Source organism: Anopheles stephensi, chromosome 2 (genome assembly GCF_013141755.1).
Source record: "Anopheles stephensi strain Indian chromosome 2, UCI_ANSTEP_V1.0, whole genome shotgun sequence".
Lineage (NCBI taxonomy): Eukaryota > Metazoa > Arthropoda > Insecta > Diptera > Culicidae > Anopheles > Anopheles stephensi.
The window spans coordinates 26,924,105-27,202,025 of record NC_050202.1 but is presented as its reverse complement, the minus strand read 5'-3'; the positions used below and the strand labels follow the sequence as shown (position 1 = coordinate 27,202,025).

Sequence of the window (277,921 nt, the reverse complement as noted above, 5' to 3'; positions counted from 1 at the left end):
AGACTGGACTGTACTAACTTCCGAGCCATCACAGTCCTGATCCTGTCCCGCATACTCTTCTGCAGTCTTGCACCCCTCGCTACAGATTTCATCGGAAACTACCAAGCTGGTTTTGTAGGAGGGAAATGCACGACCGACCAAATCTTTACTCTACGGCAGATCCTCCAGAAGTGCAGGGAGCAACAGATCCCGACGCACCACCTGTTCATTACATTCAAGGCAGCCTACGATACCATAGATCGTGAAGTTATGGAACATCATGCGGCTTGTACGGCTGTTGAGAGCTACTATGGACGAACAAGCTGTCGGAATCGTTCAAACCTCATCGGGGACTGAGGCAAGGGGACGGACTCTCCTGTCTGTTGCTGAACATCGCTCTCGAAAGTGTCATACGAAGCGCGGGCTTCGACATCAGGCTCTGACCGTGATAGATCACGACTCGGAGGCAGAGTATTAGTTGACGGTGACGATCTTGAGGTAGTAGCGGAGTTCTACCAACAACGTAAGCAACGAAATCCGAAGGCGCATTATTTCGGGGAATCGTGCCTACTACGGGCTCCACAGACTCCTGAGATCGAGATTGCTGCAGACATCCTGACGGTTGCCAAATCCGGCAGGATATGTTGGTTAGGGCACATGATGAGGATGCCGGACTCATGCCCTTACCATCAAGGTGCTCGTGGGCGACCCGAGGCGCGGGGAGTACTGCGAGCTCGTTGGCTGGATCAAGTGGAGTCAGACCTGAGGGTGGAGAAGTTCAGCCATGGACCTAGTTTCCTAGAAATGGATTGGACAAATGGATTGAAAAGAAGGAGTGTTAGAGGAGTGTTCAGTAAGCAGGTGTGTGTAGTGAGATGTGTAAAATAAATTCAAAAGAACCCAACATTTATGAATTAGAGTAACTACAATTTAATCTTTTCTTGATTTTAGTTTCGTTCACCATCCATCTTCTTGTCCACGGGCTGGATTGATGTGATCATCGCGCTTTGGGAAATATTCAAATGTGTTTTTTCAAGCCTAACCACTCCGCTCATCCTAATTTGTTTAACGTCACGCATAAGCTATTGATTAATATTGATGCTTTCTCGTCATCTCTCTTCCACATCATGCCAGATTCTTAGGCACAGATCAATCTGTGCGGTTCGTGCGAGATAGTGTGCGAGAGAGAGAGAGAGGGAGAATGTGTGACGACGGACACACACACACAAACACCAGCGGACCGTGGTGAAATTTCCATCCATCCGGCCCATGGAAAGTGCGGTTCGTGTTAAGCGAGGAAAGGAAAACATCCTACCACTTGCTGTGTCATATTCTATTATAATTTTTACGTGCAATCAAACAAAATGAACCGATCGTGGCAAGGAACGGACATGCGAACCCTCGTCACAGCATGAATGAACTAAATGAAACACGGTTGTGTTAGCACAACAACAAAAAAACGCACTTTAAACGCACCATCAAAATGAGTCGCCAAAGTATCAGCATGTTCGAGATGCTGCTCCCAAAAAGTAATCCATGCCCGTGGTTAACAAATTATGTACCGGTTTGTAGCCATGGCTCGATTCCAGTTTGTATTTTCCACTCGTTTGTTTCGTCTGTGTACAATTGGCTTTAAGTTGTTATTTTTTACCACAAACAGTTACAGCTTTTATGAGCAAAGATTATACCAGCGAAAACATTTTGATTGAGATTGGCTCTGTACTTGTGAGTAATGAAAAATGCATTAAATTGAACATCTTGCCGGAGGAAAGTAAACAAAGGGCTTTCCGAAAAGATACGCACAGCCAGAGCAGGGTACAGATAATATGGAAAATATTTTTCTTTTTTTTGGCCAGCCTTAACATTACGGTATTAGGCATGTATAAAATAAAAATAACTATTTTAATGAAAGGAATCGATTTTTTTTTACTGAGGTCTGTAAGGATACTTACTTCATTAAGGATACTAAGGCTAGTGCTACAGAAGACTCGAACATTGATTTTGGGTTTAAAGTATACAATATTACAACAATAATGTATACAGTTTTGCAATGCATCGAAACATTAACACGTTCCGCACTGTAAATGGGACCGTAAATTTGAACCCAACTTATCGTGTAAATTGCCGCGAAGGCGAAATATTTCTTTCGCTAAAAGCTTCCTCCGTGAAACATTTCATCATTGCAAAGTTCAGCCTTGAGTAAGTTCAGCAAAGACAACGTCCCATAGTTTCGCTCAGAATCAAAATACAGACTACACTGGAAGTTTGAGAGTAGCTAGCACATAGATGACGTTCCGAACTAACCTCTAGATGACACTAAACTTGGACAACAGATGGCGTACTAATACAATTTATTTGCATAATCTGGCCAATAGATGACGTTCTGTACATTCAACATTAAAGATTTTTAACAATTTTTTATTATGTATTCATTATTTATTACTTTTATAATTTATTACTACAACAATTTTTGGCTAAAGTCTGAATAGATGCCCCCCCCCTCCCCCCACTCACGGACACTCATTTTTGCAACTGAGTTTTATAACTTTTACCGGTAAAAGACTCGAGAAGGCCCCCCCTAGAATCTTTTGTGTGCAGCACTGTGGCCTGTCATTTTTGTTGTACAGTGGGATTTCTGTATGGTCAAAACCCATTTGATGTAAACATTGTGCATTGTTCCTTAATACTGTTAATAGACAGCGAGTAGAACTTGATAAAATACATTGTAACAAGTGGTTTGAGATTATGATATTCTTATGTTTCCTCCTTTGCTGAATATCAATGCAAAGTAACAAGTATTCATCGAATTACTGTTCCGTTACCGTCCGAGAACGCCGTGCATGTTTAGGCCCGATTGTTCACCCCTAGTGCGACTGAAAACTAGTACGAAGCCCCTGTAACCCAAAATGAATGGAAGGGTTAGCGGAGAGGGGATTTTAATCAAATCAATATTTAACAATATTTTTTTCGACTTTCTTCAACCAATTTTGACCACACCGAAAGCACACTGAAAGCTCACTGTGAAGCTCTCGCAACGTGTACTGCGGATTGCATACCTTTAGGCGTAAAACCTACAGCGCCTAACAAATTTTGTCAGGGGGGGGCCTTCTCGAGTCTTTTACCTGTTTTGGAAACATTGAAAGTGTCGGGTACACGGCTTCGGGAAATATTTCAGATCGTCGATCCGGTTATCGAAGAGATGCGTAAAGTGAAACCCAGTAAAAGAAGAAAAAAAGCAAATGTTTCTGTTCATACGGTTTTCTACGATTCCGACCGTTCCGACGGTTCCAGACGGTTCCGATGGTTCCGACGGTTCCGATGGTTCCGACGGTTCCGATGATTCCAGACGGTTCCGATGGTTCCGACGGTTCCAGACGGTTCTGACGGTTCCGGACGGTTCCGACGGTTCCGGACGGTTCCGACGGTTCCGACGGTTCCGATGGTTCGGACGGGTCCGGACGGTTCCGGACGGTTCCGGACGGTTCCAGGTGGAACTAACAGTTCCTTTTCCTCGGAATCGGAACTGGAATGACACTGGTCGGAACCGGATCGGAATCGTGGGTCCGTTCCAGGGAACCCATCACTAATTGAAACCCCTGCTTAACGAAGATACTCGATCGACTTTCGTTAAGATTTGTCTTTCGTCAGGGTTGAGCACAAACACTCTGCTCACCTTGACAAATGTCAAAACAGTGACAAAACGGCATCGGGTTTCCAGGAGATACGCCAATTTTTAGCTATCGGAATCTTCTACAAAATCATGTTTACTTTGATTTTAGTGCTACGACGCGCACTATCGGATCTTATCCAGAATCGGTTGGCGCAACAGACCACCCGGTAGTAGGACAAAGATTCGATAGTAAGTAATATCGGTGAGTATAATCTGTTTTTTACTGCCCGGTTGCCTGCAGAGGGTTTGCATTGCTCGTAGGCACTCTGTGGGCACTCCCCATACTGTCGCTTCAGCAGCTACAATTTCTGTAGATTATCGAGAATGTGTGATTAAAAATTGTGCTGGAGATCATTGGCGAGTTCCTTCTGCTTCGAAGTTTTTCCCATTGCCGTATTGAACATCTTCGCACACGCACAGATTGCTCTTAGCGGCTGCGGCGCTAAGATCTGCTGGCTTCAAGTAGAAAAGTCCCGCAGTAGCCTATTCCAGTAACAGCAAAAGGACGACTCGAAGTGATGCAGTTCCTCCTGAAGCACTCCACCATCCGGTGACTTTGTAATAGCCACCGGTATCTCCGGTTGTGATAATTTTACTCTTCCAATAACTCAAATTAAATCCATTCCGCTAGTCAACAAATTCCTATATTTTTTGTGGACGATTTGTTTAATCATGCTTCTTCTTTTTCAGCTGATCATATGGAGCCGTATATCAGTTGGGTGATTGGTTGATCCATGGCTCTTTGCGAAGCCTACTGCCGACCTACCACGGGATATCAAATTACCTTTTAAAAATGATTCTGATATTACACCAGACAAGCAAGCCCAGCCAGATTTCAGCAACCACTGTACCACAAATGGATTGACGTCAGAAAGTAATTGCAAGCGCACTTTGCACAATCCGAATCCACCATTAGCATGTAGGTCTGCTAGTTCTTTACGAAGGCTAAGTGTTTCATATACTAAATACTGATGTAATGAACCCTTTTTCTCCCGCTAGTTGATTCGGCGAGTACATCATGAATGTCTCATCACAATGCGGTGTGGAGGAGTAAACCGGATAGAGCGGTAAGTAGTAGTTAGCCGGTAAGCAGTTAGTAGATTCGTCTTCATTGTTGGTGCTTAGATATGCCAACTGATTCTTCATTGAGCTGTGCATTCATGTATCCCGTCCAAAAAATAGTATGTGCGCGGTATATTCCTGGCTAAAACGAGTCCGGGTCGACCCGTAAGTGCAACAAAGCATACGCGAGTGAGTTCGACGATTTCGGTCTAATCCAAGGGTCGTCCGTTATCGTGCCGGGTCGACCCGAACTCGTTACATCCACGGGTCGACGGGTCGAACTCGCGTGTGCTTTGCTACACCTACGTGTCGGTCCGGACTCGTTGCACCCAAGGGTCGAACTCAACTCCTCCGGGTCGATCCGTGAAAAAAGTCGTATGACCCATCACTATAAGAATCCTGATCCTAGTAGGCAGTGCGTTCATATGTTCAAAAATCACGTTAAAGCGACCGCATCGCTTACACGCGTACGGTAAACCGAGTTGTATTTTAAAGTCATGTTTGTTTGGTTTTAAAAGATTCATACTAAGTTGTCTTGTCATTATGGGGTTACAGTTTTTTTTACTAAAGATGAGTCGTGTGATTTCGTGTGTCGTCTTTGTGTCGATGTTTTGATAGTTATTGATAGAGTAGTTGGAAAAGGTATTTTTTTATTAAATTCAGTATGTTGGAGATTCCTTCGTAAATACTTTGGCTAGGAACTGAGCATTTGTTGAAGAGTAAGCTATACTTAGAAGTGCACTTTTCCGTTCTAAAGTTTTTGTTTTTTTTTATTTACAAATATATCACTCCTACCGTTGAATAGCGTCTTCTAAAACCAAAGCTGATATTTGGCAGTTGTAAGTGTATTGTTGATTTTTGCAGAGGATAGTTTAATATACCTGAGCCCTTTTTAACATCCTTTACATTGATTGTTCAACAACGATTGGGCAGCCGGTACGAATACTTCGGAAGGGAAATCCAATGTTTGGTGTCTTCACAGGCTTTCGACGCTCCTTTTCAATAAAGAATCTTTCGACCATTCCATGTGGTAAGCAGTTGTTGAAATATGATGTGTTCCACGCAACTTAAATAAATAACTCATTTCCTAAGATGGAGATGGTAATGCACCTACGATGTCCATATGCACATCCTCCAACGTACCTTTTGAGCTTGCTATTGTATCCAAGGGCGAGCAAGTATGACGGTAGCCTCTCGAAGGTAGATTTCTTTAGTGAATTAAAGGACTTAAAATCTGTTTATCACATGCCCACGTACACTGGTCTTTGGTCCTTCTCCGCCAGACTTGCTATCACTCATGTCTGTGTGGATAGGGTCGTTACAGTTCCAACATGTTTTTATGATTTGACACTATTTTTTGAGTGTCCTAGCCTCGTGCATTTCATATACCGCATGGGACTAATGTCCACTTTAACTGTGTATGATCCTAAATCTACGCTTCTGCTGATATTGCCCGTGGTGAACGTGACAATCGCCTATCTAGTATTTACCAGATTGTCATTTATTATGCCTTTAATTATTAGGACTTAGTAACTTTTTGGCTTTATGGAGGTACATCTCCAAAATTTCTTCTTCTTCCTTAAATTCGATATCGGGGTACGCATCACATCTTTCTGCGAGTTAAGTGCTGAGTGTTCCGATACTTAAACCTGGATGTCTCCTTTACTGTACAGTATCTTAGTAATTTTTAAAGTTTTTCACACGGTTTGCCACTTTAACTTTATCAAGACCAGAAAGGATTTTTCAGAACGGCATAACACTTCATAAGGCCCGCAAGCGCTGGTGGAGTGAGAAAATTCATTGGCTTTAGAATGGTGCGCCAATGTGCGTAAATATTTGGTAACAATCGTCTGACAGAGCTCTCGGAACAATGCCGGCTCGAATTGCCTTCCCTGATTGATGGTATTGAACGCAGCAACAACAAAATGAGCTATCCAGTCGTTGGCTGTCCAGTCCATCCTATACTTTTTTTTACGCATGATGTTCGCTACCTAGGGGCGGTCCGGTGGCAGAGGCGATAACGGCGCCGGTCTTCACACGGCAGGACCGGGGGTTCAAATCTCATCCAGACCGCCTCCTCCCCGTACTAGTCTAGGACTACTTTACTACGGGTAAAATTAAGTCACAAAAAGCCAAAAGTTGTAGGCAGAGTCCTCTCGAGGTTTTAGTGCCTAGGTAGGAAGTTAGCTACCTAGTATCCAGAAATACGTTCGGATAAAAAAGAACTAACAAATGCAATGACATTAATTTTAGGTAATTATTTTTCTCTCTTCCGCTCACGCTCTCTTCCGGAGCATTGATCATACTAAGCGCCGTACGCGTCCACACTAACGCCGGTGTTACTGCAGTTCCCGCCATAACTGCATTCTTCTTCTTCTTCTTCCTTTGCACTACAACCTCGAGAGGTCTCGGCCTGCCATTTCTGGCTTTCTGTGACTTAATTTTACCCGTAGTAAAGTAATCAGCCCTGCGTAAGAGGCGGTTTGGATGGGATTTGAACCCCGGTCCTGTCGTGTGAAGACGGGCGCCGATGTCGCCTCGGCCACCGGACCGCCCCTTACTTTAATGCCATGCCATAACTGCATTAAAGCTAATGCTGGTGACACAGCTCCATCGTACGGTTTTTTCGTCGTACGGGTTTTCAAATTTTGTACGGGATTTGACAGTTGGCTGTCGTACGATGGAAACAAACAAAAAATTCCATCGTACGACGGAAATCTTCAGCGTTTGCCATCTGTCAAATCCCATACAAAATTTGAAAAACCGTACGACGAAGCTGTGCCTCCAGCCTAATGCGAACACATTGTTTTATGTGGAATTTGACAGACGACCTTCCTTACAATAAAAACGTAAGGTAAGGCCGTCTGCCAAATCCCGTATAGAATTCATCAAAAGCATGCGTAAAAAAAAGTATACGGTGCAGCTGTGACTCCATGCTTTAAAAGAGCTGATGCTGCCGGTTGGTGAAAGAACGGTTTCAGCATGTGAATTGTTCAATGATCGTAAGGCAATAGCTGTGGACCAGTGGACTCTGTTTATGGCGATGGACCTTCGTTGCTTGGCAAGCTATATAGCTGCGTAAGAATTTAAAGCATTCTCGATGGAGGTCCAACCTGCTGATGGTGGTCTCGCATCTTGATAATTCATGTTGTGCTTTCGTAGCTACTGATCTAACATAGTAAAAATGTTGGTGTGTAAAAGAAACTAATAACCTTATTGGTGATGGTGATAAATTGTGATATCAGAATGGCCGAGCATAGGAAGACAACGTAAGTAAATAACGGAATAAAACAGAAATATATTTTATTAAAAACTAAGTTTGCGTGTACACCACAGCACAATGCGCTCTTGCCAGTCCGGCTGCCAGATTATCAAACTCCAAATGTTGCGAGAGTAACACTTAGCGTAAATCAGGTCACTCGGGCGAAATTACCTACGCTTCTTGACTGAACTGTCTGATAAACTTTTGGCGGTCGGACCTTTCGGCGGATAAGCTCGTGCTTACGATTCACGCTTTGATGCTTTTTCCCAGGCCTTCCAGAGTTGGTAAAACTTTAGAGAGTAATGTTGGTCAACGGATTGGAAAACACGGAGATTACATTAAATTTCATCCAGATGCCTGTAACTCGTCTGAGTCACGACCGGTTGTGATCCAATCCATGTGGTTGTGATCGATACAGGTTTTGCATCTGTCGCGTGTTTCATATGCGCAGTATGGTAAGCAGCTTGGAGCGTCTGTTGATAAGTGGGTATAACTTCCTCAGTAAGATGAGCAAGCGGATGGATGTTTCCTTGGGGTGGTGATGGAACAGCTTACGGTTGTCGATGGTGATCCCGAGGCATCGCACCGTCGTCTTCCACGGCAACCGGATGCTGTCGATGGTGATGTGATGGGTTTGAGGATCGATGAGCTGGTTTGACAGGCGATGATCATCGCCTGGGTCTTGGAGTGGTTGATTTTGATCTTCCAGCTGGAAGCATACTGTCCGATGATGGTCAGCGAACGTTGAGCGCCGCTTCTCAACTCTGCCAACGTCCTACCCTTCGTCGCGATGGCCATGTCGTCTGCGAACAGGAACATGCTCGCACCGACGGGAAGGGCCGGCAGGTCCGCAGTGTACAGCAAATAGAGCAAAGGCCCCAATATGCTGCCCTGCGGAACACCGGCTGGTACTGTAGCAGCACCAGAGGCAGTTGAAGAGACGACGACGCGGAACGTTTGCTGTTATAGATAGTTGTGCAGGATGTTCACCAGGTGAGCTGGAACCCCGAACCTGCACAACTTGTGGATGTGCCCGTTGTGCCACACGTTGTCGAACGCCTTCTCGATGTCCAGTAGAACGAAAGCGGTGGATTTGGAAACTCGTTTGTTTCTATGGATGGTGTTCTTGAGCCGAAGAAGCTGTAGTGTGGAGGAATGGCCGGACCGGAAACCGAAATGTTCCGCTGAGATGAGTTGCCGCTCGTCGACTGCATCGCGAAGCCTGCAGTAAACTAATCTCTCGAAGAGTGTACCGGGAGCACTCAGCAGACTGATGGGTCGATAGCTTGCAGGCAGCGTCGGATCCTTCCCTGGCTTCAGGATCGGGATCACCTTAGCGCACTTCCAGGACTGTGGAAAATAGAAAAGTTGAAAACAACGGTTGTAGATATTTACCAGAAGTGATAGCGCCTGTGGTTGCAGTTTTTTCAAAAGAATTTTGAAGATGCCGTCGAAGCCGGGCGCCTTCATGTTCCTCATTCTTTTGACTGCAGCCTTCACTTCTGCTACGGTGGTTTCGTCTTCGGGTGGAAAGGGTGGGTCGTCCTCATCGAGTCGCTCAACCGTCGCAGCCACAGATGACTCATGTGGACTGGGCATCGACAGACCGATCTGATGAGCACTGGCAAACTGGAAAGCAAGTGCATCAGACTTTTCTGCTGGTGTGTGTGCCGTCTGGTTCGTGGCTATGGTGAGTGGTGGTACTGGTCTGGGTTTGGTGCGAAGGACTTTTGCAGTTTTCCAGAAGCTGGGTGCATGGGGAGGTAGCCTTTGGACCATACGCTCGTAGCTGTTGTTGCGGATCGTCAGTACTCGCTCCCGAATGATACGCGAAAGCTGCGCGGTCTTGCGTTTCAGCAATAAGTCTCCAGTCTGCCGCCTCAACATATTACGTCTGGCGATGAGTGATCGCGTGTGGTCATCGAGAACGAAAACCACACCACGAACACTCCTCTCCGGGACGCACTCCGCTTCAGCTGCTTTGACGGCACCCTCGAACCGGGCGATTGCTGCGTCAACGTCAGGTATCGCGACTTCCACGTCAGTGTTGCCAATAAGCTGGTCCACGGTACTCCCAAAGCGAGCCCAGTCGGTGTGGCAGTAGTCCTTTCGCAGTAGAGGTGGCATTCAGATTCCGTTCCGTTAAGACCGGGAAGTTCAGCTCAGATCAGGGCTCGCTGCAGATGAAATTAGAAAGAAAAATATCTATTACTGATTGGATACCTCGGTTGGGGATGTGTGTTGGAGCATCGGGGAACTGCACGACGAAATTCCCATGCTGTGACAGGTCCGCCAGGGTGATTCCGTTCGTGTTGCTCCGTACGTTGCCCCACAACTGGTGCTTGGCGTTGAGATCACCTCCAATGAGTGAACGGGCCGGATTGCTGGTGATGATGTGTAGCTCTTGTCGGAACGAAGCTCTCCGCGACAGGGTGCACTGCCGCGGACAGTAGACTGCCGTAAGCTGCAGTGGACCGGAGTCGATATGGAGCTGGACGCCTATTGCTTTTATGGTGGTGGTGTTGCAGTGCGGGAGTAGTGTGTGTCGGATTCAATGATGTGCCGAACAAGGAAGTCACCGAGTGGAAGTTGCTTAGCCCGGACGGACTGAGCATTCCACGTGATGACTCGCAGTGCCTGGTCAGTGAAGGAGCATCAGTAGTTCTGCGATAACGGCGAGTTGTTCTCCCTTGTTGCGGCAAAGGCGGATCTTCGGGAGCTTTCTGCTAAACATAGCGAACAGTTCTTCCGGGCTAAACAGGTTTTCCGCGGAAGTTGTGGCTGGAGTTGTAGCTGGAGTGTCTGGAGCGTTCCTGATGTCCTGCAGTCGCTTCGCAAGGTTGTATTTCGGTGCTGTGGATTGCAAAGAAGAAGTTGGAACAGGGATGCGCGCTGCCGTAGGTCGGACGCTTGGAGTGATTGGTGCTGACACAATCTACGCAAAGCTTTTGGCCTTGGGAGCAGTGTGCAACATCGGAGAAGAATGGAGTGCGGAATGTTTTTTTCTGAATGGTGGCTAACGGTGGAAGCGCGTGTCACACGTTAGTTTTGGCTAGTGGAGCAGCAGAGTTTCGACCGTTGGTGCGCTGTCGAATTTCGATGTATTTCGCCCGCTTTGGACACGACGGATCATCGGCGCGATGAGCGGCATCACAGTTCGAGCACTTTCCTGTGCCCGAACCCGATGGACACTGCTCCGAGAGATGCTCCGCCGCGCAGCTGGCACACCGAGATTTAATCTGACAATGGCGAATACCATGCCCAAAAGCCTGGCATCGATGGCATTGCGTCGGGCCTTTCTTCCCTCCGCGGTACGGCTCCCATCGGCCGATGACTTGCTGGATTGACCGTACTGCCTCCAGCTTTTTAAGCGAGCACGTTCCTCGCTTCAAATGAACCAGATACAACCTGGTTTGTATGGCCTCTGCGCGGCGCTTGATCTCGAACGCCTCCAAAACGTCGAGCTGGTGAGTCGCCTTCAACTCGCTGACGATCTCCGCGAGGTCCGTTTCCGGAAGCCCACGAAGCACCGCCTTGAAGGGACGCATGCGAAAAATATTCCGCATTCCGCTACTGCATGTAGTTGAGGACCTCCTGCTATTCAGCAGGAGATCGGACCGTAATCGACGTGTCTACGCCGGAGGTACGGAACTATGGTGTGATACCTCGCGCCTGCAGTTCCAGACACAGGACAGCAACTGGGAACGACTTCACTGTGATCGAAGGCATTTTCACTGCCGATACGGGAGGCGGAGCCGATGCACGCCCTGCAGGAACAGCGGGCGTAGCTGGTGTCGTGGAAGACTTCGTAATCGATGCTGTCTTCCGTTATCGCCGGTTGACGGTGACAAACTGTGCCAGGTTTTCCTCCTGCACGCTAGTGGACTAATCAACAACTTAGGAACTAAATCAAACTACTAACTTAAAACTAGCTTATCACCTTATTCTCTAAATATCAGGGTTTTCACCTGCTGGTGTGTTGCAACCTGCTGAAGTCTGCAACCGGTTGATAATGGTGTCTGTGTCTGTGACCATCTCGACGAATGTTGCTTTGTTCGCTGCATCGTAGAGCTCCTCAAGCCGTGTCCAGCTAGGAGCGTCTAGGATGAGTGTGACTGTAAGCAGCATGGCAATCCTCCTTACATAGATTCCGACACTCTTCGCGAGTGATGTCCGATATCTTCTATTTTAGTTTCGGGTATCGGTGACAATCATCCCACATTTATTATTATTATTAAGGTTTTGTTAGGAATACATTTTTTTGACCCCAATGCAAACACTATGTTGGATTGTTGGAGGAGTAAAACAGTAATTCAAATTATATTGATTGAAAGGAAAAGAATTCGGATTTGTCTGATTATTGATTTCCCGTAAAGCAATAATGACTGGATTCGAATGAAGTATTAAAAGTTTTAAATTTTCAACGTTATTTTGAAGACCTTTAATGTTCCAGGATAGGATGTGAGGATTTTTATTGTTACAAAGTGAATTGTAATGGGGGTGAACTTGGATAGATGTGTTTCAGTTTATGACTTAGGAGTTGGGAACAAGAGAGTTAATTTAGATTTTTCTTAGATTAATTAGATTAATCTTGTTAGATTAACAAGAGAGTTAATTTAGATTTTATTTAGAGGAGGGTGTATGGGGGATAGAAGAGTGGGTGTTTGGGTGGAGGGGTGCTTGTGGGGGATATGGGGAAGATGAAAGTGGAGGGGTTTTGTTCCTGCTCCATCTCAGAGGAGGAGGAACGGTGGTTGTTGTTTGCTCGCTTACGAGCGGAGATGGAGGAATATTGAGAGCTGGAAGAGTCGTCTGAATCTTGTTGTCTATTGGTCTCGTTTCGAATTTTAGCAAACAGTTTGTTTATTAACTTCTGTTGGTTGTCTACTTGTTGAATTGCTTTATTGATGGGTTCATTCAGTTCGTTTCAGTTTGTCTTACTTGCTTTTCTTTCAGTTGGCTAATTGTGTCTTGAGACGCTTTGAGAGCTTCTTGTAGGTTCAGAATGACCTTGTCTTTATCGTCGATTTTTTGAGCAAGTACGATTCTAGATTGTGCCGAGTATGAGCTTGGGTTGGGTGGGGCTTTAAGAAGTGAGGGGTTTTGGCTTCAATATACGAGCAGTTTTTGATTGTTTTAATTTTAAGAACCTCTTCTTCGAATTTGTATTTTGGGCAATTTTTAGAAAAAGTGTTGTGCTCTCCTTTGCAATTTGCACAGATTGTAGTGTTTGTGCACTCGCCGTGCGATTGTGTTCCACAGTTTGTACAGATTTGGTCTGATTTGCCGATATAATAATTGAGGTATGGTCTGCAAGCGTTTTGAGTTGCTGTAGTTTGTGGAATTGGTTCATATTGCGGGTTTTGATTAGGTATTTTGAACCGTTTTCAATCAGTTTGGCTGCTTCATTTATATCACCAGCGTATTTGGTCAGCGTTTTGCCTACCAAGAAAGAATTTTGAGATAGTGCATATCCCTGACAAGCTTCAAGTACGAGGAATTTAAATTCGCCGTGCTCATTGCTTTTGTCCATCCAAGTAGGAACCACTGCGGCCCCTAGTGTTGGACCCGAGAGGGGGAAAGTCCCTCACGGTGAGAGGTGGGCCGGACATTTTGACGGCCCCAACGATCGGAAATAGTGCGTGAAATATGTAGTGGAGAGATTTATTCGAGTGAGGTAGAGCGAATTTAGGACCCTGAAATCGCCAACCTGATTTTCCACAGAAGTTTTGTCACAAAAGGCACAAAAATCACTAGGATCACACTCCACAGATAACACTATTACACATCGGCTTCACTGTTTGAAAAGCGAGTCTTTCACACAAAGAACTAAATAGCTCCAGCTATGCACATTCGTTGCTCACGAGAGCTCAACGACAACTCATATAAACGCGTGTGATGCCACAAATTACAATAAATGCTCTGGGTTTTTTTAAAGAAATGTTTGAATTTATTCAATATGATTAAATCACAGCAACTGTTATAATTTTTTGCTTGTTTCTAGATATCCTGCCTTAATAAGTGTTTATGCTAGGTTTCTTTTTTCTGATTTTTCTGATTCTGACCTTCTGTATGTTATGAAGCGACAACAGAATATGAGGTGGAAGGAAGCCTTCTTGAAGGAAATAAATCCTAATACTTAAAATAAAAGAATATGGGAATTTAACGCTACACTTAACCTACACTACTTCTAACTTAACTTATTCTAGAAGAGATCATTTCAAACCTTGCATCCATATGTTATTGCAGGCGAAATAATCTGCCGGAAAACCTTTAATCTGTTCTCCTATGATAGTCTCGATTGCCTTTTTATGAGAGGATAGAGTTTTTTAATCAATGTTGTGACCTTAATGTTGACGTGCTGAACATAGTGTTTAAATTTCAGTCGCTGATCAAAGTATACACCCGGGTACCGTGCTTTGGTGGTCCAGGGAATGATGGTGTTATTAGATGTTATGTTTCCCAACTTCCGTTCGAGAGTATCAGCTATCATATTCACATTTGAGTGGTTCACAACTATTTTCCACTCATAAAGGTACTTAACATAGGTGTCAAAACCTCTTTGCAATCCACTGCGTAATTGACACAGCACCTTACTTGAGTGGATTATGGCAGTATTATCTGCATATAAAGCAAAGCACGTTCCCCTATCCAGTTCAGGAACTTACAGCCGACGTTCCAATGGCATATATAAGAGGGGGCCCAGAATGCTCCCCTGATGTACTCCAGCGCAGTTCACAAAAGGATCGGAATGAACAGACCCAACGTAAACTGCCGACGTACAAGAGCTAAGGTAGCGCTGGACAATCCTCACCAAATAAGCAGGAAAGCCCTGAAGCATTAGCATATGCAGTAGTCCATCGTGCCAAACGCTGCCAAACGCCTTGTCGATGTCGAGAAAAGCCTTAGCAGTGGATTTGCCACAGAGTTTCTCCTTGTCGACAACATTCAAGACACGCTGGAGCTGCTGCATAGCCACATGTCGTCTCCGAAACCCGAATTGAACCTCGGGGTGATGCTGTGCCTGGATGTGCATTGCGCTTCCATTCGGGTGTGTAGAATCCTCTCGAATGTTTTGCTCACCACACTAAGCAAGGAGATAGTCCTTTAGCTTGATCCCAAACAAGGGTCTTTCCCAGGCTTTTGCAACTGGGACAATCTTGGAATGTTTCCTAATTTGTGGAAAGTATCCCAATTCCAAACACCTGTTGAAAACACTGGTAAGCAAGGTGACAGCGCTTGGACCTACATGTTTCAGCATGATGTTAAAGATGCCATCAACACCCCCGGGCCTTGAAGCCAGCACTGTATTTGATGACATCCAGTACCACCCGCAAGTAACCCGGTGGATATCGGCCGGATCAAGGGAAATAAAAGCTAGGTTCTCTATGCTGAGGTTAACAGTGTCCTCAAACGGACTACTGTTAAAGTCGCTGATCCTATCAGCTAATCAGCGTTCCGATGTCGTCAACCGTCTCGAGCAAAGGATTGCCATCCACATGCTCTTCCCCCTCTCGGTGGAACCTCTCGAAAAGGGAAGCCTATCCCACAGTCGATGGATCAAAATAACGAAAGCGGCGATATGAAATTCCTTGTGCATCAAACTCCCGACGGTTCATCCCTACCCAGAAACCCATTCATCATAGGCAGATCCATTTCCGGTGTCGCTGGTGACCGCCAAATGAATTGATAGTGGCAAGAAGCTACTGTTGAAGACCCGCAGCGAACGCTAATTCACACTCCTCCAATTCCTGACACAACTCATCGACGGAACCAAAGTTACTGTGACCAATCGCATTCGACCCTCGATAGTGTACAGTGTTGTTTTTATTCCCCGGACCTGAAAGACGTGAGTGACGAGACTAGCTTAAATGAACCTAAGGACCAGCAAGTTGTCTCTGTGCGCCGGTTCACCCGCAAAGTGAACAACGACATTGTGCGCACAAAAATTTTCCTGCTCCGTATTGCCACCACCAAGACCCCTTCAGTCATCCGCCTCGGTGCCCTGCAAGTATCAACCCGCCCATATTACCCGAAACCCATGATGTGCTACAACTGCGCTCATTACGGCCACACCAAGATGAGCTGCAAAGTAGCACAATCCTGCGCCAACTGCGGTACGCCTGCCCACGGAGACTGCATCGTCGATCCCGTGTGCAAGAACTACAAAGAAGAAGAAGCTATCATCAAATATAAGGTAGACAGTAATTGTTCGTATGGTGAAGCCCGTAGATTTGTTAGTTTGCCCGTAGCTCCTTCCCTTGTCCAACAAAGACTGACGTACGCACAACAGACAACCACGGACGAAAAAGACGCTATTATTGCCAACTTAGAAACCAAAAGCAAAGAACAAGACGAAGTAATCAAAACACTGCACGCATTTACGAAGAACTGAGAAAACAAATACGGGACCAATCTAAAATGATGAAATCCATCACAAAACATATGAACAAAGCAGACAAACAACAACAAGACGAAAGTTCACTAGAATCAGAAACCGACACAACTCTGACTGACACAGATGACACTGCCTCTACCACCTCATCCATCTCCCTCAAGCGAGCCCACGGGAATAAGGGCTCTCCCTCCCTAAACTAAACTGGGCCCTTAGAAAGTGTCAAGGCAAATCTTCCGGCACTGACAACGTAGGTAATCCTTTGCTTAAAAATCTTCCCCCGTATGCGAAACTAACACTTCTTAACATTTATAATAGCATCTGGTCCACTGGGAATATCCTGGCGGACTGGAAATGCAGTTTAAAAGTCCCGATTCCTAAACCCAAAATACCCATCAATGAAATAGATAGTGACCGTCCGATCTCGCTCCTCAACTGTATTGCTAAGGTGTTGGAAAGGATGGTTAACCGTAGATTAACACAGGAACTAGAAGACTGTAATCTCCTTAACAATAACCAGCATGCGTTCCAGCCGGGTAGAGGTACGGAAACGTACGTGGACGATCTATTAGATGAAGTCACCAATAGGGACCACCACATAGACCTATCAATCATGGACCTTTCCAAAGCCTTTGATCGAACCTGGCGTCATGCCATCCTTACACAACTGTCCCGCTTGGGCTTTGGTGGACTTTTAACCTAGTTCATTGATAGCTTCCTTACGGACAGGACATTTAGAGTACAAATAGGAACCGAAATATAGAAATATATACAAATAGAAACCCTACACACAAGAGAATGGCGTTCCGCAAGGGGCCATTCTCTCTCTTTCCAACCCTTTTCCTCATCAGCATGGAATCCCTTTTTTGCTCCCTTCCCACAGAAATCCAAGCATTCCTTTATGCAGACGATATTATCCTGCCCTCTTCATCTCATACTGTTTGCGAATCTCGTAAACTTGCGAACGTAAACAGCGGTTGACAAGGTTTCTTCCACATTCCAACAGGGTCAAGAAGGAAGCAAACAACTGGCTGAACTTGTTCCGGATGCTTGGAACCGGCAAAGCTCGAGCCTCCCGCACAACCCTGAACCGCATCATCAAAGCCTGGCTCCTACCCAAACTACTCTACGGCATCGAGATTGTTTCCCGCGAGCGAGCAACCTTCGAGAAGAGAGTAGCACCCGTCTACCATACAGCCATCCGCTACGCCTTTGGTGCTTTTATCACCAGCCCGATTGTTTCCCTCCTCTGCGAAAGCGGTTTTCTTCCATTTCAGCACATCATCACCAATAGACTCGTGGCAGCTGCAGCTCGGATCCTTGAGAAAGCAATCGACGCAACTGCCCTCATTACCAGAGCGAACTCCGACCTGAAACAACTCACGAACCACCAGCTTCCTCCGATCATCCAATTCAGCCGCCGGGGAACACGTCCCTGGTACCATAGCACTCCTGTCAAAGACTGGGAACTAAAACACACTCTCCGGAGAACCGGAAAAAGCACCACATCGCCAATATCACCTTTTCGCACCTGATCCGGACCAAATACCAGCACCATCACCACATCTACACAGTCAGCCGGCTGTGGGATCCATTCCAGCCTCGAAAACTGCGCCATCAAGCTCCCTAACCACACATCTATCTTTTCAGCCGAAGCAATAGCCATCCGACTTGCCGCCGACGAAGGACTTCGGACCGACTTTCCGAACGTTATCTTCACCGAAAGCGCTAGTATTCTGGCAGCCCTTCAACATGGTTCCTCAAAAGACCATCAGATTCAGCTTCTAGATGACATCTCTTCATCTCCTGAAATAGTCCTCTGTTGGAATCCGGGTCATTCCCGAATCGACGGAAACGAGAAAGCCGACCGTCTTGCCAACGAAGGTCTGCTCCGTCAGGTCGAACCGCACAGCTGTTAAGATACAACCGAACGAGAAACAAACTATAGAATGTAAACCCATAGTATATATCATAGGATTAGGAGCTCGACTAGAATAAACGTTTCAGTTTGAAGTGAGCCACCAACCAGAACAGATCTACTCTCCGTATTTTTCTCTTATTACATTAGGTTATGGGCCCAGCGCCGTAACAAGTCCCAGTGTCTGTGCAAGAAAGACAAAGTGAAAAGAAAAGAGAAATATGAATAGCACAATGGCGGATGAAAAATATTGGCTGTTTGATGGTACCAATTTTGGAAATTGGAAGTACCGCATAGAAGTGCTGATGGAAGACAAAGGATTGCTTGACTGCCTCGAGAAGGCGATAGAAGATGAAGATTATGCAAAAGAAGTTCCAGGAGACACAGCGGTGGTCTTAGCGGAAAAGAAGAAGAAGCTTGACTTGCGCATCAGCAGAGATCGTAAGTGCAAAAATATCCTTGTCAATCGTATCGGAGAAGACCAACTGGATTATGTGAAAGACACGCGTACAGCGAAAGAGGCTTGGGACGCCTTGAAGAACGTGTTCGAGCGTGTTGGCATAGCAGGTAAACTTCTACTCAAGAAGCAGTTCCAAGAACTGAAGCTGAAAGAGGGTGGTGATGTAAAGGCAAATTTGCTGCAGTTCGAAAAAGTGCTGCGTGACATGCGGGCTGCTGGTGTTAAAACCGATGAAGAAGACGTAGTTTGCCAGTTGTTGCTTTCTTTGCCCGAATCTTACAATGCATTAATAACTGCGTTGGAAACTATACAGACGGACCAGCTAACAATGGATTACGTCAAGAAACGTCTGATGGACGAATCGGCCAAGCGGGCAAATCATGATGTCTCACAAAGCAGGATAAGAGAATCAGCTTTCACCGGAAACAAAGGTGATTTCAAATGTTTTTCATGTGGCAAATATGGTCATAAGAGTTCCGTGTGTCCTGAAAATCGGTATGCTAGGAAAAGCAACCATTTTGTGAAGAAAAGACCCCCTCAACAAAGGTTTAACAAAAATGGCGCGCATATGGCTCGTGGGAATGAAACATAATTTTTCGCATTGGCAAACAATAGTGTGTGTTTGATGTCTTCCGCGTGGCAAAACAATAGAATCGAATGGTTTTTAGATTCTGGAGCCACGGACCACATGGTTAATAACAAGGAATTGTTCGAAGAACTGAATGAGCTAAAAGAAGAAGTGTCAATTTCCATAGCAAAGTCTGGTCAGTTTATTATTGCAAAATATGCTGGTACAATTCGGGTGGACATGCTGGTAAAAGGAAAGAAGTTACCGTCAGTGATTACGAATGTGCTATACGTCCCCGATTTGCATTGCAATCTGTTTTCTGTTCGACGGCTTGAAGACAATGGTATGACTGTAGAGATAACTGGTGGAAAAGTTTTCATTACCAAAGCCAAGCAGATTGTATGCACTGGTAAAAGACAAGGAAGGCTTTATGCTCTCGACATTATTCTTCGAAATACAAAGAGTTTGCCCGATGCACGTGCCATGGTGACAATTGACAGCGCATAAAATTTGTGGCATCGACGTTTCGGCCATTTGGGACGAGATAACCTTAAAAAGTTGTGGAAGCATGAAATGATAATCACGAAACAGAAAGTCCCGGATTGGCCTGATCGCTGTGTGTGTGAGGTTTGCTTGAAAGGTAAGCAAACTAGACAACCGTTTACGGATGTTCTGCAGCGTCGCTCGTCTCGTACTTTGGAGCATATACATTCAGATGTGTGCGGACCATTCAATCCGCCAACCTGGAACGGGAAACGATATTTCCTATCGTTCATAGATGACTATAGCCATTTTACGATGATTTACTTGCTGGAAAACAAATCCGAAGTGATGGAAAAGTTCGCAGAATATTACAAGCAAGTAACTACTTTTTTCGGTGTTAAAATAGCAAGGCTCCGTTGCGACAATGGGGGAGAGTATACAAGTGCCCGGTTTAAGAAATATTGTCGCAATAAAGGTGTTCGTATGGAGACAACAATGCCATACAGCCCTCAACAGAATGGTGTTGCCGAACGTGCAAATCGGACACTATTAGAAAGAAGTCGTGCCATGATCCTCGATGCTGGTTTGTCCAAAGAAATGTGGGGAGAAGCGGTGCTTACCGCAGCATACAGTTTGAACCGAAGTCCGACATCGGCTAATGCAGAAACGAAAACGCCCTATGAGATGTGGCATGGTACAAAACCGAATGTTGACAAAATGCGTGTGTTTGGATCAACTGCACATACGTATATACCGACACAACGGCGCGAAAAGCTGGATTCGCGAAGCGAAAAGAATGTAATGGTTGGTTTTGTACTTTTAAAATGGTATGGATTTATTATCTACAATGTAATATAATACATAAATTAGTACACTTAAAAACCAATAACAAACGGGATTGAAATACGTCCGTCGTACGGGCCGGTCGGGAGCGAAGAGACCGAAACTCGTCACTCTTTCGCTGATAGCGCGTATCATCAGGAGTGATCGGTTTATCCGTCAACCGATCGGCAATCGCGACACAGGGTGTTCCCAACATCCCCCCTCTTTAATCACGCTGGTACGACTCCATCCACTGCGGTTGTCTTCGAGCTCGCGAAGATCGGCGTAGAGGCTGTACCGGCGAAGGTGATCCGCTATCTGCTGTTTCAAAACCAGGGGATGCAATCGTTTCCGTACCCATCTCTGACAATGGAGAAGTGCATAACAATGAGCCGGACGACGGTAACAATGACGATGACGATGATGACGATGATGAAGCTGGCGATGACGATGAAGACGATGATGAAGCTGGCGATGACGATGATGAAGCTGGAGATGACGATGATGATGATGATGATGATGATAATGAAGCTGGCGATTGTGTATCTGCATCAGATTGACATTCATCCAGTAAAATGTCTAAGGCAATCGAAGTCTGCTTAGCATACGGCTGTAAATCCTGTGCCTTAAAATCAGTCTTGTTGTTCAATCGCGGCCGTAACTGGTTGATGTGTGACCGCCAACATTTACCAGCAGAATTCACCACTTGGTACATCACTTTTCCAATTCGCTTATCAATAATAGCTGGCACCCAACTCCAGGTGTTGTAATGATATTTCTTCGCATACACAGATTCACCAATGTTAAAACTTCTGGTTGAAAACTGTCCGTCATCTTGATATGGTGAAACTTTTACAGGTGGGCGCAGCAGCTCTAGGCAAGTACGAATCTTGCGACCAAACATAACTTCTGCCGGTGTTTTCATGCCTTCCAACTGCTTATTAGGTGTACTTCTATATGTTAAAAGAAACATGTCCAATGCTTCCTGCAACGACACCTCTCCCACCTTAATCTTTTTTAACGCTCTTTTGAACGAGTCCACGAACCGTTCAGCTTGGCCGTTGGACTGCGGGTGGTACGGGGCAGTTCTGATGTGTTCAATGCCATTGGTGTTACAAAAATCAGCAAATGCTATGCTCGTGAACTGTCTTCCGTTATCGCTTACGATTGTATTTGGTATTCCCAGTCTTGCACACAATCGTCTCAAAATAGCAACAGTTGAAGTAGCAGATATTTGTGAGGTGGGTACAATCTCTGGCCATTTGGAATGTGAATCAATCACTAACAGGAAATACATGTCTTCAATTGGCCCAGCGTAATCTATATGTACCCTCTGCCAAGGTGCATCCGTTGTTTGCCAAGGTACCGGTGAGCTTAGATTAGGAGACTTAGCCGCAGAAGCGCACGATTTACAACATTTCACCATATCCTCAATATCTGCATCTATGTTTGGCCAATATACATAACTTCGTGCTATTCCTTTCATGCGCTCAATCCCCGGATGTCCTCGGTGCATCAACTCAAGTACATGCTGGCGCTGCGACAAAGGTATGATTAACCGGTCTCCAAAAATAATGCAATCCTCAATTGCCGACAAAGAGTCACGTCGCGCGTGAAAAATTTTTAGCTCACGGCCTTCTAGCCTCTTTGGCCATCCATTCTGGATGTACTTTAACAACACCCGAAGCACAGGGTCTTTGCGCGACTCGCGCACAATGTCTTCAAAAGCTAGCGGCAATATCCTCGCTGCATTCTTTACTAAAGCTCCTATGTCGTTCTCAAGCTCGATGCTGGCAATTACAAGGTCCTCTTCAGGTTTTTCGTGTCGATCCATTAGACGAGAGAGCACATCAGCATTTCCAAATTTATCAGTTTGAACATACTCGATATGAAAATCGTAAAGTAACAGCGTCAGAGCGAAACGCTGCAACCGATTTGCGGTGTATGTTGGTATCCCCTTTTTAGATCCAAATATTCTTAGTAATGGCTGATGGTCGGTTTGTAACAGGAAATGTCGCCCAAACAGCATTCGATGAAACTTCGTGACGGCGAAAATGATGGCCAAGCCTTCACGATCAGGCTGACTGTACCGTTGTTCCGTTGCTGTGAGCGCTCTCGATGCATGCTGGACCACTTTCATTCTTCCGTCAGGCCACCTGTGTGATATTGTAGCCCCAATGCCTACCGAAGAAGCATCCGCTGAGACTACGATTTCGAGCAGTGGGTTATAATGAGTCAGCAAAAGGTCCGAAGCCAAAATCTTCTTAAACTGCTCAAAAGCATGCTGACATTGCGGTGTCCATTTAAATAATCCCTCTTCCTTCAGCAGCTCGTCCAGAGGCTGCCGTAACATACGCATGTTGTGGACAAATTTTCCATAATAGTTGATCGCCCCGAGAAACGCTCGCATTCCCGGGACGTCAGTCGGAGGCTGGAGCTTAATGATGGCAGTAATCTTATCAGGGTCTGGCCGCAACCCTTTTGCATCCAACAAATGGCCCAAATATTTAATTTGGGGCTTCCGAAAACTGCATTTCTCTGCACGTAAAGTAAAACCGTACTCTTGTAGTTTCTCTAACACGGCATGAAGATTACGATCGTGCTCTGCCATATCTTTTCCTCCTACAACAATATCATCCAGATACACAGCTACTCCAGCCAAACTGGCCACCATTGTATCCATTAATTGCTGGAACGCTCCCGGCGCAGCTTTAACACCTGGTGGCAATCGGTTGTATCTGAATAACCCACGATGCGTGTTTACTGTTAAGAAATCTCGACATTTTTCATCTACCTCCACTTGCAGAAATGCGTCAGAGAGGTCTAATTGGCTGAATACTGCACAGTTGCTCAAGCTTGCGAAAATATCTTCTGGCAGAGGTAACGGGTACTGGTGTGTCATTAGCGCATTATTAAGGCCTGTGGAATAGTCACCACAGATCCTTATACTACCGTTTGCCTTGCGCACCACCACTATTGGAGCGGCCCACTCCGAATACTCCACATGTGTGATTACCCCTTCTTCCTCTAACCGCTGAAGCTCATCAGTCACTGGCTGTAACATAGCGTACGCAACAGGTCGCTTGGGGCGGAACACAGGGGAAGCATCATCCTTCAATTGAAGTTTAACCTGTGTCTTTGTACAACGCCCGAGCCTATCAGCAAATAACTCCGGATATGACGTACTAAGAGTCCCACAGCTCACATCGCCGACATGGACTCGCCGGCAAATTGATGATAACGGAACATCCCACAAACCAAAAATCTCCATAGCATCCGCACCTAACAGCAGTAAATCAGCGTTCACAACACGTACCATACACGGCTTACACTGCTGCCCTATGCTCATCATACACTGGAACTCGCCCAAAATGTGCAAAGGCTCTCCGGATGCTGTTTTGGCTTTAATGTCAGGTTGTGTCATCGCCGGTTTACCCATTTCCAACCAATGCTTTTCAGATATTAGGGTTATGTCGGCACCAGAATCGATCATCATCCAAGTTGGCATCTCATTTAAAATAACATTCACCAGTCCACGTTTAAAATTCGAAATTCTGTTTATCCAAACAGTTCTTATGCTCTTCTGCCTCCCACCGTTGGACCATCTTAAAGCGGAGTTACAAAATCCGTCCATGTGCCCGTACCGACGGCATTTACGACATTGGTGACTTTTATATGGACATCTCCTGGCATGATGCCCTTCACCGCACAACCAACACTTAATCGAGGACTCGGCCTTGCTCTCATGCTTAGTGTTATTTGGTGTTTTGGAATATGGTCTATAGCTTTGCTGACCTCGTATTGCACTGACTGTTTTATCGGCGTTTATCATAGCATCATCATGTCTCAAAGTGGCTAAACGTTTGCATTCTTCTGTCATTTCATCAAGGGTAGCCACACGTTTGTCTCCTAAACGACTCAACAAACGTGTACGTACATCGGCATAACTTTCATCCTTGAGACCACACACAAATATTAAACATTTAAGCTCCTCTTCAGATAAAACGCTTAGCTCAGATTCAACCACTGCCTTATTCACACGACACGAGTATGCCACAAAATCTTCTTGTTTCGTTTTCGCCATATCTATGCACTTAAAACGCCTTTCCATCTCGGAGCACGGTGAGCCAAACAGCTTCTTTAGCTTTGTTACAGTTGTGTTGAAATCAAAATCACCCAGCTTGGACGGTAGTATGTGTGAAACGTATCGCTCGTGCTCTACCATCCCAAGCTTTCGCAGCAACAATCTTACACGCATGGCATCATCCAGCTCTCTCGCATCATCCACAAACAAACTTCCGAAGCGTGTAAACCATCCGGCAAAAAATACGCGATCATCCGGATTGTAACGGAACTCTTGCACGTCCTTCGCTAACGCTTCGATTACACTCTCTGATCCTGTCGGTTGCGGAGACTTTAAAGTTGCGAAAACTTTTGTCATGAGCTGCTCTTGCTGTTGTAAAAACGCCTGCTGTTGCTGGTGTAGAGAATCTTGCTGTTGCCGAAATATTTCCTGTATCCAGTTGGCATTAAGGCTTTCTTGCTGCTGCTCAACATGGCCGTCGCGCGATGGCCGGCCGTTCTCCATTTAACACAATGCAGCACCGCACGTAGATATGAATTAACACGGCTTTCCAGCACAATACGTTGTTCCCGTGTTTCCTTTGTCCTCGTCGCCACTTTTGTACTTTTAAAATGGTATGGATTTATTATCTACAATGTAATATAATACATAAGTTAGTACACTTAAAAACCAATAACAAACGGGATTGAAATACGTCCGTCGTACGGGCCGGTCGGGAGCGAAGAGACCGAAACTCGTCACTCTCTCGCTGATAGCGCGTATCATCAGGAGTGATCGGTTTATCCGTCAACCGATCGGCAATCGCGACACAGGGTGTTCCCAACAGTTGGGTATGTTACCAACGGATACAAAGTCTGGAACCCGAGAAAGAGAATACTGTTTACGTCGCGGGATATTGTGTTTGATGAGAAGATGCATAACACAGGACCAATAAGGGCTTATTCTGTTCCTGATGAAGACACAAATAATGTACCGGATGATGTATCTGAGCTCTCGGATTACTCGTCGGCAAAAGCCAGCGAACAAAGGAGCGATTCCGAAGACGTATCTACTGATGAAGGCCACGATAACGTCAATGACGCGCTCCCTTCGCAAGTTAGTAGTGGACATGGCACTCCAGAAGCCTCCATAAGGCGAAGCGGACGGGAGCGCAAACTTCCCGGTAAGTTGAAAGACTACATAACTGATTATGACGGGAATACAGGCTGTGCGCTACTTACAGATTCAGCGGAGGATTCAACGAAGGAGTTCGCGTTGGATGCTGAAGCATATGTGGACGAGATTCCAGCTACGATAGTGGAGTTAAAGAAACGTAGTGACTGGAATCATTGGAAGAGGGCCATTGAAAGTGAGATCGATTCACACAAACGGAATGATACGTGGGAATTAGTACCAAAACCGGAAGGGAAGAATTTGGTAAACTGCAAATGGGTTTTTAAAATTAAGCGTGATGAGGCTGGTAATGTATATAGATACAAAGCTAGGCTAGTAGCTAAAGGTTGCTCCCAAAGAAAAGGGTTTGACTATGACGAAACATATGCACCCGTAGCGAAAATAACCACTGTTAGAACGTTGTTGGCTGTGGCCAACAAGAGAGGGTATTATATGCATCAAATGGATGTGAAAACCGCCTTCCTAAATGGTTTGCTTAAGGAAGAGATTTATATGAAGCAACCGGAAGGGTTGAGTAGCGAACACCCAAATATGGTTTGCAAATTACGCAAGGCTCTATATGGCTTGAAGCAAGCTCCTAGGAACTGGAACGAAGAATTTGATTCGTTCATAACCAGTATCGGCTTTACGCGGTCAAGTGTAGATACATGTATGTATCTGATGAGAGAAGAAGAATCAGTTGTCTATCTGTTACTGTATGTAGACGACATAATCATTGCTTCAGATGAGATAGGTCTCATAGAAAAGCTGAAACAGCGTTTACTGAAGAAATTTGAGATGACGGACATGGGCGAAATTAAACTCTTTCTGGGCTTAAAGATTGATAGAGATATGATCAAAGGGACATTGAAAATTAGCCAGTCCAAGTACATTCAAGATCTATTACAACGATTCGGCATGACTGATTGTAATGCGATAGCTACACCGTTAGAACCAAATTTGAAACTCGAAGCTAGGAAGTCTGACAAAGAACTGACGAAGAAACCGTTCAGAGAGCTTATTGGTTGTCTAACGTATCTGGCGCTAGCCTCGAGGCCAGATATAAGTGTTGCAGTGAATTATTTAAGTCGCTTTCAGTCCGCAACAACCGAGATTCACTGGAATCATTTGAAAAGAATATTGCGGTATCTTAAAGGAACGATCAGTTTAAGTTTGGTTTATAGTAGATACGGCGAAGATAAACCGTTGTTAGAATATGCTGACGCTGACTGGGGTAATGACACAGAGGATCGCCGATCCATATCTGGGAATATTTTCAAAGTTTTTGGAGCTTGTGTGTCCTGGATGACTAGGAAGCAAACTACAGTGTCATTGTCGTCAACAGAAGCAGAGTATATCTCTCTGAGTCAGGCAGTATGTGAAGCAATATGGCTGAAGAATTTATTGAAGGAATTAGGAGTTATTTTCAAGTATCCTATTCCAATGTTTGAGGATAATCGATCTTGTATTCATATTGCTGAGGAACCTAAGGATCAAAAGAGAATGAAACACATTGATATTCGCCATCACTTTATAAGAGAAAAGATAAGAGAAGGAACTATTAGGATTCAGTTTAAACCTAGTAAGGAACAAATAGCAGATATATTCACTAAAGGATTACCGAGACCAGTTTATGAAGAACTACGAAAGAAGATAGGAATGTTCGGTTGAGCGGAGGTGTTAAGATACAACTGTTCGGATGGTTCGATGTGCTGTTCAAGGGGGGACGTCTGCTCTGGTCGAATGCGTTTTGGGTTCTTGGCGTTTAAATCCTTCCATTCTCTATTAAACGAGTTACGTTGAGCCAATCGACACAATACCCATTCTGCCTGCTGCCGTTCTGCCGTTGAAAGGCCCTCACCAAACTTAGGCTGGACCTTTGAGCTGCTTACTCTCATTTGCAAAGCATGTATAAACCGCAAACAGTACCCAACTACCATGCGAAGTTTTGAGTATGATCCGTAACGGGTGAACAAATGGTCAATAAATCCTTCTTCATCCAGTGAAGAAAGTATTAACTCGTTGGAACGTTCTTCACCCGTCTCCAGAGTCTTAGACTCCGGTACTGTTGGCCAATTTTCTTCTGTCGATGCCAACCATTCTGGCCCCGACCACCATGATGTTGACTCCATAAACGTTGCAGGATCGCAGCCTCTAGACACCACATCGGCTGGATTCACCACTCCAGGCACATGTCTCCAGCTGGCTCCTTCCGTAAGGTTTTGAATCTTCGAAACCCGATTCGCAACAAATGTCTTCCACCGACTTGGAGGGGAATGAATCCAATGCCAAGTGGTCATCGAATCGGTCCACAGGAATGTAGGCTCATCGCGGCCAATTGCCTGTTTTACTTGCTCGTACAATCTGCTTGCCAGTAACGCGCCACAGAGCTCCAAACGTGCAATGGTCATCCTCTGAGATAACGGTGTCACCTTGGATTTTGAAATCATCAGTCGAACTAACACCTCTCCTCTGGTCGAGACACTTCGAACGTAGCAGCACGCACCGTAGCCTTTCTCTGATGCATCGCAGAACAGGTGATACTGCATCGATAACGTATCACTCTGAATAACTACCCGTGGAATGCGTACCTTTTCCAAGAGATGTAGCTGCATAAAAAATGACATCCAATCTCGAGCCAACTGTTCCGGGAGTTCTTCATCCCATGGCCAAGCGCGCTTATCTGTTCCCTTCAACATCCAAATTTGCTGCATAAAAAGCTTGGCCTTCATCTTAACCGGATCTATGAAGCCGAGTGGATCGTAGATACGTGCAATACATGCTAGCACCTGTCGTTTCGTGCATTTGCTCTCCTGTATCGGTAGCTTAACCTGGACTTGTAAAATATCCGATTCAGGTGTCCACAATAATCCAAGCGTCGAAATAGAGCTGGTCTCGGCTGCCAATTCATGCTGTGGGTTGGTTGCTCTTTGATCTTCCGGAATATCTTTCAGCGCTTCTGGGCAATTGGATGCCCACTTTCTTAAACTGAATCCTCCGCACGAAAGTAACTTATTTAACTGCCCGGCCATTTCTTGTGCATCACGTGTTGTCGTTGCACCGGACAGCAAATCATCGACGTAAAAATCTGCCTTGCATGCCATTGCCTTCGGAAACTTGGTGCCATGATCATCAAAGATTCGCTGCAGGGTTCGGATGGCTAAGAACGGAGCACAGGCCGTGCCGTATGTGACCGTGTTCAACTCGTACACTGCTATCGGCTCATTAGCATCGCTGCGCCACAAAATTCGTTGCAATGCCTTATCGCAGTCCTTCACGAGTATCTGACGATACATTTTTTCCACATCTGCCACTACAGCTACTAGTTTCATCCGAAATCGCAGCTGTATCGATACAACGTCGTCTTGTAGTTGCGGATCGGTTAATAGCACATCATTCAGGGACCGACCAGAAGTTGTTTTACATGATGCGTCGAATACAACTCTGCATTTAGTGGTGGTGCTGTCCGTTTTCCAAACCGCATGATGTGGAAGAAAGAAAGAAGGTCTTAAGTTATTTGTATCGATTTCTGCATACGTACCCAAATATGACATGTGTTTAAGATCAAGGTACTCTTTCATAAAGGCTTTGTAAGCGTCGTCGAGCCTGCAGTCCGATTTTCTTCGCCTTTCCATAGCCATGAACCTTTTCAGTGCAGTTTCTTTGGATTCTCCAAGTGTCTTCCAATCGAACCGTTTGAGCAGCTGAACCACGTATCTGCCTTCCTCGTTCTGGTATGTTGTTTCTTGGTAGCTGCGCTCGCATTGTTCCTCTTCCTTTGAGCGAATTCTTTCTGTTGGAAGGTCTTCCAGCATCACCAACCGCTTCATTGCCGTATCAAAACTATCGTCTTCAACAGCACAGCACGCAATATGGGCTTCATCAATACTTCCTTTAGGATGCTCAAACACAGTGCCACTAACTATCCATCCAAGATGAGTTTCGAGTAGCTTGGGTAAGTGGGGCGCGAGTTTGATCTGACCTTGCTTCAACATATCGGCAAACACTTCCGCCCCCAATAAAAGATCTATTGATCCAGGCTGGTAGAATGATGGATCTGCCAATTCCAATCCTGATGGAACATTCCAGCCTTCGACTTTCACGTATCTCGATGGGAAGTTAGCTGTTACCCTTGCCAGTACTAAAAACTCCAGCCTCTTAACAAATGTGGTTGTTCTAGATTTGACAGTTGTCGAAACCAAATTGTTCGCGGTCAATGCAACGGTTCCCACTCCTGACAGCGGCTTGTGAACTCGTTCCTTCTTTAGTTTTAGCTGCTGAACCAATCTTTCGGACATAAAGTTAGACTGGGCTCCCATGTCCAGGAGGGCTCGTGCAGGAATCGTAGAACCATTAACCCCTTCTACCAAAATAAGAGCTGTTGACAACCAGACGGTTTTTTGTGGCTTCTCTACCTTGTCCTGAAGTGTCGCACTAATTGGCAGCGCTGATGTCTCTGAGCTTGTTGATACTGGAAACTCTCCCTGCTTGATACACAATAAAGTGTTATGCCTTCCATTGCAGTTTAAACATCTGCCATGCATTCTGCAAAATCGTATAGAATGTCCTCTTCTTAAGCAGCTGAAGCATAACCTAGCTTCCTTCGCAACCGTCTGCCTTTGGGACAAGTCCATGCTTCTGAATGAGGTGCACTTCGCCACATTATGATCAGCCTTGCAGACCGGACAGGTATTAGAGGCTGCCTTGGGAGTTTGTGCTGCACATGCTAAAAAGGTCGCACTTTCTTTCTTCTGACGCGCTGCTGCATAACTACGTGGTGATGAACTGCCGACCACCCTTGCCGGCCTTGTGTCTACAGCGTTCGTTGTGTGTGTGGTGCAGCTACTTAGTATTTTCACTCGTTTCTCGCAGAACTCAATCATACGTTTATACGTGTCTGCCTCATGATCGGCAGAATATTGTTCCCAGGCCATCAAAGAAGCAGAATCTAGCTTGTAGAGAATCAAACTTGTAAGCGGAGTGTCCCATTGATTTACCGGCTCATTCAACCTCTCCATCCCTCGTACCAGCCGCCTGGTCTCATTTACAAGACGTGCCAACTCCTCAGCGCTTGACCCGTTCATAGACTCCAGTTGGTAAAGTGCCTTGAAATATTCTCGTTTTATTCTCTTAGAATCATCAAAACGCTGTAGCAATGATTTCCATGTTGACTCGTAGTTTTCTGCTACTAACTGCGTATGATCGTATGGTGTTGCTGCACTTCCCTTCAACGCCGTCAACAGATACTGCAGTTTTGTTACATCTGGGAGTTCTATCACTTCATGAATCATAGAGGTAAAACGATCTTTAAAAGTGAGCCATTTCGTTGCATCGCCGTCGAATGAAGGCAGATTGATTTCGGGAAGTCGTAATGGTGTATGCGTCACTGATGTTTGAAACGTACTGCTAGCCACAAGATTTGTTGCATCTACTCGTTGTTGTGCGCACAAAAAACCCTTCACCTTCATATATTTTGTCATGAATGTCCTTTGATCATTCCACATTTCGTCTTCGACGCTTGACTCTTCGATGAGTAACTGTGCTCGAGCATCTGTAAATGCATTTTTCACTTCCTCTAACTGTTCTAATTGCACTGGGACCTGGTCACTATCTCTGGCTGGATCGTAATTGTTCACAAACTCTTCGTAAATGTCAATGCTACGCAAACTATCGCGATATAAGCGCTGCAGCTGCTGTAATTGTTTCTGTTGCTTGTCCCCTGCAGGCATTTTAAATATTTTTCACTTCCTTCGCGATAACAAAAAAGGATTACGAAATGAACGCGAAAATCCACACGTATTATTACGACCGACACTGTAAACGATTCTCGATGAACACTTCACCTTCACTGATGAACCCTGTCGTACTCTCAAAGCTGTTCACTCTGACGCGTTGCGTTGTAAGGTTAACGTACTTAGTTCTTTCGCACTAATACCACTATCAAGCCACGTGTTGACCACACACTGAATTCTATAATTTGAACCTTGCTATCGGCACAACATCAATCTCTGCAAGCAAGCTTGTTCCACACATCACGGATAAAGCTTCAAAAATTGCCACTACCGCCGTTCCTGCCTAATCACCGTGGGTTAGTTGCAATGGCTGCTTCTATCCTTATCGAAGAACTTGCTACGGCACCGAACTGTTCATCGATGAACTTTCCTTCCAGCGTACGAAACACTACACTAATACCACTGCTGTAAACACACTAAACCTTGTGCAATGTCCGTCCTTGATAGTTCACTAGTTCACCGACAAATCGAAAGGTCAACACCCTGAACCCACGCTTAGTTAAGTCCGCGTGCAATTACTTATCTGCATTCGAACAAATTACTATGTGAAACTTAAACAAATCACAAATTCCCCTTGAAAACAAATAAAAACACTGTCGTTCTCCGTCCTTACACCTTCGCTGGTTACAACTGACACAATTCCCACATAACCTCCTTACGACCACAAAGTCTGATATAAGTCGGTAGGTTTTAGCTTGTACTGACTATCCGACTTTGTGGTCTTAAAGGAAAATTGGTTCCGAGACGTGCTATTTTATCTCATGTCGGTAAAAAAAAATTATGGGAGAAAAATAAATTGTTGAAATATTTCTGAAATGACTGGAAATGTTTCACCTTTTAACTGATTTGTGAATGATTTCATCAGCTTTGAGATTTTTTTCAAAATTCGTTCAGTTGCTTGCCATTTTGATTCATCGAAGAATGCTTTGACAAATTTTGCTTCGTCAATTGACAATTGTAGGCGTGCATTGGTGCATATTGCGTGGTGTAGGTTTTGTTGTTGAAAAAGAATGGCATTTTGTATAGAAGCAAAAGGTAATTAGCAGCACTCAGAGAACAGTGCGATTCTGTCGGAGTGTCAACCTTTGACCACACTGTTCATGGGAAGTTTTAGTCCTTCTTCTATTTGTCCTCTAGGATGAGATGAAATCATGTGCTGATATTCTCATTTATTTTTAGATGCGGTTGAATTTGCCATCGACGATACATCTGCCATCGACGTAGAAGACCATATCGCTTCTTCTTCCAGTTCTAGTCGGTGAAAATTACCATGAAATGTAGGTATTGTTTTTTATTCTTTCGACGGTGTCTTGCCCGCGCAACATGTGTAAGAAGGAGAAAAAGCATAGCTTCGATGTGTTCGATTGTTGTGTCAAAAAACTTATCGAAAGTCAACGAATAAAAGTCTAAAAAATTTTGAACGAATAATTTAAATTGTTGATTTATTTCATTTCAAAAGTGGTTGGATGAAACGTTTCAAAACTCAGCTGAAAAATTTCGGGACCGTGAATGAAACATTTCACATTTATGGTTTGTTTGTTATAATTATGGCACGCTTTTTTTTCATCCACGAAGTCTGTTAATTACTGCTGTAAGTGTACATATAAGTCTACATATACGACTCCGTATATAGGTCGTAGTAAGGTCGGATATCGCTTTTTGGTTATGTGGGAAAGTTCTTACGAGCGCAAGCGCAAATTGTTCACAACAACACCAGGACGATAAACACTATAACTTTGCACAAAACCAACGTAACTTAAACAACAATAGGAACGGTAACTAACAGGAACGATCCGGTTCGAAGGACCAAATGTTCGGATGGTTCGATGTGCTGTTCAAGGGGGGACGTCTGCTCTGGTCGAATGCGTTTTGGGTTCTTGGCGTTTAAATCCTTCCATTCTCTATTAAACGAGTTACGTTGAGCCAATCGACACAATACCCATTCTGCCTGCTGCCGTTCTGCCGTTGAAAGGCCCTCACCAAACTTAGGCTGGACCTTTGAGCTGCTTACTCTCATTCGCAAAGCATGTATAAACCGCAAACAGTACCCAACTACCATGCGAAGTTTTGAGTATGATCCGTAACGGGTGAACAAATGGTCAATAAATCCTTCTTCATCCAGTGAAGAAAGTATTAACTCGTTGGAACGTTCTTCACCCGTCTCCAGAGTCTTAGACTCCGGTACTGTTGGCCAATTTTCTTCTGTCGATGCCAACCATTCTGGCCCCGACCACCATGATGTTGACTCCATAAACGTTGCAGGATCGCAGCCTCTAGACACCACATCGGCTGGATTCACCACTCCAGGCACATGTCTCCAGCTGGCTCCTTCCGTAAGGTTTTGAATCTTCGAAACCCGATTCGCAACAAATGTCTTCCACCGACTTGGAGGGGAATGAATCCAATGCCAAGTGGTCATCGAATCGGTCCACAGGAATGTAGGCTCATCGCGGCCAATTGCCTGTTTTACTTGCTCGTACAATCTGCTTGCCAGTAACGCGCCACAGAGCTCCAAACGTGCAATGGTCATCCTCTGAGATAACGGTGTCACCTTGGATTTTGAAATCATCAGTCGAACTAACAACAACCGAACGAGAAACAAACTATAGAATGTAAACCCATAGTATATATCATAGGATTAGGAGCTCGACTAGAATAAACGTTTCAGTTTGAAGTGAGCCACCAACCAGAACAGATCTACTCTCCGTATTTTTCTCTTATTACATTAACAGCTCTGTTTCGCGGCGTGACGCCATCCGCTTCACTAACGCAATAGTCGCTCAACACTGGAACACCATCTGGCACAACTTAGACCTCTCCACAAAACTCCGCTCTATCAAGCACAACACCGTACCCTGGGACGATCCCGATTCCAGCCACATTCAACGAGTTCTTTCCCGCCTCCGCATCGGACACACCCACCTGACACACTCCTACCTTCTCGACAGATCCGGTTCTCCACTTTGCAGCTTCTGTGGCGTCGACCGTCCGCCACATCCTTACCGATTGCCATGGATACCCTACACACCGAACCACCTGCCAACTAGATAACGACCTAGCCGTCATACTCTATCTCCCGACAAGCAACAACAGAACCGCTTCATCCGATTTTTACACATCAGCAACCTGTACCGAGAACTATAAATTCCTAGCACAATAGTTTCCATATTACACGAAGAATAATAGTAAAGCAATAGCCAAACCATACTCACTATAGTTTTTACCATACATATGTAACAATAGACAGGAAAGAGGCGAATGAGGTCTCAAAGACCCAAAGCCTCTATAAATAAATGAAAAAAAAAAATAATTGCGATTCAAGAATAAAGCGATAAGCATCAAAGCCTCGTTGTCTGATCGTAGCTCGCTCGGAGTCTGATCGTTATTACTTTTGCAGTTCTGGTCTGCCATGATGACCATTTAACAGTTTCTGCAGCTTCTGAGAAAAGTGCTGACTCCTGCAGTGCTCCAACCGTATCGTGATGATCTTCGCCAGATGTCTAACCTCGCGATTAAGCTGTTGTAGGGTACGGCCTACTCCGAGACGCATTTTGATTGACGGAGAAGGGAAGGGAAACCAAGGGTGGATGATGGTGTTCCACTTGGATCTACCAATTTTGGAGGAATGGTGGAAAGGGAAGCCAAACAACAAGAGTTAACAAAATGTACCGGAGAATGCTGTTAGGTGTCCAAAAACTGCTACTCGTCAAGGACATTAGTTTATGGATCCAACAGCTAGTTAATTGTGGGTTAGAGACAAAAGTCAGACTTCAAATGACTTAGTTGTTTAACTCTTTCTCAACAGTTTATTTTCTTAGGCAGCGTGATCTCAAGTTGTCGTGTTTCGCTGTCGATCGAAACAATATTAAAAGGAAAGACTTAACTAACACCTCTTTACTAGGGTTGGTTTGCACACGCTCTGACGACATAGGAATCACCGCATAGTTTTCCTACTGGCTACTAGATGGCGTTTTGTACAAAGGATGGCTAGTGTTACGCGGGTTGCCTACCGCCTAGGCGCTTTAAATCTCGCTTGTCTAATCTGAACAGCTGTCTAAGCCCTGTTCTATGGTAGCGCCTCCGTAACGATGTTGATAAGATGAGCACGAGTTGCTGCAAGCGGGACTGAGCGCTCCTCAGCCTCTTGTATTGTGCCGATTGTATACTCACGATGGCGTCGTCGATGTCGTTCGAAGACTCGAGTGAGGCTTCAGCGTTGATGTGCTGGTCTACCCAGCGCTCGAACCGAATCACGTCGCTGTCTCGATGTGGTCCGATGAAAGTGCGGTGATGGTCATCGGAACGTCGATACGGTTGTACAAGTTGGTTACGGAGAAGTCCAGCGTAGAAGCATTCCTGCCGTTAGAGAAGGGACTAATTCTTGACGAACGGGAAGGCTTATTCGTTCAATGCGAATGTTTTTTTTTTATTATTGCTAGCTTTTACCATTCTCCACACAAGTAACTTTAATTGTACTCACAGCAAATTTACAAAAGATTCATCCTTACAAACACTACACAAATAATCGTTCGGATTGAATACCCCACAACAAACCTTATGCATCAATTGTCCACCGCAAACCTTGCACCCCACCATCTGCGACACGTCCGTTGCGCTGCGCGAGTTAGCCAATGCACACGCGTCGGCTGTGCATTTGCGTTTGTGCAAATCCTTGAATGCTCCCGGTTCCCGTTCCCAGGCAGACTCCCGTTCCGGTATGAAGATTCCACTCTCGGCCGCATGTACGCGAAACTTCTTATTCCAGCACAAAGGACACTTGAAGTTGTAGCCTGACGTGTAGGCAAACCGCTGGACACACTCGCGATGCAACAGCCCATCGGGACACTCGCTGTCGCAGCGGGTGCGTACGATCGCTAGTGGATTAAAGTCCGCCTCCGTTGCCTGTGGCAGCGCGGTGAAGCAAATATCACATTCTCGGTCCTTTGTATCGACGAGCGCACGGTACTGTGCGGGTAGATGCTGATGGCAGTAGGAAAGAAATTGGCCCGTAAACTGGGTCAAGCACGCATTGTTGTACCCACAAATGTAATGAAACCGGCGCCCACACCCAGGCTGAGCACATTCGATCGGTGCCGATGGATGGCGACAGTAGAAGCATAGTTTTTCGCGGTACTCTGCATAGCTGTTAATGACGTCGCGTATCTTAAACCCGGTGATGCCAACCTTTGTGGAGCCGTTCTGTGCAATATACGTACCGGAAAGCTACAAAGCAGACGATGAAGTCGAATGAAATATAAAGCGTCCAGCGGTGCATCGTTTCTTACCAAGCAAAAGTAATGCAAGCGGAGTTTTCGATTCGTATTGTACGTTTTCTCGACAAATTCCCCGTAGCGTATTGGGTTGTTTTCGGCCATCCAGCATATATCACATTTTTCGTTGGATACTCGCTTCAAGACGTTCAGCTTAAATATTGGATCCGTGCAGTAGCTTACATTGAACCTGCTCGTTTCATTCATTGTTCACATAGTTTTACTAGCTTCATAAAAATATTTCGATATTTCCAATCGAGAAACAATTGCTGGAAGCAGCCGGCTCCAAAAACCAAAACAAACAACTCTCTGCCCAAGGTATACACATGGCAGCACAAATACGTGTCCGTCAAGAAAAACAGCAGTTGGTTTTTTTTGTTTTTTTTTATTCAAAAAGGACGGCCTGGCCGTATTGCTCAGTTGGTTGGTTTAAATGGAAATAAAAACCTATTTCTAAAAAATATCTTACTTTAAGATAAGGTAAAATTTGTTAGTTTATTAGTTTTAAAATAAATATAATGATCGTCCTTTTTTAAAAAAAGCCTCTCCCGCACATATAGCTACCTTGACAGCTGTCAACGAAATTTTCCGTTTGTTCCCAAGGTATATGGATAAAGGAGGTAGAGTTATTTAGAGCAAATTCATCGAGAGGAAGGGTATTGAGAAGAATGATAGAAGCGTCGGAGGAGGCGCCGGTGGTGGTATCGCTTGCGATTTTTTGACGAAAAATGCAACCAAATATCTTCAATCCTCTGTAGCACAGCATTTGATATGCGAAATGCATACATACAAATTCATACACCTTGGTTTGTTCAAACGTTACCAAAAGGCCTTTCGGACCGCAGCTGCTTGCGATGGTGTTGGTGTGCTGCACAAACGGTCGGTTACATTTTGAAGTTACGCCGTCGGATTTGAGCGGTTTCGGGGTGCGTTTGGTGATTGTGTTGTCTATTCTTCACAGCTGCAACGCTGTAGCAATTGAGGAACCGTGGTTTGTTTTATTGTGTTGCAAAGTCTGAACGCACGAAATTCCATTCCAGATTACAATTGAGGAACCGTTGTGTGTTTTATATTGTTGCAAAGTCTGAACGCACGAAATTCCATCCCCGATTGCTTGTGTATTCTTTCGCCGAAGAAACCGAACCGTCCAAACACGAACGATACATTTGGTTGAAGCAAACTTCGCGACCACGGCAAACGGAGCAACATGGATGAACTGTTGGAAATGTTCAACACCTTCATAGGTGAAGCATTTGACCGGGAAAGGGCGATGGACGTTGAATTCACGGTAAGCAACAGGCGCGCACTACCTGCGCTTGGTATCACGCGTCTGGTGAAACGTACACCACCCATGATTGAGAACTGTTGTTCATTGCTTGCACTGTCGCTTTTCAGGAGTTTGAGAAGAAACTGAACGAATGCGTTACGCTTGCTAACGAGCGGGGTACGCCGGTCCAGAACAAGAAGCGTCCCAAGCGACAGGACTCTATCTCGGAAAACGATGAACCAGGCACGGGTAGCGGTAATAACAATCGCCGGCCTGCATCCGGATGCGAGCCGGGTGACACGAGTCAGGCCGTTCGACCATCGAGAACGGCTCGCCTGAAGGCACAGGAGAAGCTAAAAGAGCCGACACTTAACGTCAAACTCCGTAACGATGGTGGAACGGCAGTGAACATCAAGCTTGAGCGCAGCTCCTCCGTCGCGAACAGCACCCTGATCCGGGGAGGAAATAACGCCAGCACGGTGAAGGAGAAAGCCACGCCAGAGCCATCCGACGTAGACATGGAAACGGAGAATGATGCAAACCGGGCCAACAGAATCGTCGCACCTGTAGCAAACGACAGCAAGCGCAACGATGAAGGATTCTCGAGTGCGTCCGAAGCGTCCAAACAGCAGCAGGAGGAGGAAAACCCGTCCGCTACACGGGAAATGTCACTAATGGTCATTGCACCGGTAGTTCCGAAAGTGGAGATCGTTTCCGACGAGGAGATGCCTCCACCGACTATGCCACCACCGAAGGTGCCCGCTCCTAAGGTGCGCACGAAGAAGAAGGCTCCTGCGGCTTCAGCTGTTGGTAAAAGTGGAAAGGAAAAGGAAGCGAGCAATGATACAGCCTCCAGTTCCGCCGTGTCGTCAGCCGAATCAACGATGAACAGTACGAGCAGTTCTGTTAGCAGCAGCGCTAGCAGTACCAGTGGCCGCCCAGTTCGCACGAAATCAAAGATGGCAGCGAAGCAGGCCGATGCGGTGGTGGAAACGATGACAACCGTTACGAAGGTAGCGAACGTGGTGATCGAACCGATTCGCATTAAAACGGAAAAACTTTCGATCGTCCAGCAGCAGCAGCAGCAGCCAACCAGGACGTCCGCAAAGTCTACGTACGAGGAGGCACAGGAGCGCCAAACTCAAGCGCAGATGGAACGGTCGCAGCTCGAGAAGCAAATGCGCCCGTTAAAGATTGCGCTGGAACGGATGCCGTTGCAAGTAGCGTCCAATGATAATCCGTCCGCGAACGGACAATTTGACTTGAATGGAACGTACACGACACAGCCCACGGCTTCGGACGGAACGTTCGTTGTACCGGCGTCGGTGCAGGATGGCACATTTACGATAAGTTCGCCCATGGACAACGAACCAGCTGCTGCTGCTGCTGCACCACAGTGCAACGAAACGTTCAACATTCCCACGACGAATGGAACACCAACTGGGTCCGACCCGACGGCCCAGCGAGCGGACGAAACGTTCGTGATCGACCGGGACGGTTCGTCCAATGGACAGCAGCAACGGTCGAACGGTGGTGATCGGGATGCAATGATGGCGGCCAATGCAAGCATAATGACCGAGGATGAGTCGGTGGTGGAAAATTCACCCGCACAGATGCCCAAACTGCCCGAACAGAACGCGAAGGTCAAGTCGTCGGCCGTCGGTCAAAAAGCTGCACCACCGGTGACGGGTCCCAAACCGAAGCATCTTACCACCCTGAAGAAGTGTGCTAGCAGCGGGACGGTAGCACCACCGACCGGTAACACGAAGCCGGCGGCAGAGGCGAAGAAACAGAAGGAACTGTTCAATCCGTGCGTGATGAGTCCGATCAAGAGCCGCATTGAAGCGTTCGAAAAGTGTGCTACCACATCAGCGAAGACCGGTACACCGCAGGCCCAGATCGGCCGTATCCTGAAGACGGTCAGCACACCGACAATGCACGGTATCGATACGCACGGGATGGTTCGGTCAGCCCACGCTAAACCGCTTGCCGCTTCCGCCGCCTACACGCCGAACGCTGCCACGATACCGCTGCCGAAAGCATCGTCCGCCTCGAAGGCCGTTCAGATGCAGAGCAGAGCCGTCCATCATCATACGACGACGACGACGAGCGCCAGTGGAGGAGGTACCGCTCAAGTCACACGAAGCCAATCGCGTGACTCTAGCTGGGACCGTGCTGGGGGTGGCGGAGGTGGCGGCGGTAGCAGTGGAACATTGTCCGCCGCCTCGTCCACCTCGTCGCTGCTGGACGAGAAGAAGAAAAAGCGCGAAGAGAAGCAACGGTTGGCAGCGGCCCAACGGGAAGCGATGGAGCGGGAGAAGCGGGAACACGCGGAGCGGTTGGTGCGCGAAAAGGAGGAGAAATATCGCAAGCTGGTGCACGAGAAGCAGGAAAAGTTGCGTATCGATGCGCAGAAGAAAGCACGCAAGCTGGAGGAGTTTGAGAAGCGGCGCCAGCTGGAAGAGCAGAAGACACTCGCTGACCAGAAGCGCGACGAGCTGGCCAAACAGATGGCCGAACAGCAAAGGTAACGGGCGGGCGGGCGGGGGTGATTTGCCCTCCTTAAAAATCGGGAACTGGGAATGCTTCATGTCCTTTCTTTTCTTTCACCGCAAACCCGACCACAGAATTGACCGAGAGCTGCTGGAAACGCTGAAGCAAAGTCAGGCCAAGGAGAACCACGAAGTCAAGCTGCACAAGCAGCTGTACCAGCAGAAGTTGCGCCAGCAGCAGCAGCACCAGCAGCAGCAGCACCAGCAGCAGGCAGCGAAGAAGAAATTGGCCACCACCGCAAAGGCGCCGATGTTTACGTTCGACATGATCGACACGGACGATTCCACCGATGAGGAGATGGCCGAAGAGCCGAGCGCCGAAGCCCGCAAGAAAAAGCGCCCACCACTGCCGGAATGGTGCAAGAAGAGTAAGTACTGCTCTCGCTCGCTTTTGCCAGCAATAGCAATTCCGAATTTCGTCTCATGCTGTTGTGGTTTGTTCCCCATTTTTTTTTTTTTTTTTTTTTTGCAGCAGCCGAATACCGGAAGCAAATCACGTTGCAGGCTCAAATCGACACCAAGGTAATCGATCGGCTGTTCTCGGTGCAACCGATGACGCCCGACCTGCGCATACTGTTCCCCTCGATCGACGCACACAAGCTGAAGCGCAACTCGAGTGCAATTTGGCGCACCCCGCCACGCATCTCGCAGCTTCCATGAGCGGCGCGCGGGTGGGGAAAAGCCGGAATGGCGCTAGATAAATGTGTGTGTGTGTGCGTGGTTTTAGTGTATGATTGGTTACATTGTCTCGCGGTTAATTTACGTTTTTTTTGTACTTCGATTTTAATATACGTTAGGTAGGTTATAAGTTTTCCTTCTTTTTTTTTGCTTACTTCTCACCCATTAAACGCTCGTGTGCGTACGATTATTGCGCGGTAGTATGTGTGCTCGTACGACGTGCCAGCAATGATCCGGTGAGTGAAGCACGCACACGCCCACGGTGGAGATGATGATAGCTCGCACATCAAATCACCACTGGGAGGGAGGGATAAATTTGAGCTTCCAAAAGAATGATTGCAAACAAAGAACACGAGAACAGTTATATCGCTCATATATACATATAATGCTCATGGACAGCTCCCAAAACACGTGCGTCATCTTAAACAGTAGCAAATAAAGCAAAGAAACATAAGCTAAAGCAGAGGCTGTGTTTGCCCATTTTCTTCACCAAGGTACCTTTACTGGTTTTATTTTGCCTTTGCTTTTGATCTACTCTCGAACAGTTTCGGTTTTCCACCCCCCATACTTTAAAGCTTAAGTTCGTGCGTGACCGTATCAAAGCACCAAAAGCACGTCACGTAGCAAAACAACAAACCTCTCGGCCACCGCGTAACACATTACACATTAAAAACTGATTACACGATGAAGAAGATCATTGAAATATGTCGGGAGTGTTTAATTGCCAGAGATTGAATCTGATGGAGATAGTGCGCTGCTGGTTACCATGGTGATGTGCTTAAAGAACGGGCTGGGCTCAATCTCCCTGTCTACCAAGGACTACGCAGATGCTTTCACCCTTTACCCCATCGCATTCTTGATCTCGAGGCGTGGTTCTGGAAAATCCGTGTTGAGCTTAACTCAAGGTGGTGTTACGTAAAAGAGGAGTTACAAAAATTTTCATACAAAAAACCGTTATCCTAGGTGCAGCTTATACTTGCACAACAGTACGCCGCATCAGCACTTTAATTGACCATTTATCTGCTGTTATGTACACTAGTAGATGGGAGTATCGGCTCCGGGAGCCGCCACTCCACTGTCGGAGTCGGAGCCGGCATCGGAACCGTGGCTCCGCATCGCTAGGGTACACCGTTGTAATATGCAGGGAAGTATGTGGTGGGCAGCTACTGCCGGTACTCTCCCTCTCTCTCTCATGCCTGCCATATCTGGCTTACTAGACCTGATGGTATGACGTACTTGGATACTTTGTCGCCTCGGGACCAACCGCCATTTCGAATGCAGGAATGAACCTTGCTGGTTCCGCAGGGTCTGCACACTAATGGTATTTCACTGTGCAATTAAGCTTTAACGAATCTTCCCTCCATCCTTTGCCATCTTTTGGACACAACATTACAAATGTTTGGTGTTTTGTTTTTTTTTTTGTCACGGTTTGTTTTTCCCCCTTTTTGTTTGTTTCAAGTAACTCTTATATGCTCTCATACTCATTACAACGTGTTATAGATTCTTTGTGTGTGTGTGTGTTTGCGGTTTTTTGTTTGTTTCCTTTTGCTTTAAAATGTTCTATACACATATATATCTTTCTTACGCGCTACTGCCGTTACATGGTGTTACATGGTGTTACATGCGTTACAAAACTCTACAAAGCGTTGCCCTAGCACGCGTTCGCTTCTCTACTCTCTAGAGCAGTAATGGTAATAGTAGTTGTAGTGGATGTCTATACTCACTCACTCGCAAATGCACCTGTATAAGTATGTTGTCTTGCCATATGTTTGTTTGTTTTTCTGTTTTTTTTTTTTTGCTACGCCGTTTTAAATTCTTCCAATCTATATCACTTTATATGCTAGTTTCGGTCAACTTTACACATCTTTCTATTTGTATGAGTGTGTGTTTAGTGGGCTTTTTGTTTGCGGGCCCATTTTCTTCCAAAGTAAAACCAACGTACAAACAGTTCGTAGTAAATAGAGCACTTAAAAATAAACTGTTTCGAAATAGTTTGTCGCTAGTTAAAAAGTTTGCATTTTTCCTTTTATCGTTGGTTCGCATCAAAGGTGTGTGTGTGTGTTTTATGTTTGTCAGGTAGAAAGGTTTCGCGATGCTCGTATTGTTTGATTTGTGTTTTGTTTTGTGCATTGCTCTTCACGCGGTTTACCAAGCATCTTTGGGACTCAGTCAGGAGAAAACAGCGGGAAAAGCTTGTGCGCGCTGCTGGGGAATAAGAAGACTTGTGTGAAAAACAAAAAAAACAATAATGGATTGAAGGGGGGTTCATTAACGTAAAGCGAGGAAATTCCCACCACCACGCGCACCAAGGAAGCGCGGCGATAGAGCACGTGTTGTGTAGGAGCTAAATTAAGGACGAAAAAACGACCTTGAAGGTAGGTTAAAAAATTTACAACTTTGCTTAACTAGCTCAGTTCAACTGGTTCTTTGGTGTTCTAAACTTAGCATTTAAAAAGGTTTTGGACAACTATGTACTGTCTGACATCGTAATCGCCACTTTAGTTTAATCGTTACGTTATTCTGTAAAGCTTTTCGTCCGCTTTCTGTTTAAAATCGGTTGGCCAAATCAATCTGTTGTAAAAGCCCATGTTTGGAAGCAATATCAACCTGAGTTACTAACCGAATCAGCTGATCCTTGACGCGATGAGCGTGAATCGACTTCGATAGCATAATCAATTATCTTACAAAAAAATCGGATTAATCAGCATCGGGGAAAACGATATTGGTTCTTTTGATTGTGCTCCACTTTTTTCGTGACGGCAAGGAAGCTAAGATAGCTAGCATCTAAAGGGATGTAGGGATCAGGAAATTAAGCCAAAGAGGGAAGCCTATTTCCCTAAGTTTTTGTTGCCCAAGAAAAGGTTAAGATCGTTACAGAGCAAGCCAAAGAAGACTCGCTCCCACCGAAACTAACCAAAACCAGCCATGTGCTTCTCGGAATATTACTCTCCTTTGCCGAATGGAATATGCTGTAAATACTCTTCCCCCAACATTGGGTTACTCGTTTTACTCAACTTGATATGTATCGGTTCCGATTTGTTTCACAATAGTCGTATAAATTTGTTCCTATTTGCTGGCTACTAGACTACCTTCACTTTGTTTCATGATTTGTATTTAAATAACTGTTCTCCTCGTTCACCTCTCTCTCTCTCTCTCCCGTTACTAGGTTCATTAAGATCACTCTACAAAAGCTGGTTGCTGCGTGGATAAGTTCCTTCGCTGCTGCTATAGTTCTAAAAATTTGGCTACTAAATGGTTGTATTCGTATGCTCGTTATGTTTTTTGTTTTCTTCCCCTTTGTTTTATATGATTAAAAATGTTAGTTGCTAGTTTTGGTTTGTTTGATATGTTTCACTCTGTTTTATATTGCTCATGTTTGCTTTTGCACAGCGCCTACTTTTGCTATATGCCATCGGAAAGACAAAACCCCCACACAAAAAACCCACCGCCCCATCAAACATACAAAGGTCCCCCCTTTCCCTTGGGCCTTCGTTTGGGAAAAGCGATTTAGGTAATGATAAGCAAAACAGCAAACTTACCGCTGCACTAGTTCCTTCCGAAACGGTTTAGCTCTCCCGTTCTTCCCGCTCTAAGGCTTTCAGTATATTTTCCTTGAGCGTTTCGTAGAGAAGTTGCTCCGTGTGGCTGGCCTTTTCGCCCTCCCCGGCGGTACCGTCCGGCTCGATGGATTCAACAGATTTTTGCTTGAAAATAGCGAAATAATTTGCATCCCGGCGTATGATGTGCGACAGCCGGGTGCACTGTGCCTCCGACAGCTCCATCACAGCCCGGATCAGGCGATCCGATTCCTTATCTGCGTCGGCCACGTTTGGCTCCCCGGTATCGCCACCGGTTGTTAGCTCCACCGGGAGTGCCGGTGCCGCTTGCTTGGAAGCGAACAAAATGTACGCCCGTTTTAAACGCATCCACAAACCGCGTCCAACGCAACATCCACCCTGCTCAGGCGAAAGCTGGAAGGTGGTAGCCTTCACACTGGCCCTCACTTCGTATCGACGGATTGTGGCGTACGTTTGGAGTAGCATTTCCATTACATCGCTCACCGGCAAACATTCGCGCTCGGCTTCTGCTGCCAGAAGCCGTACCAGGAGGCACAGTCTATCCTCTTCCGGGGCACCTTTCGTCAAACAAACCGATGCACGCAGTTCGTCGAACAATGCACGATCGTCCGGTGCAGATGATACGCCCCGCAGCGCTTCAAACAACAGTTCCACCTCGTTCGGTTCAAGCCGTAACAGCTGCTTGATGGGAAAGCGCGTACTGTCGATCGTTATCGCGCCGGGATCGCTCGGATCGGACACGATCTGCACGTTGGTTTCGAGCGAATGCTTCGCAATGCGCAGCCCGATATCGATCGCGTGTGAATCGTTGTTAAAGTACTCGCAGCAGTGGTCCTCAAACCCGAACAGCTTCAGCGCCACGATCGCATTGTTCTTCATCATTAGCTCCGCCTGCCGGATGCTGATGGTAGTCTTTGTCCAGAAGCAGATCGATGCGGCATGCGCCAGGCGCGTTTCGATGGACGCATTATAGTAATTGGAATGCATCGCCGACAGTGTGTCGCAGATCACCAGATCGCTAATGATGTTGCCCGTCTCGTTGATGAAGTTACACACCTTGAAGCCGGTGGCGATGCTGTGGCTGGTGGAGGCAACACCGGACAGCGCCGATATGTGCGGCATCGTGCCGAACGTGAGCACGTGCGCCGTGAGACTCAGCCAGGCGGTACGGGATTCTGAATCACGGAACGGGTTTAACGATTCCTGGTGTGCACTTTTGTCGCGCAGCACATCGATCGAGCGGCCGGTTGCGTACAGCGCCGACCCGATGCTAGCCGCTACGAAGGGTGTAGCAATACCGCCGGACAGGAAGATTGCTCCCGTTGCGCCAGCGATTCCTACCGGACGAAAAGAGAAAAGCATTAACAGCTGCTTAAGCGCGTTAGGCGGGGTCCCAAGCTTGCTCACCAATTATTCCCGTGGCAATGTCCAGCGCTTTAAAGTAGTACGCTTTCCAGGCGGGTGTTTTGCCAACCTCACAAAGCACCGTTTTTTCCTCGCTCGCCTCAAGCTTCCCCTCGCGCGGGTACATCATCTCCGCCGACGGGTACTTGTTGTTGCGCAGAAAGTCCCGGAAGCTACCATACACGCGCCCGTACGAGTCTATGTACTTCGGTTCGGTAGCCTGCCGGTCCCCAAACTGGTACCGGAACAGGGCCACCTCGTACAGCTTGCCCTCGGCGTACAGTTCGATCGGCAGTATCGTCAGATGGCACGGTTCGTCCGGCACGACGCCCTGGGCGTACATTTGCTGCGTCAGCTTGTCGATTGTCTTGCGCGATTCGAGATCGTAAAAGCAGAGCTGCTCCATGTACTCCTGCTGCAGCTCATCGTCGGTCCATTCGTTCGGATCCTTCATCGTGAGGTTCAGCGCGTAACCGAGCGTGTTCTCCAGTGCGGCCCCGACCAGGGTTTGTGGCTCATCGCCACGGCAAGCGCCACCACGGTTGAGGAATTTCTTCATGTTTTCCTTCGCCCGCTCCATCCACTCTTCTGCCGATACCTCCATGGTTGGTTGCAGGTTTGCCCAGTGCTTGTTTGAGCACTGCAATAGCACACGGCAGCTTTCCTTATCTAGCACGCCCGTAGGTGGTGGTGGTGCACTTGAATGCGATTTTCGCAACGATGGTTCTTGCTGGTGAAGTAAACCGACTCATCGAACGGGGAGAAATGGAGAATTTATCCCAGCTCACGGGTGCTTGTTTGAGCCGTGTACGGAACGAAATTGACCTTCCGTATTGCCCGAATCGGTGTGAAAAGTAGTCTGGAAGTGGTGGAACCGTCGATTGAAGTACTACTGCCACAAGGCACAGTGACAAACTATCGCGCCACTCGCCAGCCGGAGAAGCCAATTGATTATCCCCACAATGCTAATGAGCTGGCTCGCTGGATTTCTTACTGGTTGCAGGCACGGTACGCAGGGGCTGCAAAAAGAGTGGAAGTGTGTGTGTGTGTGTGTATGTGTGAAAAAGAAGCACAAAAATGTAACTATTTAACGAGCTAGCAGCAAAAGCAGCAATCAAAGCAGGCTGAGTAAACAAATGTAACGCCGTGAGCGCGCAGGTGAGAAAATCAATAAAATTCCGATTTCCTGCTTCCGCGTCCTGTTACACCCTAAATCGCCCCCCCCCCCCCTCTCCCCCAGTTCCTTTACCTACCGCACAGTCTTTCCATTAGAGAGATTGATTATCTGCCGGTCGAAATGAATAATTTGCCACGAAATGGTGCGACATTTACTGCTGGTTTGTTCGCTCGGTTCCAGTAAGGAATTTTCCCAACCATATGGCGGTGCAGCAGTTCCACGATCCGTGTGCGTGTTGCGGGAAGATTACAGTTACTGCCAAACCACTTTCACAGCTGTGCACTCAGGTAAAATGTTCTGCTCAAGACGTAGTTTTCGAGGACGAGATAACAACACCCTTTCTGCTCGGTAAACAATCCGTACAGCTTCGCGAGGTCACAACGTCAAACAAAGAAACTTAGAACTGCCTTATGCTCTTAATGGCGATGTGCGCTTGATCGATTATTGCACTGAAGAAAGAAACATAAAAACCCGTGTCCAGTTCCTTCCGTTGCTGATACAAGTAATATTGATTCGATTGCACCCCCACTAGAGTTTTTCTTTTCCCCACTCGTTTACATACAAGCGCACACTGGCTGATAATGGTGGGGGTGGGGGATGTAGGATGATGCACACTGAACTAAAATGAAGAATAAAAGAAACACAACGCACAGTCGACAAGCGCAACTGTCGCGCGAATCGTATCGCGGAAAATGTGATGCGATCGCTTGCTGTGGGCGTATTCGGGGTGGATGTAAAACTGAAAAGCCTACCCCAACTTTTCTCGCCCAACACGAACCCTTCCGCACGGTGAGACGTTGGGTAGGAAAATGCCAATGCATTTGGTGTTGGGATATGCGCGCGTTTGTTTTGATTGTGTGAAGGGTGTAGAGGATGGAAGAGACGGGTTCTGATGAGACGGATGGCAGGGGAAATCAAAAATCAAAACACAACACAGCTGTGTGTGCCGTTTGACAGCTGAAGGAATGGTTGAACCATAGTGAATTAACGAAAACCACATCTAAAGTTATGTTAAAAATAACTGAAGCAGTGTTAAATTATACCTAATTTAACAAACTTACCATTGTAATAGTATATTAAACATTTCGCTTGAATTTATTGCTTCAAAAAATTCCTCCACACACGGCCCTTGCACACTGTGGGCTTTACCGCTGGTCAAAATTTTCATCCCTCAATCACATCTGTCAAACTGTGCGCCATTGAACGACACAGCAGCTACCTTCCATTCGCTTTGTATTTCACCGTACGTCAGTCGCGTCGGATCGCGTTTATTTATCGGGCTTCTTGCTCGGCAGCTTTTCTTTTGCGGTTTTAACGCGCACGCAACAAAAGATTTCAATCCTTGATCCTTGGTGTCTGGTGCACTGCTAGCCGTGCTAATGTGTTGCATTTCTATCCAACTAGCGTATTAGTGGTTCTCTAATTTTTCGGTGCTTTTGCGCGGCATCTGTTCCGGGTTGTGGTGTGGTCGTTGTGGGCTGGAAGAAGCACGCAGACAACCGACGGGTCCGGCAGAACGGAGATGCCGAAGATGGCCGCCAGTCGATCGCGACCGTAAGCAATTGATGTTGCTCAAGCAGAGCGTATATAGTGCGGCGAGGAGGTCGGTAAACCAGGCCGGAAGAACAGCACGGGGAAGTGCGTAAAAACGGCCACGGAGCTCTGGTTGTTTGGTGTTGAGTGGGGCGTGAAGACAAATTACACCGGATCATCGATCGGGCGTGCCTTTTGGTGCTGTTAAGTGATCGCAAGAAGAGTTGCTGCTTTTGGGGGTGAGCGGTTGATCGTTGTGGTGTTAAAATTGTACGAAAGGAGAAAAGTGCACATCCTTCGGGAGCGAATTGTGTGAGAAGTGTATAAAATAGAAGTGTATTGTGAAGTGGATCATAAGCGAAACAATGTTGAATCAGATAAGAGTCCCTTGACGCAGGTGTGTGCGTGTGTGTCTGTGTGTGTGTGGTTGCTTATATGTTTATATTCAGCATCCTCGATCGTGCCAGCTATGACGAGATGGGCAAGGTCAAGCTATGCAATAGTAGGGATTTCCTTCGGCCGACCGTTTCGTCCTGCAGGCGGAAACCATCTGCCCAGACGAAGGAACCAGGACCGATCATTACTTCCCGATCAAACAGCGATCTACGAAGAGCTCGACGGTCTGCTGTGCCGATAGCCGCCACCGCCGTAACAAACATGCCAAAGCGCAGTCCAGCACCACCCAGAAACGGCAATTGGTTCGTGCTTGCAACACTGCTGCTCGTGTATTTCATCGCAGTAGGACTGCTGAACGATAATCAAGGTAGGCGAGCGTTAACATATTTATAGTGCGGTTGTCCATCTTTTCACTCCCGTTTTCCCCCGGTTTGTTGTATTTTGATTCGTTTCAAAACACAATTTCCACCAGCACCGTTTTAAGGAGCGCAACCCATTCCCTTTGCGAATGTCCGCCACAACCATCGCCCTTATCTGCTGTGAGCACGATAACACGCGATAACGTTATAATAACGCTCGGTGGATAACGGTAGAGCGCAATGGAGGACAAGCATCGACACCCAATCAACAGACAAGCTGCCGGTGTCATGTATCGTCTGCTGCACTGATAAAAACAAACCATCCCAAACTATGTTTATGAAAAAAAAAAACTATTGTTGACGTTTAAGTTGTTAAAGTATTGAGTGTTGAAATTTCGGGTCGATTCTGTGGCTTGGACGGTGGCTCGCCGATCTTTACACGGCAGTATCGGATTCTGTGGCATTAGTAAATCTAGTATGCCATTGTATATAGCCGGCTTGACTTAGCCAAGATGAAGAAGGCAGTTGTCACTCAACTGTCCATCGTCGTAGAAGTTGAATTTCTTTGAATATTCCCGGATGAAGGCGAGAACATTAGATTGGGGTTAGATCGTGGCTAACAGAAGTTTTTAGGCAATCCTCTACACAACATTGATGTTGAGTTACGCGCAAGGGTGCTGGCTACTAACCGGTCATACTATAGCCTGAGGAAACTTCGCCACTTTAACTACCTGTCGCGACGGACGAAGCTGGGACTGTACGGAGCATTTATAGTCCCAGTACTCACATACGCCTCTGAGACATGAACTCTGTCCAAAACTGACGAAGCCCTCGGTCCGGTGGCCGAGGCGACAGCGGCGCCGGTCTTCACACGACAGGGCCGGGGTTCAAATCCCAACCAGACCACCTCTCCGTACGTAAGGCTGACTACTTTACTACGGGTAAATTAAGTCACAGAAAGCCAGGATTGGCAGGCCGAGACCTCTCGAGGTTATAGTGCCAAGGAAGAAGAATGTGTGGAAGGACAATGGAGGACTCTACGAGCTGTACGATGATCTCACCATCGTGCAGCGCATTAGACTCGCCAGGCACCGGTGGGCTGGTCACGTCATGAGAATGACACCGGACGACCCAAGCCCGTAAAGTCCTTTTAGGCCGTCCACACGGACAGAGGAGGCTTGGCAGGCCCAAATTGAGATGGAGTGATGGCGTTGATGTGTCCGCGAGATTGGCCGGGATAACAGTATCGAGGATTGTTGCAGCAGGCCAAGACCGCAAAGCGGTTGTAGCGCCTGATAAGTAAGTGAGTCTGTCAGAGACTTTTTTGTTTCAATTGGTCAAAGCAGAGGAGGAGCTGATCGCAGAAGATCAATAAGAACTGAGATAATCGTACACCATTTTATGTTTTAAGACAACTATGGATAAAGATTTTTTTCGGTAATTACCCGAATGTAATTACCATTTCTTTATTCATAAAGGACGGCCTGACGGTATTGCTTAAACTATTGCCATTGATATTGTTCGGTTAGTGTTATTTCCCTAGGCATTTATACTTAATCTTTTAAGGCGAATCTTAAGCGAGCAGAACGACACACAGGCCACAGAACTCGCTGCCAAATGTGCCAAATGCTTCTATTCGATGTACACACCATATGGTTTAATGTACGATCATAAATAATGTGCAAAACGTGACACGTAAACCCGATCATCTGCTGCGAGACAAACTGGGAGCTGCCAACGATCGTCAAATGAAGCGATCGCGATCTCTTTCCTTTATTTTACTTTTGTTTTGCGTTTTTTCGTTGTTGTCCCCATGTTTTACTGCTTCGGTCTGCACTGTGAATTTATACTCTAGCTGAGCAGTTTTTCATTCTGGTACAAGATTTTTGTTGTCGTTCGCTCGCGCTTCTCTGAAATGAATTATATTTTTCTGAAACTTAATGTGCTGTCAGCGAAATTAATGTGCATTATCGTTGCTTCCACAGTAGCGTTGGTTTGCTTTTAATCAGGTCGGAAAATTGGTATTAAAAAAACTGTTGTGTAGTAGAAGGATGATCGCATAAAATATTACATTCATCTAAAGATCGCTAAAAGTATTGGCACATAGCAACAAGGAAATTTCGAGCCGAGCCGATGTGGATTAGGTATCGTACTTGAGTGGTCAAACGTGTACCATGTACCCTACCAGAACTACTCATTGCTGTGTGTGTGTGTCTGGGTTTCCTCCGTCTCTTCCCTAGTATCTTCACTAACAGTTGTTTTGCTAATTCCTTGCACGTGATGTATATGGGTTCATGTTCTGCTGTGTGTCTCCCCTCGTTGTGCCCATCGGCCTATCACTTCCCACCACTTGAGAAGAAGCAAAGGTGCTTATACGGTGCAAATTAAGAGTGTTCGCCCATCGTGGAGCGATTCCGTGACAAAGTGCTTCCCGGGTCGGCGAATGGTGATGTGCAGTAATGTCACCACTGCGCCTTCGTCACCATCCATACTCTCGATAAAAGGGGCTTTTTTGCTGATTATTGCTCCTAACCAGTTTCGTCACGTGCGAAACATTTGGAGAGCATAATACGCGATTCGCCGGCAGCATATTAAGTATGCGCCCATGAGTGTTACGCGAGCGGGATGTCAACTAAAGATAGTAGTAATACTTAATGGTTCACCATCGAAGGAGAACTAGTTTTCGTATTCCATTTGTTGTGGTTGCGTGTAAAATAATTCCATTGTTTGAATTTTTGTAAGAAAACAGCAGTTGCTTATTATGTACAGCTTTACAAGATTTGTCCATCCTGGGCAGTTGGGTAAGGTTCCACAAGGCTAAACTGTTAACCCCCTCGGCAGTTGGCTATTTTATGTGATTTTCATTCTTCCTGGTACTCGGATGCTTCTTCGAATTAAGATGTCAGATATGTCCTGTATCGATTATAGCAGCACTGGTTAGCTTAACCAGCTGAGCTGAACCGAGAGACGGTTGACCTTCATAAAGTTTATTTGGAAAGTTTTCTTCATCGTTTCGATTTTATTCCTCAACGCTCTTCGTATCCTTTCGTTCAAAGGAAAAGGTATCTGTCCTGTGTTGCGTGCCCGGTTTACCTGTTCTGCTCATATGCATCCTTTTTTTTCCCATGCTCATATCCCGCTGGGTTATAGGTACCTTTGGCCTGTCTCTTTCGTCTTACCTATACCGTCGTAGTAGTGAAACAGTTCTTTGTAAAACAGATATATCTGCTTCGAAACGTATTGTCCTTACGCATGATATTTCCAATGGAACTGAATTGTTAAGAATTGACGCTCTTGATGTTATACGATTTGCAAGCAGTGCGAACTTAAGCATATGAAAGCTTCTCAATTTATCTAGCCTGCTATCTTCAGCCGGTCATTGGACATACTACATTGCATGGAGGTGGGGGTCACACATACACACGGACCACAACAAAAAAATGCAGCTCACGCAAGCGCATTTCCTACTGCTGGATCTCCTACTGATGGATTTCCTACTGCTGGAGTGTACTGCTGGATGCTGGATCTCTGAGCAAACTGCAAACACATTCAAACCAAACACAAACTACAGCGCATCGCAGGCAGAGCAACCTTAGAAGCACCTACACAAACGTGGGTTAAAGAGGAAACCCGAAAAACGTCACCAAGTAATTGCGGAAAAAGCCGGAGAAGGAAATGACCTCGGTCAGCAGCACCAGCAAGAGTTCCCGATGTTGGTCACCGGCAGAGGGATTGGGGGTGGCTGCCGGGTTCCGGGTGCTCTCCCGAACGTGTGTAAGGTGGGTGGAAACGACAAGCAAGCAACAAAACTCGGAAAAACACCCGGGGAACAAGCCACAGGAAGAACATGGACGCACGAAAAACGTGGACGCAACACAATCGAAAATAGAAGAGAGACAGACAAAAAAAAGTAAATCTACCAAAAACCCATAGCCCAAAATAGAAGCATAAAGAAAATGGAAAGCAACAGAACGAAGCATAAGGGAGAGAAGGTGAAGAAATAGGATGATAAAATTGTTTTGGAACAAAAGTTTTGGAGAGGAGAAAACGTGAATAAAAAAAAAGGCCAAAAAATATGAAAAGCAAAAAGAGTAATGAATGAAACGAGGCAACTAGACACACACATACACACAGACATTGCGTGGCAGGTTCCGAAGCTAAACGTTTTGTCATTTGGCTGCTGTTGGTGGAAGGTTAAGATCTTATTGGTCCGAATGTCCAACAATTCGTATCTAAAAAAATCTGGACCAAGCATAAGGGTACAAAATTTCTTAGAGACATGTGCTCGATCGAATTGAAATAGAACGAGCGCGAGAGACAACAGACGAGCAAGATGGTGTTGGGAGTGTTGTAACATCTTGAGAGCAGGCCATTGAACGGCTGCAGCAGCTCATCTTCTCTGCTTGAGTTTCCACAATGTGTTTAATTTTCTTCGAAAACTTCAACACATACCACGGAGAAAAACATGAGCGCACACACACACACACACTCCTGCTTGTGCTCATGCGTGCGATCGTCCACCACCGGCGACCAAGTCGGCGCACTCTCTCGCACATCCAAGAGAAATGATTTAGGACGATCGATTTCACTGGCTGGCACGCATACTCACACACACACACACACACACCTTCAGTAGGAAATCAGGAAAATGTGTTTGCTGCCCAAGCGAGAGTTTGCCGGCATCTTGCGAGCGTGGAAAACTGGATCTCCCCAGTTGAAGAATCCCCCGGGTTTGAGCTGGATGAGAAGAAACCATCGGCATCCCTGTTGTGTGCCTTGTTCACCTGCCCGAAAGATACGCTCCTGTGCCCTTCCCTCAATCCATGTATGCCCTCCGGACCTCGGAGACACGGGTTAAAGCAAAACAGCAAGAACGAACGAAGCAATAGGTAGAGGATCTCATAACAAGGCACTGATCGTTTTATTTATTTTCTGCCCCACGTTCTCTTCATCTCGTTCCCGGCAGCGAACGGCCGCGGACCGTCGAGAACAACGTTCCTTTCGTAACGCCCCATCCAGCCCAGCCAGCCCAGGTTCCCTCCGATCGTGATCATCACCGGCTTATGCCCACGATTCGGTTGGACGCAAACGGCGTGCGGGGATGCGCGCGTACTCACGAAGTGAGGAAGCGTACGCAAGAAGCTCGGTTCGGCCGCGTGTGTGGAATATAATTTTGTGCCAGCGAGTTGTAGCAGCCAACGACGACGACGACGTTGGCGCGGTTTTCGGTGGTGGATGCTGCCGCTGGTTCCCGGCCGGTTCAGGCACGATAGTAGAACTCGCGAGGGCAAGGGTTTTCCTCGAATTTTGATTGATACACGCAGATATATGTGTGGTCGATCGTTAGTCATTTTTCGTTAAGATGTTGTGAAGCTGAATAAGGCAATGGATGCGCAAGAAACGGGAGAGCAGACAGGCACGTTTTCGGTTTTGCCAAAGCTGCTGCTGTTGCTGGATGGAAAGCGTCCAAAACGCCGACCTTGAGGCCAACCGAAGAGGTCAAGTTGTGTATTTTTCTCCTGCTCGGGGGGTTGTGTGTGGAACTCTGCTTTGTTTGTTTCGTTTTGAATGGTGTTGTGCATCGCTGGAAGGTCTTCATTTGCATAAAGGGCTAATAAAACAGTTAAAAATAGAGATAAGATAGGTTCTGAGGTTCAATATAAGTCAAATCGTTAATATTCTTTAGTGACTCCATAGCATTCATTGTTCAGAGTGTTCAATTTCACGTCTTGAAGCAAATCTATCAAAGTACTAATATTATTTAGTCTTAGTCTTAGAAATTATTTGCAGGTGCGATTTTTAAGCAAAACCCCATTTCTAGTCACCACACAACAACCAGATCAACAGAGCAACACTTTAAATCTATTAGCTCCCAACCAATATTGACGGTGCCGCAATACTAGAACATTGCCTAGGACAATCTTTAATAGGTCGGCAAACAAGGGCACGCAGACCTGGGCCGAGTGTTTCAAAGTTTAGGATATCGCTAACGCCTCTCGAAAATCGCAAAAGGTCAAATATTTGCATTCCAGTGCCGCCGCCAGCGAGGTGATGTGTACTAATCCGGTTCCGTTTGTTTGTTTTTCTCGCTCGCCCAACCTTAGGCAAACGTTGCGCAAATATGACGCGTTGGTAAATGTTTGAGATTCCAAAAATTCGCCATTCCGGAAACACTATGATATTTTAAGAGTTTTGACGCGCTCCCAAAAATTGGCCTGCCCTGTGCGAATAGGTATTTTTGGTTGAGAGGCATTTGATTGGATCATTGATGTAGCTTGAACAATTCGAATGTTAAGCTCTGCTTTATTTAAGCTTAAGATGTTGTCTTTCTCTGACAGCTGCATAATACGCTTAGTGACAAAAAGGATGTGAACTTATAGTGACTTCGTGAGGCAAGATAGCGTTGGATAGCAGTGATGGGTAAGACAACGGTTTGGTCGGAATCGATTCCGGAGCGCTCTGAATTTTTTGGAATCGCTTCCGAAGAGTAGGTCCGTAGAATATTTCGAAACCGGATCCGGATCCAGTTCCGATTCCTAAACCGATTCCGTCAAGTAGTTCCAATTCCGAGCGCCCATCACTATTGGACAGCAATTCCCGCTCTTAATTAAGTGGTGTTTATCTTTGCCGTTGGCGATGTGAATATAAATTGAAGATGATAAACTAAAGTGCCACCACCAGCTTTCTGTTTGTGTTTGGGTGGTGTGCGATCGGCACACTACGTGCTGCTAGTGATGGGTTTTGGTGATGTTTTGCTACACAGGCGCATTTTTTATGATATAGAAGCATTAGTAGTTTAAAGTTGCTTCTGTAAATTTGACTCTTCATATGATAGGTCTGTGAACTCTCTATCAAATCCCATTTGGACAGACTCCTCTAGAGAAGACTGGCTATCCAACTACGTGATACTAGTTTTTTCTTAGTACTCCTTAGCACTACAGCCTCGAAAGGTCTTGGACTGCCATTTCTGGCTTTCTGTGACTTTATTTTACCCGTAGCAAAGTAGACAAGTGCAGGGAGGCGGTCTGGATGGGATTTTAACCCTGCTGCTGCCGTATGAAGGCCGGTGTCGGTATCGCCGCGGCCTCCATATTGTCCCTAAATTAGTTTAGTAAAGCAAAAATGGTAGGCATGAGCCTAAGTGGCCTTGAAAGAAAAAGAAAAAAAAGAATCTATAATAAAGATTCCCTCTAATCATTAGAAGACTCTGGAAGCTTTTGATTGGATTTAGAAAGTAAATCGACATAGAAATAGTTGACAGTTACCAGTTGAAAGTTTACTATTTATTCCAATGATTTGTATTTGATTTCGTTATTCTAGTACATTTTAAAACATTCCCTTTTTTGCTCTGTTCTATCTCTATGCTCTTCTTCTAAAATGCTTCCCCAAAACCGCCCCAAGAAGTATGCACCATCCATCTTTTTGGCTTCAGCGCTCGACCAGCTGGCGCAAAATTGGATTCAATCAATGCAATTGCTCTCGAACAACTTTTTCTGCTTCCCGGCCATCATCCTCCTTATTCCCGCTCGTAGATTTCCCCCTCCTTCCTCCTTTTTGCCTTCTTCTGGTAAGACCTCTCGGTTGTTCGTATGATTTTTTTTTCCAACATAACTCCTTCGTTCTCGTTACAAACTGCGATCGTCCGACGATCGAACCGTGCGTGTGGGGCGCATTTGTGTCTTTTCCGCTTCATTACTATACCCAATGCTGAGAAAATGGCCGAACGATGTGCAAACGATTCAATTATTGAACTAAATGCGTGTGTGTTCGTTTGTTGTTTTCTCCTTTTCCGTTTCCGATCGATGTTGTTTGGGCGCGTGGTTCCAAAAATTCGTCAAGCCATCCGGGTGAGTTCAGCCTGACTGGCTGAAGTTGCGCACAGCAAGGCTCAAAAGAGAAAGGTAATCGATCGATCTTATTAGCAAACCAACCAGCCACCGGGGTGGCACGGCAACGTCAACGTGCACAATTATCGTCATCATCGCTTCAAAGCCCATCATCCTTCGGTTATAATTTTGCGCCCAATCCGGTGTGTTGCGTGGGCAAAAAGCCGATTCCTTCCCTGCCCGTTGTTGGCGAACCGGGCGAGAAATGTCAAAGTTTTGACAGGTTGGCTGGCATCGTTTGACAGGAGTAAGTGTTGCATAACGACCAGTGTAGCTCTAGCGGCACCGTTCTAGGTGGTAACGAGATAAATTGGGCGCTTACCAGCCAGCAGTTAGCTAGCCGGGAACGGCAGGATTATCTGGCGTTGGGAAAGCGGGCTTGAGTGATTTCAGGTAATTCCAAGTGTCACAACTCTTGAAGCACTTGAGGGGAAGGCCAGCAACCAGTACGCTTTCTGCACCTGATGGGGTTGCGTAAAATAATACAAGACTTCCACAGTTTCCTTTGTACAGTGTTGAAGCTGTTTTGTTGCGTATACCTCAATACTCAATACACACTTTATTGTGAAAAATCTTTGAAAACACTTCTGTACTAGAATCAATATTAGCGGTGTGCTAAACAGCTTCAATTAACATCACATCACACCTCTCGATTGATACAGTTTAGGTTGGGAACGATTGCAAAGAGTATAAAGTGATGTCTTAATTCTCACCTTCGCTTCAACATTGAACTGGTTTTGGGTGCGATTTGACACTCGCAAAGGTGTCAAAGCAAGCTGCTAAGTGTTAGTACCATAAGAGGAACTCATACTGAGTAGCTCCTGACACTCTCGAAGAATACACTTTGTCCCACATAAAAAAAGAGAAAGAGAGAGAGAGAGAGGCCATCCTTACCACGTCCCAAATAATCTTAGCGAGTGGTGGCCTCACACACTTATCATTCGCAACAAATGGCAAGATCATGTTCATCCCATTTTTAGAAGTGTTGCCCCAAAACGGCAACGATTTTCTAAACGATCGATGCGATATGATCGAGCACGACCCGACGGACGCGAAACCTCTTGATGAGCTCATGTCGGAGAAGTGTAATAATAAAAAAATAGACACAAACACACATACTTTTTTCCCTCTAAAGAGCAGAATGAGAAGTGAAGATTGTAAAAAATCCTGCCAAAGCAACGGAGACCAACCTGTACTCCGCTCGTTCGCTTCCCAACCATATTGAGCTCCGTTGTGTGGTGGTCTGGAAGAGAACACTCGAACAGAACGAAACCCCTCCGAAACGGGGAAACAATAATGAGTAACATAACAAGACAAGTTAAGTGATGATGATCATACTTTTTATTTCGCGCATAATATATCGGCAAAACTGCGCGTGAACGAGTGTGCGTGCGGGCACAGTAGTGTTGTTCTGCTGGCGAACGAGTCGACCAAAACGGTGGAACCGATGATGAATTTGCTGGTTCCACTGCGGCGCAACGTAACTTAGCAACGGTTCTTAAATTCGGCCCAAAACGAAGGAAACATAAAACCGTCCGCTGGCCCCGGGTGTCCCAGGACGTGTATCACGACGTCGATGATGGCGCAGTGATATCCTTCACGCGCAAGCAGCCAGAAAGAATGGACCAACGAAACGAAGCTCCAAACCTTGGTGGATCTCGTTGCATGTTGAATTATTATGATGCTGGCAGTGTGCTGTCCCGTTTCTGCTTCTGCCTTGGTGCAATTTCCAGCTGGTTGCTACTTCCTCCCGTGTGTGTGTGGAGTCTTACACGAAGGCAATTTTCACTTTATTCGCCTTGTTTGAGTTCATTTAGGATTCAAATTAAATTATGGTCCGTACCAGTGAAATGTACATAATTTCGAGTCCGTGATCGAGTATGGGTTAACTGCATGGCCACGGGAAGAAGATCACCAATGTAGCGCGAAACCTCCCAGCTCGGGTGGCGGTGGCAAAATACGACCGCGGGGACACACAAAATAATGAATGACAGTTTTTTTCTTGTTGCTCGTCCTGATCTTTATCTGTAATTATACGTAGTTAGTGGTTATGTGCTATAAATTTAATAATTTGCTAGGTCATTTATTTGATGAGCGCGAGAGAAAGGGGAAATAACTTTTATGATGTCTCTTGTTTTACTTTTTGGCAGTTACTTTTATTCAATTGCTATGAATAGTGCTCTAAGCGTATTATATCGCTACCATATTTTCAGAATTTACTTATCGATAGCTCTGTATTGCGTTTGGAATCCTGTTTGTCAACCCTATTCAACGTTGGAAAACCGTCTTTCAATTCCGTAAAATCCCAACTCGACTATGGAAAATGCCTACTTGACGGAATTGTTTTTGATGACAATGATTACTTACTGTTTATACTACTTGGTTGCGCACTGTTATATTACAGATTACTTGCTGTTTATACTACTTGGTTACCCGTATCATTATTTTAATTGATTCTAATCAATTGAGGTGGTTCGCTGGCCCAATCGATTGCGGTGCCGGTCTTCACAAGGCAGGACCGGGAATAGAATTCCATCTAAGACCTCTTCGGACGCAGGACTTCCCGCCCACCTTCGGGTAAACTCAAGTCAAAGAAAGCCGAAAATTGTAGGCCGAGAACTTTCGAGGCTGTGGTGCAAAAGAAGGAGAAGAATGCTTTATGAAATAGAAAAACAATTAAAATATTTCAAAGTAAGCAATAACAATTTTACAGACTTGTCCTTTCAAGTTTATTGAAGATTTAAAATGAAAAAAAGTATCAGATAATCGATTTCATGGTTTAAAAATTCAAACGCAGCTGTTTGACAGCTCCTTCAACAAGAACTTTTCCATTGTCGTGTTGGGATTTTACGGAGTTGAATGTTTGTTTTCCCATGTTGTGAAGGGCTAACGAGGTTGAATTGCATATACGATGTCCGATTAGTGTTTTATGCTGCTGACATATAGTGTTACAATGTTGAACTGGCCTGAGCAACCCTGTATTACCACACAAACGCAATGTTTAAGGTATGAACCTTTTTCGAATTATTTACGAAGCATGTTACGCAATAATTTCAATAAACCGTTATTGCTTGGTCAAAATCTTTGTTTCCTCAGGGTTTGCAACTCGAATATAACTCACCACTCAGGAGTTTAGTGTTACAGTCTGCCAAAATTGCCCAATTCTTGGAAGCATGGATAGACCAAAGGTTTTGTACGGGATACAGATTCGCAGAACGTGATTAACAATTCAAATTGTTTAAAATTTTGAGTAAAACCCTATATCAGTTTTACCATTAATCAGTTGAGAGTTGTTGAATGTTAGGATTATCCTGCCGGTTAATGAAGTCTGGGTCCATGCGAGACTGGTCGTAGTCGATCAAACTTACTATTAGCATTTAGATGATATCCTCCGACTTCAGATTCGCTTAGATCCACTCCAAGGAAGCTTTCGTTTAGATGTAAATTCTACCCATAATATTAGTTTTTCAGCTCATATTGCTCAACGTTCGTGTCAGCATTGTTGCTAATTATCTGGATGATCTAGGTTTTACTTCATTTAATGGCGAAATACCATATTTTTACATTCAAACGTTGAGGAAATATATTTTTCGGTGATATTGAAGCTTAACACCCTGTCATGTTACACTTGCTCAGCTTTCACTCTTGAACAAAATTTGATGCAAACGTCTTTTTTTATGCAAATAATTTACTTGTACCACACCGGAATTGAACTTCACCTTCCACTTATAACTGTGTACCCTGTAGTTATCGGCATTTTTTCAAGAACTGTACGTTTTTGGCGTGAGATTTAGGAAGATTTTTTTCCTCTCTAAGGTGCGGTGGTCGAGGTGATAACGACTGCCGGGAGCACGGCAGGACCGGGTTTCAAATCCCATCCAGATCACCTCCCCGTACGTAGGGCTGGCTACTTTACTAAGGCACAGAAAGCTAGAAATGGCAGACCGAGACCTCTCGAGGTTGTAGTGCCAAGGAAGTAGAAGAGCTCTCTAAGAGAGAACCTTCACCACGGTATGTTTTCATGTTTATTGTTCCCTCAAACTTAAGATATTTCAGTCAATCTTATTACTACACGCCTGACGCAAAAATCGAAGAATTCTTTCGCGACTTCATTTCAAGTTGTAACGAACTGTTTTCAGATATTCAAAATAGAAAGTAGAACAATCGATAAGTAACATCCGAAAATAGTTTCCAAAAAATGTGACGGCAATATTCTTATTTCGCTCAGCTCGCTAGGGCTTTATTTTTCATATCTTCAGCGATTTTTGTTTTACATTAATCACTAGGATAGACTTAATCAAGAAGGGAGCTTAATTTTACACAAAAATCCTCCTCTGGAAAAGGCACAATATTTCCGAAGATCTGATTACAATTTGTGACAGGAAGTGTGTGTTAACAAGTTGCATAGAAGAAGCAAAAGGAAGCAAACGGTGTAGGAAGCGGACAGCACCGCGCAGCACAGCCAGCATTTACATAAACATGAATATTGGTTGTTCTTTTCTTGTTGCTGTCCCCACACGCACACATTTGTTTGACGGCTGATTTGTTGTACATTCCACATTCTCCTCCACGTAGATTGAATATTAAATATTCACCAGCAAATTATTGTGTATCTTGCGTTGTTGAATCGGGTAGGGTGGTTGGAAGGCAGGTGTGTGCAGGGGCAGACAGCAAATAAGCGAAAGAAATAAAGTCTATTCAAAATCAAATCAACAACAAACAGCAGCTCAGGCACATAGGCAGGCAGGCAGGCAGTCAGCTTCCTGCATTACGATGCAAAAGCGATAAATTCTACGCCAAATTTCCTTTTCTTCCTGTGGCTGTGAGTGTTGCATATTTGCGTTTTGCGTACCTAATTTATGCATTCTTCAGCTGAAGGAGTTTTTTTCTTCTTGTGACTTTAGTCACGGTCGATATTCCGATTTACTGTTAATTTAACGTTCGGTGGTGAAAAGAAAAAAAATCCCTAGCTCATATAAAGCAGCTGCACTTTAACGACCCGAGCGCTGGCTTTCGACGGGGCCTAATCCTGATCATCAAGACGCCAAGTACCTCGACACCAAGTGTCACGACGCAACGGCAGGAATGGTTTGTTAGCGTAAAATGGGCAATTAAATTGGACAGCGAACGACACCATCGATCGGCGGGATCGGGAGGCAGAGCAGGCCAAAGCAACACGAGACGTGCGTGCCGGTCAGGTGGCGTAGATCCGAGATTGATCGTAAGGAAATCGTCCAAAAACAGAAACCAAAAAACAAAAAACAGTTTGTTGCTTCAGGTCGCGCGAGGTCGACGTAAAAAACACGTAAAAAAGCACACCACACAAATAAGATAAAAGTTGATACAAAAGCGCCCCGTGAGGCAGCGAAGAATGGTGCAACAACGTCGAAAACGCAGCGGGACGAAGAAGAAGGAAAACGAGGTAGTAGAAAGAAAACATAATCATTGATGAGAAGAGAAGGAAGTGTTTGAAAAGAAGTGAAAGAAATAGAGACAAAAAAAAGGCAACGAGAGAAAGAGAACAGAAGGATAACAAGAATGGGAATATGAGAGAAGAATATAAGGTGATTGAAAAGTTGTAAAGGCTTAACAAGACGTCTTCGGCGATCCACCCTACGCGCGTTCCTCTTCCTCAAAAGTCCTCAAAATCCGGTTTAGTATTGGTGAGAGTAGGCAGATGTGTGTGTGTGTGTGTGTGTGTGTATGGTGATGAGATTTGGTTATGCGCAGCCTCCGTTGATTGGATTGAGATCGTTAATCGAGCTCTGCTTCTTTCCACTTGTTTCTGTCCGCTTCATCCTTCTGTCCAATGTTTCAACTGATTGATCGTTTAGTGACCGTCGTTTCGATCATATTGATTTTCGCTTTTTTCCTTTTCTTTCTCTTTTTTCATTCTTTCCTTTCTTTTACTCCTCACATCCACATTATCTTTTATATTATCAACTTTCATTTTACAATTGTCTTTTTTTTGTATGAGCTTTAGGTATTGGTGTAGTTCTTGGATTTATTTGAGTAAAAACATCTGATATTAAGTTTAAAGGGACTTGTTCTTAACTATATGCTATGTTAAAATATTTTTTTTAAGAGAATACAAAGCATTTCCCAAATTGCCTTAAGTAAAGATCTATTTCTATTTAACATTTACTTGCTCACAACACTTACGGTGTCGTGATTGAGCACCGTCGGCTGCCATTCCAATCATCACGGCCATCTGAATTAGGATCTACCACACCTTCGCACCTCCACCTTCTGCGAATGGTCTAAAAAGACTTTACGGACTGGGCTGTCAGGTGTCATTTTCATGACATGATCAGCTTATAACGTTCTAGAGTAGTCATCAACTCCATTGTCCTTCCACACATACGGGGCCCAAACGCGGCTAAGAGGTTTTTGTAGTGTTGGGCTGAGCTCCTGTGTTGGTGCTGACTTATAGCCCTTGATTGGTGAAGTTTTGGACGACTTCAAAGGTGCCATCACCTATCTGTACAATAGTGTTTGTTGGCAGGGCCACTGATCGTACGCCACATTAATCTCCAACCCGAGGTTCAATACTGATTGCTTGATCCTTTGGTAGAGAGCCTCAGACCAATGATGGTCCCCGAAGCTTCTTCCTCTGAGTCACGAATGACCCTCTCTAGTGCCAGATTGAAGAGAAGACGAGCAAGCACATTTCTCTGGCGCAGGACCTTGGTGACAGCAAAAGGCTCTGAGAGTAGTCCATCCTGACATATGTTTTTTTGCAAGCTTGTGCTGGACTCTTGAAATATCTCCTCACTTTGAATAGCTTTATCCTGGCTATGCTGTCATATGCGGCTCTAAAAGCGGTGAAGAGATGGTAGGTGTGTAGATGTTGCTCGGCCACCTTCTCCAAGGTATGTTGTATAGTGAAAATCTGGTCAGTGCCTAACTTTTCGTTCCTTCGTTCGAATCCTCTCTGATACTTTCCAAACATCTCTTCCAGAAATAGAAAAAATCGATCTTGTATTATCAAGAGTATTTTCATATACACTACACGCTTCGCGGTCAGCAATACGGACAGGCCGTTCTTTATGAATAAAAATAAATTAAAAACAAATGATTTGCGGTCTTTCCCTGCTGCAACAATCCTCGAGACCGCTCACGGTTGAGCACCGTCGTCTGCCAATCAACGCTATCACTCCATTGCACCGTGGGCTTTCCACGCCGCTTGAACTACCTAAGAGGACTTTATGGGCTGGGTCGTCGGGTGCCATGCTCATGACATCACCAGCCCACCGGAGCCTGGCGAGTCTAATTCGCTGCACAATGGTGAGATCACCGTACAGCTCGTAGAGCTCGTCAATGTAGCAGCTCCTCCATTATTCTTCCACAAATACGGGACCAAAAATCCGTCTAAGCATCTTTCTCTCGAACGTGGTACTAAACTATATTAAACATATTGTAAAATAATAATATAACACATCACACATCATCTAGTTAACAAATCAAAACAAATCAACCGAGTTCTCGTGTGCTTAGCGGCATGCTTTGTCTTAGCTTTCATAGCCCATTTTTCTCTACCGGTGCAGCCCTACACATTTTTCCTTCCCTTTGCCTGCTATAAAACGAACACATCTTAGAAAAGCCGCCTTTCGGCCCCCATCGGCGTAATGTTTATGTCGCAGCTTCGGTAAACATAAACTCTCCTGCGCGTGTACTTTATGCGCCTCGTGTGCAAGTAGCAATGGCTCCCGGAGTTCCCGCGCGTGTGTGTGTGTTTCTGTGTGGAAATATAAATACACCGCAAGCAGCACATATTGCTGGCCGTAGCCCAGGTTCCCTGCCCACTATTCTCCACTCACTCTCGCTTTCTGTGTCCCCCGGATGTCAACTGGGTCGGTTGGCCCTTTGTTTCCGGGTAGGTCGTGTCAGTAGAGTTGTTGGAGCTGTTTTTCCTGAACGCGCCTTCACTTTCAAGTCGGAAAATGTGTCAGATATTCTTTGCCCTGGTGACGAGGTGTTTGGTTGGCTTCTGTAAACCTTGTCGGACCTTCTAAATGCTCTCGGAGTTCACGGGCTCACCTCACGGTGGGCGATGATCGTGTGGCGAAGATCAAAGGCAATTTTCCCGCATGTTTAAAGGGAAAATTACACTTCCAATGACAGGGAAAATACGTTACCTTTCCGGTGGGGGGAGGGGGGGGAGGGGTAAGGCGATTAGGTCGATTCCTACTTCCGACAGGGCGGCTTTACTGATAACAACCGTTCCCCCATTTCTACCCGACTGCATTACGAGTCGTTCGTCGGTATTTTTTTATTTTCAGTGCATGGCAGTGAGTTGAAAATTTGTGAAAATTCCAGACGCAAACATGTGAATGAAATTTCATCTATCGTGACGATTGCGATACACTCCTCCCCTACGAGCGTTCCGGCATGAGCCGAGCAGCACACGGCAAATGTGGACAACTAGTGCAAAGGCATTGCTTTCAATGTGCGTACAACCACCACATCATCCCGGGCGGATGAGACGTTGCCGGGGGTAGTCAATTATATGGGGCCATGGTTCCGATGCAGGAACATCAAAGGGAGCGTGTTTTAATACTTTCCTGAAATGATGCACGCTGACGAAACGGAACGGGATCGAGCAAAGAATGTGTCTCCGGAAGGGGGTGGGCCATGGATCGTACTCCGCTTGTGTCAGAATTTCCATACACCCGAATCGGTGGGGCTAGCAACAGTATTGCTTCATGTCGGCGAAAGCAAATTATGAACGGTTCGTACTAGTGATGGGCAAAATGATGGTTTGGTTAGAATCGATTAGGGAGTGCTCGGAATGTTGCGGAATCGATTGCGAAGTGTAGGTCCGGAATCAATTTCGAGACTGATCTCAAATCGGAATTGGTTCCGGATTCAGTGTGTTGTAGCCATTTTCATTTTTTGCAGCATAATTTTTATCATAAAACATAAAAACATAATTTCTATTCCAAATTTAAAGTTAAATAGCGAAAATCGATGAGCAGAAGGCAGTTTTCTGAAAATTTTAACAGATTAAAGTCAAAATCGACTGACGGAATAAACTTTCTTGCATTAAGCGCTTAATAGGTCCATGTCCAGCTTAGGTCTTCATAGACCCCATTTACATATAAACCCCCAAATTCAGCGCCTACCACTGCGTAAACTGCCGTGTAATAAGCCCGGACTATAGAAAAAAAAAACTTTACTCGAGACCACACGTCTTAACCATACTCTGCTCAGTTCACTTATGTTATGTCCATTTGACTCATAAACAGTGTGACGTTCCCACGGACACACGCAGGGATTTGTTTCCTTGCTTGATTTCAGGTTTGGTTCCGGAACCGGATCAAGAATCGAATTCGGAATCGGAATCGGAATCAAATTCGAACATGGAATCGAGTTGTAACCGTTCCCGATAACGCAATCGGAACCAGGTGGTTCCGATTCCGAGCGCCCATCACTAGTTCAGATGTCACTCATTAGCTTGAGTATATTATTTTTCCACATATTGATTGAGAAAAACACCTATATTTACATACAAAAAGGTGTACTTTTAATAGTACAAATAAGACTGTATTAAAGTCTTGTGGTTTCTTTATAAAAATAAAATATTATTTTTCTCACTTCGAGAACAAGCGCCTGCACCATCTTCCGTAAGCCGAGCTGTCTGCAATTTTGCGCTCTTTATTGCTCTCTTTCTCATCATAATTTCCCTCTCTCCGGTGAAACAGAAACCCGTGCCGAGGAAACACATTGCAAATTCTCCTTCATGAAGGACTAGTGATGAGAGCAAGATTATAGCGATTATTATTTATTGCACGACCAGCGGAAGGCGTGTTACAATTCACACCTTCAGATCACACGTTGCTCTCATGCTGTTTGTATTTTCTGTACTGTTTAAAAGAAATGCTAATGGTGGAAATCATTGGATGCATGATAATATGGTAAAAGACTCGAGAAGGCCCCCCCTAGAGTCTTTTGTGTGCAGCACCTGTGGCCTGACATTTTTATCGCACAGTGGGATTTTTGAACGGTCATAGCTCGTTTCATATAAATATTGTGCATTGTTCCTTAATACTGTTACTGGACAGCGTGTAGTGCATGATTTGAAATGTTATCATTCTTATTTTTCCTCCGTTTCGGAATATCTATGCCCGTTAACAAGCATCCATCGAACCAATGTTCCGTTACAGTCCGGGAACATCGTGTATGTTGTAAGCCTTGATTGGACCCTCCCAGCGTGACCAAAAATTATTACGTAGCTCCTTTAAGCCAATATAAATGGTCAGAATAGAGGGAGGGGGATTTAATCGAATAACAAGCAATATTTCATTCGACTTTACTCAACCATTTTTGACCACATTGAAAGCACACTGTGAAGCTTTCGCAACGTGTACTGCGGATTGCATACATTTAGGCGTAAATCCTACAGTGAGTAACAAATTTTAACAGGGGGGGGGGGGGCCTTCTCGTGTCTTTTACCAAAAGCAGTATTAAAATTCTTCTAGACCAATTCTCGGTTATTTCGTTTCATATAAATCCTGTTGGAGCTTATATTACCAGAGATTTTTTTTCGTAAAAGCTAACGCAAAATGCAAACTTTCCAGCTACTTAACAGCTTCTAAACTATAGTTAATTGAAGATTGAAACACATGTAATGAAGTGATATCAAATTAAGAGTTTCTCTACCATTTTCTACACGGCAAATTAGATTTCTTTCAACACGCGCACACGCCGCCTAGTTTGCGATATTCACTGATTGATTAATGTACTGGAGAATTAAAATAAAACATAAACACACTACACGTACATTAGCGGTTCGCTTCGCTGAATTTTTCTACTCCCCAACATGCAAGATCATGCAAATCGGAAAGTAACATCAAACAAAATGGTTGTGCACTACGGATTGGGACGACGTGTGAGATACTTGGGTCGTTCATGTGTTCCAAAATCCGGAACGTTAGGAAACAAATAAACTGGCCGGCTAAAAATACTAGCAGCACAACCCGCCGCAAACGCATAGATCAATTCACTCGGCCCGGCCCGGAGTAAGCCGGCAAGGCGATGTGAAATCCGTCAGTCAGTTATTCATTCGATCCATCCGCCAGGCCGTAAATAAGTCGAACGGAGGTTTACGCGCCGAAAAAAGCGCAGCATGACGCGGTGTAGATTGTGTTGATTTTTTCGCCCAACTGTGGTGCAATCGGGAACGGCCGCATCAGAATTGCCGCCCGTACCGGTGTTGAGCAGAAAGCTAGAACCCTGCTGGTACTGCTGTGGAATTTCACGTCCGATGGAGCAGAGCGTGAATTAAATAGTGCCAACAGTTTGGAGACTGTTTAAAAGATTTTATTTAAATTTTCACTCTTAGATCATGCCCGCCATTTCAGGCTTACTAGTCTTATACTAGTTGAACCTACAATCCTCCCTTCGGGGGAACGGTCCGGATGGGATTTGAACCCTGCTTCTGCCGTATTTCCATTTCTCGTTCTTCGAGGAATTTAAGATTATTAGCTTATGTACAAACTTTAAGTGAATACTGCAGTTTTGAAATTTTTAATCGATCCCATCCTTAACCGATTTCTCTAGTTGGCAAACCATGTAACAAAATTAACTCTCGCGATGATGCGGTTTGCTTAACCAAGAGTCTTCTAGCCCGTCCTGCCGTCGTGACGGACCCGGCCCGGGCTGGCGGGGAGCAAAAACGGGCGGAGAACTACTTGACCCTTTGAGAGAGTAGAGTCGTGGGCTGGTCTCATCGCGCGAAGCGAGAAACTGACTGGCAGCGACAATATCGAACCGTTAAAAAGCCACGCCAAATAACAAGAGATCAGGTTCTCGGTCGTGTTCCACGGGCCTCGCCTGTAACCTGAGTACGCTGCCATTGAAAAAACACGGGGGAAGAACTTGTCTGATTCGCCGTTTTGAAGCACGACCGAGCTCGACATGGTGGGGCATGGAGTGTTGAGAATCGATGACGAAGCTGAAGGAGAAAGGTGTGAACGGTTTATGTCTTCCTTTTCCCCCTTTTTGTTTAAAGACTCCACAGCCACATGAAGGGTTTTTTTTCTCTCCCTCTGGCCGTCTTTTCTTTCAAGTGCTGTACCGTGAGATTATGTCTGTCGTGTGCATACAGTTTTCTGTTGCCCCTCGAAGCGATGGTTGAAGTGTGAAACACACTTCAAGTAGGTTCGGCGTGAGGAGGTAAGCAAGTGGACGACAGAGTGTACGGTGTCCGACGGGCACATCCTGTTTCGTATACGCAAGGATTGTGGCACCTTCAATGAGCGATTTGTGAAGCTGTGATGCAAAGTTATGATATTGGTTGTAAATTTGCAAGAGATGCCTAAATAAGTAGTGAAGTGATGATCAGGGAAGCAAGTAAGGATCGTGGGTACACTTCAAGTTTAGTCTGTATACTTCATATGCTCCAGAGTCTAGTTCAACTTGGCCATAGTCTAGGAACGGCGACAGATTCCAGTTCTACCTGGCTCTAGTCCACTTCATCCTGACCATTGTCCAGAAATGGCTCGCACATTGTTAGCTCTTCCCGGAAAACCCCGTAAATCATTTTTTATTGCAATAGCCATCCCTCATGAAACTGTATAGAAATTTGTGTCAAAAAATATTTTATCTGTACCATGCACCTGTCAAGTTCTCGTGACGATATACCAAATTAAAATTCAAAATCATTGCCCTATTCTATTTTTTTTTTGTCTCACCGCCTCTGAAGAAGTCCTTTTAGCCTCGTCCGAGAGGAACATGCACACAAATATGTGGAAAGACACACTTTTAGGAAGAGTCACTACACCGACTAGCTCCACGACCTACACGAATCTCACCGTTGTACAGCGAAAAAGACTCGCTTGCCTCCGGTGGGTTGGCCATGTCATGAGGATGGCACCGGACAACCCAGTCCGTACAGTATTTTTAAGCCGTCCACATTGAGAGAGAATACGTGGTAGGTTCGAATTGATTCGAACCTCTTAGATTATGTCTTCCATTTCTGGCTCTCTAGACTTATCGATACCGCAAGGTTGGACAGTGGGCCGCCTCACTATGGGAGAACGGACCAGATAAGATTTGAACCCCAGTGAAGACAGGCGCTCATGACGCCCCCCGAATGAGATGGAGTTATCTTCTTCTTCTTCTTCCCTTACACTAAAACCTCGAGAGGTCCTCGGGCCTGCCATTTCTGGCTTCCTATGACCTGGTTTTACCCCTTAGTAAAGGAGTCAGCCCTGCGTACGGTCTGGATGGGATTTGAACCCCGGACCTGTCGTGTGAAGACAAGCGCCGTTATCGCCTCGGCCACCGGATGGAGTTATGGCTTTCATATATTTGCCAGAAAGGCTCCAATATCCCCATACTGGATTGGAAGACGACGAATACTGTGAAGAAATCAATGAAGTCAGTAATGGCAAACCTTCTCTTCTTCCTCCTTGGCACTACAACCTCAAGAGGTCCCTGGGCCTGCCATTTCTGGCTTCCTATGACTTGGTTTTACCCGTAGTAAAGTCCTGCGTACGGGGAGGCGGTCTGGATGGGATTTGAACCCCGGTCCTGTCGTGTGAAGACCGGCGCCGTTTTCGTCTCGGTCTCCCAATGGACCCAATAATAAGGCATAATAATAATTGCATAATAATAATAATAAATAATAATAAGCAGTGCATATTAAGGCCCGTAATGCACAGTAGAGACATATTATCGGGACATGGAACCCGAAAAATGTACAAGTCCGGAAATACGGAGTATATCATATAAACGCCTCGATGTACATATGAAGCTTGGTAGGAGTTGAGAACAAATATGCAACACGGACAATATCGAAAGATGATAACGTTGAGACACCTTTCGGCTGGGGGATATTGGATTGGAAGACGACGGCGCTCGACCGTGAGTGAGATCTCGAGACCTTCGGTATCATGCCAATACTGTGAAGAAATCATTGAAGTCAGTATTGGCAGACCTAGAGATCTCCAAAGGCTGAAGTGCACAAGTTTCTTGTCTTAGAACTTCATTTAATGATTACTTCCAGTTTGTGTTGCTCAGTGTATTGTAAGCTGTTTAATTGTCTATTGTAAGCCTTTTAAATTATTGTAGGCACATTTCCTCTGTTCTTCCTTGATTGTTCAAAAATTTTAATCGTATTTTGCACAATACTTCACGCTACAACTATAATATAATTTCAGTTGGCAGAAAATATGTCACTTAAATTGACGTATTATTCCCTAGAACCATACAACAATCAGCAAAAAGCTACAACATTTAAACAGAATGCTGAAATCCCTGCTAGAATGTTTCCTCGGTTGGCATGGCATTGAACTGGATTTTTAACCTAACAAATAAAATATGCAGCATTCTTTAACACCTTTCCCGCTCCATATGGCGTACGGGCTGTAACAATGGCGGACCCTCACCAATGTGCATTACATCGGTCGAACGTTGTGTCCTTGAAAGTGGTCTGAACGTGCGCGCACCACCAAATCGCAGAAGTTCCTGTGCGTTCTACAATCGAGCACGATCCTTGAGACGCGCACGTTGTTGCATATGCAAATACTTGGAAAGGCACGCATTATTTGCTGAATAAAACTGCACCGAATCGACAAGCCGATCGACGATATTATTTATTCCGTTCCGTTTTTTTGTTTTTATGCTGTCTCGAAAATCGATCGAACCTCTTGGCTGTGTGTGTCCCCCTGTTTTGCGCGTTCTACCGATGAAGGGAAAGTGCATAATTTGAATAAAAATAATGAAGCCTAATTACAATTGCAAAATCATGTGCTCCGCTGCACCGTGTGGGTCGCCCGGATGTTGGGTTTTTGGGGGGAATATCGTAATACCTCTTGGAAAATGTGAGTACAGAAATGGGAAAAAAAAGAAACAGGACAGAAACAAGCGAGTACACACTCGGCACCATCACCGCAGTGTGGGTACAGTGGGTCCCGACCAGTCTGACTTGAAGGACCCTCCACCGTTCGAGTGGCTAATAGGTTTCATTCTTCACGGTTTTGTTTACTTTAAATGTGTTTTTCATTTTTTTACTTGATGCTTTTGAGATTGCTTTTCCTTTTCCTCTTTTTCCTGGCGAAGCTCGCAGATGAAGTGGACGTTTCGTTGGGACTGTTGTGGACATTTCGTATGTACTGGTCCGTTGGTCGGTCGGTCGTCGTGGTCATCGAGATGCAGTTGAAGTGATGCGTGTATGGGACGTTCGATTGCGCTGTGTAAACATTAGAGTTTTTGCCGTGGGGCCCACTGGATGCTGCTTGCCAGGCTTCGCTGTCCAGTCGTTTGTCCGGAGCGAGGGCAAGCAAAAACAGTAAAACAGGGAAGGGAAAAATGTTATACATTACAAATCAGACTGGTATAGCATATAATCAAAACACGTTCCGTATGCATGATCCATCGCAATTCCTGGAAGTAGTGGACAGCCACCCTTCGGACGAGGTTGTTACTGATGGTGATGGATTGCAGTATCTGTGATTTTTTCTTTTTTTACTTCCCCTTGGGGAGTAATCAATAATGAGCATGGATACGGCGTGCATACTCTCCACTCAAGGTATGAAAACGCTTCCGATCAGTATCATGCGACAGCAGGCAGGGGCGGGGATTGTCGATGATCGTCGGTGTAAATTGTAACAACCCAATATCGAATTACCTTGCTGCTCGCTAGAATCGCAGAAGCAATAAAGAACTAGGCACACTTGACAGCTGCCTCAGGCTCAGGCTCAAGGTACGGCGAAGTATCGATTACTTAAGAAACCCACACCTTTGTGGATTGATTTATTTGATATCCCGGTGATCTCTCGGTCCGTACGCGGCTCAGAGCAGCTGTGCTAACGGCGGATACGCACACGCGGCACGGGCAGATAATAACGGTGGCAGAATCGATAGTGACAACTGTGATTAAACTGTGCGCATCGGTGTTGATCGTGAACGACTGCCGGCCGGACGCTAGCAATTAGCGACGCACGTAAGATGAAATGTGGTGGGTTGATGATCCAGTTAGTGCCCTTCACTACTGATGATGATAGCCCGGGAATTCAGGACACGCGCAGCCGCTGAAAAGTGATCTTCAAGACAACTTATTAATCACCTTCTGCTGCCGCTGTTAATTAAAAAGGAATGAAACCGTAGCCATCATTTCGTACCATTATAACGTTCGTGCCGCGGAGTGAAAGCAAATGTTTGCGATGCGTTTGTAGTTCAAAAACATGTTGGGGGAAAAATCTTCAAACAAAATATTAATCTTTTTTTTTCGGACCATTTTAACTTCTAAGAAGGTCTCTTTATTTTTTCGTGTAAACATGAGTACACAAAACTTCGTGTAGATCAAGCGCGAGTCACTTACTTGCTTACTTATCAGGCGCTACAACTGCTTTGCGGTCTAGGTCTGCTTGGCAACAATCCTCGATACCGCTCACGGTCCAGCGCCTTCGTCTGCCAATCCGTTATCCCGGCCGTTCTCGGGGACGCATCAACGCTAGCATCTCCTCTGTCCGTGTGGACGGCCGAAAAGTACTTCACGAGCTGGGTCGTCCGGTGTCATTCTCATGACATGACCAGCCCACCAGATCCTGACGAGTATCTAGTTCGCTGCACGATGGTGGGATACTCCTCCATTGTCCTTCCACACATACGGGGCCAAAAATCCTTCTGAACATCTTCCTCTCGAACGCGGCTAAGAGGGCTTCGTTAGTTGCGGACAGAGTCCATGTCTCAGAGGCATATAAGAGTACTGGGACTAGAATTGTTCTATACAGCCCCAACTTAGTCCGTCGCGACAAGTATCTAGATAGAATGGAGAACATCCTCAGGCTGTGGTATGACAGGTTGGCAGCCAGCACCACTTTTGACCCCAGATAGATGAAGTTTTGGACGACTTTGAAGGTGCGGTCACCTATCTGTACATCACCCCTGCGTAAATCAGTATTTGTTAGCAGGGCCGCTGGGTGGTGCCACCATCATTTTGGTTTTTGCCTCGTTAATCTCCAACCCGAGGTACTGTGCCGCACGCTCGATCCTTTCATAAGCTTCTGCTACATAGGAGAGCCTCAAACCAAAGCGGTATATGTAGGGGTACGGCCTACTCCGGGATTTCGGCTGGGAAAGGAAAGGGAAGATGATAAAACCCGAGGTGGTGATAGTGGGTTAATACCGGGAAGAGGACAACAGCGACCGTTGGACTATGCCGAACTGGTCGACTATCGAAGGGGAGGGATTGGTCCGGGCTGTTGGTCACGCCGAACAAGCTACGTCCCAGGGCTGGAAGGGAATGGTGCGGATGTGTCCAATCAGTCAGACAAACTGAACAGTATATGTCATCAGCGTATGCCAGGATGTGGATTGACTCGTACAAGATGGTCCCCGAAGTTTTCACCTCCGAGTCGCGGATGGCTCTCTCTCTCTCTTGCGGCAGGTTGAAGAGGAGGCAGGCAAGCCCTCAAACGCGAGTCACAAGAGCTATTAATCAGGCGGCTTGTTACTGAAAGAATATATCTTTTTTTTTTGTCTTACATAGGGATTCTGATGAGGTTTAAAGTGTTTATGTTTTCTCCTTACGCAATATGGATTCAACTTTTAAGTTTGATTTATAACTGCTCATGATTTTTCTTGAGTTCATTGTGCATCTGCAATGTCAGAACCTTTTAAAATGATTTCAACTACGCTATCACGCTTTTACAAAGCTCTAAACTATCGTTTCCATCTTGTTTCATTTTTAGGTGCAGATGCAGCAACAGTCACCTTAGAACACTTCGGTTTACCTTCTGGTTCCGATGCGTCCAGCTCAATTCTGCTGCTCTTCACCACGTACTACGATCTGCGCGTGATAAACGTGTCCGTACAGCCGGCCACGAACACACTCAACTACACGATGGATGTCCTGCTGCAGGATCTCAACGAAGCGTCGGCGATGGACTTTTACCACGCGCGAGGGCTCGTATGCTGGACGGAGAACACGCTCGAGGTCATCCAGTGTGGCCGCACGAACGGTACGCTAAACGTAACGAACAAGACGACTGTGATAACGGACGGGTTGGACAAACCCGAAGGGCTTGCGATCGATTGGTACACGAACAAGCTGTACTGGACGGATGGGGAGTCGAATCGAATCGAGGTGGCGCAGCTAGAACCGCTGGGCGCGGATGTTCCCGCCACCGGACGGCAACCGAATGCACGGCTGCAGAAGGTGTTAATCTGGAGCGATCTCGATCAACCGCGGGCGATCGCACTGGTACCGGCCCGCCGCTACATGATCTGGACGGATTGGGGCGAAAGTCCGAAGATTGAGCGTGCCAGCATGGACGGTGATCCGCAGAGTCGCACGGTGCTGGTGAACGATAGGATATTTTGGCCGAACGGGTTGGCGGTCGATTTGGGGCAGGAACTGATCTACTGGGTTGACGGCAATCAGCGCTTTCTGGACGTGATGGATCTGGACGGTGGCAATCGGCGGACGCTTGTGCGCGATCTTGACTACCCGTACAGCCTAACGTTCACATCCAATTTCCTGTTCTGGACGGACTGGAAGGATGGAACGTTACACTATTACGACATCCAGCGCAATCAGCGCAAAGAGTTGCTGCGCAAGACGGAAGTTCCGATCACGGTGCATGCTTGGGACGGACGATTGCAGCCAGAGGCAGAGACTGATTCGGCAAACCCTTGCCGGCGTAACAATGGCAACTGTTCCCATCTGTGCCTGCTGTCAACGGTAGCACCGGCCGGGTATAGCTGTGCCTGCCCTACCGGAATCAAACTGCTCACCGCTACACAGTGTGCCGATGGTCCGCAGGACATGCTGTTCGTGGTGCAGCGTTCCCATATCAACAGGATATCGCTCGATTCTCCGGACTACTCGATTGTACCGTTGCCGGCCGGTAAGCTGCGATACGCCATCGCTATCGATTACGATCCGGTAGAAAACTATGTGTATTGGTCGGATAAGGAGGAGAGCGCCATTAAGCGGGCCCGTGCCGATGGGATGGGTGGTCCCGCGGAGGAGGTCGTTACCGCCGAAATACAAGCACCCGATGGGCTGGCGATCGATTGGCTGGCACGCAATCTGTACTGGACGGACACGGGCACGGATCGGATACAGGTATGCCGTCTCGATGGTTCCTTCCGGCGCGTGCTCATCTACGACAATCTGGTAGAGCCACGAGCGATCGCGTTGGCGCCCACCCTCGGCTGGATGTTTTGGAGCGATTGGGGTGCCAAGGAACCGAAAATTGAGCGTGCCTCGCTGGACGGAACCGAGCGGGTACTTATCGTGTCGCAAAATCTGATCTGGCCCAATGGCATTGCGCTGGATGTGGAGGCACGGAAGATCTACTGGTGCGATGCAAAGGCGGACACGATCGAGGTAGCGAACATGGACGGATCGGGACGGAATACGATCCTCTCCGACAATCTGCCGCACGTGTTTGGGCTGAGCCTGCTCGGTGACTACCTGTACTGGACGGATTGGCAGCGACGATCGATTGACCGGGCGCATAAGCTGACCGGTGCGGATCGGACGACCATCGGGGAGAACATTGCCGAGCTGATGGGCCTCAAAGTGACGCGGTTGCACCAGGTGCAGGGTACGAATCCGTGTGCCGTAGGGAACGGTGGCTGTTCGCAGCTTTGTTTGAACCGGCCGCGCGATTACGTTTGCCGCTGCCAGCTTGACTACGAGCTCGGACGTGACAATCGGACGTGTTTGGTGCCGGCCGCGTTCCTGCTGTTCTCGAACCATGGCAGTATTGGGCGCCTTTCGATCGATAGCCACAACCACGCGGACTATGCGCCGTTTCGGAATGTAGTTGACGCGCATTACCTTGACGTGGACGTAGCCGACAGGCGCATTTATTGGGTGAGCCAGAAGCAGAAGTACATTTCGCGTGCCTACATTAACGGTTCGGATGTGCAGCGCATCGTGGAGACGGGATTGATGCAGCCGGAAGGTATCGCTGTCGATTGGCTGGCGCACAACGTGTACTGGACGGATGCGGATGCGCGTCGCATCGAGGTCGCCCGGCTGGATGGCAGCAGTCGCCGCATTCTGATCTGGAAGGGAATCGAGGAGCCGAAAAATCTGATTCTCGAACCCCGCAAAGGCCTAATGTACTGGACCGAATGGCCCTCGGATTCGATTCGCCGGGCGGCAATGGATGGCGGTGATCTGTTGACGATCATTTCCGGTGCTAACCATGCGATCGGTTTAACGCTCGATCCGGATACGCGCCGGTTGTACTGGGCGCGCCAGACTTCGCCCACCGGCATCGAAAGTGCTGACTGGGACGGTAAACGGCGGACACGGTTAGTGATGGCGGACGCCGCCGACAGCAATCGGTTCGTGCCGGTAGCCCTGACCATCTACCAGGATTGGGTGTACTGGGCCGATTGGACGACGGACGAGATTGGGCGGGCGAACAAGACCACCGGCGACAATCGAACGATCGTACACTCGAACCTGAAGTATACGTACGCACTGCTCGCCTTCCATGCCGGTCGTCAGTCGGGCTCGAACCAGTGTCGCACCAACAATGGCGGATGCACGCATCTCTGCCTGGCGCAGGGCCAGCGCAAGATGACCTGTGCCTGTCCGACGCATTACACGCTGAACGCTAATCGAGTGTCCTGCAGTCCACCGCGCAACTACATCATCTTCAGCCAGCGGAATTCGTTTGGACGGTTCGTACCGAATACGGTCGACTCGCCCGACATCCCGCTGCCGGTGACGGGCAAAAACATACGGGCCGTCGAGTATGACGTCTTGACGCGCCACATCTACTGGGTAAGTTTGGGTTGCAATCGAGGATTTATCATCCATGCTTAAATAGAAACTGGTTAGTAACGTCGATTAAACTCCATTTTTTCAGATTGACGGACGTGGTCCAATCATTAGACGAGCTTTCGATAATGGCACGAACGCGAAAGTGTCGATCAATCCAACCTCCTCTCCGTTCGACATGGCAATAGATCCGATCGGTCGGCTACTCTTTTGGAGCTGTTCACACACAAACACCATCAATATAACGACGTAAGTAACCATTTTTGCCATTTTACTTCTTTATGTCTGCCATTTCTGGCTTGCTAAACCTAATGACCGAATGGGGCGGTCCGGTGGCGGGAGGCGATAACGGCGCCGGTCTTGACACGGCAGGACCGGGGGCTCAAATCCCATCCAGACCGCCTCTTACGCAGGGCTGACTACTTTACTTACTTACTTACTTATCAGGCGCTACAACCGCTTTGCGGTCTTGGCCTTCTGCAACAATCCTCGATACCGCTCACGGTTTAGCGCCGTCGTCTGCCAATCGATAAGTACGGCAATTCTGGATTGGTAACGCATCAACGCCATCACTCCATCTCAATTAGGGCCTACCACGCCTAATCCGTGTGGACGGCCTAAAAGGACTTTACGGGCTGGGTCGTCCGGTGTCATTCTCATGACGTGACAAGCCCACCGGAGCCTGACGAGTCTAATTCGCTTGCACAATGGGGGATCATCGTACAGCTCGTAGAGCTCGTCGTTGTAGCGGCTCCTCCATTGTCTTTCCACACATACGGGGCCCAAAAATCCTTCTGAGCATCTTCCTCTCGAACGCGGCTAAGAGGGCGTATGTGAGTACTGGGACTATAAATGTTCTGTACAGTCCCAGCTTCGTCCGTCGCGACAGGTGTTTAGAGTGGAGAAGTTTCCTCAGGCTGTGGTATGACCGGTTGGCAGCCAGCATCTTTGCGCGTAACTCAACATCAATGTTGTTGTCGGTGCTGACTTTTGACCCCAGATAGGTGAAGTTTTGGACGACTTTGAAGGTGCGGTCACCTATCTGTACATCATCCCTGCGTAAATCAGTGTGCCACCATCATTTTGGTTTTCGCCTTGTTAATCTCAAATCCGAGGTTCTGTGCCGCACGCTCGATCCTTTGATAAGCTTCTGTTACATAGAAGAGCCTCAAACCTATGATATCTATGTCATCAGCGTATGCCAGGATCTAGATTGACTCGTAGAAGATGGTCCCCGAAGTTTCCACCTCCAAGTCACGGTTGACTCTCTCTAGCGCCAGGTTGAAAAGGAGACAGACAAGCCCATCTCCATCTGGCGCAGTCCCTGAGAGTTTTCCATCCACCTTCACCTGGCGTGTGATGCTGGAAGTGGCTCCATCCCGAGACACTCACGTAGCTTTGTGAATGTCCCGGCGCGCAAACTTGGTACTTCCCACAACCAGATTATTTGCAGCTGCAAACTGGACCAATCTACAACGATTGTCGTTACTGTGTTCATGCAGACTGTGACTTCCAATGTATTGGCGGTACATTGGCTCCCTACCGACTTTTGCATTGAAGTCCCCCAGGATGATTTTAACATCGTGCCTGGGACACTGGTGAATGATTTTTGTGAGGCGGTCTTAGAATAGGTCCTTCCCCTCTTCATCCTTGTCTTCGGTAGGGGCGTGGACGTTGATGAGGCTGATGTTGAAGAATCTGCCTCGCAGGCGCAGGATGCATAGCCTATCAATGATAGCCTTGAAGCGGATGAATTCGGATTTCAGCCGCGGACCGACGGCGAAACCCGTTCCGAGCATATGGTGGCGGCCGTGGCAGCTGAAGTAAATGTCGTAGCGATTATGCACACCATTCCCTAACCAACGGATCTCTTGTAGAGCTGCGAGGTCCATGTTCAGTATGGCTAAGGCGTCATCAAGTAGCTTCAAGGCACCGGCTCTGTAGAGAGTGCGTACGTTCCATGAGCCCATGAGAATATAATTTTTTGGACGGTGCGGGGGTCTGTTATCGTGAAATCCGGGTACCGCATAATTATTTAAGCTTTCTGTAGTCGCTAGGTTACTTGAGGCAGGGTGACTGGCCCCCAGTCGCTCAAGCCCTCAGGTACTTCTGGAGGGCCTCGTGGTAGTTCGGTTTAACGTCTGGCTCCACCTAACAGACCTTACTAAACGTTGCCTTTATTATTTCAGATTGGATGGAAACATCGCCAGCATCGGAAATGTGGATATTGGCCGGACGGAGAAACCACGCAGCCTGGCACTGCACCCAATGAAGCGGCTGTTGTTCTGGACGGACGTCGGATCGGCCCAGTCGATTACGCGCGCCAAGCTGGACGGTTCGCAGCGTGTCGAGCTGATCACGAAGCTGGAAGGCATACAGGCGCTGGCGCTTGATCCGCAGCTGAATCGTTTGTTTTATGCCCACGGCAAGCGCATCGACACAATGGATATTAATGGACAGGATGTGTACGTTGACTGTCTCCTTATCGAGTTATTCGTGTCGTGGCAAAAAAAAAAGGAAGTTTAACCTACTTTACTCTCCATTTGCAGACGAACGTTGGTTGCGGAACACATCAGCATGGTATCGTCGATTGCAGCACTGGAAGGTTTCATCTACTGGCTCGACGAGCGACCGGTGATGGAGCGCATTTCGGTACTGGGCGACAATCGGCGGGTCGAGATCCACAAGAACCCGCACATGACGGACATCGTAGCGGTGTGGACACCGGACGAGCGTGCACTGCGCAATCACACCTGCAACACGGCCCGTGCTGAGTGCAGCCACATCTGCATCGGATCGCCCGATGATGCACCGAGCGAGCATGTGTGCGCTTGTCCGCAAGGTTTGATGCTGCTGAAGGATCGGCGTAGTTGCGGCGAGCAACCGATCTGTGGCCCGGATCACTTTACCTGTGCCGCGCCGAGCGAGCTGGCCGATCGGGACGGCAACAAGGAGTGTATACCGTCGTCCTGGCGGTGCGACGGCCAGAAGGATTGCCCGGACCGTTCGGACGAGATGGACTGTCCGACGTGCCGCGGTGATCAGTTCAAGTGTCAGTCTGGCGAATGCATCGACAAGCATCTGGTGTGCGATGGGACGACCCAGTGCTTGGATGGGTACGATGAAGCGGTTTGCTGCAAGAACCCGGAAGATTTCCAGTGCCCAACCAGTAAGGTGTGCATCTCGTTTCACAACGTGTGCGACGGCGACGAGCACTGTGCGAAGGGTGAGGATGAAGCGCCGGAGATATGTAGCGAGTACGGCAATCGCCGGATGACACCGAGCTCGAGCAAGATCACGCTGCTGATCGTCGTGGTGACGGCGGTGGCGGTCGTATTTCTGGTCGTCTACCTGCTGCAAACGTTCCGCACCCGGTTCGGTACCGGTGGCGGTGGTCTCGAGCCGAAGGAGTGTGACCAGGCGGCCGCACCACTGTCCCCGGGTGGGCTGAACAAGAACATACGCGTTTCGAAGCTGGCGTCCGTGGCGGATGCGGTCCGTATGTCCACGCTGAACAGTCGCGCTAGTGGGGGCAGCTATGACCGCAATCACATCACCGGTGCCAGCAGTTCCACCACCAACGGCAGTAGCCTGATCGGGTATCCGCTCAATCCACCACCATCGCCGGCAACGACAGCCGGTTCGACGGGACGCTACTGCAACAGTAGCTATCATCCGTACAAGCACTACAAGATCATTAATCAGCCGCCACCGCCAACACCATGCTCGACGGACGCGTGCGACGAGAGTGATTCGAACTACACCAGCAAAAGCAACCGCAGCCAGCGGTGTGGCGGTGGGCATGGGTCCGGTACGACCGGCGGTGGCACTAGCAGCTCGGTCGGTAGTGGCAGCGGACGCCACGGGCACGAGGGGCGTGGTTCGCTGGCGGGAAAGTACAAGGAGCGTTGCTACGATCCGGAACCGTACCCACCACCACCGACGCCCCGTTCCCACTATCACAGTGATATTGGTGGCATGTTGCCGGAAAGCTGTCCACCATCGCCGAGCTCCCGCAGTTCGACCTATTTCTCACCCCTGCCTCCGCCACCCTCACCGGTGCCTTCGCCCTCTCGAGGGTTCTCGTAGCAGTTAAAGAACGGAGACGACGACGAGGATGAGGAGGAGGAAGATGAGGAGGACAGAGAGCCGGAAGAGGAAGATGAGGATGAAGCAGTGTACGGTGGTGGTTCGTTTCCCGCACTGGCACAGGAACCCATCGTCAGAAGATAGAAACCGGCCGGCGTAGCATCTTCCGTGTGTGCCATTCGCCAGGTTTGTGGGGCGAAGGATAGCCGTCGTCGTCGTCGTCTCCCGCTAGTTTGTAAGGTTTGTACACACCTAGCTAGTTTAATAGGAACTGTAGGAAATCGTTATCGTTCTAAACCCCCCCCCCTCCCCTCCCCCTTCTCCACCTACCTTTCCTCGCCCCACGTAACATGAATGCCAACAGAAAGTGCCTCCAAAATCGCCGTTAAGAACTAAACTAACTACCGTAAGCCGCCATAACCAAAAAAGGTGTAAGTCGTGTGTGTGTATGTATGTATGTAAGTGTGTGTGCTGCTTTAGCTTTAAAAATCTCTGCAACATTCGTCACCCTCACTGAGGGTGGGTGGGCGATTATGTGTTCATCCCCCATCTTGTACATACCGTATCCGCTACTAAGCTCATGTGCATTCATTAGTTGTGTGCGTCTCGACCCCTTTTTCGGACTTTGACAGCAAAAAGCAAAATTCCCCACCCAGGGTCAATTATCCAGTCTTCCAGATGGTGTGCCTAAGCGATGGGAAAATTCATTTTGTACCGGCAAACCAACCGTACGAGAGCGTTTTTCAAAAAGATAGCAACGAATGGAGGATCTGTTTTATGATCGATCGAAACGCAGCTATAGTGCGGGGGGGAAAAAACCCCCCCGGGGTAGTAGATTCCCAGTGAGATAGGTGGTATCGTTTTGTTAGTTGCTGCTGGCTGAATAAGACTGACCTGTCCTTCTTTGCTCGAAGGACATTCGCCTGCTGTTCGATACCTTCCTTCCCCGTGGTACAAAATGGAAACGAGATTGTGTTTAGCTTCCCACTAATCCCACTAAATGTGTGTCTCCGAACGATATTAGAGAATTGTAGGCGTAATACAGGACGATCGTGAGTAGCATCAAGTATCCACGCAGAAGGATATGCCTTATAATGCATTTTTAAATGAGATTGTTTCCGGAAAAGTGCATTCATTACAGATAACTAATTTTTTGAAGCATTTAGAAGAGAGAATATATCATCGCCGTTAGGGAAGTAGTGCCTTGCTGTTTGGCCTTCTACTTCTTTCTGTTTTGTTTACGTTAAGTATTGACTCAAATTATGTCCTGTACATATTGTACCAACGATACCAGAAACCCATCACCATGTAATAAAACAGTGGTATGGTAATGAAAAACAGAAAAGCCCCTTTCCACATCCTAAAGCTGTAGCTGTGACGGAACGGAGGATGGAAAAAAATATCACAAGAAATGAGGATCTTCTTCTGTACTTCAGGAAGTGATTGGAGTCTATCCTATATACGAGAAGGAAGATAGGCTAGAGTGCAGCAATTACAAGGGTTTTACAGGTGCTGAATGCCGTCTACAAGATCGAATTGTCCCATTCGTTGAAGGGATAGTTGGAAACTATCAGCCACTCACCAGAACCATCTACCACCGCTTCATTGATGTTAAAGCCGCCTAAGACAGCAAAGCCTAAGGTAAAACTATACGACGCAATGAGCTTTGGAATCCCGGTCAAGCTTACCAGGCTTGTAAGAATGACAATGGCCAACATCACATGCCAGGTGAAGGTGGACGGAATTCTTTCAGGGCCTGCGCCAGGTTGAGATGGGCTTGTCTGTCTCCTTTTCAATCAGGCGCTAGAGAGAGCCATCCGCGACTCGGAGGTGGAAACTTCGGGGACCATCTTCTACGAGTCAATCTAGATCCTGGCATACGTTGATGACATAGACCTCTTTGGTTTGAGGCTCTCCTATGCAGCAGAAGCTTATCAAAGGATCGAGCGAGCGGGACTAAACCTCGGGTTGGAGATTAACGAGGCGAAAACCAAAATGATGGTGGCACCACCCAGCGGCCCTGCTAACAAACACTGATTTACGCAGGGGTGATGTACAGATATGTGTCCACACCTTCAAAGTCGTCCAGAACTTCACCTATCTGGAGTCAAAAGTCAGCACTAGCGTGTGGTCAAGTAGCTCTTTTTAAAGAGGAGAGGGCAATTGCTCACTTACATGTGAGAGGTGAGGCCTCCCGGTCTAGCTCCGCACTCACGAAGTGCGAAGAGCTACCTCGTGAGGTTCTAGAGTGGGGAGCTACCTTTTTGAAATCGAAAACCGAGCTCACAGCCCTCATTTTACTGAGGCGTGGCCTCCCGGTAGCTCTCGAGCTCACTACCCAACACCAGTCAGCATTGATGTTGAGTTACGCGCAAGGGTGATGGGTGTCAACCTGTCATACCACAGCCTGAGAATGTTCTCCACTCTATCTAGATACCTGTCGCGATGGATTAAGCTGGGGCTGTTCTCTTCTCTTCGTGTGGACGGCCTGTGAGTAATTGACGGGCTGGGTCGTCCGGTGTCATTCTCATGACATGACCAGCCCACCGGATCCTGACGAGTATCTAGTTCGCTGCACGATGATGGGATACTCCTGCATTATCCTTCCTCACATTCTGGGCCAAAAATCCTTCTGAACATCTTCCTTTCGAACGCGGCTAGCAGGATTTCGTCGGTTTTGGACAGAGTCCATGTCTTGGAGGCGTATAAGAGTACTGGGACTGAAATTATTCAGAGGGAACAATGTTCAGAAGGATTTTTGGCCCCGTATGTGTGGAAGGACAATGGAGGAGTATCTCATCATCGTGCAGCGAACTAGATACTCGCCAGGTTCCCAGGTGGACTGGTCAAGCCATGAGAATGACACCGGAAGATCCAGTCCGTCAAGTACTTATAGGCCGTCCACACGAACAGAGGAGATGCTGGCGTTGATGTGTCCCCCAGAACGGCCGGGATTGGCAGACGAAGGCGCTGGACCGTGAGCAGTATCGAGGAGTGTTGCAGATGGCCAAGACCGCGAAACGGTTGCAGCGCGGGATAAGTAAGTACAATCTTGAGTTCTATACCCTGTTCGATTACCAGATTATGCAGCAAATTAAACACGTCATTCTTTGTCAGACTGGTTAAGTTATTCGATTGATTTCTGACGGCCTTGTACACCTGACTGTTGGGGAACATACCAACCTCGGGAGTTAGGAATCTAGTAGGTGTTGCCTGTATAGTTATGTTAGACGAATAAATTTAGTCAGTTGTTCTTTTTCCACTCGTAAGGGGAAGTACCTTCCGCACAGGTTATGGGCCCAGGACCCTAACGAAACGATAACGAAAGAGTTGAAAATTTTTCAAGATGGAGCGTTTGGGGATTGCCAAGCTATATGGAAGTAATTATGAAACATGGAAAACGAAAGTCAAGTTTCTGCTGGTACGGGAAGACTTGTGGCGGTACGTGGTTGGAACGAGGTCGGCGAGTGCTGCTGTCTCCGGATCAAGTACTGCAGTAGATACCACGGCTTGGGACACCGGTGACCAGAAAGCCCGAGCAACGATTGGGCTTCTTCTGGAGGATGGTCAGTTAAACTTAATCAAGGACTCGAAAACAGCGAAGCAGACCTGGGATGCCCTAAAAACCCAATACGAAAAGGTAACATTGACTTCCGTAGTGTCATTGCTGAAACAAGTCTGCAACAAACGGTATACTGATGGCGAAGACATCGAGCGGCACGTTTTCGAAATGGAAGAACTCTTCGAGCGACTGGCGGTGGCGAATCATGTATTGGACTGTAAATTGCAGGTGGCAATGGTGCAACGAAGCTTGCCCGAATCCTTTGATACTCTGACGAAAGCTTTGCAGACCAGATCCGAGAGCGATTTGACCCTCGAATTGATCAAATCCAAGTTGGCTGATGAAGTAGCAGGAAGGGGAAACGGAGGTTGCTACGATTCCGTGCTTAAGGCAGTTACCGGGAAGCAGAGAAATAGCTTGTTATGTAACTTTTGCCGGAAACCGGGCCACAAGCAGAAGCAATGTCGGGAATTTCACATTCGCGGCTGCTCAAAGGTTCAGTGGACGTGATGCGTGGGTCATTGACTCCGGCGCCACATCACCACATGTGCCTCGATCGAGACTACTTTGTTAGGTTAGACTGCTCACTGAGGCAGAGCGTTTACTTACCAGATGGCAGAAGGAATCGGTTCGTGTAGAATGACGTGGATGACTCGAGAGGGTGAATGCAGCACTGTTCTCCTCACTGTGTGTGCTCTATGTTCCACAATTCAAAACCAAAATTTTAACATATGTAAGGAAACTGACAGCCAAGGGACTCAAGTTCATCTTTGATGAGGATGGGTGTCACATCCAAAAGGACGAAAAGGTGATCGCAGATACGATGATTTCCGACGGGATGTATGGGTTACGGACAGCACACGTTGCCCTTAAAGTGAGTGAACATACACCGAACTGTTTACACACTTGGCATCGTGAGCCGGATGCGATTCGAGACTTGGAAAAGAATGGTCTAGCAACAGGTATCGTAACATGTGAGTGCTGAAAAGAGGGAAAGATGGCACTTCTGCCGTTTCCAAGGAATCTCATGGACATTATCCACATGGACGTGTTTGGACCAATGAAAACGTCAACGCCCGGGGGGATGTCGTTACTTCCTTACGATGATAGACGATTTTTCCCGCTACACAGTAGTGTATTTTAGCGAGGTTACAGATCGGATCAAGGATTACGTTCAACATGTAAAGAATCAGATCGGAAGAGTACCCAAGGTGATTCGTTCAGATCAAGGTGGCGAATACAAGAATGAAGCCCTTAAACGTTCCCTGTCGTCAAGAGGGTATAATTCAACAGTTCACCACTGCGTATACACCACAACAAAACGGGGTAGCGAAGCGAAATAATCGTTCGCCGGTGGAGATGGCTCGTTGTATGATTCTGGACGCGCAGCTGCAACACACGTATTGGGCAGAAGCTGTGCACACGGCCCTCATATCTGCAGAATCGGTTACCGACGAAGCCCATAAAGAAAACACCGTTTGAGCTCTGGACTGGAGAGAAGCCTGGCCTCAGTCACCTCAAGATTTTCGGGTCGTGGGCATATGTATGGATACCATCTGAGAAGCACTCGAAACTGGATGCAAAATCGAAAAAGATGCTATTTGTAGGCTACTCTTTGCAGTATAAAGCCTATCGTTTCATCGATCCTGTAACGGACAAGATGACCACGAGCAGAGATTGTCGTTTTCTGACACATCGGGAGGTTTGGGAAACCAAACCTTCGCAGGGAAGTATCTTTCCATATCCATTTTCTTATCCGATGATTGGTAGCAAAGCTGATGAAGATCCCGTTGTTGCAACACTAGAAATTGGTGATGATGAGACACCAGCAGCTACATTCTCCGAAAATGACGATGGCCAGGAATACGATCAATTTAGTGAGATAGAGTTTGACGGTTTCCAATCAGCAACATCGAACGACGAATTGGAAAGTGATATTGAAGACCACTCTACCGGTCGCGAAAATATCTTGGAGCTAGAAGCATCTGGTATGCAGGAGGGGGCCAGAAACATCTATCCATCAAGAAGGACGTTCTGTTCCGGTAATTCGACGATCGGAGCGTTCTACAAAGGGTATTCCACCGAAACGATATCAAGACACCGTGCGCATAGCCACCCAATTCCACGGGGAACCATGCACATTCAATGAGGCGATGGCTAGCCCTGACCGTGACATGTGGATGGCAACTATGAAAGTAGTAAGTTTACCTCCTAACAAGAAGGCTATTGGCAACAAATGGGTGTTTACAAAAAAGATGGATGAAAATGGGAACCTCATTCGCTACAAGGCCCGACCGGTAGCGCAAGGATTCAGGCAAAAGTATGGGGCCGATTACGACGAAGTTTTTGCTCCAGTCGTCAAACAAACCACTTTGTGGACCCTGCTGAGTGTTGCAGCCCGTCGTGCTGGTACAACACGCGGACGTGAAGACAGCGTACCTTCATGGAGAACTGGAGGAAACTGGAAGGCTCCAAGGCTGGCTGGCAGCAGCTGAGGTACATACCATCCGTAGCAGACTCATGCCTATTCGTAGGCATCTTCAAGAGCACTTTACCATTACGTGCCTGGGAGACGTAAGGCATTATTTAGGAATTCGCGTAACACGATCACGAAACGAGGAGTTTCAGAGCCTGGTGGGCGCTCTTCTGTACGTTGCGGTAAACACGAGACCAGATATTGCAATCGGTGCATCAACTCTAGGCCGCAGAAGCAGACTGGACCGAAGCAAAACGAACGCTACGCTTATCTTCAGTCCACCGCGGATTGGAGTTTAAGAATCGGTTCACCGGGGCAACTGGAAGTACGTACGTAGATGAACCCCGGTTTCGTCGTTCTTCTCGGAGGACCAATCAGCTGGGCAGCACGAAAGCAACCATGCGTCACACTTTCGTCAACTGAAGCGGAGTACGTGGCACTTTGTGAAGCCAGCCGTGAGTTGGTGTGGTTATTGATGATTCTAAAGGCTATCGATGAGCCTGTTCATCGTATTCATGTGTAGAAGATTGTCATTCGTACAAGCCTGGTAAGCTTGGCCTGGATTCCAAAAGAGCTCATTGCGTCGTACAGTTTTACCCTGGCTATGCTGTCATATGCGGCTTTAAAATCAATGAAGAGATGGTAGGATTGGAACTGCTGCTCCGCCATCTTCTCCAAGATTTGCCGCATCGTGAAGATCTGGTCAGTGGTTGATTTTCCGTTTCGGAATCCTCTCTGATAGTTTCCGACTATCCCTTCAACGAATGGGACAAGTCGATCTTGTAAGATAAGGGAGAAGATCTTGTAGGCGGTATTCAACACCGTAATACCCCTGTAGTTGCTGCACTCTAGCCTATCTCCCTTCCTGTATATGGGATAGATGATGCCAAGATTCCAATCACAAGGCATCGATTCGCTATCCCATACCTCAGTAATAATTTGATGAATTTCCTGTTCGAGTGCTGCACCACCGTTTTTGATCAGTTCGGCTACTATTCCATCGGTGCCTGGTGCCTTGTTGTTCTTGAGCCGACGGATGGCCATTCGTGTCTCATCAATGCTAGGTGGCATTAGCATGATATCAATCTGCTAGTGGAGCCTCTAGCTGTTCGTTGAGCTGATCATTCAGCAATTCATCAAAGTACTGAGCACATCGCGAGAGGACCTCTGGCTGGTAACTGACCAGATCCCCATCCTTATTCCGACAGCAGGTCACCTTAGGTCTAAAGTTATTTCGGCGACCTGCTATCTCCTGGTAAAACTTTCTTCCTGGTCCGTAACGCACTCTGATTTCTTGAAGTTCCCGCACCCGGTGCTCTTCCCAAAGTTGTTTTTTGGTGCGGTGAACTCTTTTCTCTTCTCTCCTGAGCCGTGAGTATTCCTCTGCGCATGCCCGCGTTCTATGCCGCTGCTGCATTACTCGGTATGCGCAGTTTTTACGTTCGGTCACTCATTAGTAGTAGATATTCACTATTGCTCTAGTGAAGACATGGTTGCCGATGGACTAACAAAACCATTGGCACGCGTCAAGATGGAGAAGATGTGCCAACAAATTGGATTAGAATCTACCGTGTTTGAGGAGAAGTGTTGTGGAACATGGCAACCTCGGGAGTTAGGGATCTAGTAGGCGTTGCCTGTATAGTTATGTAACATGAATAAATTTGGTCAGTTGACGGACGAAGCTGGGACTGTACACAACATTTATAGTCCCAGTACTCACATACGCCCCTGAGACATAGACTCTGTCCAAAACTGACGAAGCCCTCTTAGCCGCGTTCGAGAGGAAGATGCTCAGAAGGATTTTTGGCCCCGTAAGTTTGGAAGGAGAATGAAGGAGCCGCTACAATGACGAGCTCTACGAGCTGTACGATGATCTCACCATCGGTGGGCTGGTCACGTCATGAGAATGACACCGGACGACCCAGCCCGTAAAGTCCTTTTAGCCCGTCCACACGGACAGAGGAGGCGTGGTAGGCCCAAACTGCAGATGAAGTGATGGCGTTGATGCGTCCGCCAAAACGGTCGGGATAACGGATTCGCAGACGACGGCGCTGAACCGTGAGCGGTATCGAGGATTGTTGCAGCAGCCCAAGACCGCAAAGCGATTGTAGCGCCTGATAAGTAAGTAAGAGGAAGTACCTTCCAACACTTACATGGTTGTCATACCAGATAGAAGTAGCAGATTGTATTACTAATTAGATGAGGCCCAGGAGGCCAGGATTACAATACTACTCTGTGCTTTCCCCAGTTTATTTATTTGTCTTAGTAAATATCAGGTAGTTCAGAGCTCAGAAGCACTTACTCTGAGACGATTTCGTTACGCTAGCTGCCCCTCGGTTGGGGCGCGTCGTTGCCGATGTCCCAGCAACCGGTGCACCACTCTCGCCACCATCATCGCTCAGATCGTCCGCAATGTCGGATGCGTCCTGCAACGCATCATTCGTCCCGTCCTCTTCCTCCCCCTCGTCCGATTCGGGTGCAGGCAGCTGGGAAGCGATCAGATCACCCTGCATATCCTTGTTCTTCAGATTGCCCATCCAGAAGACGGCAGAGCAGCGGTTCGCCACCAGGGCGGCCTTTACGCGATACACCAGCGTCTCGACCGACTCCCGCACGAAAGGAATCTGGGCGAGTGCACCGGCAGATGAGCCGGTCCCCTTGGCCACCTTCGTCTGGCAGCATACGTTGTGCAGATAGCGGGTGGTGGTTTGCAGTGTCGACAGCAGATTGGACGCACGCTCCGCGGACGAGCGCAGTACGGTTTCGAGCGCGGGCAGACCACTCTTGAGAAACAGCTTGATAAAGATCTGCGCGAAACGGAGGTAGATGCCGAAGTTGCCTGCGTGCTGCGCACGCTTAACGATGTTGGTTAGTTCGCCCGTCGCTTCGCATGCCGTTTCCCACAGCTCGAGCCGACGGTTCGGACCGCCACCCGCACCAGCCCGGGCACGTATTTCGTCCTGCAGCACGCGCAGAAACGCTCGGCACAAGCCCTTGAACAGTAGGGCGTAGTGTGGTCGCTTGAAGGAGGCAAACGTGCGGACGGTGGTGGTAGCTGGGGACGATTCTTTACTCCCTTTCGATTTGCCACCCGACTTAGCGTTGGTGATCCTATCGTCGATGCTTACATCCTGCCGCATATCAACGATAAGCTGCTTGAGTGGCTTCAACCCGACCGTCTCGATCAACCCATCCAGGATGGTTGTGAAGTGCTGGTTCGCTCTGCTGTCCGCTGAACGGATGTCCGGTGCGGTGAGAATGCTACGCGTAAACCGAGCTATAGAGCGGGAGGCAGTGGTCCGATCACCGACACTCTCACCGACCGCGCGTGCCAGTCGATATAGCTGGGCTGCGATCGAAAGATCACCGAAGCACGCTTCCTGCACGACGAGCCCTTTCAGCAGGAGCTTTGCCAGCTCCGTCAGATGCAAATCGTCCGCAGTGGGTTCGGCCGGGTCGGTAAGCTTCTCCACCAGCAGTCGCAACACCCGCACCAGCTCGGCTCGGCCACGCTGCTCGCGGAACCGTTTCCACGTCAGCATTGCCGTTGCCAGCCGAAGACTCCAGAGGTAGCAGGACTTCAGCGGAAGCAGCTCCTGAACGGAAGCGGGTTGCAAACGGTGCGTTGCTTCCTGCAGACGCTGCTGCAGAACACCCGTCCGCTCGGCGAACTCTTGCCAACGGTCCACCATACACCGCCGGTAGCGACCCTCCGCTTCGCTCGACTGTTCCAGCGCAACGGTCACATTTTCCAGCACGAAACGGTACTCGGGCAGCGCGAGACACGTACCGCGCTGTGCCGGCAGTTCAAGCACGCGGGCCGGTACCAGCGGCACGGCGAACAGCCGCACCAGCTCCGGATCCATCCGGCGAAGGGCAAAGGCACAGCGCAGCAGCAAACTTTGCTCATTAAACTGTCCCACCGTGGAGGGTGCAGTTGCGGCTGCCGTTTGCGTGCTGAGTGGTGCATCGAGATTGACCGTCTTATCGTGTGCTCCCGCCCGCGGACGACCGGCTCGCTGGGCTTCCGCCAGCTTTAGTTTCTTCGACGCGCCAGCCGGTGGATCCATAAAGTCGGATGCGAGCGGTGGAATGTACTCGCCGTCCGCGACCATTCGTTCCAGCATGCGTCCGAGCCGATGTTCCAGCGTTACGAGCTCATGCAGACGTTCGAGCACCTGGCGGAATGCGTCAAAACAGTTGTATTACGGAAAGCTGGCGACTGGTTCGCAATTGCAATACTGACCTTCCGTCGCATCGCGGCGTCTTCCTGGCCTACGAACGCGCTCACACACTCCCGGAACCAGTTGGCCAGATAGAAGTAGATGTCGAGCAGCAGCGTACACGACGCTTCGTCGTACAGATCGATCGAAAAGCGCCGTTCTTCCTCCTCGTTAACGCCGTAGAAGTCGGGTACGACGAGCGTACAACCCAGCAGCGCATTGATCGACTCGAGCGCCCCACCATACCGTACGTAGTGCAGTGTACGCATTAGTCTAAAAATCGGTGCCAGATAGCCGATGGCTGTATGGCGACTGCCGCCACCATGCACCAGCACCGCCCCACCAACGTTCACCGCGATCGAAGCCGCCTCCGTATTGACCGGTTCCTCCTCGTCCGCCTCGTTGATGCACAGTTTGCGTGCAAGCAGAATGCCGGCCGGTCCGGTTGCATCCCGCGACGGGAGGGGCGTTTCGTTTTCCACCAGAAACGTGCCCTGAAAATCCATCGTGATCGTATCGCACAACCATATGATGAACGTTTTCTCCCAGGCGGGCGCCGACCGGGGGCGGGCCTGGGCCAACATGCTCGCCAACTCATCGTAACATATGGCGAGCAAATCCGGCGACTGGTTGGTGGACAGGAAGAGTGTGCTGACAAGATTGGCCAGGTTGCGGCCGGTTACGCTGGGAATGTCGCTGACCGTTCCGATCGTACGCTCGGAATCGAAGCTCGCGCTAAGCTCGGGTGCATCGTCGGTGGGGGTGGGTACGAGCGAGAGATAGTACACCATCTGCACCAACCCGATGATGCCCTTCCGCTTGGTGTCCTTGTTGTCGCACATCAGCTGCTTCTTGACGATGATCTCCAGGTTGTCCCGGATCGCGGTCAGCTCCGTATCATCGTCGTTCCGGCGGGAGGGAATGGCGGCCGCATAAATCACGCCGATCAGCGGACGGTACTGTTTCAGCGTCAGTTCCGGTGCGATGTCCAGTATGCGGAGCAGCAGTTCCGCACTGCGTTCGATCTCTTTCGGGTGCGAGTCGTGGAGCTTGCCTGAAACGATTAACTCAAAGTTGAAACGAATTCAAACTTTAAATCCCCGGGGCGGGTTTGGTAAACTCACGCAACGCTCCAATGCATCGGCCGATGAGGAAATCGTTCCGGCTCGCCACATTCGCCGACGCCATTTCGCAGATGAACCCAACGATCTTGCTCAGCACGACCCGATTGTCGGTGGCAATGACGGACTGATCGAGCGCAAACAGTGCGCTCATCGCGGCCACACCAAACTCACACACACGCTCGTGCTTTTCGCGCGTGCAGCACTCGATCAGCTGCAGAAAGCCGTCGAGATGGGTTTGCAGCACGCGGTGAAAGCAGCCACCGACCAGCAGGTCCGTGTGCGCGTCGGTAAAGCACTGTTGCTCGATCTTTTTGATCGTCAGCTTGCGTATGCGGGGTGCCTTTACCTCGTTGATCGTGGTGGCGATGGTGAGCAGCAGCAGATCGACGGGCAGATGGTCCTCGGCGCTCGGCAGCTGCCGAATGACGGTGATCCAGGCATCGTACAGCAGCGCCGAAGCCGATATTGCTTGATAGATCGTACGCAGCACCTGCTCCGCACAGTCGTCCGCAGTGGAAGCGGTTGCCGTCCAGGTATCGCCGTGCGCGCTGGTGTCGAGCAGCCGACGAACTTCCCGTACGATTGCGGCAATGTTTTCCGGCGGCTCGGTACGATTAAACTTGAGCAGCATCTTCACCAACGCTGGATAGTACCGGAGTGGGCAGCCGTCCGCCACATACTGTACCACCTTGCGCCGGAGCAACTCGAGCGTTTGCACGCTCAGGCACATACCGGTAAACACCTCCACGGTGCTGGGTGTGATCAGATCCTGTGGACGGGGTCGCAACTTTACCAGCCGGGCAAGCGCGTCATCGTGCTTCGACACGTCGATCACATCCTCCAGGCTGAAGATGATCTCGTCGAACACCACCTGGTTGCGGTTCGCTTTCGCCAGCAGCTCGAACACCTTCTCGAACACTAGCTCACCGTTCTGGACGTGGTCTATAAATTTCAGCTGGGACAGCACAAAGCCGACGATCGAATCTTCAACCATCAGTCCTCCGTCCGGGGAAGCAACGGTACCGAGCTCCTGCATCAGGTACCCGAACAGCAGTTCGATCAGCTTCAGCTGCAGAAAGTCCACCAGCAGAAACATCTTCATCAAACTCTCCTGCACGGGCTTACGGACGGGTTGCAGTGCGTCCTCATGCACCGTGGCCGCGCTCGGCACCACCTGGCAACATTCGAGCAGCTTCAGAAAACTGGTTCGATCCTTCATGGTTACCTCGATGCCGGCCAAAAACCGGTCCACGTTCGTCGGATAGTCGGCATTCGTGCGCAGGACACTCTTCAGCTTGTGCATGAACACGATCGGTTCACACTTCAGCACCACGACACCGCCCGGCTCGTCCAAACTGAGCCCGGCCATAAACAGGACACTTTCGTAGTAGTTTGTCGGTGGTTTGCGTCCGGGTTTAACCACCTGCGACCGCTGCAGGTTGCTGCGCTGGGACAAATATCGACGCTGGCTGGCGGCCTGCGAAGCCGGTACCGAAAACTGGCTGCCAAAGAAATCGTCCTCTTCCTGCTCATTTTGGCCACGCTCGTTGCCGGGTTGAGCGTGCCGGCGCCGTTTGGCCTGTGAGTATGCTTCGTTCATGTGGGCGTTGGTTGGGTTTTGGGGATGAACGGGAATATTCACGACCGCCTTCACGACCGGTAGCGGTCAAGCGCGCAAAGTTGTGTGTTTTCAAAAATTGGTGGGATTTAAATGTTTGACAGCGGGTGGCTGTCAAATGCAGAGTACAGGGGTCGTCTGCAATATAAACAAAGAAAAAACAGAAAAATAAATCCAAAATAAAATCCCGACACATCTTTTGTTCATCAAATTGTACTCCGTTCATAGTGAAATACATAAGAAATGAAGAAGAAACACATTTTAAGAAATCAATTCCAAAGCCTTGAAATTTAAATAAAATAAATCACTTTTTTCACCCACCGCGTTCGGTCACCATTTGTCAATGACACGATCCTTCATCGTGAACGTCGCTGTCAAACTGCCCATACCTGTACCAACCTTCTTTCCGTATGCTCGCTTCAGAAAAAAGCGACAACGTTCTCGTCCCGCTCGCCTTTTTCGTGTGTGTCTGTCTATCGAGCCGTTTTTCGTTGCGTTGTGTTTTTCGGTCAGCGTTAGTTTCACCCGTGAGTGCATTGTGAATAAGTAGCAATATCGGCAACGGCACAGCGTACGTCGATTTTGTGCGTGTGAACGGCACGACAAGCGCTAACCCACAAACCCCAGTCGCCGTCTACTAACGCGCCGCACGTCGTGAGGGAGGAGACAGAATTTCTTACCGTACTCTTCCTTCACCTTTTTTCGGTGCTTTCTTGTGAAACGTAGGGAGTTGGCGGATCGGTGAGGTGTAGTGTTGGAGGTGCGTTGTACGGTTGTGTGTGCGCGATGGAAGCAGGATTGTGCGTGTGGGTGACATCGACTTCGGCTGAACGAGAGAAGTGCACTGATTCTGGTTCTGTGTCTCCATAGTTGCACCCCGTGTCTTTGCCTCTGCACCGTGCCGTGCAGCAGCCGGAAGATAATTTTAATCCTCAACCAAAAAAAAAAAAAATCCGACTAAACGGTGATTCCGGTGTGTGCACGCACCGGTGTGTGTTGGTGAATCCGGGAAAACCCTCCGAAAAATGTAGTTCCCAAAATCTGTAGTATTGGTGAATGTAAGCCACAGTGATGCGAGCGAAGGGATGCCGCTGACAAGCGCGAGAACAGTTTCTGGTTGATTGTATGCGTACACGCTATTGTTCTTTCATGTGTGTTAAAGAAGAAGATGAAGAAGAGGAAGCAGAAGAAAAACAAGTTCAAGACGAGTTGTCTAGCAACCTTTTAAAAAATCGGCAGCATACATGATGAATGTCAATGGTTTGTAGAGGCTTTTTTTTTGTTCCAGCAATTTCGACGACACGATATCTCGCATACAGTGAACCGCGCTGGGAGCGTAAGAGATAGCGAGCGAGAGAGAGAGAGAGCGCAAAAGCACGAACTGCACATACTGAGCGTGAGCGTGTGTGCGTGCGTACGGTTCTGAGAAAAGGTCCACCATCATCATAGATGCGGCTTATTGACGGTATTTTCCACCCCCGTTCCTTTCCACCTTCCTCCAACCACACATTCCGTCCACGAACTATCGGTGGCGTTCTATCTTCCGGCTGCAGGCAATAGGGGAGGGAAAAAAACCATAAAATGATATCTCCGGTCAACACATGCAACTGCAAATGACATTTGCACGGCGTGTAAACACACCAAACGACTTTATTTGTCTCATTTCGGCTATCGGAGCAAAGATTCACCGGCTTGTAAAGCGCTCCGAAAACGGGTTTGGCGACTTGGTTTCGTGTCGAATACCGATCCTAGCTCTAGGCCATGCTCCGAAGAATGCATCGGGAGAGTCGGGAACGGATGGAACATCGCAACCAACCCCCTTCTAAATATGATTATGACTGTACAGAACACGATGCGCGAGATGGTGTGTGTGTGTGTGTGTGTGTGTGTGCATATGACATTCATATTATGTGGGTGTGTGCGTGTGTGGTGCTGCACCAGAAACCACATTAAATATATGCTCTAAAAGTAAGGCAACATACACCCGCCCGGACATAACTATGTTCAGCGTTGGCGTTGATGGTGACGATGACGACGATGATGATAATGATGATGAAGCTCTCACATGGCCAGACTATTCCGAGCGATTTGCATCAACTTTCAACCCCTAAATAGCCGAAGGCACAGCACAGAACACACAGCAATGGAAGGGGGAGGAAGAGGAAAGCGGAAGGGCAACGAGAATTAATGAGAAAGAGAGAGAGAGAGAGAGAGAGGGAGAGCAATGGGTAAGGAGTTCGCGGTGCAACCTCGTTTCACCCGATTCCTTCTCGACATTCTCGAGTGCATCATCTTCCTTTTACTTTTTGCTTACATTTTTTAAATTCCCCCCACAACAGTAGCCTGTGAAGAGTTACGCATGAAGAAGTTAGGTGTTTTTTTGGGTGTTGTGTGGATTAGGTATTTGTGTAATCTCAATTATGCTTGCTGTGTACACCGTTTACTTTCTGCTTCGTTTGAAAAGGTCAAAAAAAGCCTACTCTGAATGTTCGCATATTTGATCCTCTTTTGAAGAGTTTTAAAATTTACGAGACCCACCACCCAGCAGCAGCAGCCTCTTCACCTTTTACTTGTTTATTGTTGGCTTTTTTTTTTGTTTTATCGAATGGGAATATACAATGTGAAGCGATGTGCATTTGGTTCAGACTTTCGTTTTGAATAATCGATCTCGATATTTGAATTTATTTTTAGCAAAAACAACATTTCCAATCAGAACTCCGAACACTTGGTGGAAGGATGGGTGGCGTGTTCCGGATGATGGGCAACGGCGAAAGGCAATGGCCCATTAGTAAGTCGTGTGCCGCACAGCCACGAACGAAACCCAGCTTCCTTGGAAATTGTTGTGCAAATGTTTGTTTTTATAATGGTCGGATGCACGGCAAGCTTGGCGTACGCTTTCTTCTGGGTGGAAGGAATTAAACTTCTTCTGCCCGGGACCCGGGAACCACATGTTGCCCCATGGTTGTTGGCTGGCTATAAATAACTGATCGAATTTGTTCACCAACTTCACGGGTCAGGATTCCGCGCTCAATTACATCCAGTCGGTAGGCATATGCGCGCAAGACTACGCCTTCGTGTCGTATCGACAGTCGGAAAGGATTGGGTATTAGTTTTTTTTCTAATCTTAATAATGGTGTCAAAACTTCTTCTTCCTCTTCCTTGGCACTACAACCTCGAGAGGTCTTGGTCTGCCATTTCTGGCATTTTGTGACTTAATTTTACCCGTAGTAAAGTAGTCAGCATGGACGAATCTGGGATTGTACAAAACATTTATAGTCCCAGTACTCACGCCTCTGAGACATGGACTCTGTTCGAAACTGACGAAGCCCTCTTAGCCACGTTTGAGAGGAAGATACGCAGAAGGATTTTTGGCCCCGTATGTGTGGAAGTAGTCAGCCCTACGTACGGGGAGGCGGTCTGGATGGGCTTTGAACCTCGGTCCTGCCGTGTGAAGACCGGCGCCGCTGTCGCCTCAGTCACCGGACCGCCACCGCCGGCCGGACGATGTCAAAACAAGCAACTTTAAAAAGCTATGAACTCTCTAAAATGTTTTATAAGTTACTAGTATACACCGTTTTTGGGCTTATTTAAGCTTCGTCTTAGCAACTGCCAACCGTAAGTGAACATTCACTGTCAAACTAAATTTAAGATGCCCGACATAAACATTTGCAACATCCAACATGATACGTTTACACGGCTGTGGGTAGATGATTTCGTTATTCTCTTCTTCGTTGGTATAATCAGGTGATATTGTAATTCAGGAAAAAGTAGTTTAATAATTACTTACTTCTCGAACCCAAAATTATGAACAGTAGCTCCACATACGACGGAAGCAATTTTTGCAATCTGTAGCTGTTATAAGAAATTTTCCATTTTCGATAGCCTCCATAACTTCATCTTCATTGTTCAGATTCGTTCGGTTAACAATTTCCTTCCATTTGCTGAACAAATGTTCGATAGGGTTCAGGAACGGGGAAAATGATGGTGGCTGATAGCGTATTTCGTCTCGACCCTACTTCGAAAAGCTGTTGCACCTCTGTACTTTTGGAAATTAGATCAGGATCCATTGCCATGACCGCTCGTGCAATGTTATCCACTCTCTGTTTCGTGTCATGTAATGAACAATTCCTACCCTATTCATCGCACATACAATCGGAACATTACGAGTTCTGATTTGTGATACAATTTTGAGGACTTTTAGTCCTAGTCTGGATTCGTGCCGCATGACTCTCATGTTAACTTTAAACCCTGCCGTGGCTACAAAAATCACCCCGTTTTCTGGTGTGCTAGCCAGAAGCGCAGAACATGCAACTGCATCATCTTGACGAGGAGACCGCTCCTACATAGGCAGGATGGATTTTCGTCTAAATTTTTATCGGCCATGGCTGTAGCATGAATCCCCGTTATGGGTTGGGTTGGAGCATGGTGTATGTTAGTTCAATGCGGTAGGAGCGGGGTTCAAATCCCATCCAGACCGAGCTTACGCTTACGCTACGGGTAAAATCAAGTCACACAAAACTAGAAAAAGCTGGCCGAGACCTTTCGAGGTTGGAGTGCCAAAGAAGGGGAAAAATAATAAAGTACAGGAACACCAGAACTGAGCTACGTTAAGATATTTAAACTTTGTAGTGTATAAGACAAAGACAACGGCACTGGACCGGGGCTCAAATCCCATCCGGACCGTCACCCCCGTAGTGAGGACTGACTTTCCAACTACGTGGTATCATTGAGTCTAGTAATCCAGATAAGGCTGACATGATCACCTAAGAGGTCGTAAGGCCAAAGGAGAATAAGAATAAAATGGTTAAATTATAGTTTTTGCAACTACCTACAATTGTTTTGCAAGGCTAAAAACATCTGATTTAATTGTAGGCAGCCAGTTGAATGCATATTAGTGAGATCGTGTTGTATATGTATTGTTTTGTTTTAAAACTCCATTTATATAATATTTTCATTTCAAAGTATGTTTTTCCCCGAATCCTTCTATCGCTTTCGAAGGAAACACAATAATTGTTTTAAAGCTTGATGTTAGCTTGTTAAGCAAAAAACACAATAATCTCATCTTTTCTAGTAAATTGAACTGAACTGGAAGTGATACAGAAGAAGTTGCACATACTTTTTTCCAGTTAACTAGCTTGTTGGATGATTGAGTATTTAAAGTTTTTCCTAAAAAAAATGCCCCACAAATCCCCAACCTCAGTTGTCACTTGAACTCACACACTTTCCTCTCCCACCGGTGGAAAATTGTTTGAAAAGGAGAGAGAAAAAAAAACGAACAACTTTTTCCCCAACAAAACTTTCCCAATAACCTATCATTATTTCATTGTCGAAACGGGTGACTCAACTATTGCTAACACCACACCCCATCTTTTCAAACCATCTTCCTCCGCCCAACCGTTTGGCTGCACATCCCACTATCACCCCCCTCCCCTACGGTCGTCAACAATCGAATGCGAAAAATCAGCCTACTTTTTTGTAAAACTTTTCCTTATTTTCCTACGCGCGCTTCCCTTTTGTTTTAGCCGGTGTGCTTATGTGTTTTAGGTGTGTGTGTGTGCACAAGAGAGTGTAAGATAGAAAGAGAGAGAGAGAGAGGTAGAGAGAACCTTTGACTCGTTCAACGTTCGACGCCGGGTGGAAAAACCTTGGTAAAAATCGTACCCAGTGTCTGTATATTTCCGCTGCGCCTGGCTGGCTGGTTATTTTTAAAATCTGATTAGATTCTTGTTTCGCTTTTGCTGCCACCAGCTCGCCACCAGCCAACGCATCTTATAACCTTTTAGCTACGGATGCCGGTTGCCTCACGCTGAATTCCCGAAACACACACACACATAGTAGACTCTCGAAATTCGACGTGGTTAACAATGTATAAATGCGTGCGTGTTGCTGCGACCAACGATCGTGTACGTTGAAGTTTTTCCCGATTTTTCCCCGAACGGACGAATTTCCCTTCTTGATCTCTCCATGGCCTACTGCTATCAGTTCGTACGTTTGCGGGGTGGAATCAGAGTTCAAAACGGTGACTTCAGTTGAGTGAAACCACCACCAGGCCAGCGTTCGATGATGATATCACTGCGGGCCCGGAAAATGGCGGAAATTTTCTCGGTGAAATGAGACGAATGCTTCACCCGCCTTGCTGATCGTTACGCACAATTGCTAGGCGGGTGGACAGTTGGTCCCGTTTACTGCACAGCAAAACGGGCCCCTCCTAAAGAGAAAATGTCTCTTGCAATAAAACTGGTTGATATTGACTTTTCCTCAAGCAACATGGCGTGGAAATATGTACACTATGATTTATTTAAATTGTTTTCATCATTCTTTATACAAAACTTTACAAATGCGTAAGCAAACTTGGATGTATGCGTAGTCCAAATCTTGGCTTTGGCACGAGATTGTGTTATTGTTGCACAATTTGCCGCGAGGAGCTAAAAATAACCTATTTGCAATAGTGTGCAGGGGCGCAGAAATATTTAGCTTCCTTGGATAATTTACCCGAAACTGGATAGACGAGAAGGTGGTCCGGATAGGATTTGATATCGGCCCATTCGTGGTGTTATCTAAAGGCTTTATTTTCATTTAAATAATGGGAAATATATAATTACACCAACTGAAATTTTACTTATGTTAATTTTATGAAGGGTTTGCCCGTGAATTTTACAACAATAAATAATGTTTCCTTTCGTACCCTCATCGTGTTGAGTTTAGATTAATAAAAAACAAGGGAAGGAATGCAATGTGTCTGCACGCATTTGTGGCTGGTGCGCGTGCAAATTAACACGCTCATTCTCTACTTATTGCTGAGGTCACACCACCGAGAGGATTCGAAGGCATAAATATATTGCTGAAGGATACGATTTTATTGCACATCGTAAAGTCTCCGCTTTGTGCAACAAAGAATTAAACACACGAGCCGCGCACTGCCTTGAGTTTTCCGGTTTTCGACGGAAAGATAGAGCCATCGATCATATTCGCGATGTTGTGTTGTGAGGTTTCCCCTTTTAGGAATCAGACAAAAAACCTCTAGAAAAATAGATAAACGAGAGCGATACGACCTTAGCAGTATGAGGCCAGATTTATTGTCAGATTAGCACAAATATTGGAGCCGAGCCGGCCGGTTGTCGGTCTGCTTCGAACGTAATCCTCCGTCAGTTCCGCGAATAGATTCACTATTTAGGCGGAAGAAAATGCTGCGATGAAATGATGTTCTTTCACACTCGAAAAAAGTATGAAATGCTTAGAACTTTCTACTAAAAGTCGTCATTTTTTCGTTGCTTAACCTGTTAAGGTTATGTCTGCCGTTTCTGGTTTACTAGACCTACGGGCTTTCGATTAAATATGTGATTCGACTATGGATCTTTACTGTGGGTGTGGAAAATTAGTCCGAAATATAATTTCCACTTCTTTACCATCCTCAATCAATTGCCAAATTCCATTACATGGTTTTAAAGTTCCACAACCGACCTGCAATAATTCCTCTATTTTTCTAAATAATGCATCTGAATGATAAAAAAAATATCATCGAGAAACCCTGTATTTAAAATTAATCTTTTGATACCGAGTAGCCGTATTACCATAGTCCTTGGTTCAGAGGGAACCGGCCCCGGAAGGGATTTAGATTTGAGGGAAGGGTCCTGGGTTTTGCCATGTGAGGACCGCTCCCAATTTACGTGGAGTTAAATATCAATGATAAATTTTCACGGACGGCGTTTTCTCGAACATCCGCATTCCTATTGACCAACCGCGAAGCGCATGGCGCTTATTCTTTTCCCACACAATGAGAGTGAAATTGTTCCTGCTCTCGTTCCAGCAGCACACGGCTGATAACGGCCCACGGAGTTGTGTGTAGGAAAGAAATAAAAGAACTAGAGCATCTTGGGGGCAACACCCTCGCCGCCTTGTTGTGGGGAGTGTGTAAAAAAAACGATGACAGTGCCCTCTGGTCGCAGTGTGTGTGTGTGTGCGCGCGTGAAGTTTGAAGTTCGAAGTTCAATGGAATGTGGAAAATGTGGTGTGGAAAAGATAGAGAGAGAGAGCACGCGAAACATTCTTGTATCTCTTCCCCTCATACCAATCAGTGAGCAGCAATGAGTTCGTGATAAGGGAAATAGAGAAAAAAAAACAAATACCCAACGAGAGTAACCGCGTGCGAGATGAGATTCACTCCCGCCAAGGTTACTAGATGGATTTTAGTGCGCTTCGTTTTATTAAGAACAAAGAGGATACAATAACTAAAGTTTTAGAATGAACAAGTCTAGCAATTTAATATTTAAACTTTTGTTCCTTAAATTGTTGTTAAATTATCCACCACCGAACGCCCTTACCGCGCGTGATCCTTATCTTTATAAACCTTTACTCATTCACCTACACAACATCTCACCGGCGATTACTATCTCACCGCGGCTTTGCGTTTGTGTGCTGCACGCGCACATATCATGTTTCCTTCACTTGTCGGCCGTGAGTAAGAAAAGTGAGTGTGAGTACGGCAAACGCGTGAGAAGAGACTCGATGCGGGCGCCACATTCCGTCCAGTCCGTACTGTGGTGTGGTTTGTTGTTTTCGGTCCGCCGTAGTAGATAGTAGGCGGTGTGTGCGCTTCTCAATACACACACGCGCGACACGCGATACAATCATAGAAAGGTGTGCTCTAAAGGTGGGGTAAAAGTGCGATTTAAAGTTTTTAATTTCGACATTTTCATAGTCTGGAAAATAAAGTTTGATGTTGAAAAAGTGAACACTAACACCGACCAACCTAGAACCGTTCTACTGAGTGACATGGGTGACGTCATCGGGGAGTGATCCATTCTCGGGTGCCCTGTGTCGCCCTCACGTGTTTGGATGAGCACCACCGGACCAGTCGACTCTGGATCTACGTTAATTTGTACGGTTGTGTGTGTGTGTGTGTACTTCCGGTGGTTTTCATTTGTCGTGGCGCACAAATTTTACAAGCTTTAAGTTCATTAGGAGTGTTTTTTTCCTGTTCGAAAAAAAAAATCGAAGAAGAAGAAAATCACGTTGCCCAGTGTACGGGAGACCGCCTCCTCGTTGTGCGACACGAAAATGAAACCAGAACTGACGTCACAAGGGCCATCCGCCCCAGCAACTCCTCTCCGGGGTGGTATTATTTTTGATTGTTTACTTACTTGGGTGTGAGCCGCGAGCCACGAACCGCGGATAGTGTGTTTGTTTGCCGATGAAATAGATTTTTATGTTACATCCCTCTCTTTCTCACTCTCTAGCTACACTAAACCTAATGAACGGTGTCTATGTGATGTCTGTTTTAGCTGCGTGTGTCATCATCATCGTCGCCCCGTAATTGCAGTGCAGTTTGTGGAGAAGAAAAAAAAAATAATTTAAAAATAAGTTATCCTTAGTAGGCCCCCGTCACCGATTTGCTGGAAGTGCGTGTGTGAGTGTGCGTCTGTGTTAGTGGTGTTGTTTGTGTGAAACACACGTGCGTAGATGCGTGCGTTTTTTTAAATTGTGAAGCACAAGAAGAAGAAGCAACAACATCGGCGAAGGGAAAGGGTGAATTCTTCCCAAAACGGAAAGTGCGTTCAAGTGAAAGAATGCATTTTTAGTGTGTTAGTAGATTGTTCCGTGTGCGCTAGTGTATGTGTACGAATGTTTACCGTGAAATAGTGCGTGAGCTTTGTTGTGGTTCGGTGCCCATCACGGTGTTGCTCGCGTCCATGAAGCGACGGTGATCGTCGATCCGGTACAACCCAGCTGCAGTAAGGTTTCGGCGCCAGTGATTTAAGGCTATCGGCGGAAGCCCCTATCATAAGCCGTGCGTTTGTACAATCGTATCTAAGAAAATCAACCAAATCCGTTGTTTTGATCCGCATCCGGAACGAAGTACGGTGCCGTGTACGGGGTACCGTGGGATAAGAAAGAAAGAAAGCAGCAGCGATCAGCAGAGCGGGGTGCGGAGCAGAGTGCCACAAGATTCACATACTGAACGCATATACATATAGCTGGAAGGACCTCGCCACAGCCACAAAATGGAAGCCGTCGCAAAGCATGACTTTAACGCCACAGCGGATGATGAGCTGAGCTTCAGAAAGAGCCAAGTTTTAAAGGTGAGTTTGAGAGGTTATCATTAACAGCCAACGACGGCTTTACACCAACGGCGCACAACGCTGGCAGACGGCGTTGAATTATCGTTGTTTAATTGATAGCCCAGCAATTACAAATAATTGTCAGTCTGATAGTTTTTTTAATAGAATCACGGTAACTTAACTCACAACAAGTTGCATAAATGCTTTGGTCTACAAAACCTCAAAATCGTTTGCAATTGCAACCATTTTGAAAACTAATATTTAATGTGTGGTCCACTGTAAAATTTAACTGAATGACATCAGAAAATAATATTTATAGGGTTATAGCGATTGTATTGAGCTAACTATTTAAGTTATGTTGAGTTTCACTGCCTTTTTTTAGATTTACGGAAGGGAATATTTGAAAGCTGCTTAAAAATTCCGTCCTTTAGTCATGATTCTTAGTCATGAGGGCATCGATTCTTCTAAGGGATTATAATTGTTGAATCGCTTGAAAGAATGTTTCAAATTTATAATGAACTATTTCAATCATTTTGTAGAATTGCAATCATATAATGGAATTTTACCTATAGCTAGGGGAGATTTGCAACATGAATATGGAATCAATTTTGCAATCAGCTGTTCTAGTTTCCTGTGCTAGTGGTTGATTCAAATCCGTTAAATGTTGGCCATTAGTTTGGTTGCTTACTTCATCAAGCCCTATCATAAACATTTAAACTAAGACTTGCAAATGTTTTGTGTTTTATTTACTACTTTCTTAAAACGCAGCTTATTTCAAAATTCCACTGCACTACCCATTGCAAATATCTCCTAACCTGTATGTAACATTTCATTATATAAATGTAAAATTCCATAATGGATTTGCAATATTTCTCGTTTTGCTTGAAACATCCCACCAAGTGATTCAACAATTCCGTTCGAGGGATAAACATGCTTTATTTGATAAGTCTTATTTTATAGACCAAACAAGTTGACTCTCAATTAGTAATTGAACTTGTACTTGGCTACAATAATCTTCTTCGTCTTTCTTTGCCTAACGACCTCTTAAGGTCATGCCTGCCATTCGGGGAGAACGGCTCAGATGGGGTTTGTACCCAAGTCCTGGCGTGTAAAGATCGGCGCCGCTGTCGCATCTACCGGTCCGGTGGTAGATAATAATCCGCTGGCCCAATAATAATATTCTTCCTGAATGGCTATTCTTCATTGAGAACACTGCTTGACTTTTTTTTGCGAAACAATCTTATCTGTCCGCTGATCTCTCTGAAAAAGCCCTTAAACCTAAGCTTTTCTAATGTGCTTTAATTATTTATTTAATTGCGGGCAAATCGTACACGCACTGCACACTCGTAATACGTCAATCGATCGTAGAAACCCTACCTGGGGTGGGGTCAATGTTTTTAGGCTATTCAGCCGCTACCTTCATAACAATGAATAGACATACTTCCTTGACTTTATGGACTTTCCGCGCATAGTAGGTCCACTACTTCTTCGCCTGGTGCGGTCCCGGTAGTGGAGAAATCCGTATCTACATACAAAAACCCGCCATGACTCATCGTTTCGCTATGCTGCTACTGGTGCTGGTGCTGATGAGCGGGAGTCGTCCGTCCGGCACGGTTGCTATTTGTTGCGAATTTTGCGCACACTGCCATCGATGACGTGTAGAGTCCGGTTTGTGTGTGTGTGCAGAGATTGGGGCCAGCAGAGAAGCATAGCCAAACGGACGAAAAGGTCATGTGCACACAGCAAACCCGGGTTCGCGGTCGAACAATTGAAAACAACCTCGAGGTTCCAATTTAAAATTCTATTTGACTCAATATCTGAGCGGGGAAGGGGTGGGTGGTAGATAGGCATGGGGGATAGGAGGTGGGGGAGATAGGGAAACAAAAACAATCCAATTCTTCCATTTTTACTATGGATCAGTGACGGGCGTTTTGAGATAGATGCAAGTCTTCATTGGAGAGCGATGTGTGCGATGCGTCATCTGTCAGCCTGTGGCTTCCAAATTATTGCTGTAACGAGTGGCACACATTTAGCCCTGATGACTTATTGGCGATCTAATTTCATACATGATCAATTTGCCATCTCCATATGCTCGTGCAAAACCAGTGTATGCAATCAATCGTTAATTAAAACTGTGAACAACAACCCTCTGTAATTTGCATATTTCCCCACTTCCTGCTCCCGGTGACTCGCTAACTTTCCGAAGGGGACACGAGAGTGTGACACAACAGCATGTGAGGTGCGTGACACCTTCCTGCAAACCTGTTGCAATGCAGATTGCATACCAAAATCGGTTCCCAGGCGAAATTGACCTGGAACACAACACAACACGGTGAACAAAATAATCAACACTTCTTTTTATTGCAATGCAAATGTGGTTTGAAATATGTTAGTATGGCATCCACTATTCTCTATAGACCCCAGAGTCCAGATAATTGAAGCTAGGGGTTTTTTGGGGAGAATTCATAGGGAGAATTCTGTGCTTCTGTGATTGTTTTGCACGAAGCAGTGATTTTATTCTAATAGTTTTTGGTGTAGACCGACCCCTCTGCTTCGTATCTTCAATATATATTCCCCGAATAATCAATATGAGTGGTGTAGGCTTTTATCGGTGAGCAATAAAGGTTTATGAGCGAGGGACGACACATGATACCCCGCGGTGGCTAGTAAAGCATACAATTACTGCTAATGAAGCGAAACGCGATTTGTATCTGCTGCTGCTGCTGCATGCGATCGGATTGCTATTTTGTAAGTAATAAAAAAAGAAGAAGCATGGCATCATCCTGTTATTAACACCCTGATATAGTTGGAAGGAAATATGATCGTCTGATTCACGTCAGATCTGAAATGCGTTTAACTGCCCCGATTTGATGCTTTATGGTGTGATGTAGTTATGGAGGAAGTAGCTATTTTATTTATTATTTATTAGCGTATTTACCATGATTTTAAGGTTTATTAATTTGCTTTTTTTTTAGAAACGGCCTGGTCGTATTGCTTCTGAAAATCTGTCAGCAGTTATAGCAATTTCTTATTGTGACCATTTTGTGGCGTTTTGGTGTTATATACTATATACTATATGCTATATCCACTATAGTCTTCTTCTTCTTCTGTGGCACTACAACCTCGAGAGGTCTCGGCCTGCCATTTCTGGCTTTCTGTGACTTAATTTTACCCGTAGAAAAGTAGTCAGCCTTTCGTACGGGGAGGCGGTCTGGATGGGATTTGAACCCCGGCCCTGCCGTGTGAAGACCGGCGCCGCTGTCGCCTCGGCCACCGGACCGCCCCACTATAGTAGCAGGAGTTATTAGGGGCGGTCCAGTGGTCCTTCACACGGCAGGACCGGGCTTCAAATCCCATCCAGACCGTCTCCCCCGTACGTAGGGCTGACTCCTTTACTACGGGTAAAATCAAATCACAGAAAGCCAGAAATGGCAGGCCTTTCGAGGTCCTGATATTTCGCCTTATCCCGGGTGTGCTCGATTGTAGGAGTCTGGAGATTGCGGTGTGGTTGTTTGGGTCTGTATTGGAGGTTGTATCGATGATTTGGCCCGGGTCTCTTTTGCTTTCTGTTGATGTGTTGGTAGTAGTGTGGTGTGTTAAACGGAACATCCTTCCGTGTAGCTGATCTGAACTGTTACAATACACAGAATACACAGAAAACAGTAATCTGGACATTACAAACATTTGCCAGCAGTGATAGCCCAGCTCGATAAGGCCAGCACCGAACTCAGAAGCTATCGGTGAGTTTCATCCCGTAACAGCAGAGTCTCTGCTAATCACGGGACTGAACCCGCCGACCACCAACGGAATCCAACGAACGCTAGCAAGGCCGAAATCGCTCTATCAAGGCTAGGCAGAGATGGAGAACACTGTTACAGAGAAACTTCTGCCTCCCTTCTTGCGACAGAGTCGGCTTTGACTCCGGATACTGTTGCTCCGTCAACGGATCACCCGCGGCAAAACAAAAAAGAAACACACTTAAGACAAAGACAACACAACCGAATAACAAAAAAAGGTTTGGCGGATATGGATCGGAAGGATAATGAGGATGCGGACTCAAAGGATAAGATCGTTGTCGCTGACGAATCGGAAGATGAGCCTCATGTATGCGAGGAGGTCCCTAGTCGCCAACACTTGCCTTATTTCTGTTCCCCGTTCGTCTGCCGATGCTCTCGACTGCGCCCAACAAGGAGAGTCTTGCGGTTTCGAACTCCACGCAGGACCACAGAAGGTGGTCCACATCGTGAAATCCGTCACCGCAGCCACACACCTTCGTCTGAGCCAGAGTTATACGCTGAAAATGAGTGTTCAACGCGAAATGATTCGACATAAGTCGAAACATCATGCGTATGAACGCCCGGTCTACAGAGAGCCCACCGAACCAAGGCCGCAGGGACTCTTGCGGAGAGATCGAGAAAAGGAATCGCCCGAGATCATCCGCCTCCCACATGCTCTGCCAGCGAGACAGGAAAAGTTGCTGTGGTAGGCGAAGAAACTCTCGGGCCGAGATCGGACGGTCGTAAAATGCGCCTTGTTGGACGCCTGTTTTGGCCAGTGAGTCGGCCTTCTCGTTGCCGGGAATTCCACAATGAGAAGGTACCCAAATTAGCGAAATCCTGAACGCCTTGTCGAACATTGAGCCAAGCAATTCTATGATTTAGATAGCAGGAAATCCTGACTCTTAACAGCCTTCGGGGATCTTAGTGCTGCAATAGCGCTAAGGCTATCTGTGAAATTGAAGTGCTGATCCGAAGGTCTCACTGCTATCATCAATAGTGCGTACAAGATTGCGGCTAGTTCAGCAGTGTAAACGCTCCCGCAATTTGAAAAATGTTTCGGCAGACTCACTAAAAACGCCGAAGCCGGTGCCTTCCTTAGAGGATGATCCGTCAGTGTAATACTGGCTACTTTGGTCTAAATGGCCATACTTATCCCCGAAAATGCTCGGAACTACTATCGGGCAAAACTTTCGGTATGGTCTTAATTTCCTCGTGCAACGAGGAATCTGTCGTTAAAAGGGAACTGTAGGTCTCAGGAAGGGCAGCACGGTTTAATGCCTGTGGAGCGCCAGGATGCATTAAATCTTCAAGATCTTGCTCTTAGAACCTGTCTCTAGAAGCACTTTAAAAACTTCTTCGATCAAGGGATTTGATACTGAAGAACGGATCAGAAGGCGATTTATTATTATTATATACATTTAAAAAATCTTAAGAGTTTGTAAATTACCCATAGTGAGTGTACAAACCATTTGTTATGAGTAGCATCAATAAGTCGTGATTTTATGGACAAAATTTATCATAAATACCACGTTAATTATCTTGCTGCCTTTTTTTAGTTTAGAATTATGAATAGCAGCATTGTACTGCTGGAAACCCGTGCCCAACATTGTCTGACCGTGATTTGTAAGGCTTATTTCTAGGATTTCGGCGTAATTCCCCTGCTTCATTTTCGCTGAAATGCACGCCAATGGAAGCTTTACTCTGAAATTATTAGCCCAAAGTTTCGGCTCATTTGAACATCGGGTTCCTTTCTGTAGAACATGCCGTAGCGGTATTCGTGCGTCCAGCAAATATAATCTTCGGCGAACTTGAACCAATTCAGCGTAAGCCGCTCTGTCATGTTGGGATTTCGGGAATCGTTTGTGCCCCTGCTAATTTTCGTTACAGCATAGAACTTGTGCCACTGAGGCTTGTTACCGGAAGATGCATTTCTGCACGTATTGCAAATAATTCCGAAATTATTAGAATACAAGTTACTGAAAAGGTCCAAAACAGATTTTGGGGGTTGAACCGGTGGTCGAGGCGAATGTGGTGCCGGTTCAAATCTCATCTGGGCCGTTCCCCCCATAGTGAGAACTGAACTATCCAACTATGCGGTATCACTAAATGTAGTAAGTCAAAAATGACAGGACCTTAATATTCATAGGTCGTTAGGCCAAAGAAGAAGAAGAAAACAGATTTTAGCAACGTCTAATACTTTGTTGTCATGTTGGACTACGATGTGGGCCCTCAATAACCGAACCCTTGCATGCCGATGTTTTGAGGGAGGTTTTGATTCGCGTATTAAGTAAAAAGGAACGTCTGTTTGACAGACTGAATTGCATGACTTTGAAATTCATGAAATGAAGCTTTATGTCGAAAAATTGCATGAAAATTCCACAGAGGAAACATAACACCCTTAATTGTAATGCAAGTAGCTTGCATTTTAAAACGCACAATTTAACCAAGACGTACAACGAAAAAACGGGGCCCATTCGTGTCGTCACAGTTGTAAGTTTTCCATTGATAAAACCACTGTCGGCACCAAGTATGTCAAGCATGTTTGTTTCTTATTTCTTCATCGCTTTTGAGAGGCTTCACCATAGCATAAGAGCAGACGAAGGTGATGATAAGAAACCCCTAACCGTCATGAAACTTTTCTTGATGCGACATAAAGCATCGGATAACGAGGCAAGGGGGGCGAACGAAAGGGGGGGACGTAGGAAGTTGCTGGCCGTCAGCCGTTTGCACCTTTTGCCTTGACGCCGTGTGACTCATGGTTGTTGCGATGTACCGTCTGCATCGACCGTTTGCTCTGACTCATACGATGAAGCTACGATGAAGGGAACGGGATGGGGGGGATAATCGGTGGGGGAAGGGAGGGAGGGAAGTACTACTTGTAAAACGTTGTTTAGCATATCGTTTCCGGAGTAGCAATTACTCAGTTCGTAGAACTGTAAAATGCTTAGCATTCGTTTCTTTAAGCGCTTACAGCATGCAGACCGATCTTTTCCTCGAAGAAGTCATTTTGTAGTGGAGAGATTTTCTGATTTTTTTTGTTATATGGAGTAAAAAACAACCCGGGAAATGATTGCTATCAGCTGCAGGGGAACCTGTCTCAATCATTCATCTTCTTATGCGGCAGGGTCTTGTTTGGTTAAATCTTATTTAAAATTTTCCCCAACTTTGCATAGATCTCATAATGCTCTCTCTCTCTCTCTCTCTCTCTCTCTCTCTCTCTCTCTCTCTCTCTTTCATTTTCCGGTCTTGAAAGTTTCCCTTATCTTACATTCTGCAGAAAGTTTCTCGCACTCTGACAGGCCGTTGATTAATCACAGTTTGAGGCAATTTCGAGATACTAATCTAATGTATTGTCGGGGATCGTAGAACGCCTACCACAATAGTCCTATGGCTAAGAAGATTGCGAATATTGTCCGGCGCCTTTAAAGCCCTTAAAAGACTGCTTTAAATTGTACAAAATGCCAATACATTTGTTCTGCGTTTAGTCCTTTTTATAGCAGACAAATAGGTCCCGGCCATGTCAACGTGTTTCAGAAAATAATAAGCGCACACTTGTCGCAGTACAATGGTAAGGACGCGTTTGATAAGCCCCAACTGAGACTGGTATCCGTGTACATAGGCCGGTCTAATAAGCATGCGACACATCTTTCTCGCAGCCGGTTTCAATAAAAGATCAGCTCAAGTGTACCATCTGGTGCGACGTTGACGACGGCCGCTCGTCATCATCTGATGTCGCTTGCTCAAATGATACTGATTTTGATTGATTGCACTTGGGTCGCTACGAATTCACCGGGCCCAGCTGACTGGGGCCCCGGCTTTGTGTCTGTCAGTCAGCTTTTCGCGTCCGTCAGTCAGCCCGATTTTCCCCCGGTGGAAAGTGAGCGACCAGCGTCCATCGATTGGGCTATCCCGAGGACTTTATTTGGGGTGGGAAAAAACATCACTTGATTTTGCATAACTTCACCCAACGTGTCCTTGTTGGACGGCTGCCCCGGTGAGAGGGGTTTCGATACGGCAACTTCAGGCTGCTGTTGGCAGATTTTGCACACGGAGCACACAGTCTCTGCTTGATTTTACTTTCCGCCCTCTTAACGCAACATCGCCGTCAGATGGAAAGATGAAAGCGTTGGCAGTTGTGTTTGTGTGTGTTTTTTTTTTTTTTTTGTACTCAAAGTTCTGGCCTGTTGGCAATGTTCTGGTTTTGTAAATGTTGTTACATCACCGGCGGGAAATTGTTGACCTAATTTCGTACGACAAGAACACACACACAGCGCTCAGTCACATTTCAATGTTTGAGAGTGCGCTGGCAGAGCAATCAAACGAGTTAGCGGAATGTGTTTATTGTTGCTGTGTTCAAGGATAACTATTTTATGGTTAAATGTTTAGCATGTAAAAGGTTTTCTCGAACAGCTCAATACAACTTCATTTTGTTAGAAAATTTAACGCAGATTTCGCAGAGCTTGCTTTTACTACGTGATACTTTACTACGTGTAAAATCAAGTCACAGAAAGCAAGAAATGGCAGGCCGAGACGTCTCGGGGGTTTAGTGCCAAAGAATAAAGAAGTCAGTTCAACAAATGATTCCCCAAAAACATCAGAACTAGACAAATAATTTCAGGATTGGTAAGCTCTGCGTCTTTCAGGATTGGTCAGGATTTCAGGATTCAGGATTGACAAATAATTTCAGGATTGGTCATAACATTGAATCCCATCTCTACCAACGTTTGTGAGCAAGAACTCCATGTTCAGATCGTAGTCAAATATAATCAACAATAGATTGTAAGTTAAGCATAGTCCAGTACATCGTGAAGCCAAAAAAGCAATAAAAGAGTGAAAACACGGTTCTTCGTCAGTTTTGAACTAGTGATGGGAACAACCCCTCAGTAACGTGAATTAAATCAGAGTCAATCAGTTAGAACAGTGGGTTAAATCTTACACTCACTCTTTAAGAGTTAAATCTCGAGGAATGATTGAACTCCCTGAACCAACTGTGTTTAACTCTCTCATGAGTTAGATACTCTTTGTAAAAAGTAGTGTGTGAGTCGTTCGTCGGCACAGAGATTTAAATCACCAATGAGTTATTTAACTCATGAGTGACTAGTTAGTCGACACGCGGAGAGTTAAATCACAAGTGAGTTGAAATTGCTCTTAGTGATGATTTAAATCATTTCAGTCATTGCAAAGATTTAACTCATTCACTCATTCTGACTTAGTTTGCACAACACTATTTTGAACGTTGCCCTATCCTGAACTAAGGAGGACTTCTAGAACTTCATTTTCATTGATGTTAAGGCATAAGAGTGGCTCGGCCCGGTGGTTGAGGCTTCAGCAGTCTGCAAGGACCTGGTTCAAATCCCATCCACCGACCGTCTCTCCGTAATGAGGACTGACTATGCAACTATGTGGTATCATTAAGTCTAGTATGCCAGAAATACTGCTCGATATCAGTGTTTTTCCCATGGTGCCAAGAGGTGTTGAAGTATGTGGTTATTGATTTTGAATACTTTTTCAACCGAACACGTCCCCCCCAACTTTTGCAAAACCGAGTAGGTAAATTTTTTCCCCAACTTGAGCCGTTCAATCGGTTGTTAATAAAAAGCAATATCGCACGACCAGACAGGACGGTTCCCGAATGGATCCTTGCTCCCGAAGGAAACGATGTGCACCCTCGGGATAAGCACACAGGATTAGCTTATACGCTAAACCACCTGAAGGCTCGCTGCTAGTTGGTTACATCGTCTCGTCAGGATCCACGGCTTTCTCGTCCTTTCTGGGAATAGTTCCGGCTCATTAGCAAACCGGGGAAGGGCGGAACGGGGACGGGGTAGAGTAGGTGAAGGGGGTACGCTTCGAAGCGTGAAATGGAAAAACTTATCCCATTCCTCCTGCTGCTCCCCCAAAAGCTGAGCCGGTTTTTGCCCAGAAGAGGAGAGGTACATTATTTTGCTCTCATCATTTTATTTGTAGGAACGAAAAAAGGTAGCTTGTTTGCTGAAGAACACCTGCCGAAATTGTTTAGCTTGGGTTAGATAAGGTCGAGGCGGGAAACTACCCCTCCACGTGTAGTATGGTTGGGGCCAGGAAGGTTTGCCCCAGAATTGTTTTGATTTAATATGTTCAGCCTTGATGTTGAGATTCATTTCCAACCATCTCGCTCACTGTCAGAATAATTGGAAGTTACATTTGGATCGGTGTAACTCGGAAGGTTAAAATAATTCCGCAAAGGCGTAGAAGGAAAACAATAAGTTATCATTTTTTTATGATTGTAACCGTTTCTTGTGCATCGTTATTCGTAGGGAAGAGATTCCGCATGGATATAGAAGATGTGTAAATTTCCTGTATTCACTTCCATTATGTGTCTTTTTTTCTCCAATTTATTGTATAATCCGTAGACCCAAGGAAAGGGTCGTTCATAATTGACAGAAAGATCCTTGCGTGGTCCTTCCACCCCACGGTGCTCCACGAGTCACATGCGAACCCTTTTTCGAGTTGCGGTCGTTCGTTGCCGGGAATAAAATTGGCAGTTTGTCAAAATGTACCTATGAAGCATGTCTTGATTTGTTTTCCATTTTCATTTCAATGGCCAGCAACAAGCCGGCTTTCTGCAGATGCGACCACCTCCCCGACAAGATACTATTTTCGTTTCCGTGCTCTACTTAGCATAGCAAAAGGCTCTCTTCATTGGCACGTCCTGAATGATATATTCAAATTCATTTCTTCTTTACACACCATGGGCTGGGGGGAGGATTAGTTTGTTGACAACAGTTTGTAAATTACACCAGGTTTTCAAATTTACATTTCATCCCAACTTGAACCGCCACCCTTCATGCGCTTCCCTAGTAAAGGGGAGCAAAAGCAAGTGGCGACATCATCGGAACGGAAACCCCAACCGTGGAAGGAGCTTAATTTTTCGCACGGAAGCTTATTTGCTAAAGCAAACCATTTAGTGTTGAATAATTTCATCTCTTCCGAACCTACCGGCTTACCCACAAAGAGCTTTCGTGTGTCACCGATCATTAGTGTGTTTGTGTGTGTGTTTAGGGGAAAATGGAGCGAAACTTTTTCAAGACTCGAAAATCACGTTTAGTAAGGTAGATTAGGAGAACGATATGGATTTCAGGTGTGGGAAATTAATATACGGATTTATGGTAACTTCGACTTGAAAATTTAGAAATTTTAGAAAGCATACATCAGTTGCCACAAACATGGCAAACTCATCCCGAAACGTTTAACAACTGACAATTTGACAATGAAATTGACCAAATTAGCAAGGCTTTTGGGCAAATAAAAATGTGCTAAAAAATTTTGCATAATGCTACATAACTGCATAAATGAGATATCGAGATGATATTACAGGGTTTTTCAGTTGAAAAGGCAATATCATCCATTATTATGGTAGGCTGTTTAGATAAAATGACAAACAAAGCTAGTAGATATGGAAACGGCTTCAGATGATAGGGTAATCAAATACCCTTCATTGTGATGTCCTCAGATAATATCGTCATAGTAGCCGTTGATATTGTACACAGTTATCCGAGCGCTGAAAGGACGTGTTCAATATCAACGGCTACTATGATGGTATCATCTGAGGACATTACAGTAAAAGCTATTTGATTTCCCTGTCATACGAAGTCGTTTAACTAGCTTTGTTTGCCATTTCATCTAAGAAGCCTGCCATAAAAATGGAAGCTATTGCCTTATCAACTTAAAAACCCTGTATATAACATTTATATAACTATAATTTCTATTTAAAAGCAGTCCGAAAGCAGTCAAGGCAATTCGAATAGTAACCAAAACAAACCATTGCTTTGCTTTGACCATTTGCTAGCATCGAAGTTTAGGGATTTCGTCGGAAAAAAATAATGTGTATAATGCGAGGCTTTACTTATTTCTGCTTATCAGTTCGTATGAAAAGCTATCAGCATTTCAGCTGCAAAACATAAATAAATCTACATTAAAGCTCTCTTAAAAAGACCCCTTACACACTATCGAAGCGAAAATTTCAGAAATGGCCTAAAAAAAAATAATGTGATTTTCTTTGAGTTTTAGAACTAAATTAATTAAATTTTGAATTTGCCATGCCTGCGGCAATATTCAAAAATGAATAAAATAGCGACTTTTTGTGTATATCTAAATTCACTTTTACATTTATTATTTTATCACAAAATGTTTTATCTTAGATAAAAAAATTTTAAGTAAAATGTTAGGAGCTCCTTTTACCCCAAGCTCCTCCCATATACAGTGTAAGTAGCTTGAGAATGATATGATGACAGGCGACATTAGCTGGACGGACGATGCTTGAGGCACGACCAATTAACGATACGCGCCTTTTCGATGCTGGTCTAAAATTAGCAATGCAAACTGTCGCCATCCAACTTCTGGCAGTGGTCCGCTTTTGCTCACTCTACACTTTGTTTTTATTATCTATTCGCTTTGTAGCAATGTTTAACCTAGCATTACTTGATATTGGTTTCCTTTTTTCACTGTCAATGTCCATTGTTTGCAGCTAACATTTGATGCTTAATCATCTTCCTATTATTTTCTTCAGTTTGTGCATTTTTCGTCCGTCATGGCGCCGTTGGTTACATCTATCGGTTGGTTGTCAATTCTTCTCGTGCCATACCTCCCGCTCGTGATAAGCAGCGAATTGGAATTGGAAATCATCAGTCGGGGTGTACTGACGACGACGACACGTAGTTGTCATCAGCAGCACTATCATCAACGTCATCATCGACACCAAGAGTGTCTATCAACACCTTGAACACGCACGCACGTACGAAACCGCGTTTCGGGGGTTTTGCCTTTAATAAAACGTTCATTTCCACGCATTTACACCTCGGAACGATTTTCTTCTTCCCAGCGGGGTTGCATAGCCAGCGGGTTGCTGGAAGTATCGAACGTTTTCGCGATTCGACAAGTGTGCGCGGAATCGCGAACGCGAATGGAAATTTAATTCTACAAAGGCGGAAAGTGAGAGTATACAGATATTGCTCGTAGAATCTTGTACCTCCTCTGGTCTGTAGGAGTTATGTGCTGTGTGCTCCTTGATCGATTTTGATTTCCAGTCCAATATGATGCTGTGTTCGGTGTTGTGAGACGAAACTGTGATTGAATATGACGATAAAGTTGCGTACAAAATACAAATGTTTATGGTACACTAGGAAAGCTTTGTCCTGAGCAGTGGCGTGTGTCATATAGCCGGTCGTGCTATTACAATTACTTACGACACGAAGCTGATGACAACAGGGCACAAGGAACGGTAAGGTGGGTAAGGCGTGGAAGACATTATCGTAAGTGCTTCGACGAAATCGTTTAATGTGCCAGAGACGGTCGTGTTAATGAATTTAAGGAAATGGGATAGGACAATACTGAGCAAGTATGTCTGCCAGACATGCTCCGTTCGCACACATGGACCGATGGAGCTCACACCATTACCCCACCATTGGAAGCAAAATTGTGATTAATGGAATAATGAAATCCAGATCTCGGAGTCGGAAAATTGAGAGTTTAATGATTTTTTAATAAGATTTACATCGCTTCTCTTATGGGATGCTGGATTTTCACGATCTGTGTAACATTATTACTGATTCATCATGGATTCATCGTTCAATCTGTTTTTGAAGGCAAGTCCTTTAAAATAGTTCTTAGAGGACTACGGGCGGAGCATAAGTACTCATAATAGTGAGCTTCCGGAGCTTGCTGCTTTGATTGTTATCTGGAGTAACAATCGTACCAAGATGGCTTCTCTTCCACCTCTCGAGAAAGTAGCTGTTAACTGATACTCTCCTGCCGAGTTTGGCTCTTCGACGTATTAATCCTCGAGATTTGCCACTAAATAAAGATCTAAAAAATCTGTGGTTCACAAATTCTTTCAATTAAACATATTGAGTTCTATTGGACTGTGGTACGCTTGAATTAAGTGGGCTGATTGCCATTCGCCAAAGCGAAACCAGTTCAACAATCGTCGTTGTTAGCGTCGTGCACATTCATCATCGGTTGGGCATATTAGCCATGTAATTTAGCCACCGTGAAAGGGTGCATCATGTGTACATTATGACTGCCTCCTACACATTATTTCCAGCGAAATGTAATATGGCGCAAATGGCAAACATAATTTCAACGAGGTATTTATTTCCCCCGTTGTGTGTGCGTGTGTGTGAATGCTGAAATGCTTGATATGAGTTGCGAAAATTCTTTTTTAAAACAACCGGCATGGTTCGAGATTTGAAGTAAACTTGGTTAGATCTATCTCAGATACATCAGTGGATGCTGAAACCTTAAATTGAGTTTAGCTTCACCCAATTAAACAACCACAGTACATTCAACCTAACCTTTACAGGGTTTCTCAAGCCGGTCAAACATTATGAAAACTAACCCACAGCTCAACACACTAAGCTCCGTAAAAATCCAACTCGACAAAGGAAAATGTCTAGCTGACGGAGCTATTTTGGACACAACGATTGTATGTTGTTTACACTACTTGCTTTCGCACTATGATTCCCCTATCACTTCAATGGATTCTAATCGATTGGGGTAGTACGGTGTCGGAGGTGTTTGTGCCGTTGGATCTTCACACGACAAGACCAGAGATCGAATCCCATCCAGACCGTCTTCCTGTACGCAGGACTGTGACAACCAAAGAAATCAAGTCAAAAAAAATAAATGGCAGGCCGAGGCTTTCGAGGTTGTGGTGCCAAATAAGAAGCAGGAGAATGCTTTATGGAACAGAAAAAAAACATTAAAATATCTCAACATACACAATCAAATTCTAACAGACTTATTTTCAAAAGTACATTGAAGTTGTGAAGCAGTATAAACGCGCTGCTTGTCGGCTCTATCAAGTAGGTATTTTCTTAGGTATATGGATATAGCAGATAGAGTTGTTTAGAGCAAATTGACATTTCTCAACCTGTCATAGCAGTTCTGTGGTCATCGAGGGTAAGCGTATTGAAAAGAGTTGTAGAAGTGTCGAAGGAGGTGCTGGTGGTGGTATCGCTAGCGATTGTTTGACGAAAAATGCGTCGTTGTTAGCGTCGTGCACATTCATCATCGGTTGGGCATATTAGCCATGTAATTTAGCCACCGTGAAAGGGTGCATCATGTGTACATTATGACTGCCTCCTACACATTATTTCCAGCGAAATGTAATATGGCGCAAATGGCAAACATAATTTCAACGAGGTATTTATTTCCCCCGTTGTGTGTGCGTGTGTGTGAATGCTGAAATGCTTGATATGAGTTGCGAAAATTCTTTTTTAAAACAACCGGCATGGTTCGAGATTTGAAGTAAACTTGGTTAGATCTATCTCAGATACATCAGTGGATGCTGAAACCTTAAATTGAGTTTAGCTTCACCCAATTAAACAACCACAGTACATTCAACCTAACCTTTACAGGGTTTCTCAAGCCGGTCAAACATTATGAAAACTAACCCACAGCTCAACACACTAAGCTCCGTAAAAATCCAACTCGACAAAGGAAAATGTCTAGCTGACGGAGCTATTTTGGACACAACGATTGTATGTTGTTTACACTACTTGCTTTCGCACTATGATTCCCCTATCACTTCAATGGATTCTAATCGATTGGGGTAGTACGGTGTCGGAGGTGTTTGTGCCGTTGGATCTTCACACGACAAGACCAGAGATCGAATCCCATCCAGACCGTCTTCCTGTACGCAGGACTGTGACAACCAAAGAAATCAAGTCAAAAAAAATAAATGGCAGGCCGAGGCTTTCGAGGTTGTGGTGCCAAATAAGAAGCAGGAGAATGCTTTATGGAACAGAAAAAAAACATTAAAATATCTCAACATACACAATCAAATTCTAACAGACTTATTTTCAAAAGTACATTGAAGTTGTGAAGCAGTATAAACGCGCTGCTTGTCGGCTCTATCAAGTAGGTATTTTCTTAGGTATATGGATATAGCAGATAGAGTTGTTTAGAGCAAATTGACATTTCTCAACCTGTCATAGCAGTTCTGTGGTCATCGAGGGTAAGCGTATTGAAAAGAGTTGTAGAAGTGTCGAAGGAGGTGCTGGTGGTGGTATCGCTAGCGATTGTTTGACGAAAAATGCAACCAAATATTTTCCTCTGTGGGACAACATTTGAAATGCGAAGATGACCCATAAACTCAAAATCAAAAAACAAAAAAATCACCTTCTAAACACCTAAATACACACCTTGGATATTTTCAATTGGTGAGTTGGAATTTTACGGTGTTGAAAATCTGTTTCTCGATGTTGAAAAGGGTCAACGAGGATGAATTGTATATACGATTAGTCCTATTAGCGTTTTATGCTGTTGGCATATAGTGTTACAATGATGAACTAGCTTGAGAAACCCTGTAATTCACATCACTACAAATAAAATAGTGTTAACAATAAATAATACAGTCATTTCATAATAATTCGCTAATTGACATCAAATGAATGGTGCCTTTCCGGATATGGCTTTACCTTACCGAATCGATTGGAATATTGCAAACTACAATCCATTAAGCAAATGCTACAACACTTTACACATATCAGGTTCCAGCGTGTAAACAACTTAACTGTCCCCGCATTGGAATGTGCACAAGCAGCGTACGTAACGCAATAAAAATTGCTATCAGAATTTCAGAATGTTTGAGCAGTAAACATAACACAAAAATGATGAATAATTCTTTCCGCAATTCATCGTACATTCATCATCAGCCGGGCGATCTTTGTTTTTCGAGAACGGCTTGCAACATGACATTTGGTGTTTGTTTGCTTTTACATTTTCCACGGAACATGGACACACTCATTCCTTCGTGTCATATCCGTATGAAAAAAGTCGACTCCTCCTTACTCACTATTCATGATGGGGACACATGGTAACATTATTTTCTACGATGATTTATTCAGTCAGCACATTTGCGAAGAATCCGATCGAATGTGTGCCCGATCGTTGGCTCGGCCGTGCCGGAGGCCGCGCGGGCCGTGCGAAAAGAAGCGTGTCAAAGAAGTAAATAATGCTTGTACAAGCACCTTGCTTTTTGTTTGTTGCTTTGGCCACCCTATCGGGGGTTTGAGGAGATGGTGATGAGCCACCAGCGAGGAAGTAGAATTGCATCAAATTCCGACCACCATTCAATCGTGCCCCTCCCCCGGTGTTGTCTCATCTTTTGTCGACCCTATAGTGAGTCAACTCGCGCGCGTGTGTGTATGTGTGGTGGGGTAGCATAAAATTGCATTCTGATCGGTGGGCGAGGTTTGATGAGAGGGAAACCAGGGCTCTCCCCTTTGGTGGGAAATTGCAATTCATCAATCAACCATGCATCGGAACGGTTAAAAAAGTGAAGAAAAAAATCAAGCCATTCCCCCGACGGAGGTGAAGCGGAGGATGATGGAGGCGAGGGGGTGATGGTTGTGGAGTGAACACAATGTCCGCGCGTGTGTGTGTGTGTGGCTAGTGCTAGGTAACGGAGGAGACTAAATCGATGTCACACTAGCTTGCTAGCTGGTTCAACTACTTCCGGTGATTGGAAGGAACGGAGCGCGGAGATCGATGGAAGAATGTGTCCCTAGCTCTGTTCCCTGGTTGCGTCGACTGTCTATAGAGCTTTTTTCATTTTGTCAGGGTGTTTGAGATGGAAAAAAAACATGATGCGCTCGGTAGTGTGTTTTACTACAGCGACAACGTCACCGCACTACTGAAGGCTCTCCGTTGTTGAATGAGTGTGGTCGGGTTAGAAACGGACGACGACAGCTAAAAGTTATGCACCGAGCGAACATATGAGCAGTGTTGTGCACTACTGTCCGGGGGTAATTTACTACTGCACGACCACATATTGTGGTTGCATTTGTTCGCTTTAGTTTTTGTTTGTAGGTTTAGTATGGGCGAGCGAGAAGCATTTGGGTGGACCCCTTTTTACTATCGCGCTTAGTGAATGAGATTATTTTATGATATTTGGAAATTGATTCATTTTATAAAAAATACTTTACTTATTTATTCATTATAGTAGCAATAAAGTTCTTGTTTTGAAGGATTTTAAACTACGAATGCGAGAAAATCTTGCAGAAATACTTGAAAATTGTAAGACAACTTTTTTATGAATCTGATGGATCCCAAATTAAATAATCTCATTATCAATTAACGACCTATTTGGTCATGCTGGCCATCTAATGGATTACTAGACTTTTAATACCACAAATCCATATGTTTGGATAATCCTCACTTACTTACTTACTTACTTACTTATCCGGCGCTACAACCGCTTCGCGGTCTTAGCCGGCTGGGCACCGTCGACTGCCAATCGTCGTCTGCGTTATAATCATAACGGCCGTTCCCTAGGATGCTTCAACGCCATCACCCCATCTCAATTCGGACGACCTAAAAGGACTAGACGGGCTGACCAGCCCACCGGAGCCTGGCAAATCTAATGCGTTGCACGATGGTGAGATCACCGTACAGCTCGTCATTGTAGCGGCTCCTCCATTGTCCTTCCGCAAATACGGGGCCAAAAATCCTTCTGAGCATATTCCTCTCAAATGCGACTAATAGGGCTTCGTCAGTTTTGGACAGAGTCCATGTCTCAGAGGCGTTTGTGAATAATCGGACTATAAATGTTCTGAACAGTCCCAGTTTAGTCCGTTGCGACAGGTGTTTTGAGTGTACAGGTGTTTTGAGGGGCGCCGGTCTTCACACGGCAGGGCCGGGGTTCAAATCCCATCCGGACCGCCTCCCCGTACGTAAGGTTGACTACTTTACTACGGGTTAAATAAAGTCACAGAAAGCCAGAAATGGCAGGCCAAGACCTCTCGAGGTTGTAGTGTAAAGGAAGAGGAAGAATAGGTAGTATGACCTCGTTGGCAGCCTGCACTCTCGCGCGTAACTCAACATCAATGTTGCTGTCGGTGCTGACGTTTGACCTTGCTACATGAAGCTTCTGCTACATAGGAGACCCTCAAATCAATGATGTCTATGATGGTCCCCGAAGACTCCACCTCCGGGGCACGGATGACTCTCTCTAGGTGCCAGATCGAAAAGAAGACAGGAAAGCCCATCTCCCTGGCGCAGGACCTTGTAAGTAGTTTTCCATCCATCTTCACCTGGCATGTGATGTTGGCCATTGCCATTCTTACAAGCCTAGTAAGCTTGGCCGGGATTCCAAAAGAGCAGCTTTAAAATCAATCAAGAGATGGTAAGAGTACAACTTGCTGCTCCGCCATCTTTTCCAAGATTTGCCGCATCGTGAAGATCTGTATAGTCCTCTCTACGGAGGAGTAACTCGGATGGTATTTCGAACCCAGGTCCTCTGCAGGGTGAAGACTGTCGCTGCTATAGCATCCACTACCGGGCCCCAGCTAGGTTATGTCGAACTTATGAGACTAGCTTGGTCCCTTGTGGAAGGAGAATTGCAGAGCTCACTGAGCTGTGGTGGGCTGGGCTGGTCATATCATGAGAATGACACCGGGCGACCCAGTCCAGAGAAGGTGTGGTGGGACCAGTTTGAGATGGAGTGATGATGTTGATGCTGCTTTTGGAAAAGGATTGGCGATCTGGCCATGTCTAACAATCTGTCTAACAGATGTCTAATAGACGAGGCCGTGATATTAGATTAGCAGACGATGGCGCTAGACCCGTGAGCAATATCGAGGATTGTATTTATACGGATAGCTACGTTGAAAAATAATGGGGAAAAGATTCCGATCTTGTTGTGTGCAAAATCAAAGAATAGTCCACCAATCTGTCTCGAGTCGATTATCCAATGTAATTTATCTAAACATCTTTAGATCGACTATAATCCAAATTCAAAGATATAGATAATATTATAGTTAAACAATTCGACAATAGACCAAAACATTGTTACAAATATCGCAACAAACGTTATTCAAACACATACAACACTTAACCTACATGTACAGGATCGCTTCAATACTTAAACTTCCCCAATAATAGTGGAGCGGCTGGTGAAATGTATTCGCGCACTCAATATTCAACCCCGAGGAACGTTTCGGGTGAATCCACTATTTCCGATGCCCCATATTACTTAACAAAAGGCCCGGTTTTGCCGTGGATTTCCTCGATCGGAGGCAGAATCTCCGTTTCAGGGTTACCGGTTCCGGTTCCGCGCTGATCAAACGAAATCACGGCCGGAATGAAAAAGGGGCCTCCCCGTTTTCCGCCATGCTACTTTGAACCAATTTAAATTCTGGGTAGCTGCCGCCGATCCGGACTTTCCACACACACACACACACACACACTCACATGCCTGCTTGCTTGCTTTGCTGCATGCACATGCGTGTGGAGGGAACGCTTTTCCAGAATCAATTTTCGCTGTAACCTTTCCTTCCCAAAACCGCCCTTTTGTTGTGGATGCAATGGGGGCGGGGGGGGGGGGGGACTGGCTGTGGGATGGAACTAGGGGGAAGGAAGTTTTCCTGCCTGTTTAATAGCACAGAATTCTGCCAGTGAAAATAGTGAAGAAAGTGATGCGTGTACCTCGGTTGTTGAGATATTTCTCGGGCCAAGTTTATGCTTTTCAAAGTGGCTGCCATTAATGTGTTTGCGCATTATTAGCGACCGTTAAGTTTGATTGGTTGCTTTATTATCAAATTAGACCAGAATTAATTTTAAATCTAAAATAGTTTTCAAAAAATGACTCCAACGCATTTTCGCGTCGCAACCTATCCGACTAGGTTATGATTTATGCACTTCTTCATCGAGCCAAGACATTGGCAACAGTTTCAGATTTCAATTTCTACGCAATCTCTCATTTACATAAAATCTACACTTACCGACTTGGCTATCATCTTCCTCGTTCCCAAGAATACTCACCCAACGAGAAACTTATCAAGCAGTAAGTTAAACTTTCTTATAACCGTTTGGTCATAAAAAAAATTTTATTAAACCTAGAGATAATTTTACAACTCGACTTATCGTTTCGAACTCCTAATTACAACTGATTTATCATCGCCCAGCTTGTGCCCTACTGTCGGGAACCCACGATGGTTCCCACGGTTTGGCCACGTTGGCTCTCCACGTGCAGCGGTGTCCTTTTCTGGAGCTGTCTGCGCGTGGCCAGTGTCGCGTTGCTCGGCGTCTTCGTCGTCATCGCTTTGCTCGGTGCATTCTGCTGCGTTGCAGATTCTCGATGCTCGATGCCGTTCTGCGTTGTCGTCTTTTAGCCCATGCTGCGATGTCGTCTTCGATGCGAGATCAGCTTAACTCGGCTACGATGTCTTAACTCCTCCCCTCTTAAGTGACTTTGCCCTCAAAGTCTCGCTGCTGCGTGGAACGAGATAGGTCGGCTGACAAAGGTTTCGAGTTGTTTCGCTTGAGTCATGTCTATTTTTACTGTAGTTCTCTTGAATTGGAAGAATAGAAATATTATACATGCGCATATGCATATTAACGCAAATGTTCCTCCAAATATGTTAAATTTCCATCTCAAGGAGTCGTTTTGTAGGTTGATACTTTTTAGCTTTTCTCTGTGTTCTATTGTGAGGTTTTGTATCAGTTGAAGAGGCGGTCTATGTTTGATTTCGCCTTTGTCAATGTTAATTCCTGTTGTTGACTTAAATGGTTTACCAGGAATGGTGACTTCATTGTTTGAATAAATTTCTCCATTAATGATGATGTTACAATTTTCGAATTGTATGACGTAGGAACCGTTCAGTACTTGGTTCATTTTGCTGCAGTTTGATGCGATTTCTGCTATGACGTCATTGATTAGTATTGTGTCTTCTTTGATTCTTTTTATGAAGCCTTGGCTATAAATCTTTTCGTAGTCACATTGTGAATCTTCTCTTTTCACAATTTGTTGAATGCATGTTGTGGGTTGTTGTATGCCGATTTGCGGACATATATAAACGTCTTCTTGTTGTTGGCACTTCTCTGCCATGGAATATACGTGGGTTTGATTTTGTAATATATAGTTCTGTGTGACGATTATACGTGCATCGTGTTGTATTATCGAATCGATATAGTCGTATTCGTAGATTTTTGGAGATAGTTTGGGGAACTTTAGCATGTATAGTATCTGAGTTTCATTTACTGCAACTTGGGCAGTTGATTGCCTTAGCAATTCTTCCGGTGTGTTGTATTTAATGTTATTCTTTTCAAGGAACTGTTCTATTGAGGTCAGATCCTCAAGGGATAGTAGCTTACTGCTCGGAATCCCGTGTTTAGCTAACAGTATAGCGTCTTCTATGACATCCAATTTTTCTTGTAACATATTTATGTTGGGAAGTAGAATAAGTTTTCGATTTTCTACTTGGTATGACTCATAGCGTTCGTTCTCGATATTTACGACTTGGTTAGCGACATCAGTTATTTGTTTCAGCCTGTCGTTGAAACCTTGGTTGATTATTATTTGTTTGTTGCTTTCTGCTATCAGGGAGTTCATTGTGGAGTTAATGACATGTAGGTCGTCGGCGTCAGGAGTTCCAGCGATCCATTTCCAAACTTTACCTATCGTGTCCCATCGTTTTTGCCTTTTCACAAATGGTTTGATTTTCGCCAAAGTGTCCTGTAGCATGCTAGCTTTTATTCTAATTAAATTGTCGATAGGTTCAGTAAAAATTCCATTTGGACTATCTAGCAATGTTTTCTCTATTGTTTCGTTGATATCGGCTAAATCTATTGGATGAATTGTTCTAATGTACCCAATTTGTACTTTAGCTTTCCCTATCGGTATTATGGCTAATGGATCATTTGTTACATTATGTATCTTAATTTTACTCGATTCTATCGATGAAATAGCGATAAGGATTGTACTGAAATGATAAGAGTAATGAATCAATTAGTCGGATTTCTTAAATTCACTTTATGAATTTTTCTGTTATGTGTATCGATTACATACGTAGGATAATTTTCTTTAATCTTTACCATATTGAAACGACTATCTCGTTTATTATTTGTTTTCCTCTTTTCGTACGCATATTGATTTGGTTCATAGTCTTTATATTTCTTATCTTTCATCTTTTCATTTTTCTCTTCGAATAGTTTTATAATTTTTTTATCAAGTTTTTCTCTTAATAACGCTCTGTCTCTAAACGACATTTCTTCCGATTGTTCTCCGATATATACGTTTTTGGGGGTCTCTTTCGTAAACGAATGAATGGTGTTGTTGTATTTGTATACAGCCTGTTGCACTAAATTTTTATCTGTGATTTCTGGGTTTAGTGCCTTGATACACCTGCCTATCTCACGAATTGTTGAATGGCATCTTTCGATTTGACCGTTTGTTTCTGAACGATTTACGGGAGTTTTAAAAATAGATATACCTAGATTTTTAATCATTTGCTCTATGACATTTGAAACAAATGTGCATTCGTTATCAATTACGATATGTTTTGGTAAATTCCAATCATATAAAAGTTCTTGCATTACTTCTTTTATATCTGCAATAGATTTTGATTTGATGAATCTTACTTTGAGATATTTGGAAAATTTATCTACTGATGAAAGGTACAGCAAGTTTGAGTTATACGCAAATATGTCAATGTGAACAATTTCACCTGGATATCTGGGGATTGGAGTCTTTATTGGTATAAATTGTTGTGGTTTCCTATCATACTTTTCCATTTTGCAAATTTCGCAATTTTTTACAAATGACTCTATTACTTTTCTCATCGTTGGGAAATAAAATCTTTTAATGCATTGTAATGAATTCTCTTTCGAATTTCTATGTGCAAAATTATGAATGTTTTTAATTTCGTCTAGTTGTTTTTCTTCATTTGTTAAATCTTCAACTTGTATTTGAGAAAATCTACATCGCATTGTTTTCGGATTGAATAAATTTTTATACACTTCTTGAATAAGACCCATAGTTACTTCATCGGTTAGTATACCGTTAATAATGTTAGGATTGAGGAATCTTTTTAGTTTGTCTGTTAAATATTGGTTAGTAAATTCTGGTTCACAAAAAATATGCCTTTTAAATTTTGGAAACGGCGTCATCATTTCATAGGACGAATTGTTAGTTGTTTTAAATATTAGTTGGTTATGAAAAGCGTTGATGGGGGCTTCAGTAGACAGTATATATTCACTGCTATCATCATCAGCGGAATGTTGTGTTGGTGTTAGAGAATTAATTTGGATTCTTGATAGCGCATCCGCTACAACGTTAGTTTTTCCAGGTTTGTAGCGTAACTCATAATTATGTTCCTCGATGAACGCTTTCCATCGTTTTAGTTTCGCATTGTTATTTTTTGGCGACATTGCATATGTTAAAGGTTGGTGATCTGTTAGTATTGTTATTTTTGCACCATATATGTAATTGCGCAAGGAATGTAAAGCCCAAACTATAGCAAGCATTTCCTTCTCGTTGGTAGCATAGTTTTCTTCCGTTTTCGATAATGTTCTGGATATGAACGTTATTGGTTTTTCAATACCATTGATTTTTTGTGATAAAACACCTCCGATTGCTTTGTCGGACGCGTCTGTGGTTAATATAAAACCATGATCAAAATCGGGGTACGCTAAAACGTCTTCGGATGATAAAATTTCCTTGAGAGTTTTAAATGCGCGAGTGGCGTCTTCGTCAAATTTAATCGGAAAATTTTTTGATTGATTTTTTGTAATTTTACAGTGGCCTTGGCCATCCTCTCCTCTTAAGAGTTTTGTTAGAGGTTTTGCTAGAGCAGCATAATTTTTAACAAATCTTCTATAGTAGCCGGAGAGTCCTAGAAATGCTCTAAGCTCTCGGATAGTTTTAGGTTCGGGATATTTTTGTATGCTTTGAATTTTTTTCTCATTTGGTTTCAGACCATGTTCTGAGACAATGAATCCTAAGAATTCAACTTCAGTTCTTAAAAATTCTGATTTGTCTGGTTGTATTTTAAAATTGGCTTCGCGTAATGTGTTCAAAACAATTTCCAAATTTTTCAAATGTTCATCAAATGTCTTTCCAAAGACTATTATATCGTCGATGTAGACATGACAGATTTTTCCGATATGTTCCCTTAGAACATCATCCATGACCCTCTGAAATATAGAAGGTGCATTCTTTAGACCGAAAGGTAGTCGTAAAAATTCATATTTCCCATTGTTAATTGAAAAAGCTTTTTTCGATATCTTTTTCTGTCAAACGAATTTGATGAAAGCCTGATGCTAAATCAAGTGTGGTATAATACTTATTGTTTCCTAAATTCGAAAGAACTGTTGACGTGTCTGGAATAGGATATCTATCACTCTTAGTTTTTAGGTTTAGTTTCCTATAATCGATCACAAGTCGATACTTTTTTTCGTTAGATGCATCAGCCTTTTTGGGTACAATCCAAACAGGTGAGTTATATGGTGAGCGGGATGGTCGAATTATACCATTGTTTAGTAATTTTTTTATCTGTGTCTCCACTTCATGTTTGAGAGACAAGGGGTATGGGTATGACTTACAGTAAACTGGTTCGGTGTCATCCGTAGATATGGTTGCTTCAACCTTTGTTGTAAATGGTAATTTCTCGTCAGGTGGCTGAAATAAATCTTGAAACTTGTTAAGGAATGAATGTAATTTTCCTTTTTCTTGGTTGTTAAGATGTTGATCTCTTATTTCGATCCTGTTAATTTCCTGTAACGGGTATAGTAAGAGAGGTATTATTTTATCTTTTATAATAAAGTAATCTCTTTTGGCATCTATGAATGCTCCCATTTCTTTGATGGTATCGTAACCAATAATGGCATCGAAAGTTTTCAGTCCTTGTAGATGATAAAATTTTACATTTACATCGGAATAAGGGGCAAATATTTTAGCTTGTGAATATTTCGTGACAAGCAAGTCTCCTCCTACTGATGATACGATAAAGGGTTTCGTTACGTCATGTGAGATTTTCGCATGTTTTGGGTTTATGAAATTCTTATTGGATCCTGTGTCAATTAAAATTTTTATCTGTTGTCCTGCTTTACCATGATATATAAAATAGGGCAAAGCAGACTTCATTCTAAAAAATTTAGTTCTGCTGTACATGAAGTGTTGTTTGTTTTCTCCTGTTTCTCTACATTTCTCATGTATCGTTCATATGACGCCTGACTTTCAGTTTCGTCTTCATATGGATTTCCTTCTTGCGGAAATGTTTCTATGTTGAAAGCTCGTTGTCTTTTCATAGGCCTTACATTGGATGAATTGGGCCTATTCGCGTAATTAATTTGTTGTGACCTAATTGAATGGTCAACTTCCATCGGTTCTGGTCCGCGGAATTGGTTCGTATGTTGCATGAAATTGGGTCGGTTAAAATTTGATCGTTGAAATATTGGTCGTGTCTGATTTGGTTGATAAAAAGCTGGACGCTGGAAATTTCTTGCATGATTCTGGAATGGCTGGTTGATTCCAAAATGTGGTCTTGTGTTGTTTGTCATAAATGGTCTTTGGTGGTTTTGAAATACTCGTGGTGGTGGATGGGGAGTTGGGAGTGGTATTAGGTTCCTTGGTGCTGATGGGGGTGTGTTTACCTGTCTTGGTCTTGTTAGTAATTTTCTACATTCCAAATTCTGGAATGTTATGCAGTAGCTGTATGCTGCTGCTAGAGAAGTCGGTTCGTAGTTTCTTATGAATTTGTATACGTCTCCATCTAGACCTCTGATAAACGCATCTATTGCCTTTTTATTGTACGTCTCTATCATTGCTTTTGAGGCTTCTGGGTGGGCAAATCTGCTATCCGTTTTTATCTGATTCGCAATTAGCGAAAGCAGTCTATTTATTTCATCGTAGTACGTCTCTAAAGATCGACTCTTTTGGTGTGCGCTCATTAGTTGGAAATCGAGCGTCTCCAAGTCGCGTTTCTCTCCATAGTATGTGATAAGCGTTCTCCTTATGTTATTCCAGTTGATCCCTACGTTCGATGCGACTAACGCATCGTTAGCTTCTCCTCTAATCTTTCGTCGAACAAACTTGCATACCATATGGTATTTATTTTGCTGTTCTTCTGTATGACCAGGAGTAGTTTCGTATAACCTGATCAATCCATCAACGTCGCTGATCCAGCTGTTGAGTTCGCTTGGATCTCCACAAAAAACGGGAAGGTCTTTCACCAAACCTGGGATCTTCTCGAAAGTCTCCAGGTTTATGGCGCTGCCGTCCTTTTTTACGAAAAATAGTGGAGGATCTCTATAATCGTCCGTTATATTGTTCTCTTCTAATCGTGCCTCTAGGGCTGCGATTCTGTTGATCAATGCCTCCATTTCGTAATTACTCTCTTTTCCTTCGTTATCTTTCTCTTTTATTGAAACTGAGAATTGTCGTAGTGATTGGACTAATTCCTCCAGTTTGACTAATCTCCTAACTTTTTCACGAATTTCACTTCAAAATTTCGAATTACACTAATCGACACGTATACCGACACACGATTTTCACGGATTTTGTCACTCACTTTTATCGGATGTGAATATGTTTAATATTATTACTTACATTAACAGTTGCATTGTTCACCTCCACTTACGGGGCTGTTTCCTTCACCTCCTCTGACGGGGCTGGTTTTCTTCACCTCCTCTGACGGGGCTGGCTTTCTTCACCTCCTCTGACGGGGCTGATTTTCTTCACCTCCTCTGACGGGGCTGGTTTTGGAATCCTTTGGTGATGTCTTCCTTCTCGGTGCGGCGGCAGAATCCTTTTCCTCCGATAGACTGTTGCTGGCAACTATCGGCTACTCTGGTACCAACTCGCACGGCTGCCTAAAGTGTTCGATAACTTCTGCACTATGCACTTGTGACACTAGCACTAACGCAGTCACTAAAGTTCACTGCACATCAGTTTGTTTTCACTTTTCACAGGCGATCGGGATAGACTTCCGAATGTCTATGTCGGCGTAACTCAAGCACTAACGCGGTTACTGCACTTCACAACACTTGGGTTTTCCTCACCAAAGGTCCCTATTCGGGCGCCAGTTAAACTTTCTTATAACCGTTTGGTCATAAAAAAAATTTTATTAAACCTAGAGATAATTTTACAACTCGACTTATCGTTTCGAACTCCTAATTACAACTGATTTATCATCGCCCAGCTTGTGCCCTACTGTCGGGAACCCACGATGGTTCCCACGGTTTGGCCACGTTGGCTCTCCACGTGCAGCGGTGTCCTTTTCTGGAGCTGTCTGCGCGTGGCCAGTGTCGCGTTGCTCGGCGTCTTCGTCGTCATCGCTTTGCTCGGTGCATTCTGCTGCGTTGCAGATTCTCGATGCTCGATGCCGTTCTGCGTTGTCGTCTTTTAGCCCATGCTGCGATGTCGTCTTCGATGCGAGATCAGCTTAACTCGGCTACGATGTCTTAACTAGTACCTTACCCGATGAAAGTGCGGTCGGCTTGGACAAAAGGTGTCGATATCATCTTTCTCATAAGAACAAAACTGTGAAATTTGAAGCACCAGCCTCACAATCATCCCACTCCTCCTCGCAACGTATTGAAAACATGGTAATGTGGTGTGCTTATGTTTTATGTAAAATCATCGCCCTCATTCACCCCGACGGCTGCGCTCCCTAACGCTCTGTGGTCGTCCTGCTGGCTGGCTTTCGCTTTCTATGACTCGCTTTTCACAGTGTCCGCCACCATACCGGCCGGCAGCAGCTGCTTCTGGTTGATTTTCTGGTTCGGCACAAAGCCTTGCCTGTCACACGCGAAACGTTCGTTCGGACAGCCTAAACTATTATTAGATGCTCTGCTAAGGAACTGCTCAGACCGCTTTTCGGTCCATTCCCCTGCAGGCCGGCCCGTCGCTGCTGCATTGGCTTGTCTTTCGGGGTGTTGTTGGATGTACTTACACTGTCCAAGTGGAAGTATATTAGCATAAAACTTAGGCACCAGGCCAAACCTGGCAAGCGAGACGGTAATGCTGCTGACAGTGGAACTACTGCAGCATGTGACGGTAGAATGCGCTATGCTCGTTTGCTTTTCCGAGCTGCTGCTACAGGTGGAGTGCTAGCTATTCCTGAAGAGGCAAATTATTAATAGTACATTTTTAATGTTTTCTTGCTCGCCATCTTGTCCGGTGGCCGGTCGTGTTTCACGATGTCCTTTTGTCTTCGGGAGATGATTACAACTTTGTGTTTTTTCTTTGTGTGTGCAAGTTGTTGATGGCGATTTTGTCATGAATTGTAAATGGATGCTTAAGACTAGCGTTGCACGGTGCAGAAAATGGGGCTGAAGTTTAAAGAGCCTTATGGCTGTATAAGGAAAGTCCTTCAATAGCACATTAGCCGGCTTATCTAGGTGGATAGCGATGGAAGCAATACGTGTATGTATTTATGTATTTTATATGTATATTATATGTATTTTATTTAAAATATATCTGTACAATAAGGAATATAACTTCTGCAACAAAAAAAAAACGCGTTGCCTTGAGTCGCTTTGGTTCTTCTTTTTTTGAGCAGCTAACGCTGCTGAAGGATAACGAATTTGACCTTCAAGACGTTCGCTCGAACCAGCAGCCGTTTCCTCCTTCCGTGATAAAGCGACAAATTGGAAAAACGATAAGGCTCAACCAAAAAGAAAAAGCACACGAAAGTACAAAGTATCAATAGAACACATGGATAGATTCTTCTTCATGGGTTGGGTGGTGGTGGATTAAAGAAAGCGAAAGGAAAGCGCCGAGTACGCGTGGAACGCCAACGACCTACCAAGCGAGGGCAGCACACAGACGACGTGCAGCGTCGTGCAGACATTCATTTCCTGCGCCGGTGCTTGGCACACCACGTGGCAACCCAAACCGGAAAAAGGGGAAACGAAAACACAAACGTTCGGTGTTCGGCAAAAACGGTTTTTCTTTTCATCATTACTGCACCACACGCCGTCGTCTATCGTAACGCGAGACAGATTTTGTACACCTTTCTTCTGAGAATATGTCGCTTTCATCTTATTTATGTGCTGTGCATAAATAGCAAAGAGCCAACAAAAAAAAATGAAAGGTAAGCGAAATAAATGTAACGACAAGGCGGGATTGAACGGAAGGAAGCGAATGCCGTTGAGATGGGAGGAACGTAAATTTAGCTTTTTGGTTTCTTATATTGATAGCGAGGAGGATGCTGGATTTGTTACCGATTCGATGTAAATTTTGCAAGTATTTTTACATGTAGAGCCTAGGCTATATATTTTGTTTCTATTTATTCGATTGTATTGTAAAATAAGATCGATATGCTTAAGAATTTTATTAGAACGATCAGGCCCCTTTGCTTTGAACCATTGACAGTGACGGCCAATAGGTTAAGACCATCCATAAATACCAAATCAAATATTAAACCAAAATCTCGAAAAGCATCATCAATCAGTTCAGTTAGAATATAATTAATGAAGAATAAATCAGTTACAATAAAAAATCTAGATTAAGTCTAAAATTTTTTAGACTTTTTTTAATAGCAGAGCAGTTTCAGGCTCAAATTGAAAAAAAAAAGTCAGCGGGAGATGACTAAAACTTAACTTAAAAAACGGACGGATTCATTCGTAAATTAATTCAATGATAGGACCGTTTTACCCAAAATCTGCAGCCAAAGTTTAGCAAAAAAGCTGGTTCGATTCGTTACGTACGTTATCACAAAATACATCAATAGGGTGGTCTTATTCTATTGTCCATCACTGTAGTTCTATGGCATCAGTACATTAGGAGGGTTTGGATAAACTTCTATTTTGGCGTGATCGATCCGGTGGTAGATGCGAAAGCGGTGGCGGTCTTCACACGGCAGGACCGTAGTGCAAATCCCATCCAGACTCGCCCTTACTGACTGACTTTTCAGTTACGGGTTAAGTCAAGGGCAAGCTTTGAAGGTTGTAGTGCCAACCAAGAAACTTCTATTTATTACTTTATTATTAATACCAATGCATAATGTACTGTGTGATACAATATATTACAGGTTTTACCGAGTCAGTGTGCGATATGAATGGCATATTCAGTCGGTATTTATATATATTTCCATTTCTGTCCAGTAATTCCCTTTTCCTCAGAATGAATTTTAAATCCTCCCATATGGTTTTCAACTCTCGACAATACCACAAGCGCGTAGCACCAGCACCCAATAGTTTACTAGAATTGCTTGTGAAATGAAGCGAAACAATGTAAGTAAAGTTTTAAATATGGTTGTACTGCAATTAATCTATTAAAATAGACAATCGTTGCATACAAGAGCTACCTCTACAAACTTGGTTTATTTACTTTTCATTTGGGTTCGGTTTGACATTGGTGTTGAAACTCATATGGAAGCAATTGAAATACAAAGGGATGGAATGGAAATAGTCGACCAAAACGGAAGTACATGCAAAGACCGTTGAAATGTGCCATTGATATCGTAAAGTGACTCGGTAAACCCTGTAAAATATGCTTTATAAATTATTCAAATTATTTTTGTTATTGAAATCATGAACATGCGTAATGTGTTCACATATGTGGTTTAATAAAGAAAAAATTAACTAATAAGTAGTATGTTTGTTGAGTCAAATTAAATTACTTCTAAATAAAATAAATGCGTTCGATACAAACCACCTTTCAGTTGATAATGTAAAAGTATTGATCTTTTTTATCGAGGCTCCTAAGATAAAATGGTAAACGAAGCTAGTTGACATGGGAACGGCTTCACATGACAGGGGAATTAATTACTTTTTTTTTACTGTGAAGTAACCAGATGATATTTTAATCGAAGTCGATGATACTGTGCACAGCCTGTCAGCGCTCGGGTAAGTGCGTAACCTATAGGTATAAACACGGGCTGTGAGATTTTTACAAGCTCTTATTTTGAAGTTCATTGAGTTTGAGTTCATTCATTTCTAGAGTAAAATTACAATGCGAACACCACCGATTTTCTTCAAGGCGTTTACAGCTCAATCTCACATCCCGCGTATATACCTGCGGGGTTACGCACTTGCCCAAGCCATGTCGAGCCGTTACAATATCTTCGGCTTCGATTTCTATATCATCTGGTAGCATCGCAATGAAAGTTAATTTGAAGTCCTTCCAATATCATGTACAACCTTTTTTTTTTCAAAAATTCTTTACCAATGATGTACAAAGGATAAATAAACTGGTCACAGCTGTACCAGGATTCCAGCAATTAATTGCAACATGTTTATCTCACATTCCCGTTTTACCACTTTGATCGCTCCGATGCTTATGATCTTGCTTAAATTTTCCATTAAATTATAGAAACTGTCGTGACATTAGTATGATTGCGGCCTGCAGCCATATCGTTTCGCTGCCGGCATTACCCTCGCGCTAATGAAATGTGAAAAATTACTTATTTAACCGTTCTCGTTTTATTGCAATTATCAAAGTTGAACCGCACGCCCGTTAGCGAAAAGAGCGTCGTCCGTGTGGAGAACTTTTATATTCGGGTTTGTTTTATTTCCTCCTCCAGCTGCACATACATGTCTGTGCACACAGCCCAGCACTGGAGAGCGGATCGGGGCCGGGTGCAAAGTGGGAGGAAAAGTTAACGACTTTCCAAGCGATTCTTGGCAAAAGATCTTTGCCCTTCGGTTTTTCGGGGCATAACAGTTTTCTTCGCTTGATTGAAGAAGATTTGCCAAGCGAAAAGTTGCTACTGTTTTTGTTGTTTTGTTGTTTCGGTTCATCATGCTTAATTTTTTGAAGCACTTCACGGCAAAAAAGGTGAATTAAAAAGTCCGTATCGTTTGGGTTGTAAACTGGTTGGAAAGTACTAAATAGTAAGCATTCATTCAATCATTGCACTTGCAAGAAGCGCAAAAGGGAGGCGGTGCTCTGGGTAAGTAGACCATTAGCTAAGCCACATTTATCCTGATTCTTTGAGTATTGTTCAGAAAAAAAGACATTAAATCTCCAAGAGGACGCGTCCTAGATTTTCTTCGTAGCTTACAGGGTTTCTCAGGTCAGTTCCACAGCATAGCACAATCTCTCAACAACATAACATGCTTCCCCGAAATCGTCCATGCAATTCAAACACGGAAACCCGTATTCTAAATGCCTAGCTGACGGAGTTGTTCTTGGTACAACATTTATATGCTGTTTATACTACTTGTTTTCCCACTTTAATTCCCGTATCATTTCTTATCCTTTGGGGTGGTTTGGGGAGTCCCGGGGCGTTTGCGCTACTCCGGTCTTCAAACGGCCCGGCCCGGAGATCAAATCCTATCCAGAAATTATTCGTCGTACGTAGGATTTACTATCCTGCTACGGGTAAAGTCATGTCAAAGAGAGCCAGAAAAGGCAGCCCGACACCTTTTTGGGTTCGTGGTGTTAAAGAAGAAGAAAAGTGCTTAATGAAGTAGAAAAGCTTTCAAATATCTCAAAACAAAAACATAAAAATTAACAGGCTTAAAAGTTTATGGACTTTTTAGTGTGAAAATCATTTCAAATAATGGAGTTAATGGTTAAAAAACAATCACTGAACAGTATAACTTCGAACCATGCAGTATAAACGCAGCTGCTTGACAGCTCCGTCAACTAGCACTTTTCCATTGTTGACAATGTTGAACTGACTTGAGAAACCCTGCATTGTCTTTCTTGGTTTTGACGGGTCTTAATGAACTCCGTTACCTTAAGCTTTAATCTGTTTCCTCTCCTGAAGTTGCTCTAGTTTCTGAGCACTAATGAGCACCAGTTTTGAAGCATCCTCAATATCGGGATATCATTTTGATAAGGATTGCAGTTTAAAGCAAACCTTCTTGCTATATTTTAAAGGATAATTTCCATTTTTCCCCGTTAAACGCTTTGCTGAACTGAAACTGAGTTACGACAAAAACTCTTTGCTCAATAAAACGGTTTGATCGGTGTGCAACATTGTTTCACCCTCCGACTATCAATGTTTTTGCGTCGGTCGAGCGTCAAGCGCACGCTCCATTTCCCTTCGTGTACATCGCACGTTGTTGCTGTTCATCCGCCCCGATCGATTATGAGTTTTCTTTAGCCCGCATCATGTTCCGCCGGGAAGGGTAGGGTTAAAATGTGGGAAAAGTTGTGTTTTTTTTTCTGTTTCGCTACCAAAGAAATGTGATGGTTCGGCAAAACTGGTCGGTCGATTGAAGACACAAATCGCTCGATAAGTTTCTTTTTTTTATTTTGTTTATTTTGGTGCTGCGACCGATTTTCTACCGGATGATCAGCAGCTAGTGTGGTAGAAAGTGGATATGCGCGATTAGGAAGAAATCCCCCCGGGGGTTGGTTGGAAAGCATTAAACCAGCTAGAAAATATGTCTGGTCATTAACCAATCCTGAGTCCTTGTTGTTAGAATTGCTTGAGGTGTCAGCATGTTCTGTGTTTCATTCGTTAAAGTGAATGATCTTTATGCTTTAATTTATTTTTAAATTTTAAATTAGGTTAATGACATACAGCCTGCCACAGTCGATCCATAAGTAAACTTTTTTTTCCCCCAAATAAGTACTACATGACGGCGACCACCGTGCACCAGACACTGCACAATAAGTGCAATTAGCCAAACCTCGACAACCCATTCTATTAGCGTCACACATTTTCGACCATACACTCACCCACCCAGTGAAAGTGTTAATAGCCAAATAGTGAATAGCTTCGCTGGATTAGCGCTCCTGTTCCCCTGTTTTTTTGTGCGCGAAAATTCATCATCCAATCGAGCAAATTCGTCGTCGGTAGTCAGATTTACGATTTCATGTTCGAGTTATGTGTTTTGTGCTTATCGAATTAAAAAAAGGATGGTATTTATGAGCATGCTCTGCCGCGCGCGCATATGTAGTGTTTTAATTAACTCGCTCCTTTTGCCGCCCTTTCCCCAGCAAAGCCGCGTCCACATATTGACCAAGTAATTTTATATTCATTTGGGAGGAAACACCCAATAGAATCCTCTCATCAATGCAGATTGCAGACAGCCGAATATCGAATTTTGGCAATCCAAATTTATTTCAATTTAATTACAATCATAATTATCATCATCATCAAACCGATTGAAAGCGGTGTGAACAAAACTCACAATGGGGGGGCACACCATTAGTTCGCTTTATTTGCTGCTCAGTTTGTGTAGTAACATAATTTCATTCCCAATGCGTTATGGGTTATAGTCACAAATAAATAGTAAATAAATTAACTTGTTCCAACACATAAAATCAAACTAAAAACGAAAACTGTTGTTGGTCGCTTCACGAACAACGCGTAGCAGTAGTTGTCAGATACTAGTGATGGGCGGCTCGACCCGAACCTACCGGGTCGGAGCTATCCGTAAGGGACCGCGGAATCGTTTCGGGTCGACCCGTGGTTGCAGTGAGTCCGGATCGACTCGTGAACACGACTAGTTCCCGGACTGAGACTCGTTGCACCTACGGGTTTTACCCGAAACTACTGATCGAACTCACTTAAGCTTTGCTGCACCCACGGATCGAACTTGATTCCTTTAGCAACAAACTCGACTCCGGATCGAACCGTGAAAAGAGTCGTGTATGACCATCATCACTTATTTCCACCATGTTTTACTAACGGATTTTCCTTCTTTTCTTCTATCTCTTTTCATTCTCGGGGATGCTTCACCATGGAAACTGTTTCCCAACCAACCAACGAATTTAATTTCTTCAACACCCATAATGATGCTGCGCTGCTACACAGATTTTAAATATGGAAGACGACATGAACTGGTACCGGGCAGAGCTAGATGGCAAGGAAGGACTGATACCTAGCAATTACATAGAAATGAAAAATCACGAGTAAGTTTTCGGAGGTTTTTCTTCGCTCGCGCGGTGCCCATTTCCTCCACCTGTCTGTGTGAGTCTGGTGTCTGGGGGCTTTATTTCAACGGGGTTTTCTTTTCTTCTCTCGCCTCTTCTTGCAGCTGGTACTACGGGCGCATCACACGGGCGGACGCGGAAAAGCTGCTATCGAACAAACACGAGGGAGCCTTTCTGATACGGATCAGTGAATCGAGCCCCGGTGACTTTAGCCTGTCGGTCAAGTGCTCCGACGGTGTGCAACACTTCAAAGTGCTGCGAGATGCACAGGGCAAGTTCTTCCTCTGGGTGGTGAAGTTCAACTCACTGAACGAGCTGGTCGACTACCACCGTACCGCTAGCGTGTCTCGATCGCAGGACGTTAAATTGCGCGATATGGTGCCAGAAGAGGTAACGTTCGCAGTAAGGCGGGAAGAAGGAGGGAAGGGGTTTTCTTTCCACCTAAGCGAAGGCACGAAATCGATCGACAGTTTTTCCAATCAACAAACGATAGGCGTTTTGATTTGAAATTAGCTTTGAAATTGCAGTGCAGTCAGCGAATCCTTGCAGCGCCATTGGTGCGCGCGGGCTTACAGCGTTGGTGTCCTTATTTTACTCTTTGTTTGGCACTCACTTTTACAGTACACAGTACGCTCCCTCTCTGTCTCTCTATCCATTCAATAGGTCGCCACCTTCAATCCCTGTTAGCAGGAAATGGTCGACACATTGCTAGTGCTGGACCCCTCTTGACGCGCTGGTAAAATGTTAATGGCGTAAATTTAATTTTATCACCACTCGCCACGAGCCAATCAGGCGGACGGTTTCTTTTTTTATTCGCGCCGATTCTTTAGTCTCACCATATTTGAAGGAACGTGAAGGTAGAAAAGGAAACGAAAGCAGAAGCAGGAATGTAATAAAAATGTCCCTCTTGGCACCGGAGCTGGCTGGCACGTGGTGGTGGCCTTAGATGGCCTCCACCGGAGTGTGGATTGAATTACGCCCGGTGACCGTCGTTGGTCGTCCTATTTCCTTCCTGTACGGGAAGGCGCCCGGTACGGGGGAAGGATAGTAGCAAAGTGTTTTGATAAGATAGTGGCACGCAGGAGAACGCTACTGTAGTGATGGGCGCTCGGAATCGGAACAATCAGGTTTCGATTTCGTTGTAGGAATGGATTCCGATTCCGATTCCTGGTTCGTAATTGATTGTGGATTTGCTTCCAGATCCGATTCCAGATTCACTTCCGGATCCCGTTCCAAATCCGATTCCGGATTCGATTCCAGATCTAGTTCCGGATCCAATTCCGGAACCGGTTCCAGAGTCAAGAAGGGAATCAATTCCGAAATCAACTGCGGAACCAAGTCCGGAATCAATCTCAATTACAAGTACGGAACAAATTCCAACACCAACCATGGGACGTTTGACAGCTTATGCTTTCCTTTGTTCTTGTGTCCCAACTGCGCAACCCACTCTATGCGGGTTACGCTGCTGCGACGCGAGACTGGTTGTCAAACGTCCCATGGGACTTGTAGCTTGTGTCTCACACCGCTTAACGCTACATTCCGCTCGTGTAATCGACTCGACTATCGACTCGTGTAATCGACATCGACTAATGTCGAATTTCGCTATCTAATCCATCTTCGGATCCGATTCCGCAGTTGATTCCGGATCCAATTTCGGAATTGGTTCCAAATCCCATTCCGGAATTGGATCCTGATCCGATTCCGGAATCGGTTCCGCAACTGATCCCCGACCTACTCTTTCAGAATCGATTCCGCAAAATTCGGAACGCTCCGGAATCGGTTCCGACCAATCCATAATTTTGCCCATCACTACACTATTGCTACATCAGCTTTCCCGGTACCTTCTAGGTGCTGCCGTAAACGAGCAATGCCTTAATCGTTCTACGATAGTTTCTTTTACCGTCCCTTGAGTTTTATTGTCGATCGGTGGATTGCTGGTAAACGATTACCATTATCAGTCGCTCACGCTGTGTTTTTTTTTTTTTTGTTGTCCCGGGTTTTCATTTTAGATGTTGGTGCAGGCTTTGTACGACTTCGTAGCGCAAGAATCCGGCGAACTGGACTTCCGACGAGGGGACGTCATCACGGTGACGGATCGTTCCGACGAGCATTGGTGGAATGGCGAGATCGGCAACCGGAAAGGACTGTTTCCAGCAATATACGTAGCACCGTACCATTCATAAAAGTATAAGTATTTTACTCGCCTCCTGGCAAACCGACATCGTACATGCATATATACCCTCACATACACATGCCAACCGTGTGCGGGAACCATCAACGCAAATTCGATATGCAAACCCCCGGGCGAACGAAGAATCACACATCAAACCCCGAATGCGCCACCACCAATGCGCTCAGTTTTATAGTGCAGTTTATACACGTTTGAAAGTAAACCCAGAAAAGGCAAACCGTTCGTGCAGAATGATTATTGAAAGTAGCAAGACGAAGAAGAAGACGGGGGTCGGTTGGCGGCACCCGATTGCCGACCACTTCCGGCTGGCCAGACTCTTTGCAACGCGGCGTAAGATCGGCAGGGACAATTGTAACAATTCGAAAAGCGGAAAATCGAACAGCTGTATCCTTCCGTTCTGTCTATCCCTCTCTCTCTCTACACTTACTCAACATAACACCATCATTATTTTACACGAGGCTGACATTCGGACAGGAATCACGCCGGCCACCCCAAAATGGAACATGTCTCCCCGCTATATAAATATTATATATATTTTTTAAATGTGTAGCAAAAGGCTTGAGAACGGCAAAAGGCAAAAGGAAACACGCGAACGTACGCTCTGAACCGAAACCGAACGCAATAGAAAACGTGCCAGGTAGATGGAGAAACGATTCGAAATATGAGCAAGGAAGGTAGTGTGGTGTAATATGCTAGTTGTAGAAATCGGGCTAATATTGAGCGTTAAAAGTTAGGATTACGGATACCGGAAGCGAAGCGTTAGAAATCTGTGTACCACCACATCTCATAATATCACGCAAAATCAAAACGAGATCAAAATTCTACGCGATTCGAACCTCGACTCGAAGATGCGACAGATGGAATGTAATATTTTATTGTTAGCAGTAGAAGTCGTTTGCCGTCGTTTGTGCGGGCGCCCATATTTCGATCTGAATCAACACCATTGCGAAAACTCGTTCTCTCATGCTTTTGGATGCTTGGTGTAGAGGACACCTCCTGTTTTTGAACCCCTGTACCTTGTACGATTTTTTTTTTTTTTGGAACTGCTCCTTTTGATGATGTTTTAAAGTCACATGCCACGTGCTGTGTTGCTGGCCCACAGTCAATTTTACACTCGCGGAACAGCTCTGGACTGAGGTCAGACTGGGGCGGTCTGGTGGGCGAGGTGATAACGGCGCCGGTCTTCATACGGCAGGACCGGTGTTCACATCCCATCCAGACCAGACCTCCTGCCTCCCCGTACGCAGGGTTGACTACTTTGCTACAGGTAAAGCCAAGTCATAGGAAGCCAGAAATGGCGGGTCCGGGACCTCTCGAGGCTATATTGCCAATATTGTACCTCCACCATGGATTTTTTTTATATGGGTTACTGCGGATACAGAATGGAAACGCGTGGGGAAGGTTGGCAAACATAAATCACAATGCTAGGAAGAAAGCATCCAATTTACACGGTTCGTCAACCGGGGGCGGACTGATCGCAAGCGTATTTGCCAAACAGAGACGATCAGGTTTTTGAAACTTTAGTTAAACTTAACACAAAACTACACAATATCCTTCCCATAGAAGGGAAGTAGGCGTACGTACTCTCTCTTGGCTGGCGGGTGGTGGCGACTGAAGCACGGCGGCGGCGGCGGCCGGCGAATCGGCGGAAGAATAAATGAAACCTCAAGCGAACCCCATTTGTATAAAGCATAAGGTAAAACAAGAGAACATAACAGCGCATTTCTTCAGACAAGTGACATAATAAAAAGTTGAAAGAAGAACTCAAAAATCATACAACAAACCGAGCATACCAGCCGGCGGCCACCACAGAACCTCGACGGAGCGCAATGGAACGCGAAACATGAGAGCGTATCCCTGCAAACGGATACGGATGGCAAAAGGATCGTACGTATGTATGAATGTGTGTATGTGTGTGTGTACGTGTGTCTCTTTTCGGGATGCGCGAGACCATATACTATCTAATTAGCGAGGCCACAAAAAGAAACACACAACAAACGCTTGGAAGAAAAGAGGTAGAAAGAGGGCGATGCTCGTAGCAGAGAGTGGGAGGGTAAGGGAAGGACGGAGGGACGGACTGACGAACCGGAAAAAAAACTAGTGGAGAAAGGTAGTAGTGAACATGGAGGAGGAGGAGGAGGAGGAGGAGGAGGAGGAAGAAGAAAAAAATATTAAGAGCAAACAAGAAACAAACTAATAATAACACCAGAGATATAAAAATATTCGAACGCGATTTTCTCTCGGGTCGGCGATGGGTGCGTTAGAAAGTTGGATTAAATCTGAGTGCATGAGTTAGAAAAGTGAGTTAACTCACTCCGCTAACCGGCTAAACCACTCTCTCACTGTGTTTAAACTTACTCACTACGTTTTAACTCACTCACTATGTTTTACCTCACTCGTGAGCTGACGAGTGAGTCGAAACGTACTAAGTGAGTTAAAACGTAGTGAGTGAGTTTAAACTCAGGGTGTAAGTGGTTAGTCAATACGCGGAGAGTTAAATCAAAAGTGAGTTGAAATTACGCTTAGTGATGATTTAAATCACCTAAGTCATCGCTAAGATCTAACTCATTCACTCATTCTGACTCAGTTTGCGCATCACTAGTGAGCGTGCGGTGAAGAATGACACAAGAGACCGAAAGAGAATCAAGAAACGGAAGGTAAGTAATGTAATTTTTTGTATTAAAATATCAGCATCAGCGATTGAAGCTGGATGTAGATAAAAATTGACATTATGAACCGACCGTCGTGTGTGATTGCTGCCAGTTAAGCTTTTATTGAGCGAAAAAAGAGAAAGAAACGGAACTAACAAAGCTATCTCTAAAACAAAATTCATCACACCTCCCACGGCTCTCGGGTCGACTCGGTTAAACGCCATTTCTGCAGCTGCCAGCCGTCGCCCGTTCGGACGATTTCCGCCGGAAGTTTTCGGCAATGTATCGCCAGTACTTGGAACGTATCTTGTCGTGCTGGTTGGCCATCGATTCGCACAAATCCTGCACCTTCTGGTGGTACAGCTCAGCTTCCGCCTCGTTCCCGCCCGACTCGATCAAGTCGAAGTACTGCTCCTCGTAGAGATCGACCAGGAAGGCCAGCAGATACGGTGACCGGATGCCATCATTGTACAGGGCCTCACAGAACTCGACCACGCTCGGAAACTGGGCCAGTTTGCCGGTGCCCTGCTGCAGCAGCCCGCGCAGAAAGTTCCACGGGCTCTCGTTGTTCTTGATCAGCCCGACACGCGTGATGACGTAGTTGACCTCGCGCTCGAGCACCTCCGGCGTAAAGCCGACGTGTTTCAGCACAAAGAACCGCTCGTTCCATGCGGAATTGTTGCGCATATCCTCCGATATAAGCCGATCCACGTAGTGCAGCTCATCGTCGAAGAGGCTAAACGACGGACAAGAGATGGGAAGGTTGTTTTATAACATGAGCTTATCAATTTAAATTACACACCACGGCACTGGTCGCCCAGTGTCACGTAGCGACTGAGACGCAGCCGCCTTGGGCAAACATCATCACCAGTGCGACGTGCAAGGGGTAACGTACTTGTAATTTTTTATGACCCACTGCCGATGCTGCCAGGCGTGGTAGTTTTTCGCATCCATGTCGAGAATGCTTTCGGTCAGGGACAGCTCGCTCGACGGATCGTCTAACCACTCCACGATAACGTGACGATGGTGCCAAACTTGATAGTTTTTCGGATTGTCCACTATCACCTGCCCGATGTACGACAACTCCTCGTAAAGGTCGGCATTGAGCGCCTTCAGAATGTCTCGACGGTACTGCCACACGGTATAGTTGGCAGCGTTAAGCTTTGCCGCATCCTTCGTCAGTTCCAGGGCACGTTCGGACTTTTCCTGCCGGGAGATGACCGCTCGCAGGTATCCAAACACATCGTTAACTGCAAAGGGAAACGTAAAAGGATGATTGTTGCCTAGCGCAAGGGACCGTAAAGCTTCGTTCAATACTTACAGCGCTCACTGTACTGAATCATTACGACCGGATTATCGCCATCGTCCTGGGGCAGTGGTTCGAGATCGGACCATTCTGGTCGGCGCGAGTACAGAAGCCAATCGTCGGAAAAATCCTCATCGGAACTGTTACCGTCTGCCATCTCGTATTGGGTGAGCAGCAGTAGCGTGCGTTTGTTGCTAAAACTTTGAGAACGATTCCACTCGACCGGAACACCTGTATTTATTGCCGAAAACGGAGTGTTTTTTGTTGTATTTTTTTAATTGTGCATGTTTTGCAATATGTCACCAGATGCATATCAAGGTAGCTGTAGAAAGGTTAGCCTGGCAATGACATTAGAACACCCCAGCGAGTTGGGAAAATATTTTGAAGCGTGCAGAATTTCCATCGTGTATTATTTAAGCGTGCTGAATTTTCATCGCGGAAAAGCTCCCAATTACGAGCATTTATTTGAAGTAGATTTTTGTGGTGGTTTATTCTGAGAATTAAAAAATTAACTTGAATTCACAATTTTGCTACCACACCAACTGTACTCACCTTGTGGGGAAGCTGTCATTTTGACAATAGATCGACACTCGTCAACCGCAGTTCAATGGAGGGGAAAATCGCGTGATAGATTGTGGTGTGCGTGCAGTTTGCGAGAAGTCTCATACGTAAAAACCGTTCCACAGCTCGCTGTATCGGGCTGCGGTGGAATCGCGCGATTATTGTTCCGAGTGGTACGGATATTGGCGGTGTTCCGTTTTCCTTTGTCCTGTGGCATTCGGATACCGAGTTAGAATAACGAGAAGGTTGCTACCAGACAGGCAACAGGCCATTCTGCCCGTGCGTGATACTTTCACCCGTCATCGGTATCGGTGCTGCTGACGGGGAGAAGCAGTGCGGGTTTTCTTTTTTGTACGTTTTGCGGGAAGTTGCGAAGCTGGCCTTTGCTACCTGTGCTACATCCGTTCGGGTGATTCACGGTCACGGTGAGGGAAAAATTTCACCGCTCTACCAAGTGATGCTGGGCGCCGTTTGAATGTGTAGTGTCGCGGGTACGTTATCCGTTCCGTGATTGCGAGTGAGATACATACGGCGGAAGAAGTGTGTGGTATTGTAGCGGTGGCGAAGAAATTGGCGAAAAGTTCAGTGAGAAGATTGGTGTGAAATTGTTCCACTTCCCGTTCAGTGCGCGGTGTATCCAAGGGTGAATCCAAAGCCTGCCCATCGCAACCAGCAACTGTCAGTTGGTGTATTGTTTTCATTTTTTGTTCCACGAAAAAAAAGGCCGACTGTGTGTGTATAGTCCCTTGCTAACGTCTCGGGTGAATACAAGAAACGGTCCACAATGCATTTCTACAAGCAAAAGCTGCTGCATCCGGCGCAGCTCAAGAAGCTGTATGACCACAAATATTCCTGCACCAACGTTAGCCTGATGGATCCGTTCCTGCAACCATGGTGGTGCTGGCTCGTGTCGAAGGTACCGCTGTGGTTAGCCCCAAATCTCATCACGATCGTGGGCCTGCTGATCAACATCATCACTACGCTAATTCTGATCTCGTAAGTAACCCTGCCGCATCGCAAACAGACGATTCATTTATATCTTTTTTCTCATGCTGTCCTTCGAGGTAAGGGCCAATCTTCGCGCACATCTTTGTAAAGAAGAGAGGAGACAAATCGGGGACACACACGCGTACAGCCAGTGGGAGGAAAGGGCACGTAGGGGCATGGGGGAGAGTCGGGTGGTTAGCACGAGGTCTAGAGGCGTAGTGGCAATTATGTAATTTCGCGAAGTATATCATTGCCAGATAAACCGAGAAGCAACACGGGAAGACGGTAAGAAGTCTGCGCCACGGTAACGGGAAAGCAGTATGAAAATGAACCGAACCGAATGAAGGCAGACAGACAGGCCGCACTTTGCAAAAGGGTAGTAGTGTAGTATTATACCCTTGTGCTACGCCTCGAGGAACGCACTTGTAGATGGGGTTGGTTTTGGCCGCGTCATGGTTCAACAGGGATGGACTTTTTATTTGTGCAATTTAATATTTGCTTCACTCTTCACACAGTCAGTTTGTAGTGAGCTTGATGGGCAAACAACGCGAACAATTTCTTCCGTGAGTTGGGTGGGTTTTACTCACCTCGTAAGGAACTGATCGCGATCACGAAGCTCCTAGCTCGGGTAGCGTGCCGTTGCATATTTTGAATTTAATATTTTTTGATAATTTTCATACGGGAAAGACTTGCAATTTGCTGCACTACGCTCCCCACCTGCTGCCGTTCCGTGGTGTGCTGTGCGTTTCCAAGGAAACGAAATGGTTACTATTTTATTCATAAAGAACGGCCTGGCCGTATTGCTAAATGGTTACTATTTTTTATGTAAGAAAATTCCACACCGCAAGCTTCGAAACGCGCAAACTTTTTGCTGGTCGGAATTGGTTTGTTGAAACGAAAAGTACACGCACCAGCCCCACGGTAGGATGAAGAAGCAACATGGGGAAAGTTAAGTTGACTCACAGTACTTGAGTGCGACTGGATTGCGTCGAATTTGGAGATGGTTTTGGGGGAAAAGTCAATTAGTTTGATGCGTAAGTTCAAGTAGATAACAGATTATCACTTTTCTGTCGATTGTTGAGGTTTTTTGTTGCCTCTTGTTTGTCGTAGCATTATCGAGACACTTTATACCTTCCATATCAATCTGAAATCATACTTTTCTATGTTTGTTGAGAGTTGGGCACTATGTGAAGTAGAAGCATTTTTTTTATTAGCGTCATTTAAATTTCCTTATTATTGTAGGAGTGAAAGGAAAATGCCTGATAAACGAAACTATATTTTTTTAATAATTTGGTTGTGTTGATATAATACAACATATAATACACAAACGATTGTTTTAATAGTGTATGAACGTAAAAGGAAGCATCAATTCAATGCAATAAGATTCCATACTCGATCACAGTCTTTTTAACCTAAATCTTCAAAGAAAAAATAACTGCAGGGTTCTTCGAATTGAAATTAAATTATTTTTTTTTTAATTTTTTGAGAGTACGCTTTGCATGTACACTTGAGTAGGTATTTAAGGACAGGAGTTTTTTAAACTCCTTCTTCTTCTTCTTCGGTGGCACTACAACCTCGAGAGGTCTCGGCCTGCCATTTCTGGCTTTCTGTGACTTAATTTTACCCGTAGAAAAGTAGTCAGCCTTGCGTACGGCGAGACGGTCTGGATGGGATTTGAACCCCCCTGCTGTGGTCCTGCTGTGTGAAGACCACCGAACCGAAGCTACTTTTCAAACTCTTTGCTAATATTTATTGGGGTAAAAGACTCGAGATGGCCCCCCCTAGAATCTTTTGTGTGCAGCACTGTGGCCTGTCATTATTATTGCACAGTGGGATTTTTGTATGGTCATAACTCGTTTGATATAAACATTGTGCATTGTTCCTTAATACAGCGAGTAGAGCATGATAATATACATTGTAACATGTGATTTGAAATGCTATTATTCTTATTTTTCGTCCTTTTCTGACTATCTATGCCCGTTAACAAGTATCCATCGAACCAATGTACGTTGTAATCCTGATTGATCCCTCGCAGCGTGACCAAAAATTATTACGTAGCTCCTTTAAGCCAAAATAAATGGTCAGGATAAAGGGAGGGGGATTGAATCGAATAATAAGCAATATTACATTCGACTTTATTCAACCATTTTTGACCACACTGAAAGCACACTGTGAAGCTTTCGCAACGTGTACCGCAGGTTGCATACATTCAGGCGTAAATCCTACATTGCCTAACAAATTTTGTCAGGGGGGGGCGGGCCATCTCGAGTCTTTTACCTTTATTGGATAAAACTAAATATTAATTAAGCCAATAATAAAATCTTGGGCTTAAGTCTCGATAAAGACTTCCCAAATCACGGACACTTACTTTCAGCTACTGAGATACCTAAAGTTTAATTGAATGTTTGGATAAATGTGAAAAATTGTATAAAATCTAATTATACATTATGAAAATCGCTTTGACAGCGAAATTCCGGAATGATTCCAAACAAAATTACCACGTGTAATAGGCCTATAAGTGTCGGTGTTTTGTGTACTATTGACTTTTTGTCCAGTTTTCCAAAGTCCACTTCTACCAGAAATTATGAAACTTCACCTTCGTCCTCATACAATAATTCATTCCGAAACCCCTGTACTACAGTCGCCTACAAAATCAGCTGTACCTAATATCCTAACGTATGTTCAACGTATTAAAATTTGCCAACCTCGAGTGGGCTATCCACGTTATAAAAAATGACCACCGCACGAGCAATCCATATAAACAAGTGCGATAAGCCGCAACTAAGTGGCTTCATGCCGCTTGGATGCATATAACCAACGATGACGCACACACGTGTGTGTGACCTTGTTTACCTTCATGTCTTCCTAATGTTCCCATTTCTTGCGGTGCCATTGCAGCTTCAGCCCAACCGGCCGGGAGGAACCACCCAGATGGGCTTCGGCCCTATGCGGCATCGGGCTTTTCATCTACCAAAGCCTGGACGCGATCGATGGAAAGCAGGCACGCCGAACCAACTCGTCCTCGCCGCTGGGCGAACTGTTCGATCACGGCTGCGACTCGATATCGACGGTTTTCGTCGCCCTGTCGGCGTGCATCTCCGTCCAGCTTGGTTACTACCCGGGGTGGATGTTTTTCCAGTGCTTCTGCGCTATGACGCTGTTCTACTGTGCGCACTGGCAAACGTACGTGTCCGGCACGTTGCGCTTCGGTCGTATCGACGTTACCGAGGCACAGTGTACGATCATCGGCATTCACATGATATCGGCTGTGTTTGGTCCATCGATCTGGATGACAAAGGTAAGCTAGAGAAGCTGCAGCTGGGTGGCGAGACAACGGAACACTAATTTCTTCCTTTCAGCATAAGAGTTTTAACAGCAGCAGCGGTTATAGGTCCGTCTACGAACAACGCTCGTGATCCGCCTTTAAGCTGGACGGAAAGGTCTCAACGTTGGTCCGGAACGATCCGGAACACGGCAAGGTGGCCATGATCTCACCCTTGATTGATTGGGCCTTGACTCTCGGGCCGTCTATTAGCTGGATATGCGAATGTGGTTGGGGGTGATGTGATAGCACAAATTGCACCTACACTTTATTAGCTACAATTGCTACCGGGTCTGCTGTGCAGACCAGGACGATGGTGTTGCGTGTTTTTTTTTTTTTTGGCGAACGAAAGTAAGATAAAAATGTTCGAAACGGATCGACCATATCTTGTCGATTTTGATTCGGGTTTTGCAAAGCTCGACAGCACCGATAATATGGGGCTGATGGGGTTGTTTCGAGTGCATTGTAATGGATGCATTTTTATTTTTCGTTCTCACATTATGCAAATGTGTATTGCAGGTGTGTAGCGAACGCTCCCATAGTCGCACAATCAAAATCCCCCTTCCCAACCGCACGCTGCTGCTCTAGATATATTACGCGTCCGAGCGCACATGGCGTGATGTGGTTGTTGCTGTGCCTATGTGTGTTTGGGCGGTTGGGCAACGGGGACCGACCGCCACAATCTTTGCGCGTGAAGCGTCGACGCATCGTATCGCGCAGTACGTGTTCAAAGTACACACCGAAGCGGACCTGTAACTCCACTAACGTACGCACGCACATAAACACGAATCTTCCACCACATCGGACGGTTGCTGGTTTTCTTCAACCTGTCTTATTACTCATTTTGGTGGTCTTTCCCCCCCCCAAAAGGCACCCCAAAGGCGATGGTGGGCTTCCGTTTTTGGGGGGATGGGTTTTTGCTCTTTTTCTCTTCGTGGCTTATCATTCGCCTCGAATGGTCCGATGGCGCTTTTCGATAATGCAACATGATAAGAAGGAAGTACGACGGCTACGCCAAATGCTTAAGATACGTGTGGCTCAACCCACTGCCGAGAGGAGGAGTGGTTCGATTTAGTGGTCAAATTGAATGTGTGAATGTGCTGCGCAGCCTTTATGAGCATGGTTATTGCTGACCGTAGTAGAACCGCATGTTTGATTGGGGTTGAGCGCTGTCGGTCGGTGTTATCAGCGCAAGAGCGCTTTTCTTCCACTCTTTCGTGTAAAGGAAAGATGTCAATCAGTACAATTGTTCCCGACAATCGGTACAATTTAGACTAAGTCACTGTGCGCAATTTTGGAATGAGCCTTATTTGCGTAATTTGCAAATGCTTTTTAGTGAGTTTTCATCCTGTATCAGGTTTTTGAATTTACATAAAACTATGTCCAATAATGCCTTTTAATGTGTGCTTTGTGCAATGTTAACGATAAATCATAAAATGTTACCATGTGTCCGACGTAAATAATCGCTCTGTTTGAAATCAACAAAACTACATCCCCTATTGGTGATGCTGGAGTGCTAAAAAACTATATCATAAAGCAAAAAAACTTGTAGAATAGTACGTGAATGCGCTTAAAGTTTCCTTCACTTTCACCAGATTTGGAGTGTAAAATACACAAATGAAAAGCAAACCATAAAACATGTTTGATGTGCAGATTCTCCGGGTGTGTCGAAACGAAATTCCAAGATTGTGAAACAAAATTATAGACCTCTTATTTCCTTGCAACCCCTTGCAGATATCGAGGACTTTTTCCATGGTTGGCATTGTTTTCAGCACTTTCAGAAATTTTAACGATCGGTTCTTATTTCGTCTAGAGAGACAGAAATAAAGCATTGGTTTAGGACCCTTCACTAGAGGTTTGCCCGAATGTTGCCCCAACTGATTGGTCATTGCTGAGATCAGTTGGGATACGCACAAAACTGCTGAGAAGCTGGAATATGTCCCCCATGATAAGTTTTTGTCTTTCTTGAGAATTGTGGAGATATTGTATCATGAGTTAGTGGGGCGGTTCGGTGACCGAGGCTATAACGGCAGGACTTGGGGCCCATCCAGATCGTCTCTCCGTACGCAGGACTTGACTGTCCAGCTATGGATATACTTTTTTAAATTTAATTTATTTATGGGGTCTTTCGGTCTTTAAGATCTCGTTCGTTTCTTAAAACGAGTAAAATCAAGTCACAGAAAGTCAGAAATGGCAGGCCGAGAACTCTCGAGGTTTTAGTGCCAAAGAGCAAAATATAAGACAATGATATCTTCCGTTCTCCACTAAGTCTTCAATACCCGGTTCCCGGTTCCGGTTCGGTTCCTTCACGCGGCAGGACCGAGATTCAAATCCCATCCGAACCATTCCCCGCGTAGTGAGGACCGGCTATCCAGCTACGCGGCATCACCAAGTCTAGAAGGTCAGAAATGGAGGGCCGAAGCCTCTGGAGGTTGTAGTGCCTGGGAAGAATGATAAGACTGTTTTGGGCATTTCTGAAATGCTAGAGGCCAGAGGGTCATGAAAAATCGCTGAATGATTAAGATCTCACAATCGTTACCTGAGTTGCCGCATACCCTTTTCCTTGAACAGTTTTTTGTTGCGGTCCACATTCAACTACTTTGCTTTCCCGGCCTAAAATGTGTATTTAATACAATCTACAGTTCCTTATCGACACACCTGGAGATAATCGTAACATCAGGCCCCCCCCCTCCCCATGCATCGATTCATCAGCGTGTTCAATAATGATAAACTTCTCTCTCTCTCTCTCTCTATTTTCTTAAACCATCTCTTTCCAAACTCGTCTACCGAAAACCTTACCACCACCTAACCCTGATACACTCTTCCCGGAATGAATGAATGAATTTTGCGTATGCCTCGTGTGCACAGATCTTCGGCCAGTTCGAACTGTGGAGCACGATGGCGATCATGACCATCCTGTGCGGTGGCTGGTCACTGTTGGAGTTCTTCTCGGTGATCCGGGCCGGCGGTGTCGGTAAAAACGGATCCACGGTCGCCGTAAGTTTTATCCCACCCGTCACTACAATCCTCCTCTTCTCTCAGTTCCCCCCCCCCCCCCCCCCTTTATAACACTGCGTCCCCACTATACCAAACTTCCCTACAACTCAACGTTTTCGCGCTGCCAGAAATGTTCTTGACGAGCATTTTTTTAGCGATACCTTCGCCTTCTTGTTTTCTATTACTGAACCACACGTGAAGTGACGATTACGTTTTCTACTACATAATTCCTCAGAAACAAACAAAAAACCCCCAGCAATATATTCTTCTTATGACTGATCGAATGCCTATAGAGGGACAGTTCGCATGACGTAGACAGAAAGAAATCAACCTAAAACGGAAAGAGACTTGATCAGCGCCCGATCCTTAGCATGTTACACGATGCGTGTTTATTGGTTGTGTCGCCCGCCCGCCTTCCAAGCATGACCCTGCCCGGGGTGGACTTGCTGCATGTTTTTCGATCTGTTTAACTGTTTGTGTTGTTTGATGTCATTCTTTGTTGCGGTCGTCATCGTCGTCGGGAGGAAACTGTATGGTGGGGTTAAGGGGTGGCCGACTGCGTAAGGGGGATCCGCCGTTGACGATCGCTGTGCATGCCGTTTTGCAAAACTGTTTATCGTCGTGTAATGTGTTTGCTAGTGGATGATGCCCGTAATTGAAGGAGCTGTGTTGTGATAACTCTTTACTACCTCTGTTTTTATCATGTCTCTTAAATGTGTTTTTAATTTTTCAGTGTTTTTTTGTCTAATCTTTTTCATCATCTTGAGTGTTGTTGTTCTATAACCGCTTTCCATTTTCTTCTGTTTGTTTTCTCTCTCTCTTTCTCTCTCTTGTTTGTTACTTTCTTTTCGTCTTTTTTTCTTGCAATCGTTTTTCGCCCGTTTGCCGCTCCCTTTTGCCCATATAGATACCGCTCGTCGGTGGCACCTGGAACCATACCGTGTGTGCCGGCTTTACGTTCGGATTTATCCAAATGTTCGTCACCTTCTGCCAGAGTTTTCGCGCCGGTGGCGTAGGCAAGAACGGGTCCACCGTGGCTGTAAGCATCCCCTTGATCTTTGATGTGCTGTTCTATCTACTAAAGCAAATCTCTTCTGCGTCTCCTAATTCCCTGCGATCCCACCCCCTTTGTTTTTTTGGTTTCTTAACCGGTCATTCTTGTTTTAAATATGTATTCTACTACAAACCATCATGTTGTACCCTCACATCATTGTTCTAACACACGAGTATACTACTAATGTTGGGCGGCGAGTTTACTTAATGCAGGAAAAAGGCTGCAGATCACGGGGAAACACTTATCTTTTTTAATTTGGAAGGGTCCACGGTAGGTTTGGGTTTGATGTCTGGGGATTTTGGGTGCGTGTGGCCAGCAAGGTAACGTTGGTAACAGTCACACACTGAACTTCAAATGGAAGTTGTACACTGAAAATGTTTTACCAAACGACGCTGCGTGTGTTTGGTGATCCTGTTTGGTCCTCGATTATAAATATATTTGCACATTTTCTTTTCTCTCTTACTCCAAATAACATATATTCTCTAGGGCGATTTGTATTATTCTCGTTTAAACTTCTTACTCAACAGTGCTTACTATACTTATCAACAAGTTTTGTTTGTTTCTTTCTTTTTATCTCATTTTTCCAATCTTCTTGTTTATTTCTTTTTCTTTTCCTCTCTTTCCTGCTGCCGCGGTTTTCGTTCTGTTCCGCCGTGCTCGTCTAATACTCGGGTTTTTGTTTCCTTCCTAAAACAAACACCTAATCCCCTTTTTTTGGCTTAAAATTGTTAACCAATCAATTACAACTCCACCTCTCTCTGTTGTGATGGGGTCCAACCCGCGCCCGTTTGAACCCTTTTAACAACACGTGCGCTACCGCTACTACCTTCTGCTGCGCCTTCCTTCTCTCACCCAACGGTTCAACCCAACAACGATCGCACAACGCTCGCACTAACCACACACACAGCTACCGTTGATGGGTGGCATCGATGTAAAGACGATCCCGCTCTACTTTGCCGTGTTTGTGTTCGGGCTGCTCGCGTATCAGAACGCGGCCGTTATCTTTACCGGTGGCGTGGGCAAGAATGGATCAACTGTCGCTGTAAGGCCACTAATCTATGTGTGTGTGTGTGTATGTGCGTGTGCTTAACATATGTGTAACGTGTTAATGTATGCGCTGATGCGTGATGTGTTAGATTGGTCCTTTTTCCATAACTTTAACCTCCTTTTAACTTACTACATGTGTGTGTGTGTGTGTTAGCAGCAATTCATTGTCGCTGTTTCTGTCCGTCCCGATTTGTCGTAAGCTAATTTTGTGCCGGTTCGCTCTTTTTTGTTGTGTCTCAAAATGGAAGTAAATTGTCCTGTCGCTATGATTTTTGTTGTTGTATTTGGTGTGTGCTGATAGTTTGCCAATTGTTAGATTTTACAGGTCAGAAAATAGCATTAACATTTTCACTGCTAATTGATTGATGTTAATGAAACTAAAACTTTTTGCTATATTTATCTGGCAGTTGGTGAATGTAAAAGTTTCTTATGCTCTTTTCGATGTTGCTTAAACCTTACTCCTTTCTTTTCAATACAATGTTTGGTAAAAGACTCGAGAAGGCCCCCCCCTGACAAAATTTGTTAGGCACTGTAGGATTTACGCCTGAATGTCTGCAATCCGCAGTACACGTTGCGAAAGCTTCACAGTGTGCTTTCAGTGTGGTCAAAAATGGTTGAATAAAGTCGAATGAAATATTGCTTATTATTCCATTAAATCCCCCTCCCTCCATCCTGACCATTTATATTGGCTTACAGGAGCTACGTAATAATTTTTGGTCACGCTAGGAGGGGTCAATCAGGCTTACAACATACACGGTGTTCCCGGACTGTAACGGAACATTGGTTCGATGGATACTTGTTAACGGGCGCTGATATTCCGAAACGGAGGAAAATATTAGAATAATAACATTTCAAATCCAGCAATACGGCCAGGCCGTTCTTTATAAATAAAAAAAAAAAAACATTTCAAATCTCTTCTTCCAATGTATATTATCATGCTCTACTCGCTATCCAGGAACAGTATTTAGGAACAATGCACAATGTTTATATCAAACGAGTTATGACCATACAGAAATCTCATTGTACAACTAAAATGACAGGCCACAGTGCTGCACACAAAAGATTCTAGGGGGGGGGCTTCTCGAGTCTTTTACCCAATGTTTGGATTTCAGTGGTTTTAACTAACCTTGTTTTTACTTCAATATATTAAAAGAAAATTTTCGTTTTATTTTCTAAATTTTGAAAAATTTTAGTCACTACCATACAAAAACAGAAGTACTTTTTTAAATTGTGTTTGTTAGAATTTTACATAAAAATGTTTTTTTAAAAATATTTAAAGCAAAATCTAGCGGCATAACTACGGAAAGCATAACTCATAAGAGAAATATTGAAAATTTAGTTTAAAAAAACCAGTGTTACAGCTAGTGCTTGTTTCTGACCTGTAAAAATATACAATTATTTATCTGTTTTTCTTTTATCGTGATGTTATTTTACTTAAATCGTTTTTTTTCTCTCATGTCGATCGTCTATTTGCCCAGAGCATTAAAATATGGCGTTGCTGTAAAGAATATATCATTGCACACGTTAAACAATATTTATTCTTGTATTACCTTTTAGTTGTTGCAAGTTTGTTGTAATTTAAATGGTACATAAGTTAGAATTCAATCATCATTTCTTATTCGTTGTTCATCAATTAAACTATTTTCCATACCGGTGTTCCATGCGTAAGCTTGCAACGTACCCATATGCCTGTCCAAACGGGGAAGGTTAATGTAACCAATTCAATTTTCATACGGTAAACCAATTTATTGTTGACCTTTCGCCAATCAAGAAGCTGTGATCGATGGCGGTTCGAAGTGAAGGCGCCGCGCGAAACGTTAGAGATGTCCCTCCGCAATAGTTTACGGTCCAAGACACGAAACACGCTGACAAATAATTTGAATTGCTGCTTGGTCGTTAGATTTTTTCACGAAGCTTTGCGCTATAAATTTGCTTACCCAACGGGTGTGTTAGGTTTGAGTGTGACGGTTTTGAAACGGCATTTTTAGCTGCTAACTTTTGCCACTAGCTGATGACTTGGTTCCGGAAACGACTAATACGAACAAAGGTTAAAATTTAACTGGACTCACAACATTATACAATGGACATGTCATACTTATAACCGTTGAGAGTTAACCATGCTTTGAGCAATAAACAAACAAACGAACAAACCCCCTCCCCCTAATTGAACTCTACTGACACGGTTGACAAAGGAGACGGCGTTGTTTTACGGGTTTAGGAGAAACAAAAGTGCTATCTGAAAAGGCAATAATTTAGGCTACAGCAAATCCCATTTTCCTCTCCTATTTGAGTAATTTAGTTTACCGAACAGTCCCTTAATAACCTGCCCGCCATACGCCATTCGCCCTACACCATTGGCAGTTTTCATTACCATTCGTATCATTCGTATTGCATTACACTGTTTGTTTGAGCCACAAATAAAGGATGGTGTAAATAACAAATGTTGCTTTTGTGATTTTGAATGTGTTCTGCTAGGGTAACTACTGTACCAGTTTTCGGCACGTTAGTGTGCAGCTGATCAGAAAAAAAATACAAAGACAATTATTAAACTTAATAATTTTGAATTTTAGTTGGTATTATTTTGGTTGTAAAGCTATCAAAGAATGTTTCAGCACTAACAATTTATTGATTTAACCCAGTTTTGTAGAAATATTAGTAAAAATGCAAACATTAGTTTTGCTCCTATTTTGGGCAGGCTGTGTTCCTCTTTTCGGCATCGCGAATGCACGATTTGATACACTCGAAAAGGTGTAATTAGTCAAATAAAAATATTTTAAACAATTTTCTACTCTTACTTTGCTTAAATTCTTGATAGAAAGTAGTTAAACAATTAATTTTATGTTGCCCATTTTGGATATCAAACTGCCAGATTTTGACGTCTCTCGAAAATCGCTCTGAAATTGCACTGGATTGAGCTGTCAAAAATCAACATTTAACATGTACCTATTTTCGGCAGCCTTTAAAGTGAAAAAACAATCATTTATTGGATTTTTAAATTCTCAATGAGCTTTGAATAAATTTTAAACTAATTTTTCTCTTTTTAGTCATAAAGAACGGCCTGGCCGTATTGCTATTAAACTAATTTTATTTTTCAGAAAATTGAAACCCCAATTTTTTTAAGCTCTAGTTTGCTAAATGATGATGTATTCCTTTAAAAGTAGTTGAAAGATCATTTCTTTTGCGATTTTTCCCATAATTTTGCTATTTTTGCCGACCTGACGAAAACTGGAGCAGCTACCCTATTAGTTTTGGGCTAAGGAGTAGAAAAGTGCCACAAGCTTTTGTGAAAGCGCACAGTGGAATGGGAAACGTGATGAGAATAGGACAAAATAATTTCATTTTAACTCACAGTTGGTTTTAAACACAAAATGTTTAAAACATTCCTATTTGGTGTTGTGAAGTGTAATAAATTTTTTTATAAAATTTTCTATAAAAGTATGAGCTCAAATTATTCTTAATAAACTAATTTTTTAATTAGGTTGTGTATCTGAATTCTTTTCTAAAAATTATATCTAAAAATACCTATTTCGTCTAGTTTTAGGACCGTTTGAGCAAGATCATAAAATATTTAACTGAAACCTACTTATACACAAAATTAATTAATTTTTTTCTGTTAAAAATTATAAAAATATGCATCAGTATTGAGTAAAAATATGGTTAAACAGATTAAAAATATTGAAAAAGTTAATAAAAATAATAATAAAAGTTAATGTCTAATGAATACTTAAACAAGCTTTCTTCATGGCAAATAGAGTAATAACTTTTAACAGATTCTATTTATATAACTAACGGTTAGTTTCAAAATTCCTTTTATGTCCTAAATGGTCATGCACACATTTCACCGTGATTTTCCACACAACTTGCATGCAGTTGCGCCCCGTACAACTTGTGGCCGCTCTATTCTACTCCTTAGCCTTAGTTTGTTGTAAAACATAGCTCCCTTTTTACACCATTATCAAAAGTATTTTCATTCGTTTTTTTCCCCTACTTTTTTGTTGCTAGAAAAACACAACATTGATACACAAATTGTTCATTTTTGCCTATTCATTTGCGCCTCATACATTTGTAAGAAATAAAAGGACGTTTCCATCCCCAACTTGCCTCCTTAACATATTTATGCTTGCTAATTCTCTCCCCACGTACCACTATCACAACTATCACACTTGTGTGTGTGTGCTTTCCTTTCTTTTTTGTCCCCTAATCATGTTCCTCCCTTTCACTGCTATTTACTGAGTTCGCGCTTGTACGATGGACTAATCGAGTATTTTTTTATTCTACCCCTTGCATTATTATTATGATGCATCGCCCACCACTGTCCCTTCCTTTTTGGGCTCCCTGGTACCGCTACTACTACCACTACTACCACCTACCACCTTTTGGACGTTCGCGTACCTGTTGTACCACCCCGAACAAACGAAACAAATCAAACTAAATCCTGCAAACGATAGGGCACGAGCGTACTGTCACCGATCATCCCGTTCCTGTTCGTCGTCGTACCGGCGTACGTGATCTCGCAAAAGTCGACGGACCAGATCTACGAAAATCATCCCGCCCTGTACATAATGGCGTTCGGGATGATCACGGCCAAGGTGACGAACCGGTTGGTGGTAAGTGGATAGCATTACTTGCTTTATTGGGAGCCTCTTTTTAAATTTAATTTAATGTCCTTCATTGTAGGTCGCCCACATGACCAAGAGCGAATTGGAGTACCTTGACTGGGGATTGATTGGACCGCTGTGTCTGTTTCTCAATCAGTACTTCAACAGCTTTCTCCCCGAATACTACGTGCTGTGGTTCTGTTTGCTGTGGTGCACCATCGATCTGATACGATACTGTGGTCAGGTGAGTCAGGCATAGTTGTACGCCGCTTGAAGCAGTCTAACGCATTCTTCGATTGTGCAGGTGTGCCTGGAAATTTGTGACTACCTGAAGATTGAACTCTTCCGCATACCCTACCCACCGAAGCCGGTCATGACATCACAAGGTACGAACCCTCCACACCATCACCACCACAACCATCATCACAGTCACGATAACAAAAACGGTACGCATAGTTTAACCAATAACCACCACCTGCAACAGCAGCAGTCCTCCTCGCAGCAGCAAACGGTCAACCGAAAGCAAACGCGAGCCGGCAGCCGAAAGCAAAACTCCTCCACCGGCTTGCATCAGTGAGAGGAGGAGAATGGGCGCACACGGATGGTGGATGTTTTATGTTTTTTTTTTTTTGTGGGAAGGGAGCTGTGGATGGTGCTAAAGAATATCAGCTTCGAACAAAAGTAGAGTAGAGAAACAACAAAAGGAGGGGGGCGAATGAGCGGCACGGGAAACGATAAGGCAAATCAGATAAGCTTTACTGACACACTGTTAAACTCGCAACAGGCGATCACAAGGATCCGCATTGAAGCGCTCGGCATTTGTTACCAGGGTCGAGAAGGAGGCGCTGCTGCCGACCGTGCGAGTCCCCGTATCTGTCCCCTATAAATGTGGTTTTATCGTCTATCGATAATTCGTTGTCTAACTGCTCCCGTTGCCCACTATTAACCATAAAAAAAATATATCTTCCGTTCGTGCTAGCTTCCTCTGCACCCTTGATATCGTATCTTCGGTTCTAACGTAAGGAGTTGTTATATTGTTGTGTGCCTATGTGTTTCGGTTGTTTTTTGTCCTTATGTGTTTTGTTAATATTTTGTTGCTCGTGCCGGGATGAACCCACCCAACCATATGCCCGAACATGGGTTTTGCTCACTCACTTTGGATAGGTACTGATTGTATCGTGGATGAACACTAAAACAAAAAGGCATACACGCATATTAGTGTAGCAGCGCGTATGACGATGCCGTTTAAGTAGGACACGCGTAAATTAGCGATCAATGAATTAGTATGGATAGACCAAAACAAAAAAGACCGAGCGAGAGAAGAAAGATGTGTGTATAGGAGCGTTTATGGTAGGAGAACTAAAACATTGCGTTGATAAACGAAGATATTGCACATCTTAGAATGCCCGTTGTAAAGCCTTTTTCGCAACCCCATAACAACATCATCACTCCCCCCCGCCCAGTGAGTGTCCTAGTGTGTGTGTGTTGCTGTGTGATGTTGTTGGAACATATTTTTATAGCGAAAAGCTTTTTAAGGAAGGAGCGACGAGGTGGATATGTGTGTGTGTGTTTTTATCGAACGATCGTTTCGTACTGGTCGCGTCGAAACTGTATGAGGGAAACGTTTCAATTCGTAAAAGGTTGTGTGTGTGTGTGCGGAGTGTGCACAGTATATCAAGCAAAGCATGTAGAAATGTCTCCATGCCACTGTAGGTTTGAGCAGCAAAGGGTACAGAAGTACAGTAAATTACGTTGTATGAATTCGAAAGCCACAAGTCATGCGTCGTCGTGCGTGCATATGTTTATTTAAAAGACAGGATACGGGGTAGGATGATAAGTGAGTGCGCGCGCGTTGTCCATTGCAATGAAAACCGTGCGTGATCGTGATTAATACTTGTTTGGTTTTCTTTTTGGTTTGTTCATTTTTCTCCCAGCAAGTAGTAGTAGATCAAGCAGGGGAAGTGTGAGTGATGTACCGGCATCATAATAACGCCAAATGAAAAAAACGGGATACAAAAAAAAACCAGCGTGGAAAATATACGTGTGGCATACAGGAAAAAGAACAAATAAGGGAATCGATACGTGTTGCTTCTTGTCGGAGAAAACTAACTCTTCCTCAAACACACCCCCGTGGGAGACTGTGTGTTTGTGTGTGTTTGTTTCTGTGTCTGTGTTTTTCAGGGCACAAACCAAATCGTCTTCTGTATGTAACCATTAATCAACTGCTATGTATGTACACGTCACATAACGAAGAGAGCATATTTTTGTGTTACCGATTTTGCTAGCAGAGTTAGCTAAACAAACCAAAACCAAACACTAAAACCTCGAAAGGTTAGTAACGATGAACGAGAAACTAAGATCCTTTATCTTCCTATTTGTCCCTTTTCTTATGTGTGTGTGTGTTTCGTGTCGCGTGTCTTGTGTGGTTGGTTTTCATATTGTACTTACGATTTTGAATGACTGCTTCATAACGCTGTGGTTTGTTTTCGTTTTCGTTTTCCTTACTTACAGGGTTTTTCAGTTCATAAGGCAATAGCATCAACTTTTATGGCAGGCTCCTTAAATGAAATGGCAAACAAAGCTAGTAGAACGACTTCGTGTGACAGGGAAATCAAATACTTTTTAGTGTAATGTCCTGACATGATACCATCATAGTAGCCGTTGATATTGTACACGTCCTTTCAGCGCTCGGGTTAATGCGTGTAAGATCAACGGCTACTATGACAGCATCATCTGAGGACATCACAATACAAGGCATTTGATTTCCCCATTTCATCTAAGGACTTCATAAAAATGGTCGCTATTGCCTTATCAACTGGAAAACCCTGTATTTTGTTTTTATACTATACTAAACGTTTCCAGCACGTTGTGGATTGAATATGATGTGCACAAGTTTTGTACTAGGTACTTTTGGTTTTATTTTAAAAGGATAACCATTTTTTGTCTGTTTTGTAAATCGTTAGGAAAACGTTACAATATTGTGTTTATTTTTAGGAATTAGATTTTTAACATTATTTGTGGCACTGGTTAGAGGGGGGCTTTAGCTTTTCAAAAGATGTTTCTATCGTGCCTTTTGATGTACAGGGTTTCTCAGGCCAGCTCATCATTGTAACACTGTATTTCAGCTGCATAAAAATGCTAATCCGAGTCTTTGACTTTTGAAGTCGGCGTCTGTACCAAAAGTGATTTTAACACGCGCAAAATTCTACCTACCGTTGAACACGGCTGACGGAAACAATTTGTCGGCTTAAGTCTGAATAGATGCCCCCCCACTCACGGGCACTCATTTTTGCTACTCAGTTACGCAAAAAGGTATCTTTTTCAGACTTTTTATTATATTTTTTTATTTATTAATAATTTATAATTAGCAATACGGTCAGGCCGTTCTTATTAATTAAAAAAAGTTATAATTTTAATAAATTATTATTACAACAGTTTTTAACACTTTTGCTCAACTTTTACCTAAATTTAAGGTAACTCAGTAGTGAAAAGTTAGTGCCGTGAGTGGGGGGGGGGCCCTCTCTTTAGCAAATTGTCTAAGGCTCATGGCACAGCTCCATCGTACGGTTTTTCACGCAAGGTTTTATATGGGATTTGATAGATGAATTTATCGTACGATATTTCCGTAGATGATTGATTGATAAAGATGATTGATTGATAAAGATGATTGATTATTAGATTGATTGCTGATGAACAATCACGTTGATAGTTTGAGATTTTTAAGTATTGTTACGCACAGAACGGAAGGATTACGGTCGATTAATATGTTTTCCTTAATTCCGGTGTGAGTAAACATAACCTTACGAATCTGATGATGCAAATGTGTTGGTTATGTTCATATGTCAAATTCAGTGTGAAATCGTAAGGTAAAATCAGAAGAGCTGTGCCAGACCTTGCGTAGCGCGTGACGACAAAAACGCATCCGACGGAGCTGTGCCACCAGCCTAACTCGCGTCTCCGTTTAGCACAGCTAGTGCGATTTTTTACTCACCGCATGAGAAGCATCTGTCATCGATTTTTAAACGTCTGATTGAGCCACGCGAAAATTCATAATACCAAACTGACATTTTACCGACGTTTGTGAAGACGTTTGCGTTTGACAATCAGAACTATAGTGTTACACCGTTGAACTGGTCTGAGAAACCCTGTAACGATACTAGTCTTCGTAATAGAGGCTTTAAAACTTCACAAACTATTCTTAGAGAGTTCTATCGCCCACTGGCCCAGAAAATGCCACAAATTAAGCTAAAGATCTAGGTGCATTTCGAGCATGATTTGCGTTGTCGTTCACTAAGTACTAACAGAGTTAGGATAATAATTGTCACCTCGAAACCATCGCCTCTTTATAGTAGTAGCAGGATCCCAATAACTCGGATGCCGTCTTTAAATTGTCCTTGTGTGTTTAGTCTATATGTGTGTGTGTTGTTTTTGTGCGTTCTCAGTACCGATCGACAGGACGATGATGAGCAACATCGAAAGGAAGGAATGAATACCTCCCTCCTCTACTCGTACTTCCGCTGTGTTATCGTGTATCTGTTTGATTCGTTATTTGTTAATGTAACCAGACGAACACAAAATGTCATATATTCTTATTCAACTTCCATCCATTGCTTCATAGCGTAACGTAGTGGTTTTAGTTAGAATCGTTTAGTACTATCACTTTGGGTTAAGATGGCTTCTTTTACACCGATGAAATATTAATCGTACCTATCTTTTCTTTCTCCCCACTCCGTAAAGAAACGGAAGAACTAGACCAGCAGCAGCAGCAGTCATCCATCAACAACAACCGACGCTCGTATCCGACGACGCCCGTACGCAACTTGACCGTACCACAGGCGATGGGTCTTCGATCTGCATCGGAGGATAGCAGCTCCAGCCCGCGGATTACACCGAACTCGTCGCCTCGCAAACCGCACCGTGTTTGAGAGTATCCGCACCAATGCAAGGGACGGTATAGATATCCTCGCGTAGGAAAAGTTTGGAATGGTTTGTTGGTTGGTTGGTGATGGTTTCTCACTTGCCAGGATTGGAACGGCGCCTGCTGGTAGCACGGTTCCGTAACGCTTTCAGTACCAAAACTGTTACCTGGCGTTAAAAGTGTGCTTTTTAGTATAGATCTAGCGTTTCGACTAGCCGCGTAACGGATAAGAAGTCAGTCAGTCTCGAAACAAACTAAACCCAACATTCAACCGATTTGTACACGATGATGGCACGGGGCGATTTAATGCAACAACACTTTGAAGTTCATACCACCCTGTTAATGAAGTTTAATGAAGTTGGAAGGCGGTGGCGGTGTAGAATGTTAGTAGCATGGAAACCGGGCATCACAAAACCCAAACGAACGATTTGGGAACAGCCCCGTACCCGTACCCCCAGAAGAGATTGAGTAGATTTATTAGTGTATTCCGCATTGGTGGACGATAAGACAACTAAAAGACAATGCTTAGAACTAAGAGGGACTAGGAGCAAACGAACCAAGCGTGTGGAAGCAGCAGCTGGTTTGACCAAACCACTAGTAAAATGCTAACAAACAAAAAAAACCCCCCCGTACTGCCCAACAGAGGCGGATGTGTCTTTCGGGATAAGCATCAGGCCCACACTCAGGCTGGGCGCATACCAGGAAGGAGCCAGAACTGTTTAGGAGGTATATTTATATATAGTGGGTAGAGTTGTGAAGTGAAAGCTACTAGAATTTATGAATTATGTGGACCCGCGACGCGGTTTTGGCGTTTAAATGGCGGCAGTGAAGGTGAAGCAATAAAAAAACGAAACGATTGCGTGATTATAATGCTGACGGATCTGCATCGAAGAGCCGGCTGAATGAACGGGAAAGAAAACGCTGCCGAATTCTAATGAAGCACAGATGTGCGCACTTTATTTGCAACTCAACAGGCGAACAAACAGCTGTGCGTGTGTGTCCGTTAATTGCACGGTGGGCCGGTACATTTGCGGCGCTTGACGATGCGCGGTGGGCACGGTTGTCCACCATTGCGGGGCTGTGTTACAATCGATCGAACGCGCTCCGAACGGCCCGTACCGCAGGTAACCGAGCAGGGTGTCCATTCCGACCAATCGGACAGCACACAGTCGACGGGAAGTTCCTCGAACGGGTCCGTCGTCGTCGTCGTCGTCGTGCGCTCGGCGGTAGCGACCTCACCCAACCGTGTCTTCGTGCACGTGTTCATGCAATCGTCGGATGTGAGGAAATTGTTCCTGTTGCCACGGCAACCACCGTAGTAGAACGGGACGCACGTGCGTTGGGTGGTGTCGTACGCGTACCGCTGGTACCGACCACGACAGGGGCCCGTTTCCGGTGGCTGTGAGCAGATCTCCTGCGCGGTGAACGTGTCGTACAGGCAGTCCGCCTTTTCCGTGCACGGGCGCTGCTGGTTCAGCTCGATGCGGTTGTGGCAGCGCTCGTGCTCCTCGGGCACGAGCAGCAGCAGCCGGGTGCGAATCTGTACGCCCTTGCCGCACGTCGCACTGCACGGACTCCAATCGCTCCAGGCGGTGACCGGGCAGAGCGGGTCTGGTGCTTCCATGTCGGTAATGGAACAGTCCGGTCGCATGCATTTTTGTTTTTCCACTGGAAATGGAAGATGGATATGTGGAATGGAGAACCAACACGTTACTTTATATCCTGTGGCAGCATCAACACCATGGATGTGGAGCTGTAGAGCTTAGAGCCAATAACCTGAAGAAACTTCGCCGACGAACGAAGTTGGGACAGTATAGACCATGTATAGCCCAAGCTCAGGCATACGCCTCTGAAACAAGGACTCGACGGAAAACGGAACGAACCCTCCAAGTTGTGTTCGAAAGGCCTTTAAGTCTTATCGTTAGAGATGAAGCGTACTAGGCCCAGATAATAATGATGACATCGATGACTCCTCCTGAAACCCCGATGTAACAGATTGTCAGTAGTGATGGGCGGGACGACCCGAACCTACTGGGTCGGAGCCATCCTTCAGCGACCCGGAATCGTTCGGGTCGTATTCCTAATTCCGGCGAGATCGGGTCGACCTGTGGGAGCAACTAGTCTGGATCGATCCGTAGGGATTTTGCGACGACCCATGGCTTAGACTAAACTGGTCGAACACAAGAGTCGAACTCACTGCACCCATGGGTCGAACTCGATTCCTTTCGGAACGAACTCGTCTCCGGATCGATCCATGGAAAAAGTGTCTTACGACCCATCACTAATTGCAAGTCGACAACGATTATTAAAAAGGATTCCTGCTGCAGACCAAGACGGCCAAGCGTTTATGGCGCTGGATAAAGACGTAAGTATTTTGAAGATATTTGGTAAAGGCTTTTTGAATTTAAAACTTCCGACATTCGTCAGAATCCGATATTTCTTGTTCAAATTGGTCCGTACCGCAAGAGCTTTATTAGCTCCTAGGAACATTTGCTCAGTATCATTGATTCGACGATGCGGACGACCTATATCCAGTTCATGTTTCATACTGCCCCCGTTGACTGTAGTAGCCGCTCGATGCTTTTCTTCTCTTCCTTGGCACTACAACCTCGAGAGGTCTCGGCCTGCCATTTCTGGCTTTCTGTGACTTGGTTTTCACCCATAGCAAAGTAGTCAGCCCTGCGCGTACGGGGAGGTGGTCTGGATGGGATTTGAACCCCGGTCCTGCCCCGTGTGAAGACCGGACCGGAACGCCCCAATTCGATTCGAATAGCCGTTCGATTAGTAGATCATTAATCAGAAACGGCCCGGGTCCAGGCCAGGCGCAGGTGGTAGATGCGACTGCGGCGCCGGTCTTCACACGGCAGGACCGGAGTTCAAGTCTCATCTGGGCCGTTCCCCCATAGTGAGGACTGACTATCCAACTATGCGGTAACAATAAGTTTAGTAAGCCAGAAATGGCAGGTAATGACCTAACAGGTTCACAGACTAAAACAGTTCAGACCTCATCTATCAATTCTGTAGACTTGTTGTTGTTGCTTTTTATAACTTTAAGTTCTAGCGCTCTTGTTGAGCCATCTCCCAAGGTCCCTCCCTACTTACCGACACTGATGTGGGGACACTTTTTGCGCCCCATATGCTCGACGAATGTGCGCGTCCGCATCGTCACTCCGATACCGCAGCTAGCCGAACACTCGGACCACTCGCTCCAGCGTGTCGTCCGGCAAACGCCAATACCCTCACCCGCCTCGTCCACGCTCGCCGCCAACTGTCCCACGTCTTCCCCGCTAGCCGCCGCATCATCACCACCGCTCTCCTCACATTCGGCCACGTCGGCGACACACATCTCCTTCCCGATCAGCTGCCGATTGCAGCGCGCACCAGCGGCCACGTCCGGCTGCAGATACTCGCGGGTGCGCATCCGGATACCCTTGCCGCACGTTACCGAGCACGGCGTCCAGTCGGTGTACGCGGTGGTCGCACACTCGGCGCGCGTTTCCTCCTCCGTGTTCTCCGCCAGCTCCAGTACCTGGGCCTGCAGGAACTGCTCGTCGCAGCTGCGCGCAACCACCCTGTCCCGGCGTATGTACAGCCGAGCGAGCGGCGTCATGTCCGCCGACTGCGGATTGTAGAACGGTGCGCGAGGATCCTCCGGGTAGAGGGTGGTAATGCGGTGCATCCGTTCGCGGGGCTGTGTTTCCGCGTTGGCCGACATGTAGCTAATGCCACTGTCCGTACCGGCGTCCCATGGGTATAGGTCGACGTCCAGCGTCTCCGTCCAGGTGCAGTCCGCCCGGCAAAGGTCCAGCCCGCTCACCCCGACAACCCAGTCCGGGGACGGGCCGAACATGGAGGCGAGCGAAATCTTGTGATGCTTCCGGTCGACGCGGAAGTTGGAGGTGGTGTTGGCGTTAACGCGCGGATACCACAGCCCGGCCGCCTTGATCAGCGTCCGCAGCCGGGACCCCTTCGCACGCAGCTCCTGCTCCAGCAGCCGTACCGAGCCCCACTCGGCAAGCATACGGAACCCGTCGGTAGCGATGTGCTGCTCGCCCCAGAAGGAAAAGTTCGTATCGTGCGACGCACCGATCACGTCGGAAAAGTGTGTCAACCAGATCGCGAACGGATAGTCCTTCGGGTGCGTCTCGTTCGACCAGATACCTTCGAAGGTAAACTAAAGCGAACGGTAGGTTAGTGGGAACTAGCGAAAGGGACGGACCATTGGGGCTGAGCCCATTCTTACACTGTACTTTGCCTCGTCGCAGGCACAACACTCTCCTTTCTGCAGGCGCGGAACTGGCTGCTGCTCGCACAGCACCCTCGTCAGCGCACCGTCGTCCGCGAACCACTGCTGGTCGGTTTCGTACACCATGGCGGAGATGCTGACGCAGCCGGAACCGGTCGGGGGCGCTACCCACATCACCTGCACCTCCGACTTCGGGAAGTCGTCGGCCTGCGTTACCGTGTTGACGCACTGATCGTGGAACTTGGTGAGCGCGTCGCTGAACAGCTGAAACCGACCGACCCGGCGCGGACCAGCAATGTACGTCTTGCCACCGTTGCGTGCGTGTGCCACGAGTGTAAAGTGCGTGAATTGCTGCAGTTTGGCGTGGGTACGCGATCCGACGATAAATACTGTCGGAGGGGGGGGACAGACAAGTGTAACCGTGAGTCGGTTCAGTGAGTGGTGCGAATGGTGAGTGATGGATGTTGAGAGAGAGGAATAATCTGAAGAACACAAAGCAAAACAACAAGCGGACCTCCGGACGAACGCAGGTGAGTGTTAAAATCGTATACTAGTTTCTACAAAGACCTTGACCGTAACGCTCTAGCAAATAAATATTCTTGGGCGTTTTTGGGTTGTTCAACGCCTTGGAGATAAGTAGGCCGGGACCGCAGGTTACTTCGATTGAGATTTTACCAAGAATCTCTATTCATCTCTACTATGTCGAGCTTGGATGTGGCGTTTGATTCGATTGAAGATTGTCTAAAGTAATTTTGCCAATTTAAATAAGCGAATTTAACTCCTTTAAAACTCCTCGCCTTACAACTAAACTTTGGCCTCAACAACCCTCATTCCATCGGACGATCGGGCTCATTCCCTCGCACAACGGATCTTGTTGCGCGGAAAGCAAAATTATCAGCGATGAGCTAGTTCGTTCCTCGCGGTCCACGTCCACCGAACGCATGCTGCATGTAGCGTGCGCGCATGTTTCATCAACCATAATTAGAACAAACAACAACCGACACGATGACGAAATTGCATTTCTCGCCGTACGTCCGCCTGCGTTTACCGTGCGATGACTAACTTACGGTTGTAGATCTTGCCCGGCTCGTATCCTTTCGGATCGTCCCGGATGGCCAGCCGGTACCCATTGTCACCCGGTTGTTTTACCGTGCCGATGGGTCTTCCATCGACAATCGGAGTTTTGCTGCAACTTTCGGCCACATTCACCAGCGCTAGTGGAAGCAACGCTAGCAGCAGTACGGAAGCGATCGACAGTAGGGACGATCGTCGTCCCCGTCCGGAGCGAACCATGCTTCCTCCTCCGAGACAGACTTTCGCCTTTCCGGCGCTTATCAGTTCTGGTCGATTTGCTTCCCCACCACACGTACTGTACTGTGGAGTGTGTTTTGTTTTACACTGATTACTGCACTGATTACCACCCGGAGCACTGTAATGCGTATGACGGGGTCCCGCGATCTTCACTGCGAGCGCTAGGGCTGCTGATTAGCGACTGAGCCGCGATCAGCCTGCATTCGGCTGGTGTCCCTTCCGTTCCAACGAGCTTCGGATTATCAGCAAGTACGCTTACCCTCCCTGTACGTAGGTAGTTCGATCGCTGGTGCTCAGGAGATGAAAATAGAAACCAATACAAAGTTTTCGTTTTTTTTTGCAAATATCTTTTTATATTTATTCTCGTTCGTACCCACAAAAACGTCCCCTTCGTCCGCTTCGTTACCTCAAAACAGTGTCGCTTCCTTTCGTAGGGTTTAAAAATTAATTCTAAAAAAAATAGAAGATCTCTGCTCTCTCAGTTTAACCTAAAACTCGTAGCTCAATTCCATGCCGGCACAGAAACTTAAGTCCTACTATAAATGAGAAATGCAAGCACACGTACACGCGTGTTTCTAGTGGTGATCTGAGATTCGAAGATACTGTTCGAAGCTTTCTGCTCCTTTCTTTTTGTTTCATTCGTACCTATCCCTAGCTAATTCTGTTCCAAAAACCAAATGCCCTTCTTCCAAGTTGTGCCGGTATGGCAGAAGCAATATTGCCTTCAAATTGGAAGCAAATGGGAAAGAATGATCAGAAGAAGATGCATCTATTATATTATCACAAAACGTATTTGCCTTTACCGGAATGTTTGTCCACTCGGGAGCTTTCCCCGATTTGTTGACTAGAGTGAGAGAGTGACAGGGGAATAGAGATCGAGATGCATCGAAAGAATTTAAAACTGAACTCTACCACCGGAGAATCACCCAAAATTGTTAACCTAAAAAGTTAAGCAAAAACTTAAGCTTATGTTGTTGGACAGTACCAGTCGTTTCTTCGATTCTTCGTTTGATCGTTTGCCCCGCCCACCAGCCGATTGTACTCGATCGAACAGCGGCGAGCGAACAGTGTGTGTGTGTGTGGTTAATGAGGTGTCCTGAGATGTCGCAACCTGGTTTTTGTTTTATCGTTCCAATTCCTCGTGTGCTGCTTAAAACGTTAGGATCGGTTGCTCCCGGTGGTCTAAAAGATCTGTAAGAGAAAAAGAAAGCAAACGTTTGAGACAACCATTTAGAATAGACCCACAGGAGTAGACTAAGGCAAATAAGTAGAATAGACCCACAAGTTGTGTGGAAAATCACGGTGAAATGTGTGCAGGACCATTTAGGACATAAAAGGAATTTTTAAACTAACCGTTAATTATATAAATAAAATGTATTAAAAGTTATTACAGGTTGTCATGCAGAAAGCTTGTTAAAGTATGCATTAGACATTTTATAATTTTTCATCAACTTTTACAATGCTTTTTAATACGATCAACTATATTTTTACTTAATACTTATTATAGTAAGTATATATTTTTATAATATATTCAATAGTAAAACAATGATCAATTATGTATATAAGTGTGTTTTAGCTGAATAGTTTATATACTTGCTAAAACGTTCCAAAAACTAGATGAAATAGTAATTTTTAGTATCTATAAAAAGAATTCATATTCAAAACTTAATGAAAAGAAGGCTAAAGTCTGAATAGATGCCCCCCACTCACGGACACTCATTTTTGCAACTGAATTACCCAAAAGGGTATATTTTTCAGACTTTTTACTGTAAGTATTTAATTATTTATTATTTTTAATTATAATAAATAATTATTACAACGATTTCTCACATTTTTGCTTAACTTTTCCCCAAATTTAAGGTAACTCAGTAGCAAAAAGTGAGCGCCGTGGTTGGGGGGGGGGGGGGGGGGGGGGGTGCGCATCTATTCAGGCTTTAGCCGAAAAGAATAGTTGGTAAAAGACTCGAGAAGGCCCGCCCTATCATCTTTTGTGTGCAGCACTGTGGCCTGTCATTTTTATTGCACAGTGGGATTTTTGTAGGGTCATAACTCGCTTGATATAAACATTGTGCATTGTTCCTGAATACTGTTACTGGACAGCGAGTAGAACATGATAATATGCATTGTAAGAAGTGATTTAAAATGTTATTTTTCCTCCATTTCTGACTATCTATGCACGTTAACAAGCATCCATCGAACCAATCCAAACCAATCGAACCATCGAATCAACCCGATTGGTCATTCCTAGCGTGACCAAAAATTATTACGTAGCTCCTGTAAGCCAATATGAATGGTCAGGATAGAGGGAGGGGGATTGAATCGAATAACAAGCAATATTTTATTCGACTTTATTCAACCATTTTTGACCACACTGAAAGCACACTGTGAAGCCTTCGCAACGTGTACTGCGGATTGCATACATTCAGGCGTAAATCCTACAGTGCCTAACAAATTTTGTCAGGGAGAGGGGGGGCCTTCGCGAGTCTTTTACCGAATAGTTAATTGGTTTTCCAGTTGACAGGCTCCTTAGATGAAATAGTTGATATGGAAACGGCTTCGTATGGCAGGGAAATCAAATACCTTTTATTGTAATGTCCTCAGATTATATGGTTACAGTAGGCCGTTGATATTGTACGCACTTACCCGTGCGCTTGGGAGAACACGTTTCCATATCAACTAGCCCTATTTGCAATTTCATCTAAGAAACCTGCACTAAAAATGGACGCTTTTATGAGCTAATAATTTGAGCTCAAAATTTATAGAAAATTATACAAAAAATTATTACTACATTTCACAACGCCAAATGAGAATGATTTAAATAATTTTGTATATAAAACTAAAAGTAAGTTTAAATTAAATTATTTTGTCCCATCTCGCCCTGTACGCATTACACTGTGCATCTTGAGAGCCCACTTCTACTCCTTAGCTAAATCCTACATTTGTTCTTACCTTTCGCTATACTCCACCACGGCAACGTGACGTAGGTGAGAAAGGCGTTCAATGGCGTTGACTGCTGGCGGCGGTTCTCCTTCCAGAAGTGGAACGTTTGCGTGAATCCTTTCGTTGTCCAGAGCGGATTGTAGGCGCCGTCGTCAAGCTCTACAAGTGTAAGAAAATATGGACAAAACAGCATTGAATTACCATCGGTGTGTCACGTTCGTGTTCGGCACTCGGTTTCTCTATCCCTCCGGAGGACAAAACCAAAACTGACAACATCTCAAACAAAGCACATTGAAAACCAAAGCTCGCTTCAAATTCAAACCTTTTTCCCCCGTGCCGTGCTGATGCCGTTTCGGGTGGTAATCGCACAAGTAGTAGATGTTGGTGCCATCCGGCGTACGGCGTCTCGGAATCGTATTCGCAGCACCGCCGGCCGCTGTCGCTGGTCCCACCGTACTTCCGCCTGCCGGTACCGTCCCACCGCAACCCCCTTCACTGCCAAGGATTGTTGGCCGCGCGTAAAAGCTGTTGTAGCTGGGTTTCTTCACCTTCGGCAGCGTGGAGCATTCCTTCTTGGCGCGCAATTCCTTCAGAGCCGCCCATATGGCACGATTGCTCAGCTCGTTCTCCTCGGTCGTCGTGTCGGTGTGGTGCTCCGTCGCGTTAGTCTTGGCCGCCGTCTCATCCGGATTGCCGTTAATGTCCCGCTCCAGTACCACCACCGTGTCTGGTTTGTTCGCTTGCTCTAGCTCGGTTTGTTTCGCTGGCTCGGGTGGTTCTACTTCCGGTTGGGTGGGTGGCATTTCAACGCTCGTCTTCGCATCCGCCACACCTATTTTTCCCCGTGCTTCGGACACGATCGAAGGTTTCGCTTTCTTATCATCCTTTTTAGCCCCAACCACGGGGCTGGCAGAGGACGACTTGCTTCTACGGTAGATCAACGAAAAGCGACCACTGCTGCCGACCGTTGCCGACGAACCATTGCCGGATGGGCGACCGTTCGACGTTCGTCGCTCACGATGCTCCTTGATGTTGGCCACCGTTACCGGTGGCGGGGTGTGTTGCTTTACCCCACCGTGATGATTCCCATTTCCGTTCGACGTCCCGTTGTTCCGTTCGGCCGGGAACTCTTCGCGACCGTTCACCCGGATGCGCTGCTTCGTATCAATGATCGCACCGGCCGGCGATTCCCCATCGACCGACAGATCACCACCGCCACCGTTCAGCGAGACGGCATCGTCCGCCATCTCGTACTCTTCGGTCGCTTCCGTCGCTTCGGTAGCGGTCGACGGAGGAGCGGATCGTCTGTTCATCCCGGTGTTGTTGTTGATCGCATTGGTGGTGGTGGCCTTTGCTTTTACGTTTGATCTGTTGCCGGCCGTATCGGAATGCTGTACCGCCTCCGTACTGCTGCCACGCTTCGACCGAAACACCGGTGTGCTGAGCCGCTTCTTGGGGCTTTGCGTCCCCTTCGAACCGTTTTCCCGCCTCTTCACCGTGCCGTACGCTTCCGGCGACGGTTTCTTCTTCACCGTTCCCTTGTCCGTTGGCGTGCTCGGGCGCACCTTGGCACCGCCCGCAAACTCTAGCTCACTTTCCACGATCAGCACGTTGCGATGCTTCAGCAGCGGCGAACGGCCCCTAGAAACCGTGGCCAAACAGGCCGGAGAATCGTGCAGTTCGAGCGACGCGAGTCGCTTACGGTCCGATTCGCTAGCATCCGCCTCTTCCTCCTCCCGCTCGGTGGTGGTACCACACTGCGGACACGGTGTGTACACGTCCGACATCTGGACCGACTCCACATCGGACCAGCGCTTTCGATTACCGAAGCAACTGCAGCATCCAATCTTGCTGACACCTTTCGGCGGCGAGGGTCCCGCCAGCAGATCAACGCGCTCGGTGGACGTTTTCGTAAAGGCACACCGATCGTGCCGCACTACTATCGGTGGGTCGCCATCGCCATCCACTAGCCCACCACCGCCACCACCACCCTTCCGTTCTTGGACCGGTGGGCGGCTCGTGTCCAATACGCTGGCGGACGAGGAAGCAGGACGATCTGGGATTGGTTGGTGAACAAGACCGAAAATGTCCACACACACAAAAGGTGGTGGCGCGGGAAACAAACCTCCACGGCAACACATTTTCCGATGCGAAGGAAAATGTGCGCGCGTACATTGCGTGTGTGCGGGTTTGTGTGTTCATAAGAGAAAGAGATAAATAGAGAGAGAGAGAGAGAGAAAGAGAGAGAGAGAGAGAAAATTATAAGCAAAACCAACAAGGATGTGATGGTGGTGGTTTTGGCGAAAGGGTACGATTCAAAAGAGGATATCCAACAAAAAAACCAACGGAAGCACACCAAGTGGCGGAAACGAACTAGCAGGGCCTGCTTCCGTCCTTTGGCCGCTTCCCACTTTGACTACGGTATTATATAAACGCTGCTAGAGGGATGGAGGGAGTTTTCTTTTCTGTGTTAACAGCAAGGCTCACACTAGCGAGTAGTTGGAGATAGAAAAGGGGAACACTACTTTAGAGAGCGGCGGCAGCGGCGGCAGGGCGAAGGATGAGAAAGGTGAGAGGGGAGGAAGGGGGGGGGGGGGAAACCGATTTGCCTATTGAAAATGAAACACAACAATTCACACGACTGGGAGAGGGACCGGGGAAAGGCTAGCCCGTTGGTGGAAGGGCATATAGGAGGTAGGGGGAGATAATTTAAATTTGGAGGATATGGTATTTCTTCTCTTTTTCCCAAATTTTGAGGTTAAGCGCGATCGTCCTGCTTCCCCACCGGTTCGAATAAAGATTAGAGTAATGTTAAAGTGCAAGCTCAGCATCCTACTCACTCACACAATCACACACACACACACACACACGGTCTGAAGTTAATACGAATGCGATTGATTTAAAGCAAAAGACGGTTACGGTCGAATACACATGCGGCATGCAGATACGGGGGACAGCTCAGGGACGGATAGAAGATTTCAGAGGGTGAAAACGAGTGAGTATGATGCATAAAGCGAGCGTGATTCTTGGGCATAGTTAAAGCGTTAGGAACGCCAATTTCTTAGCAGGTGCCAAACCCAACAACCAGGCCACAGTTATGAATGGAACTCGGGGCATAGAAAAACAAACAACGGTCAGCAGCAGCAACGAAAAAACCAACGAATCGTTTGCATATGAAGAAAGCGTTTCTGTACATGGTCGTGATGGCGAGTGATAGTGTGCGATTCGTCTTACCGTCACGCAAATCGCCTGCCTCGATCTCGGACACTTCGTTCGCTAGACAGTCTAGCCCTTCGTTTTCGGAGCGTGCCTTCGAACCACCGTACGACGAGCCGGGATCGCCGGGGTGTTTCGTACGCCAGCCGTAGCGGCTAAAGTTGTTCAGATTGGCGCTCGGATCGCTGAGCCGACGCTGGTGCCGATAGTTGTAGTACTCCTCGCAGTCTTCCTCCCATTCCGAGTCCCACATGTCAGTGGCACAGAACCTGAAAATGGTGGGAGACGATAGGGAGTAATGTATCATTAGTGATGAATGTATGGGAGCTAATATGGGAGCTTTCGTTTCCACTGCTTACCCAGGCTCGCTGGTAGGTGTTTCGACACCCGATCCTTTCGGTTTCGTGACCGCCATCTCCGCGTGCCCTTTGCCCTGTGGACCCTTCATGCGTACAAACTCGCACCGTGTCTGCGGACCACCGGAGCTAAACAATCCGAACGACATTCGTTGTGCGACTTTCGAACCGAGACTAGATTGCTGCAAGAACGGACAGTTTTTCGATTAGTGGCTTTCGGCGAAAAGGCGCCGATCGGTCGACCTACCCGTGCGTCGTACACCTTCTTCAGCGCATCGTACCGGATCGAACCGAGAAAGATGACGCCCTGCACGCTGCCGTCCCGATCGGTGGCTACCAGCTCGACGCACACCATCTCACCGTCGCGCACCAGAATGTCGTGGAACACCTCGTCGAAGTTGTCCACCATGAAGCAGATGTGCGGGTAGGTGATCTCCTCGCTGTCACCCTTGGTGTCCATCTTTCGGCGGCTCGGGGACGCGTACACCTTCTGCGAGTGGCGCCGCAACACCTGCAGCTCCTTCGGCGAGGTGCGCGTGCAGATGGCCAGTGTGAGCGTGTAGTTGAACTGGTGGATCACCAGGTTGAGGTAAACCGTTTCCTCCCAGTCGACGTCCGGATCGCCGATCGGCAGTTTGCGCGAATCCTTCCGGAACACCTCGATCTCCGTCTCGTACCGGGGCATCGCGCGGGACGAACCTTTGATGTGCTTTTTGCGCACGAAAAACAGCAGATCGTCGCAGTCGATGCTGTGCTCCGGTTCCGATTGGAAGAGAAAGTGGCGCACGAACAGGTCCGTCCAGTAGGTGGTGCCCTGCAGGACGACGAAGCCACCATCTGGAAAGGAAGATGGCGGGAAGCGCCGAGTTAGTCTCACATCAAACAAATCAACACAACCCTAGCAAAACGTGTGACTACTTTAAGTCAACAACATAGTACTAGACGCTTAGGAAAGCGTTGAGGATGACCATTGTTTTGCCGGGGTGCCAACAGCACCCCGGCAAAAACAAGGACCATGTTTCCCTGTCTGATAGCCGCACACACCAATACACACCAATACACACCAATAGCAGTTTGTTTGTGTTACAGTGTCTTCAGACCGCTGTAAGCAATTGTTTTCCTCATCCACGTATTTCCATCTGCAGAGGGAGCTCTTATCTGGTGAAGAAGACCTGTTTTAGACAAGATTGCTTGGGGACTATACCTGACGCGACGGACGAAGCTGGGACTGTACAGTGTATTTATAGTCCCAGTACTCACATACGCCTCTGAGACATGGACTCTGTCCGCAACTAACGAAACCCTCTTAGCCGCGTTCGAGAGGAAGATGCTCAGAAGGATTTTTGGCCCTGTATTTGTGGAAGAACAATGGAGGAGCCGCTACGATGATCTCACCATCGTGCATCGAAATAGACTCGCCAGGCTTCGGTGGGCTGGTCACGTCATGAGAATGACACCGGACGACCCAGCCCGTAAAGTCCTTTTAGGCAGTTCACACGGACGGAGGAGGCGGGGTAGGCACAAATTGAAATGTAGTGATGGCATTGATGCGTCCGCCAGAACGGCCTGGATAACGGATTGGCAGTCGACGGCGCTAAACCGTGAGCGGTATCGAGGATTGTTGCAGCAGGCCAAGACCGTAAAGCGGTTGTAGCGCCTAATAAGTAAGTAAGTAAGCTTTGGGAGATCCGTTGGAGCCGCCGGTTCGGCCTCCGAAACACCGAAAGTCATTGAACTAAGCTCATCTGAACCATCATGCATCTTAGCACAAATTATCTTTTGACCTTTACGTTATCCACGAATTCAAATGATGTCAGGTTTACGTGATGTATGAAATCTATAAGGAAGGGGAGGCATTCACTGCTCCACATTTTATGCTAAAATTCCTTTAAAAAATCCAAAATTCCTAGGAAATGTATGTTAAATACCACTGAATATAATATCTCATATTTCCTTTTAATTCTTCATCTTCTTCTTCCTTGGCACTACAACCTCGAAAGGTCTAGGCTTGCCATTTCTGGCTTTCTTTCATCTAATTTTACCCGTAGCAAAGTCTGCTTTTGTAAAAAAATAATACGCTATTGCCACCCTAATATTTTAACTATGGTTTATCAGATGGTCTTCAACAGCAGGCAGACTTCAATAGCTGGAACACAGTTTCATCTCAGAAAAAAAGGCTTACAAAAGGAATTGCTCAACAATACAGGTATTACGTAAAATATCCTTTGGAAAAATGCCGCCCTTGGTTGGGACATCCGCAGCTGCAGACATCACTGACGTAATTGAACAAAGGTTAAAGGACACCTATCGCCTCAACACTCCCCCCGTACTTGAAATACGTTTAGTCTGTTATAAGCGCGAACAACGATAGCATATGCTAACGTAATACGGTTTAAAAGCCAAAACTGGTAACAAGAAATCAAAATCAAAATGTTTTGCAGCAGCAGCAGGCTGGTGCTAGACAAGTGCATCTCGAAACCCCTGGGGAGATGATTAATGGCGCTGCCAAAATAAAGACGCCGAGAGATACGACGCACTTAACTGATAAGCCCCAGGGGCGATGTAAGAACGCATTATACACAGCTCCCCATAATGCGCCAACGTACAAGGGAAGGTCTTAAAGGAACAAGGTTATATCGTCAATGCAATATCGATCCTTTCATCTACATCCTATCCTGTTTGCATAATGGAACCACCATCTCAGCGCATTGAGGTAAGGTGCTTGTCTTTGTATTTCAAACAGAGTCAATCGACACAGACGCAGTGCTCTGCTGCCAATCACTCAACTTCACTAGACCGTGAATAACAAACAAGCAGTACGTTGGTCGCGTTCCGGAATGACGGGATATTGCATTCATTTTTTAATATTTTTCCCCCTACTTTAAACGGCAGCACAACACTCATCGTTGGGGGGTTTTTCTGTCATTACTTTTCTTTGCCAGCTTAAGTATAACCTTCTCCGCGTAGCAAGTCCCATGAATCATGCAATGATATGATACAGCGTCGGGCTGACGATAAGATGTCGCTCACAAACAGAAGCATTTGGATAATGGAATTCAAACGACAGTATTTCTCGCCCTACACGCGTTAATGAGATTCTGTGCGCCGTACCACCCGGTGAGATGGTGGATCCTGCGAGGAGAGGCGATCAGCAAAAATTGCATTCCAAATTGCGAATCGATATGTTTGCGGACCAGCATAACATACCGGGAAGAAGTAGCAAACCGGCACACGATTGGAAGAAAACCCGTTCTTTCCTTCTCCTTTGGCCAACAACGTTGTTTTTGTTGTTGACAATCGGTAAGCAAGGTTAAAAAAAAAAGGGCAAGCGTCCTGACATTTCTGCTCGTTCTTCGGCAACCGAGAGATCCTAGCAACCGTAACAACCGATGGAAGGTAGGGTCGTCGCTGGAACACACCATCATCATCACCATCGGTCGTAGTATATAGCACGAGAAGTGCGCATATTCGCCTATTATCGTCGAATGAACTCATCAAAGCAGGCAGGGGGGGAGCGAACGTTTGGAATGGTTCGCGTTTTGGAAAAATCGATAATGACAGCAGGGCAGTGGTTTTCCAGACCCCCCCCCCCATTTACTGGGCTCATGGGGCGTGTTGAATTAAAATGCAAGCTAAATATGAAATGGCTGTACTGGAGCAGAATTAGCTATACTAACCGTCTTTCAGCAGCTGGCGCATCTCCTTCGTACGCTGGAAGTTGATTTCCTCCAGCAGCAGCTGCAGTGCCGTCTGGGGTGATTTCAGCAGGGCCGAGGCCGTCCCACCGAGTCCACCGGATCCGGCCGACATTGTGAAGGCTCGCCGTTGGTCGTCCACCGCGTTGCACGTGTGGGACACAAAATGCTAGATTGATCCACCCCAGCCAAGACGCCAACCGAGACCAAGTGGTGGCGGCGGCAGTCGCAGTTACCTAGTCACACGCGACACCGGAAGTGTGTGTCTGTGTTCATCTACCGCTGCTAAAAACGACCATCGTTTTTTCAAATCACATCAATTCATATCGTTTCGATGTGTCGCGCAGTGACGATGATGCTTTTAGTCCAGCAACACCACGGGACACCGTGATTAGAATGGATATTTTTCCTATTAAAAACACACTCACTCAACTCCCTTCAACTTAAACTCTACTAAGCGTTAGGTTCACTTCCGGAATGGCACACTGCTAAACTGAACTATGCTATGCTTCTGGCTCTTCTGGAAAAGCCCCGACTTTAGATGTGGTGGTCGGTCGTGTTTTGGTTCATCACACTTCGGGCGATTGCTTTTCGCCGCGCTTGCGCAATTGTGTGCTCTCTGTAGTATTACAACCACTCACGGACTTGGCTGTCATTTTCAGGATGCCCTGTTTTTGTGGCACCGCCGAATGACCAGTTAGGAAATAGAGAGCCGGGAAAAGACTCCCACACAAGGCACACCGCAAAAAAAAAAACTTTGTATGTACGCTTTCCGCGTTCCACTGTGTTCTGATTCTGTTTGTGCTGGTTGTGTGAGGTGCATTTTGTAAACATTCGCAATTTGACAGCTGACAGACAGCGTTACGGCACGTTACGATGCGTTATGTACGTTAAGCAGCGTGTACACTGACGATCAGCTGCTGGAGCTACAATCAGCTGGAAGTGTTGGAGGATGCCGGCGGCAATTTGTTTACTTCCATGATTCTTTTTAGTTAAACAAATTGTTTAACTCACTCCGAAACGTTCTATGCTGTTATCGGATGTTAGTTGATCGTGTACATTAAAGCATTAAAATTTATACAGATTTATTCGATCCTCATCATTGCTATGGCATTTATAGAATAGATTCAAGATACCTTACACATTCTAGTAAGTAGATTGTTCGTTTTGTCCACCGTCGATTGGACGCTTTTTTTTTAACGTAAAATGTTCCACTGAGAGTGGACTCTTTTATACTCTGTAGCCGTTTTTTTAAGCTGACTCTTTTACGTTTAATTTTTATGCCTGCTAGCCGTAGAGTAGCTCATGTAGATCTTGCACTTCCACTCACGACTTACTAACGACGAGCATTCGTTAGTGTGTGTGTTTTTGATATTGAGTACACATATGCCTAAAATCTAGCTATCTGCAGGATTTACCAGCGCCCTTGCAGACGAAATCACGCACTGCAGAATTCTATGACTACCTCTTCGTAAACACCTTATGTAAACTACAATGGCTAAAATGCGTAATTAAGACTTACAAAATTGTAATTAAGATCTCATTTGAAATGTTCAACATTTGTAGCGTTGCGAGTGGCGAGCATGAATGAGAGGACACGACATTGTTTACCACAGTCAAAGGAAGGTCTTAAGGAAAAAAAAACAAAAAAAAGGTAAGGAAACGCAATTCAACTTACTCTACAATCTGATTTTAGTTTTACCTAACCTAGAATGTTGTCCCTTTGCATGTAGGAATACTAGCGTTCCTCCATTAGTTTGTCTTACGATCTTCGTCGTGCGGATCACTGAGTAGGATTGTTGCCAGATATAGGAACGAATGTTATTCCAGTATCGTTTCACCAACGAGCGCCTTAACGAGTAATACTTGATCCCTAAGCTATACACCGAAGAAAAGTGTGTAGAAGTAGCTGCGAAGCAACTGTTTTAGTTTGAGAAATGTTTCCCTTTTTGCACTACCCTATGCCTGACTCCACAATAATCACAGTTTTCTCGTTTTAGTATCGCCATTGTAAGTGAGTGTATGTGTGTTTCTTTTTTGTATTTTTTTTTCTCAGCTAACACAACCATCCTTCAGATTTGAGTAGTTTGTTGCGTGTAAGTTTCCCTTAACGGCGCATGCAAGAAAGGTAAACTGATCGATACCAAACACGACGATTTTCTTGTGATAAAATATCTGTTTTTTAAAGTGTACACACTATGCAGAATTAAAAAAGGGATATCTCTCTCGCTAAATAATAAATCCTACCACAAAAAACAAAAACACTATTGAAGAGCCGCGCCAAGCTGATTCTCCTCTCTCTCTCTCTGCTATCAATAGCCCTATGCTATACATGGCAAATGTAAGACGTAAGGAAGCGGGTGCGCGCTACCATACAATAAACGCAGAATTGCAGTTCGTTGCTTGCTTTTAATCTAACACCTACACGGGGATGTTGCATCCGCCTTTAAGAAATCTTTCGGTGATTGCTCGCCTAAACTTACCCATGCGTGCCCATTCAGAATGGATAGTGCACGTTGTCGGTCGGTAGCACCGGTTCGGCGGCCGTATCCGGTAGCTCGTGCGGGCCCGCGCCAAACCCAACCGTAGCTACACCATCGGGCCAGTTCTTCGGTAGCTTCTGCTCACAGCGCCTTCGGTGGATTTTCAGGCCGGCGAACAGTTTGAACGTGGCGCCGCACAGCGTGCATTGATATGGCCGTTCGCTCGAGTGTAGCTTCCGGTGCGTGATCAGATTCGACGGGTGCACGAACGCGCTCGAGCACAGGTCGCACTTGTACCGCCGTTCGCCCGTGTGCGTGCGTATGTGAATCAGCAGATAGTCCTTTCGCTTGAAGCTTTTGTGGCACTCGGTACACTGAAATGGGCGATCCGTTTGCGGCACGAATGCGATCGCTTCCTTGCGCTCAAAGTGGCACATCATGTGCTTATCGAGCGTGACCGAGTCCTTAAACGTGATGGCACAGATTTCACACTTGCGAAACGTGCCGCGGGAAAGATATGCCGCTGGCGAATCGCCGACTCCGGGTGCCGCCTCGGTACCACTCTCGGACGAGGCTAAATCCGACGTTTGGGCGACCGTCTCTCCCTCGTCACTGTCATCGGTGGCGGGGCGAGCTGCACTGTGGTGGGTGGTGGGTTCGCGTAACGAAGCGGAATTTGTACCGCCGGCGTGCGAGGATGACGAACAGGACTCATCATTTCCGCTGCTATCCTCCCCCGCCGCCGGTTCACCATCAGCAGCCGGTGAACCTTGCAACACGGCGAGCGAATGTTTTCGCATGTGCGCAAGCAGATTTAGCTCACATTTAAACAGCTTGTTGCAGATACGACAGCTGCGCACCTTGTGCGCCTGTTCGTCATCGGCATGCGTCGCTTCATGGACGCGCCTTAGCTCCTCCGTGCGGAACATTTTCGGGCACTTTGCGCAGGGATGTTCGGGAGGTGCGGTCGTGGGTGCGAGACTTTCCCCGCTCACCGTTTCCAACTGCGATCTGCCGGGCTGCTCTGTTGGCCCCGGAACAGTGCGTCGCCTTTTCGGTTTGCGTAGTGCGCTGGACTCTTTCCCAACGGGTTTGGGTAGTATTGGAATGGGTCGACTTGCACCCATCAGCGCTAGCAGTGCCATCGGGTCGGCGGACTGTGGTGTGATGGTGGTAGTGCTGGCGACTCCGCCGGGCGTTGTGGAGGTTGCAGCCGAACCAAGCATAACAGCGCCATTCTCTACCCCTTTGCCCTTTGCGCCGTTGTGCAGTAGCATGTGCGCGTTCAGTTCGTCAAGGAAATGGAATATTTTCATGCAGTAATCGCACCGAAACAGAATCACCGCCGAAGGGGAGGAAGATTCACTAGAGGATGATAGGAACTGCAAATGAAAATGAGACGAAAAAAAACAGCATTTAGTATTCAATCAATTCATACCACACTATTGCACAGAACCTGCATTGCACCATATGGGTGGAACCTTTGAAGGTGCGGAGGAGCGTCAAGATAACCAATCCCGAGATTACTTTTTCCAGTTTAAGTTTTGGGGAATGGTCGCAGTATGCTGTTCACTTATTTTAACTTGTCACCTCACCTGTTTCTCTCCACCTTCACTATCATCGTTGGCATCGCCCGTTTCCTCCATCGCTTGCTGCAACAGTTCGCTTGGATCTAGCTCGAAAGAATCATCGAGCGGTTCTTCCTTCACCTCCACGTCTTGCTGCTGATGCATTTCCCTTAGCATTTCTCGCTTAATGACCGCCACCTCCTGCCGTACGTTCTCTTCAGCAACGCCGTCCGCAGGCTTTTCCGCATCCGCTTCAGTCTCGCTGGTCACAACACCGGCCCGGAATTGCTTTTCGAACAGCTCCAACATTTGCTGCGTTCGATAGAGCTCCGCGAGTTGCGCTTCATCCACACTGCTGCTGTCGATTGATCGTCGCTCACGGTTGTCATGGTCGTCGTGGTCCGCGTTGCATGGTAACCGCGTAGTGGAAACATCGGCTACCGCCATCGAGCTTGACAGTTCACCATCCTCCAGTTCGATCTTTACGAAGCTTGCCGCATCGATTAGCGGCTCCTCCGACTGCAGGTCTTGCATGTCCTGGTGCATGTTTCGCGCGTGCTCCTCGAGCAGATCGTAGGTGCTGAAGGTGCCCGGACAGAGCCGACAGTCGAACGATTCGAGCCGTCTGTGCGATCGGCGGTGGTACTTGAGCGTCGAGGGAGAGATGAACGTCTTCAGACAGACGAGACAGGTGTACAGATTGTCGCCCGTGTGGGTTCGCTGGTGGATTTTCCAGTTCGAGCGATCGTTAAACTTCTTGCCACAGTACTCGCAAGGAAAGAGGTTCGTTTCGGTGTGCAGGTTCATGTGCCGCCGAAGCGTGTAAGCATTGCGGAACGTTCGATGACACACCGTGCACTTGAACTTGCCGCCACCTTCCGCACTGTTACGCATTGCCTGCTGCAGGCCAGCCATTTCCAGCGTTGCCAGCGCAAAGGTTCGTTCCTGCTCCATTTGTCGCTGTTTCTGTGAAACAAAATCGATCGAGGAGATCAGTGGCGGGGCAGGTGCGTCATGCGGTTGCGACGGGGCAGAGGACGACGATACGACATTGCCACCGCTACTGGGAAGCAGTGCACCAGTGGCGGGTTCCAATGGGCCACCGTTCGTCTCCAGCATCAGGTCTTGCAGGGGTCGCAAACCGAACGAAGACAACTGATTTAACGCGATCGCCATCATTTCGCTACTGTTGTGCTTTTGCGTCTCCGGGATGGAAGTGGTCGACGTAGCAGCCTGCTGCTCGGCACTCCCGCAGCCCTTTGATGTTGGTGGCCGGTTTTGCTGCTCCTCTACGATGGGCACCGATTGGTCGACCCCGGCCAGCGCCACGCGATCGTCGAGCAGGTTGTGCAGAAATGTGTCGTTTTCGATGCATTTCTCTCGAAACTTGTAGAATTCGTTCAGCTTCAAGTCACACACCGCGCAAATGGCAGAGGGGAAAATGCTTTTCAGTTTCACCTACAAAAAGGGTAAGGGAGAATGATGAATTCATTAGCAGTTGGCAGTCTAAAAACGAATAATCATGTCCAGCTTACCTTCACTGTGGTGCAATCGAATATTTTCTTCAGTAACGCATCGTCAATTCCTCTTTCGTCGGAAAATGCACGCGTCAGCTTTTGCTCCTTGGACAAGCATAATCGACACAGGTTGCTCGAATCGCTATTGCGGTCGTATAAAAGAGAGAAAAAAAAAAAAAATTAGAGGAACTTATCAGAAAAATTATTTAAATCCAATTCTCTGCAAACCGAAACAGAAACATGTGTGGTAAAAGGTTAAAATTTTTGTATGGAAGCAGTAAGATTTGTTTAATATGAGCCACATAAACACATAACACTTGGAAATTTGAAAAACCAAACTAATTTTGGTTCAGGACTTAAGCTGTGCCATGTGTACTAGCGATCAAACCTAATATCTATTTTTTTTCCTTGGCACTCACTAGAACGTCGAGAGGTCCCGGCCTGCCATTTCTGGCATTCTGAGACTTAATTTTACCCGCAGTAAAGAAGTCAGCCTTACGTACGGGGAGGCGGTCTTGATGGGATTTGAACCCCGGCCCTTCGAGAACGAGAACATCGCATGAGGTTCCATGCTATTGAGTCACTGCCGTCCGACGATCTTCTAGGGCGGTAAAATGCTCAATAAGGCATGGGCTATGGGGCTATGAGGCTAATGGCATTATAATTCCACTCCTTAGGCCCAACATCATTAGTTTAGAACATCCATTGCCAAATGACGAAGAATATCGTGGACAAAATCAGGCTTGCTCTTCAAAAACTGACAGTGAGCCTGTCGTCGATAGAAGATCTTCACGTTTCAATTTCTGGATTGTGAATTTTCCTTCCATTCTACTAAGTCTTATTTTTAATATTTAACCCTATTCCGTTGCGCAACATCTTACTCTAACTTACATTAATGTTGTTTGTCTGAGTGCTGCTTGAACGAACTACAGACTCACATTGTTTCAATGCAAACACAATCACCTTAACGGGAAATCCCCACAGTTAGTCATCTTCTGTCGATCGACTGGGCTGCTTCGTGATCGAAAAACAAAGATCTTCCTTGTTGTTGTTGTTGTGTTGCTGTTTCTGCATTTGCCGTGATTTGCACACTTTTAACACAACACGTCAACAACAACAGCGGAAAACAATAGACCAGTGGCGTCGTTCCAAGCTAGCCTAGCCGGCACATTTTACTCACACAAACACACACACACCAATGTTCGCCAGGGCTCGCTTTACAGAGCACTGTTTCTTATTCATTTTCTGTTGATCATAGCAGAAAGCTAAAGAATCGCACTGCAAGGTCAAGAACAGTGCGAGTTGGGTTGGTTGGTGGGCGGGGGGGGGGGGGGGGGCTGAGGAGTTGGCATATTGACGCACGTTTACCTCTACCACCTGGTCCCACTCTCACCATTAAACCATACTACAGCGGCGCAGGAAGCTTTGGTTGGTCGGTGTCAAGGTATATGGATATAGAAGGTAGAGTTGTTTAGAGCAAATTGACATTTCTCGACCTGACATAACAGTTCCGTGGTGATCAAGGGGAAGGGTATTGAGAAGAGTGATGGCAGCGTCGGAGGAGGCGCCGGTGGTGGTATCGCTTGCGATTTTTTGACGAAAAATGCAACCAAATATCGTCAATCTTCTGTGGAACAACATTTGATATGCGAAGATGACCCATAAATTAGCGAAATTGCTCAAGGGATTGAGAATCGAGGCTGTTTGTTCATGTTTGTTGCCCCATACCATATGTTTTTGTAAACAAACTCTGACATAACTCGACTAAAATGTCGCCCTGTCAAATCGATAAAAATCCACCTTCTAAATACATACACCTTGGTCGGTGTGCGCATTGCTTGCCGCGACATCGGCGTGTTGTTTGGTTTGGTGGGAAGCCGGGTGTCGAAATGATATACGCGCGTGTGGTGGTCATGTTACCAATACACACGCGCGGTGCACACACCTTGCACATGTGCTTTGTGAAGAAGGTAAAGAAGGCGGAATTGACAACACAAACAGTAAAAATAATGTTTTTCCCTCATTTCAAATTCGTGATAAAAGTGCATAAAAAATATGTCAAGTTTCCCTGGTATGTAAAGAATACTGTTGCCTAGCAACATACGTAGAAAGAGCTAAATTGTACTGAACTGTTTACTGTTAATTGTTTAAGGATAATATAACGAAAGAATGAGAGGAATTAATAAAAGCTACCACGAATTTTAAAAATCGGCGCACCAAAAATGCTTGTAGGGAAAAATAACAAGAACTTTGAAAAGCAATAGAAAATAACGAGAAATTGTCTTTTCTGTCTTCTAAAATGCATAGTTGCATAGTGATCGAACAAACATCACAAACAATAGCAGCTAATGGGGGACAAAGTAAACAAAACCCCTAAGAAGTTGATTATTCCAATGGCAATAACTCTAATCCATAAACATATCCCCTAGCCCTTCGTTATCGAACTCATAACAGAACATCTTTCTATACAAAGTCGATGAAAACAACAAACATGCCTACTGTGTTTTGTTCTTTTTACAGCAAGCTGAATTGCGTTCTATCGATGTTACATTGTTTTCTTTGACCCCATGAGGTTTTAACTCACAGTAATTGCTTTGTCTGCAAAGCTTATTCTGTTCAAATGGAATAAGCATTAACAATCCAAACTGAAGCAGTTCGTACAAAGGATAGTACCGAATATAATGGAATGCGGTTGCTTAGCTTATTTATGCGATTCTCACCCACAGCAACAATACCGAAAGTAGATAGAAAAACCACCGAAAAATGAAAACCACAGCCGCAGCACACAGCAACAACGTACGATGTGCTTTGTATTTTGCGCACACCAACACCAGCACCGTCCGCTCGCGTTCACTCACACACGCTGTTCGCAGCGCAGTGTCCTGCTCCTGCCTCGAACAATGAACAAGCTGCCCTCCCCCGTATTCCTTAATTACACATTATTTTACACTCACCTTTTCACAACCTCCATCAGTGACTTTTTCAAACACTCTTCATCACGGTTTACCACCGTACTCGAGGGAATTTCCTTTACCATTTTCGTTTCGTTGTTCGATTCGTTTCCGTACGGCACACAACTACACACTGCACCTCAACCGAGGAACATTAACACCCACGGACGATTCGAAATGAATCCTTGCTGGCCAACAATGAATGCACAACAAAAAACCATCCTCACTCACATCCCAGCACTGTTTTGATGTCTCACACATACACGCGCAAAACACGCACCTACGCACCCGTAGTGTCGTTTGTTTCTTCGCGGCACCTACAATACCAACACGGGGGGGCGGCAGGCTGGTACAGGGCTGCACCACCACCTTATGGTACACTGGGTTTTGATTATTACTATTGCTTTGTTTGATACGACGCTTTTCGAGACCGGGTTGCAATGCTCGGACAAATTAAGTTTCCGGCTGGCACCAGTGCTTCCTTCCTTCCAGACACTTGTTTAACAAGAGCGCGTTGGTGGAACGATTGGGTTCAGTGTGCCCTGCTCGGTGATGCTGATTGGATGCGTATGCACCTTCGCGGGGACAATAAATTATAGCGTTGCCAATTCACTGCACCCATTGCACACTGCTGGCACGCAATTCACTGGCCGGGAAAACGTTTTGCACGGTAAAATTGTGCTTTTTCCTCCAGATTCCCGCTGTAAACATTGAGCACGATTATTCACCTTCTAGTTTGACAGTTCCGCCTCGCAACATCACAATGGTCGTCCATCTGGACATTGCGCAATGTAAATCGCGTAGTAAACATATTTCTGTTGTACATCGTCGACGTGCGTCGAGGGCAAAGCGAGCTTATCTAAAGGCTCATCCAAATCCAGTTAAAAATACTTTGAAACCAAATGACCCACAAGCACGGTCTGTTTTAAAATTTCGTAAGGACTGGTTCGCGCGCTGCGTAAAGGCACCCTCGCGGCTGGCGAGATGTTGCAGATCGGATTAGGCCACTTTGCGCACACCTGCCAAAACACGGGCAAACGTCAGTGAGTCAGCTGTCAAAGGCTTCCGTGGTGTTTCATTGACGGAGAAAACACGACAGGTTTATTTGGTGGTGTGCAGCTGTGGAGAAAAACTGGAACGAAAAAATTGATTTTTGCGTTATTCAACCACCCAGCAGCGTACTATTTGTGGACACGGTGCAGCAGAACGGTGAAAACCAGCGGTGAAAAGATTCGTGCGTGCAAACGGACCGCCCGATTTAGCGGAACGCAGCGTGGAAATTTCGCCAAGGTTCTAGAACAAACCGCATTGGCGTACGGTCTCGGGGGTTGTGCGAGCAAAGGAGTGCAAGTGTGTGTGACAAATAATAAAGCAAGCAGGGCTAGTGACAGACGTACTGCAGCGCGAGCCAGACATACGGTAAGCGAAAATCCTTGTGCGAAAATCACCCACTGCAGGCAGCAAATAAGTGTCTGTTTTTCTCGTGGAGAAAAAATTTGCCCGTAATCCCATTCCGTTTCTTGCCATTTTTCTCTCTCTCCAGCAAGTGAGTGTGATAAAGAAAGTAAGCCAATCAGAATGTCGTCACAACAGGAGCAACCACAGCAACAGCAGCAGCCTACTGTGCGGCACATTCCGATTTTCGTCGAAGGTCGTTCCGAACCGCTGATAAACACGGCACCCGAATCGCGACCCTCACAACCATCCCAGCACCATCCATCCGCAGCTGGGATGGAGGGCCCCAGTATGGAAATGCCAGATCGGGACGAATTCTTCAAACCCGGTAAAATTTTCGATCGGGCGCGCGATATCCCGGTACGATCGGCGTTTCCAGGTTTCTCGTTCGACTTCAAGCATGACCCGTCGCCCAGTGCCAGCAGATCCACGACGGATCCACTGAATACCAATATGCCTCGCGGAAGTTCGATTCCCAGACAAACACCTTCGCCTTCGGCCGCTCACCAACAGCATCAGCAGCAGCAGCAGCAGCCGCCGCCGCCGCCGTCGCAGTGGCAGCAGCCACAACAAAAGCCTAGCGCGGCGAACCCGCAACAGCAGCAGCAACATGGGCCCCGGGCACCGCAACCACAAACACATCCGGAACCGCAACCTCAGCCACAGCCTGCTCCTGCTGGCCAGGATCAACCGGATAGCCGTCCAAAGATACCGACCAGGGAGGATCCGATCACGAAGATCCAAAAGATCCAGAAAGATGTGCTCGCCATCTTCGATCAGGTGGAACATTTCAAGGGTGGCAAGGAGGGCAAGAAAGACAAGGCGTACATCTATCTGGACGAGATGCTGACGCAGAATCTGCTGAAGCTGGACTCGATCGATGCCGAGGATCAGCCGCAAATTAAGTCCGCACGGAAGGAAGCCATCAAAAGCATAAACACCTGCATCGCGGTGCTGGAGGCGAAAGCCGAAGCGGGAGCTAGTGGGAGCACCAATGCCAGTACCGGTTCGATCGGCAATAGCAACGCGAACAGTAACGGGTTCGACGCCACCAATGGTGGCGCGGAACAGTCCGCCTCGAATACGTCAATTCCTCACTCGTCGTCCAATTCTAGTCAACCGCAGCCCAATGAAGTTTCGAAGCAGTAGTACCACCCCCCCTCACTATCCGCCCTACCCACAGCCGGCAGTTTGTACGCTTGCTGAAAAATTGCAACGTGTGTGTGTGTGACGCAATTTATCAATTTATGTTTGGTGCTCGATCAATGATGCAAACGGTTTTTTTTTTTGTTCTAAAAGCTACTTGTGTCATGTGTGCGGTTGATACTCAAGGCAGCTCTTACTACAGTATGGACAGATATTTCTTCGATTCGTCTAAACCGTCCCGTTCGTCCAAGATCGTATGTTTATCCCTTTTTTCTCCCAAATGTTCGGAGGCGTTCCATGAGGCTTACAATAACAAAAACAGCTCCTTCTCGGATCACATCGGTTACTTTTGAGTAGGCCACGGTTGCTAAGGGATCCCCACTGGTCCATCAAAGCGATAATAGTGTAAACCGTTGGCTCTGGTGCTTCTACAAGGAGCCAGAATATCACGTTTAACAAGTATTTTAAGTGCTGCCAGTAGATGGTAGACGAAGAGCTAGAAGCCGTAACATGGTAGCATGTATTAAATGGGCACTTTAATAACGCTTAGGGACGCGCACACAGCGAGCCGGATTTGGTTTGCGCCGAAAAATCCCAGTGAACAAAATGTGAACATAGATTGGAGACATATTTATTTTTCTTATTTTTAGTTAGTAAGTAACGAGTAACAGCAACACAACAGAAAACTCGGCAGAGGCGTGAAAGATCGACGTGAGAGAGGGTAGGCTAACAACAAAAAAAAAAGCTTCAGTAATAAGAGTAGGAGCAGACACTGAGAAACGACATCGACATATAACAAATGATAACGAATATTAACCCATTTGCCACGCGGTAGCAGCAGCGGTCTCTGTGAGCTTGTGGCCAGCACACACACACACACACAGGAAACAGTTTTCAAGCCATGGTATGTAGGGACAGCAGTGCAACCATTTAACCGTAAATAACTTTGAACGATATAATTTTAATAATAAAACAAAAACTCACAAGTTTGGTTACATAGACAATAAACATTCAACAGCCACGCGGTTTGAATTCGTTTATTGTGGAAGAGGGTTATATAGTGGTAGTTGACGTCGTTGTTTCGACGAAGGACAGGGACAGAATTCCTCCAGTCGTCGTCCCCTCCGGCAGCTTTACCGTGCTAATTGTTCTTCTGTTACGCTTTCACACGTTGTGCCATCTTCCGCCAGTGAAGATATGGAATAAAGTTAATATGGTTACACACACCTATGGTTCATTTGTGCGTCTCTTTACCTCTAGGGGTTAATAATGTTTTCCGCTTAAGGCTAAAGCTTAATGGTTGTTAGGTCAAAGGCGACCCGGCAGTAGATGCGACAACGGCGCCGGTCTACACACGGCCAAGACCAGGATTCAAATCGCCGTAATGAGGACTACGGCCAGAAAAAGGAAAGGAATGGCCTAAGAGGTCGTTTGGTCATCGGAAAAGGTCTAGGATCGTGGCCTTTAGTCCTTCAACAAGTATTAATCATAACGAACATTTATCACTGTCCTACACAAGTCCTAAAACTTACGGAGACATTAGTGCGCAGGCATAAAATTAAAAAAAATGCCGAAATCATCCATCTCCGGTTTAGAAGTTTAGGTGCAAAGCATATAGAGAGCACGATTATATGTAACGATCGCATTATTGATTTATTGAGTTCAAATAAATTAAGAATCTCTCGTCCCTGAATGGGTCAAAATCAGAACATTCGAATTAGATCTGGCCGAAAGCCGAATCGATCGATCAACTGTCGATAGAAACCCTCGATAAAGCTGCAAAAAAAACGGTCACGATGGCAACACTGCCAGCTGTCACTTTGCTACGAAATGTCAAATAACGCGCTTGGATTTGTTTACCCACGAGTTGGTGCTTCGTACGCTGGTCGATTGCCTGCAAACGGAATTCTTTCTACGTTTCGGAACGTGCTTATCGTGCGAATCGTTGATCCCTTGGCCAGTTTACGCTTTGCCAAGCAAATATTCATCTTGATCGGTTTCGTACCGTAACCAAAAAACAAAACACTTACAACATGATCATCCCGGTGCGGTGTTTCACATGCGGCAAGGTGATAGGCAATAAGTGGGAAGCGTACCTCGGTTTGCTACAGGCCGAATACACCGAAGGGTAAGGGACAGTGCCGCCTAGCGTGGAATTTACATGCCGACTGACATTAATCAACAAAAATCTCTCCGCCTCTGCTAGTGATGCCCTCGATGCGCTCGGCCTGAAGCGGTACTGCTGCAGACGCATGCTGCTCGGTCACGTCGATCTAATCGAAAAGCTGCTTAACTACGCTCCGCTCGAGAAGTAAAGGAAGGAAACGAACGTCAGGGTTTAGCTGTAAGGGGTGCTACATTTTATTAGACTTTTGTGTAACTAAAAAACGGTGAATACATGTAAACGTTATTGCGTTACTCGAAACGGGTCCATACACGTGTGTTTGCTCGGTTGCATAAAACTGCAGCTTATGATTATTATCTTTTCCGCTTTCTAGAACTAACTGCACTTTTATCGGCAGCAGATTTGCGGTGCGATAGTGTTACCAGTGCATCCGATTCAGAAGACGACCGGGACATGGTGTCAAGGGTAGTGGGAAGCGTAGTTTTCGGCTGCGATTGCGACTCTGCCGATTTTGGATTTTTTGCACTGCTGACGCTGCTGGTGCTGCTACTGTTGCTCTTCTCCCTTTTCCTCGGATTGGGCGTAACTGAACGACGATCGACAGAAGAAAATCGTTCACCGAGATTGCGCTTCTTACTTTTCGGTTCCTCGCATTCGTCGTCCGGTGGTTCTACTGGAGCAGCAGCATCATCATCATCAACAGCGCTATCCGGAATGGTAACGGTAGTCACGTACTTCCGACTCCCAACGATATGGGGTATGACGGATGAGTATTGGTTTAAAAATGGGCAATGGTGGTCCGCGGTCATTTCTGCCAGACAGTAGCGGCAACACGGAACGCAACCCTTCGAACGGTGCTGATCGAATTTTTCTTTGGCTTTGAAGGAGTTATGGCACGTACTGCACAGCAACACCAACGGTGCCGGATCTTTCCGATCCGTCGACACCACCAACGGCGAAAGCGCGCTCCTGTAGAGAGGGTCTTTCAGGCAGTCCAAAACGATTGGAATCAGCTGATTTTCAACCATCTCCGGGGTAGCTTTTGTTGCTGGTTTGGATGAAGTTACTTTAGTTACTTCATTTTCTTCTGGTGCTTTTCCCAGTTCCCCTTTCATTGTAACCGGAACCTGGGCGGAAAGGGGTGGAGACGGGGTCGGGATTGAAGCTGTCGTTGCCGTTTTGGTGGTTTTCTCCTGTTCGGCAGTTGTTTCATTTTCATCCCGCTTTGATGCACTGGACTCTGCACAAGTGCCTACGAATGCAATTCCCAAAACAATTAATCGGCTAAGCACGTCGACAGCACTCGACCTGACCGCTTACCACTGAAGGCATTTATCTGCGTGAGCATCATGGTCTGGTTTATGCGGAAGGTTTTTCTTAGCATCAGCAGTTTCATTCGAAGTGTGTAGTGGTGCATTAACTGTTGGTAGCAGGGCATACACATCATGGTGGACTTGTTGTCGTTCGGGAGTATCTGGAATAAAAAGAACCACGAACGTACGTATAATATTTCGGCCAAAACGTTCTGTTTTAACGCACAGTAGCCTACCTTCAGTTCGTACACATCATGCAGTAATTTTTTAACATCTGTATTTTCCAACAGGTCGACACCAGCCGTCTCGAGTGATGCGATGCTTTCCAGGCACAAGCGGCACGGCGTATCGTCACGGCGTTGCTCTGCATCCACCATCGTTGTCGCGTCAATCATACCATCGGGTGAAGAACGTACGTTTAGAACAGGCGTACGGGCATGTTTTCACAATGCCTGCTGATCCGTTTTCCAGGCTGTTCTTTCCCGGTAAATAACTTTGAAAATAATGAAAGCGTTGGCTTTGCCGATGACAGTTTAACTGTGCCCTGGCAGGGGTGCTGAACTTCGTCCAAATCCATTTGCTTCGGCACAGTGGGTTTGCACCGGGACATCGATAAATTTTTGTTGCGAAGAAGCGAATCGTGCGTTCCGGGAACAGGTCCGGTATTTGAAATTCTATCCTGCCGTAAAAGGATCGGCGACTTTACCGCTCCGACCGATTGGTTTCGACTAGTGATGGGAATTTCTTTCGGAACCTACTAGGTTCAAATAGAATCATAAAGAAGCGCCAAAGTATTTTGTTGTCCAAGGACTCAGAGCTATTGAAGAACTTGTGGCACCGTACATTTTCCCTTGTTTGTAATTGTACCGTGCACGGTGTTTAATTCCCATTAATATAGTTGTTTAGTTGCTTTCGCTGGTTCGTTTCGTTGATTTGTAAAAATAACTGATTCCGTTATGTTCCGAAATAAAAGGAATATTCCCCATAGCTAATTTCTATAATTTGAACAATGATGAGTAAGAATTTTAGATTTTTTTTTGGGGGCAATCATAACAGTTGTTCTGCTCTACAATGCAAAGAAATTTTTAAAACCGTGTCCAATACTATTTTTATTGCACTCAGACCTCGACAGCTCTCTATCTGCCATTTCTGACATTTTTGGCTATTTTTACCTACAACTGGATTGTTGCTTCTGCGTACTCGGGGCTCGGTCTGAATGGGATTTGATCTTGGGTACTGACGGGTAAAGACCGGTGCCACTATCGCCTTTGCCACGAGACTCAGTATTTTACATTATTTTCTAGATTTAGAAGACAAAAACCAAACTAATGACAGTACCGCTAGAAATAGGAAGGAGCTACAAAAAAAATCAACCCTGCAAATTTGTCCAAAACGTCACATACTTTCAATTGAAATTGACGGACTCAGGATTGACACTAAGCCCCGCTATGAAGGACCTCTGCATGTTAAAGGTATGCCGCCGCACCTTAGCTAGACTGAGGGGCGCATAACGACCCCTATATTCCACGCGAGGCCCTCCAATAACGTAGGGCAAACCGCGTAAATGTTTGCTGGATAGACTCCACACGCACAAGGGATCGAGAAGCCATAGATCACCACACTGCGGATGCTTGCTCGATGGAACTAGTCGTATCAACTATCTGGAAGCTGGTTGCCCCTGGCGACTGCTGGTCATATCGTCTCACACTTGTAAAGTGAAGTTTTTTTTTTCAAAATTCCACCTTACCAAAGGTGGTGCTGTAAACCCAGAAAGCTCGGGATAATGGCGATGACAAACGATCGAGATCTATCTAAAGCAATTCAAGCTAACAAAACGGATGCAGCAAGCAAGCTGGAACGTGTTACATGCGTAGGGATAACAGCAGTGGCGAATTAACCTATGGGCTGATTTGGCTTATAGGGGCTTCCTTTCCGCCTAAGGTGCTTGATTCACCACTGGATAACAGTGTGGATGGGGTTTCATACAATAAATAAAGGTTATGAATGGACAAAAAAGTGTAAGTTTTAACTGTTTCTGAGGTTTAACTCCAAAATATTCAAACAAAAAGACGTTGAGTCATTCGTCTCTAAACTGGACACTTGCAGGGCAAACTATGTTCGATACATACGCTCTTTTTCCTTCGAACGGCGAAACTAAATTACTGTAAACAAAGCATTAAAACTATGCAAAACAGAGCGAGCGTTTGCACGGTTTACGACAGCACACAAACTACAAAGTGGTTGAAATGTGGTGAGAAGAGAATCCTTCCGTGCTGCTCCCGGCCAGCACACAGCACACAGACAGAGCGAGACCGAACGCCAACAAGCGTGTGTAAAGTGCCTCCCCAACACGTGCTCCGGGCAGTTTGTAGACGGGCGCCTCCATCAGTGGAAAACTTAGACCGGGACAAGGACAGCACGAACAGCTTGCCAACACACACACACAGAGAAAGAGCAATATAAGCACACAAAAAAAAAACACTCAACTCGACGAAAGCTTCGGCTTTCACCTTCTTCGGAGACGAAAGGAAAATTCGATGCCAAACGCGGTGCTGCTGCCAGTGCGCTCGGCTACTGTGCGTGTGTTCCGCCAGAAGCTGGTAGTTTCGAGGCAGGAAGAAGCCAGTTTGTTGGTGAATTGTGTGCAGTGTTTGTTGTTTAGCTTATTTGTGAGTGAATTTCGCCAGCCAGAAGCAGTTCGAATGGAAAGAAATTGTGTGGTGTACAATGCAAGAGATAAAGCATGATGCACCACCGGATGTGAGTCGTCCCATCCTCCACGGACAGGCAAACATTCGCGGAAGTTAAAAGGATCTGCCACAAACCAGCGTACGACGGAACGCAGGAACGAACAAAAGTCTTCAACCGGATGTAGCTCGCGTGTAGTAACGCAAGCCAACGATTTCCCAGTGCAAAGTGCCAGCCAGCCTACGAGGAAAAAAAAACCCCGACCCAACGGGTGGAAAAACATGGCAGAAGATTTATCGATCAATAAAAATAAGATGTAAGTGTGTACAGCACACAGGACCAGGCACACATAAATAAGTGCTCGTTTTCAGAGATAATTGCTTGTCGCCTCACTCACTCGCTCTCTCTCTCTCTCTCTCGGTGGTCCTTTCGCGTGCGGCCCCCAGTCTCTCGCTCTCTTTCGCGCTCGCGCGCGCACAAAGTCATCGTCGCCGGGAAAAAGTTCACGATGCACGCTTTCCAACCTTTTTTGTCCTTTCGCTGTCGACAGGGGAGCGATTTTTTCCGCTTCGGCGTGAGACTTTCAAAATGATGTGAAGTGCAAATAAAAAATCTCCCATTAAGCGGGAAGGATGCTTGAGGGAGAGGGGTGGATGAACGTTGGGAAAAATCAAAGATGGTTGCCACCATTGTTCCTTGATGATATGTTTTGCCCCTTTGGTTGCTTTAAATGCAACCATTTGATGGCATACGTTTTGTTTTATCCAAGCGAGCGATGAAAAAGTTGTTCCCGGTGTGCTTTGGGGGAATTTGGCGCAATGTAGCCCGCGATAGACATATTGCGCGGGACCGTTTAGATAAATTTCGTTTCTCATTTCCATGCGAGCTAAAGATTTGTGTTTTGTTTATTACAGCTTTACCCAACGGTACGGCAACAGTAATAACGATATCTGTCGGCTGTGTTTGAAAAATGAGGCCCACATGGAACCGTTGTTCTACGCGAACCTCTTTCCCAACATTTTACTTACGAAAAAGATATACGATTGCACCTCAATTCAGGTAAGTTAGTCCCGACATCCTTACGTTGCGTTTGACCAACTCCCGTGCAATTCCCTTTCGCAGATAATCTACGATCGGAACTTGCCCATGTTTGTGTGCAAACTTTGCGCCAACAAGTTGGACGAATATGTACGATTTCGGGACCGCTGCATAGCGAATGATGAATTTCTCCGCAACGCTCTGGCAGCATTCGATGCGAACGGTGGAAGCTGTTCGAGCACGATTAAGATGGAACCGGAAGACACACCACCGCCCACTTCTTCAGCTCCGCCAACGGCAAAGTTTGCCCAATGCCTTGCGGTAACACCGATGGAGCTGAACTGTGCCCTTGTTGCGGCTGCTGCTGCCGCAGCCGGTCACCAGAGCAGCAAACGCGAACCACCGGATGTGGAGGAAACCCATGGACGGTATAGCCATGGGTCGGGTGCTGCCTCTCCCGATCGATCGAGCTGCGGTGGACGGATGACGGCGGTAGATGAGCTACCGCCACGGAAGCATGCACACGATGATCCCTACCGGAGTGGCGAAGAGGAGGACGAGCTAGCTGCCGACGAGGGAACGTACGGAGAACCTAACCCCGGTGCCAATCAGTATGTGTGCGACGTGTGTTCGAAATCGTTCAAAATACGCCACCATTTGCTAGTGCATAGGCACACGCACGTGGACAATCATCCGGCACCGATCAGCGGGTTGCTAAACGGTGGTGGATCCGACTTTAACGGTGGCGTGACCGGGAGCGGCAAACAGTCGTACAATTGTCCCAAATGCGCCAAAGTGTTCGTCAACAAGGGCAATCTGCTTAACCACCTGGAGACGCACACGAACGAGAAGAGCTACGCGTGCGATATCTGCACGAAAACGTTCAAATACAATGTGCAGCTACGGTTGCATATGCGCATCCATACCGGCGAACGGCCGCACAAGTGCGAGATCTGCAATCGCGGCTTTTCGCAGCTTTCGAACCTGCGTTCCCACCGGAAAACTCACTCCAAAGTAAGTACCATCGGACCGATTTCACACCGGGCCGTGTTTGCTAATCAGGGATTCCGTTTGCGTGTCGTTCCGCTTGCAGGTCAAACCGTACAAATGCCATTTATGCCTCAAAAGCTTCACCATGCTGGATAACCTTACCGCACACAGCGCAAAGTGTCTGAAGGACAAGTTCCGCTGCACGCTCTGCTCGAAATCGTTCGCCAAGGAGGGTAACCTCCTGTCGCACCTGCAGTCCCACAGCGATGGCATCGTGGAGAAGATGTTCAAGTGTGAAATGTGCCCGAAAAGCTTCAAAAACAAGGAGGACTGGAAGCGGCACGTGCGCGTGCACACGGGCGAAAAACCGTACACGTGCGATATCTGCTCGAAAGGATTTGCCCAAAAGGCGAATCTACTCTCCCACCGCAAGACACACCTCAAGCCGAACGTGGTTTACAAATGTGAACGATGTGCGCGGACTTTTCGATCGCAGAAAGTCCTCCAAATGCACGTGCCGAAGTGTTCCGGTGCTGGCGCGAACGACGGGACCAGTGTTCCTTCCGCACCGGCCACACCGGTATCGGAATCGGTTCCGGGTTCACCGAGTCCGGGAACAGCAGCCGTAGTTACCATGTCGACTACGGCATCCGCTGCCGTGGCTTCGGCAAACAGTACGCCAACACTCTCGGAAGCACTGTCCGATCTGCTGCGGTACGAGATCGCACTGAGAGCGCCGCTGGAACTGCAGCAAATGCTGCTCGGGCATATTGATCGCAAGAAGCCACAGAATGGCACTGGCGGCAAAGCGACGGGGCGGCGCTACCGGTGTGATGTGTGCTTCAAGGGCTACTCACAGTATCCGTCACTGATCAAACATCGCAAGCTACACTTCAAGGTACCTCCACTGGTAAAGGTTCTGGCGGGTAAAGGTCGACACGATGCAGACTACGAGGACCACGGGGAACCCCTGGAAGCGGCATGCGACGAGCGGCCCGAGGGATTGGAGCGACACCCAGCAACGACACCGGAGCTGCACGATCCGATCGAGCGGCCGTACGGCTGTGATATATGCGGTAAGAACTTTAAATACAATCGTAACCTGAAGGTGCACGCCAAACTGCACATAAAAGCGAACCGTTTTAAGTGTGACAAGTGTACCACCACCTTTGCACAGGTGGAAGATTTGAAGCGGCATCTGCCCACCCACCCGACCGATGCCGGCAGGAGCTTCAGCTGCGAGTACTGCTCGAACCGGTTCCGCTCGAACGAGGACCTGAAGCGGCACCGGCGATCGCACACCGGCGAGCGACCCTTCCGATGCCCGCACTGCCCGAAAGCGTTTACCCAGCAGTCGAACCTGCGGGCCCACACGAGGATCCACGAGCGCTAGGCGGCGTGCCGCAGCAGGTGCCAACGGATGCTGGGAGCAGAGCGATGCTGCAACCCGTGACGGTGGCTGAACCGCCGGCATGCGTCACATAACGGTTTGATGCTCCCCGTAGGGAATTAGGATCATGTTTGGCTGCCGGAAGTGGCACGTAGGAGTATTACGTATTGAGTTTCGTTTCTATTTTCAAACGATACAGTTAACCCATTGTTTTCTTTCCTATTGGATTGTGTGTTGTGTTGATGAATGTGTTTTTTGCCGGAACATGTGCAATTGTGATTATTATAGCCAGTAGTAGAAGGAATAAATGTTGTTTCGTGTATCTTGCTGGTGTACTCAAACCAGCGATGTGAACCATCTGAGGGCAATATTTTGAAGGATTCTTTGAAGGATCGTATCTTTGGCTCCCGATGGGATGGCTCATGGGTTCGACGGGGTTTTCGCTATATCAAAGGTGTATGAGAACATCCGCAAATGGCACATATCAAGAGATTCATCCACGGTGCTCATGAAGATAAAAATTGTATAACGATGATTATACACTTCCTCAAAATGAAGCCCTTTGAGCCCGTTTAACCCGAACGTGGCATACAGACAAATGTAAGCATCAACGTTCGAGGTTCCATGTTTGGTGCAACCAGTCGTCTCACCTATACGACCCGAAAGCGATAGATTTGCTGTTCAATAAGATTAAATGTGTGTTTTCGTGACGCCATCAACTAGTAAAAGTACTCTTCGGCCGCACACTAATGAATAATATTGTTTAAAGTATGCAGGACTTACCGTACACACGATTTTCCGTCGATTTCGTAAAATGGGCAGCAAACTCACAACAGACACTCGTACTGCGCGGTTTTCAACCTTACATCACTCAACTCGGTGTTAAAAACCTAGCGCTCCGCACTGCAATGAAAAGAGCTGTCAACGGTGACAGCACAAATAGATACACAAAGCAAAATACGCACGAAAAATCGCTATGAAAAAGTGAACTGCACTGGTGCACAATTTTCCGAATAGTTTAATGTTATAGAGCACCAAAATAAGCATAGGTTACCACCGATGGCCAGCTCCGTGCAGTTTTTACAATTTAAACGACTGTTGGCAACACCCGCCGCTGGCTGCTAGAAGCAATCGCTAGCGGGAAGAAACAAAACACGAAGAAGAACAAGAAGCAGTGCACAAAAATAATGATCGTCGAGGAAGGGCTAGCGCAACAGGGCCCCAAACTGTGGTAAACAAGAAGAGCGAGTGTAAGCCAGCCAGAGGGTGTTTTGTGTGACTTTGCCACTGGAGAAGGAAGCTGCATCGGAAGTGGCCGCATCGTTCCGCGCGTACCGATTTCGACGATGAGTGTTGAAAATCGGCACATAAAAGAGGAAACCAGCAAGTGAGTATTTGGTAAAGGTGTCTCGAAAAAAGTGCATGTGTAAGGGGTGCAAGGCTCAAGGATTTTCGTAACTGCAGCGAAAACAGTGACTTGTGGCAGGAACGTTCCGCAGTTTATGTGTGATTTGAGAAACCTGTGCTGCTAGAAGCAATCCGCACAAGTGTTTCGATCTGCCGTATCGATTGTCGTAGTGCGTTGGCGTAATAGGCCAAAGGCAAGAGAAAGGACAATCTATGTAAACCTGTGCAAAAAAAAACGGCAATGGCGTAAAAGGAGACCGAAACTACGCATAAAGGTGAAAGAAGCAGAAAGAAACACGGGCGAGGATAGTGAATGGGTTGAAAAAGGCTATACGCGAAGAAACACAACCGCAGCATCCTCTCGCATGAATGCGGCCCTAAAGGAGCGATGATGATGTTGGGAGAGAATGCATCGAAGTAGGCTGAATTGGTAGTGCTACCACAGCCGCTGCTCATGGTGATCGCGATGATGAGGATGACGGTGTTTGCGAGGAGCAATCCGTAAAAGAAAACACAACACGACCAGCAGCCCGCACACACAAACGAAGCGAATGTTCGCGGTCTTTTTTCGCGGATTCCGAAGCGCGAAGAGGACAAATTGATCGGGGCTGAGGCGAGAAAGAGCAAACGAAATCACTGTACGACGCGATTGTGTCCTACAAACCGAGCCACCCCCCACCCATCGATACTCGCATACATACACATGGACACACTCTCTTTCCACCCGTTACCACGTTTGTTGCGTTGCATTTCGCTTCCTTGCATAAAATGCAAAAAGGGCAACCCGTGAGTGGTGTGCATCGTCGTCGTCGTCGTCGTCGTAGGGCGAACATAAAGTACGATACGCGTGCTGGTGTGTGAAGCGCACAATTTGTTACCTACCGTGGTGTGTGTATTCACTGCTTCTGCTGCTACACGTACTCCTCGCAAATCCCCGCGCTCGTAGCACGAGCATCGCGCGAAAGGGCCCACCAAAAGGGACGATCGGCGAAGCGAAAGAAAGCGAGAAGAAACTGGTTTTCTTTCGCGCTGTATCGCCAGCCCCCGTGCCTTTCATTATTATTGACTATCCCCACAAAAAGCGGACAGCGCGCAGATTGCAGTGTGTTGGGGCAGCAGCGCACAAATGCTTTGCGTGTGTGTTCGAGATATCTTGTGCACGACGCTCAGAAGATCGCCGCAAACCGGATCATACTAAGCCGTGCGCGCTCTGCTTAGAGATGTGGAGGGATGCAGTATTTTGCATCACAGCAAGCCACCCGTTTCACACGAAGATGAAATGCAAGCGTGTGGTACCTTTAGCTGTTTTTTAGGACCTAGCTTTACATCCAATTCTCCGACTGCTTCGCTATTCTTACAGTGAACACCACCGTGGTGCTGGTGACGGTTGCGTTGTTGTTGATGGTGGTGGTGGTGCACGGGAGATCGGAGCCGGGGAAGGCGAAACGGGTGAGGATGAGCGAGAGTGCCAGCAGCAACGTGACACGAGAACGATCTACAGTCTCAACATGAACGTGTGCCGGTTATGTCTGTCGGAAGGACACGGTCACCTGCAGCCGGTGTTTTACGCGCAGGACTCGCCGGACGAGATTCTGCAGCAGAAAATATTTGAGCTAACGACGGTGGAGGTAAGATGGGAAGGAAGCAAGGCTGTACGCATACTAAAAACCCGCTCCCTTTGCAGATAACATTCGCGTTCGACTTTCCGACCAGCGTGTGTATGGAGTGTCTCGCCAAGCTGGATGATTTTTCGCTCTTCCGTCGGCAGTGCATCGATAACAATGAAATACTGAAGCTCAAGTACTACGAGCTGAAGGCGGAAGCGGATGCGGAAGACTACTGTCCGAAACAGGAGTGTAAGGACAGCGAAGAAGGCCTTCATCATCTGCCGAATGTGAAGAAAGAGGAGCAATTTATGCAAATCGAAAGAGCGTCCGTCATAGACGAACAGCGGAATGGCGCCATGGTGGCGGATGATGCGCTGGACGACGATCAGGTGCCGTACGTGGAGGACGCTGCGGGAAATGAGATCATCATCGGTGACGGGCAGGAAGAGTACGGTGTACCGGAACAGCAGCAACCTGTAGCCGGTACGAAAATACAGTACGTGTCGGAGGATGGCACAATGACGGAATACATAACGTCCGGGGCGATCGTGCGTCGAGACGTTGGCTCGGACCTGGAGGAAGCGAATGGCGAGGTGGGGCAGGAGATCTATTACACGGTCGGCACGGACACGTACGCCATCCCGACCGGTGCGTCCGAGGCCGGCAGCTATGTGCCGCAAGGTTTCTCCGACCAGACCGAGATCGAGTGCACCACCATCGAGGATCATCTGCCGGAGGAGTACGTGGAGGAGATACCGGCCGTGGCTCCGACGGTCCCCACAAACACTCAGATTGTGCTGGCCGGATCACGCGGCCGGCACGATCGGCCGTTTGTGTGCAAGCACTGCAAGACCAGCTTTAAGTACGAGCACAACTACGACCGGCACATGAAGAATCACGCGAAGGTGCTGTACCGCTGTACCAAGTGCTCGAAAACGTTCGTCAAGCTGCGCAAATGTCAGCAACACTTCAACAAAGCACACTCCTCGCAACGATACGAATGTGACATCTGCTACCGCACGTACAGCCTGCCGACGCGGTTGGAAAATCACGTCATTGAGATGCACTCCGTAAATGGTGTTTACCGGTGCGATCGGTGCCAGGGTGAAATGTTCAGCTCGTACCTAGATTTTAAAGCGCACCGGATGCGTTACCACCCCCGCACCGACGATGGCACGGCCGGAAGCGGTCCCACTGGCGGTGGCACGGAACCGGCACCGACCATTATCAGACAAACGTCGTTCGGTGACGTGGTGCACATGGAGCACGTACTGTCCTCCAACAGTGCGTACTCCTCGCCAGACAGCCCAACGCCCAGCACGGATTCGGAGGATCAGCAGGCAACGAAAGAAGCGCCAATCGCCCGTGGAAAGCGTCAGCCGGCTGGCAGTGGAGTAATGGTTTCGAGGGCGCGAACGCGCACCAACGGCCACAACAATCGCACAGCAAAAGGACAGAAACCACCGTCGCACACCGTCGCAACGAGCCCGCTGCAGCAACAACCGCCACAGCAGGAAGTGATCCTGATCGATGACGATGAGCAGCAGCAGCAGCAACAAGGTGGACCACCGCTCACGAACGGAACCGGTGCACCGACCGTGCATCGGGAGTTGCTGCAGCAGATCGAGGAAAGCGAAGCGAACTCGGTCGGTCCGAAGATGTACACCTGCGACAGTTGCCCGAAAACGTTCGTGCATCTAAACAATCTGAAAGCGCACATCTACGCCGAGCACGACAATGACAAACCGTTCAAATGCAAGCTCTGCCCAATATCCTTCAAGACGAAGGAGATTCTCGTGATGCACATGGTAAGAAGCGAAATCGAAACCGACCCCGTACTAGCGGAATATCCATCTGTAGAATGATTAATTTGGATCGTTTTTTCTGTTTTGTTTTAGCTTCTCCATGCGCAGAATAATAGTGCCACCTAAACCACAATGCAGTGATTGTGGAGCACACAACCCCTATACACACACACACACCCGCCATTACAAACGATTATTATGTGCCAAAATTTGCTTCCTCTGCTCCTGTATCCTGTTTGTCGTGTCGTTTTAAGTTGCGCCAAGGAGAAGGCAGCAGGCAGTGCCGGGTGCCCACATTCATCCATATTGGAGTGTAGAGTATGTTAAGCGAGATTTCAGTTCCGCGCGGTCGTCGGGGTGCCCGTGACCCGTGCATCCCGCTCCGGGGGATGGGGGGGGGGATGTATTTTTATTAAGGCCAGGCTACATGATGCGAGATGCCAAAAAGATTTCGCCAAAAAGGGGGGGGGGGATTTGCAAAATTTTTCCGTCAAAATCATCTCGGTTCATCTACCCGCGTTGTTTAGAGCACTTCATGCTATCTCTCTCTCTCTCTTCAACCGAAAACTACCATGGCAACGCATGGAAAGTGACAGAGAGGGCTAGAGAGAAGCGAAATCTTTCCGAAATTTCAGCTCGAGGAGGCGAAATCTTTTTGATGGATAGATTTCGCATAACCCCCCCCTTTTTAGCGAAATCTGTTTTGGCATCTCGCATCATGTAGCCTGGCTTTTACTGTACGGTGCTTTTGTTACGGTAGCGTGTAAGAGTGCTTCCTGTTGCAATATGGGGCGAGGGCGCTGTACTTTCAAGCCCCCCCCCCCCTCTCCCGAAACGATACGGTACTTTTTCCTTCCTTGTTTTATAGTGAAAAGCCGCCCGTTCGGTTTAGGTTTAGTATCATCACAGTGTGGCCTTTCCGGGTGCTATTCATTTTAACCTGCCAGCTTTCTTTGTGGTCTTCCTTTTGCACGGTTGTAGTTTAAAATTCTAATTTCCTTTTAAGCAAAGGAACCGTTATAATTGGTGCTTGAGTGATTTCAGTCTATTTGTAAAAATGCAAACAATCTCGCTTAGTGTGTAAGCGTCCGTTCCTCGTGCTGAAAGTTTTATGTTTAGAACGGCAATTCGTTTTTCCGTTTTTGTTTTGTCGTGACTAGGTAGGAAAGGTATAATATAGGCTCGTTGTACGCACACAATGAAAGGGTAAAGCAGGAAGCCACACATATACTTTAGTAGGATAATAATTTATAGGATTATATGTTTTGTTTTAGTTTCATTTTTATTATTTTAATTTCGATCGAGAACCAGGGACAAAGCAATACGGACACAAAAATGCAATAGACGGTAGCTATTCAGCTGCTTCACTCGCAATTTAACGGACCCGCAAACCCGTTGGCCAAAAGTCACACAACACTTCTTATAGAGTAGCGTTTGCCACTCGACTCTAAGTTTTGTAGAAACATGTGCAACGAACCCCCTCACCCAAACTAGCATGTATTGTACACTTGTTGATTTTATTTTTACACCACTGTCGACGATCCTTCGTATTAGTTTATTCTTCGTACGCGTCGTTTGCTATTGTTTCTATTATTATGTTGTTAAAGCGCGCAAATTCTTTTAAAACGTAAGATTATCGCATTAAGCGCGCTGCGGGAACACGGCCACGTTCAGATGGCCCTGGGCAAAGCGTGCAAGGGAACAAAATGCCATAAAAAAAACATGTGCGCGGATTAAGTTAGCCCTAGTGAAGCCGATACACACGGACCCGGTTGCCCGGAGCTGTACGGGAAGGAATCGTTAGTTTCAAACCAATAAAATTGGAATCGAAACACGGGAAAGATTCAGGTGAGTGAAGCAATTACTCTGACAAAAACACATCGGTAGCTGGAGTGGAGCTGTTCTATTTAGTTGATACGGGCCGATGGAAAACGCGACGGGGCCGGACACAGATTTCTATAGAGCTATAGATACCGTAGGCTGTAGATGTATTGTTAAACTACAAACACGAATCAAGTGCAAATCGGGCGCGCATGCATCCAAAGGATGCAAATGGGGCTGAAGAAGAGTTGATACCGCTTTTAACGATCCCCCTGCTGCTGCTGTTAGATAGATTTCAAACAAACATACAAAAATCCTGCCTCGAAACCAGGATCAAGGGCCCGTTTCTTGGACAGAGAAAAAAAAAAGCTTACAAGGCCACCGTCACAAATACACCCGCAAGGTGTATCGTTGCAATAAATGGATAGTGAAAATGTCATTGGGAAGCAATCGATTGCTCAATCCGTATCTTGGCCCGGGTCATCCTGTTCTTCCTGGTGAAATTCTTTCACGGCCGATATTTTAAGCACCTCGTGCGCACCACCGCCACCACCACCCTCTCCATCAGCACCGGAGCCATCCTCGTCGTTGTCCTCGGCCGCCTTCGATTGCTTGTTTTTACGTTCGTCCTTTTCTTTTTTCGTGCCACCCGCGGAGGAGGCCGTCTCCAGTCCGGCTGACCAAGTTCCACGAGGTATGTCGGAGTAGGCGGCCGGATCCATCGGGTCTAGTGGGGCGGACTTTGGTGGTCCACGTGGCGGGCGACGGTCACGATGGTGATATTCGCGGTCCCGGTCGCGATCCCGATCACGGTTTCGATCGCGCTCACCGAATCGATTGCTGTCGGTTAGAAGGAAAGAAGTTGTGTGTGGGTTGGGCGGTTAGCGAACCTGTGCTGTTGTTGGTTGAGATTTTTCTCCGGTGTTACTTACTCGTCACCTCTTGCTGCCGGACTACGATCGCGATCCCGCCGTTCCCGATCACGCCGGTCACGATTACGATCCGAGCGATACTCACGATCCCGCTCACTCTCGGATATTGCCGTATCGCCGATGGCTTCATTCCCGGACGAGAATGTGCGCGGTCGCTTCTCATTCGCATCCCTACTGCCCGGCGTTTTAAGCGGACGCTTCGGAGGATTCACAATGGGTGGTTTTAGATTTTCTCCACCCGGGCCCGTCCCCGCTGCGCTGCTGGCCATCGGTGGAGCTGTATTGGCTGGTCCTATGAGCGGTTTCGCGGGTGGTATGATGGCGGCCGGTGGATAGCTTTCCACAACGACCGTTGGCGGAGCGGCTTCACTGGCCGCTTCCTTCTGTTTCTGCTCCTCCATCAACTCGCGGCGCAGCAGTTTGGCGCTTTTGGTAAGCTTGGCGTCCGGGTGGGTCGGTGGCAACCACGATACCACACGCGTATCCTTGTTGTAGAAATAGAACGCTTTGCACCCGATGTCGTACTCTTTGCGCCAATTCTTCGGCAGCGGATAGCGTTCGAGCAGTCGCTTGACGCGTTTCTCGTACTCCTTCTCGATGTCGAACTCTATCTCGCCGTACCGCTTGACGCAGTACATCGTGCAGAGGTGATAGACGTTGTACTTGTTCTGGCATCCGTCCACCGACTGGTAGCCGTACCGTTTGGTCATCTTCTGCTTCATCTTTTCCGTCCATCCCAGCGCAGGATTGGCCTTCTTTTTGGCCGCATACTCGAACGTGTCCGGGTTCACCTGGTCGTACTCGTCGTAATCTTCGGCAATGATTTCCTCGTTGACGGCTTCCGGCTCACGCCGATCCTCGTCTGCATCGTCACGATCCGAGTCTTGGTCCGAATCTCGGTCGGTCGAGTAGTTGTTGTCGGATTCTCGTTCGCGATCCCGGTCAGAATCAGCACCGTCGACGGTGGATGGTCCTTTCGCTGGGTGAGCTTCATTCGTTCCGGATGCAGTTTGCTTACCGCTACCTTCCGGTATGATTCCACGTTTGGCCAGGCGCTTCAGAAGCGCCTCGGGTAGTGTCATGATTATGAAAATTTGATATTAACCGATGAAATACGTTTGGAAACTGCTCGCACGGTCCGCACAAAACTCACACACCCGGTAGCAAAAGTTGTTTGTTTACATTTGGGTCCCGTTTTGACAGTTCAAAACAAGCCAGGGTTGTAGTCAACAGGGAGACATGTGCGGCATCACCATATGAACTGTGGTACGAAGCTAATCGTCCTGGATTCGGGCATCAGGCCGAAAAGGATGTGGAAATCTCGTTCTATTTTCGTAAACAATGCGTTCGTTTACAAAATGAAAAACAAAAACATTTATTTATTGCTTACGTACATTTGGTGACATGTATTTATCGGTATTCATTTATGTAAACATAAAGGACACAGCTTCCTTGAAGCTGAACTTAGGCAAGTAGTTCAGCGCCACTTACATTAATGTAAAAATTTCACTTACACATAAAACGGTGCTTAATCCTGTGATAACTTATCGTTAAGTTGATTAGCTTAGTGGGCACCAGCAGCAGGCGTGCGCATTAGTGCGAATTCGAATGAAGATTCATAGAATGAATCGTTACCCATTCCTAAGCTGCTTCAGACGCTTGTTTGTTGTAGCTTTACCGCTAGCTGTTGAAATTCTATCTAACATCTCTCCTAGACATCGTGTCGTGTTATAGAGTACTGCAACAAAATGTAGCTTCGTAGCAAAATGACTCAAACGTTGAGAATTCGACCATTGCCTGTTCCGTGATTAAAAAGGTCCAGCGGTAGGGTGCCCATAAGAATCGTACGATGCGTGTGGTCCCATGAAACTGGGCAAGTTATTATAAGAATCAGCGTGATTGTAGTCCATTCCATCAACATGGCAGGGGTGAAAAAGGATTTCGTTGAAAAGTGTTTGCACTAACGAGTTAAAGTCCGCGGTGCTAGCTAGCACCCATGCGAGGTACGAGCACGGTCCGCTTCTAAATGTAGTACAACCGCACAACCGATTTGCTGATTAGTGTTTCGCCATCGTAAAAGCATGTTTCGATGGTCACGTTTCCGTTCAGTACTTTAGCCGGCATCATCTGCGACTCTGGTGCGGCCTCTATGGTCGATTGCCAGGTGTTGGTGGTGTTCGGGCTGACCCATCCCATCTCGAAAAACCATTCCTCCATAATACGCCCCTTGAAGAGTACCTTCGATCCGCGGGAATATAAACAAAACGGATGCACACGAAAGAGCAATTAATTAATCGATAATTACACTTAAATGACTACCACCCCACCCTCAGTGCTACTTTATAGGTTACACACCGTACCTTCTGATCGAGCCGAAAGTTTTCCATCGCTTCGATGGTGCTGAAGTTGATTTCCCGTGAGACGGCACGCAAGCTGAGTATCTTTACCGGCACCTTTGCTTCGTGTTCGACGTCGGGACAGGAGAAATCCTTGTTCTCCTGCCAGATAATCTTACCCGTATCCGCATCCCGCAGTATCATCCAGTTGCTGTCCAGGAAGTCATACAGAGCGGTAAGATGAGAGCGGATGATGCGACCAATTAGCAAGAGACTCACATTTGAAACCCGTTCAGAATTTTCTCCCCTTTACTGAGATCGTCCGTTCCCATTTCGATGGTATTTCCGAGGGGGAAAGCAAATACCGTGCTAGCCTTATTTCGTTCCGATGTGCGATGCGGTAAACAAATAACTGGCCTACAGCAATGATTGTAATGACAGCTCCCGGTTTGACAGTTCGCCCTTTGTTTTGCTCGGCCTCTGCGCCGACAGCAAGTGTTGGTGCAAAAAGGAATTAAGAGATCCTTCTATTGCGCATCATCAAGTTAAATTTACCTTAAAACGTGTTAAATAAAAGATATATTAGGGAGGATATCAGGAAATTGGCTTCAAAAAACCTGAAAATCAACATATCGCCAGGAGATGTAGCGGTTGAGCAGCCCTGACTGTTTGGGCAGCTGTCAAACGAATCGTTCGAAACAAAAACAGTTGTGTGGGAGCCTGTCAAGCGGTAAGGTGGTGCAAAGTCTAGGAATTTCAGTACGATGAAAGAACTGCACTCACGGTAGAGAACTTCCTACCGTCCCCGGTAGTATTTAGCATTGAAAAGTGATGTTGCTCGGTGCAGCTCGAACTCGGTTTAGTCATAATACAGCTATCAAAATCCCTCTGCTCAACACCACCGCACTACTGTACGTACGCATTTCTTAGTGCAAACGGCACCATTTACTTCACCATATGATTGTGATCGAAGCAGCCTCTCGAAGGGGAGAGGTAAACAGATTGCGTGCGTAGCTCTCGACGCTAGTGAGTACATAGGCCCGGGTTGTTCAGTTGCCGGGTGCGTGCCTGTCGCGATTGTGTAATAAAGTGAAGAGGATCCACACAAGATTCTTCCGTATGGTTTACGTGTGCTCGCGGTAGAGGGCATCTAGCTAGCGGAGGGCATAATATTTGTGCCAGAAGGCAGAACAGAGTGACAAAAAGCGCTGTGTGCGCTTTTCCTGCCGATCGACGCAATGTCGGTCACTACTGGGGACAAAATGTTATCGGAAGACGGTACGTTCGCCTAGTTGAGTGCGCGCGCGATAGTACGCATGCAACAGATGACATGTCGTGTCGTCTTAGCTAACGCCCCTAGGATTCAAACGCTGTTCTTTCCCGTTTTAGGTACCTCGAACAAAGAAGTATCGCCTACCAACAGTCACCGCTCGATGCGCGATATGGACGCTTCCGAACGGATCAGTAAATCTGTGTAAGTACCATACGCGCACAAAAAGTGTGACCCTTAGTAAAAGTCTACGTAGGCAGAAGAGCGTATATTCGATCGCACAGTCTCGTGGTCTAGCTGGAAGAAAAATATGCTGACTAAGACCCGATTCCGTCACACAGTCGCACATAAAGGGACGGCATTCGTTCGTGTACAAATAGAATAGGTCGGGCATGGATTTAACTCGTACGCTTAATTGCACCATTGTGCAGCAATCAACGGTATGCGATCGTGTGGGACTGCATCGTTCTGGTGCTTTTTTTTGTTTAAAGGGGAAACCTACTGGATGAACTTCAGCTGCTGCTGGAACGAACGGAACGGTTGCCACTATCACTAGGCCGTCCGCTTATCAGTTCCAATTGATTGTTCAATCGCGTCGTCGAAAATCATTAACTTATCACAATTAGAGCACACACGCCGATTGAGGGCGGCTGTATTGCCTATATTCGTAGATGTTTGCTGATGCGGGTGAAGAAGTTGAATGAACCCGTGTGGAGTGTACTGACAAATGCTTTGTTCGGACCTGATTTTAAGATAAATTGTGATAATGGATGAAAGGGAAGCGGCTGAGTTGCTATATTTGCATTGCCACACGCCAGCACACCGCCAATGAGTGATCATAATTCCGGATGATATGTTAAGCTTGGAGTCATTGCAACATTTCCCATTGCCCGAAATTGTCCATAGATTTGTGAGTTGTGAATTGTAGTAGAATTTTAGGGATACGTGTTAATTGAAAACTGCAGATTTATCCCGATTGGTCCGGCTTGAATCACCAGAGGATCAATTAATCATCTTTTCGAAATGTTTATGCTACTCACGCGTTCTATTGTAGAACGTTAAGAATACTTTCGTTGGCCGATTTACATATTTATCACAACTACGCCCAATTGCGTTCGCGAATATCTTCACATTAAATTGAAGAAGAAACATATTGGTAGATTGGTAATATTCCTCCCCGTTTGTCGGTTGTTTGTATTTAGCACGAGCTGAACTTTTAAATGAATAACAAACGGCCCGTCGAATGGTAAACAATTTAAACAATCCACCAACACCATTGCGCGCCAACCGCGCATTTGAAACACTTGCTACATGTGCGTCGTTTGCCGCATGCTGGTGTTCGGTGCGTTTATCGCGGCTACGATGAAATCGTCCACAAACACCGACACACGGGCTCCAGCTCTCCATCATTCGGAGTAACTTACCGCGGTTTCACTAATCTGAACGAATCGCGGGCTCTCGCGCTCCGATCAAACGCGGCTGAGTACGGTGAGGTTGCGCCAAACCAATACAGACCAATATGATTGGAAGGGCCGTTAGTATACCGGGCCGAGTAGTTGAAGCCTACGAAAACCTTCCAACCACCCGCAGTTCGTTCCGGAACGTTGGTGGAAACGCGTGCACGCACCTTCCACCGGTCAACGATGTGGTTCGATTGTGTGTATTAGCTCCTTGTGTGCGTGTGTGTTGATAGTGGAAGGAATCTTTTAGTTTTAATCCACACTCCAGTGATCACTGTTTATTACTCGCTACACGTGTTTACAAGTGAAAGTGAAATGTGTGTAACAACACGTAATCGATCACGGTGTATGTAAGCTCCGGTCTCTGGACCGGCTGACGTGAAAGTGGAAAACGCAGACAAGAGTAAAGCATCACCAAACGCTTACCGGCTGCGTTTAGTGCGGTCTCTTTTTCGTTGCCAAGGGTAACGCGAAACAAGGGTCGTTCGGCAGAGAAAATGAGATGAATTTCTTAAAGAATATCAACAAATCATCGCAGCAGCCCGGTGGCAACGGTACATGGGATGGTTTCCAGTACGCACTCCTTATCAACAACGGCGGCGAAACGAATGGGTAATGGAAAGAACTTATCTGTGTGCTGAACACGGGAATGTAAAGCTTGGGCTCTACCTCAAGCTTCGATTGGTCAAGTATTGCAAAAAAAAAACACGGCAATTGACCGGATGTAGAGCACTGCTTGAAGGAGCTTCTTGGAGGATTGAGCTGGGTATCGGATTTCAAGTAGCTATGAAATCATCGTACACACTCTAACCATGACTAAAGAGTGCTCCCAAGCATCTGTGATCGCTTAGAATGGGTGTGGTTAAAGATCATCGTCCAAGGACGCATGTACTGAGCAAAGGAAAGATCATGTTTCGATCCTGCTGGACGATCGTGACATTTTATTTCAAATTACCAAGTAGGACTTGACCTAGAACTACATGGCAAGCATGTTGCAGAACAACTATTCGTTCATTTTCACTGATAAGAGCCCCAAATCACTCCTGCTAGTTATAACGACAGCTTAGTTACTCTTAGTTGATCATGCATTCTAGCCTGACTGACGCAAATGAGAGGATTGTAAATGATTTCTTTACGAGACGTAGGGCTATAAAGATTTTGTGTTGTTATCCCCCAAACCAAACCTTTGTGCTTTGGGGAACAAGGGGAAAGATAAGTTCTGTACAACCTGGTTGCAAGACGTCCCGAGCTAACTAACCGTTCGTGGGGAAGAGGAAAATACTATATAAACTTGATGTTTGCGATTAGAATTCTTACAAGTGGGCGTTATCTTGAATTGGATTACAACAGCCTATCATGCTTAGAGACACATGCATTATTCGTTGAACGCTTCTTGGAAGTAGGATGTAATCCTTCCAGCTTAGCATTGTCTAGTTCAATTTTTAGAATGCATTTACCTGTTGATTTAGTCCAGCCACTATCTAGGACAGTGACACGATTTTAACGCACTGTTCTGTGTTGTTGATAAGCTGCTGAATGAAAATTGCTTTCAAAATGCATAAAAAGGCACGAGCATGTTGTGTAGTTTGGCGCAAATATAAGCCCCTGCCCTTGCAAACCCCGGCCATTGGCGGTCACGATTAAATCACGCTGGGTGTTATCGTGTTACCTTGCAAGCGGCTTTTTCCGGATTTTCCACCACCTGTGTGCTTCCGTGTGTGTGTGTGCGTGTCTAACTGTCTGGGGCTAGTTAGTAGTTGTGAACAATTTTTCCAATGCAACAGGTAGTTCTATGAAGCGTGAAATGTTCGTAAATGAAGGTGGTTTTTTGGTTGATTCTATTATAATAGCATGTGTGCTGGATAGTGGGTCATTTGGAATTGGTTTATTTAAAATTTAAAGCGTTATCCAGACAGCCTCCCCGTACGCAGGGCTGACTATTTTGCTAAGGGTAAAATCAAGTCACAGAAATCCAAAAATGGCAGGCCGAGACCTTTGAAAGTTTTAGTGCCAAGGAAGAAGTAGAAGATTAAAGTCTGAAGTGGTAGTGTATTGAACCGGGCATTCATCTACCAAAAGATCGTATCACGATCGTATCATGCCTTTGCAATTTCAACCTTAATATCCTCCAGAAGGTGTGCCACTTATAGTCTTTAGACATATTTAATTAGGTACTTTTCTCACTGCTTTGACAACTGAAAGTAACACGTTTTTGTTCCCTTTTTACGATCCTTTTTTTTCGTGACTGAAATTGGTGACTCTGTTGCACACACTCTGTTGCGCATTTCGTGACATACAGAGACGTTCAAAGCCGCTTCGCCTTCTGACGAAACCTTGGAGTTTCCCACTACTCGGCTTATGTAAGGGCAAACCCTCCAGCACCCGACCTGCCCCAGTTTGCGGTGGCATGTGGAAGAAAATAATCGTAAAATGGTCGGTATACGTTTAATTATAAGTCGAATGAATTCAAGAAACCGGCTTTGCCGGTGGTGTGTAACCTTAATGCTGTGTTGCAAATATCGTGCTGAGACTTGCTAGGAGCGTACACGCATACGTCCACCAGTAGTATATCTTACGCACCGGAACTAGGGTCGGCAAAACATTCATGAAATAAGATGAATTAAAACATTTTTGGGAACAATTTGTTTAAGGAGGGCTTAACGTTGACTTCAGATGACTACGCGGATGCCCATGCCGCGGATAACAAAAGTAGCTAATGGTAGGCCGTATATAGGAAGCGAGATCCGGCCTCTTGCTACAAATCTGCGATCTTTGTTTACAAAAGGCTTTCTTGAAAATTACTACTTCTTCACTAGCCCTAATGATTGATCTCCAAACTACCAAGACCATGACCTCATTGATTATTTTGCCTAGGGCACAGCTGAAAAAGGCACCACTCGCACTTCCGATAATACTTAAGCCCAGTTAATGGAAAAAAATTAAAACAGTGTATGAGGTCCTTCTTAGCAAGACTGTAGCAGCAACATGTTCGAAATTCCGAAGCAGGATTGAAGTTGTCGAGGTAGCTATTTTTGAGTGAGTGTTGTTAATAGTATTATAATTTACTCTTCTTGTATTTTTTGCCATTTCATTAAATGCAATACAAAGATGAGGTGAGTGTTAGCTCGTTTCAATTAATTTTAAATTATATACCTCAGAGAGGCATTGCTATCTTAAAGAGCAAATCGAGTTGAAGATTTTCGAGAAATCCATCTTGCCTTCTAATCGAAATGTTATTGCTACTAAACTACACTCGCTAGCAACTACACACGTTACGACCGGTGTTCAAAACTCATCTAGACCGCCTCCCCGTACGCAGGACTGACTATCCAGCATCGGGTAAAATAAAATCACAGAAAAATAAAGTCGACTTCAAGCCGGCCTACGATACCATAGATAGGAATGAGCTTTGGAACATCATGCAGCGGCACCACTTTCCTGAATAGTAGATCCGGCTGTTAAGGGCCACCATGAACGGGGTGCAGTGCAGAGTGAGAGTATCGAACATGCTGTCGGAGTCGTTCGAAATACACAGGGGTCTGAGGCAAGGGGACGGACTCTCCTGTCTACTGTTCAATATAGCCTTGGAAGGTGTCATACGAGGCGCGAGGCTAGACAACGACATCCGTGGCACGATTCTCTATCGGTCTCTCCAATTTTTTGGCTTCGCGGACGACATAGATATCGGTGGCAAGATGTGTGTGAGGCGTATACCCGACTGAAACGTGAAGCAGCAGGAATTGAATTGATGATCATTGCGACGAAAACGAAATACCTGCTTGCCGGAGGCTCCGATCGTGATAGAGCCCGATCCAACCTCGAGGTGGTAGAGGAGTTCTGCTATCTTGGGACAGACGTTACTTCGGATAACGATGTCTGCAGCGAAATCCGGAGACGCATTGTGCTGGGGAATCGTGCCTACTACGGCTGAGATCCAGAAGACTTCGAGACCGCACGAAATGTGAGATCTATCGCACACTGATTCGCCCGGTGGTCCTATTAAGCCACGAGTCTTGTCGACCATCCGAGCGGAGGATACAAACGCTCTGGGCGTGTTCGAGCATGGAGTGTGAAGGAGAAGGATGAACCACGAGCTTGCTGAGCTATACGGCGAACCGGACATCCTGACGGTGGCAAAAACCGGCAGGATACGATGGCTGGAGGATGCCGGACTCATGCCCCGCCTAGAAGGTATTTGTCAGCGACCCTCAGCGACGGGGAGCACAGCGAGTTCGTTGGCTGGATCAGCTGAAGGGAAACCTGTCGGGGATCGGGTGCCTAGACGGATGGGAAGCTGCAGCCAGTGATCGAGTTTCCTGGAAATCTATTGTTGGCCGGGCCATGTCACGACGACGTGCTGTTTAAAAGAGTAGGCCAACATGATGATGATGATGAAAGTCACAGAAAAGCCAGAAATTGCAGGCCGAGTCCACCTCTCGAGGTGGTAGCACCAAGAAGAAGAAGAAGCTTGGCCCGCGCCTGGCCGACCCTTACTCAAGAAGAACCACAACAGAGAACACAATAGTTTTTTGTTGTCGTAATTTTTACTAAACTTCACTAAGATCACGCGATATTTAAGGCACAAAGTTTTATTGCTTATTTACCATCCAAAGAAAAATGGCTTCGATTGCAACAAAACGCAAGCAGTGGGTCGGTGATCTACAGTAGTAAAAAGCTGATGTGATACTACTGCATGGCGTGTATCCCTGTGTACATGTTTCCCAGCTCTGCACTTGTAGTGGTAGCTCATTGTAGCTCACTGATAAGCGTTGGTTCGCGCTCGTTTGACCTATCTACGTGCGCTGTGCGAAACGATCAGTCTCAGCTGATTAATTAACCAATGCCCAGGCACAGAGTAACACAAGCGCGATGATGTGTTCTGGTGGAAGTTAACGTGTGTGAAGTTAACTCGTATGCGTCTGTGGCCGCCTGTACTATTGGTATGTGGAGATTTGTTTACCCCCAACAGCAGCGTGGAGAAGGTCGAGATATCGCAGAATGATCAAAACACACCCCGAATGGAAGCGTGGAGCGAACGCGCGTAGATTGCGCTTGAATCGCGGGACCTGTGAGTTTGGCTGTGTGTTAGTGTCCCGAACCACCCCTTCCCTGAACGAATGAAACCGGCTCGCGGGCCACGGCTAGCGTGCTCTTCGTATGGCGAAGGGGTGAAAGCTCCAGTTCGAAACAAAGCTTCACCAGGCGAGGCTCAGTTGTGCCAATGCGATCGCACCGATCGTTTTGCAGCTGCGTGAAACGTTAAGAGCCAAGGGGTGGTTGCTGTCTGCCCACGATTGTTGATTAATGTTGCGGGTCGTTTCGGACGATCGTTTGACAGTTTGTTTGTTCGGTTTTGATACTTTCAAATCTCGCTACTTTCAAGGACGGACATTCAATTTTGGACTGTGTAACTGCGCGACCGTACGCAAAGCTGTGTGTCTTTTTCTAGGAGTGGGCCAATTCCAACCTGCTCCTATCTGTGATAGTTATGGTGTAGTTAAGACTCAAAAGTAGGGAGTGGTACGTCCCAGTGTCGAAATTACAACAGTGTTCAGCAAACAACTCCAGTTCCGGTTCTACTCGTTCGTACGGTGAAAATGTGGAACAACGGGTACGGCGGTTCGAGCAGGTACGGCAGATCAAACGGGGCTTTCCTAAACCAATTCTCCGCCTCGCGCCTAGTCTTGCCAGCTACAGCAGAGCGAGAGCCACCATGCTACAACCGTATTCCGTTCCAGGTGTTGCTTTCCGACGTGAAATAACAAAAGACGGTCTGCTTCGTGCAGTTACTTCACGAGGAAACTGCTGCCGCAACGCGGTGGTCCCACTTGCGTGCTACTCCGTGATCGAAAAATCCAACCGTTCGAGAGTGGGGAGGAGAAAACACGTATGAAGTTGCGATTGACTTTCCACGTTTTTTCTCCTACCTTCGTATGGATTGTCGTTGTTTCGTTTTCATCTACTTTTAGCGTGGCCAACCAGTGTCGGCGGTGCGGTTGTAGTTTTGCAACACAGCAATTAAACGCAAAAATAGTGCCACAGTGGCAAACGTTGTGATGCTGCAGCAGTGTTGAAGACGAGAATGATCGACGGTTGATCAATATTTGCCTATTCTCACGCATGTGATAAAATTTTGACCAGTTTTTTTCCTACGTAGAATTTCTATAAGAGTTCTTCAAAGCGAAGAGGTGACCTCTTCTAGGGAATAGGGAAGACCTAGATTATAGGTTCGAGATCTTCCCCACATATGAGTTTAGAGGAGTAATTAGTCCAATGTTAGGCGCCCAAAGATAAGCAGCGGTCGAAGCTGCACTCAGGTTATGCTTCTATGCACAATTCCATGCAACTCTGGTGACAGTGAGTGAGTAACATTGGTAACCGTAAAGAGAGGTGTTCCAACCGTCCTGGTGCCAAGGTGGAGTTGGAGCAGAGCACACACAAGCAGTGTTTGCGATAAGAACGATATGTGGAACGGTTGGGGTACGCTGATAAGATGTCTTTTTTTTTAAGTCTCTCAGTTCAGTTGCATTTGAATTACGGTACGCGTTAGTCGCACATTCGATTGATCAAAAGTGGTGGGCTATTAGATGGCTAGCAATCCACTCGATTTACTACTAGTGGCAAACGGGCAAAGTTGTGCAAGGTTGCAGGACCACAGCAGAGTAACTCCGCGTGTGCTAAGACCATCACAAAACCTTTAATTTGTTTAATTGAGTGCTAATTTCTCACCACAATGTCACTCGACTCTAAGGAGTTTCATGTTCCCGCTGACACACAGCGACTATTGAGGTACGTTAAAGTCGTGTCCAACCTACCATTGGGCAGTGCGTTTTAATCCCGTGCCCGACTGTATATTGCGCCTTTAGTTGAGGGAATAAACATGAGCCAACTGCTCATCATCGACCACCATTCTTGGTCGGATGTAGCGCTGCGTGCTCGTTATCTTAACCGACCGGTTAGTTTGTTATTTGCCGAGCCGATGATAGGCAGGTTCGTGTTATCGGTTATTGAGACAGAGATTTTGTTCGTTCGCACGTACGTGCTGATGCTCGTTAATATTGGACGACAATCAGCTCTTCATCGCATAGAGACGAAAGAGGTCCAAGAGACCCAAAGTCTCTCAAAACTTTACAAACAACAAACAAGCTCTTCATCGGGCTAGCAGACCAGTAAAAAGGTTCCTCCAACGTTAGGCGGACACTTGTCCCTTGCCAGACGATGCGTGAACTTTGTCCGTCTACACCATTTACTTGAATATTTGTAATCCTTGCTAATTGATGTTTTTTCTTCAATCATTTGTAGGGAAAACATGGACGACTACGGAGAGTCAACGGGGTTGCTGGAGCAGCCCGTGGCCTCGGTACGATTACCGATTATAGGAATGACCTGCCAATCGTGCGTGCGCAACATCGAAGGCACAATTGGCAGCAAGCTCGGTGTGATAAAGATCAACGTAGTGCTGGCCGAGAATGCCGGCTACATCGACTACGATCCATCGCTCACCGATCCGGCCCAGCTAGCAGCGGACATCGATGACATGGGCTTCGAATGTAGCTACACCGAACCCGGCGCATCATCCGCATCAGCTCCAACCCGCTCCATACTGGTCGAGGGTGTTGAAAGTGACAGTGAAACAGTGGGGCATCACAATGGTGAGGTCCGAACAGCGCGCATACACATCGAAGGCATGACGTGCCAGTCCTGCGTAAGAAACATCGAAGGAACGATCAACGATCGGCCGGGTGTGATTTCGATACGCGTGCTGCTCGAAGAACGAGCCGGACTGGTGGAGTACGACGGTCGCCAGACGACGGCGGAAAAGATCGCAGAACAAATCGACGACATGGGATTCGAGGCGCAGGTTGCTACCGGTGCACCGAACCAAGCGGAGCAACGGGCACGACCCTCTCCTCAGGCCAACGGAACGAAGCTGGCAGCAGGCAACGGTAGTCTTACGCCGAAAAAGAAGGACGACGAAGGAGCACAGCTACGACGATGCTTTTTGCACGTGCAGGGTATGACTTGTGCCAGCTGCGTGTCGGCAATAGAGAAACATTGTCGAAAAATATACGGCGTGGAGTCGATTTTGATAGCCCTGCTGGCGGCGAAGGCGGAGGTGAAGTATGACGAACGATTAACGTCCCCCGCGGACGTTGCCAAATCCATCTCCGAGCTTGGCTTCCCGACCGAAGTGCTTGAGGAGCCGGGAACGGGCGAAACGGACGTGGAGATCGAAATTCTCGGCATGACGTGCGGTTCGTGTGTGGCGAAGATCGAACAGACGGTGCTGAAGGTGCCGGGTGTGCTTCAGGCATCCGTAGCGCTTACGCTCAAGCGTGGCCGATTCACGTTCAACAACGAACGAACCGGTGCGCGCACAATTTGCGAAGCCATCGAAAACCTAGGCTTCGCGGCACGCGTGCTCTCGGGCAAGGATAAAATGGCGCACAGCTATCTGGAGCACAAGGAGGAGATCCGCAAGTGGCGCAACGCGTTTCTGGTTTCGCTCGTGTTCGGTGGCCCGTGCATGGTAGCGATGGCTTACTTTATGGTGCTGATGCACGAGCACAGCCACGAGGAGATGTGCTGCGTAATACCGGGGCTGTCGCTGGAGAATCTGATCATGTTCACGCTCTCGACGCCGGTGCAGTTCTTTGGCGGGTGGCACTTTTACATACAGGCCTATCGGGCCGTTAAGCACGGTGCGAGCAACATGGACGTGCTGATCACGATGGCCACCACGGTGAGCTATCTGTACTCGGTCGGTGTGCTTGTCGCGGCGATGGTACTCGAACAGCGTACCTCCCCGCTTACCTTCTTCGACACCCCGCCGATGCTGTTCATCTTCATTTCCCTCGGCCGTTGGATGGAGCACATCGCCAAGGGCAAAACGTCCGAGGCGCTTTCGAAGCTCCTATCGCTGAAAGCGACCGAGGCAACGCTGGTGACGCTCGGCGCGGACTACACGGTACTGTCGGAGAAGATCATCTCGGTCGATATGGTGCAGCGTGGCGACATTCTGAAGGTGGTGCCGGGCAGCAAGGTGCCGGTGGATGGGAAAATTCTGTGCGGCAATTCCACGTGCGACGAAAGCTTGATCACGGGTGAATCGATGCCGGTGCCGAAGCGTAAGGGAGCGGTCGTGATCGGTGGTTCGATCAATCAGAACGGGTTGCTGTTGATGCAGGCGACCCACACCGGGGAGCATACGACGCTTGCCCAGATCGTCAAGCTGGTGGAGGAAGCGCAAACGTCGAAAGCTCCAATCCAGCAGCTGGCCGACCGGATTGCGGGCTACTTCGTGCCGTTCGTCGTGACGGTTTCGGTGGTTACGCTGATCGGGTGGATCGTGTCCGGGTACATCGATATCGCCCACATTCCGGCAAGCGATCGCGATAAGGAAGGACTAACGCGTTCGGAAATAATCATCAGCTATGCGTTCCGCTGTGCGCTCAGTGTGCTTGCCATCGCTTGCCCGTGTGCGCTTGGGCTTGCCACCCCGACCGCGGTCATGGTTTCGACGGGCGTCGGCGCACTGCACGGCATTCTGGTGAAGGGTGCCGGTCCGCTGGAGAACGCGCACAAGGTGAAAACGATCGTGTTCGATAAGACGGGCACGATTACGCACGGCATGCCAATGACGTCGCGCATCTGCCTGCTGGTGCGACCGGCCGTCTGCTCGCTGGCACGTGCCCTTACCATCGTTGGATCGGCCGAGGCGAACAGTGAACATCCAATCGCCACCGCCATCGTGAAGTACGTGAAGGAAACGCTCGAAATAGACAGCTTTGGCAGGTGCAGCAATTTCTCGGCCGTGCCCGGGTGTGGTATCCGGTGCGTCATTTCGAACGTAGACGACACACTGAAGCGTGTGCAGCAATCGGAACGGATGCGCAACTATCAAAACTCGTACCGCAGCGATCAGCAGCAATCGCTCTCGATGAACGGTGCGATCGTGGAGGAGCTGATTCCGCAGCTCAGTCCATCGCAGAAGAACACGATCGAGCTGCAGCAGCTGCTACACCTGGAGCCTATCGGGGAAGGACCGACGGGTGCGGGCAATGCGGCGTCGGAAGCGTTCGCCGACGTGAACGAGTACAACGTGCTGATTGGGAATCGGGAATGGATGGCACGGAATGCGATCGTCGTACCGCCCGAGGTCAACATCCGCATGTCGGAGGAGGAACAGATGGGCCATACGGCGATCCTGTGTGCGATAAACGGGCAGCTCGTTTGTATGCTATCCGTGTCGGATATGGTCAAACCGGAGGCACACCTGGCCGTGTACACGCTGAAGCGGATGGGCATTGAGGTGATACTGCTGACGGGCGATAATAAAAATACGGCGGCGAGTATAGCCCGCCAGGTGGGCATCAATCGTGTGTTTGCGGAGGTGCTACCGTCACACAAGGTGGCCAAGATTCAGCGAATACAGGAGATGGGTGTGCGCGTGGCGATGGTCGGGGACGGTGTGAACGATAGTCCGGCGCTGGCTCAGGCGGACGTAGGAATCGCGATCGCTTCCGGTACGGACGTGGCGGCCGAAGCAGCAGATGTGGTCCTAATGCGGGTAAGAGCTTTGGAGCGACCGAAAGTGGTTTAGTATTAATCGAAGGAGAATCGATGGCTACTATGCTTTTGCTTTTCTCCTTTTAGAATGATCTGCTCGATGTGGTAGCCTGCTTGGATCTGTCCCGCAAGACGGTGCGAAAGATTCACATGAACTTCCTGTTCGCCAGCATGTACAATGTGTTGGGCATTCCGCTAGCTGCCGGCATCTTTACACCGTTTGGATTTACGCTTGAGGTACACACTGGTCAGCTGTTCGGTACGGTCAACCTTACTTACCGGTTTGATTTCGCTATTCCTCCTCTATAGCCTTGGATGGCATCGGCGGCCATGGCGGCAAGTTCCGTGTCGGTGGTGTGTTCCTCACTCTTGATCAAGCTGTACAAAAAGCCGACGCAGGCCTCGCTACAAACACCGGAGTACGTTCAGCTGACGGAGGCCGGAGCGTTCCTCGATCCGGACGCGATCTCGGTGCACCGCGGACTCGATGATATACCGCGCCCGAACTTGGCTCGCTCGACTAGCTCCACACTGGCCAAGTAAGCACGCAAAGCACGTACAGGACGCAGTAGGACTCACACGCTCATCATGACCATACACATACGTTTCGGACCTATAAGCGGCACGATTCGGGAGGAATAATGCCACTAACACAAGCTTCATCCGCTTCCTCGTTATCATTTCAAGGGCTTCCACTCGTTGCTTTTTTTTCTTTTCTTTTTTGAGTTTATTTAACAAATGATTAATTTCGTTTCATTTTTGTTTCCAGTTTTCTTAGAGCACCGGTTAACACCTAACGCAAGCATCTGCGCGCCTGCACGCCACTAACTCTTATTAACGCACCCTTTTGTCTTCACTAACCGACAACCGAACGCACGCATGCATGGTGATGCTCTAAAAATCGCACAATTTGGGATAGCTTGAGTGCTAAACTAACATTTAGGCTTACTTATGCCAATCTTCATAGCAAGTCATCACTTACCTTACCAGATTAACTAGCTCGACACGATATGACCGTTACTCCACTTATTAGAGTGTGTCTGCCTTAAGTCGCTCTAATTTCATTAGGGCCTCCCCCTTTATATTTATGTGCTGGAAGTATTTGTTTGTTTTTTGTTTGTTGCTCTTGTTAAAACTGTTGGAGCTATCGATCAGTTAAATCATTCTCTGACATTCTTTATTGGTACGCTATTGTTGTAATAAAAAAAAAAATTGCTGACGGGTTGATCAATGTATAACGACTGGAGCAAGCGAAAACACACACTGCCCCCAATGCTAAGGATCGATGAAAAACTGCGCTGCGATCTCTGATAAAAGAAGGTGGTAAAGCATTAGTTTGTTTGTTTTATTTTATTGTTACGTTAACTCTACAGCTTTATCTAACTATCCTTATACAGACTACTATTGTACATATGTGTGTGAGTGTGTGTGTGGTTGAAGTGCTTAATAGACAGTAATGCTCTGCTTCTGTTCCATTGTTTTTTTTCCCATACCAATACACAGGTTGTTCGGTCGGGGCAAAGACTCGAAGGAGGATGGACTGCTGGCGACACTGGACGACGATGAGTTCTCGGTCGACATCCTCAAAACATCGAATGTGAGCATTTACAAAGACGCAACGGAGCTTCAGAAGCTATAGAACAGAACGATTCCGTCGCCACAATGCTGGGCGGGGCGGGGTAAAGGTAAAGGGTAAAGCACGTGCCCGGGACAGTGTTTACAGTGATTCTTGGCAGCAGACGAGTGGGTATTTACCTTTTCTTTTTATTTACCAACGGCGTACTACTCTGCTCTGCTGTCAAGTGCAGCCATACACGCACAGGATCCCGGGCACGGGCGTACCGCTTTGCTCATTGCTGTGCTTTGAGTTCCCCCCCCTCTTTTCAGGTTTGCCCTTTCTTTTACCAGTTTGTTTGTATCCTTGTGGTTTTTTGAAAGCTCGTCCTGCTTTCCTCTGTTATTCGTGTGCATGTGATATAAGCAACGTTCGGCTAGGCAGTGGTACGAGCACAGTGACCAATAATTTATGCATATGATTATTACCAGTACTCGTCCTGTACTTATAACTTCTGCAATCGCCCCCGTACCAGTTTGGCAAAGTGAACTTTTTTTTTTATATATACACACATAACACGCCTTTTACCAAAAGACTTGTAAATAAAATATATAGTATTTTTTGTAGATTTCGCATTCACGCTGCGTTCATCATCCGAATAGGGGATCAGTTTAATAGGAGCAATAGCATTCAGGAAGCATGAAGCTGATATCGATGATCATCTTAAACAAATAGAGAGGATTATGTATTATGTACCGAATGAATAGCCTATACAGGATAGTCAATTGCCACAAGATTGTCTCGCACCATCGGCTTTATCACACCTACACCAGCAGTGCGATGTGTGAGGTGTCACTCGTTAGTGGCCCTTTCATGGCGAGGTTTAGAGGAGCACAGCGAGCTCTTTGATTTGATTCCATAGCAATCGAGCCTGTGCTAGCCAAGGGCTGAAGGAATGCAGTCCTCCGGGTCATTTTGATGTCCTCCTGCTTCGCATATGCTTCATTTTTAGCAGGACAAATTATTGATAAAATTACCTCTTTAAACAATGATTCCACACGGTCTTGCGAGAAATGAAATGATAAAATATTTGTTTAACTGACGGCCTTCAACTCAAATTTAAAAAGTGCCTCTTCCACGGATCAACTGTGGCATTTACGATCATCTGTGGTAATAAACTGTCATTTTGACGTTTGCCGTACTGTCATTCGTACGCTTTGTTGTGCAAACAAACACCGAAGCGAGCAGGCATTTGGCGGGCTAATTGTGTTACCTAAATTTGTGATTGGGTTTTGTGCAGGAATTAGCTGTAAAAAGACGCCTCCAGCCAAAGAAAATGAGTGCAAGCATCAACCGGAAGCGTTTGCGGTCGAACGACAGTGAAGGATGCTTTGCGCTGCAGCGGAAAACGTTCGTCAGCCAGCAGCGGATGGATCAGCAGGATCCGAACAAAATGAAGCGCATTCTAGGTAGGGTTTGTTTGGAGGACTGCACCAACGCACGATTCCCAACTGTTTTAATAATCTGTTTCCTTCCTTTTTCCCCTTTTCCTGTAGCAAAAACCATCAATATGCTGTTCCAGGGAGCGAAGCATCACGACAAAGATGTGTTCGTGAATCAGAAGGAATCGCTGAAATCGGTTCGTTTGCTCGGTGGTGGGGAAATAGATTACGATCTGAACGCTGTAAGTGGGTGAAGGAATTGCAGTGGAGCGTAATGAGCGGCCGTTAACTGATTCGTACACTTCCATTTCAGACCTCATCGTGGCTCGGAAAGAAAGCGGATCGAAAATGTCGCCAGTGCGATCGATTGGCGATTGTGCACGCCGACTGCATCAACTGCAACTTGGAGCTGTGCGAGCACTGTGGCGTGAACTGCAACTTCTGTCCGGAAAAGATTTGCCTGAACTGCGTAACCATATTGTAAGTATGAATCCGCTGCCTCTTGATCCGTACGCGATTCTGATGTTTGCTAATTTATTTCTTAGTGAGTGCGTGTTGCGCGATTTGCCCTGCTGTGAGCAGTGCAAAATGTTTGTTTAATAGTTGGTGCAAGTGCAACGAACACGATGTGATAGAGCAAAGAAAAAAAAAAACCGCCGCCGCCCCCAGTTACGATTAGATTAGTGTAAAGTTTATTTCCTGTTGTGTCTTATTACTGTGTTTAAACGTTAAATAAAAAAAAACCAGTCATTAGTTTTAACTAGCATCAGTTTGCAACGTACTCATGCTCGTTTCTAGCTTCTTCATACCAGCCTTCCGAAGTGTGTGTACTTCCAGCTGATAGCGCACCACGGGTTGCGAAAGATCTTCCCCTAGCTCGAACGCGTCATCCGATTTTGCCTTCTTGTCCAATATTTCGGGATGCTTCACCCAGAACGCATCGCCAATAAGATCGTCAAATATCGGTACGATGAGCTTCTGTTTCTTCCCCGCAATGCAAACACTTTTCGGCAGCAGTATCGTTCCTTTCCGGTAGATAAGCGGCTCGTTATTGTAATTAATGCCAAACTGTGAGAAAAGTATTTCATTCTTGTCGCTCGCCAGTGTTCCCTGAAGCCTTTTCTCTGCGTCCGAATTGCTCAGCCCGGAAGCAACCAAATTCCAGAACGTTGTGTTGTAAAGGTTATTAACGTGAACATCCGCCTGTCGCCAGCTTAGATAGTCACGTAGATTCTCATCCGTTGGGTAGAGGACAGCGCGGGCATCGAAGGAAGGGGGATAGCGCATCGTCACCGACCGGGCATCGAAGATTCGCTTCCAGTGAAACATGTACGCCGAGGTAAACAGACTGGCCACGTAGCTTACCAGCTTGTCCCTGCGTCGCTGGTACACGCTGGCCTCCCGACGAAACACGAACGAGTACTCGTCGCTCTGCCCGTATCCGATGGCAATTTCGTTAAACTCCTGCATCACGGTCATACCGGCAAGGTTCATCAGCTGCAGTGCATCAAGATCGTTCGGTTTGGTGAACGTGTGTACGTTGCAGAACCGATGGAATCCCTTCCCATCGATCCGCACCACAACCCAGCAGTTCGGCAGTAGTTTCTCTTCCTGCTCGAACTGTTTCACGTACTCGAAGCGACTCAGTGCCATTGCGGAAGATTGGAACGATCGTGCGGAATGTTTGGCTAGCGTGTACAGGGCCTTCCTACAGGAAGAAAGCATTCCGATTCTTGGGACACAAAAAACACCGGTTGCACATGCTGGAAGAATGTGTGCATGTCAACAAATAAACAAACCAAATGTGACGTCCAGTTTGACAGCGACAGCGTCCAGCTTGCCGGGTTGGCTCACAGCGTGATGCTTTTGTTGGTAAAAGACTCGAGAAGGCCCCCCCTAGAATCTTTTGTGTGCAGCACTGTGGCTTGTCATTTTTATTGCACAGTGGGATTTTTATATGGTCATAACTCGTTTTATATAAACATTGTGCATTGTTCCTTAATGCTATTACTGGACAGAGTAGAGCATGATAATAATAACATTGTAAGAAGTGGTTTGAGATTATGATATTCTTATGTTTCCTCCTTTGCTGAATATCAATGCAAGGTAACAAGTATTCATCGAATTACTGTTCCGTTACCGTCCGAGTACGCCGTGCATGTTTTAGGCCCGATTGTTCACCCCTAGTGCGACCGAAAACTAGTACGAAGCCCCAGTAAGCCAAAATGAATGGTAGTATTAGCGGAGAGGAGGTTTTAATCAAATAATAACAATATTTTTTTCGACTTTCTTCAACCAATTTTGACCACACTGAAAGCACACTGAAAGCTCATTGTGAAGCTTCCGCAACGTGTACTGCGGATTGCATACTTTTAGGCGTAAATACTACAGCGCCTAACCAATTTTGTCAGGGGGGGGGGCCTTCTCGAGTCTTTTACCAATTTAAGATATCTCAGTAGTGAAAAGTGAGTGTCCGTGAGTGGGAAAGAGGCATCTATTCAGACTTTAGCCTATAAAGCAAGGTATGTAGATATAGAAGGTAGAGTTGTTTAGAGCAAATTGACATTTCTCGACCTGACATAACAGTTCCGTGGTGATCAAGGGGAAGGGTATTGAGAAGAGTGACGGCAGCGTCGGAGGAGGCGCCGGTGGTGGTATCACTTGCGATTTTTTGACGAAAAATGCAACCAAATATCGTCAATCGTCTGTGGGACAACACTTAATATGCGAAGATGACCCATAAATTAGCGAAATTGCTCAAAGGATTGAGAATCGAGGCTGTTTGTGTATGTTGGTAGCCCCATACCATATGTTTTTGTAAACAAACTCTGACATAACTCGACTAAAATGTCGCCCTGTCAAATCGATAAAAATCCACCTTCTAAATACATACACCTTGCTATAAAGCCATTCTGTCACGCACATACATTAACGCTCAAACGTCAAACGCCCACTGGTGACCGCACCTCTCCTAGCATGCTGTTGTCAAAGCACCTTTTTGGCAGAACACAATCGAAGACGAAGCAAAAACAGATAGGCGCACAGTGCAAAAGTAGTTGAAGTAAATTGCATTTTTCAAGACAAAGTTGTGTGTTTTGATAGCATTTTTACCGATCGGATAGTCACCCACGGTCAAGCGGACGTTATCAGTGCTGGCAGCGCCGTGCCAACGCGTAGTGAAAAGCTCGGAAAGAAAGCAACAGCAGCAGCAGCACAGTGCTGAAAACCCACCGCACCCCACGAAGAAGGCGAACCACCTTTTGGATGATTCGATCAGCAGCCTCGCGCTACTGCTAATTAAGTTGACGTCATTATTTACAGCCCGCTGGATGTTTGCAAGCTGGTTTTAATTCGCCGCATTCCTATTAGCGTGAGTGATAAAATCATTTCTACACTGTCCTCTACCAACAAGCTCGCCCCTACCCCGACCGGACCGTGATCGTGACTGTCGTCTAGCAAGGTCAGAGGAGTAGATGTTAGTTCTGACGAAACAAAACTACGGCAAAGCATAAGGGATACTACGCCTTTCCTGGGCAACGGATGCAAGCCACTGCTCGGATGCGGTACGGATTTTCCGGCCTCGATTCCGAACAAGGAGCCCGTTGGTGTAACACGCAATTCCTTTTCTCCTCCCACCCTTGTGTGCGTATATTTTTGGGAAGGGTTAGATGATGATTGGTGGCAACGTTAATTGAATCAAACTCTTCCAACTCCGGCGTATGTGATCGCTCACGGGGGGGCACACGATGGTGGAACAATGCGAATCGTTGTGCAGCAGAGACCCTCAGATGGTTGCATATGCACACGATCCCGCGATAATGTGCGGGACCAGATCCGTCCGTATCTTTGCTCCGGTTTCCGTCCCACCCGTCGAGGTCTCGCCGTTTGTTTAATGATTGCGACAGATCATCCAACCAACCGTCCGCGCCACGCACACATGAATGCGCTTTGTTTGCGCGCGGGGTGTGTGATTCTCGTACGGTGGTGGTGAGAGATAAATTAAGGAAAAATAATGCGTATGTTTACTTACTGCAGCGATATCTTCCTGCTGCGAAGGAGATTTTCCGTTTAATTGAAAGCACTAACACGCGCTCGCTGGGCCTCTTTCTTAGTTCCGGCTGTAAAGACAGCCAGAACGTTTTCCAGCTACTGAAATGCCGACCGTCATTAGTCATAAGCCTTTGTGCAGCAGGCACAGCATTATTTGCGTTATTTGCAGACTTTGAACTATTTATCTAATCGCTTGTTTGCCTCTGAAGGGACAATTCAGTCTGCTATTGCTTACACTTTATTCTTCTTTGTTTGTCTCAAAAGCGTTAATCCGGATGCAAATCGGTACGAATATCCAACCAACAACACCCGACTGTGATCACACTTTCTCTCCAAAGCATGCTTCGCCCGTGTTCGTGTATATTTTATCGACCGGATGTGTGTGGTGATGCTTCTGTTGCGTAGCTCTTTTTGATTGTGTACGGCCGTTTTTTGTTTGTTTTCTTCGTTGGCTTTCCTTTACCTTAAATAATAATCCTAGTCTCGCTACTAGGAATTTTCGTGGAGCGTTTTTTTGTTGTTGGCGGGGTTGCATGTTGCTGCACCCCAGGAGACCCCAAATGGAGACGTTTTGTTTGTGTTGTTTTAGTTTTCCTTTTTCACTCACTCGCTCTTTACGTGCAATTGCCATGATTGGTGCGTGATGAATCATCCAAGCAGGCGGTTGCCGTTCTATCGATACATCCTCCCTTCGGTGTAGTGCAGGGTTCTCCAATCGGTGTAATGACAAGACTAAAAGCAGTAACAGACACAGGAAACACGATCAGGCATTCATTTGATTGAGCTCTTGGGATCTATTTTCACACTTATAATACGACATAAAAGCCAGGCTACATGAAGCGAGATGACAGAAAGATTTCAAAAATCATCTCGGTTCATCTACCCGCGTTGTTTAGAGCACTTCATGCTATCTCTCTCTCTTCAACCGAAAACTACCATGGCAACGCATGGAAAGTGACAGAGAGGGCTATAGAGAAGCGAAATCTTTCCGAGATTTCAGCTCGAGGAGGCGTAATCTTTTTGACGTATAGATTTCGCATAACCCCCCCTTTTAAGCGAAATCCTTTTGACATCTCGCATTATGCACCCTGGCTTTAATACGACATAAACCATGTATCCGGAGAATATCTTTTGCGTATGGAACAAATAGTATTTTAGAAATACGGCTAGGCGGGCCTTTACAAAAGAACAGAATTTTAAAGTTTATTTGCCTTATTGTGGTTATGTGTTGGGGTTACTCTTTGGCTATAACTGCTATAAATTTCGAAATGCCAGCGAGAATTCCGACCGCCCAGTGCAAAGTGAGTTGAGAGGAGGTGTCGGAATAGCGTTTTCTCGGTCGGACATCTTGAAAAAAGTTTTAAGTTTACTTGACTGTTTCTGGTGTTGTTAAACACACCATCCTGATCGGTAGCGATAGCGTTGGTAATACAGTCTGATTACCATTTTTCGCGAAACAATCCCAATGGATAGTGACCAAGACGGAGCACGGTGATGCATAAAACGATTCCGTCAAATCCAGTACGGCTTTATTCGTTCTGCACAAACTTCATGAACAGCTGCACCCATTCCGCGTGTGAGATATCCAGCATGTATGGCATCCTTTGCAGCAAAATCTGGATTCTATTTTTTGCTTGCAGATCGGCAAAAAGGTAGAACGATCCTATATCTCGGATCAACCAATACTCTCGGGGACCGCCTGTGACGCCGATACAGTCAAAGCTGCCCTGTCCATATAGGCACTGAAACGTTACCACCTCAAACAGTAATAAATATAATACAGAATCGCCTCAGGTAGCACTGACACACTACAATATCCTGTATTCTTCACTTGATCTAAGCTTTCCAAACGATATTGAACATCAGAATAGAAGAAAACAAATCATATAATAATGTTATTGCATCGAAAATAATAAACAACACATATATCCGAGTTGATTCCATCATGTAAACGTCATGTAAACGTCAAACGTGGTGCTGTTCTTCTACTTCTTTCCATGTGTCAAAACGAGCTTTTTACGACACCTCCTCTCAACTCACTTTGGCCCAGTGCATTATTAAAAAAATAAGCATAAAGATCCGACAAATTCAAAATGCGTACTTAATTGGTATGCAGATATTCTGTTACATTAAAATTCCATTTTTGTATGGACAAGGGGGTTAGGCTAAAATTTAGAGAACTTTATTATTATTTAAAAAAAAGAATTATTATGATAATAAATAATAATAATAATTATGGGGAATAAAGAAGACCCCCCAAGTTTATTAAGACCTTAGCTTAGCGAACCCTGTTTCTGCGCAGTAAAGATGTGTTGCATGCTTTGCTGCGTGTGGAGCATACTGCTCCACGTTGTACCCCTTTTTACCACCGCATCCTGAACATATGGGTGGATAGTAATGTGTTGGGGCGATATGCTTCACATTTAGTTGTAATTTGGAGCGCTTATCTTTATCTCACGCCTCAACCGTCGTTGGTGGTGGTAAGGGTTTGGCAATGGGAGAGTGGGGTTTGTCTTGTTTTATTTTCCGTTACTGGGTTGTAAATAATAAACACCAACGAATGCTTTCGGTGACAGTGGTTAGGCAGAAAATAAAATAAAATAACAGCTATGAAGTCTCGTAAACATGTAAGCCTTCTTATTTTGTAAGCACAAGCTTGTGAATGTTTTGTTGTGGGGTGTGTTATTGGTTGGGAAATGTACTAATTTTTAAACAAGTTTCAAAATGTTCATAGTTCACACGGTTTACCGATCTTTCGAGATTCGTTTGCGATGGATCCTCTTTAAAAGCCTCTTTAAATGAAAAAATGCGATGCGATATCGCGTGGAAAACCCTGCCCTGGTTTATCCAAACTATTACAATAACAAAATTTGATACTAATGTTTAATCTTTCGTTTCTCCTCCTCTTACAGTAGCCGCGATGACGCGCGTTAAGGTCCTGTACGATTTCAATGGCGAACCGAACTCATCGGAGATCTCGATCTCGGTGGACGAAGTGCTAACCGTCACAAACACGGACGTCGGTGAAGGATGGTGGGAGGGTATGAACTCACGCGGCCAGCGCGGCCTCTTTCCCGCCGCGTACGTCGAAACAATTCCCGAGGCACCCTCGTTACCGGCGGGGCCGCCGAAAATGCCCCCGCCACCAGCCGTTACGATGGCCCAGTCGACGGGTGTAGCGAAATCCGGCTCACAGCAAGCACTCGGCAACAATCGGTACGATCAGACGGCGGACGATTGGGGCGAGCAGCAGGACGACTGGGACGACGATTGGGATGACGATAATGATACGTACTCGGAAATAGGTCCCGGATCGGGTGCGGCCGGCCGCTCTAACGGACAGACGCAGTCCTACCATCAGCAGCAGCAGCACCAACAGCAGAGCGCAACCGCAAGCTACTACGCCAACGCCAACTTGCCTGCACCACCGCCCTCCGATGGGGACACTATGTCACTCGCCTCGGTAGCGACCACGGTCGGTGGCGGTCGGTCGCGTACCGCCGGCACAGGAAAGATTTTCACCAAATCCGGTGATAACTATCTGATCGGGATGCCGGTGCCGGATGTGTCGGAAGCGGACCGGGTGCACGTGCTGCTGATGGAGCACGGTATCGTGTGGAAGCCGATGCGCGACTCGTACACCGTGACGGTCGATTCACCGAAGAAGGAGAAAAAGTTTAACGGTCTAAAAAGCTTCATCGCGTACCAGCTGACGCCCTCGTTTAACAATGTACCGGTGGCGCGTCGGTACAAGCACTTCGATTGGCTGCACGAGCGGCTGGTGGAGAAGTTCTGTCTCATTCCGATACCACCGCTGCCGGACAAGCAGATATCGGGCCGGTACGATGAGGAGTTTGTCGAGCATCGGCGCGTCCAGCTGCAGGAGTTCGTCGACTGGGTGTGCCGGCATCCGGTGCTCTCGACGTGCGGCGTCTGGATGCACTTCCTTACCTGCACCGACGAGAAGAAGTGGAAAACGGGCAAACGGACGGCCGAGAAGGATCCGCTGGTCGGCACCATGTTCTGTGCGTCCGTGTTTCCACCGGAGAAGACGCTGCTGCAGTCGCTGGTGGAACCGCAGGTGGAATCGGCCGGCCAGTTTGTGCCGCAGATGGATGCCGCCGTCAAGACGCTGTTCGCGATTTGTGGCGATCAGTCGAAAAAGTTTCAGGTACAGTGGAAAAAGGAGTACCAGCGCATCGGGGAAGGATTCTCCGAGATGGCACGGGCGCTGGCAGTGGACGAACGGCGGGCCGCCACGCAGCTCAGTCTGGCAAGTTCGGTCGGCCAGGCAGCCGGGGTGTTTATCAACATCGGGCAACTGTTCGGCGAGCAGCCGAAGCACGACTTTATACCATTCTCGGACCGACTGCACATCTACCGCGGGTTGCTGGCCGGGTGGCCCGACACGCTGGGCGAGTACCGGAACGCGGTCCAGAAGCGCAAGGACTGTGAGCGGCTGACGGCGGAACAGAAGATGGAGAACGCGCAGATGCAGGAGGTGACTCGGCGCGTGGACGTGATGTCGTACGCCCTGTTGGCGGAGATGTCCCACTTTCGGGAGGAACGGGATACGCATCTGAAGGACACGATACGTGCCTTTATCGGTGCGCAGATCGAGTTTTACAAATCGATCGTGCAGAAGCTCGAGCAGGCGCAAACACACTTTTAAAGGCGGGAGTTTTGTGGCGAACGGGAATGGAAAACGGACGAACGTGACGTGTGAGAGTGCCTTCTTGAGAGCGTAGAACTAACCAAAACACACACACACACACACACACACGCGCACACAGAGAACCAGATGGACAGACGCGTTTAATCGCTGCATTCCAGGATTAGCTAGCGTTGAGACGTAAGCCCCGAAGCAGAAACGCGGGGGACCAATACTGAGAGGGGATTGAAAGAAGAGCAGAAAGCAAGCAAACGGATCAATTTTTGGTTCCAATTTTTGCTACTAGTAATGTATGTCTTTTTTTTCCTTTAGTTTTGTTGGTGATAAAATGCAAGGATGCCTTTTTTTCTGTTACGGTACTGTATTATCTAAACAAGGAGCTTGAGAAGCTATTGAAGCCGAGAGATATCCTAAGCGAACGGACGGAGCGATACACAGTAGCAATCACATTAAAGCCTTAAGAAAGGAAAGGGATTGATAAAAAGTGACGAGTACTGCTTTCTAACACGGTTGGCCTTCAACCGGCGAGACGACGACGACGACTCCATACGTGACACCAAAGGGAATGGAGGGTTGAGATGGTCCGTGAGGTACGCAGGGTCCGGAAAGTAATAGATAGTGGTAGTGTGATATTAAGCCATTCGGTGATGATGATCGTGACGGAAGATTTGTTGGAGCAGTCGACAAGGAAGGACACACAAACGGACAAAGCAAGGGGGGGGGGAAAACCGTGACTGAAACGGAATTGTAATAAAATTAGGATTAACGCAGCAGAGGATTATAATACGTGAGGTGTGTAGGTGGGGAATCCCTTTTTTGAAAGTGTGTAAGAGCTGATTCATGATGACTCATAATTCCTACGAACTAGCGGATTATTCTACTATAAATCGATTAATATCGAATGTCTGCTGTGCACAGATATAATTTGACGCCGAACATTAAATGTCATTAACACCAACTATACAGCGACGCCGGCCTTCACACGGCAGGACCGGGGTTCAAACCCCATCCAGACCGCCTAGCCGTACGTAAGGCTGACTACTTTACTACGGGTAAAATTAAGTCACAGAATGCCAGAAATGGCAGGCCGAGACCTCTCGAGGTTGTAGTGCCAGGGAAGAAGAAGCAGAAGAACACCAACTGTAGGTGATTTTTCCAGTGTAAAGAGAGAGAGAAGCTCATCCAATTGAAGGCAGGTTATGGATACCCGACGTACAGTTTTCCCGAAGAAAAAAGGGTTAAGAAACTGAACCGGATATCCCGGACCTGAAAGTTCAAGGGTCAGAGCATCCGCCCAAAATGATGCAAACGATCCTGGACATCCTCCAGAACAGTGTCTCTCTGGATAGTAATTCTCCTTACTGTCGGTAGAACGTAGGGATGGGCAGATCCGACCATTTACCGGATCGGATCTGCCCGGAGCGCTCCGCCGCCGTAGTCGAGTCCGGATCATGATTCCGCGCTCCGGTTTTTTTTATCCGAGGGGGGGTGGGGGCGGTAAGGGGGGGGGGGGTTGCAGGGCTGGTTGGGGCTGTATGTGCAGAGCCATATGGAGGGGGGCTGTATTGCCCGTATGAGCCGTATGACCTGTGAGGTAGGCGAAAATGCACCATTACCGAAGGTTACACTTGCATTACCAAAGCCGAAAAATCATTATCAGCCCATGTTTTCACCTTTTCACAATAAATTAGTAAAAACTTGTGTATCAAAAGTATCAATCAAGAGAATCAAGAAAAAAAATCATCATCAAAACAAACTCCGGACCCCTTTTTTGATTCCGGACTCGTTTTGATTTCGGACTCATTATGATTCCGGACTCGTTTTGATTCCGGGCTCATTTTGATTTCGGACTCATATTCGAGTCATCAATAGGGGCCGGAAACATATTTAACGAGTGAATAGAAAGCATATGCAAGAGCTATAAAATGGCATGGCACTCATCGTTTCAAATTTGACATTTCAGTTCAACCTGGCCATCCTCCACTTCAACCTAGCCTGTGTCTAGTTCAACTTGGCCATAGTCCAGAAAGGGTAACAGATCGCCAGTTCTACCTGGCAATTGTTTACTTCATCCTAGCCATTGCTCAGAAATGGCTCGCACATCGTTAGTTCTTCTCGGAAACCCTGTATACCACCAAGCAACCGGCTGGCAAGGACAAAGAAGAGAGGAGATAACGCAGAACAGTGTGTACGACATACATTTGAACATTTGAAAATGAGTCCGGAACCGAAACGAGTCCGGAATTAAAACGACTCCGGAATCGGTCGGAATCGTTCTTTCGGATCGGATCGGACTCATTGATATGCTGGATCGGATCGGATTCCGAACCGGAGCGCACATCCCTAGTAGAACGAAAATATGAAACGGCCACATCGTTCCTGCTTTAGACGATGGGGTCAGAGCTGCTGCCCAAACGGATGAAGGTGCTCGAGAATAAAATCGATTAAATGAAATGCAAGGTCCGAGCAGCAGGACGAAACATATTTGAGAAGGTAAGTCCACAACTAACAGGTGCCCTACCCTAAGCTCAACCGCTCATTACTGTTAACAACACATCCCCGGACAGTTTAATCAAACCATTTATTCCGCCTATGTTTCTCCGATTTGCGACGGGTAGGATTAACGGGCACTTCCCTCAACGTTGGCACAACTTTAGTCCACCGATCGTACAATGTCCGTGCTGTGCGCAACGTATCACCCGTCGGCTGAGTTGCGTACCTTTTCCGGTCCGCCACGAACGGTAGCTCAACGGTGCGAAATATCTTGTCCCGTATCTTGAGATCGTTTATCGACCCGTTCGATGCGAGCGCCTGCTCAAGCTCGTTCAGAAACACACGCCACCGTGCGCGAAAGAAATCGTGCACCATGCCGGCCCACTGCTTGTTGGCGTAATCGACTATCTGGCCCTGGGGACCCCAGAGCGTGATCTGGATGCGTGCGTTATACTCGTACTTGTGCCGTTCGAGGCTCGTTTCTGCGAACGATTTGGCTGATTCGAGCCACGGCCCTAGCAGGAAGTGCTCTTCGGTAAGCAGGAGCTGGTCGAGATCGGCCAGTAGTTGTAGCAACAGTGAGGAGTGCTTACGGAACAGCATAATGTTGCGCTGCTTGAAGTTGTCCATCAGGGTGAGATAGAGTGCGTCGGCTGTGTTTTGCAGACACTGGCGGGTTACATCGACGAGATCGTACTGGCAAAGGTGATTGCAAGGTGATGCTTCGGCGAATGATAGGAGAAGTTCCGCGCCTTGATTGAAGGTCGTCACGTTGTACCATACCTGAAGCGAGGAAGAGACAGGAACGAAGCATTAATTGCCTAACACCTAAGATGTCTGGTGTCTGTTCCAACTTGCCCAGGGTTTTATTTTGGAGCTTGGACGACGATTGAACGTGTACTTGCCGCGCATTAGCTCAAGACCCTCGAACGCGTACACCGTACCGCGGAAGATGCTCCACGCCTGCTGTGCTTTTGCCAACCCGTCTCCAGTATCATTTCCATACCGAGCCTCAGCATACTCATCGAACCATTGCTCCGTGCTGTCCAGCTCCGCATTCCATCCCATCTCGAGTGCAAACTCGTACAGCGCATAGTTTTGATTGATTCCTTCGGGTGTGATACCTGTACCGAGCAGCGTGTACGACCCATTGCCTCTTGCCTCCCGAATACCTCGGTGCACGTTCTCGACCGAACCGAGCATGCCTAGCGTTCCTCCGAAGTTGCTCAGCATGCACCAGATAAACGGTTGCCCGGCATAGGACGCGGTCCGCACGTACTGTGGATACTGCTCCGACTGCAAATCCAGCACAAGCATCCGACCAAGCGGTACCGCCGACAGGAACGATCTAACAGCACGATCACTCCAGAACGGATTCTTCACAAACATCCAGCCCTGCAGCAGCCAGATCGCGTCCGGATCTACCTGCGTCATTGCGCTGTATATCGCCCCGGACACACTCGACAAGTACCTGCCGCTCGTTTGAGCTGGATTAATTTCGTTAAACGGATCGCTAAAGTAGACATGATCGGTACCGTACGTGGCGATCGCACGCCTCAGAAACCGTGATCCAATCTCCGCAAACAGTGACTCGGTGGGAGCCAGAAACAGTGGGCTAGCGTACTGCGGCGGGAAGTTGTTCCACACGGACACGCTCGCGAACGATACGTTCGGGTACAGGGTACGGAACTGCACTGGCAAATGTCCGGCGAAAGCTGGCAGTGCTACAGCCATCCCGAGGCGCCGCATCTCGGCCACTACACGCGTCTGAAGCGTGTGGGCAAAGTGGGTGAAGCTTGCCGTTAATGGTCCACCCCAGCCACGGATGTTGCCCATACGCTGCCAGGCGAAGAATCCGGGCCCGGCCAGATGATCGTCGATCTGGGAACGGGTGAGATTGTACTGGAGATAGACATCCGTCCAAAGGTCCTCCTGGAATGGTGCTAAGCTGAGTGTTATGCCCTGCAGTGCCATCCAGTCGATGTGCTTGCGCCACTGTGGCCAACTCCACCAGGTGAAGGAGTACGACCAGGTGCACACGTTCTGATAGTACACAATACTGCAAAAACGAGAGAGAGAGAGAGAGATCGTTACAAACGGGGAAGAATCTCAATCGGTTGCAACAATTCACCTGCTAGGCGCCGTAACGCTCACATTGACGGATGGAAGTTCTGGCGGCAGATTCAGCTGACTACCTTCCCAGGCCACCAACACCCGGCACCAGTATCGCAGATAATGGTAGAACGCTTTTGTAGCTGCGACACCACTGGATGCTGTGATCTGTACCACCGATGGATCGGGTGCTTCTTCCCCTTTAAACACCTTTAAGCACAATAAAGTCAGGTAAGTGAGCTACTAACTTCTACTAACTAGAAAAACACTCACATGAAACGAATTTCTTTCCATAGAACTATCCACTCGTACGCGGAACAGTTGCGCTTGCTGCTGAGGCAAGATCCGGGCAATAACTTCCAGTGCTGCCTGTTGCTGCACTGACTCGGACACACGGGGTTTCACGTGCTGCAGAATGTGTGCGGCATAGTCCTCTGCCTCAAAGCCGTATCCCATGACCAACCGGGCGAATATCATCACCAGAACGCCCTTCATCTTCCATCAGGTACTGTAACTTTGTTTTCGAAAAGAGATTCCGTGTAGCTTACGGCGAGCTCAACTATACGACTGGCTTTTGACCAGACGAGCACCAGCCTCTCGGGCGGTTTGGTCGCTGTAGGTAAACAAAGCCGGATTGATAATGATTCAATTGAACGAAATTACCATTATCAACGTTTGGGCAACGCAAGGCTGTGGCTGGCGTCCCAAACAGATGAGTGGTGCGAAAGGGAAAGCAGGAGTGGTATGTGCATGGAAAGCCTCAAGATTAACTCACTGTATGGTGATAATCCCAAACAAATCTTTATTTTTTTGCTTGTAACTCCTGTACGTGTATTACGACCAATCGCTTGAACGTTTTAAGCTCCCAGTGTAATACACCTAGAGTTCGTGATGTTAATTAAAAATGAAAATGACCACAATGCATGCGATTCGAAGGCGTGTTGTTAACCCGGGGCCGGAAAATTCATTACTCACCTGGTTGCAGGCTGCAAAAACTGTTAAACAAAAACAAGTGCTTCGTAGCGGTTGTGGCATTGCAAGATTAATGTCCTCTTCACTATGTTGTTTATTTTTTTTTTACATTTAAGTATTTTTAAATATTTGTAAAACTTAGAAACCGGGCTAAAGTCCGAATAGATGCCCCCTCAATTACGGTACCCACTTTTCGCTATTGAGTTGCCTTAAACTTAGGTAAAAGTTAAGTAAAAGGGTTAAAAAAATTTGTAATAATAATTTATAAAAATTAAAAATAATAAATAAATAATAAATAAATAAATACTTACACTAAAAAATCTGAAAAATATACTCTTTTGGGTAACTCAGTTGCAAAAATGAGTGTCCGTGAGTGGGAGGAGGGCATCTATTCAGACTTTAGCCTAAATAATTATAGTAAAAAGTCTGAGAAAGATATCCTTTTGCGTATCTCAGTTGCAAAAATGAGTGCCCGTGAGTGGTTAGTAAATATAGTAGAGAGCTACTATTTTCATCCACAGCAGGATCAAATTTACATTGAGTTTGACAACGCTGACACCGCCCAGACAGAGTCAACTCATTCAACCAAAAATGAGTGTCTAGTTGCACTTTTCGATCACGGTTTCACGATGAGGTATTAAAAATATGTACGAATTTTATTCGGCAATGCACGTAAAAGATGACTAAATTATAAGAATAAGTACAATCCAAACTATAGAACAGCGAAAATATTCCAACTGCAGTACACCTTTAAATGATAAGTTTAGCAAGATTTTTCATTTAACATATTTGTTTATTTAGCCGCATTTATAGCACAATGAGCTGCCACCAGATTCTAAAATTAAATGAAAAACTAAATTATATTATTTGTTTCCCTCCCATTACGCCAGGCATACGGTCAGTCATACTTCATGAATAAAAAAAAGTACACATTATAGAGCGTTTTTCAGTTGTTAAGGCAATACCATCCATTTTTATGGTTCTTTAGATGAAATGGCACACAAAACTAGTTGATATGGAAACGGCTTCTGGTGATAGGGAAATCAAATAACTTTTATTGTGATGTCCTCAGATGACATTTTCATAGTAGCCGTTGATATTGCACGCACTCACCCGAGCGCTGAAAGGCCGGGTACAATATCAACGGCTACTAGGACAATATCTTCTGAGGACATCAAAATAAAAGGTATTTGATTTCCCTATGATCTGAGGCCGTTGTCATATTAACTTGCTTTAAAAATTGCCTTATCAACTGAAAACCCCTGTAAAGTACTATTCGAAAACCTGTTTTTAGAATAAAGTTAAAGTTGATGACATAGTAAGTTATGAAGAATAATAAAAACACACATGTAGAAAAAAAAATTAATAAATTAACTCACCCTATAACCTATTAACATACTCAACAATGCGTACCTGGTTGTACCGTTTGGGAGTGCTGTTAAGTACTGTTAAAGAGTGCTTCTATGTTTACAAAACAAAACTTTTTATATTTCTAATACTTTGTTACATTAAATTTTTCTGGAAAATGGTACAGGCGAAAGCGGCGTCGGTCTTCACACGGCAGGACCGATTTTTCAAATTACATCCGAACTGGTTAGCTGTGGTAAGGACAGACTTTCCAATTACGTGGTATTAATAAGTGTAGTAATCCAGTAGTAGGCAAGTGATTAAACGAAGAAGAGGAAATAAACAAGTATCGAAAGTTTATTAAAAAGGCCTCAGATTCTTAAACAAATTGAAAGAATATATAAGAAAAAAAAGCGCGTCTCCGCTATTCATGTGTTTTAGATAGATGGATGAGATTAGAAAAAAAAGGTTCAGTGGCAAATTAAAAGTCGAACAGAAAAGATCGCACCTAAAACTATTTTTTTATAGACAAATTCAATTAACTTTATGTATCGTTCAAAGAAAGTCCTGTTGATAACGTTTGATCTCGTGACTTCCGTTTACTACTCAATACGCATCTTGTTCGTAAAATCTGCAGCCACGGCCAGATCGTTATATTGAGTGTAAAATTCAATTTTTGAAGTTTTTATTTAATGTTAAAACTTACTAAAACATAAATTTTAGTTATCTTTACTGATTCTTCTTCTTCTTTCTTGACCTAACGACCTCTTAGGTCTTGGCCTGCCATTTCTGGCTTACTAAACTTCATGATACCACGTAGCTGGATAGTCAGTCCTCATTATGGGGAACGGTCCGAATGAGATTTGAACACCGGTCCTGCCGTATAAATCCGTTCACCACCTTTTCCAGTTCTTTCTTTTATTTACAAAACCAAGAGTTTTTATAGTTCTGTTAAAGATTGTCGTATTCCATGAAGATGTACAAAGTGTCCACAAAATAAAGCAATGCTTATAATCTTATTTACCTATTATTTGCTACTATTCAAAACGTTATAACTTTAATCTCTCTTTCTGTTTATAATTTTTTAATATGAGTACTGTTTTAAATGCATTCATGAACCACAAAAAGTAGTTAGTATAAAATTAATTAACCAGGTTATTGGAACGTTTCTTTAATCTTGATGTGCAACTTGACTAAAGTTAGGAAAGAAGATGAAACCAAATCATTCATCATCAGTTTTACGTTGCCATCAGCTTCAACAATCATCACCCAACCTTTATAACTCCGCTATCAAGCTACGCTACCCTACGAACACTCACTTCTGTCGCCTGGGAACCAACGCATCGGAAATGAACCCCCCCCCCCACCCACGGCACTCAGCGTGGTTCATTTGAAACGTACGCGCGCAAAAACCAGCACGCGGCGTTCGGTCAGCCCACCAGAGAACAGTTGCGCTTCACATTCGCTACCGGCTGGTCACATCCCAAAGGTTGAAGATCTGTTCTCGCTTGTATGGGCCATCCTTGCTAGTGCTTTGGGGGGGGGGGGGGGGACTTCTACTTCGTACCACGCTCGAAAACAAACCCACGGTTTTGGTGTTTCCTACTGCATTCAGAGGGCGTGCACTGAACACTGAAGAAAATTCTTTCCTTTCTCAAGAAAAAGCCCAAAGACAACGCGCCACGGTGTGAAAATCGGAAACAATTACAATCGCCGATTTGTGCGATTCATGCCGACAGGATGGTGACTAGCGCAGCATCCCAACACTAGATATGGTGTGGGCGTACAGCAAGCAGCCCAAGGGTGGTTGGTGGGTGACTCTCGGTCAGCGTTGTTGGTGGTGTTATTTTCGTCGAGTTTCATTGTGTTTTGCTACAGACGTGTTGAGTTGTGGGTTGGCTGTGTGTTTATGTTTGTTTGCGAGTGTATTTTACGTATTTTGGTCGTTGTTTCTGCAAGAGCGCGTAGTTCACAACCCTGTTTATATTGTCGTTGGTCGAATGTAGTTGCAGTTTCAGAACTCGTCCAGAAATCTCAGTTAAACTTCTTTCCTTTAAGTGGACTCTATTAGGACCATACGAAAGGAAAAGCTAAATTTAACCGTGTGTTCACTGTGTGCTTCCCATATTCTAATATTTTTCAGCCTCCATCCGCGTGTGTGATTTGTGAAGTGAAGTGATTTGAGTGATTTTTCATCGGGCCGTGGTGCAAAAACAAGTGCGTACGTTTTTCATCCACCGAAGGATATCATCGGTCGCACGCGTCAATTTCGGTCACCACTTTTCGCGACGCGACGGTGGAAAAAAGGGCTAAAAATAAACTCATCCGAAACGATCTGGTCTGGCTGGCTGGCCTGTTCCTTGAGAGGAGAGAGAGGGAGAGTGCTATCAACGCATTCGCAAAGGGAAGAACATTTGCTGGAACGAGCTGAAGAGCTAGAGCAAGGTAAGCACAGAGGGGAGGTGGGGGAGGGGGGGGTTAACAAAACAAAACTCGGCGGTGGGCAAGGACTCGCGGACGTTAAGATCCCTTATTTTGCAATTAAAGTAAGCGACATGACGCGATTGTGCTGGAATGCCAGCTTTTCTCGGTTTATTTACACAAAAAGTGGCACGGCTTCGGAGATGAAATCGGTACGGAAGCGCAGAGATGGGTGCAATTAAATTCTCTATAAACTCCCGCAATATTATTGGGTCATAAAATTATTGTTGATTTTTCGGAGGCTGCCGCCCGAATCGCCGGCTCAGTTTCAACTTGTCAGCTCCGTGTGTTAGAGGGAGGGAGGTCAAGTTAAAGATTTGATTCGATGACGGCGACGGTTTGTTGAATAGTTCGGGCGATATGGGGCGGGATCGGAAGTCGAGGCCGCCTCGGACACAACCCTCTCCACCAACTCCCCCCCTTAGTCCATGCGATGATTATTTGTTCGGTTTAAAAATAAAAAAACGTGTGATCAAATAGAGCGCGCCGGAGCGAGATGTCGTAACCGGTGATCGGTATGCTGCCGGTGGGTGATTGTTTTTGCATGAAATCATCACCCCCAAAAGCCGATGTGTTTACTGCTGGCAAAAGGTTTTTGGAGGCTCAGAAACAATAGAGAGACCGAAACGGGACGTGTGTTCTAGGAACCAGTCCCCGAACTGCTGTGTGTGCGTGTGTGTCTGTTTGCGCGTTGAAGAAGACATCTTGTTTGATGCGCTGTAGTATTTACGATCAGCATCAAGGTCACCCATTTTTACGACCCCCCGAACCCCCGACGACCGAAAACCCCTCGAAGGACATCATGTTGGAGAGCGAGATGCGCGGGACATCCTAACCGACCGATGAGCGAATCTCTCTGTGTGTGTGTGTGCGTTACCGAAATGACATCAGCAACACTAAGCTACGAGACCCGTGCGCGACATTGTTTACTATCCTCAGTAACCTCAGCGCGCTTTGGGCGCTGTCAAAAAACGATGTCGTCTATTTGCGTTGACGCTTCGAGACGACGTGTGTCCGATTGACCGGGTTTATACACATTACCGATTACATGTGTGTGTCTGAGTGTCGGTATCTCTCCGCCGGAGGTCAATTGGTCAATCGACACTCTTCGGAACTGCGGTGACATAAAGCGGCCCACATTAAGCGAACCTCCACAGTTTGCCTCTTGTGCGCGAGCTGGGCGAAGTAATTGCATTTAACTGGTTCCAGCTGTAGGCGGCAGTTCAGCTTAAATTCTAGATTAAAAATACTGTCACAACTCGTTGGACATTAAAACACTGTGTCTACAATCGCGATAAGACCTGTTTATATGTTATGAGCAGCAAGCAGTTGTCACGTTTCCGCTTCCCTTGGGGATCTTCCCGATCACAATGGCCCATTTCGGATTTCCTTTTTTGGGGGGCCGTGCGGGCAACGAATACGAAACAACGAACCGGGTGATAAGAAAACAGGGGCCTACCATCGATCCGACCAAATTTGCCATATTTGGATAAAACAATACACGAACCTGTTCTTTCGGGCAGCCGTATCTCGTCTCGTATTTGATCGAACGATGCGCTCGATGCAAGTTGTCAACTTGCAGATGGAGGAAGAGTTCTTCCTGCGGGAACTCTTAAACTCTTCGCTTCGAACCCTCACCCTCAGAGGAACGAGGTCTGCTTTCTCCTTGCGGGCATCTGCGGGTAATCTCCGTGCGAGCTGCAGGACAATGTCCGGCAAAACAAAATCATCCCCCATGCGCCATTACGCTCGTTTTTTTTTTTTGGAGGTTAGCCAGCCGTACGCACACGAGGCTTGTTTTTTTTTGTTGTTGTTCGTTTGCTTTCGTTGGAGCATTTTTGAGACAGAGCAAATTATCATACAATAAATTAAAGCCAACCACCGGAACCGGGCTTCATTATTTTTTGTCTGGTTTTCGGGCTGTCTTGCCCAGTTCGCCCGTTGTGCCGAAATGCAAATGAAGTTATTGTCGTGTAGTTTATGTGGGGTTTTTTGTTCCTCGGTCCATGGTACTTACTTTCACGCGTCGTTCGTTCGGGTGAACCGGTCGGGTCATCTGTTCCCGATCGATTGGTTCCTCGAGTGTAGACAGTAAGGCCCTACAAATACAAGTCGGAAGCTTCAGCTCAGCCAGAAACCCCGGCCCGTGTCGTCCAGTAATCGCGCGCGCGCACTATATCGATTAAATGTCAATCGAACCGTTTTGCCAACAAAGCTGACGTGAAGGAAAGTGCCGTTAATTGTGTGCGGCCAGATTCGGAGAATCGGAGCTGGGTGGACGAGTTTTCCCAGGTAGAATTCCGGACGTTCGTAAGGACGTGATTGAATTTTCCTCCTGCACTTCACGTACACGTTCGTCTGGACGTGTTGGAGGACCGAGGTCCGACGATTGGAAGTACAGCAAATCCCCGCAGTACGCCATACTCGATATACGCGATTTCGCAGTACGCGCTTTTTGAGAAAATGACATTTCTTTGCGTTTACCGTTGCTGTTTGAATTCTAGTTGGACAATTTTCCTCAATAGAGTTTTCATATCGCAATGTTAAACCGGCGGACGATGAGCAAGCGGGATTATTTCGATTCGCGGAAGAAACGTTCGATTGTATTTCGAACCAGCTAATATTGCTGTTGTACGACATTAGTCTGTTGGATATTTTGCACATTTTTTGCTCAAAAATGGCACCACAAGTAAAAAGCAACGGAAAGAAGTGTGCTATAACAATAGCAGAAAAGCTGAACATCATCAAACAGTTCGAAAGTGAAAAAACTGTAACAGCAATAGCCCGCGATATAAAAAGACCACAATTACCAGTGTGGTCTATCGTGAAACAAAAGAATACTCTTCTTAATTCTGGGAAAGGAGCTGCAATGGGAACGCGAGTAAGAGATAAGCTCATTGAACATACTTGAAATAAAATTATGAACCACATTTGTTTAGAGTTATTAGTTTACTCATTTTAGATAAGTTTTAATACAATTCTTAAGTAAACTGAAATGAACGCCTAATGGGATTATTTTTAACAGGTTTAAATTTTAATTCTTTATTTATAATTATTTTTCAACTCCTTAATTTAATGTATGAACAAAATGTCAAAGGAAATTCGATATACGCGAAAATTCGAGATACGCGCGAGAGTTCGGTCCCAAACATTAGCGTACTACGGGGATTTGCTGTACTCCGGGACAAAGTCTGCTGTTGTGTGGGATATTTTTGGGTGGGGAGAAACGATATGTTTAACAAGACCTCGTATACCGTTCGCAGCAGTGATAGTGAATGATAATAGTAAGGTTGATATCTTCTGCCCGCCATCTCCCACGATAAACCCGGCCGTCGGCGAAGCGAAGCGAACAGTCCGTTCGTGGCTGGCGTCCGAGAAATGTCATTCCGTGCTGACTGACATGAAGCTGCGGGGTATGATTTAATGGCGCCATTCACTTGACACCAAATAAGGTATTGTCCGCAGCCCACAGATCCCAGTCCAGCCGGGACTACATTCTCGGTGATAGTATGTCGGCGATATCGTGGCGTCCCCTACCCAGCTCGACATCGCAACCGGAATACTGATGGAATCTGCACGTTTCTTGATGAATTCGTTGCTGGCGGTCGTTGCTTTTGAAGATGCAGCGCACCGTCCCGATTGATTCCTTCCAGAGAAGGTCCACAGATACAGGTTGAATGAATTATTGATGGCGGCTGTCCCACCGGTGAAAGACAGTAATGGAGAATGTGCGAGATTGTCTCGAAGAAAGGCTACTCCCGGGATCATCAGCTTATGTGATCGATGGAATCTTTTCCCTTAAGCTGCAACGAGAACGCAATGTGCAGCCACGAGTTTTTCTTATCATACAGTTATTGTCACATGACTGGCGATCGTGATGGGGGTCCTCTTGGAAGGGCTGAAGGTCTCACAGCAGGAAGGTGTCGATTGGGCACGATTTTTAAATATTTTGCGCTCTCGTGATCAACCAACACGATGCTAGGAGTTCGTGGTTCTAGGGGATGAGCTTAGCAAGAAGCCTTCTAGAATATGTCCGAGTACGCGTGACTTTACGTTGTATGACGTCTAACTTTACAAGCTGCTCCCATCGAGAGACAAACTCCAAAAAGAAATTCTCAGCACATTTGCAAATATCTTTCTCTGGACAATAAACAAAAGCAACTGTGGACAAGACTGAGGACCGAGATTTCGTGACGTTAATGTCACCCATGAATGTCCTCCACGATCACGGCTCCGTTTGTCGATGGAAAGTTGAGCGAACATCTCGATTTTGCTGATCGTCTCATCCCCCCCCCCACCCTGTCGATCACGCGAGATCATTTCCGACAGCTTAAGCGTCCGTTAATGAGTCAATCGATAGCTTTCGTTCGTTCGAGTTTCGCCGCCCATGCGGCTGGGTGTTGATCGTGTGCGCGAGCAAATTATTGACGCCCGGAGCTCAGGCCACTGCATTTGCCTTCCGGACGACTGTTATTTAATTTTTTCGACTTCAGCCGCGCAATCTTCAGCACGCGACGTTCGTCCGCGCTTTGGATGATAATTAATTGAGCCGATAATTGAGTTTAAGTGTTTGCGGATTGGAGCGCGGGGGGCCGGGTGGCGCGAAATCAAGATGATGATTGAAATTGATTGCCATGCAATAATAAGACAGCGGACGGCGAAGAAGAGGGGCGGGGTTTTGGGCGTGAAATTGTTGTGATTACTGGGCGCCCCTGGGGGGGAAAGCGCCAGTGTTTCAAGTGGTATTTCGAGTAGCTTTGGGGTCGGATGTGTTGAGGTGGTTTAGGAGAAATTTGAGACAATCATTCTGATTAGAAGAATTACCCTAAAAAAAAGACAAAGATATAGGCATTAAATTCTCCAACACTTGAAGCAGTCGGGTTGAGAAAGTTTCCCCAAATCGTAGCCATGTCTTTCCATTTTAATGTTGCTAAACCCCCCATAATAGCCCCCCCAGCTGAGAACTGGACAAAAGCTCTTCAAACAATTTCTAAATCTCTTTCGCATCAACTCCCGCCTATCGGCCCTCCCAAAAAGCACTCATAATTATGAGTCATGCTCATCCCACTCCGTCAATTCACACGATCATGGCATCATTCCGCAAATGACCTTTCATTCGCCTGGGTGGCTGGTTCGGATTCTTTCGCTTCTTCGCCATTCCAGAATAGCATAGTGAACGAGAAACATCACGTCATTTGCCCATTTTTTTCCCTACACCATTCCTAACGGACAGTGGGGATGAATCACATCGCAACATTGACCTCGGGTACGTGCCACGCGAACTCTTCCAAACCACCAGACAGAGTGTCGTCGGTGCCCGTTGCGTCTAGAATCCCAAGTCCCTGGTGGTTTACATTTTCCCGAGGAGTGCATCGGTATCTGGCACGTCCTTGTTCTGGCGAGTGAACCAGCACACACACACATAGAGGTGGTCAGGACGTAAGCGTAATGAAATTATTATGGGTTGCATGCAAACCATTTCCCATAAGGGGCGATGTTGAGCGAGAGAGAGTGGAAGTGATGGTTATGGACGAAGTGCAAAAAAAAAACACTCACAGAGGACAAGGCCGTTTCGCTTAGTTTAATTGGTACCGAGTAGCTGGAGGGAGAAACTGGTCTGCTTCATTCTCATCCCCTTTGTCTGACCATTTGCACGAGGTATCCCATAACACGGGGTTCTATGGAACGGTGCCAATGAAATGAACTCACTCTAGCGATGATGTCACCTTTTATTGGTCTTTAGTGGATTATACGTACGTCGGCAAAAGTAAGATATAGATTTAAATCCGATCTTACACACTCTACACTGAACTCCGGGAGCGCGAAAACCAAATGGCCTGTCTCTAAACCCAACGCCACCACCACCGGCAGCAGAGCAAGACTTGATTGTTTTGACAGCAAGTGAACATGCGATAAACAATGCCGCGTTTGACGTTTTTTGGTAGTAGCGGCCAAGCGCACGTCATCCTGTTTGCTACCCGAGAATGGGGTATAGGATCAATATTTTCACTAGAAATAAAATTGCGTGGTGATTTTTATCTTGTACGCGCGGCAACGCTATTTGCAGGATATGAACTTCCCGTTTGACGGGACGGTGTGTTGGTGTGTGTGTGTGTGTGTTTGTAGAGGCAAATTTTAAAAGTAAGGTGACGTATGCTTCTATTATTGCACGAACCATCCAAACTAGGCCAGTGCTGGATTTTTACAGGCCTTGTAAACTTGGTCCATTAGAGAGCCATACGTAGAATAAGCGTTGCAGTTTAGCAGTTGTTATACATTCCGTAACTGAAATGTGTCCATAAATTATGTCTAAAGCTAATTATGGGTTCTATGATGACCTATGCACAATTTGTCTACTTTAAAATAATTTTTAAATGTTTGTTTTTAATTTTATTCTAGCTTAATTTACTATGAGTCTTGAATTAGCTTTTTGGAAATTCAAAATAATCCTAGAAGGCTTTGATGTTTACTGTTTCGCAATCTATCTCCCTGCTGTGGTTTTTGACGGGGATATTTATTGTACATATTTCGTAGTTTTGGGTCTCTGGTATTGATGATGCTGTAGAATAGTACATTCCTCTCATTTAAATCAGTTAAAATGGATAAATATCAAGCTGTGTCGCTCTAGAGTTGGTTACCGCACTTTAATGAAAAAACCAAAGTCTTTATAGTACAGAGGTCGAATCTTAGCAAGCATTTTCCCAGGTTAGAAAATCATCATCCTTTCTCGCTTTGGTAGGTTTACTTTTTGCTTAGATAGAGCGAGAAAGTATTACGATTTTGTTACATGGGTTGCACCCGATTTTTGACGTTTAGATCGAAAACTGTTAACAAACAACAGAAGCAGCTGCATCGCACAATAAGGTTCCCCAGATATTTTCACGCGTGCAAAACGATAAATTTTATCTCAAAAAGTCTTAACAAGACTTCAAGGATCATCAAAATTTCACACACTAGCAGCCGGAGGTGCTCAAGTATCCGGTACCAACAGCAGCAGAAGCTAAAAAAAACCGTAAACATTTCCTACCTAAACTTCCAGAACGTTCCCTCAGCATTCTGTCAGTTTGTATGGGATGCATCGACCTCTGTCCTATATACAGTTTGGAAAAAACCATTAAAATTTACCATTAAAATATCATTTAGAGCATAATATTCTGCCCATTTTATATGATACTGCTAAGAAATTCGACTGCCCGCATTTCCGCTTGGTTTGCCGTAATCGGACTTTCTGCACTGTTTGTTCATTGCGGTCATTTGGCAACCGATTTTCTATAAGATGTAAACAGAGAGGAGCGAAAAGAGAATGATGATTGTCCAGCTCTATGTTGAGAAAATCACCCTTAAATTTCAGCAATTGCTCGATTAGAAGGTGTCCGGATTTCCGTTTGAGGTATTGTACGTATATATTATTGGTTGGAAAAATGTGCTTAGAACTTTAAAAAAATTGCGTCATAAGGCTATGCAATAGTATTAAATGCACTTCGAAGCGATATAAACTGCTTTATAGTAATTATTTCATTAAAGCCTATTGTTTACATTTCTACGGCATCATGAGCAGATGCTCAACAGAAATCAAAACAATAACTCGAAGCTATTTTTGTTTGTCGATTTGCCTGTCAGTTTGTATGAAGAAGCTAGCAAAATTTTAACCGCAAACTGTTAAAACATGTCCAAAAAACTAGCTTAATAAGTCTTCGTTAGACTCTTCTTCTTCTTCTTCTTTGGCCCCATCCAACTTCTTAAGTCATGCCTAAGACATTTCTAGCTTACTAGACTTAATGAGGAACGGTCCGGATGGGATTTGAACCCCGGTCCTGTCATATGAAGATTTTGATTACTATTATACAGCTAAGGTACGTAGAGTAGCTTTTTTTGTCCTCTTTAAAGTCCCCATCCAATAGTTCCTCAGATATCGCTTTACGGCAATATTGATTCTCGTCCAAAATCCAAGCCTCCAGCTATTGGAAGGAATGTTCAAAACTATTACTTCCTCATATCTAAATAAATGCAGCTTAATCGATGTGCGTCTCTTCTTCATCGTTTAGCTTTCTGGCCTTCAATAGGGGGCCGTAATAGGGAGGCTACTCCTCCCCTCCCCCTCCCCTCACCCCTTCCACGATCCAACAAAGTCTATCTTATTTGTTTTGGTTGAATAAGGCGGGCGTGGAGTACAGCAACTCTAGGCGACCTGCTTCAATTCTTTCCGCCCTCTTCTGCCGCCTCTGTGTAATTGATCGAAACAATTAACAACAATTTTGTTAATTGGCTACATATAAGTCACTCGGTAGTTGGACGTTGGTGGGCCTCAGAAATCAGAATCAAAAATATGGCTGACTACGGGAGGAAGTAAAAGCTAACAAACAAGTTCGAAACATTGACTGAATTTCAAACAGAGCGCACCGTAGACGGTGGACAAGAATCATGCGTTGCGTTCCTTCATCTTCTTTCTTCTCCGCGATAGACGACGCGTGAAAAAAGCGGGCCTGCCTCGCTGAATAATGCATCGAACGGATGGAGGGGAGGGCTGTACAGACAGAATGTCCAGCGAAACACGTGCTACTGATGGTTGGTGGGTTTCTTCGTACCGGAAGTTCGAAGCGTTGGCGAGCGGCGATCTTTACGATACCCTTCCTCCACAACTGTTTACCGTCTCGGTTAAGCTAAACATCATAACTTTTCCGCCCAACAAGTCCAACAGGCACCCAGATATTCTAAGCAACAGACCCAACTTTAACCGTTTAGAGACGGGTGGGAACGATCGTCCCACATTTCTGCTCGCTTTTAGGTGTCTTGTTTCATGCTCGGTTTCAAGACTACCGGTTCGGAATGCCGACGGTTGGAGAGCATTTATCCTAAAACACGTCCCCAAATATCTCACCCAAAATCCATCTGGTTCCGGTTTCCGGAGATAAACAGTACCATAAGGCGATGGGAAACGGACGGAAATGACGCCCCAACATGGATGGTGGTTGGAGTTCTCGGTTTCGAAGGAACTGTCAGCTTTTCCACATTCCTTTGCTAGTGGCGTCAGTAGGAAAGGGACGTGTTAAATTTCCCTTCGCCAAAGACCACCAACATATTGCTGTCGAATGGAGTTGAAAAAGAATTATCCACTGTACTGGAACAGGGCCCCCAAAAGTTCGCGATAACTCGCTGCTTGTACAGCTCCACCATTGGAGATGTCCTCCAAGCAATTCTAGACACTAAAGGTGGCGGCGAGGGAGGCCAGGCCGGTCGTCGGCAGGAAGGAAAATTAGGTCATCCACCAGCAAAGGATGACGCCATCCTTCACCATTCACAGCGCAAACAGTAACTGGCGGTTGGACGTCGAGCATGGGGTGGAAAAGTCGCAAAGGAGCCGGCGGGAATGTCACACGAGAGTTGGAAATGGGGCTTTTTCCTTTTCTATTTTCATCCCAGAGCGGCGAGCAGAGTGAATCGGCAAGAGTGACTTGGCCGTTGGTTCATCCCATTCGAAGGTCAGCACTGTGGTTGTTGTTGTTGGGATGTGTGTAGTGCTCGGTCTCGTGGCACACTAACACGCGCCCGATGCATGGCGCAGATCGGTTGACGTTTTGCTGTTTTTGCTAAAGCAGCTTCAGAATGTTAAGAATGGTGATTCCGAACGAGAGAGAAAACTATTCCTACACAGCTGTTGGGCGTTAATATTCCAACGCAAAGCGTGTGTGTGTGTGTGTGTGATGGTAATGATGACTAATTGCTTCCGAATGTGTCCGCGCGGAAGGGTCCAGATGACAGCTTCTCCACACGCACGCACACAAACGAGCGGCCGTGGAGTGGAAGTGATCGGCTAATTTGCATTAAACAACCATTCGAATGCGTGGGTTGCCTGCCGTCTTGCAATGTGAGCAATTCTGCATCCGATTAGGCCTTAGTAGCCCTTCGGATTACCTTCCCCGGGAAAGGTAGGCCGCGGGATTTCAAAATCGACCTTAACCTGGACCCTCGCACTGCATCGTACTTGTCCCGTTTCGGGCGGTGTGACAGCCTGCTGATTAAGGTTTGGGGCGAAACAAAGCGTGGCGTAAGCACGTGTGTGAGTCAGCAGCGTCGCAGCGTGCGCGGGTGTAAGGAGTAATGCAGCGATCGAAGATGATCAAGATAGAACCCGATCGCGCGAGTAACATGATCGCACAACACACATACACACAGATTTGGACTTTTTTTTGTGTGTTTTTAATAAGCAAACTGTCATGTCTTAGTTCCCTTAAAGCAAAACAAAAACCCCATTCAGGTAGTATCGTTTGCTGTGGGATGATTGAGGGTTGGGTAGGTTTTGAAGGCCAACTACGAACCGAAACCCTGCCCAACAAATGCTAAATGTCCAATTTCATAAATGCCTACTAGCCTAGTGACTCGACTGACAGCGGGCATATTCCTTATCATCGACACCATCGCCACAGTTTCGGGGCGCGTAACGTTTCACCAATTAAATCGTCCCAAGCACGATTTTGCTAGAATTCCTCGCGTTGTCGTCGTCGGACCTCGGGGTCTCGTGTGAAGTCAAAATATTAATCGTCTAATGAAGGAGGTCCACCAATCTGACGGATCTGACCCGGTTCGGTTTTTGTGCTAATCAATTATCATTTGCTTCCTTTGGGTGTCCGCCGAGGCGGGGAAAGAAAAGCACAAGGGACGCGTTAATTGGATAGGAAGATGCGAAATACCTGCCCACAGTTGGGAGTTCAAGTACGTACGAAATATGCGAAATATGCTCCTTTCTCTTTAATGTTTATTTGATCACGTGACCTGTCCCCGGGGGCACACCATGGAAATGTGGAGAGAACCATCAGCCCGAATGCGGGACAGTAAGGTTGGTTGTGCCGTGGATCGTGAGCGTGTGCTCGGGATGTAACACAATCCAGAACCCTTCTTCAGCCACCAAACGCACCTAAACGGAATGCTCGTAAATCATCAACGAGAACGTGCGAGCGAGGGTGTCCAACAGTACTGGAACTCTCCCCACCGATCCACCCAAAAACAACCAGACGCATGCTGAGCACATCATACATATTCGTACGCTCTTTTCAGGTTCACTGTCATAAAACGTGGAATTAGACCAGACCGCGCGAGGTCTCCGAGGGTCCGAGTAAAAGGGCTCTACACCTCCACTTCCTCCTCTACCGGTACTGTACGAATTTTTTGGCTTTCTCTCGGTGTTTGTGCTGCTTATAAAGCGAACAAGCAACCCTCTAGACGGCTGACACACCCTTGCAACCGAAAAAAAAAAATCGGATTAAATGATGCTATCTGGCTGAGGCCATTATTATTGTGAGCGCGGGTGAACTTCATTTAGCCGAACGCGCACCATTCAAGCACACTGAGCACATGATGTCTGGTGTGGAGTTGCTAAAGTTTGCCTCTAACGGTCCCGATAATGTGATGCTTCCACTCATTTAAAAGTGGGTGGTTAATCTCGCGATCAAACGCGATCACATCAGATTCGAGCGCCTCCGTTGAAAGCCGACCACACTCGTCTCGTCCAATGTCGTCCAGAAGGAACGACAGTCAGATTCCTCTCCCCGAAAGGGGAAATAGAAATCGTAATTGAAAAACAAACCTAACTCGAACGGCGCTGCTGGCAGTTTGCCTGGGGTTAAGGTAATTAGTATTTGGTTGAGGAAGCGCAGCACTGAGGCGTGGAGCGATGATTGTTATGTTTCACCGAAAAACCAACCGTTTATTATGCTGACATCCGTGGCAGAAGAACTCACGACGCCCCCCACCTAGATGCATTATCATCAACACCATCTTCGAACCTAATATGTGTTTGTCTAAGGCGAAGTTCTGTTCTGGAACCGGCGAACCTTAACCACCGTCCCACACCAAGCTGCGCGAGTGTCAAAGCCACTGTCTGTGTGCGCACTGCCACGCTGTGGGTTGCATTAAGATTTAATTACCAACTTCACCCACACCCGGGGAATACGAAACCCAACACCCAACATAAACGGTGGTTGCGTGGTACTGACACTCTGCTGCATAATGTGCATAATTTTCTAATGGCCCGTGCGCCATGTGCGGCGTGCTGGGACGGATGAAGGTGTGCCCTAAGGTCAGTGCACCTAGTTGGGGTGTAGGAGGGAATAGTGAGCAGTTTAAGACACTTTTGTGACCTTCGGTTAAAGTTACAAAACTTCAAACGATCGTTCGTTTGAAAGATGGCCGCTGTTTGTGTGGTGGTAATGGACATCGTCAACAGGACCTGTCATTTTATTGTGCTAAACAGAGTCTCACGAAAGCCGCTGGACTCACCTGTGTACACTGAGCGTGGCCAGATCTTTAGTGCCAGTGGGGACTACTATAACAATGATGAAGAGAAGATCTCTTGACACTTAGACATTTGACACTTGTTTGTAGTTGTTCAATCAAACAGTTTCGTCTCCTTTGTTGTGGATCATAGCAACCTCGGGAGTTAGGAATCTAGTAGGCGTTGCTTGTATAGTTATGTAGATGGTTGTATAGATGAATAAAATTAGTCAGTTGTTCTTTTCCACTTGTAAGAGGAAGTACCTTCCAACATCCTTTACTTGTCCCTATCGACCATGGTCATATCGGCCATGTAATGGTGTTCTAGATTTAATGATGCCACGTAGGTGGATGGTCCTTACTTCGGGCCAAAGGTCCGCCTGAGATTTGTGAAGACAGGATTCCCTTTCTCTCTCCCTCTCTCTTTCTCTTCTTGGCCTAACAACCTCTCTTAGGTCATGCTTGCCATTTGACGTTTACTAGACTTACAGGGTTCACCGATAGATAGCATACGGCGAGCATACCTTAGCGGTTCGCGCAAACGTTTAAGATATCTGCGGCCATCGATAGCGATTCGCATGTACAATTAGCGACTGGCCCAAAATGGATAGCGATTCGCGTGCACACTTTAGTGAATGTCAGAATTCGGCGCGGTTTGAAAATATAGGTTTATATGACCCAGGTTGAGGAATCGAGATTGGAAAAAATCGTTTAAATTTCGTTTTTTATGTAATTGGAAAGTTGTTGCGCACAAAAGTGGTGTGAAAATTAATGTTCATGATTATAAAGCATAAATTTATTGATTTTCAGCGTTGGTTAAAAAAATAATAACAAAACTATGTGAAACATGAGAAGAACAGCCATGTGGAGAATTCAAACATGCACAAAATCCGTACAGGTAATGAAAATATTTAGCATATTGGTCCAGCAACCGAAGCGTTCACAGTTTTACCAACTCCAATGTCCTCGTCGATCCAGTTCCGAACATCATTTACGGCTTGCTGCGACAATAGTTTAGATCTGTTGCCACCACGCTTCTTTCCCTCGATTTGCCATTGGGTTTGGTATTTTTTGATGATGCCATGGACAGTCGGTTTTTTCAAATTAAACATTTCGCTAATCGTAGCTGCAGTGGCTCCGTTTTCATACGCCGTTACCACGCGCTCTCTATCTTCGTTGCTGGTAGTTTTTCGGCGGCGAGGTGCTTGCATAGCGCTGCTTGCATTTTCCTCTTGTACAGAGCTTTGGCTGGAATTCATATCTGCAAGCAAAAAGTAAAAAGAACGATGTGTGTCTCAGTTGATTCGCTTCAGCACATACCGCTTTTGAAACTCACAGTATTCTTTCACGGTGCGTTAATAAAACAAATTTACCGACAAGAAAAATGTTCCACGGGCGCACTTCAACAAGCAAGAGCTCCTATCGTAGCCAAACACCTAGAAAACACTCAAATTCAATGAGAATTCTAGTTGTAGCACTTTTTAATTGTGCTGAAATTCGTACCTTTAAAAGGCAATCATCCAAAACCAAAAACAACGAAGGAATGTATAATTAAACCGCAAATGATGCTCTGATTGTTAATCGCTTGGTAAAACTGTGAACGCTTCGGTTGCTGGACCAATATGCTAAATATTTTCATTACCTGAACGGATTTTTTTTCGTGATCGCATCAATTTTGAATTCGTGTATATACATCCATGTTTGAATTCTCCACATGGCTGTTCTTCTCATGTTTCACATAGTTTTGGTATTATTTTTTTAACCAACGCTGAAAATCAATAAATTTATGCTTTATAATCATGAACATTAATTTTCACACCACTTTTGTGCGCAACAACTTTCCAATTACATAAAAAATAAAATTTAAACGATTTTTTTCAAATCTCGACTACTCAACCTGGGTCATATAAACCTACATTTTCAAACCGCGCCGAATTCTGACATTCACTAAAGTGTGCACGCGAATCGCTATCCATTTTGGACCAGTCGCTAATTGTACATGCGAATCGCTATCGATGGCCGCAGATATCTTAAACGTTTGCGCGAACCGCTAAGGTATGCTCGCCGTATGCTATCTATCGGTGAACCCTGTAATGATACCACGTAGTTGGATAGTTCGGTGGCCGAGGCGATAAGGGCACCGGTCCTCACACGGCAGGACCTGGGTTCAAATCCCATCCAGACCAGACTTGCCACCCCGTACGTAGAACTGACTACTTTGCTACGCGTAAAACCAAGTCACAGAAAGCCAGAAATGGCAGGCCGAGATCTCTCGAGGTTCTAGCGATAGTTAAACTACTCCAATCTCATTGTGTAGCTCCAACATTAATATACCTCACTAAAATGATCTTCCCGTCTCGATGAAGATCGCGCAACGATCTCTCAGGCCTTTTTTGTCTGTTTGATGCAAACAGACAGAGACCCGTTCACCTTCGAGAGCAAAGCTCATCTTCCTAACATCTGACGCCCTCGGCGACACGTTACGTTTGTGCCGCGGTTCGTATCGCCCACACCTTCCTGTTTTGCCCAATTCTGATGCTCTGATGGTTTCCTTTTTTCGAGCTGTGAAGATCGTCGGCAAAAGACCACACCACCTCCCCAGCTGACCTCTCGCGCAATCGGATGCACTTTGACGTGTTCCAAACGTGACGCGAGGGAAGAGCACGCGGTGAAGAGCTTCTGTCATAATTCATGCACAACGCCTCCTTCCAGTGTCCATTACGCTTAGTTACGGTTCATCCACCTTCGGGATGATCTTTTATTCGTCCACTTCCCTAACCTACTATCATATCTGCGAGATGATGTGCACCAGATTTCACAAATTGCTCGCCTTTCTACTTCAGGCTCTGCTTTTTTGTGTGTGCAACCGTCACGAATGAAATTTGCGCCACACAAATAGCCCCTAAGTGCTGTTGAATGGTTCCCGGGTTTTTTTTGTGTGTACGGAATTGTTGTACAATCATCCACCAGCCCGGAGAGTTATTTAACCATTTGACCAGGTCGAGAAGACCTCAGCTGGAAGCGCTGTCCATTCTGCATTCTGCTGTCCACCATTTGTGCTTTTAAATGCGTTCTTTGATGAGCTGCCTCTAGCACGGATCGACGGTTAGTAGGTGAAATCCTGGTCATGGCATCGGGCACCCACTCACAAAACTGGACCACAATGAATGGCACGCGCTCGGCCACAAGTGATTGGCAAACAAAGTATTGGATGATGATTGTATGGATTTCCATACCCGAGCAGCTTGACCGGTTCCACTTATCATCATCGTGAACGGTTCATTAATAACCTTCTCTGAGAGTCATCGTGTTGTAGTAGTGCGTTCATTCGGAAGCCCGTCCACGCCGATGTCGCAGCTCTTGGACACTTTCGGCCCATCTGTCAACGGTGTAGCTCGACGCGTACGACAAGGTGTTGCCGTTTTATCTTACCGCCTGTCAGCGGTTGGAGAACGCTAGCCATTCCATTATCTGCGTTGCGCAGTTTCACACACCCGAACGAATGATCCCGCTGATCAACAACGCCCTTCCCCTTGGCATCCCTTATTTGGAGCGTGTGGACGAATATTAATTTGAATTTCATTCAAATTTGCCTAGGTAGGAGTGTTCATGTTCACAATGTGTTGGACATAAACAGCATTGACCTACGAACGAACGGCAAACAGGTAGCCCCACACCCGTGCGAGTCCATTACCACACGCATTGCATACGGGGGGAATTTCGGTGTTTTGTTTTCGAATAAGTCAAATATCGCTGGAAGATGATTAATCATCATGGAAGCGAAAGTGGCTTTACCTAGCTATCCAAATGCGATGATTGACTTTTATTTTACTTCAAGTTCTAGTCGATCTGATTAGTCGATTGCTGTTAAGCGATGTTAGCAATGCTTCACACATCGATCGAGAGCGGGTTTAAATCATCGGCTAATCCTTCGTGAAGGTTAGAGAAGATCGAACCGGAAGACTGTTGAATAGTCGCGTTTAATTCATGCTCAAGCATCATCATCATCTTGCCACACAAAACCACACTATTATCAATATTGAATGTTTATTGTTCTCGCTTGCTGGCCACCGGCATTCCACCGTTTGGGTGGGATTCATCAGTTAGGTCAGTGGTTGGCAATCTCGGCACTACGCGAATACAAGTTAGCCACCTAAAGCGAGGTTTATTCACTCGAATAACTTAAGCGCCATAAGCTTAAGACAGTGATTGTTTAGTTCAACTTATACCTGATATTCATCAAGGGAGTATTTTTAATCAATCTGCTTAAAGGACGGGTCGTTCGGTGTCATTCTCATGAAATGACCAGCCCACCGGAGCCTGGCAAGTCTAAAGTGCGGCACGATGGTGAGATCATCGTACAGCTCGCAGAGCTCGCCATTGTCCTTCTACACATACGGGGCCAACTATCCTTCTGAGCATCTTCCTCTCGAACGCGGCTATGAGGGATTATGTCAGTCAGTTCTGGACTGAGTCCATGTCTCAGAGGCGTATGTGAGTACTGAGACTGTAAATGCTCTGTACAGTTCGAGCTTCGTCCGTCGTGACATGTATTTTAAGTGAAGAAGTGTCCTCACGCTATGACTGGTTGATTGCCAGCACCCTTGTGCTGACAACATCAATGTTGTTGTCGGCGTTGACTTTTGACCCCAGATTGGTGAAGATTCTAGGGCGGTCCGGTGGCCGGCCAAGGTGATAGCTGCGACTCTCTTAACAAGGACGTACCAGGGTTCAAGTCCCATCCAGACCGCTTTCCCGTACGCAGCTGACTGACTATTCAGCTGCGGATAAAATCAAGTCACGGAAAGCCAGAATTGGCAGGTCAAGGACCCCACTCGAGGTTGTTGTAGAGGCCACGTATGAGGTGAAGTTTTGGGCGGCATCAAAAGTTTGGTCACCTATCTGTATATCACCTCTGAGTAAATCAGTGTTATTTAGCAGAGCCGCTGGTGGTGCAACCATCATCTAGGGTTTCACCTCTTTAATCTCCAATCCACGAGGTTTAGTGCCGTTCACTCGAACCTTTGGCAAGCTTCTGCTCTATAGGAGAGTCTCAAAACAAATGGTGTCTACATCATCAGCGAATCATCAGCAGGCTCTGAATTGAATTGATAAAAGATGGCTCCCGAAGTTGGCCAGTGTTCATATGTTACTGCAGAAGCTATATTCTGACGTCGTAATACAACTGAAATTGGCTACAAGTCGATCCTTCTAGATTCTTTATTGTGCCTTTATGGACAAGTCAAGAATATTACTATTTCAGGCTTCAGTTTTTCTTATAATTAAGAACATTATATTCTACGAGATACAGGGCAAACGATCGCACTAGGAAAGATACCTCTATGGTGGTGGAATATTAAAATCAGGAACATCCAAATGACTGCTGCAATTATTTGAATCAATTTTTCTATCGATTCCTTATCCCAAGAGATCAGCCCATTCTAACGCTAACCTACCCGCTCTGTCGACCACTGGAATTATTCGACCCACTCAGAACACGCTGCCTTATCTCGCACACCATTCGCTCTCCCGTGAAGAAGTTGTTCGACGCTGTTGGTCTAATCAAAGCAAATCGACTCCACACATCGATTTCCCCCGGGGCGTACAGAACAGGGGAACACACGTTTGTGCATAACTCGATAACCTTTTCAGCCTTTACTTCCGTAGTAGAACGAACGCAAGACGCGCAGACCACACGTCGCCGATTATGATGGAGGGATTAGAGAGCTGGTGACCCGTGACCATAACCTAGCGGGACATTCGCATAATGTGTGATGATATCATATAGTTCCAATGCATCTGCAACCGATCATGCATGTTGAGCACGATCGGCACAAGCGGTCACTTGCTTAGCAACACTTGCTGCTGCGCACACACGCCCGTGCGGCAAACAACCACCATGCACCGCGAACCGGCGGTGTATGGACACACTTCCTATTTATAATTCTGCACGTTGTGTTCGATTTCGCGAAAATACCCTTTTTGCTACACCTCCTCCTACTGCGGCCCTATAAGCTGCCATTGTGATCGCAAGTGCAAGTGGTTTGTGACCCCCTCCCCTCCGTGTTAGACTATATTTTACATACGAGTCATCCGATCGCGAAGAAAGAGCGTTGATGCGATAACGGATAGATCGCTTTTTTTTTCTTCTGTTTTCTTCCCATCCCGCAGTTTCCCTTGCCTCGTGTGTTGTGTTTATATCTCGTCGCGTTTTACGATCGAGTTTGTGTGCCAATCGGTCGGGAACGTGTCTTAAAATAAAACGCCAAGTTAACGATCGTCACCCCAAGGAAGGGCAGATCGGATGGAATGGTACGGTGGGGAGCGCGCAAGCTTGCTGGTGTGTTTGGTTTGGTGTCCGGTGACCATCGACATCGATGACATCATGTCCCCGCGCTCGCTAGTAGCGAGTGATGATGCATAGGATCTTGAGAGAGTTAGATGGTGAGACTCGGCGAGAAGTTGGAAAGTAAGCCACTGTCGGAAGGCTTTCCTGTCTGAACTGGAGCTGCAAAAAATCCTGCCCAAGGTCAATTTTTTTTGTTATGCTGTGCTCTTCCAGCCCCATTCGCGGTTGTCTCTGGAACCATGGTTTTATGGTTTGCGGTTCCCCGGTGCGGTATGATTTATGGTCCAAAAAATGGTCCCCTTTTCTCGCAAAACCCTAATCCGTTTTTTTGAGGGCTCATAAAATGAGAGCTACAGCTATCTCCCAATCATGGAAGATCTTCTACGAAGGTTTGCTGCACTTCGGTGGGACCTCTCTTATTTATGTGTCCTCCGCTCCATCGAAGCAAGCGTGGTATTTTAATGGCGGTTTGTTTTTTGGGTGTTGGTTTGCGGAGAGTTATTTTCAGTGAGTCACCCAATTCTCAAGCTCTAGCAGTTGGGTAAACTGTTAAATTCCATCGAATTAAAATTAGACGTCAGTTCGAATTTTTCAGTGACACTTTCGATGACAAATTAAAATGTTTTTCAAACATTACGGTCGCATTCCGGGCGGGATCCGATCGGTGCACTAATCGTGCGGGATAAGCAGACCCTAAATAGCTGCTGATGTAACTGCTCCCCGTTCGTTAGTAACTCCATAAATGTGCCAGCTTTATCCCCAAAATGTACACAACTTCCTGCATCCAAGCGCGGCGGCTCCAAATACGTTTCGGACGCGAATGTGATCGTGAAGCTTGGGCGCACGCATCTCAAGCAGCGAGTCAAGAACCGCCCGACTCAGGACGTTCTGTTGCTCGCGATCGTAAATTACGGGTGACGGTTTGGCTGTTTTCGGCTGCCTGACTCCTCCGGGGCACGTTCGTTTCGTGTGGTGAGGGCGGAAATTTGGTCGGTTGTAAAATGCCGTGTGGCGTTGTCGAACATTGAGTTGTTTGGTAAGTTACTCCCCGTCCGCCGTACCGTTAATCGCATTAAATTCCTTTTAAAGAAGCGTACGCCTCGATGGGCACGTACCGGAGTGGAGGGTGGTTTGGCTTTCGGGTACTTAACGCGGGACGCTAGGAGGAGGTCACGATCTACGATCAGTTTTGTATCGATATCTCGCGGTCCCTTCACTGTGACCGATCGGTGTCCGATTAATATGCTACCGTCGCGAACAGTTTTTGCCTGACAGCTTCTTCGAATGGAAGAAAAGAAACAAACGCAGCGATGCGCCTAAGCTAGTGTTACAGGGGTTTTGGTGGCGTTTTATGATTTTCCGGTTGCATATGTGGTTATATCAGAAGTAAGGAACTATGGCCCATTTGGAATTGTTGGAATACACTTGTGGAACGACTCAGTTATATGATGTCATTCTCATGATATGCCCAGATCACCTAGCTTTATAATAGTTGCATCCTTATTCTCATTAGCTATTTCCATATACAAATCTATCTGGCTATTCTAGACTTGATTTAACCCATAGTTGGATAGTCAGTCCCCACTAAGGGGGATCGGTTCCGGATGGAATTTTGATCCTCAATCCTGCCGCTTTAGGTTAGGTTAGGAGATTGTGCTTTAGTATTCTGCAAAGTAGGATTCAGATATTAGACCAAGTGCATGCTTTTACTGCTTAGAGCACTGGTTCCAGTTAAAGGGCGCCAGAGAGCAGATGGTTCTGAGTTCGTGATCCTTAGAATGTTGTAGTATAGTTCTACAATAATCTCTTCTTCTTCTCTCCTTGGCACTACAACCATGAAAGGGCTCGGCCTGCCATTTCTAGACTTAATCATACTACGCCGTTGGGTAGTCATTGCTTACTACGGAGGAACAGTGCTGGATGGGATTTGAACACCGATCTTGCCATAAGAAAATGGCTACCATCGAGCCGCCCCTTTACTATTATTATTATTATTATTATTATTATTATATTTCTAGCCAATGGTAGGGTTAAAGTTGAGTTTTTTCATAATCATTAACATCCCTTTTTCTGCACTTAAAATTGATGCCAACAATTGACGGTTAATAGAGGGTGATCGTGGCGACAGTGACACCGCTGTTAACAAGATAAGGGTGGGGATCAAATCTTATCCGGACCCTTTTCTGATATCATTTATTTATCAAGCCTCTATTCATTGGATCTTTGAGACCTTCTTCACCTCTTTTAGTACTTTCCGGACCTCGGTAGTGACTATGTCTGACAATCCAACTACGTTAGATTATTAAGCCAATATGTAGGTATGTGCTAGCAGGTCGTTAAATCAAGAAAGAAAACTTAATTTTTCAGTATTTAACAGCACTGACTGTAATAATCCTGTAACTAATCGGCCCAACTAACTTAAAGAAGTTTAAAACCGAAGACCTGTTTAATCAGTTTTTTAGCTAATCGGTACGACATCTAATAGAAACTTGTAACCGAGAGCTGCCACTTCCTGAATCACGTTATTAGTCATCGAGTAAATATTGCAATTGTTTCTAAATCTAGCTTTAAATATTAGTTCTAACAGTAAGTTACGAAAATTTTATACAAAATCAACAATTTACTATGGCCCGATGCTATTGCAAAATCGTTATTTCTTGCTGGAGCTCAACAAACTAGAGGGGGCCATGGCCCTTGACTATTGATCAAGCATCCTTTAAAGTTTTCCAATGTTTTGTAGACCAGGACTCGCAGGATTGACTTTCAAGTTACGGATAAAATCAAGCCACAGAAAGCCAAAATAGACCTCTCGAGATTGTAGAACCACGTAAGAATAGGAATGTTTTTAAGACTAACGTCAGCAATCAAATTCAATATTCAGATTTTCTGACTGTCCCTCGCTATTCTGCATCAAACACCTATGGAAAAGAACGCAACAGCGTAAGAAACCCCTGCAGCCAGTAGGACCCTTCGATTGTATGGTAATTTGAGAAGCGAAATTTCCTTCCCCAGGCAAGAATGTGCCCATATCGCCATTCTTCTTTCTGCCATCGAAATTGTCATCGTATGAAATCAACCGAATTCCACCAAACGTATGACGCGCGGTGCTTTGGGTGGGTGTGTAGAATGAAATCATGCTCACACAGTTAACCTCACACAGTCATTCGGTAGGGGAAAAGGTGAATACGTGATGATGACGGTGATGATGTAATTGCGAGCCGGTGGTGGGAGAACGATGACCAACCAATTCCCATTCGCTGTGATGCCTTTTATTTACCTTTTTAAACTTCCATTATTCTCTTGGCCATTCTTGCCCGCTGTACGTTTGCATCATTTGTGCCAGCTTATCTGACACGATGTATCAAGAATGGCGAGGCACTTTCTACCGAACCTTCCGTGCCTTCTAATCCATTAGCTCAGTAAACAACGGGTGCTCATCGGGAGGCACGCTTTGTTGACGGATTTAGACTCTCAAATTGGGAATCTGTCGGCTGGGAGTTTTCTCGTTTAGTGCTGTTGTTCTACCAATTCCAGCCAGCCAAATCCATCGGGGGCAGACGATCAATCTATCGCTACCGGCAGCATACATACATATGACCTGGTTTTCAAACGTGCTCGTAAAGTATCGAGCTCGTGAGCAATAAAAGTTGGAAAACGGTACGGTAGGTTGGCTACCGGTCGGGAATGTAAGGGCGAGTCGCGTATGCAGCCAAGCATTAGAAAAACTCGCTCGCCTGCATAAACACACACACCGCTCGAAGTTTACGGGTTCTCGCTTCCCAAAAACACACCCATTCCGAACCGAAACTCCAGCTGGAGGAAAACCCCTCCAGAGTGTGCACACATGCACAGAGACACCTACTTTATGCGCCATACCCACCAACGCCGGATAACCTTTTGCTCCTCAATGATTTGCGCCCCATTTGTTGCGCGCTTAGGGCAGCATGAGCTGGAACACTCCTCCGCTCCGTGTGGGGGACCCCTTTAATTGATTGCAGTGTCACGTGACATCATTCACCCGGGCCTGTCCTTAAACTGCCAATAAAGTAAGTAAGAAGTTGTCATGTGCATTCATTGCCCACGATGCAGCAGGAAAAGTGGGCAACCTCATCGCTTTACTGTCGGGGAAATGCATCACACTGGAAGCCGTTCGGAAGGGAAGGCACAACTCTTGCACGTTTCTTGCACGTTTTTCCTGCACTTGCGATTGTGTAAATATTTACCCCAGAGCTACCGGTACCGTGTATACTCGTGCACACAGCGCGAAGGAGAGTAGTGGATGTGTTTTTCATTTCGTTTTTTGGGGGGTAGTCGGAGTGGTAGTAATTCGAGTTCGGAAGCACCTTCGACTGTGGGGAGCAACAACGAAAAAAAAGGGGAGCAAATTGTGCAACAAAACGCGCGTGTGTCGGAAGTGTGTCAGTGCTGTCTGGTCTGGAGGTGTAAACAACCGAAGCAATTTTTCCCGGCAAGTTTCCTCATCGAGAATGAAGAGGATGATGCAGGCCCGCGGACACGTGCAGGTGTAAATGGACATCCTGTGTGCGATGGACGGACGATCCCATCTGTGGCATGAATTTCCGGAGATCGAACAACAATATAATAGTGATGGGAAAAATTGGTTGCCAGTGAGAATTCAAAGCTTTTAATCCCAATCCAAATAAGGATCCGAATCTCCGATCTATATATCTTTGCTCAACTGGCCAACTCCAGCTTAAACGTGGAGTCTTGGTTCAGATGGAGTTGGTCAGTGAATGATGAAAGCAAACAATAGCCATCCATTCCCTATCAAATCTCAATCAAAACCCAAGCGAATCCTAATTGTATCTTAATCAAACCCCATTCTAATCAAATCCCAATCGGATTTGGATCGATAACGGATCCTTCCTCTTCTTCTTTCTTGGCTTACACGGCTTAAAGATTTGGCCTGGTGTCCGATCCGTTTCCAGGAAACAAGATCCATGGCTGCACTCCTACAACCCCGGCTGCATCCGATCTCTCTCAGATCTGACTCCCCTTGATCCAACCAACGAGTGCTATTGAATCCGAATCGGATTTGGATCCTTGTCGAATCTGAATTGGATTCGAATCCATCATATAGGATCCTATTAGATTCGAATCATTTTAGGGATTGGATCTTCGAATCTTGGGGGGCTGGGAGGGGGCTGGATGAGGCGCCCCAGAAATGGCAGGCATGATCTGTAAGGGTTTGTTAGGGAGAGAAGATAGAGAGAGATCTTTGAATCTTCTGGATGCCGAATCTCTCACTATAACAAAATAAGTCCTCCGGGGTACATGACTGGACTCCTCCACCCTCGGCTGCATCCGATCTCTCTCAGTTCTGACTCCTCTTGATCCAGCCAACGAGCCTTACTGAATTGGATCTTTGAATCTTGGGGATGGAGGGAGCAAGATGAGGAGCTCTAGAAATGGCAGGCATGATCTGTAAGGGGCCGTTAGGCACAGAAGATAGAGAGAGATCTTTGAATCTTCTAAATCCCGAATCTCTCACTATTACAATATAAATCCTCCAGGCTACATGAGTGGACTCCTCCAACCCCGGCTGCATCCAATCTCTCTCAGATCTGACTCTCCTTGATCCAGCCAACGATCCTTACTTAATCCGACTCGGATCTTCATCTTAAACGACTCCTCTTGATCCAGCCAACGAGCCCTATTGAATCCGAATCGGATTCGGATCCTGGTCGAATCTGAATTGGATTAGAATCCATCATATAAGATCCTATCAGATTCGAATCTGTTTAGGGATTGGATCTTTGAATCTTGGGGGATTAGGAAGGGGCTTGATGAGGCGTCCCAGAAATGGCAGGCATGATCTGTAAGGGGTCGTTAGGTTAAAAAATACAGAGAGAGATCTTTGAATCTTCTGAATCCCGAATCTTCCAATAGTACAGCATAATAGTAGTTCTTCAGGGCGTGAAACAGTTTCTACGCCTTCTAGATCATCTTAAATTCGCTTATCCCTCTTGCAATCTCTTCTTTTCCTATAAACCAACTAATCATAGCCGTGTTCTAAATTTTCCTAAAGTTTGAATCGCTTACTCGAAAACAACCCCCAGCTCGAATGCTTCCACTGACATGAAACTATAAGCATGAAACACTCGAATGAGAAGCTGAAGTGTGTTTAATTCAATCTTCTCGCTACCTCGATATAATCGATGAGTATCGACACCTCGCAATTGCCTATTAATAACTGCAAACCCCCATCCTTATCACACATCAATGAGCATCCCATTGAACTCGGCTCGGCTTTAAAAGCAACCAGCCAACCAACCGACACTTCACTTCCCATCATCACTCGCGGAGATAGCCGCCCGAGGGTAATCGGTTTTCCATTTCCAGAGGGCGTCATTAAATAATGCGTGTAAACGAGCGTATCGTGCCAACGGGGGGCGTATATAAGGGGATTGGCGGAAAAAGCATTTATCTCGCCCGGCGAGAGTTAACCGGTTAAGCTTATTGGTCGTTCCCGGGTGTTTTACGTATGATGAAGTAGCTGTTCGTACTTGACACTCTTTTCTCGCCAATGTCCAACGATTAGCCAGGAATTAGTCATTGCTGGGGAAATTATTTTTAATCCACTGCCACGCATATATCGCGCGTCACGTTCTTCTAAAAATATCTCCACCCCTCCATTTTATCTATAGGTCTTACCTCCAAAAACCAAACCCAACCTCCCGATCCCGGGCCGGTGGAAAAGCGACTTTAAAATATTGAACGTACAATATACGTACAACCTTACCAAGGCGACTAATTAGGGCCACAAGGGCCCCGCCCCGTGTAGCAGAAGATCCCGCACAGCGCGAGAAATGATCCGTTTACGAACCTTAAAAAACCTCCCATCCCAGTGCGGTTCGCACCGCCAATTGATCATCGACCAGATGGGCGCGCACTGCGTAACGATGGGTGATGCGAGTGTTTGTGTGTGTGTGTTTATGTGTTTTTCTCTAATGTTGAGAAAACATACACCATTCCGGGAGTATGTTGTTGCGTCGTCACTGCGAACACAGAGATAGTTTCTCCACCAAACGACGACGCGGCACCGGCTATTTATATCTCCCAAAAATCTGTAAGTGGGCAGCTGGTTGGTCCGATTCATTCGAAGGCACCGCCGCCGGGTATCCATTACGTCCCGCGGATCGAGTCGTCATGGAAGCGCCACCATTGTTGGCCATTCCGCTGAGCTGCCCGTCTCAGAAATTCCATGTCAACCGGGTGTCAAAAATAGGGCCGCTCATTCCATTCCGATGGTGTCATGGCACCTTCTGCGCGAGATTGTTTTTCCATTAGCAGACAATGTTGATGATGACTGCTGCTATTACTACTGCGACCACCACTGCCACTTCTACGCTAGGTCAATCCTGTTGACAGGTACACTCCAGACCCAGACAAACCATTAAAGCCGCCACAAAAAAAAAAATCTAGACCACTGCTCTCACGTGACAATGTCCGCTCCCTGCAGAACAGTAGGGAGTAGTTCCGGTGAACATTTTTATTTACATTCTGATTTCCCCTCGTACCGTGTTTCGCTTTCAGTGATTGGACACCGGCAAGGACATCACCCCATCGGACCCAATTTTACTACCCCGAGCTGAGGACGGTTTTATTAGATTACCGCGTCTAGAGTGACACATCGTTAACAACAACATCAACACGGCGGTAAGGAAAGACCAGCCGTGAAAGACGTCCCGCGTGGGAAGCAAATGATGGCCCTGGAACACCGACAGCACCACCGTGATCATCAGTGAACCAGCCGTGTTTAATGCACTACCAGCGCTACCGGAAGCAGCTAGCAAAAGATTAATTAAAAACAAAACAGTGTGAGAACAAGCGAGCGAGAAACGAACTAGGGACACTCTTTTAAGGTGTGCCTGTGCTAGATAGTGGTGCTTACTGGGTCAGGAAAAACGGGGGATCAACTAAGCACTAAAGATGGGTGCGCCACCAGCAAAGAAGCCGCTGGTAAACAGGAATCTAATATCCTTGAAAATTGTGCTCTTCCTGTTCTACGGAGGTAAGTTGGTGTTGGTGGCAAATTCGGTAAGCGGCGTATGGCAACTAATGGGGTGGGTTGTTGTTGTTATCCTTCCTGCACGCTCATTTGTAGCCCTCGGATGTCTCCATCCGTACATCCAGAAGCACATGACGCTGACCGGATTGAACTACTACGAGTCGCAGCTGGTGACGTTGATTGCACCGCTGGTAGCAATACTGGGCCCGCTGATCATTGCCCCGCTGGTGGATCGGTTGGCCGGACGGGCCGGCGCTTCGTTCGGTAAGCGTTTGCGCTTGCTGGCTGCCCTCTGCATGATGCTTTCCGTCGTGCTCTACTCTGTGCTGTTCTTTGTCGTTCCGCGGGTGGAGCGGCAGGAATCGAGCCGCTCGGAGGTGAGCTTCGCCTGCGACTATGACGGTGCCATCATCTTCCAGCAACGGTGCAGTGAGGAACGCACCTGCTATCAGTGGAAACGCGAGAAGGTACGTCTAGCTTCCCCGTGGCTACACCTGCACCGAGTACTAATACTTTTCCCATGTGTCATTGCAGATTGGCCACCTGACGCTTACGAACTGTTCCTACACCTGCCAGAAGCCGGTCGAGTTCGAAAACCTTAACCACCCGTACACGAAGGGGCTGATTCTGCCTTCGTCCACCGAAAGCTCGCTCGAGGATGAGGATTACGATCTGAACGATGATCCGCTGCCCGCGCCGGAGAACATCAGACAGGAGCCGAAAGTACAGGTCGACAACACACCGATCCCCGTACCGCACATCTGCGAGCACAAGGGCGATCCGGAGAAGGAGCTGTGCCATGCGTACACCTCGGCGGCAGAATCGCTGAAGCTGGCAACGGTGCTGCGCAGCGCGGTAAACGAAGAGAACGAAACGCACAGTGCCGAGTGGTGCCGTTATCCGCTGGACGGGTTCTCCTGTGACATCCCGGAGAAGCAGATCACCTGGATGAAGCTGCTGACCAACTCGTCCAACTGCACGCCGAAGGTTGAGTGTGAGGTGCACAACCCGTACGATGACGAGGAGAGCGTACTTTCGGAGAGTGTTTGCATGAGGGTAAGTGGCCGGGTCGAAGCGGGTGATGCACACCGGAAGCTAATTCGTCGTTTGTTCTGTCCCCCCCCCCCTCGGTTGTAGATTGTCGGAGATCCTGAGGTGACCTTTTGGGCGTATCTCGCCCTGCGTTCGTTCGGAGATGCGTTCCTGCTCGCCGTTATTGTACTGCTGAATGCGGCCACCATTATCGCAACACGGGAAACGTCTACCGGTCGTGGTGACTTCGGCCGGCAGATTGTTTGGGGTGCGATCGGGTGGGCCGTTTCGTACTTTGCCCTTGGATGGTTCTTGGAGACGTACTACGGATACGTTGGGTTGGCTTTGTTGGCCGCGCTGGTGCTGCTGGTATCGTCCGGAATGCCACTCACACCGCCCGAGATGTGGTGGCACACCAAGTGTGGCATGGTCGCTATTCCGATGTCCGCCATTCGTCGGTACGGTCCCGAGTCGGCCGGACTCTGCCTGGTGACGCTCGTCCTCGGCACATTCTGGGCCGTGCTTGACAACTACGAAGGGGTGCTGGTGAAGACGTACGACATTCATCCACCGGCGGACGCTTACTACGGTGAAGTTTGGAGCGCGTTGGTCGTGCTCGGCGCACTGCTCACCATCCCGGCCCTGTGGTACGCGGAGAAGATTGTGGATTTCTGCGGTCACTCCAACATCCTGATCACCGCCATTACCACCTTCATCTTCCGCTTTTCACTGCTCGCCACAACGGAGGTCGCCTGGTGGCGTGTGATTATCGATTTCCTCTACCCCGTCACGCTCGGGCTCACCTGGCTGACGATCGTGTTCTACATGCGGCACATTATGCCTCGCCGCATCATCACCACCGGCCAGGCGCTGCCCGTCATCTTCCACTTCTGTCTTGGTCGCTTTCTCGGTGCGCTGATCGGCATGTGGACAAACGTTGATGATCTGATCGTTACCTTCCAGGCGCTGGCGATCAGCGCCTGTATCATCTCCGTGCTGTATTTCCTGCTGTACCATCTCGTACTTGCACCGCGCTGTGCCGCCCGGCTGCATCACGAACCGTCGGCATCTGCCCTGAACATTACGGCACCGGAGACGGGCAATGGAAATGCCCAGCAGCAGCAGCAGCAGACGCCACCCGTCCAGACGAATGGTAGCTACCAACCGCTCCGGATCTATCATAACTACCGCGGACGGAAGGGACACTTCCGCTACTAATCTGCTGCTGGTAGCAGCTGCTAAAAAAATGGCTCCGAGCTTTACTAGTCCTGTTTAGACTACTGTTAGACCACCCGGGGTCCCGCGGTGGGCGTTCGCTAGCCGATACAAAACCACAAGGCTCTCGTTCTCGATGGGGTGCTTCGCAAGGTCCTGGAGGCTGTTACGAGAATTGTTAAAGAGAGAGAGAGAGAGAGAGATTTCCGCTCCTAGACGAACTTGGTACCAAAAAACGCGATCTAAAATTTAAATCCAAAAGCACACTCTAAGGGTGGCCTAAGTTATTATCACTCATCCGTTTGCTGGGCTCGTTTCGTAAGGAAGAGTCACTTCAGGCAAACTCTATTGGTTTTTCTAAGAGAAGGTAAGCTCCTTCGATGGTTCAGCTTGAGCCCACCACTTTCGGCCTCGTTACAGTGCAAACCGATTGCGGAAGTTTTCAGTTTTAGTGTTTTAGTTTAAGCATACACTACAAAGCAAAGTCATTCGTCTGGCGTCCCGGTGTACACCGTGAGTGTTCGATAGTTGGTTAAGATACTTTCCTTCATTTTGCTCTCTTCTCCCTCTTTCCTGTCCAATGCTCTAGCGGCGTATTTAGTTTTTATCTTTTTAGAATTACTAACGAAACGAACAGCTCATTTGTAGACAATCATCCCTGCGAACACATCTGGCGACCGTTTTTCCTTTTCATCGCATTAACAATCGCCTCGTCTGCCATTCTCATCCTTACTCTATAATGTAATGCAAGACCAGTACCAGAGTTCGATTAACGATACCCGCCCAGAAACAACAGAAAAAAGAAATATACGACTCTCTGTGGAGTACCTGCTGGAGAGAGGGACAACCGACCGAGCATGATCAACACAAAGAGATACAATCTTTACGCTACCTATTTACACGCGCCTTACCCTACAGAATGCAACATCAAAAGCATGCGCCTTAACTGTGCCGGAAGTCAGCACCATCCTCGCGGTCGAAGATAACAGTTAATCGCTTCAAAAGTGATAGAGACACGCGCACGCGCCTGCCTTTGCTCGCCTGCCTTACCCTTCGGCACATGACGCATCGTTCAATTGGTCAACTCCCTACACTACTGTGTGTATGGTTACAAGATAACAGCAAAACTACTTTATATTTGTAAATAAAGTTAAGCAATAATTGGAGGAGGGTGTGATGATAGATGCCAACCTCATCCGAAAATACAACACATATTCTTCTCATCAGCTTTTTACAGGCAAATTAATGAATTTATCCGAGTTTACTGTATTATTACTATTATTATTATTATTATTATTATTATTTATTTCTTATTGTCCGCCAATGATGGTTTAACAATTCTCTTTAACACTTAAAGGAAAAGCGAGGATGACAGTAGGATTAGGTGGAAAGGAAAGAGGCTTCACAGCGGTACATTATAGTCGAACAGGTGATAGCACTAATTAAATGCCGATAAAGCACGTAGCAGAGGATCGTTCGAACCGTAGCGGGTGTGGCGGGATGGAATATAAAGGGGAGGTCTATCGCGGAGGCGACGGGAAGGAGCATAAAGAGGGATGGTAGACAGGAGGGCAGGGACATCAAGTTCGTTTAACAGGAGACTT

At 46.2% G+C, this 277,921-nt stretch overlaps 26 protein-coding genes and 1 long non-coding RNA gene across 49 annotated transcripts; 14 read left to right on the top strand and 13 right to left on the bottom strand.

Annotated features, from left to right (window-relative positions):
* The first annotated feature begins 3,663 nt into the window (after positions 1-3,663).
* On the top strand, positions 3,664-6,366 carry LOC118506000. The gene is made up of 3 exons (XR_004905473.1): positions 3,664-3,851; positions 4,340-4,568; positions 4,649-6,366. It is a non-coding gene; the product is annotated as an uncharacterized LOC118506000 (long non-coding RNA).
* Positions 6,367-18,519: 12,153 nt separating this feature from the next.
* Positions 18,520-23,454, top strand: LOC118507114. Its single transcript, XM_036045119.1, has 3 exons — positions 18,520-18,987; positions 19,060-19,177; positions 23,426-23,454. The coding sequence occupies exons 1-3, from the start codon at positions 18,520-18,522 to the stop codon at positions 23,452-23,454; spliced, it is 615 nt and encodes a 204-aa protein (XP_035901012.1).
* Positions 23,455-25,489: 2,035 nt separating this feature from the next.
* Positions 25,490-29,151, bottom strand: LOC118507112. The gene is made up of 2 exons (XM_036045114.1): positions 28,362-29,151; positions 25,490-25,557 (listed from the first exon to the last, which is right to left on the bottom strand). The coding sequence occupies exons 1-2, from the start codon at positions 29,149-29,151 to the stop codon at positions 25,490-25,492; spliced, it is 858 nt and encodes a 285-aa protein (XP_035901007.1).
* A 6,894-nt stretch (positions 29,152-36,045) lies between these two features.
* On the bottom strand, positions 36,046-37,243 carry LOC118505999 (PHD finger protein 7-like). The gene is made up of 2 exons (XM_036042581.1): positions 36,933-37,243; positions 36,046-36,870 (listed from the first exon to the last, which is right to left on the bottom strand). Exons 1-2 carry the CDS (start codon positions 37,122-37,124, stop codon positions 36,124-36,126), a joined length of 939 nt encoding a protein of 312 aa, XP_035898474.1. The 5' UTR covers positions 37,125-37,243; the 3' UTR covers positions 36,046-36,123.
* A 487-nt stretch (positions 37,244-37,730) lies between these two features.
* On the top strand, positions 37,731-41,812 carry LOC118505997 (mucin-5AC). 3 transcript variants are annotated; one of them, XM_036042576.1, is made up of 5 exons: positions 37,731-37,843; positions 37,958-38,205; positions 38,313-40,711; positions 40,812-41,104; positions 41,209-41,812. In XM_036042576.1, the coding sequence occupies exons 2-5, from the start codon at positions 38,125-38,127 to the stop codon at positions 41,394-41,396; spliced, it is 2,961 nt and encodes a 986-aa protein (XP_035898469.1). In that variant the 5' UTR covers positions 37,731-37,843; positions 37,958-38,124; the 3' UTR covers positions 41,397-41,812. The 3 variants fall into 3 exon arrangements, with proteins under 3 accessions (XP_035898469.1, XP_035898470.1, XP_035898468.1); XM_036042577.1 differs by having other exon boundaries at positions 37,791-38,205; positions 41,212-41,396; XM_036042575.1 differs by having other exon boundaries at positions 37,793-38,205.
* An 87-nt stretch (positions 41,813-41,899) lies between these two features.
* LOC118505998 lies at positions 41,900-48,433 on the bottom strand. Of its 2 annotated transcripts, none has more exons than XM_036042580.1 (4): positions 47,650-48,433; positions 46,400-47,415; positions 44,954-46,329; positions 41,900-43,619 (listed from the first exon to the last, which is right to left on the bottom strand). In XM_036042580.1, the coding sequence occupies exons 2-3, from the start codon at positions 46,998-47,000 to the stop codon at positions 44,981-44,983; spliced, it is 1,950 nt and encodes a 649-aa protein (XP_035898473.1). In that variant the 5' UTR covers positions 47,001-47,415; positions 47,650-48,433; the 3' UTR covers positions 41,900-43,619; positions 44,954-44,980. The 2 variants fall into 2 exon arrangements, with proteins under 2 accessions (XP_035898473.1, XP_035898472.1); XM_036042579.1 differs by having other exon boundaries at positions 41,900-43,616.
* A 367-nt stretch (positions 48,434-48,800) lies between these two features.
* Positions 48,801-83,936, top strand: LOC118505996 (low-density lipoprotein receptor-related protein 6). Its single transcript, XM_036042574.1, has 5 exons — positions 48,801-49,869; positions 75,447-78,505; positions 78,591-78,751; positions 80,692-80,967; positions 81,052-83,936. The coding sequence occupies exons 1-5, from the start codon at positions 49,542-49,544 to the stop codon at positions 82,589-82,591; spliced, it is 5,364 nt and encodes a 1,787-aa protein (XP_035898467.1). The 5' UTR covers positions 48,801-49,541; the 3' UTR covers positions 82,592-83,936.
* Positions 83,937-90,865: 6,929 nt separating this feature from the next.
* On the bottom strand, positions 90,866-95,889 carry LOC118505986 (Fanconi anemia group D2 protein homolog). The gene is made up of 3 exons (XM_036042548.1): positions 93,977-95,889; positions 92,876-93,906; positions 90,866-92,807 (listed from the first exon to the last, which is right to left on the bottom strand). The coding sequence occupies exons 1-3, from the start codon at positions 95,574-95,576 to the stop codon at positions 90,918-90,920; spliced, it is 4,521 nt and encodes a 1,506-aa protein (XP_035898441.1). The 5' UTR covers positions 95,577-95,889; the 3' UTR covers positions 90,866-90,917.
* A 90-nt stretch (positions 95,890-95,979) lies between these two features.
* LOC118505994 (growth factor receptor-bound protein 2) lies at positions 95,980-145,370 on the top strand. 5 transcript variants are annotated; one of them, XM_036042567.1, is made up of 5 exons: positions 95,980-96,121; positions 104,831-105,673; positions 140,913-141,010; positions 141,136-141,421; positions 143,041-143,214. In XM_036042567.1, the coding sequence occupies exons 2-5, from the start codon at positions 105,596-105,598 to the stop codon at positions 143,212-143,214; spliced, it is 636 nt and encodes a 211-aa protein (XP_035898460.1). In that variant the 5' UTR covers positions 95,980-96,121; positions 104,831-105,595. The 5 variants fall into 5 exon arrangements, with proteins under 5 accessions (XP_035898460.1, XP_035898465.1, XP_035898463.1 ...); XM_036042572.1 differs by having other exon boundaries at positions 95,997-96,121; positions 104,876-105,673; XM_036042570.1 differs by having other exon boundaries at positions 96,007-96,165; positions 143,041-145,370.
* A 595-nt stretch (positions 145,371-145,965) lies between these two features.
* LOC118505993 (protein farnesyltransferase/geranylgeranyltransferase type-1 subunit alpha) lies at positions 145,966-147,520 on the bottom strand. The gene is made up of 3 exons (XM_036042566.1): positions 147,195-147,520; positions 146,769-147,123; positions 145,966-146,609 (listed from the first exon to the last, which is right to left on the bottom strand). Exons 1-3 carry the CDS (start codon positions 147,334-147,336, stop codon positions 146,087-146,089), a joined length of 1,020 nt encoding a protein of 339 aa, XP_035898459.1. The 5' UTR covers positions 147,337-147,520; the 3' UTR covers positions 145,966-146,086.
* A 280-nt stretch (positions 147,521-147,800) lies between these two features.
* LOC118505990 (cholinephosphotransferase 1) lies at positions 147,801-167,533 on the top strand. Of its 7 annotated transcripts, none has more exons than XM_036042557.1 (7): positions 147,801-148,736; positions 151,626-152,025; positions 155,954-156,085; positions 161,596-161,754; positions 161,825-161,989; positions 162,050-162,191; positions 166,483-167,285. In XM_036042557.1, the coding sequence occupies exons 1-7, from the start codon at positions 148,525-148,527 to the stop codon at positions 166,668-166,670; spliced, it is 1,398 nt and encodes a 465-aa protein (XP_035898450.1). In that variant the 5' UTR covers positions 147,801-148,524; the 3' UTR covers positions 166,671-167,285. The 7 variants fall into 7 exon arrangements, with proteins under 7 accessions (XP_035898450.1, XP_035898449.1, XP_035898453.1 ...); XM_036042556.1 differs by lacking the exon at positions 155,954-156,085 and adding an exon at positions 157,008-157,142 and having other exon boundaries at positions 147,802-148,736; XM_036042560.1 differs by having other exon boundaries at positions 147,803-148,736; positions 162,050-162,131.
* A 59-nt stretch (positions 167,534-167,592) lies between these two features.
* On the bottom strand, positions 167,593-172,411 carry LOC118505989 (spondin-1). The gene is made up of 4 exons (XM_036042555.1): positions 171,977-172,411; positions 170,907-171,298; positions 169,766-170,837; positions 167,593-168,331 (listed from the first exon to the last, which is right to left on the bottom strand). The coding sequence occupies exons 1-4, from the start codon at positions 172,200-172,202 to the stop codon at positions 167,667-167,669; spliced, it is 2,355 nt and encodes a 784-aa protein (XP_035898448.1). The 5' UTR covers positions 172,203-172,411; the 3' UTR covers positions 167,593-167,666.
* A 139-nt stretch (positions 172,412-172,550) lies between these two features.
* On the bottom strand, positions 172,551-183,239 carry LOC118505987 (uncharacterized protein KIAA0930 homolog). 2 transcript variants are annotated; one of them, XM_036042549.1, is made up of 7 exons: positions 182,410-183,239; positions 178,980-179,569; positions 178,736-178,914; positions 178,395-178,645; positions 175,483-177,216; positions 175,170-175,319; positions 172,551-173,411 (listed from the first exon to the last, which is right to left on the bottom strand). In XM_036042549.1, the coding sequence occupies exons 1-7, from the start codon at positions 182,540-182,542 to the stop codon at positions 173,371-173,373; spliced, it is 3,078 nt and encodes a 1,025-aa protein (XP_035898442.1). In that variant the 5' UTR covers positions 182,543-183,239; the 3' UTR covers positions 172,551-173,370. The 2 variants fall into 2 exon arrangements, with proteins under 2 accessions (XP_035898442.1, XP_035898443.1); XM_036042550.1 differs by lacking the exon at positions 175,483-177,216 and having other exon boundaries at positions 182,410-183,236.
* Positions 183,240-183,495: 256 nt separating this feature from the next.
* Positions 183,496-191,775, bottom strand: LOC118505988 (gastrula zinc finger protein xFG20-1-like). Of its 3 annotated transcripts, XM_036042552.1 has the most exons (5): positions 190,950-191,775; positions 188,014-188,137; positions 186,506-187,936; positions 185,009-186,292; positions 183,496-184,978 (listed from the first exon to the last, which is right to left on the bottom strand). In XM_036042552.1, exons 1-5 carry the CDS (start codon positions 191,030-191,032, stop codon positions 184,925-184,927), a joined length of 2,976 nt encoding a protein of 991 aa, XP_035898445.1. In that variant the 5' UTR covers positions 191,033-191,775; the 3' UTR covers positions 183,496-184,924. The 3 variants fall into 3 exon arrangements, with proteins under 3 accessions (XP_035898445.1, XP_035898444.1, XP_035898447.1); XM_036042551.1 differs by having other exon boundaries at positions 183,496-186,292; XM_036042554.1 differs by lacking the exon at positions 190,950-191,775 and adding an exon at positions 188,959-189,296 and having other exon boundaries at positions 183,496-186,292.
* A 205-nt stretch (positions 191,776-191,980) lies between these two features.
* On the top strand, positions 191,981-194,777 carry LOC118505992 (BAG domain-containing protein Samui). Its single transcript, XM_036042565.1, has 2 exons — positions 191,981-192,365; positions 192,490-194,777. Exon 2 carries the CDS (start codon positions 192,525-192,527, stop codon positions 193,548-193,550), a length of 1,026 nt encoding a protein of 341 aa, XP_035898458.1. The 5' UTR covers positions 191,981-192,365; positions 192,490-192,524; the 3' UTR covers positions 193,551-194,777.
* Positions 194,778-195,369: 592 nt separating this feature from the next.
* LOC118505995 (DNA-directed RNA polymerases I, II, and III subunit RPABC5) lies at positions 195,370-195,976 on the top strand. Its single transcript, XM_036042573.1, has 2 exons — positions 195,370-195,675; positions 195,754-195,976. Exons 1-2 carry the CDS (start codon positions 195,581-195,583, stop codon positions 195,860-195,862), a joined length of 204 nt encoding a protein of 67 aa, XP_035898466.1. The 5' UTR covers positions 195,370-195,580; the 3' UTR covers positions 195,863-195,976.
* On the bottom strand, positions 195,885-197,393 carry LOC118505991. The gene is made up of 3 exons (XM_036042564.1): positions 197,222-197,393; positions 196,993-197,146; positions 195,885-196,924 (listed from the first exon to the last, which is right to left on the bottom strand). Exons 1-3 carry the CDS (start codon positions 197,378-197,380, stop codon positions 196,026-196,028), a joined length of 1,212 nt encoding a protein of 403 aa, XP_035898457.1. The 5' UTR covers positions 197,381-197,393; the 3' UTR covers positions 195,885-196,025.
* Positions 197,394-199,072: 1,679 nt separating this feature from the next.
* Positions 199,073-203,448, top strand: LOC118505984 (zinc finger protein 62 homolog). Its single transcript, XM_036042546.1, has 5 exons — positions 199,073-199,989; positions 200,588-200,732; positions 200,796-201,725; positions 201,805-202,777; positions 202,879-203,448. Exons 1-5 carry the CDS (start codon positions 199,955-199,957, stop codon positions 203,184-203,186), a joined length of 2,391 nt encoding a protein of 796 aa, XP_035898439.1. The 5' UTR covers positions 199,073-199,954; the 3' UTR covers positions 203,187-203,448.
* Positions 203,449-204,011: 563 nt separating this feature from the next.
* LOC118505985 (zinc finger protein 236-like) lies at positions 204,012-208,354 on the top strand. Its single transcript, XM_036042547.1, has 4 exons — positions 204,012-204,478; positions 205,859-206,126; positions 206,183-207,913; positions 208,004-208,354. Exons 1-4 carry the CDS (start codon positions 204,438-204,440, stop codon positions 208,034-208,036), a joined length of 2,073 nt encoding a protein of 690 aa, XP_035898440.1. The 5' UTR covers positions 204,012-204,437; the 3' UTR covers positions 208,037-208,354.
* An 819-nt stretch (positions 208,355-209,173) lies between these two features.
* LOC118505983 (uncharacterized protein DDB_G0284459) lies at positions 209,174-211,851 on the bottom strand. Its single transcript, XM_036042545.1, has 2 exons — positions 210,664-211,851; positions 209,174-210,571 (listed from the first exon to the last, which is right to left on the bottom strand). The coding sequence occupies exons 1-2, from the start codon at positions 211,743-211,745 to the stop codon at positions 210,190-210,192; spliced, it is 1,464 nt and encodes a 487-aa protein (XP_035898438.1). The 5' UTR covers positions 211,746-211,851; the 3' UTR covers positions 209,174-210,189.
* A 186-nt stretch (positions 211,852-212,037) lies between these two features.
* LOC118505982 (probable cGMP 3',5'-cyclic phosphodiesterase subunit delta) lies at positions 212,038-213,439 on the bottom strand. The gene is made up of 3 exons (XM_036042543.1): positions 213,279-213,439; positions 213,024-213,210; positions 212,038-212,901 (listed from the first exon to the last, which is right to left on the bottom strand). The coding sequence occupies exons 1-3, from the start codon at positions 213,329-213,331 to the stop codon at positions 212,686-212,688; spliced, it is 456 nt and encodes a 151-aa protein (XP_035898436.1). The 5' UTR covers positions 213,332-213,439; the 3' UTR covers positions 212,038-212,685.
* Positions 213,440-213,697: 258 nt separating this feature from the next.
* On the top strand, positions 213,698-228,479 carry LOC118505979 (copper-transporting ATPase 1). Of its 6 annotated transcripts, none has more exons than XM_036042534.1 (6): positions 213,698-214,277; positions 214,389-214,473; positions 223,032-226,299; positions 226,386-226,535; positions 226,608-226,837; positions 227,802-228,479. In XM_036042534.1, the coding sequence occupies exons 1-6, from the start codon at positions 214,238-214,240 to the stop codon at positions 227,935-227,937; spliced, it is 3,909 nt and encodes a 1,302-aa protein (XP_035898427.1). In that variant the 5' UTR covers positions 213,698-214,237; the 3' UTR covers positions 227,938-228,479. The 6 variants fall into 6 exon arrangements, with proteins under 6 accessions (XP_035898427.1, XP_035898432.1, XP_035898429.1 ...); XM_036042539.1 differs by lacking the exon at positions 227,802-228,479 and adding an exon at positions 227,068-227,632; XM_036042536.1 differs by lacking the exons at positions 213,698-214,277; positions 214,389-214,473 and adding an exon at positions 215,849-216,341 and having other exon boundaries at positions 227,802-228,478.
* Positions 228,480-229,042: 563 nt separating this feature from the next.
* On the top strand, positions 229,043-230,076 carry LOC118505981. Its single transcript, XM_036042542.1, has 4 exons — positions 229,043-229,322; positions 229,410-229,537; positions 229,609-229,775; positions 229,841-230,076. The coding sequence occupies exons 1-4, from the start codon at positions 229,190-229,192 to the stop codon at positions 229,893-229,895; spliced, it is 483 nt and encodes a 160-aa protein (XP_035898435.1). The 5' UTR covers positions 229,043-229,189; the 3' UTR covers positions 229,896-230,076.
* Positions 229,965-231,108, bottom strand: LOC118505980 (probable tRNA(His) guanylyltransferase). Its single transcript, XM_036042541.1, has one exon. The coding sequence runs from the start codon at positions 231,018-231,020 to the stop codon at positions 230,052-230,054; it is 969 nt and encodes a 322-aa protein (XP_035898434.1). The 5' UTR covers positions 231,021-231,108; the 3' UTR covers positions 229,965-230,051.
* Positions 231,109-232,285: 1,177 nt separating this feature from the next.
* LOC118505978 (sorting nexin lst-4) lies at positions 232,286-238,803 on the top strand. The gene is made up of 2 exons (XM_036042533.1): positions 232,286-232,665; positions 236,258-238,803. Exon 2 carries the CDS (start codon positions 236,266-236,268, stop codon positions 238,015-238,017), a length of 1,752 nt encoding a protein of 583 aa, XP_035898426.1. The 5' UTR covers positions 232,286-232,665; positions 236,258-236,265; the 3' UTR covers positions 238,018-238,803.
* Positions 238,804-240,579: 1,776 nt separating this feature from the next.
* On the bottom strand, positions 240,580-243,246 carry LOC118505977 (alpha-N-acetylglucosaminidase). The gene is made up of 4 exons (XM_036042532.1): positions 242,896-243,246; positions 242,642-242,832; positions 241,369-242,569; positions 240,580-241,293 (listed from the first exon to the last, which is right to left on the bottom strand). The coding sequence occupies exons 1-4, from the start codon at positions 243,115-243,117 to the stop codon at positions 240,586-240,588; spliced, it is 2,322 nt and encodes a 773-aa protein (XP_035898425.1). The 5' UTR covers positions 243,118-243,246; the 3' UTR covers positions 240,580-240,585.
* Positions 243,247-246,359: 3,113 nt separating this feature from the next.
* LOC118505976 lies at positions 246,360-277,484 on the top strand. 2 transcript variants are annotated; one of them, XM_036042529.1, is made up of 6 exons: positions 246,360-246,430; positions 247,085-247,386; positions 273,596-274,073; positions 274,167-274,537; positions 274,605-275,126; positions 275,208-277,484. In XM_036042529.1, exons 3-6 carry the CDS (start codon positions 273,992-273,994, stop codon positions 276,318-276,320), a joined length of 2,088 nt encoding a protein of 695 aa, XP_035898422.1. In that variant the 5' UTR covers positions 246,360-246,430; positions 247,085-247,386; positions 273,596-273,991; the 3' UTR covers positions 276,321-277,484. The 2 variants fall into 2 exon arrangements, with proteins under 2 accessions (XP_035898422.1, XP_035898423.1); XM_036042530.1 differs by having other exon boundaries at positions 246,391-246,451.
* The last annotated feature ends 437 nt before the right edge of the window (positions 277,485-277,921 follow it).

What these genes read in the sequence shown, in the direction of transcription:
- LOC118507114 (XM_036045119.1), top strand. Translation starts at nt 18,520, where the DNA reads ATGGCGGATGAAAAATATTGGCTGTTTGATGGTACCAATTTTGGAAAT. An exon ending in TTAAAACCGATGAAGAAGAC is followed by an intron (nt 18,988 to 19,059) that starts GTAGTTTGCCAG and finishes GAAACTATACAG; the next exon opens with ACGGACCAGCTAACAATGGA. An exon ending in AGCTTTCACCGGAAACAAAG is followed by an intron (nt 19,178 to 23,425) that starts GTGATTTCAAAT and finishes CTCCACTTGCAG; the next exon opens with AAATGCGTCAGAGAGGTCTA.
- LOC118507112 (XM_036045114.1), bottom strand. Translation starts at nt 29,151, where the DNA reads ATGTATCGTCAGATACTCGTGAAGGACTGCGATAAGGCATTGCAACGA. An exon ending in TGCATCAGAGAAAGGCTACG is followed by an intron (nt 25,558 to 28,361) that starts GTGCGTGCTGCT and finishes CTCGGGTTCCAG; the next exon opens with ACTTTGTATCCGTTGGTAAC.
- LOC118505999 (XM_036042581.1), bottom strand. Translation starts at nt 37,124, where the DNA reads ATGAATGAAACGAGCAGGTTCAATGTAAGCTACTGCACGGATCCAATA. An exon ending in GCTTGCATTACTTTTGCTTG is followed by an intron (nt 36,871 to 36,932) that starts GTAAGAAACGAT and finishes TCTGCTTTGTAG; the next exon opens with CTTTCCGGTACGTATATTGC.
- LOC118505997 (XM_036042576.1), top strand. Translation starts at nt 38,125, where the DNA reads ATGGATGAACTGTTGGAAATGTTCAACACCTTCATAGGTGAAGCATTT. An exon ending in CAGATGGCCGAACAGCAAAG is followed by an intron (nt 40,712 to 40,811) that starts GTAACGGGCGGG and finishes ACCCGACCACAG; the next exon opens with AATTGACCGAGAGCTGCTGG. An exon ending in GCCGGAATGGTGCAAGAAGA is followed by an intron (nt 41,105 to 41,208) that starts GTAAGTACTGCT and finishes TTTTTTTTGCAG; the next exon opens with CAGCCGAATACCGGAAGCAA.
- LOC118505998 (XM_036042580.1), bottom strand. Translation starts at nt 47,000, where the DNA reads ATGGAGGTATCGGCAGAAGAGTGGATGGAGCGGGCGAAGGAAAACATG. An exon ending in CATTGCCACGGGAATAATTG is followed by an intron (nt 46,330 to 46,399) that starts GTGAGCAAGCTT and finishes TTCGTCCGGTAG; the next exon opens with GAATCGCTGGCGCAACGGGA.
- LOC118505996 (XM_036042574.1), top strand. Translation starts at nt 49,542, where the DNA reads ATGTTTATATTCAGCATCCTCGATCGTGCCAGCTATGACGAGATGGGC. An exon ending in ACTGCTGAACGATAATCAAG is followed by an intron (nt 49,870 to 75,446) that starts GTAGGCGAGCGT and finishes TTTCATTTTTAG; the next exon opens with GTGCAGATGCAGCAACAGTC. An exon ending in TGACGCGCCACATCTACTGG is followed by an intron (nt 78,506 to 78,590) that starts GTAAGTTTGGGT and finishes CCATTTTTTCAG; the next exon opens with ATTGACGGACGTGGTCCAAT.
- LOC118505986 (XM_036042548.1), bottom strand. Translation starts at nt 95,576, where the DNA reads ATGAACGAAGCATACTCACAGGCCAAACGGCGCCGGCACGCTCAACCC. An exon ending in CCGATGCATTGGAGCGTTGC is followed by an intron (nt 93,907 to 93,976) that starts GTGAGTTTACCA and finishes TAATCGTTTCAG; the next exon opens with GCAAGCTCCACGACTCGCAC. An exon ending in ACGCCGCGATGCGACGGAAG is followed by an intron (nt 92,808 to 92,875) that starts GTCAGTATTGCA and finishes GCATTCCGCCAG; the next exon opens with GTGCTCGAACGTCTGCATGA.
- LOC118505994 (XM_036042570.1), top strand. Translation starts at nt 105,596, where the DNA reads ATGGAAGCCGTCGCAAAGCATGACTTTAACGCCACAGCGGATGATGAG. An exon ending in GAAAGAGCCAAGTTTTAAAG is followed by an intron (nt 105,674 to 140,912) that starts GTGAGTTTGAGA and finishes GCTGCTACACAG; the next exon opens with ATTTTAAATATGGAAGACGA. An exon ending in ATAGAAATGAAAAATCACGA is followed by an intron (nt 141,011 to 141,135) that starts GTAAGTTTTCGG and finishes CTCTTCTTGCAG; the next exon opens with CTGGTACTACGGGCGCATCA.
- LOC118505993 (XM_036042566.1), bottom strand. Translation starts at nt 147,336, where the DNA reads ATGGCAGACGGTAACAGTTCCGATGAGGATTTTTCCGACGATTGGCTT. An exon ending in GATTCAGTACAGTGAGCGCT is followed by an intron (nt 147,124 to 147,194) that starts GTAAGTATTGAA and finishes TTCCCTTTGCAG; the next exon opens with TTAACGATGTGTTTGGATAC. An exon ending in TGGGTCATAAAAAATTACAA is followed by an intron (nt 146,610 to 146,768) that starts GTACGTTACCCC and finishes TCCGTCGTTTAG; the next exon opens with CCTCTTCGACGATGAGCTGC.
- LOC118505990 (XM_036042556.1), top strand. Translation starts at nt 148,525, where the DNA reads ATGCATTTCTACAAGCAAAAGCTGCTGCATCCGGCGCAGCTCAAGAAG. An exon ending in AGAATGGATCAACTGTCGCT is followed by an intron (nt 157,143 to 161,595) that starts GTAAGGCCACTA and finishes TGCAAACGATAG; the next exon opens with GGCACGAGCGTACTGTCACC. An exon ending in AGGTGACGAACCGGTTGGTG is followed by an intron (nt 161,755 to 161,824) that starts GTAAGTGGATAG and finishes CCTTCATTGTAG; the next exon opens with GTCGCCCACATGACCAAGAG.
- LOC118505989 (XM_036042555.1), bottom strand. Translation starts at nt 172,202, where the DNA reads ATGGTTCGCTCCGGACGGGGACGACGATCGTCCCTACTGTCGATCGCT. An exon ending in GCCGGGCAAGATCTACAACC is followed by an intron (nt 171,299 to 171,976) that starts GTAAGTTAGTCA and finishes CCCCTCCGACAG; the next exon opens with TATTTATCGTCGGATCGCGT. An exon ending in GTGTCCCCACATCAGTGTCG is followed by an intron (nt 168,332 to 169,765) that starts GTAAGTAGGGAG and finishes TTCCATTTCCAG; the next exon opens with TGGAAAAACAAAAATGCATG.
- LOC118505987 (XM_036042549.1), bottom strand. Translation starts at nt 182,542, where the DNA reads ATGTCGGCCGGATCCGGTGGACTCGGTGGGACGGCCTCGGCCCTGCTG. An exon ending in GCGCCAGCTGCTGAAAGACG is followed by an intron (nt 179,570 to 182,409) that starts GTTAGTATAGCT and finishes CTTCCTTTCCAG; the next exon opens with ATGGTGGCTTCGTCGTCCTG. An exon ending in ACACCTACCAGCGAGCCTGG is followed by an intron (nt 178,646 to 178,735) that starts GTAAGCAGTGGA and finishes CACCATTTTCAG; the next exon opens with GTTCTGTGCCACTGACATGT.
- LOC118505988 (XM_036042551.1), bottom strand. Translation starts at nt 191,032, where the DNA reads ATGGTAAAGGAAATTCCCTCGAGTACGGTGGTAAACCGTGATGAAGAG. An exon ending in CTGATGGAGGTTGTGAAAAG is followed by an intron (nt 188,138 to 190,949) that starts GTGAGTGTAAAA and finishes CGACCGCAATAG; the next exon opens with CGATTCGAGCAACCTGTGTC. An exon ending in GTGAAGGTGGAGAGAAACAG is followed by an intron (nt 186,293 to 186,505) that starts GTGAGGTGACAA and finishes TTTCATTTGCAG; the next exon opens with TTCCTATCATCCTCTAGTGA.
- LOC118505992 (XM_036042565.1), top strand. Translation starts at nt 192,525, where the DNA reads ATGTCGTCACAACAGGAGCAACCACAGCAACAGCAGCAGCCTACTGTG.
- LOC118505995 (XM_036042573.1), top strand. Translation starts at nt 195,581, where the DNA reads ATGATCATCCCGGTGCGGTGTTTCACATGCGGCAAGGTGATAGGCAAT. An exon ending in CAGGCCGAATACACCGAAGG is followed by an intron (nt 195,676 to 195,753) that starts GTAAGGGACAGT and finishes CGCCTCTGCTAG; the next exon opens with TGATGCCCTCGATGCGCTCG.
- LOC118505991 (XM_036042564.1), bottom strand. Translation starts at nt 197,380, where the DNA reads ATGATTGACGCGACAACGATGGTGGATGCAGAGCAACGCCGTGACGAT. An exon ending in ATGATGTGTACGAACTGAAG is followed by an intron (nt 197,147 to 197,221) that starts GTAGGCTACTGT and finishes TTTTTATTCCAG; the next exon opens with ATACTCCCGAACGACAACAA. An exon ending in GCAGATAAATGCCTTCAGTG is followed by an intron (nt 196,925 to 196,992) that starts GTAAGCGGTCAG and finishes TTGCATTCGTAG; the next exon opens with GCACTTGTGCAGAGTCCAGT.
- LOC118505984 (XM_036042546.1), top strand. Translation starts at nt 199,955, where the DNA reads ATGGCAGAAGATTTATCGATCAATAAAAATAAGAT. An exon ending in TCGATCAATAAAAATAAGAT is followed by an intron (nt 199,990 to 200,587) that starts GTAAGTGTGTAC and finishes TGTTTATTACAG; the next exon opens with CTTTACCCAACGGTACGGCA. An exon ending in GTACGGCTGTGATATATGCG is followed by an intron (nt 202,778 to 202,878) that starts GTAAGAACTTTA and finishes ACCTTTGCACAG; the next exon opens with GTGGAAGATTTGAAGCGGCA.
- LOC118505985 (XM_036042547.1), top strand. Translation starts at nt 204,438, where the DNA reads ATGAGTGTTGAAAATCGGCACATAAAAGAGGAAACCAGCAA. An exon ending in ATAAAAGAGGAAACCAGCAA is followed by an intron (nt 204,479 to 205,858) that starts GTGAGTATTTGG and finishes CTATTCTTACAG; the next exon opens with TGAACACCACCGTGGTGCTG. An exon ending in TTGAGCTAACGACGGTGGAG is followed by an intron (nt 206,127 to 206,182) that starts GTAAGATGGGAA and finishes CTCCCTTTGCAG; the next exon opens with ATAACATTCGCGTTCGACTT.
- LOC118505983 (XM_036042545.1), bottom strand. Translation starts at nt 211,745, where the DNA reads ATGACACTACCCGAGGCGCTTCTGAAGCGCCTGGCCAAACGTGGAATC. An exon ending in CCGGCAGCAAGAGGTGACGA is followed by an intron (nt 210,572 to 210,663) that starts GTAAGTAACACC and finishes TCTAACCGACAG; the next exon opens with CAATCGATTCGGTGAGCGCG.
- LOC118505982 (XM_036042543.1), bottom strand. Translation starts at nt 213,331, where the DNA reads ATGGGAACGGACGATCTCAGTAAAGGGGAGAAAATTCTGAACGGGTTT. An exon ending in ATTCTGAACGGGTTTCAAAT is followed by an intron (nt 213,211 to 213,278) that starts GTGAGTCTCTTG and finishes CTTCCTGGACAG; the next exon opens with CAACTGGATGATACTGCGGG. An exon ending in ACTTTCGGCTCGATCAGAAG is followed by an intron (nt 212,902 to 213,023) that starts GTACGGTGTGTA and finishes CGCGGATCGAAG; the next exon opens with GTACTCTTCAAGGGGCGTAT.
- LOC118505979 (XM_036042534.1), top strand. Translation starts at nt 214,238, where the DNA reads ATGTCGGTCACTACTGGGGACAAAATGTTATCGGAAGACG. An exon ending in CAGATGTGGTCCTAATGCGG is followed by an intron (nt 226,300 to 226,385) that starts GTAAGAGCTTTG and finishes TTCTCCTTTTAG; the next exon opens with AATGATCTGCTCGATGTGGT. An exon ending in ACTAGCTCCACACTGGCCAA is followed by an intron (nt 226,838 to 227,801) that starts GTAAGCACGCAA and finishes ACCAATACACAG; the next exon opens with GTTGTTCGGTCGGGGCAAAG.
- LOC118505981 (XM_036042542.1), top strand. Translation starts at nt 229,190, where the DNA reads ATGAGTGCAAGCATCAACCGGAAGCGTTTGCGGTCGAACGACAGTGAA. An exon ending in CAAAATGAAGCGCATTCTAG is followed by an intron (nt 229,323 to 229,409) that starts GTAGGGTTTGTT and finishes CTTTTCCTGTAG; the next exon opens with CAAAAACCATCAATATGCTG. An exon ending in TAGATTACGATCTGAACGCT is followed by an intron (nt 229,538 to 229,608) that starts GTAAGTGGGTGA and finishes CTTCCATTTCAG; the next exon opens with ACCTCATCGTGGCTCGGAAA.
- LOC118505980 (XM_036042541.1), bottom strand. Translation starts at nt 231,020, where the DNA reads ATGCTTTCTTCCTGTAGGAAGGCCCTGTACACGCTAGCCAAACATTCC.
- LOC118505978 (XM_036042533.1), top strand. Translation starts at nt 236,266, where the DNA reads ATGACGCGCGTTAAGGTCCTGTACGATTTCAATGGCGAACCGAACTCA.
- LOC118505977 (XM_036042532.1), bottom strand. Translation starts at nt 243,117, where the DNA reads ATGAAGGGCGTTCTGGTGATGATATTCGCCCGGTTGGTCATGGGATAC. An exon ending in TGGAAAGAAATTCGTTTCAT is followed by an intron (nt 242,833 to 242,895) that starts GTGAGTGTTTTT and finishes TTGTGCTTAAAG; the next exon opens with GTGTTTAAAGGGGAAGAAGC. An exon ending in AGCGTTACGGCGCCTAGCAG is followed by an intron (nt 242,570 to 242,641) that starts GTGAATTGTTGC and finishes TCGTTTTTGCAG; the next exon opens with TATTGTGTACTATCAGAACG.
- LOC118505976 (XM_036042529.1), top strand. Translation starts at nt 273,992, where the DNA reads ATGGGTGCGCCACCAGCAAAGAAGCCGCTGGTAAACAGGAATCTAATA. An exon ending in ATCAGTGGAAACGCGAGAAG is followed by an intron (nt 274,538 to 274,604) that starts GTACGTCTAGCT and finishes GTGTCATTGCAG; the next exon opens with ATTGGCCACCTGACGCTTAC. An exon ending in CGGAGAGTGTTTGCATGAGG is followed by an intron (nt 275,127 to 275,207) that starts GTAAGTGGCCGG and finishes CCTCGGTTGTAG; the next exon opens with ATTGTCGGAGATCCTGAGGT.